Here is a 236,361-nt window from a genome sequence, read left to right as displayed (position 1 = left end):
CCCGCACTTTCACACGATTTATATATATATAGATAAACCACATTCTATAGAATCAACAGGGTCACATTCCCCTTGTTCCTCTCCAAGAATGCCATTCATTATAGTGACCAAGCCCCAAACTGGACCTGAACCTAGACAACAATGGGTGAAGGCCATCAATTTTATTCAAAAGCATCTGCAGCTGAACCACAACTCCACTATCCCCTTGCCCAGAAAAGTTGCATTAGTAGTTGGCAGTAGTTGGCATCCACCTCTGAGTCTGGCGTTTTTTCATGAACAGCCAAACCAACACCTTCAACGCAGCAGTGACTACTTGAAATGCAACAAAAAGTTATCTACGCCCTGGATTTACCCAACCAACCCTCCATGGCTGACATGAATGCACATGCAATAGGTTGAGAGAGCATGTAGCACTGTGCACTGCACAGCTGCAAACATCTTGTCCTCATCCTCTGAAATCAAAACAAATTGACCCTACAAAATTAGACAGGATGATACATCTTATCTGCCACTGTTTCAACAGCAGCTCTTGAGTTGAGGTGGGTGATTTTGTCCTCAAGATGGAGGCTATTTTAGTTCTGATGCATTAAGTGTAATAGCAAACAGCCCACATAGCTTTCATTTATTCAGTTGTAAATGTTAAAGTATTACTCTTTTAAAAGGCCGATGATAAACCAACTATGAATTCTTTGATCAAGTAACAGTCCAGTTCTCTAACCTGTGAGATAGATTTTTATGTGATTTTTTTTCTGTACCACTTGAAGTAATGTTCATTGGAAAATGCTGTCCTCTTATATGCAATTGCTTCTTATCCTCACTAGGTGGTCCTCGTGAGATTTCTTTCTTACCAACCTAATTGATTTACTGGAGAGTACGTATTTGAACTGACAAGATATACAAGTGATTTTGCTGTGTTTTGAAAACACACTTTCTCTTATTTATGTGAATTATAATAATATACATTGTACACTTCCTTCACTTCTTGAGCAATCCGCATTTGGAAATATACTTGTGTTCACAAGAGTATGAGGGACGAAACCCAGATCTAACTTATGGAGCAGTTTGTGCCTGTTCGAGATGGCAAGACCCTCTTCTTCCCACTCAAAAAGCTGTCTGGCATGGTCTAAGCTGACAGCATCAACTATCTATTAGGCTATGCATGCAGTTGTGTTTTCATGAGGACATGAGTGAATTGGCTTAAGTTATTAAACTTTACATTTTTACAAAATCTCCAAACACATCACTAGACCCAGGAAAGGGCAGTGACAGAGAAAAGCATCCACTGCTGCAGTGAGAGTTGTGAGATCTTCTGGTGCCACTTTTGAGGGTGTGCAGGGGAGAGGGAGAGGAAGTTCTGTTGTGTGTGGCTGCAGCATATGGCCCAGTAGTTCTCTGTGTGGATGATACTGTGCTCAGTCTTTAAATGTTCAGGGATTTTTTTAAAAAAAGAGACTGTTGTTTTTACACTTTGTAACAAGCCATGAATTGGGAAGATCCATCATTAATACATCAAAAGGATTTTGTCGGCTGTGATTTCAATACATAGTATCCTGTAGGGATTTTTATTATTATTATTCATTTATTTTTGCACTGCAGTGCTCCCAGTTAAAATAAATTGTGTGGAAGGAAAACAGAACTGTTCAGCAGGCACTTAAATGCACCATAAAATCCGTTGTTTTTAAAAGGAATGATTAGCCATCAATCACATTATTTAGGAAGGGAATTACTCGTGCACATAAAGACCAACATAGTTATTTAGTTGAACACTTGTCCTCCAGGGTGAGTAGCAGAGTGTCAAATAAAATTATTCCAGTAGATTAATTCAGTAAATGGTATGATTTTACAATATGTAACCCCCCCCCCCCGCTTATTGTTCATGCCTTAACTCAGGCCAACCGGTAATGTATTGCGGTTGATCAGCTGTTTTTGTGGTCTCAGGCACATAGAAAAATTAGGAGATTCAATTAGTTTCTGGCTGGGTTGTATGTGACTAGATGAGTCTGTTCCGAGGCTTGATTGGTCAGCGCACAAGGACTTGGAATGTGGCATGGCAATTGCTGCACCACTGCCACATCCACAAAAGTGTATAGAAGTGGGATGCATGTTAGAGATTCCCGACTGCTTTGTGCAACGGAGCTGAATACCATAAGTGAGTTCAACTCAGTTTACACTGTTTTGGATTCCATGATAGAAAGTGAGATATAAAAGTACTAAAGGAAGGATTTTTTTCAGTAGCTACAAATTGCACCAGTGCCATCCCCTATTGAGACACTTCTTTATGTAGCTTGAGATCCTCTTCCAGGGAGACTTCATTTTAGATAATGGTCTAAAATCTGCTTAGAATTGTAGAGTTGGAAGGGACCACAAGGATCATCTAACCTGCTGCAATGCAGGAATCTATTACCCCAATGCAGGGCTCAAACCCACGACCCCGAATTAAGAATCTCATGCTCTACTGATTGAGCTATCCCAGCAGTAATCATAGAATGGGAAAGATGGGAATGAAATGAGATAAGATATTTTTCTTCTAAGTCCCCCCCCCCCCCGCTAAACACCACCAAACATGGAAAGCCGTGGATCTGTTTTCTGCAGTAAGTAATCATTTAATTAAAGAAAATAATAATAACAGGAGTCCCCTCCCCCCCCCAAAAAATGCCGCAGCTGTGTTTTGTTAGACATATATAAAAAAAGGAAAGAAACCATAATATAGTAAATCATTTTGTATAACATGAAATTAAGTGTTTTATACAAACTAATCGTGATAAGTTCCAGATGTCTTGTCACCATGATAATACTGAAGGGCGATGTGCACCATGTCCTTTATGTCAGAGGCCTTGGAATGGTAAAAAAGCCTGTACATGCACAACATCTCCTTTCCCAAGATATGCTGCAATACAGTTTAATAACAAGTAACAAAGGAGAGCAATAGGTTCCTTTTTGATGATCTCGACTTCAGTCATTTCCAGCTAATCCTCCCACCCAGCAGGTGTTGTTTGTAGCTCCGAGGCGAAGTCCGTCCTCTGCTATAGCTGCTCCCTTTAAAGTGTGTGCTGCAGAGACCAAATCTGCAGAGTCCCTTCTTGAACACGAAACATCAGCTTGTCATAGACTGAACCTCAAGGAAAGACCTTCATACTTTCCCTGATGCATGTTCAGTAGTGGTATCAAAAAAGTAGACAAATTCTTCTCAGAAGAAAACCTCTATGGCCTGTGGAATCTGCAGGTTGAAAAGAAGGAGGAGGGGACATTAGTGGCAATGACAGTTCTTCAAAATTATATCATAATAAAGAGTAATTTGTCAATAGACCATCATTTAGGGGTGTGAATTGACCATGAAGTGACAGACATTTTGGTTTCCCTTGAAATTGTTGACTAGTTTGGCCTCTTAACTTTGCTTAAGAGGCAAAAACCCCAAATTCACTTTGAATTTCATTGTAGGACACAAACCCTTGTAAACATATGTCACCTTCAGCCTGAGACATTTCACTTGCTTCTCTCAAGATCTCTTATGTATTTCCCTGGAGGAGAAACCTCCAAAGCATAGCTGCCAAGTTTTTTTAAGGGATTTTCCCTCATGCTGAATAGGCTTCCTCGCGAGAAAAGGGAAAACTTGGCAGCTATGCTCCAAAGTCACATTGCATTTCATCGGAGGCAGAATTTTGGCAGCAACTCTAAAAATAGTCCTCCCCCCCCCAAAAAAAATGATTCAACACTATTGGAATCAATAAAATGTGGCGAATATGAAACATTCAGGATCGTGCTGCCCTTAATATTCTTTTGATTGGTTTATTATGAGCAAACTGGCCAAACTGGCAATATTGCAAACATGGGTTGCAATTTGAAAACATCCATTTATGCCCTTTTAAAGGAATTGCGCATAATGCTGGAAGTATTTGCAGTTTTCATTGCTGCAGTTATCACACTTAGGTACTTGACCAGAACTCCATACTAGATTAAAAAGTTGCCCAAACAAGGGAATAGGCTCCAGATTCACAGGATATAATTGCTTAACCATTAGTATAATGTAAATCATAGCAAGTTACTACTTTGGAAATGCTGGTCGGTGTTCACCCAAATTAGGAGGATTGAGATTTACGTGCTCTAAAAGCTTTTCAAACCAACCTATACCTTAAATGGAAGATGACATGGAGCTGGAAATTTCACAAGTTGTTTATTATTATTATTATTATTATTATTATTATTATTATTAATTATTATTATTATGCTAGCTTTGCACAGTACCTATTTTGAATCATCTGACCACTTTTTCAAGCAAGCAAAAGAAATAAATGTGCATCTTGAGAAAGGCAACCTGTTAGGGAAGATACTGTAGAGATCAATACATTTTTTTGGATTGCAGGAAGGATATAAGAACTGTTGCTTCCATGATGAATGGGAGTGATAGATGTCACTTGTGAATTGTGGTTAGGGAGATACATGCGAACACGGATGGGAGTATTGTCCTGATCTTTACTTACTCATTTTTGAGAAGGGGGAGTTTAAATTATTATAGGTCTTCCCGTTTGTTTTCTTTTTTTAAGGGGAGGATAATTAAGTTATACCTGAACTCTGAACCTGGTTGAAAGGCCTTTGCCACCTAACATTATTTCTTGTTGGCAGGGTCTTTCAGTTAATATTATAAAATAGGTTTTCATTTTTTATTGTTATTATTTTTGTTGCTTCAATTCTGTGCCACTAAGCCAAAGAATTTGAGTTTGCTACAAGGCAGCTTCCATGTGCATATAGTCCCAATTTGATGAGGAAGCAAGATAATTATTTTTTTAAGTGCATGTGCCCATTGCATTCCCCACCGCCCACCCCAATCTGGCTACTGGAGCTGTAACCACAGAACTTGAATGGCAAATTGATAAAAGTACTGATCAGCTGTTTGCAATAAGTAACCCACCTTGTCAAATGCTTGCTTGATGCATGCACCTCCATTTCGTTACTTTTGTACTCGTTTAGCTCTTTGCGAATGGCTGCCTAGAAAGTTCAAAGGAAAACAAAGTTAATTAACCTTTTAAAATCAGAAAGAAAGGGCATTAAAGAAAAATGCAAATCAAGAATCCAACATAGACTACAATCTGCTCCTTCTCAGTATAAAATCATAACAGTTGGAAGGGCAAAAGGAGGTCTGGTTTAACTCTTGCATAGAACGGTCCACTAGCTTTTGAGCTCCCAGGTCATCTGACTGCTTTGCCATGTGCTTACCTCAAATTGTGAGGGCCTGTTCAAATTCATAGCTTTGTTTGTGAATATGTATTTGTTTGATAAATTTCTACCAAGTGATGCTCATTCATCCAGGAGCACAGAAACATAGAAGGACAGAGGCTCCAATACTTTGGCCACCTCATGAGAAGACTCCCTGGAAAAGACCCTGATGTTGGGAAAGATGGAGGGCACAAGGAGAAGGGGACAACAGAGGACGGGATGGTTGGACAGTGTTCTTGAAGCTACCAACATGAGTCTGACCAAACTGTGGGAGGCAGTGGAAGACAAGAGTGCCTGGCGTGCTCTGATCCATAGGGTCACGAAGAGTCAGACATGACTAAACAACAACAACCCCCTGATCAGGACAATGATTTTTCCCTTCTGCTTTAAGCAGATGAAACTTAAGGTCCCTAAGCTACCTATTAACAAGCCTTGTTAAAAATGCAAAACACAAATAATTCATGACATCTGCATGTAGGGAGAAAACAGTTTCGCTGTGTAAAAAAAGAGGAACATTGTGCCAGATTGCTGTGCAAAACTAAAAAAAACAACAACTATACTGTAGAGATGCTCCTTCATTTGCCTCTTCATATGTGCAATTACATTCTCAAGCAATTCACTAGTCACGTTACCTGCTTTGCTATAGATTCACTTTGCTGTATGTGTGGATGGACACGAATTACTTGATTTCAAAGATTTGTATGCCACTTCTAAAAAGTCAAAGTGCTTTGCAATTTCATTAAAACAAATCTTAAAACATAATGGGGATGTGCATCTTGAAAAATCATGGTGAAGTACATTCCAGTACCTTAATTTGGATTTCACCAGTTCAAGAAAGAACAGCAGCAAATAAATAATGCCCCTGCAAAAAAATGCCCTTGCGTTTCTACACTGAAATGACTGAGTCACCCGGCTGTGCTGGCTCTATGTTGGATTGCCTTATACTGCCATAGGTGGTTATGGAGCATGCTAAACACATATACTGGTTGAAGATCATAAGCTAAGCTTTATGGTAGATGCCCCAATCCTGCCAGGGACCATACTATGCAAGTAGACTATTACATGTATATTCCTACCTGGATGAAGAATTATAGGCACAAATGGGTGCTGTGCCCTTTATCCTCAATGTGATCCTTTAGGGCTGCACATATCTAGAACTATCGCTAGGCATGTTAGTTTTTGCAATGTTTTCAAATGTTAGTTTAAAAACAGCAAATAGGGTCACATAATTAAAAGAGGTTTGTGGCACCTGAAAGATCAGCCTATTGATTATAAACTTGTTTACAGTTGTTAGGGAACCACAAGACAGTTTGTTGTTTTTGATGCAAGAAACTAACTGCTGGAAATTAGTGCAATGTGCAGTCTGTCCTTAAGTTATGTCTTACATCTGGATGCAATGCTTACATGACTGTTATATGGCTCGTCTAATGTAGAGAGTCATGCTGCATCAGTGGTATATCAAACAAACAAATGCAAATAGATGCACATCACAACAACTGCAAATAGGGCTGTACCTTATCAGCTGCTGAGAGCCTTGTCCATGGCTTGTCTGCTCGTCTGTCATAATCCTGTGCCTTTGCCACTTCCACATAATCACTGAATCGAATTAGGATTTTTCTGTCTCTTAATTCGTCAACTGTCGGTCTTTGATTAAGCTTTGAAAGGGAGAGGAAAGTCGCCATATAAATATTGCATGGTAATAAGACCGATTTTTCATCAGTTTCTTGCTCATTCCCATAATTGCATTTAGGAACATAAAGGGGAACTTGGTTTGTGTATTTGAAATCCAGGATGTCCATCTTCACATGACAGAGATCCGGAACCTCAGGTCATTTACACAGGTGCAAATACTCAACTGTGATTGCTACTCTAGATTTGCATTGTTGTAACTGTGCAATATCTCTCTGCTGTAGTGCTGTATTTATTTACTGCTTGGGAAATTTTCCTGTTCACACATTATATCAAGGAAACCCTTTCCCCAACCTGCAACTTCAATGAGTAGTATGAAAGGGATCTACTTGTATGCAGGTGTACATGAGTAGGATTCCACCCGGATGATCCCTGATTGGCCAGGGTTCCTGCTGACATGGAGGAGCTCAATGAATGTAGGTCCCTTTCATCCTATCACCAAGGCAAGGGGCTCTTATAGGCTTCTGGTTAGCCACTGTCTGACCCAGCAGCTTTCTCCTTGTTCAAATGCAATCCCACAGGAGGGAGGTTTGAATTTTCAGGCTACGTGCACACCATACACTTAAACCACATGGCTCCCAGCAAATAATCCCGGGAATTGTAGCTTACGTGCTCACAGAGCTACAATTCCCAGCACCCTTAACAATCTACATGGAGGAATTCAGTGTCACGCTAAAACAAACCCTCTGTCAGCACAAATCTTTCACCTTGCCCAATGAAGTGGTCTCCTGTCTCCTCCCCCTACACAAGGTTGGCCAGAGGGCTTCTCCTGACACATCAAAGCCGGGGGGGGGGGTTGAAATGGGGGAAGAGCCCTATTTGGGCTTCTGCTAGTGAAACCGATTAATTGAATCTGGCTCCCAGCTCCCAGGATTCTTTGGAAGAAGTCATGTGTAAACAGTGTGTTACACAGTCTCATTTACAGGCTCCAGAGTAAACCAGCATTGACTTTCATTTTTGGTCCACGTGTCTTATGAATGAATCTTGGCGTTACTTTCTGAGAAAGGTTTCTAGGACCTCGTACCATTCATTTTTAACACCGGGCTATATTTAGAGCTGGATTTGTACATGTGCTCCCTCAGGGAATGAATGAACAAAACTCCCTCTGAGAATTATCCTAATGCTGGTAATTCTGGTTGCTGGCACAAAGGGGTTTTAAATATCCTGTTACCAGAAACCTACAACTCGACAAAGCTGAACTTGCAATACATATTTTTTATAAAGCACAAGCTAAATTCTGCAGGCTCTTTCCTGAGCTCCACAGCAGTTTGTCTGCACTCCCAGCACAAGGATTCAGCACTTTGTAAAGAAGTCTAGCTATCTTCCTCTCTTGTCTTGTTCTGCTGGCAACCAAAGACATTTCCCTGTAAACATTTCTCTCTGTTCATTAATTAAATTTATTGATTGTTACTTTGGGCTGTTTGTCATCTTGGTGCTGCTTTTAGTCTGGCAATTGTGTTCTAATAATGGATTGTTGCCCTTTCGGCATGCTGGCTTCTTTGAGCAACTCCATTTTTAGAGTGGAAAAGCAGGGTATAAATGCAGCTAGCTACCCTTGGTTACATACACGGAGAGGTCAGCAAACATATAAGCATAAAAAGCTTTGCACTGAGGAACATCATACAGGAATGTACACCTGCTACCATGAAGGGAGCCGGAGTACTGTGGGTTTCTCGCCACAGGGTGTGTGTCTGTGTCTGCATATGTATGTAAACAAAACTGTTTTGGTAGCAAAAAGTGAAGTGTGAAAGCAAATGGTCACCACTTAGCTGAGGGCATAATTTGCTTCCTTCAACTTGATGACTTTGCTTATCATACACATGATTTGCCAAGGGCAAATTATGACAGAGGAGGGGGCACTGCAAGGGCCAGCACCTGTTGGAATGCAACCCGTGCAAAAGCAAATCCTAGCCTGCAGCTCACCTGAGGTCTGTGGTAGATCCCCAGCTGCAATACAATGCTTTGTTTTCGCACCACAAATGGGGTTCACGTGCTTTCAAGAACCTGTGGAACATTGAACCTATGTTCCCACCTGTAGACCAACCAACCAAGACATCATTCCTTCTGATGCCTGGCTAACCTGTTTAAAAGTACACACAAGTCATGGGGCATCATCCAGCAAAGTTAGAGATGACCCAACCCAACTGAGGGCTTATCCACTCTTCCTCTTGCCCTGTTGATTCCCCCTGGCGAAAACTGCTCTTTAGTGCTCAATTGGCACAAATGACAGTTCCAGATTTCTTCTTGTTGATGTTTTTCCCCCTGGGAGAGGACTGGGAAAACCACTCAGACTTATGCTTTCTAAGCATGGGACAGGTGCAAGTGTGGACAAGCCCTGAAATGAGGGTTGGTCATGACCAACATGTTCTGCGATTACGATTCCATCATAAGCTACCTGGGGTTAGGACTCTATTTGCAGGTGAGCCATCACCCTTATGCAGGCTTCAGTTGCTCAGACAACAGCCTGGGTTCCTGCTGCCATTTGTTATTCTCATGCTTGGCTACAGTAGGACCTGCTTACCAACCACGTGCAAAACATAGGACCAAGACAAGGAATATTTGAGTGTAGGAAGGGGGGGCACCTTACCTTTCTCGTCAGCCTCTGTTTGATCTCTCTCCTTTCTTCCTGTTCCGTTTGGTCATTCCTTTCTGCAGGAAAGATGAAGAGAGAGATGACTTTCCTCATCAAGACCAGCTGCGCTGCTGCTCTTCCTCCGTCCCTCTTCCCCCCCCCTCTCTCGGCTCACCACACAGTCCACCTTGCCTGGTGCCCTGCCAAAACCATCACACTCCTTCGCAGCAGGGTTACACAGATGCCAGTGTCAAGCTCTTCCCCTGGCAGCCACTTAAAGCGGGCTTCGGCAAACACGAAGCAGCCAATCCCGTCCCCCCGGTTAGCACAACGAGGATTGTTTTCAGGGGGGAAATCGATGGACTTTTTAGAAGTCTAAATGATCGCTTTGCAATGCCACATCTCTGTCTGAGTCATCTGTGCTGCCCTTACGAGCTGGAACATTGTATAGCAGCCCTGCTTCAGGGAACACACGTTCCTTGTACTCTAAAGTCTTCCAGGCTCCCGTAATTTTGTTGATTAATTTATAACAATAGCCAGCAATCAACTCCCACGCATTCCTTTGCCTTCTAATATTCTGCTTGTGCCAATCTTATTATAGATCCTTTAATATTCCATGTGGCGGGAGGGGAGGGAGGGGCGGCTGGCTGGCTGGCTGGCTGGTCTGTTCCCTTTTCTTAAATTATTATTTTATTTTCCCATAGTGATGCTCTCTTCTACCCCTCCGCCTGTTTCACTCGTGCACACCGTAAATGATTAGTATTCAAGCTGCGATAACTCCTACACGCTGGTGCTAAAAATAGGAACGGCTGCTGTAGCATTGTGTGGAATATATCCTCAGCCTTGGGATATGACTTAATGCATCTCTTTCTTTCTCTTTCTCTCTCTCTCTCTCCATCCCCCGATTCTATTTCAAGGGCTGTCTGTTGCTAAATTAAGACGTGCGCCCGTGACCTGTAAGGAACAGGGAATCTACGGGAAAGGTCTCTAACCGGTTTTTTCCCCAGAAAAAGGGAGAAAAGAAGAAGGGAAAGGGAGATAATTGAATTGTGGGGAATCCTGATTTGCACATGATAACCTCAACCTGCTGGGGAAGGGGGCATTTTCTGCATTAAACCAGAGGAATGATTTTGCATCCTTCAATAAGCATTGAAGATGCTGCTTGCTGGGGGGGGGGGGCACAGCGCGAGGAAGGTATTTTTAGATTCCAGTTCTCTATTTATGCCATTGACTGAACACTTTGAAAAGAAGCAGCCACATGGAGCTATTTATGGAAGGATAGTAGCTGCAAGCACACACGTTGTAACCAGAGAGCCAGCAATCTTTGCAGTCACAAGAAAAAGCAGCTTAGGCTGGATCTTAAAGACGGAATTGTGAGAATCTTCAGCGGGGTTGTTTATTTCTGCTTAGGTGGCCGCAGTGTAAGGTTTGTGTGTAACGCAATACGGGCTGGAAGGGAGGGGGACAATGTTACAAAATGATTGCAAGATACCCGGAGGGCATCATTAGGACACCTGTTCCAAATACAATTAATTTAGCCAGATCTGTTGTTACCTGTCAAAAAATATATAAATCAGAAAATGCATAAAAAGCTTTCCAAGAGAAAGAATCTGTGCTCCATTTTGGTAGTGGGAAGTGATAGGGCTGGAGAGGGTTAGGAAATCACGCCCCTGCCCTAATCCTGTGTGCACAGAGGGTGATTGGTTGCCCCGAGGGAAATGCACTCTGCACATGCTCAAAGGCAATGTGTCTTTTCAATGTCCAAGCGAGTGGGGGGGAAGCCCTGGCTCAAGTTAAGCACTGGAAAGGATGCAAAGGGACATACTACTTCAGATGAGGGGTTGGCTCTGTCTTTCACATCCGCTTTACTGGGGTCTCCACGGGGTACAAAGTTGCATACGGCTGAATGATGAAATCAAGTGTCTTGGCCAGATCAAGCAGATTCCCACACCATTGCCACCCAAGGAAGGGTGGCAACAGTGTGGGAACATGCAAATTTTCATCTCAGGCATTGGTGGAGTGGCAATGGATCCAGCCACAGGGAGGCAGAAATACCAGCAGAGCATGAGGTTCTTAATCTCAGGGTCATGGGTTCAAGCCCCACATTGGGCAAAGGGATTCCTGCTTTGAAGGGGGTTGGATCTGATGACTCTCACAGTCCCTTCCAACTCTACAATTCTATGATTCTATGAGTCTCTGAATCAGGGCTTTTTTCTAGCTAGAAATCACCTGAGCTCAGTTCCAGCACCTCTCAGGTGTGCTGCACTGCCATTCTAAGAGAACAAGGAAGGCATTCATGGTGAGTTCCGGCACCTCTTTTTCTAGAAAAATAGCACTGCTGCGAATCCATATTTAGTCTGGACCGGCTAACTGAATGTAAACTCCCTCAAAGTGCATCTGTTCTTGCCCAAAATCAAGCAGTTGTTTGCCAGTTGGTCTTTGCTAGGAAGAGGAATGTTACTGGATGGTGCATTAGGACAGGTATTTATATTATCATAATGTTAGACTACAATGGAGTGGAAACGAATGGGCTCTGTAACAGCAGCCTGGCAGTCGGCTTTGACTGCCCTTCGATCCATTAATTATTAAGTGTCTGGCTTGAGGCCCGTCCGTCTTAATGAGACAAACTCCTCCAGCCATACAGTGCCAAACACAAGAGTGTAATTTACACCCTTTCCCTTGACAAGGTTTCTAAATTAGCCGTGACACCGAAACAATCGCCAGGGTAAGCCTGGATCGAGTCATGTTACATTCAGATGGAAGAAGAAACCACTTGAATAGGAACGTCGCTCGCAGAAAGGAACCGGAGAACTCTTTGTGAATGTTTGGACCTATGTTTGGGTTAGAAGAAACTGTCACTGCGGACGTCATTCCGACAGCCGTGGCCTATCCTCTGCTGCCTGGCCACAACAGCAGTTATCCATCAAGCCAATGGAGGGATGATTCTTCTGGTGGTGCTGAGATGGGCTATGTGGAGATCTCAAAGAGGGAATTGGGGAGGACTTGACTTCAGTGGTAGAGCACAAAGTTTGCAGAAGATCCCAAGTTCATTCCAGTAGGAAGAGATGGGGAAGAACTGGCCACAGACCACTGCTGTAGTCAGGGGAGATAACCCTGGGTGAGAGGGCAAACATAAGGCAGCTTTGCATGTCCCTATTCCAGAGATGGGCTTAGCCTGGACTAGAAATGGGTTTTTTAGTGTTGCAGCTCCAGCTCTCTGGAATCAATGACAAGCCCAAATCAGACAGGCACCTAGCGTGATAATGTTTAGGTGCCTGCTGATGACATTTTTGCTTAAGAAGAATTCCCCAGTCAATTGTGGAAGGTCAATTTTATATCTGATGAAATTGTTTCATTGTTTTTAGAGTTTAGAGCTTGTGTTTCGGCGTTTTATTCTGTTTTTATGTCCCATGATGTGAAATATGCACGACTGCATGGATCGTCAGTGATAAATGGGAATGTTTCTACACTGAAAAAAATTGCAGCAAATAGTAGATAATCCCCCCTAAATACCCTCCAAAAGGAGAAGAAGAATCTTTTGTATCCTAGGTTAGGCTCAATGAAAGGGATAATAGCTACGATGTCTCTCGCTAAGTACACTACTGATATTATTCTGAAACTCTGTGCTGGGACCTGAACAGAACAACAAAAAAGTCTTTCTGTGTGTGTGTGAATAGTGAGTTCACCATTCAAAATACCAGTCCAGAGCTTTAGTACATTAGTCTGGAGCTTCAAGCTCTACCAATTGTGCTATCCCAGCTTGGTAATAGTAGCAAGTTATCCCAGCTTGGTAGTGTAGTAAGACTTAGGAATCGCTGTGAGCAACAATAAAGTCAGTCTGGATATGTGCTAGTGACTCCATGTAAACAATCCTAAACTTCCCATGTGAAGAAAGGTAGCAGTAAGAAAAACGTTTGTTGCCACTGATGAACAAAAAATGGGACCAAGTGGGGAAACTTTTTTTTTAAGTGCAGGATTGTTCTGTCAGGAGCAGCAAACATGGCGCCCTCCAGAAGTTATAGACTGCAACTCCCATCAGCTCCAGCCAGTGTGACCAATGGTCAGGGATGATGGGAGTTGTAGTTCAAAACCTACTGAGGGCATCTCCTGCTTGGCTACGCCTGGTTTATATCATATGACAATAGGAGAAAAATTGTCCCAATGTCTTACAAGCAACCTGGGGGGGGGGAATCTAAACGTGCTCATTAATAGTTTGCAAGGCAAAACACTAGTGCAACAATCACTTGTAAACCAAGAGAAGACTCTCTGGTCCTCAAAAAACACATCCAGGTATTTTTATTGCATGGTTGTGCAGGATGAAGTCTCCTGAAACATTTTCTGTGAAGGTTGTTGGGGGCAGGGGTTTTTTTTGTTTTGTTTTTCTCCAGTGGCAGAAGCGAAGCATTTCCTGGTCTCTCCAGTTACAACCACCACTTTCCCAGTGGAGATTTGCATGAGGGCCGCAGGCAATCTTGTACCCTCTGCACTCATGGAAAATATCGCAGCAGCTGTAAGCAAAAGTGTCCCATGTCCCTGGAGAGGTTCAGGTTGCTCCAGCTGACAAATGGCAAATATCTGAACCATTCCAAAATAAAGGCAGAGAGTGGGGGGTTAATGGAGAAGCATTTGGTAACCACACCTTGCACAGCTCTCGCAAGAAGACTACCAGTGTGAGTGCTCGAAAGAGCCTTGGAGGCTTCTATGGTTTGCATTTGATGCCTCAAAGGAGCATCGTGCCCAGCCCTGCTCGCCGGTGAGAGCTCCATTATTGCTGATTTGTTTGCACGAGAAAACGCCCCGGTCCTGCTCTCTCAAGAATCAACAGCTCCCCACTGCAACTTGTGTGGGACACAGCTAACTTGGAATAGGAGAATAAGAAGCAGCCGTCTACCAAGCCTTAAGCACTTGTCCATCTACCAGAGTAATGTCAGCTCAACAGACAGCAGCACTCCAAAGACTCAGGCATTGATCTTTCCTATCACTTGCCCCATGGACTGCAAGAAGATCAAACCTATCCATTCTGAAGGAAATCAGCCCTGAGTGCTCACTGGAAGGACAAATCATGAAGCTGAGGCTCCAATACTTTGGCCACCTCTTGAGAAGAGAAGAATCCTTGAAAAAGACCCTGATGTTGGGAAAGATTGAGGGCACTAGGAGAAGGGGACGACAGAGGACGAGATGGTTGGACAGTGTTCTCGAAGCTACGAACATGAGTTTGACCAAACTGCGGGAGGCAGTGGAAGACAGGAGTGCCTGGAGTGCTCTGGTCCATGGGGTCACGAAGAGTCGAACACGACTAAACGACTAAACAACAACAACAACATCACTTGCCCCTTTTGACTGAGTTTGAAGCTGGGACCTTTTGCATGCAAAGCAGGTGTCCTACTACTGAGCTGTAGTCACTCCCCTGATATGAGAATATAATATGATGCTGTCGATCGAGTCAGACCAGAGGCATCTCCTGACCCCACTATCCGATACCTTTCTCAGAACTTGCTCCTTTAACAGCTTCCCTCTTGCCTGATTTGCAGTTGTCAGCCAGGCCACCCCATTTGCCCATCTGCCTGGTGGCCCATCTTCCTGGTTGATGGGAACGGGAATTTTGATTTTTAAAGGGAAAATAAATTCGATTTAGCCGCCAGATTTCCCTTGGGAGGAAATCCAGAGGAAGTCCAGGAGGATGGGCTCGCTTTAATCTGCAAAGGACATCCCATTAATGTCCCCCTTCCTTTTTGCTTATCTTTCTTTTGGTTCAAATCGCGTCCTCCACCTCTCACCCTGCACTCATCTCAATATATCAAGAGAAGGAAATGTGAAAGCTAGTCACCCTGATCCCTGAAAGGGCAGCCTATGTGCAGAAGCAGACTGCAACGCACAAATTGCTTTGCAGAATGCAATCTCTGTGAGTGCGCACGTGCACACACACACACAAAGTGCGCAATGCACTGGAGAGAGCACTTTGCCAGAGCAGACCTTTGCACATGTTTCCCACTGGATAAGTTGTCATAGTCAACTCTGCTGGTGTCTACCTTTCATTTTGGGTGTGAATCTTGGCTTCCTTCTCCACTTTTCTCCTAGCAACTAGCACCATTAGTACAACCATATGTGCAGGAGAGAAGGCCCATGAGCAAAGTTGTGCACACACATTGAATTGCTGTGTGCGAGGATCTGTCGATCAGAGTAGCTTACAGATCAGAGACAGACTTAATGGCTAAGTGGATGTACCCAGAGATTTTGATCACTTTGGAGCACTTTGGTGCGTCCGAAGCATTCCATGCACAGTTCCTCTTCCAACAAACCTTCAAGTTAGGCCACTGTTGTGATCCTCATCTTGCAGATGGGAGAATGGGGGTTGAAAGTAAGTGGCATGCCTAAGGCTGTCTAGCTAGTTCGTGGCAGAGGCAGGATTCCAACAAGCACCTGCATGAAACCAGCGGCAGGATTCAGACAAGTCATGAGTGGCCGGATCCTATGCAAATATACTCAAAAGTCCAACTGACTGAATAGGATTTTCTTCCAAGTACATCTGTGCAGGAGTGCAGCCTAATCCTCTCTGTCTTAAATCTGTAAATTATTTGCAACCTCTCTCATTGTTTCTTGAGCTCAGGAAGATAAGGAAATGATGACAGCCTTGACCTTAGGGGTAGGGTGACGCATGAATCTCTACATGCCTTAAATCAGCTTATTAGCACCCCTCTTTCCTATGTTGTTGTTTAGTCGTTTAGTCGTGTCCGACTCTTCGTGACCCCATGGACCATAGCACACCAGGCACTCCTGTCTTGCACTGCCTCCCGCAGTTTGGTCAAACTCTTTCCTATAGTGTACATTTTCTACAGTGATAACCAAAACTGCTGATGTGTGCAGACTCTTCAGTGAAATTATTAGTGAAATTTCACTAACATCGTACAGATTCTTTTTAAAAAATAATAATCTTCTGACCGATTTTACCAAGCAGGGCTCCCTGAATTGGCCCCAGTTTTGTTTCAGGTGAAATTCAGTGGCAATGTTGCAGAACATACACAATTAAGATGCACTAATTTGATTTTCGTGGTTTTAATTCATAGTTTGCGCTGACATAGAAAGGTCAGGGTGTTCCACAACCAATTCGCTTGCCAGAAAACTCATTCGTCCGCATGAATGCCCCCTGCTTTTCTTTTTAGAAGTGATGAGTTGCAGTTTGGGGTATACTTGGTTTCTCTTTGTTAAAACACACCCATAACCCCCCCCCTATTAAACCCAGGACATGATTACACAGAGTCGGAGGAGGAGAAATTCAATTTTTCTAACAAATTTTAAACAGGACACTACAAATTATTTTTGAAATCAGGAGACATGGCTGCAAATGTCTGCAACAGATCCTGTGACTTCCCTTGGGCAAATGATTTATCTCTCAGCCTCAGTTTCCCACTAGTAAAATGGGAACAACTGCGGCGTACTTCACAGGGCTGTTGTGAGAGCAAGCAATATGAAGATCCCAAAACACTTCTGGATTTATTATATCTATCTTCTACTACTGATTTATGGCTGTGTTCACACAAACTGTGCATTATTTAACAGCGATCCTCATCTACATTCCAAATGAGTAGATCTACATTTGAAGAGCAAATATCCTACTGGTTAACAGTCCAGCAGCCTTCTAGAGATCCAAACCAGACAAGGGGACATGGCATTGCCTACCTGCCCTGTTTCAATGGGGAACAATTACTGTATTTCCCCCTGTGTTAAGAACAGAAGCATCATTTTACCATTTAGAGAAAAGGAATCAATTACTTACGTTTCAAAATATTTCTTCTTTCTAGTTCCTCAACAGCAGGTCTTTGGCTCAGTCGCCTGCGGAAGAAAACCAAGATCACGTTTTGCACCATTGTCTGTTTGTTGTTTTTGTTTTGCCAAAGTCCACTTTGTCCCGAGACCCAGAGAGCTGGCTTGTGGGTCAGATGATCATGAGACGTAATCAAAGGCATGAGATCGGCTGCCCTTGGAGACTTTCCCCTCTTCCATCCCCAAGGCCAGCTTCTGCTTCCTGAGAGAGAAAAGTTCTCTTGCTAGCAGATGCTCCTTTTCTCTAAGGTTTGTCCCACTAACACATATTCTTCTTTGCTCGTTCTCGGTGAAAACACTCAGCGAATGCCACAACTCTCACAGAGATGCTCTCAGAAGCAACTGTATCCTGAAAGCACTTCTGCTGGGAATTGCTGAAAGATTCTCCAAAAGCCAGAAGAACTCCCTTTTCGTTTTTGCCTAGCAACGATGCACCCTGACAGCATTTAGTCTTGGTAGAAAATAGCGAGACTTGTGTGTGCAGGTGGTTCCCTGATCAGAGCTGTGACAGGCAGCCTGCAAGCGGACTGCATCTAATAGTGCTCTCTCGCTCGCTCTTGCTCTCTTTAAGGCATCACGACAAAGCAGCCACTCAAAGCCTGGTGCTTCTCCCCCCTCCCTTTACAAGAGCTGTCTCGGGATTGACTCTGCGAGATCAGATGATCCCAGCTACAACCATCTCGGATCCTGCATCCCAAATGAGACTTCCCTCCCCGAGATGCACGCTTGCTAATATCTGCCTTGGAAATCTCTCACAGAGTAATTGACCGCCCCCGCACTCGGGCAGGCATTTATAGATTGGCTGGCTTTCGAATCGCAAGCCTGTGGGTGTCGCCAGTACGGAAATAAAATAAATAAATATACGAAATCCAGAAAAGGAAAAGCAGAGAGTTGAGAACATGTGCACGGATTTCATAAAAAAGATTTTTTTAAAATTCTTTCTCCCATCTGTTTCCTTTGCAAAAAGATATTCAATATTTGATATTTTCCCTCTCCCCCTCTCGCCTTTATTTTTTGCTTCCTGTCAAAATACATTTGCAAGCAGCGCTACCACCGATTAAGTGAATAAATAAAGGGAAATGGTATCAGGGGGCATTTAGGGATGGGGTGAAATTCACTTGAGCTTGCACTGAAAGGCTAACCTCACCCAATTCATACTTTCCAAAACAATACAGGAACCAAAACTCAGCCATCCTTTGATATCGGCACGTCCCTGAATTTTGTAATGCAGTTCTCCAGCCAAGTAATATGTATATTTAAAGGAGGGGGGGTGGATACTGGGTAAAGAGCGTATATTAGTGAGAATAGCATGCAGATTTTAGGGGACATGTGGAGAACTCAATTTAGGATTGGAATTGGACAGGTCCGCCCATCCCTCGTGGCATCACAGAAGGAACTTTGTCAAGGCCACAGATTATCTGGGGTTGAAAGTGGAACAGAAAGCAATATTGTGATACTCAACACTGGCACAGTTTATGTAGCATATTTCAGTAATTTCCACATACTCGGGGCCAAAGTGCACAAGATGTTAAACGTGTGCAGTACAATTGTGTCTCTTGATTGGGGGTTGTTCCAGGAACAGTGCATAAAAAACATGTAGACTCCAGCAACCCCTGTGTGAGCATCCTTACCTTTCCGGACTTGTATGCAGAGCAGCCCTTGCCCTCCCAAGGAAGGGAGAGAGCTTTAGGGTTATCTGCCTCGCTGGCTGGGCTCTGGGCTGCTCTTGTGAGATCTTGCAGGGGTGTCCCAAGTTCCTGCAAGGTCTCGTGAGAGCAACCCAGAGCGACAGCTTAAAAGCTCTTTATAGGCCAGGAAAACCCTGCACAACGAGGGTTTTTAAGCCTTGTGTGCTTCCCACCAGCAGGTAAGGTTGACAACACGCATGTTAAATGTGCATTTATCTTACTGTACAATTGTTTAATATGCATGCTGGGTGTCCTTTAAATATCAGCTGTAGGGGGCAAGCGCAGCTCACGGGGAAGGGGTGCTGTTTATTTCCATTTATGAATTGCTTCCTATAAAATATCTCAAAGCAATTTAACCCCTGACCACATATTTCATGCCACTCGCTTACATGCCTTTAACATTACATGCAGCTTGACCTCTGATCAACCCTCTGAGGCACACCAGTGTTATTACCCCACTTGGCAGATTGGGGTCTGGGACAAAGACCTTGTGGCTATGTCAGTCTGCAGTGGAGTTAAGGGAGCTATATACTATTACACTGTTCAGGACAGAGTGAAGTTTCTCTTCCGATGTACTGTGGCTCTAGTCAAACCCCCCCAAATTCCTTTTCGATTTGAATGGGGTTATTGTGGTGCTCTTGCTAGGGTGAGTCCACTCTTGCCCCTGTCTGACCTGGCTGCCTTGTTTCATTTCAGTGGAGGAAGACAGTAGTTCTGCACACATAAAGGGTGTGTGAATGAATGAATAGGGAACCCCAACTGCACAGGAGTGAGCATGGAGGAACTCTGAATTGGAAATGTGTGTATATTTAGATGCATTTGCTCCAGAGTAAATGAGAGTCAAGCCAGAGCAAAGAGTGGCTGATTCATCTTCAGATAAGATGGGCTCACTCGGTAGAACACAATACTCTTAAACTCAGGGTCAAGGGTTCGAGCCCCACTTTGGGGGAAAGATTCCTGCAATGCACAGGGTTGGACTAAATGACACTCGTGGCCCCTTCCAGTTCTATGATTCTGTGCCTGTATATACATCTATGGCATGGGTTGGCAAACTAAGGCCCAGGGGCCGGATCCGGCCCAATCGCCTTCTAAATCCGGCCCATGGACGGTCCGGGAATCAGCATGTTTTTACATGGGTAGAATGTGTGCTTTTATTTAAAATGCATCTCTGGGTTATTTGTGGGGCATAGGAATTCGTTCTTCCCCACCCCCAAAAAATAGTCCGGCCCCCCACAAGGTCTGAGGGTCCTGGCTGAAAAAGTTTGCTGGCCCCTGATCTATGGATTCATCTGTATACACTTGAACCTCATACATACAGCCATGTTTATCGCTTGAAGACCGCAACATCCAGCAGTGACTAGAGACGGGGTGGGCGGGAGTCAGGGTTTCTCTTCATCCACATCAATTTCACATGTGTTCATTCATAAATGTGTGTTGTTTTTTGTTTTAAAGTATTCCATATGCACAGGAGTGACCTCTTGCTACAACAACTGTCCTTAGCTTATCCTGTGTCCTGATTGGGGCTAACAATAATAAATATAATAATTTTTTATTTATACCCCACCCTCCCCAGTCAAAACCGGGCTCAGGGCGGCTGACACCAGTAAAGTTACAATAAGACGTAAAAGAAAGAAAAACAATTAATTAAAATACAGGTTAAAATACAGTTAAAATTTTAAATTTTAAAAAGCTGCCTCATTTTAAAGTAGCCCAAATCAAAACCATAAGGGAGGAAAACATAGGGGTCAGACTGAGTCCAGCCCAAAGGCCAGGCGGAACAGCTCCGTCTTGCAGGCCCTGCGGAAAGATGTCAAATCCTGCAGGGCCCTGGTCTCCTGTGAGAGAGCGTTCCACCAAGTCGGGGCCAATAATGAAGAGGCCCTGGCCCTAGTTGAGACCAGTCTAACCACCTTATGGCTCGGGATCTCCCAAATGTTGTTATTTGTGGACCTTAAGGTGCTCCGCGGGGAATACCAGGAGAGGCGGTCCCGTAGGTACGAGGGTCCTAAGCTGCATAGGCCTTTAAAGGTCAAAACCAGCACGTTAAATCTGATCCTGTACCGGGAGCCAGTACAGCTGGTAGAGCGCTGGATGAATGTGGTTCCATGGCAGGGACCCCGTAAGGAGCCTCGCCGCGGCATTCTGCACCTGCTGGAGTTTCTGGGTCAGCTTCAAGGGGAGTCCACACGTCGCCTTCAACAAGTGTGCAAGCTATGTACACAAATAGTTGGGCTATACACTCATACACAAGTAACATTTGATGAGTGCATACACTGTGTACAAGGGTACACAAGAGCTGAGCTGTACAAATCTACACGTTTATACTCTTTCACACAAATGCTTGTACATGTGTAGAGACAGTTTATTACCTGTATTCAGTGTAATGTGTGAACAAGCATAGAGTCTTGACAACATTACATCTACCCCTGTTCCTTATCAAAAGCTGACTCTGTCAAAAGCAAGGAAATGAAGACAAAAAGCTTATTGGTGCACAAAAATACAATTTATCAGACCCTGTGTATTTCAGTTAAGATCTTTGTCAGCACCACTTTAAGACTCAAATACATTTTCCAGTGCTCTGTCGCACCATTATCTCCTAGAGCAGCAGTTCTCAGTCTCTCCCACCAACCACCCATGGACTACCTGACACTTCTTGTGGGTCTTGACAAACTGCTTAATAATAAACATAATTTTGTCTCTACAAATCGAAGCGGACAACACATATTGTAATAGCACCTTTTCTTCACCATTGGTGCCATCGTCAAAATCACTGCCGTATTATGAAAACCCAACCAGGGCCCTGTTCACCCATTGGATAAATCCAACCTGGGTTAAAACCATTTCACATGCTGCCATCAAGAACAAAATATAAACCAAGTGTGAGGCCAAGGATAGATATTCTTGACCAGGCATCCCCAAACTGTGGCCCTCCAGATGTTTTGGCCTACAACTCCCATGATCCCTAGCTAACAGGACCAGTGGTTGGGGAAGATGGGAATTGTAGTCCAAAACATCTGGAGGGCTGAAGTTTGGGATGCCTGTTCTTGACTCCTCCAAACCTTCCAAAGACCACCTGAGTGGAGATCAGAATTGTCGTCTGAAAACCTCCAATGCAAGAGATTTCCACTCCTTTTGTTCCTTCCCTGGCACCTTCCCTTCTTTTTTTTCTTTTACATGTGCAAGACATTAGTGTGTGTGTGTGTGTGTGTGTGTGTGTGTCAGCCTAAGGATGAGGACCTCGACATAGGACAGTGATTTCTGGTGGCAGCCCTCTGATTGTTCTTGTAATGTTTACTTACATCCCAAGGAGTTGGGATTTCAGTTCATATTGTTTCAGCTCTCCAAGGATCTTTCAGAATTCAATTCCCAGAGCTTTGTTGCAGAGATTAACATGCTTTGCACAATCTCCGAAAGCAAACAGTGACATACACTCTGAGCTTATCTCCAAATCAAAGGGCCCCGCGACCTGCTGTTCACATTCCCCCTCCCTTGGCCCATATTAAACCATCGCTCCCAGTCTGCATAGGTGCTCCCGGAAGCTGTACATTAGATTACAAAGGATATGTAAACAGGACTGGGCAGGGGGAGGAGGGGACGCTGGCGAGGAGGGGGATTAAATGCCCATCTAAGAATATGACAGAGATAAAAGCAGTACTCGGAGTGCTTATGAATATTTAGGCTCTGCGTGTTTACATGCAGACTGTAGTAAGCCTCGGGATTTCTCATCTTGAAACCCAGCCAGTCCTGATTGTTTCTGCACACACAAGGTATACACAACATATGTGCAAAGCATATGACAAAATGCCCTACAGAAGATGTATATCTCCCTTATCTCTCCCCCTTCTTTTCCAGAACCCTCAAAAACCACCTACGAAACACTAAAGAGGCAAAATAGGCTGTTTCCCTCCATTTGAAAATGCAAAGAATTAAACCCTCCCCCCTTTCTCCTATCCTGCCAGCAAATCCCCTTTGGCACAGAGGTTCCCAAGGCTGGGATTTGACATTTATAAACATGTCTGCGCATGCTAATTCCAAAATCACAATTACTCAAATGGCCATGGCAGAAGGCAAATGCAAAAGGCCAGTTTATTGTCTCTGTGGTCACTACATCATAGGGAGACACCCCTTTCTTGGAGTAAATATGGGATCAAGGCTAGTCTATATGGGTGTTTGGGGAAGATTCACAGCTCTGTAGGAGACTGCATGCTTTGCAAGCAGAAAACCCCAGGTTCTGTCCTAGGCAGGACTGTGAAAGCTTTGAAACTTTGCTCTCCATCAGAAAAGACAACAGCAAGCTAGAGGAACAGAAGACCTGACTTCCTATACCAGGGCTGGCCCTATCGTCAGGCAGAATGAGGCAGCCGCCTCAGGCAGCTGGATGCAAGTGCCATGAAACCACACAGCAGGTGCAGATGAAAGCAGCCTGCCTGGGAACCTTTCTAAGTAACATAGATGCCATGAGCTTCTTGTTTTAAGTGTAGGCACCAGGCTGGTAGGTGGTTGAGGAAGACGCTGGTCCAAGTTAGCTCAGGGCTCCTTGCTAGCGTTCTCCATTAAAGTTGAGTAAACATGGTGAGCCTCCTGGACCAGGCTTCCTCAAACTCGGCCCTCCAGATATTTTGAGATGACAGTTCCCATCATCCCTGACCACTGGTCTTGCTAGCTAGGGATCATGGGAGTTGTAGGCCTAAAACATCTGGGAGGCCGAGTTTGAGGAAGCCTGCTTTAGACCAGGCATCCCCAAACTTCGGCCTTCCAGATGTTTTGGACTACAATTCCCATCTTCCCTGACCAATGGTCCTACTAGCTAGCGATCATGGGAGTTGTAGGCCAAAACATCTGGAGGGCTGCAGTTTGAGGAAGCCTGCTTTAGACCTTCACCCGTGAGGAGAAGAGAAATGGGGGTAGGCAGCCTAGGTGAGGAGCAGTCATTACAGGCTGGGGCAACTCTGTCCTGTTATCCCACTGCCCCGTCCTCCTTGCACTTTGCCGCTGAGGTTGAAATGGCATCATCGGTGAGTTGGGCAGTGGTGGCAGGAGTAGAGAAAGGCAGTTGCCAAAGAGCTGCTCTGGTCTGCCATGATTTTGATGCTAACTTCTGACGGTGCTGTAATGGCCCAATGGCTCTCAGAAGGCTACCATCATGCTGTAGTTCACAGCGCCATCTGTCTGTGGCCAAGCAAACTGTAGTGTGGTGACAGCCTTAGGTAAATATTTAATAGGGGATAGAAATGCAAACTTAAGAAATGATTTTCCTTGGAGTTTATGATTTAAAATAGGGTCGCATGTAACCAGTGCTATTTTTCTAGAAAAAGGGGTGCCATAACTCACCATGAACATCTCCCTTATTCTCTTATAATGGCAATGGTGCCCACCTGAGAGGTGCCAGAACTCACCAGAACTGAAAAAAGCCCTGCATGTAACAGCATATTGTGACATTGTATTTTTTTAACAAGCCCACTTCAATCATGACCCTTTATTCAGAGGCATAACTGCCACTGCACCTCTCAAATAAAATGTGCTGCTGGATGAACAATCCTGCCACTTTGGAAAAGCAGGTGTAAACTGTGTGTTCCTCTGTAGATTATCAATTGCCGTCCGCTGTAACAGTGGCCCCCAGTGAGCAGCAAAAGGGGCAGCCATTTTGAATTTCCCAAAATTCAAAAAGCACATCAGAGGCAAAGATTCACTCTCTGATTCACCTCCCCTCAAAATAATTTCACCTCTTCCCTGAAGTATTGCTGAAACAAAACAGCAAATTTCGTGAAAAATGGCCCATGTCATTCAGTCCAGCCTTATTGCTGACCCCTCCCTACATTTTTTAAAAACCTGCACATTAAATGCAAAGATGTATTTAACTTCACTAGGCTCCTGAGCCCCAACAGCTGTTCAAGACACGCTTGGTAAAAAGAATTCAAAATGCTCCGTAGCATTTGTTGACTGAATCATGACTTTTACAATAGCACACCTTGACAGTATACCTATATATAAGTTGTTAATTTTTTTTTTCTGTTCTGAGAGAATGAACTCTCCAGGCTCAGTAAACAAGGGACTGTCCCTGAACCACTTAGCAGTCATTCTGGAACATGTTGTACTCACTTGCTTCTGAATCCTTTTTTTTTTTTGACATAAAAAAGAGGGGGTGGGGAAGCAGAGACAGAAAAAGAAAGAGAAAATATTCTCATCGTCCCTGAGCTTAGTGAGCTTGTGTCCTTTGAGATCAGTGTGTTCCCCAGGAAGAAAGGACCACAAACAGGGGAGCTTGCTTGCAAAAGGTGAAGCGGTTGCTGTTGTTATTAAAAAGACCAAGGCTGAGTTTGGAGGTTTTAAACTGGGGGCTGCAACTGTGCAGTGGGGTAGCATCAACAAATGCAAGTATGTGTGGTCACTTTTCATCGGGTGAGGTTGGATGTTTCAGTTGAGATTCCTGCACTGGGGAATTGGAGCAGATGTCCCTTGGGGTCCCTTCCAACTCAGGCATTTTAAGGACATTACGTTAGACTTACGTTATGATTTTATTGATGGGTTTTTATTATTTTAAACACCTTGTTATTTGACCGAAGCATTGTTCACTGGTTGTTCTGAAAACTGCTTTGAGACCATTTGTGGTGAAAAGTGGCCTACAAACATGAGAAATACAACAACAGCAATAGACAAACTATAATAAAAAAAACTATATATGTATATATGGTGCTGGAGGAGACTCTTGAGAGTCCCATGGACTGCAAGAAGATCAAACCTATCCATTCTTAAGGAAATCAGCCCTGAGTGCTCCCTGGAAGGACAGATCGTGAAGCTGAGGCTCCAATACTTTGGCCACCTCATGAGAAGAGAAGAATCCTTGGAAAAGACCCTGATGTTGGGAAAGATTGAGGGCACTAGGAGAAGGGGACGTCAGAGGACAAGATGGTTGGACAGTGTTCTCAAAGCTACGAACATGAGTTTGACCAAACTGCGGGAGGCAGTGCAAGACAGGAGTGCCTGCCATGCTATGGTCCATGGGGTCACGAAGAGTCGGACACGACTAAACGACTAAACAACAACATATATGTATATATAATCTGAACATCTGCATGGAGTACAGTGCTTTTATGCATGCAATTGCCTTAAACAACACACCTGTATTGACTTTGGAACTAACTAACCCTCTGTTAGTTGTGGGCAAAGATCTCAGTCCAGAAAGTTTCTTTGTGGTTGGGTGGAGCGACCCCAAAGGAACCCTTGCATATCTGTGTACAGTAGGAATGCCACCCACGTGTTGGAAAACGTGATTGGTTATGACAGTGAGTAAGCTTCTTGTCACACTCTAACCACCCAGCCACTCATAGTGATCTGGCCACCCTGAGTTACATGGCGCTGCCAGCCTTTCGGAAGCCCGCAAACATGGCATAGCTGTCTGGTGTGCTGCCACGAGGGAAGCTCAGCTTGTCGAATGCACAAATCCCAAACAGAGGACCTCTTCCCCAGAGAGAAGCTGCTAATTACCACACTTTTGCCCTTTTGGGCCACCTCCAACAGCACTCACACACACACACACACAAATGCATGCTACACCTGTCAGTCAAAAGGTCGATAACTCCTGCAGAGAGGAGAGAGAGAAATAATTCCCTTGATCGTTAAAGGAAATTAGCAAACCTCAGGAGGAGTTCTAGAGCCAGTTGAACAGAACTGGGCTCTTGCAGATGTGAGAGAGCCAGTGGCACGCAGTCAGTGGACTGGCGGGACCTCCTTCCCAAAGCCCGGGAAGCTTCTGCCCAGCTTAGGGAGGGAGGTGTGATTCTCTGATGGGTCCGAGAGCCCTCCCACCACCTTCCCAAAGCCCATCCAGCTTTGGGAAGGAGGCAAGAGGGCTCCAGCGTCCTGCCAGACCCCTGCCACCTCCTTCCCAAAGCCTAAGAAGCTTCTGTCTGGCTTAGTGAGGTGCAATGCTCATGTTCACAAGGTCGGGACCTTGCAACCCCCCCCCCCCCAATATCACCCTCTCAAGATGGTGCCTCTGGCCCTAACTGTTTTCACTGCATATCCCTGGAGGGAAAGATCAAGCTCTATTTCTCCAGGATTTAATCCTGGGAGCCCTCCATTGGAACAGAGAAGTGGACACAAGATGTGTCAGAACTGGAAGGAAATAGTGTGAATGTTTTTTTTCTCACCTCTTCTCAGTTCCCGAATGTCCTCTGAAGGCTCCGAGTTAATAAGTACAGTACATATATTCCTGCTGCGTCTTCAGCCTTTTGCATACTGACTGGGGAAGTTGCGCCTTTGAAATCGATGAGACTTAAAGGCCAGCTTATGAGCAACGATTGATGAAACGTGGAGGGGACTTGGAGTTGCTCCACGTGGCGGCTGTTACTCCATGGCGTGATGGCCATGTGTTGTGGCTTACCACACAGCCTGGAGGTGGAAGGGAGGCGGGTTTCAACCACAGCCTAGCCTGTAAAGAAAGTTCTGTGTGGTGATGTAGAGAGCTACTCCAGTCAAGTGCTGATCCCGGATCGTTTGCCACATGAAACGGCTGGCCAAATGGAAAGATAGGAAAGACGGCTGCCACCAAATTTCATTGGGCGTGAAATGTTGAAGCTATAGCTCAGTGGCAGAGCACATGATTTGAATGCAGAAGGTTTCAGTCCCTTGCATCTCCAGAAAGAGTTGGGAAAAGCCCCTTTCTGAAAACCTATTAAGTTATTACTTAGCTACATGGACCAAAGATCTGGTTCAAGGTACTCTGTTCCTAAATCTGGATGTTCCTGTTTAGGAGAATTTCAAGCAAAAGGAGTGTCAATTGGGATGTGGACCAAACTGTGCCAAAAGTTGGCTTGTTTCAACTTTCAAGCCAAAGTAGTTGCTTGGAAGGGACAGGTATACTTCCCCCAAACACCCTATAGTTTATGAATCTTCACTTCGATTCACTGCAACTGTTTCACCTGTTTCTGCATCAGCACCAGGTATTTATTTACTTACAATTATGGGGTCTTCTTCCTAGGAACATGGGTAACTGTGTAGTGAATAAGATGTCAGGGCACTGCACAGCCAATCAATCAATCAATCAATCAATCATGGCATTGTCACTGAAGGCTAGCTGAGAGGCAAGCCAACATTTTCTGGGTTCCCTATACTAAGCAGTCGGATGGATTTAGCTATATGATAATCTCAATTTAGAGGCAAGGCAGCGTTTCCGGGGGGGGGGGGGTGTTCAATAAAGCTAAGAATATTTTCCTAGAGTTTCTGTACAAAATGCTGACCTAACTCCCACATGAATACGTTTGCATGAAAGAAGGCAAGTATACTATTTATTATTCATATTGCATTTACCATGCAGTTCTTGTGTTTGTGTCCTGTTTTTCCTCTGTGGAGGTCAAAGGGGTATGCACAAGGTAATCTCCTATTAGCACAACAACTCTTTCAGCTTAAGAAATCCCACCTTTGGGACCTCAAAGACAACTAACACTGTCAGTACAAAGAGACAAAATGTACATCTAAAGAACACATTCTACGCAACACCACACAATGATGTGTGATAGCAACACCAGCATGAAGAGAGCAATGGCAAAGGCAGAAGACAATAATGTATCACTGAGCAGCTATCAAAATTTGAGAACATAAGAAGAGCTTGCTGGATCAGGCCAATAGCCCATCTAGTCCAGCATCCTGTTACCTTCGAGATTTCTTGGGTAGGGAAGATGGTAAGGAAAACATCACTTGATATTTATCCACGGTGGCAAAATGTCCAAGGCTATTACAGACGCTGAAACTTGACTCCCAAAAAACTAAACACCTCCCTAGTTAAACCAGATGTGTTATATTGTCATCTTCTTTTTCTTAGGGAACAAGCAATGCTTTGATGATGGTGTGTAATGAGTGTCTCGCAGTCAAGTTGACTTCGTTGAGACCCAAAAGTCGATGATAGCTCTACCTTTCTTAGGAAAAAATGAGCCCTGAATTTGCTTTGAACTATGGAGATCACAATTTGTGTGTGGGTTTGCTAATCTCAGTAATTTGAACAGCACCAAATGACTACAGAGCCATTTAGTGGAGTCATTACAACAATAGTGCCCCATCAAGGTTGTGTATTTACTCCTCTTGGAAAATGGTTCTCATAATCAAACACCCCAGCAGTGACATAATCACAGTGGGTGTAGAACAACAGCAAGCTACAAATCTCATGTTGCTGCTTTTCTGCCAAGGACAAGAGTACGTCTTTCCACACAAGTCTTGGGGCTGCTTGAGCTGTATGCAATTCAACAGGCTAGGGTTGCCTTTTAGCTCAGTTGGCTATGTCTTGCCCAGATTCTAACTAGATTCTTATGCAAGAAGAGTCCGGAGGACCAGACAAAGGGGACTAGAGAGCTCCATTCAGTTCCTGGGCTTGGGTTTCCCCACCTCTGTTGCAAATGTGGAGATCTGGTTTCAGGTGCTGAGCAGTTCCGAAGAAATCTGTCTCTAAACACATAGATTGATTTGGCCTAAATAGGTCCATCAATCTGACCTTAAGTAAAAGCTACTTGCAACAAATGGTAGTTTTTCCTCTTCTGTTCTGTGTTGCGCACAAGTGGAGCAGTGCTGCCTTTCAAGTGGAATTAAAGGGGAACACTTCTCACACACCCACTCAATTTTAACCTCAAAAGAAATGGATAGTCTGGCCATCATCAAGGGACTGCATGGGTGGAAGGAACTGGAAGAGTAAATTGTGCCAGAAGGCCATTGGAATGTGGCCCTCAGGCTGAAGGAACTTTTCCTAAACCGTTCCAGGAGCTAGACCACGGGTGTCAAACACAAGGCCTGGGGGCCTAATCCGGCCCGCCAGACCTCGTCATGTGGCCCGCGTAGCCGCCGCCGCCAATAACCGCTGACAGTAGTTCTGGAGCCTGCGATTGGCCGAGGGTCAAAACCGGGGGCGGGGCTGCAGGCGGAGGCCGGGGCACTGGAGCCGCGCTGACGGCCTTGGCCAGGGAATTTCAATTTTGAATGAGGCTGAGGGAGGCGGTGGCACAGCGGCCAGACGGGGAAGTGAGATGCAGGAGGAGGAGGAGGAAGCCCGCCGAGGAGGTAGGAAAGCCCTACAGGCACCGCTGGCAAAGTTGGTGCCGGGACGGAGCAGCGCTGGATTTTTTTTGGCAGGCTTTGCTGTTGTCTCCGAGAGCGAGTGAGGTGGCACTGGGGAGCCGCCGCCCGCCGCTTCCCTTCCTCTCCTCGGCTGCATCCAGGAGGTGGGCGAGCGAGCGGGCGAAAGGGACGCGGAGTGAGCCTGAGGGGGAAGTAGGCGAAGCGCAACAGCCGCTCTCTTGATGGAGCCGGGTTTCTCTTCCCTCTTCCCCCGTTTTCTCCTCATAGACACTCGGGAGGGTGCCTGGCTTTTGCTCTGCCCCCCACCCCCGAGCCGCCCTTTGGCTTCTCAGTTCCGGCGGAGCTGCTCCCCGGGGGGCGGCCGGGAGGGAGGCGGCGATGACGGCATGGGTTCCTGCTCTTCCCGCTCTGCCGCCGCCTCCTCTCAGCCCCTCGTGATGTAGGGCTCCAGATGGAGTCGCCTCGCGGTTTGAGTAGGTGGGAGGGGATTTTTTTTTGGGGGGGGGAGGTTTTCAAGCCTCCTCTGCCTGCAGTCCCGTTAGGGAGAGTCGGCGGCGAAGACGACAACAGCGCGGGTGGGGGGAGGAGCAGCTCTGAGGCGAAGATGCACGTCCGCTGGGGCTGCCGCCGCCTTCCTCCTCGGGAAATCCGCTGCCCTCCCTCAGCGCGAGGGGAAGGGACTCTGGCGCTGAGGAGGGAGGATGCAAAAGCAAAGCAGGGAGTTGGCGCTGCACCGCATGTTCCTGCCCCTCTCCAAAGCATGGGGTGGGTTGCAGCGTGTGGCATCCTGCCTAGCGGGGTTTGGGTGTGCGCAGGGTGGGAGAGGGAAGCCCTCTTTCCATCTGCAGGTTTTTAATCCCAGCAGTGGCTTTCTCCTTCCTGCCGAAGGTTTAGTTGAGCCCCCCCCCCCGGAAGCCCTCGATCCCCACCTTTTGTTCAAATTTCCCTAGTTTACATCCCCTCCCACACACGCGCCACGATGCAGGAATGTGATCCGCGTGGGGGCGGGAATGAGCTTACATTATTACAAAAAACAGTAATAATTGAATGCAGTGACAATAATTTATGATAATAAAGAGTGGACACATAGTCCTACAGACACAACCGGCCCTTTGAGGGTGACCAAACTGCTGATGCGGCCCCCGATGAATTTGAGTTTGACACCCCTGAGCTAGACCATAGCAGAGTCTTGAATGACAAACTGTATGCACAGAACAAAACATCGTTATGTGCAAATCGGTTTGGGTGTTCATGGATTTTCCAGGATAGTTAGAGGAGGCTCGGGATCACAAAAGGGGTGTGGTCAGGGAGGTCCTAACTCTGCTCCATGAATTTAGAAGATGTTGGTGGCTTCTTTGTGGAAGGGATTGTGTACAGATAAATGGGCCGGGTGGGCACACATGCCTGCAGACTTTAAAAGGCAGCTAGATATGGAACCTGAGATGGAACCTGGGGTTCAAAATGGAATCTGGAAGAATAATAGGGCCAGTGGGTAAACGAGTGGCGGATATCCAAGACAGGCTAACAAGGCCCTCTGAAAACTGTAGCTTTCACTTATACAAATGGAATCCTAATGGGGCTGCAGTCTAATTGTCTTGTAGTCATCACAATTAACGTGAGTCCTGACTTGCAAAGTAAAAACCCACAAACGAAAAGAAAACTCACACCAAAAACCTGGGACAGTATTTGTTGTTTAGTCGTTTAGTCGTGTCCGACTCTTTGTGACCCCATGGAACAGAGCACGCCAGGCACTCCTGTCTTCCACTGCCTCCCGCAGTTTGGTCAAACGCATGTTGGTAGCTTCGAGAACACTGTCTAATCATCTCGTCCTCTGTCGTCCCCTTCTCCTTGTGCCCTCCATCTTTCCCAACATCAGGGTCTTTTCCAGGGAGTCTTCTCTTCTCATGAGAATGGAGCCTCAGCTTCAGGATTGGTCCTTCCAGTGAGCACTCAGAGCGGATTTCCTTCAGAATGGATAGGTTTGATCTTCTTGCAGTCCATGGGACTCTCAAGAGTCTCCTCCAGCACCATAATTCAAAAGCATCAATTCTTCAGCAATCAGCCTTCTTTATGGTCCAGCTCTCACTTCCATACATCACTACTGGGAAAACCATATACAGGTTAACTATACAGACCTTTATCGGTAAGGTGATGTCTCTGTTTTTTAAGATGCTGTCTGGTTTTGTCGTCGCTTTTCTCCTAAGAAGCAGACGTCTTTTAATTTCGTGACTGCTGCCACCATCTGCAGTGATCATGGTCCCCAAGAAAGTAAAATCTCTCACTGCCTCCATTTCTTCCCCTTCTATTTGCCAAGAGGACAGTATTTAGGGGCTTGTAAATGATGGCACATAATAACGTTTCCAGGAGAAGAAATTGAATTATTCATTTGTATTGGAAAGTGATCACGTATGTGTTTGTTTATCTATATTCATTTAGAGTGGTCGTAAATTCCTCTTACAGCTAGCAGCTCATAATGAGAAAAGTGCTCTGAATGTACACTTTGAGACTTCCTCCTCTTCTGCTTCTTTGCTTCTATTTGTTGCTCAGATCAGAGCTCTGTGCTTTATAGCCACAGGAGAGAGAGATTGATCATGTCTTCCGAAACGCTCTCCCCGGGGAGCTTCAGAAAACCTCGGCACTTTTCAGAATCAGCCCTGATTTCGGAATCTAAACAGGAGGTGGTTCTTAGAAGGGTGGGGTGGGGGTGGGGAAATCTACCTGCATCCTGGACATGAAACAAAGCAGTTGTTACTCAAGCAAGCTTCCTGTAGGGGATCTTCTGTAGGGGATCTTCCAGAAACCCCCACCCCACAGATGTTCAGTGACAGCAAGAACTAGCATCACCATCACCAAAAAGAGGACTCTGGTTTGCATAAAAGCTGCACATGCTAATTTATATGTACTGATGCAAATGAAGAAATAATTACAATAATTTTATGTGGAAACGCAATGCATCTTGCCATATTGCCAGTTGCCTAATGTCAATGGGAAAACTCAAGCCCTGTTTTCCCTTTCTTTTGGCTCTTTGGCTTGAATCCAATAAAGCCACTGCAATGAAAATATCTTCCCCCTCCCCCTGTGTGCACCCCGCAACTTCCTAAATCTGCTCCAAAAGACAGATTCGGGGTAGTGGTGGTGGTGGTGGGTACACATGGGGAGGAGATGGATAAGTCCATTGTAGGAGCAGAGGCTATTCCACTTTTGTGATGACATCATTGCAACCTTTTAAACCAGATGTCGACCAGACAGCCCTCCAAACAGAAGATTCCTTCAAGTATAGAAAGTGCCACGTGGAGCCCAGGCATCTTGGATGGAGGAGGTTAGCCAGTCCTTTGAAGCCACATGCTGGCTTTTGCAATCTACAGTCGCAAGAGTGAAATCAGAATGTGGGGGGAGGGGTCTTCATCTTAAGATACTAAACATAGTGTACAGCCCAATAATGGCCCTGCTTAGCTGGATAGTCCCACCCCAACCTTGATAGACTTGGGAAGTGAGAGGACATGCTGTTGCTCAGTAGGAAATTCCACAGCATCTCCAAAAGCCATGAAATCTCTGCTTAGTCGTGCTTTGTGCCTTGTATTTTTATCCAGCAAATAAGCCTGTTAAAGCACAATTTAGTGTTTCTTTTATTGCCTGCCTGAATCCAAAAAATAATCCCTTGCCTTTTTGCATGACGAACTGTGCACCTGAGACATGGCTACCACCCAAAGTCCGCAACGACTGAGCAGGGATTTCGGGCGGTCCTTAAGGAATCCTAGATCCAGGTTGTGAAGGGCCAGGTGAATTAATGCCTAATTTCTGAAGAAAAGATGGGAGTGGTTAAAGAAAGCTTAGTAAGAGGCTGAGCTCAGCTTTGAAGTGTCTGCTATAACAACACTGGCCAATTCTGACTTAGGCTATATATACACAAGTGTGTTAATGTGCATATGAGTCACACAGATCCAATTTCCCCATGTGCATCCACAGAGCAGTGCTCTCAAATGAACTCTGTCTCAACATTTCCTATGTGTTTGATGGGAAGTATATGCAGGGTGTTATTGTCCTCTCTCCTTGGTTAGTACTTGCTCGCAGGTCCTAAGTTCCAGAAACTTGAAGCCCATTGTGCACAGCTCTTTGTTTACCTGTGGCAGGCCACTAGTTTACTTATTTATTTTTGAGAGGCAAGTTTTCCAATATGCTAAAGGTAAAGGACCCCTGACAACTCTGGGGTTGCGGCGCTCATCTCGCTTTACAGGCTGAGGGAGCCAGTGTTTGTCCATAGACAGTTTTCCAGCTCATGTGGCCAGCATGACTAAGCCGCTTCTGGTGCAACGGAACACCGAAACCAGAGCAGCGCATGGAAACGCTGTTTACTTTACCGCTGGAGCGGTACCTATTTATCTACTTGCACTTTTTGGCGTGCTTTCGAACTGCTAGGTTGGCAGGAGCTGGGACCGAGCAACGGGAGCTCACCCCGGCGCGGGGATTCAAATTGCCAACCTTCAGATCAGCAAGCCCAAGAGGCTCAGTGGTTTAGACCACAGCGCCACCTGCATCCAATATGCTAGACTTGCACAAAGCAGTGGTTTTTTTAAAAAAACCCAGCACCATGCATATGTCACTTCCAGCCCCAACAACAGTCCACTGAGGAGTGCCTTGTCAATGGAAGTATAGGGTATGGTCATAGATCGCGCCCAGCAAAATGTCACACGTTAAAAGAAAGTAAATATTTACACAATGCACTTCAGCTCTTCCATAGTTGGGTAACATGCAATGTTAGGTTGCTATGCTGCTGTTTTCCTTACTGCATTATCAGCAGATCAGAGAAATCTGAATTAAATATGGGGAAAGTGTTGGCTACTACATGGATAATGACTACATAATGCGGACATCACAAAAGCATGCACACAAGGAACACACCCAAATCTACTTTAAACTGCGCTGGGTGCCCAATTTTAGTGTCTCCTGTTCTCTCCTGGGGGGCATTCTGGAAGCAGACCTGTGGCTTGGATTCACTCAGCAATTCCACCTCTGCAACTTCCCGGAAGGCCAGAATCAAAATCAGCAGGCAAACCAGTTTCACGCTACAATGTAGAAACACACAAGGTGCCTGGAAGCGACAAGACCCTTGCGTTTCTGGCACTAGAGCGAAAACAACCTAACCAACATGATACAAAATCGAGGGGATTAAGGCATTACAAGGCAGAGAGGGGATTGTTGTTGTAAAGGAAATGCCAGTCAATGAAACCAGAGCAAAAAAAAACATACAATTGTGCAAGGAGCCATTAAAGAGGGAGGACCACCGTATCCATTAGTAAATGAAAGAGCAAAATGCATGACGTCGTCACTTGCATCCACTCCTAAGCAGGAGAGAGTGATAGAAGAGAAAAGTAGGCAACACCATCTGGTTCTCTATTTCCCTTGCTGTTTACAAGAGCCTTGGCCAATCCAGGATGTAGCTCCTGCAAACCCTCTTTCATCCAACCATCCTTTCATTCATTCTCCCTCCAGGGATTATCAGTCTCCTTGGACACCATGCCATGCCATGGCTTATTCAAATGGCTGCAAATTCTGATGAATTTTTGTTGTTATCAAGGGGACAGTCACCAATGGAAAGCTGTTTTTCTCCCCAATTCCTACTCAGGGCTGCCTCTGGCACAAACAGCACCCCCAAGCAAGGGTTGTTTTTGCCCAGAGACCCTTTATTAATTCTACTTTTAAATGGCAGCCATGCAAATCATGCATCAAAGGCGTGAAACAGGCTGCAAATGCAACAAGATGCATGAATTTTATCACATTTCTCCACCATTCATGCCTTTGATACATAATGTGCATGCATGATTGATTCCTGTCCTATAAGATGACAGATTTGCACACATGGATCTGATCACAATAGTTCAGATGCACCTTGTGTGTGCAAAATGGGCCGTGATGTTGTAATTTCCCCCCTTGAATTAAAAACAAGCGAGCATTAATGCAATGTAGGCCAGCTTTATAAGTAGATGAACAGTTTGTGCTAATCCTTTCAGCTGCTGAGTGGATCGTTTGTTTGTTTATTTATTACATTTATATTTCATTGCTATATTTAGAACAACCCGGTATGGTTGGTGATGCTGAGAAATCATGATTCACCCAAGGTCACTCAGGAAGTTTTGTGGGTGAGAGAGGGTTTAAACTAGAGTCCTCGAGTCCAAGACTTTAAAAAATGATTTACTTATACAAAATACAAACCAGCTAGGGAGGTGATCCCTGGGCCTAGGCTGACATTCCATGAGAGGCTTGGGCGGTGACAACATGAGAATAGGGCCTTCTCTGTGGTGGCTCCATGTTTGTGGAATTCTCTCCCCAGGAAGGCTCACCTGGCGCCTTCCTTACATATGTTAGGTGCCATTGCTCTACAATCAGGCCTTTGGCCATTAGCAATCTTTGGCCCTTTTACGTGGGGTTTTTGGTCTAACTTTTGACTGATTTTACCTGGCTGTATTGTATACAGTGGTACTTCTGGATGCAAACGGGATCCATTCCGGAACCCCGTTCTCAACCAGAGTGGTACGCAACCTGAAGTGCCAAATGTGCGCATGCTCGCTGCACGATTCAGCGCTTCTGTGCATGCGTGTGGCGTCATTTGGCGCGTCTGCACATGCACAATTTGCCGAACTCGGAAGTAACCCATTCATAACCCATGATGTATGCAACCTGCAGCGAACGTAACAAGAGGTATGACTGTATTGTTAAGTTGCTTAGAGACTTAAATAAAACAACTAAGAAATTTAATGAATAACAATAACAATAATAATTCCAACTATACTGACACTCTACACTACACTGCTTCTCTGCTCATGCTGACTGCTGGATAGCTCAGTCAGTAGAGCATGAGACTCTGAATCTCAGGGTCGTGGGTTCGAGCCCCACATTGGGCAATGTTTCCCTGCATTGCAGGAACCCTTGAGGTCCCTTCCAACTCTGCAGTTCTATGATTCTACATTTATTGAGTGCTCAGTTGGGTCACCTGGCCCTGAACCTGGTCCTTAGTCCACCTTCATGGGAAAGCTAATTTAACGCATATGTTTGAAATCATGAAGGGTAGAGATTCTTCTTCTTTGGATCATAGGTAGATGTCTTAATACTGAGTCAAACCAATGGTCCATCCAGCTCAGTATTGCCCACACTGGCTGGTAGCAGCTCACAGAGGAATTAGTTCCCAGCCCTAACCTGAAGATTCTGGGGTGTTATACCACTAAGCTAGAACTCTTTTCTGCTTCCCCTCCTCCAAACACATGGGAGGGGTTTGTTTTTTTAACCCACTTAACATGGAACCACACACAGCCCAAAAATAGTTGTTTGTGCAAGCAAACAAGGGTGTTAAATTGCTGGTGGTAAACAATGGCACTCCATTGCTCAGTCTTATTTGTTGATAGCAGGTTACTCTGTTATAAGCATGGCCAAAGTACTGGGCGTGAAGGCAGGGAGAAGAAGCTGACACATAACTCCCTCCATGATTCTTGCTCTACCATTAGGGACAGAGGAAGCTGCTTTATATGAGTCTGAAGAAGTGTGCATGCACACAAAAGCTCATACCAATGACAAACTTCGTTGGTCTCTAAGGTGCTACTGGAAGGAATTTTTTACATCCATACATTTTTTTTTATTTTTTTTCTGCTTTATATTGAAGGATTGGAGGGTGGATGGTGGCTAACAGATTGAGATTGAATCCTGACAAGACAGAGGTACTGTTTGTGGGGGACAGGAGGTGGGCGGGTGTGGAGGACTCCCTGGTCCTGAATGGGGTAACTGTGCCCCTGAAGGACCAGGTGCGCAGCCTGGGAGTCATTTTGGACTCACAGCTGTCCATGGAGGCGCAGGTCAATTCTGTGTCCAGGGCAGCTGTTTATCAGCTCCATCTAGTATGCAGGCTGAGACCCTACCTGCCCGTGGACTGTCTCGCCAGAGTGGTGCATGCTCTAGTTATCTCTCGCTTGGACTACTGCAATGCGCTCTATGTGGGGCTACCTTTGAAGGTGACCCGGAAACTACAACTAACCCAGAATGTGGCAGCTAGACTGGTGACTGGGAGCGGCCGCCGAGACCACATAACACCGGTCCTGAAAGACCTGAAAGATCTGGAATAGGTAGAGGAGTCTGATCTTGGAAAGGTTTTTAGAATAACTACTGGAAAACTTTGTACAGTAGGTTACATTCCAGCCATGCAAAAGCCAGAGGTTTCTGAAGGAACATCTCCACCCCCATCGTTCTGCCCGGACACTGAGGTCCAGCGCTGAGGGTCTTCTGGCGGTTCCCTCGCTACGAGAAGCCAAGTTACAGGGAACCAGGCAGAGGGCCTTCTCGGTAGTGGCACCCACCCTGTGGAATGCCCTCCGACCAGAGGTCTAAGAGAACAACAATCACCAGACCTTTAGAAGGCATCTCAAGGCAGCCCTGTTTAGGGAAGCTTTTAATGTTTGATTTCTGTATTTTAATGTTTTGTTGGAAGCCGCCCAGAGTGACTGGGGGAACCCGGCCAGATGGGCGGGGTATAAATAATAAATTATTATTATTATTATTATTATTATTATTATTATTATTATTATATGAGCCAGACCTTTTGATCCATTGGGCTTGCAACAGTGGCTCTCAAGTGTTTCAGACAGAGGAAACTCCCCATCTTGCCTGGAGATGCAGGCAATTGAACCCGGGATCTTCTGCATGCACAGCAGATGCTCCACTGCTGAGCTACTCCCCTTCCCGTTAAATGCCTGCAAATACTTTTAAACCGCAAACACCATTAAATGCCTGCTAACACGTGTGGGAGAGGGCTGTTCTTTGCACTGGAGCGGAATCCTGAGAACAGCCCTGTGTGATGCAAACTCTCCTGTCCTATCCGTTGCCAGTGAGCTGAGCTATTTATAAAGAGCTCTCCCGGCAGCTGGCAAGGGATTTGGAAGGATATGGGGGGGGGGAAAGGCGCATCTGTGACGTTGGCCAGGTAGGCAGAAGTTCCTGTGCCGATGGTATGGCACGTCTTCCCTAGCAATGTTGCAGTTGGATGCCTTGTTGCTGCCCCTCCATCGCTACTGGATCTTGCTCTGCACAGGCTCTCCAAAAATGCAGTTTGGGGGTTTCTCTCCTGCTTTTTTTCTGGACGACTGCAATGCACTTGCAGAAAGCACAGAGACTTCCCCGTCTCCCTCAACAAGTGCTAGTGACCAGTAATGTGAACATTATTCCAAAAGCCTCACACAGCACCTGACACAAATGTACCCTACCACCCACGTACCTGCTAAGATCCCAGGGAACTTTCCGAGAGCATCATCCTAGCAACACAGATACGTCTGAATTGCTTTCTCCGCCCACACTGCCTTTCCCCTCCCCAATTCCTTTCAGAAGTGGGGGGATTCCTGCTTTTGCATTGCAGTCACCTGAGCATCTTGCCGTTTTTCTGCTTTTCTCGCAGATTGTACTGCTAGCCTGGTTACTGGGGCAACGCCGAGAATAACAATTCCTGGTCTATTCTCGTCAACTCCAGGGTACCAACGGCTTACTATTATGTGGGGCAGAACTGGCCTCTGGAATTCCTCAAAATGCCCAGCAGCTTAGGTGACTATTTTTTTAAAAAATCAGACAAATTTGTCTAGTTAACCAAACAGTTCTGCTGAATTCTCACCCCCAACCAATCTCAATGGATGAGAAAAGAAACTGCAGTCAAAAGATTATGAAGGGGGAGAGATTTTGGTGAGATTCTCATCAGTGGAGGTGCTGAGATTTTTTTGTGTACTAGCTTTACTTTCAAGGTGGTTCAAGGGGTGTTTGTTAGCCTCCTTTTATTTCCTTTCTACAAACCTCCTCTGCCGATCTGAGCTCTGCAGCAGGTTTCCTGAAAACCCCATGACGTTCTCAGCTGGGCTTTCCTGTAAGTATGGGCGGCAGGCTTACTACATGCCTGATAGTAAAACATATGGTCTCCGCCACCGCCTCCTCCTTCCTCTTCTTCTCAGTGCAGTATTTTTACTTTTAGAGAAACCAGCGTACCAACCTCAGGCTCCTGGTAGCCAGCCTCCTTGGCTTCTTTTGAAGCGCAAGGGATAACATCAGAAGGTCATTTCTGCCATGGGGCTTTTTGAGAGTGAGTAGGAACATAAGTACAGTAGCTTCCTTACACAGAGTGGCAGTGGCTCTGCAGGATTTCAGGCTGGGGTTTCTCCCAGACTTACGTATAGATTCCAGGGGTTGAACATGGGACCTTCGGCATGTAAACCACATGCCTGGCCACAGAGTTATCAGCTGTGGCTCCTTCATATACAAAGGCAGTATATTTCTGTGTACCTGGTGTTTGGTATAAACAAAAGCAAGGTGGTCATCTTCTGAGCTTTCAGTGGTATCTGTCTAATACAGGCACCCCCAAACTGCGGCCCTCCAGATGTTTTGGCCTACAACTCCCATGATCCCTAGCTAACAGGACCAGTGGTCGGGGAAGATGGGAATTGTAGTCCAAAACATCTGGAGGGCCGAAGTTTGGGGATGCCTGGTCTAATAGAAGGGCAGCCTGGGAAGAGTCCTGAGGCTTGGACAGAGAGACTTGGGAGAGGGGTGTCCACATTTGGCCACCAGGTCTGAGGTTCCCCAACACTGCCATATACCATCACACTCACTGGCGGAGGAAGAGGAGTGGGGGGGAGTGCACCGCCCCTGGTAGCACAATCCCGGTGGGGAGCCATTGCGGCTGCCCCCCGCCCCCGCTGGGCACCATGCCCCCACAGGCGTGGTGCCACACCCCCAGGACACACGTCATGCCCCCTGGACGCACGCCAGCCCCGTCCCCGCCTGCTCTCCACCCCCACCCCCCAATGCCGGAGCATGAAGCTCTGCCACTGATCACACTGTGTACAAGCGCTATATAAATGCTAAGCCTGAGGTTCCCCCAACACTCCCATATACCAGGCATGTCCAACAGGTAGATCATGATCTACTGCCAGTGTGGTGTAGTGGTTAAGAGCGGTAGACTCGTAATCTGGGGAACCAGATTCGTGTCTCTGCTCCTCCACATGCAGCTGCTGGGTGACCTTGGGCTAGTCAAACTTCTCTGAAGACTCTCAGCCCCACTCACCTCACAGAGTGTTTGTTGTTGGGGGGGGGAGGGAAAGGAGAATGTTAGCTGCTTCGAGACTCCTTTGGGTAGTGATAAAGCGGGATATCAAATCCAAACTCTTCTACTGTTCTTCTTCTACTGGTAGATCTCAGAGTGTTCCTGGTAGATCCTGGTTGACCTCTGGCCCCTCAGCGATCTTCTTACAAAAGAAAAAAAACCCCACTAACTTTGGCTTCCTAAAAAAAAGCTCCACAACTTTGCGTAGCTCTTTTTACGACAGTGGGTAGATCACTGCCAGTTTTTTTACCCACTGCCAGTGGGTAGATCATTGCCAGTGAGTGGATCACAGTCTATTGAGAGTTGGACATCCCTGCCATCTACCATCACACTGTGGACAAGCACTATATCAAGGGAACCAGCATTGCCATAGTTCAAGTGGCACCTCCTTGAAGGAGGAAGGAAAAGGATGGAGTCATACCAACTTACGAAGGTGGACAGTGGGATTTCCCTGTATTCTGTCATCATGGCTATTGAGAATTCTCTCCCTTTTGCATTCTTCACTGCTATCTGCCTTCCTTCTTTTCTCTGGTCACAACAGTTGGGTCACGTACACAGAAGAGCCTATTTTCCACCTGGGTTCTACTCTGTTTTGTTTAGGCTGTTCCACACAGTTGTGCACTGCTCTGTGAGCTTCCTCTGCAAGTTGCATGCACAACTTGCGATGAGATTAAGAAAAAAAATATGCAAGATAGAAGAGGTGGGGGAAGGCGCCAAGGACAACGGCAGACAACCCAATGGGCGGAGGGAAGAAATGTGCTGACAAGGCCCCGAGAACAACCTCACTGGCACGAGAGAGCCTCCTGCTATGTGAGCAAGAGGCTTACTTTTGACTTGGCAGCGTTCTTAAGAACAGGCAGCAGCATGCCAAGATGGCACAGTCCCTGCTCCAGCTTTGACCAGGGCTGAGCCAAGCTAAGCTGGACTATTGACAAGTCATTTCCCAATGTATCAGCACTGCAAAACTTGGTGAGTAAATTACAGGTCCTGCTCCTCTGCAATCCACACCTTCTCTAATATACAACTTGTGTGACTCATCTGGGGAAAATCTCTTAATATGAATACTAATTCAGCCCACCTAGCTCTTCCAACCAAGCCATGCCCACCTGCCCTACACCTGATGTCACATATGATGTCAGGGATAATAAGGCAGGTAAAGATGGTGTGGGTCCAAAAGGCGTAGCCAGTCAGCTGATCAGCAGCATTTGCAAACCCTGTGGGCTGGGCTTTGCAAGCACCAATGATCAATAGGATCAATAGGAGTATAGCATCTAGATCAAGGGAAGTAATAGTACCACTGTATTCTGCTCTGGTCAGACCTCACCTGGAGTACTGTGTCCAGTTCTGGGCACCACAGTTCAAGAAGGATATTGAAAAGCTGGAACGTGTCCAGAGGAGGGCAACGAAAATGGTCAAAGGCCTGGAAACGATGCCTTATGAGGAACGGCTTAGGGAGCTGGGTATGTTTAGCCTGGAGAAGAGAAGGTTAAGGGGTGATATGATAGCCATGTTCAAATATATGAAAGGATGTCATATGGAGGAGGGAGAAAGGTTGTTTTCTGCTGCTCCAGAGAAGCGGACACGGAGCAATGGATTCAAACTTCAAGAAAGAAGATTCCACCTAAACATTAGGAAGAACTTCCTGACAGTAAGAGCTGTTCGGCAGTGGAATTTGCTACCAAGGAGTGTGGTGGAGTCTCATTCTTTGGAGGTCTTTAAGCAGAGGCTTGACAGGCATCTGTCAAGAATGCTTTGATGGTGTTTCCTGCTTGGCAGGGGGTTGGACTGGATGGCCCTTGTGGTCTCTTCCAACTCTATGATTCTATGATTCTATCAGCTGATCAGAACAGCTTGCAAAGTGCTGGGCACTGGGTTTTGCAAGTGGAAGCGCTATGCATGGAGCTTTGATTTCAAACCACAGCACTGTGGTGTCAGATGACTGACAGATGGGCAGCTCCTCTCCCCTGTCCAACTTGGAGATAAGGATGCAGCCCTTCAGCTGAATCCAGCAGCACACTACTGACTTCCAGTGATTAATTTGGGGTGCCTGATAATCAATTTTGATCTGCATTTCCAAACAAGTTGGAGGAAGCAGTTAATTGTCTCTTAGCAATTTATCATAGCATCTTCAGAGATGCACATGCACCAATAAGAAGCCCCATGAAGTAACCAAAGATGGCATCTGCCATCATTTTCCTGAACTGCAAGAGGGTGTGTTGCTACAGTAGTGTTCCAGAGAATGTAAAGCATAGAGGTTAGGAAAACTGAGCTACAAAGTGGGAGGTCTTTGAGTTCAAATCTTGCCTCTGCCATTAATTCTTTGCACAGGCCTCCCCCTGCCCAGCTTTTGATCTCAATATGAGCAAAATAATATAGACCTACCATATAGGGCTGATCATTACAAAAAGATAACGGACGTGAAGTGCTGAGAAGAACCAAGTTCTTTACAAAAGGTAGGTGGTGTTATGAATAAATGTGAAGATCTAGAATGTTCATTTATGGCAGAAACAGACTCCACACTCTCAGTCCCCATCTATTGTTGTTGTCATTAGTACATGACAGAAGGAACAGCTCTATTCACAGTTCACACTACTCACGTGTGTTATGTAAAGCTGTGACAAGTCTGCTGGAGTGTGGGGAAAACGGGAGCTGGAATTGTACTTAGATATCAAGTTCTTTTGTTCTATCTTGCTTCAGAGCCCTCTTCAATAACAAACCTCAGGCTAGTGCAAATGAGAGAGAACAAGACATTCTGAGAAACCTGTGTGTAGCACTTCACTGTTCATTGGTGGAGCTTAAAGTCTGTGTGATCTGAATCACAGCTGTTTGCTACTTAGGGGACCATGTGCTTTTCAACTGGTCAGGTTTCTATTATTGAGACCCAGCAAATGGATGCTTGTGCGAGAGTTGGCCAATCTCACCTCCATGCTTGTCCCTTCAAAAACAAGAGAGAGTACCATGTCTTCCTGCCAGCTAGTTTCATCAAAAGTGCCATCAAATGGTCATTTCTTCATAAAGGGCATCATCACCATAGAATGGGTGACAGACCTACCTTTGAAAAACCAACATGCATTTTGTTTTTCTACTCTGTCCTGGTTTCAAAAAAGGCTTGTTGGTAAATCCTGATGATGTGGAATTTCTGTGAGGCCAGTGTCATGACCACAAAACGGGTAAGGATCTATTAAGGTGGGCCGTATTGCTGAATCCTAAAGTGAAAAAGAGTTCCAGATAAGGTACAAGGAGGGTTCTAATACATATGGTGAAAAATGGGTTGAGTTAGTATTTCCAAGGACTGTGGTAGGATGAAAGGTGGTGAGGGGGTGGGATGGCACAAGGTGGTTGTGGAGAGGATGGACATTTTAGGTGATATATATGATTGATTGATTGATTGATTGATTATGGTTCTTGACCAGCACACATAAATATGCAATACATAAAACAATAAAAGAAAAACAGTAATAATCTAAAAGTAGGCAATAAATATCGGTTTTAACAATTGTTTAAAAGAAAACTGATTAAAAGGAGTGTTACTACTTAGGGAGGTAAAGGTAAAGGTAAAGGGACCCCTGACCATTAGGTCCAGTCGTGACCGACTCTGGGGTTGCGCGCTCATCTCGCATTATTGGCCGAGGGAGCCGGCGTATAGCTTCCAGGTCATGTGGCCAGCATGACAAAGCCGCTTCTGGCAAACCAGAGCAGCACATGGAAACGCCGTTTACCTTCCCGCTGTAGCGGTTCCTATTTATCTACTTGCATTTTGACGTGCTTTCGAACTGCTAGGTTGGCAGGAGCTGGGACCAAGCAACGGGAGCTCACCCCAGCACAGGGATTCGAACCGCCGACCTTCTGATCAGCAAGCCCTAGGCTCAGTGGTTTAACCACAGCGCCACCTGGGTCCCCTACTTAGGGAGGTAGACTACAGCAATTAATAACACTGGGTCCTCTTTAGCTAGTCCTGAAGATGTTCTGAAGATATTTGGACACTGCTAATTAGATTAGACCGAATTTTTATGACTCTAGCACAGAATTTGGCTACCTTCGCTGACACATTAGCGTTATCGTCGGAAAGAAGCCACTCTATATAGAAATTATCCGAGCGTCCAGGTAGCTCTGCCAGTATAGTGTGGATAAGCTCGCCTCGCACCTCCTCGTAGAAGCAGCATCGCAAAAGTATATGGCCGATAGATTCCACTTCTCCTGATCTGCACAGGCAGCATCTCTCACATAAAGGGATCCGTTTGTACTTCCCCTGGAGAACTGTTGAAGGCATTATGCGGTTACGGGCCAAAGTGAATGCTCTTCTATGAGAGGGTATTTCCAGGTGGAATAAATATCTGGTTGGGCGGGCCAAGTATCTCCTTTCCTCCTCAATTAGAAAGTGAGGTACTTTACTCAAATCCTTTTGTCTTTCTATATCTATAATCCTCTGTTTAATAAGGGTCTTTGCTGTATTAAGATCACGTGACATAAGGCTGGATGGATTGAGGCCTATATTCAGCATCTTATTCACTATGGTCTTGCTCCAGAGGGATTGATAGTTATCTTTCACTAGCAACAGAAGTAGGCCCTGAGGGTTCATGTTAAGTTTCAGCCATAGATTACAAGCCTGCATCCACACTCTGGCCTCCACGCAGGTCAGGCCTGTTTCTAATCGTATGGCAGCGTTTGACACACACATGGGGGCATTTGTAAAGCCGCTCTAAGGAATTTGGACTGTACTCTTTCGGCTGTCGTCAGACACACACACACACACAGATAGAGAGAGCGAGAGAGAGCGAGAGAGAGCGCTAAGCATCGCCATGCTTGGCTTTATCCACCCACCAACCTGACCTACCTCCCAACCTTTTGCCAACCCTTCTTCCCTCACACTGGACAAACCTTCCTCCCTTCACACCTCACCCACCTTTCACCTATCCCCTCAAAACTTGCCCCAAACCCTTCCCACTCTCTTTCCAGCTTGCCCCAAGTCCCTCTGCTCACAGCTTGCCACAACTCCCATACTCTTTTAAAGAAGGGGGAGGTGCTTCAGAGTGGTTTTCGCAAGTGCTGTAAACCTTACCTGGGTTGCCTGCTAGCCTGTCATCATGTTGGAGTTGGCATGGCTGCATATCGAAGCATGACAACAACCTTACATTTTTATGTATATAGGAAGAAAAAGTCCACACACAAATCTGACAGCTTTTTAGAGGGAATTTCTGATAACATACACATGCTGGTATACATTTTCTCCTAATATACTAAATTATTCTATGCTATATTCACTAATATAGCTCAGTCCCAGCTCCTGCCTACCTAGCAGTTCGAAAGCACGTCAAAGTGCAAGTGGATAAATAGGGACCGCTACGGCAGGAAGGTAAATGGCGTTTCTGTGTGCTGCTCTGGTTCGCCAGAAGCGGCTTTGTCATGCTAGCCACATGACCTGGAAGCTGTACGCAGGCTCCCTCGGCCAATAACGCGAGATGAGCACCGCAACCCCAGAGTCGGTCACGACTGGACCTAACGGTCAGGGGTCCCTTTACCTTTTATATATATTCACTAATAGATGCATCTTTAGGCATACTTTCACCTAGTACACATTTTTGTAGTTACATTTTTCTAAAATTTGGAGAGGTGTGAATTTTGAAGGACAGCTGTGGTTTGGTTTGCACACCGTTTCTGGAAGTGCAGATAAGGTAGGTTCATCAAACCATACCAAACTTCTTCCCCATCCTTATTGTTGCAAAACACACACACACACACACGAGTTCCAATCTGGTGCTAATAAGTTGTTTTGGCTTTTCGCCGAAAAGTACAGAAATGTCTGCAGCTGGGCCTGAGCTGGAACCCCTGCCAATTTATTTCTGGTAAGAAATGGTTACAGAAATTGCTACTGAAAAACAAAGCCTTCTTGGATGCCAGGTTACCCTATCAATTTTCATGCTCCAAACGGTAACACAATAATCTGATGTTTTGAGCTATAGCTCAGCAGCAATCGCTGTACCATGCCCGTCAGCGCTTTGATAAGGAACAACGAAAAGCGATACCAAGCTATTCAGCATTTTTAATGGGCAACGATGAGGATTTATCCTAGGATCCGAACAAACGGGCAAACTACCAACTCAGAAAATAGTTTCTATCAACATCCTCTCCCCGCCCCCCGCAAAAAAGCACCCCCAAAATTCAAAGAAAGGACCTGCATGTTTGTTGAGAAAGCATCATTTGTTCTCATAAGCTCACTTGCTGATTTTTTTTCATGGAAGTTTCCATGATGGGAAAAACAAGCCACGCTTAAAACTGAGAACTGGATTGTCTCATCAGCAGCAGGAGTTGCTGTGGCAAAACCCAAAGAAAGGAAGCACCTGAGAAAAAACAGAACCAACAGCTCAGCGCAAACAACAGTACTGAACAGAACTGAGAGGGTCAGTGAAAATTTGGAGGGCTATTTTCCATTCTGCTTCAATTGCTACATTCATCTCGAAAGTGATATCACTGCAAAGCCAAATCTGCACAGTCCTAGATTTCAGCATTTCAGCTCCTTTGCCTTTCCTCCCTTGTGCCACCAGATACCTCTGTGACAGGATATTTATAAGCCCAGGGACCCTTTTGACCTCTTCTTATGTAAAGTCCCCCGGCAAAATAAACTTTCTGCGCCCCTTGGGAAATAAGTCCTGCTCAGTATAAAGAGGTCACCAGGGAGGCCTCCGAAAGGTCAGACACTTTCATAATCATAAAACATGAGCAATCGATGGAAAATGGACGCAGCCAAGGTTTGACCCAACCTCCTTGTAATTAAACAGAAACAATAAGGCATAGCTACATCAGATATGTTGCGCACGTTCCATGTTGCATTGGTAAACCAAATAAGATCACACTGAAAAACGTTGGGGGAGGGCAAAAATGTAATCTGCAAAGCCGTTGTAATAAAATAAAACTGAAGTAAGATTCGGTTAAAGGCAAGCATCTTCTTATTACTTCTCCTTTAGTGAAAAGGCTGTAGCTCAGTGGTACAGCATCTGTTTTGCAGGGTTCCTGGTTCAATTCCCAGGTAGGGCTGGGAAAGACCCTTGTCTCAAACTCTAGAGAGTCGTTCCCAGTTAGTACAGACAATGCAGAGCTTCCAATATGTTTTTCTGTTTGTTGTGTGTGTGTGTGTGTGTGTGTGTGTGTGTGTGTGTACAGTAAATGATGTAGCAGATCTGTATCCGGATTGTATCACTTTATTCTCAACATGGGGGCGTGTCATATAAATCAATATTACTCTATTTTTTTTAAAAAAATAACCATCTACTGTGTTTCTCACATTATAAGACATGTCTTATATTTATTTTTTCCTCAAAAAAACACACTATGGCTTATTTTCAAGGGATGTCTTATTTTTTTCCTCCTCCTCCTCCTGCCGCGGCAGGCATTGCTGCTGCGCCTATCACTATGTCTTATTTTCGGGGTATGGCTTATATTCTTTGAATGCTTAAAAATCCTGCTATGGCTTATTTTATGGGTATGTCTTAAAATATGAGAAACAGGCAGAAAACTGGCATGTCAATAATCTGGTGTGAGGATTTTGTTGTTCACACAAGCTCTCAATCATGTGACACACACACACACACCTCCCCGCTTACAAGCTGAACTGGTACACCTTGCCTTTGTTTGCGAGAACTAGGCCTCTAACCTCACCTTTATCCCACCATTTCCCCTCGCAATAACGTGCACGTTCTTGTCACCCGGCCTCCCGCCAATATTCCTGAGGTAATTCTGGTGCAGCGCAAAAATGAATAAATAAATGAATTAAACAATTTGAGATGGATAAAAAGCACGCTGCGCTGTACAGATTGACCCACTTTTTTCAGGACAAACGCAACGAAGCAGCAACCGTGTATTCCTGAGGGGGGTATTAGGATTCAGTTTTGGCAGTCTCAATGAGATGGGAGGCTAGCTCGGTGCTCTGTGAGGACGCTGCCGTAAATGTAATACACGGAGATTCCCTAGCAGAAATCCCCTTCTAAGATGACGCCTCATTAAATCTTCAGTAGAGCAGGGAAGGGGAACCTGCTTCCCTTCTGATGGTGTTTCTCCAACTCCAGCTCCCATCAGCCCCACACAGCATGGCCAGTGATTAAGGCAGAAGGGAGTTGTATTTGTTTATTATTTGTATGGCAAACCCTTCACCAAATGATCCCAGGACGATTCAGGACAGGCAAAAGAAAGCACTTTTCCAAGCAACACATTGTTAAAACTATGGAATTTGCTCCCAGAAGATGTTGTGATAGCCACCAGCTTGGGTTGGGTTGGGGAGATTTATGTAGCATCAGAATATCAGTGGCTGCTAAGCAGGATGGCTATTTTACCTCCAGTGTCAGAGGAAGTATCCCTCTGACTGCCAGTTCCTGAAAATCAGAAGTGTGGGCAGCGCTGCTGCACTAATGTCCTGCTTTGAGATTTCCCATACATCTGGTTGGCCACTGGGAGAAGTGGATGCTTAACTAGAAGGGACTTTGGTCTGATTCAGCAGAGCTCTTGAGTTGTGTGTTGCTGTTTAGTCATTTAGTCGTGTCCGACTCTTCGTGACCCCATGGACCGGAGCACGCCTGGTACTCCTGTCTTCCACTGCCTCCCGCAGTTTGGTCAAACTCATGTCTTGAGTTCTTACAGAGAGCTAAAGGTTCTTCAGCCTTGGTGTAAAGGTTGACATGGAGGATTCCTAGGTGAGAGATCCCCATGAAGGCAGAGAGAGCTTCAGGTACTGGGGGCTTGGGAAGAGCTTTCTCTTCCATTCAAAACTGTTTTACTCATTGGCACAGCAGGGTGATCATAGCAAGATGAAATTTTGGGTCTTAGCGTCTGATATAAGATCTTGATACTTGTCAAAATGAGACACTCTGCATATGTTTAGAGGTGGCACCTTCTTGTTTTTCACACATTCAAGGATTGAGCCCTGATATTGACAACATGGTGTTGGGCCTCAGTGTTTGCCTTTATTTTTAGAACTAGAACCAGGGCCTTCTCAACTGGCCCCAACCTGGTGGAACGCTCTGTCTCCTGAGACCAGGGCCCTGCGGGACCTGATTTCTTTCCGCAGGGCCTGTAAGACAGAGTTGTTCCGCCTGGCATTTGGTCTGGAGCCAATCTGATCCCCTCCCCCATTTTCCCTTTCTTTTCCCCTTTTGTATGAGGCTGCATTTTTCATTTTAATGTATTTAGTCTTGCTGCTGAGTTGTATTTTAATTAGTTGTTTTATATTTGGTGTTAGCGGCTCCGAGCCCGGCCTTGGCTGGGGAGGGCGGGATATAAATAAAAAATTAATAATAATAATAATAATAATAATAATAATTATTATTATTTACCAGACAGTGATAGATCAGTGATTTGTATAAAGAAGATCCCAGGTTGAACCCTGTCATCTCCAGCTGACCTCTGCCTGGTTGCTGCCTGTAGTCAGAAGGGGAAATTCTAGGCTAAAGAATCTGCTGAATTCTGAGCTGTCCTCACTGTCATCACATGATGGCATCAGGTCTGACTGTAGCCTGAACACAGTGGTGTAGCAAGGGAGGGCGACGGGGGCGGGTCGCCCCAGGTGCCACCCTGGAGGGGGGGTGACACTTGGCGTCCCCCCCCCACTGGGGAACATTTTTTCCCCTGTTGCATGAGATTTTTCTGTTGTTGTTGTTGTTATTGTTGTTGTTTAGTCGTGTCCGACTCTTCATGACCCCATGGACCAGAGCACGCCAGGCACTCCTGTCTTCCACTGCCTCCCGCAGTTTGGTCAAACTCATGTTCATAGCTTTGAGAACACTGTCCAACCATCTCGTCCTCTGCCGTCCCCTTCTCCTAGTGCCCTCAATCTTTCCCAACATCAGGGTCTTTTCCAGGGAGTCTTCTCTTCTCATGAGGTGGCCAAACTATCGGAGCCTCAGCTTCACGATCTGTCCTTCCAGGGAGCACTCAGGGCCGATTTCCTTCAGAATGGATAGGTTTGATCTTCTTGCAGTGCATGGGACTCTCAAGAGTCTCCTCCAGCACCATAATTCAAAAGCATCAACTCTTCGGCGATCAGCCTTCTTTATGGTCCAGCTCTCACTTCCATACATCACTACTGGGAAAACCATAGAGATTTTTCTACTGTTCTTATATGTTCTTTCAATGCTGATTTCATATCTGAAGTCGGTTTTGTTCTGTAAGCTTTAGGGTTTTTGTTTTTGTTTTTTGCAATTCATGTTTTTCACTTTTCACCAGAGCCAGAGCCACATGGGGGGGGGGTGACAAAAAAAAAACTGCACCGGGTACCACTTGGGCTTGCTACACCTCTGTGAACACTGCCAGATCCAGGCTGGTGCATCTATTTGCCTGCCACTCAGTTAAGCCCCACCACTGCTTGGCTGGGGGGATTGGATTGGATTGTAACCTGGCGTAAGGCAAGTTCTTATGTATTGGATGGTTGTGTCATGTGTGAATCAGATCTAAGGGACTAAGAACTGAGCTTACAACCTGTGGCTAGACATTTGCTAAGCGCCGTCTGTTTGCCCCGTTGTGCTTGCACTGTCTTCCTCATCTCTCCAAAGAGAGAGAGAGAGCAGTTCCACACTTTCTATGGCTTGCTGTGCCCAAGACTTCTGGATTAATTCATTGTCTTGGCTGCACTACAATATAAATTGGCTAAAAATGTCATCTATTTTTAGTCCATGTCCTGGACACAAATTGCTGCTCACACGGAGCAAAGCACACACGCAACCTAGGAGCAATCTTTAAGGCTCTGGGAACCAGAGGGCATGCCAAATGATGCTCCTAAACCTAAGGGAAAATACAGCACAACAGTTTCTGTAACCAAGCTCTGGAGAAGCTTCCTAGCCCAGCCCAGCCTAAGATGGAAGCAGTTGCTTTTATTTCATAAGCTCCAACATTTCTTCAAAGAAAATAGGGATGTCCTACTCCATAATGAACATTATTTTTTATTATTTATACCCTGCCCTTCTGACTGGGTTGCCCCAGGCACTTCCAACAAATACGTATAGAAATATAATAAAACATTAAAAATCTTCTCTATACACAACTGCCTTCAGATGTCTTCTAAAGTTTGTGTAGTTACTTATATGCTTCGCTCGGGGGTCACATAACTCCACACCCTCCAACATTTCTCTGATGAAAATAGGGACGTCCTAAGGAAAAGTGGGACATTCCGGGATCAAATCAGAACCCGGAACAGTTTCTGTAAATCCAGGACTTCAATGGAAGAAGGTAAACGAATGGGCATTGATGAAAACAGGCTTTCCCTGAACCATTAGATTGACTCAAGTTTTTATTTTTTTTTGTTTTAAATCCCTGGGAAGCTTTGTTATATACTGTTGATTTATTGCTTTTAGATTATCTTTTTTTGTTTTAATGGCGGTTATTGTTTCTTTGCTAGACAAAGCTTGGGGAGTATAAAAATCTCAAGCAGTTTATAAATGCTTTCAAATCATTCAATGAGCAATAAGTGAGGGGAAATGGGTAACTTTTGGAGAAGGGAGTCCCTTGAGTGCATTTAGTCAAGCTTCCCTACCTGCAAAAAAAAAAGAGGGGGGGAACTGAGCGATATGATTTAAGTATTGTTATCCCCCCTTTCGGCCCAAAGAGAGCCCCCAAGGCAGCTCACAACTTTTTAAAAACGCAGCAATCCAATACAAAAATAAAATAAAAACATTTGAAAAGGGCTGAAAACTAACAAATGCCGGAGTCGACTGAAGTAATCTATCTACAGGAGAACAAGCGCCTCAGATCGGACCAAAGGGCTGGGAAGATAAAAGCATTTCGCAACGTGCCAAAAAAGCCATCAAGGAAAGGACCACTCCAGCTTTCGGGCTGCGTGAGGAAGCTTCCCCAGAGCTTGCTTAGACAAACTCTTGGGCTGCACGGCTTCCTTTTCCAAAAGCACAGGAGCATCGCTGGGCAAGCCTGTTGATCTTAAGAGCCTTAGAAGTCCTCTGCGTGAGCTGCGTTTTGTGCCCATGACTTGAAACTAAAAATAGACTCAAGGGGAAAACTCTGCACATGTGGAGAACTCATCTTTCAATTGTGAAGTGCAGAAAGACCTCGTATTATTTTGGAGTTTACTAACAAGCAGATTGGTATTCAGAAACCACGTAATTATGAGTTTTGCCAGCATCTCTAGCAATAACCGTATTGCATCTCACCTGCCTTCGCCCCCCCCCCCCCAAGCAGCAAGCACCTAAAGTGTGGATGACAGATGAAAGTGCCCACAAGCTTCTCTGGTTGGTCACAGGATGCTGCCCCAGATATGCTTTTGGCCTGATCCAGCACAGCTCTTATGTTCCCATGTCCCTTTCTGTACATTGTGTGCACTCCCAGCCAGCTGTGCTGTAAATGGGTAACTGGAGCACTCGACTCCTTCCTGTATCAATTAAGGCTGCACACAAGTTAAATTCTCTGGGGGAAAGCCATGACTGTTTAAAGTGGTATCACAGTGCGTTAAATGTACGGTGTGTCTGTGGCCTAGGTTTCATCAATGCCCTTTCTCCAAAATTCATGATGTAACATTGCCCTTGTCAGGAATGTGGTGGCACCTCTAATTCCTGGAGAGCTTTGAAAATAATCTCTTTCTACTTCCACCGAGAAAATGAGAGCACTTTCAAGAAAAAAAAAGGGTGTTGTGTGTTGTGAGATGCAGAAGGGAACAGAGCTTTTTCAAGGCAGCTAACGTATTGTGAAAGTGCTTTGCAATGGACCAGCCAGACCAGCCCTTGTGGCACAGCGCAAGCATTAATACAATAAAGCAACCAACAGATACCTCATAAAATAAATATAGCTGCATCAAATCCTGAAGCAACAACCGCAGAGTTACTGCAAGGCCTTGGCACCAGGCCTCCGGAAGGTCCTTATACCACGCAGGATGACAGGAAGGCAACTGCAAGCCTGCAGAGTTCATAGCTAATGTGCTGTGCATCATGGGACAGACTTACTTGTGACTACTAATTAATATGTATGCTGCAAACAGGGGTGTCCACAGGAATTTTTCCAGAGTAGCAGGGGGCAAAGTAAAACACAGAAATGGAAGCAGGCTAGTTTCTAAGGTCACTTCCACATCAGACATAGCTTCCTCCAAAGAATCCTAAAGTGCCGGCAATTGTAGCTATGTAAATGGTAAACTACAGTTAACAGTGTTTTAAATGTGTGGGTGCAACATCACATGCAAACAATGAGAAGAGAGTGCCTCTACATTTTGCTTTGTGTCTCAGATTCTACAAATGCTAGAAACTTGTTGTTTTAAAAAATAAAAGTTGAGAATCTGTAGATTATGCTCGATCCAGCAAGGAATTGGCCACCCTTTGCCACTGCCCCCCCCCACTCCTATGGCTGTAAGAAGCATGTGTTTCTTCAGGCACGAGTAGAAATCCTTGACTTCCCTATAAATATCTGTCGGCAATTGCAGAGGTGTCGGTGCAATCCCAAGCTGTCAGTCAGGTTGCAATATTTTTAGTAAACGGTGACAATATTACCTAAGGGTGATTTGTTCCTTCTAAGCACAGCCACTTGCATAAAAATACAGGGTTGTGTGACGGCCTGTCCTTCCTCCTTTGGGTATTTTTAGCCCAGAGGAATGGCAGTTTTTTGCCCAAAGATGACTCCTAGCAGGTAAGGATGCTGCTTGTCACATTGAGCATATTGATCAGCAGGGACAAGCGATCTCTTGCCTGCTGCTTCGTCTATCACTCTTGGGAACCAATTTGCATTGGGAAAATGTCACCAGAAACTGCCCGAAAGTCAAGGGCTCACATAATTGGAAGTTGGTGAGAGTAGCCAATGGCTGTCTTTGGAGGAACTCTTGGGACATGCTCACATTACAGCTGCACCTGGAGGTGCAAGGGCTGTTCCTAAACAAGGCAGGTAACTCTTTCCCCCAAGGAATACCTGTCCCAATATCAGGAGTCCATGCTAGTCCAACAAATACATGACACTTGCTTTTTACGTGTCACTCCCTCTCACCTGGTCAGTCATGGAAGTGAGCAAGGCACCTGTGTATTATGGATTGGATACATCTGCTACATGAACAAGCACAAGGAAGACATACCCTCAGAGAACTCAGCCTAGGAAAGGCTACAGTGGTACCTCGGGTTACAGATGCTTCAGGTTACAGACTCCTCTAACCCAGAAATAGTACCTCGGGTAAGAACTTTGCTTCAGGATGAGAACAGAAATCGCGCAGCGGCAACAGGAGGCCCATTAGCTAAAGTGGTACCTCAGGTTAAGAACAGTTTCAAGTTAAGAACAGACCATTTGAATTAAGTTAATAACCTGAGGTACCACTGTATTTGGAAATGGAAGCCGTTTTCTGTGCTTGGGTTCAAGAAAGATCCATCAGCCACGCTGCAAACAGAGTGGTCTGTGTTCAATTCGCAAAACTGCATGCACATCCCCTAATGTCGCCCCCCCCATTTTAATTTAACAAATATAATAATTGGTGGTGGTGGTAGGGAAACAGATAGGCACCCTGACATTTCTCTATGGGGAAAGTCTGACATAATTATGCCTTTTGAAAAACAGCAGCCGTGGTTTACAAAGGTGCAAGCTGTGAGAGAAATTGTTCACTCTCTAAGAACAGGTGTAAGAATTCACCCAGCCAAATCAGCTGTAGGTAGAGTATTTACATTGAATAAAGGGAATATCTGAATAACACATAATAAATTTATGGGACTTGTGGGTTTTTTTGTGTGAAAAATGTGGTGATGAGCACTTACTTGGGTGACTTTTAAAAAAGGAGCAGGCAGACTCTTGAAGGGCAGTGTTTGTCTACCATGCATTTACTGCCTTAGGTTCCACGACAGAAGAAAGTTAATCTTGATGGTGCTACTGAGACATCAAAGTCCATGGAAACCATAATTCCCATGGATCCTTTTACCTGAGAAGCTGCTGCGGCAGCACCAAAGGAAGGTACAATGGAGCCCCCAAAGTCAGGCCATGGTCTGCTAAATCTGGATTGGAAGTGAAAGGGGGCATTTGCTGGGATGGATAGAAGAAGAATCCCACTTTGACTTGGTTTCAACATTTGGGTGACTGTGCCCAAATAGGAATGGGTTTTTTTTGGGGGGGGGCACTTTGAAATTTGGTGCCATCACTATATTATGAAGAACAAGTCCTCCAAACGGAAAGCATTGCATTTGCACTGAATTGTGCTAAAACTCAAAATGATGAAATTAGAGGGTGGAATCCAACATCACACTAATATTATCATTCTGTCTGGGCAAGCATTTCTGCTTCCTGGATAGAATGATCATCCCTCTCTACCTCCCACAGGCTGTTCTGAGGGTTTCCAGAGCCAATTTTTGGGGGGTGCAAGAAGGGGTGAGAAGCCCCATAGCACTAGTCAGACTAATGCAACTATTTAGTTGAATCCAGCCCCATTATTTTTTTGACATTTTAGCAGCACCTCATAAAATGTAGCCCAAGTCTATTTATTTCTTACATTTTGTTTATTTAATTGTTGCATTTATATCCCCCATTTTCTCCAAGGAGTTCAGTGTGGTCTACATTGTTCTCCCCCTCCCCATTTAATCCACACAACAACCCTGCGAGGCTGGTTAGGCTAAGAAGCAGTAAAAATATCACTCACTTAGCTTCATGGCTGAGTGGAGATTTCATTCCTGGTCTCCCAGGTCCAAATCCAAGGGTCTAACCACTGGCAATTTTAAAATGTATGCTTTTGGTGTTAAATTTCCCCAGAGGCATTTCAGTGGCTCATTGCTCTCTCTCTCTCTCTCTCTCTCTCTCTCTCTCTCTCTCTCTCTCTCTCTCTCTCTCTCTCTCTCTCTCTCTCTGACTAAACACAAACCCTACTTTCAATTTGCACCTCTTATATCTGAACACACGACTCCGCCACAAGATAAAAACAAACCCAAGACTGTCATCTCTGATAGTTTTGGCTCTGATTCTTTGTTAATTTATATCCAAGATGGGCTGTAACCACTACAGACATTTACAGTCATTTTCTTTCCTGAACAAAATGATTGTATCCAGAGGGAACATTCTACATCTTTTGCTGTGGAGTTATTTGTGGATGCTAAGCAGGCTGGTCTTAGGTGCCCTCCAGTTGCAATATCTCATTTCTTTATTTGGGAGATGACACCATAGCTTAGCAATAGAGCACCTGCCTTGAATGCAGAAAGTATCGGCATTCCTAATAAAGAGGACCAGGCTGGTGCCATGAGTGCTGGAAGGAAGGCCGCTCCCTGCTGCAAGGCTTTATCTACCTGGCCTAGGGGCTGAAGCCCAGGCTCACCTTGAAAAGAGGCTCCTGGGACATTGCTAGAGCATCTCTTGGGTTGGAGCAACTGGCTAAAATGTTTTACAATGTTTTAAACAGTTCCCATTTTGGTTCCTCTGTTTTGTTTTTGCCAGGCTGGTGTTGGTTAAATGTTTAGTTGGGGTTGGCGGTTATTTTAATTTGGGTATAACTGTAAACTGTTTGTTATTCTTGGTTTCTATTGATTTATTGGGTTCTTTCTTACTTGAACAGAATATTCTGTTTCTTAGTGTTTGATGTTTTGTTGTGTTTTTATATATGCTGTAAACTGCCCAGAGTGGCTGGGGAAATCCAGCCACTGTCAGGATGTTGTCGGTATAAAGAGAAGGAAAAGTTTCTTACAGTCCTTTTTTATTTCAAACTTTACAGAGAGAGGCTATAGAACCCAGCCTCTTGGACAATGGCATTGTCCCAAGTGAATCTCCACCCCCACTCCTGTCTCTCCCACTTTCATCATCATCATCACCTCCTCTACGAGTGTCGCTAAGTGCCATCTGTCTTTAAGCTCTTTGCTCTCCTCCTTTTAAGGCCCGAGGGGTTCTGGGAGATGGAGGGTCTGGAATGCTTTCTAATGACAACGTGTCAGCTGGGTGTTGTTCCGGCTCTCACATGATTTCCCAGCTTTTCTCCTCATCTGCCTCTGAGCTGTGACCTGCCTCAAACCCCTGTTGTCTTCCTCTTCCTCCTCCTTGGAAGGGTCAAGGTGGGGAGGCGCTCTCCACCATTCCTCCTCTGCCAAATCCCTGACAGCCAGGTGGGCGGGTTATAAATTACTTACTTACTCACTCACTTACTGCAGCAGGCCTCAGGTGACAGGATGAGAGCCTTAGCTCTGAGGAGCCACCTATAAACTGTAAACCGACAACTAGTAAAAGACAACCTCCTATATTCCTATTTGGATATCCCAACTAGAGCCCAACATCTCAATAGCTACGCTCTGAAAACATTCATCTGGTGGCAGGGTTTACACCTGTCCTATATAATACAGGCATGCCCCGTTTTTGAGTGCAAAATGCTACATACTGTATTGATACATTTCAGGTCTTCTCTCTCTTTCTTTCTCTCTCTCTCTCCCCAAGTTAGGGGTCCTCTTCAAATGCATGTGTTTGAAAGGGTGTGTGAGAGGTCATGTATTTATGCTCTCTGGGTAGCACAGATTTACAAATTTACTGTATATGTGTGCGCACACATACATGCGTGTGTAACAAATTCCAGAGAGGCCATCCTGTTAGGCTGCAATATATAGTAGTGGATTGCTCTGAAGGTCCTTCAGCACAGGATGGGGGGGGGTCGCGTGCCCCCCTATCCTGCCCTGCCCTGCCCTGTATTTTGCTCGAACAAAGGTGGGAACCCTAGTTGAAGGTCAGCTTGGCCATGCTTTCTAGGCTTTGGACGAGCGGAAAAATGGCTGCGCCCTTCGTCTGAATCCAGTCCTATGCTCATAAATGCAGAATTAAGCCTGTCACCTAATAAAATAGTGGTGCCTGTCAGCCTGGTTTTTAAAAATAAAGAGATTAGTTCAGGGAAGTGAATAAATCCACTTTTTTTTTAGCACCCAGTCCAGAAAAATCTTCATTGAGTCATTGTTGATCTCAAATCATTATTTATTCATTTCCACTTACTGGAGCTGTAGAAGTTAATTAGAGGAACTCGCTACATATGTTTGGCAAACGACGATCAGTGATTTGCTTCAGACCCAGAGGCTCATCTGCGCATGCAACACTCACACAGGTTCTTGCATTGATGTCAACAGAGGATGCAGTTTTCCTTGTAGATCCTGTTTGTGTGTAGGGAGATGTTATGGTCCTTAATTTAAATAGGGGAGCTTCTGTAACGATGTCGAAATATATATATGGCTACTGGCTTATTTTTCAGAGGGGAGAAGAGAGTCTGTGCCTTTCATCAATGTGTAGCAGGCAGAAATCAAGAGGGGAAGCTGTCTCATCACTTCATCTCTGTGCCACATAAAGCTTCATCTGCAGACTTTTATCTTCTCCTCAAAGCAGAGGTGGGTAGCCAGTTTAAGCCCAAAGGCAGCCACACCCCAAGAATCAGCTTCGACTGGCTGGTTAAGCCAGGTGAGAATAGCCAATGGGTCTTAAACCCTTGATGAGTTCGAGACTTCCCCTGCATGCGAAGGCACAAAACAACACAAAACTAACCCACAACCCCCCTGACATTCAGTAAATTTCATCTAGATACTTTGGAGATTCATCAGAATATGTAATGGATGCGACTGGTCCCAGTGTGAGCTGAATTTTCAAGGAGACTGGACTGCTTCATCAGAGCACCATCTGGTCTACAAGCAACAGTCTTTACAATGCAAGCAGTAAAGAGAAAGAATTGCATGCAGTGTAAGAATGGTTACCACCACCGTTGCTCGCAGCAGTCTGGTCTTCCAGGAACACTGTTATAGTTCTAGAACATTGTGTTTCCTGATGCCAAATGAAACCTTCAAGGAATAACCGCTCCCTGCTCTTACTGCTGAGAAGCATCTTCTCACCAGGTCCCTCTACCCAATTACTATAAAAAATTGCCAGAGAGACACAGAGAGCCTTTCTTTACCATTGAGACAAAACAGGAGCTGTCTCAGTGGTTCCTTCTTTTGCCATATGCTTAATGAAACATCCTCAGTCTTATTCTGCATGTCCAATTCTCTCAAACGATTCTTAGCCACAGCATATCACCAGCCAAATCCCAATCTTTATCGTCTTCTAGCAAGTGTTGTGTTGCCTTCCCCTCTCCCCATTTCCATTCAGGACATCAGACATGAGAAGACTTTGGATTTAAGGGCACAACCCTGAGAACATTTATAAGAGAGCATGGCATTGCATGGAACTCAGCAAGAGTAGCTGTTGATTACTGTACGTGTGTGCAAGGCTGAGCTTCACAGCTGAAAACCTATGCAAACTCAGAGCGTTACTTCCTGATAAACATACAGGATCGGACAACATATCACATAGTACAGTCATACCTTGGATCCCGAATGCCTTGGTACTTGGACATTTTGGCTCCCAAATGCCACAAACCCGGAAGTTGAGTGTTCCGGTTTGCGAACGTTCTTTGGAACCCGAATGTCCGACGCGACTTCTGCAGCTTCCGATATGCTGCAGGAGCTTCCTGTAGCCAATTGGAAGCCGCGTCTTGGTTTCCGAATGTTTTGGAAGTCGAACGGACTTCTGGAACAGATTCCCTTTTGACTTCCGAGGTACCACTGTATTAACAGTTTTCTTGTTTTCTTTTAATAATGCTGGGTAAGTTAAATAGCCTTCCCCAACCTGCTGCCCTCAAAATACAGATAAAAGACAAATGCAAAAAGCCTGTGTGGGTGTGTGAGAGTCTAGACACCACAGCTGAGCACCACTTAATGCATTGTGGCTTATGAAAAATACTTGAGCAAGTTCAAAAGTACATGAAGTAGAAAATGCAGGTGTATAATTTGTTCTAGGAATCCGAGTTTTCATCTCAACATTAAGTGATAATGGGACATCTCTGGCTCGGGTTGTACAAATTGTCCCGCGAAAACAACACTTTGCCCAATAATTCTTCCATTCTTAGCCATGCTCTAAATCTAATCAAATGGACTTGTCTCTCCTTTCGCCCCTTCCTCTCTCACTTTTCACTCCCCCGGGGGCTCAGTTAGCTGACGGATAAAGGGGTCCCTTGCAGGATAGTGTGCAGCCAGAATTCTAAGAAGCACTTATGGTAAATAATCGTCATTATCCATGTCTCCTTTTTTTAACCTCTTGTCACAAAAGGCTCAATTCCTTTAATGCCCTTTAATACCATTGAGGGTTCATTATCTACACTCAGGGAGGATAATGAAGGGTTTACACAGAATGCCAGGAGCCTTCTGAGAGCAGAACAAGGCTTGTCTCGAAGACAATGGAGTATTACCAAAATGTGCAATGGCCTTGGGCATCAGGAACAGATGAATTAATTTGAGAGGCAGGCTAAAGAGAGGAGAAATATGGGTGAAACAGAGAACACTTCCATTTCAGAGATGGCTGGGAGGAGGGAGGAAGCTATTGCTATGGCAACAGTGGCCTGGCTTGGTTTATAAGAAAGCAGACAAGGTACCAACTGGGAAACACAACACATATCCTGCAACGGGAGGACATTGGCTTTGCCCATGCTTTGCTGGATTGAGCCATTTCAGATCTCTGGCTAATCCATCTGACCAGCAGATATGTTTTCAGTGAAGCTACATGTTGGAAGCCTTGGGATGCGGGTGGCACTGTGGTCTTAACCACAGAGCCTAGGGCTTGCCGATCAGAAGGTTGGCAGTTCGAATCCCTGCAACAGGGTGAGCTCCCGTTGCTCGGTCCCTGCTCCTGCCAACCTAGCAGTTTGAAAGCATATCAAAGTGCAAGTAGATAAATAGGTACCGCTCTGGCGGGAAGGTAAACAGCATTTCCGTGTGCTGCTCTGGTTTTGCCAGAAGCGGCTTAGTCATGCTGGCCACATGATCTGGAAGCTGTCTGCGGACAAATGCAGACTCCCTTGGCCAATAAAGCAAGATGCATGCCGCAACCCCAGAGTTGTCCGTGACTGGACTTAACGGTCAGGGGTCCCTTTACCTTTACCTTTCATGTTGGAAGATTCAGGGTAGACAAGAGAAAGTATTTCTTTACACAGCACATAGTTAAACAGTGGAACTTGTTCCCACAAGAGACAGTGATGGTCACAAACTTGGATGGCTTTAAAAGAGGATCAGATAAATTCGTGGAAGATAAATGGCTACTCCACTCCGGATTTGTGTAGGGTTTACTCCTTAGCCTTTTCTTCTCCTGAAGATATCCCGCAAGCAGCGGAGGTTTAAGACCAGAGTTATCCTCATCAGCCTCTAACTTCCCTCTACAGCATGTGCAGAAACCACCTTCTTGACCATTGGACCAGGGCCCACTTATTTGTCTCTATGACAACAGGGCAACCTCTTTCTAATGTAAAGGATAGAACTTAACTGGATAGCTAAGGCCATTACCTTAAGTACGGACCTAATTTGGCTGGCTCAGCAGATTTCCTCTCCTAGAGTCTAGGATCATAGGTTTGGAAAGGACCCACAGGTATCACCCAGACTGACTCCCCAAACCTAGAACAATACTGTACTTTAAGCCAATCAGTAAAAATAAACCTAACTTTGCTGGACTAATAAAATCTGGTTTAAGATTTGGTGCATTCCAGAATTTGGTAATGTGTATGAGATTTATCATTTAACCTCGTGCATTTGCAAGTGGGCTCCCAGACACCCCTGCAATACCGATACATCAATGCCAGAACCACATTTAGCCTTCTGTCTCTGTGCCATGGTGCCCGTTGCACGTGGCCCTTATAAACACGTGACAAAGAAGAGGTGTTTGCTAGCAAATTTCTCCTGGGAAAATAACATGACGTCGCAAAGGTGGCAACCATGAGAAAACATTTCCTATGACTAAGCTAAACACCGGCACATCTTCCCCTTTCGGTTTACTCAGCGGGGAGGCTGGATTTCAGAGCCTCGTTCTGGGATGGGAAATGCAGTCTCTTGGGAACGTGGGGTGTGTTGTTTGTTTGCAAAAGCCAGTCTCAGGTCTCTCTGGGCTTTACAGACTTCATATTGCAAACCAAAAATGAAATGAAATAAAATAAATAAAATGAAATACAGACAAGGACTTTCCCCCACTTGGGGAAGATGGTTTCTCTAGAGCAGGCACACCCAACAGGTAGATCATGATCTACCAGTAGATCACTGGACATCTGTGGTTGATCACTGGTAGATCACTGGCTCCCCCCAAAGAAGCTCAACAAGTTTGACTCCCCTAAAAAAAAAGCTCAACATTTTTGCCCTGCACCCCCCAAAAAGGGGCTTCCCTCCTCCCTACAAAAAGCTCAACAACTTTGACTTGAACCCCCCAAAAGGGGTAGATCACTCCATGAGTAAATCACAGTCTCTGGGGAGTTGGGCACCCCTGCTCTAGAGCACGTGGCTACCTTTTCTTCTGTCAATGTTTCTCCCTGCTATGATATGCGTATTGATTAAGAGGGCTTTAAATAGCCCAGCTCTATTTTGGATGGATGAGTAAAGAGAGGCATGCTTTTGGCAACATGTGCTCTTCAGTTCTGCGGAACGCCGGTGTGGGGTAATCTCAGCACCTTCTGTTTCACAAAACGAACAGAACCTGCCGAGTCCTGAAAGTCAATGGGAATCTGTGTGTCATTGGGCATATTGTGTTATTAGAGAACATGACATGCTCATCCGCAGACACTCCCTGCAGGATTTATTCTCACCCACCTCACTGGCTGGCCTGCCAGATACTTCCCACCTTCTCACCATCCCGCCTACATTTTCGGGATGTAGAGACATAAGGCTTTGGGTTTCTGTGAAGGCAGCAGTTTCTGCCTCAAGAGCTGGTAAATCACGTCGGCCAGAACTCCTGGGTCTAAACCATTTCACACGACAGGTGCGCAGACTTTTCACTAACTTTAAACAGGATTTCCAACCACTGTGTCAGGGAGCTGACAAGGAGAACAGGTTGTTCGCAGATCAGAGAAAGACAGTGAAACACTGGCTATCTTACAGTTAGGTGTGTTTTGTTTTGTTTTTTACTAAGGAAGCAGAACAGTGAACGCACAGAGACTTCTAAGGGTTGCTCCTGTCTAGATGAAGCAGCTGCCCGGATTGGCTTATAACTTCCCCTCCACTCCCTAGCCCTCTCTGTCTGCAAGGAGCCTCTCTGTTTCTGCCTGGCTCTCTGCTCCTGTGATATGCAGCAGATGCCTTCTTCTGGGAAGGGGAGGGGCTTTCAGGCTGTCAGTAGAGAAACCATCAGAGTGGCTCTGGGGTGGAGGTGCCTGTTTCCTATCTCTGCCCTGTGCTGGGGCACCTGCCTATTTCCTCCTCTTCATCATCCTTCAAACTCTTAGCCTCCAGTACTTACCAGCTCTTCCCCTCCCTTGTGGTGTGGCTGGTTTCCCACCACCAGGATCCAGGATCCAAACCCTCTCCCTCTGTGCTTTCCCGGGGGGGGGGGTTCTTGGGCAGGCAGTTTCTACCACTCCTCTTCATCCAGCAAAGTGGTGGCAGCAGGGCACCGTCCTAGGTGAATTTGATGGGTAGTCCACCCTGTTTAAAGACCTCTGTTGAGGATAGGAAGCTGCCTTTGGCGACTCAGACTCTTGGTCCCTTTAGCTCACTTCTGTCCAGAGATTCAGGCAGGGGTCTTTCTAGGGAGCTCCTGGGGGACTGAACCTAGGCATGGGGCTGTGTCACTGATGTTTGCCCCCGCCCGAATCGCTTGAGCTTACTCTATACATCACGCACAAATGAGGGCGTCTTCAAGAGTCATGCACAGAAGCGAGTCTTGAAATATAGCTACACTTACCAGATTTATTTTATTTAAGCGCCTTAGTCATAGAAGCATGTTTTAAAATCCTCGCTTCAACAAGGAGGGTCTCCACCCTGAAGCGTGTTGCGTGTCTTAGAAGCAGTACCAGGAGCTCAGGTTTTTTTTTACATAGGCAATCAAATATTTAAGGGATTATGATGTATCTTAAAACTACTTGCCTTGTCGGTACTAAAGCTGATCTGAAACTGCTAACTTCATTTTGTGTGTTTTTTTGCAAGCATTGGGAAGTGAAACCCATTTTAAGATGATTTTTTGGTATGAGCATATTTTTAGTCGATTCAATGCTATTGGACACTGTGAGGGACAGGGGATACCGGGAGGTCCCTCCCATCTTAAGTACCAGCTCATCGCCAAGCGCTGGGGAAAGCAGGGAGAGTTCCGCCTCAAGCGGAGACTCAGGAAGTGGTGACCGAGGCTCCGGCAAGGTAGCGGAGCCCATGCACAAGGTGGGACAGGAAGGGAGGAGCAAGGGGGGAAGGCCGATCCCGCCGACCCCGGAATTACACAAGAAACGTCGTGGGAGGAGATTAGGTCTTCCCAAACTTCTTTGCTGGAAGAAAACGCGCCAACCTCCATTCGGAGGTACTGACACCTGACTGACAACATGTATATAGATCGCTCCGAGCACTGTAAATAATCAGCACTTAATAAAAGCCTAAAAGGACAATGCTGTGAGGAGTCGTTACTCTAGAGTAGCCGCATCTGCATCTCTGACAGACACCCAAGAGCAGAAAGACACTGCTAAGGTCACATATGGAGTGGCCCTAATTGCCCAGTTAGTGGTAAAATATGGCTGGAATGTCAGATAAGCTAGGCTTTCTGCATAGAGCTGAAACTGAGGAATATAGGGAAGAATTTTATGAAGCACCAAGCTAAAGTCAAAGCAATGTGTAAAAGTCTAAGCACTAAGCAAGGTGCTGGTTGTACTTGTGGAATGGCTTGCACAAGAGAAGGTTCAGGAATCCAGCAGGGTTCTTGTGGATGGTTGCGCAACAAATTGCTGTAGGCCTGATTCTTCCTGTTGCACAATTTGTTGCACTAGTGCAACCGTTTCACTGAATTTCAACCATAATGCTTGTGCAATAGCCCTTGCACTGGTGGTTAGAGAATGCTGAATCTGGACCACTGGGTTTAAGCTGTTATTAAGTATGATTTGCATAAGCTCCCTTAACTGTGTCCCTCTGTTCAGGGCCTTCTTGTTACGTTACACAGCAGACAGGAACTGGTCCCCCCCCCCGGGTGGTAATGGGTCTTCCCTTCCCTTTCTTGCATGGTTAAAGGTAAAGGTAAAGGGATCCCTGACCATTAGGTCCAGTCGCAGACGACTCTGGGGTTGCAGCACTCATCTCGCTTTACTGGCCGAGAAAGCCGGCGTACAGCTTCCAGGTCATGTAGCCAGCATGCCTAAGCCACTTCTGGCGAACCAGAGCAGCGCACGGAAACACTGTTTACCTTCCCGCCGGAGCAGTACCTATTTATCTACTAGCACTTTGACGTGCTTTTGAACTGCTAGGTTTGCAGGAGCAGGGACCGAGCAATGGGAGCTCACCCCATCATGGGGATTCAAACCGACGACCTTCTGATCGGCAAGCCCTAGGCTCTGTGGTTAGGAGTTGCTATTTCTCTATCAGACTTATTTCATCTTCCAGCAGCTGAGGAATCTTGAAGGCAAGTAGATGAGTAAAGCTAATATGGATTCTGGGCAAGATACCTAATATCCCCTACATATTTGCAAAATTTCAATAATCTCACACTGTGACTACCATCTTGGTTCCCATTTTTCCCATGCACGACGTTAACCAAAGCAGCATGGCTTCTGAACATGCCATAGCACAGAATGCCTTATCAGCCATCTGTAGAAGTTCCCTCCTGGTTTCACAACTTACCTCACCGGCAGTTTTAGAATCCTCCACCACAGCTTGTGAAATGGCAGCTTTCTACCCACCTACGCTCAATTTTCACTTCCATGTGTTCCTACATGGAGAGATTCTTCTCCTGCATTTTCTTCAAAAGTTGACTTGCTCTGGCAGGTGCAATTTGTGGTCCTGTGATAGCCATGAAATAACTAGGACAGCACATAGGGTTATGTCAGGTATAGGCAACCTTGGCTCTCCGGATGTTTTGGAACTACAACTCCCATGATCCCTAACTAACAGGGCCAGTGGTCATGGATCATGGGAGTTGTAGTTCCAAAACATCTGGAGATCCAAGGTTGCCTATGCCTGGGTTATGTAAAAAGCAGGTGTGATTGTTGTTTTTAAAGGTGAGAAAAGGGGCGATACTGGGAAAATCCAGCCTGCCTTAAAGCATCCGGGATTATCATTTCTAGAAAGTTAAATCAACCTTGTTTTAGCTTCCAAATTTAAGCTGCAAAGGATGGCATTCTTCTGATCTCACTAACATCAGCAAGGAAGGTTAAAAACTGAACAATATATCCTCTCCTAGCATCTAAATCCATTCCTACAAAAGAGGGGTGTGGGAGCGTGTGTTGAAACTAGCCAAATGCACAAAGGTAAACGTTATCTTTGTTGCTCCAGCCACTTTGGCCTTTGGCCCTGCCGTCCAGGACATGTGGCCCCCAGAAGACTGCTCGGAAAGGAACCTGGTCCCCAGGGTGAAAAGAAATTCCCCACCCTGCCTTCTGGGTTTGGGGATACATTTTCCCATGCCTGAAAAACTGCTTGCTAACCACCTGTGGAATGCCTTCATCTCATTGCCCAGCAGCAGATTCATGGCCAAGAACTGCACTCAGAGCCGGCCCACAGATGAGGTAGGATGAAGCAACCGCCTCAGGCTGTGGAAACACAAGAGGTGGTGCCTGACCACCCCACTGCTTCTGCCACCAGATCGCTCTCTGGAGTTCTGGTGAGAGTGGGGCATTCTGCTGCTCTGCTTTGCCACTGGTCTCTCTCTACCCTTAGGGTTGGAGAAGCCAGTAGCAAAGTTTGCTGGAATGCCTCCTGAAAGAGAAGGCCTTGCCGAATCTTCCTTCCTCCCATTCAGCAGGGTGGTGAGGCTTTGCAAGGGCTGCCCCTTAAGGAAAAGCCCTTGCAGAGCCTCGTACCCAACTATTGTAGGGGCAACAATGTGGCATTTCACCTCTGAGAGCCAGTGTGGTGTAGTGGTTAAGAGTGGTCGAAGCAACCCTATCTAAAAATTCGTAAGTCGAAAAAATCCTATCTAAACTGCATCCAAGATGGCGGACGGAGCTCCGTTTGTAAGTCGAAACATTTGTAAGTCGAGTCATTCGTAAGTCGAGGTACCACTGTACTGCCAAGAATTGGTACAGTCTTGAGTTGGTACACTCAAGAGTTTGACTTCAAGATAGCTCAGCCAGTAGAACATTGAATTCTTAATCATGGGTTCGAGCCCCACATTGTGCAAAAGATTCCTGCATTGCAGGGGGTTGGACTAGATGACCCTTGTGGTCCCTTCCAATTCTATGATTCTATGGTCATGCTGAAGCCTTGTTTTTGAACTTCCAGGGGCATCCAGTTGCATCTTGCAAGAAAGACAACTTTTTCACATTCTTATAAAGCTCAAGATTTGAAATGGGAGAATCCTCACATTGTCACTACTCACACACACACATTGTTTTATCTTGTGAAGAAAAGGAGGGGGAAGGTGGAATTTGGGGGAACTCAGGCTGCAGGACTGTTGAGAAGCCCCATGAGCTAACTGCAAAACACTCTGAAAGGACTCTGAAAATTCCGTCTGTAAGACACGCGAGAACTTACAGAAACAAATACGCAACAGATGGCTGAGCTATTGCTTATCAAGCCTATCCCTGTGATACACTGTTCCAACATGGGCAAGCTTATCTTCTTTCATTGTAAAAGGACAGGATATCATCTTACGATAACAGCATAAAACATATGTCAAGCAAACGGCCCTTTGGAAAGAAGAGTAATGAGCGCAATCTCTTATTATCAGTTAGTACTAGGGGTGGTTCAGACGGGGTGACGTTGCAGAGGGAACAGAAAGCACCTCAGAAACCCTGTTCTTCTCCATCTCATCTCATAAACATCTTCCCCAACATGAAGGGACCCCAAATGCTCAGCAGGGGAGACAGCTTGGCATCTTCCTGGCTGTAGAGATGAGAATAGTTTTGGATGATTTGGAGTAACATCAATGTTACTCATGATGCTTACTCTTCTGTCTGCTATGGGGCTGTGGCTGTGGCTCTAGTCTCCCCGCCCCCCTGATTCCACATGGTGGGGGGAATGTAGACGCGAATAAGCCAGGGAAAGGGAGTGATCTCTTCCCATAGGTCTGAAATTTATGTGTGATCCCTTGTTAACAATTCTATGTGGCACCTTCAAGACTGACCAGTTCAGGCTGCAATTAAACATACTTCTCAGAAAGAAGGTCAAGGTCAAGGTAAAAGACCCCTGGATGGTTATGTCCAGTCAAAGGCAACTATGGGATTGCGGCACTCATCTCGCTTTCAGGTCAAGGGAGTTGGCGTTTGTCCACAGACAGCTTTCCGGGTCATGTGGCCAGCATGTCTAAACCGCTTCTGGCGCAACGGAACGCCGTGACAGAAACCATAGTGCACAGAAATGCCATTTACCTTCCCATCACAGCGGTACCTATTTATCTACTTGCACTGGTGTGCTTTCGAACAGCTAGGTTAGCAGGAGCTGGAACAGAGCAACAGCAGCTCACCCCATTGCGCGGATTCGAACCGCCAACCTTCTGATCGGCAAGCCCAAGAGGCTCAGTGGTTTAGATCACAGCACCACCCGCATCTTTTACCTTTCTCAGAGAGAACCAGAACAGCAGGGTGGACACAAAACTTTTCTCCCAGCAGAGAAGCAACAGTGACAACTGGGACCCCCTTCTGAACCACAGCAGAACATTTTCCAGTTTAGTTACAGTAGGTACTGTTTTGTGGGGCAGGGTGGCGAATGCTTTGAGGTTCCTCAGCCTTTACTAGCTCATTAGCATTTCTCAACCATTAAGAATTAAGTTGGGTTAAAACTAGCAGATATTTCTTTGAGAGACGATTCACACTTTCAATATTTAATAAACAGGAGCAAGTGCTGGATTTCTGCAATTAGTTTCTTACTGCTCTACGAGCCACTGCGTAGGAGGCCCTCAACATAGATTTATTTTCCCCCAACAAGCTGTGGCTAAAATATTCATGTTTGCAAATTTATCCAAATTTAGCTTTGTGTTTTAATGAGCAGTTCGGAAAGTGATTCCCCACCCCCTAGGAATATTTTGTTTTCCCGGCGTAGGAAGTGCTGCACAGCTGAGTCCTTTGCACTTGGCTAACACAGGATTTCTCTAAAAGTAGAACGCAGTCCCATACATAGGAACATAGGAAGCTGCCTTTGACGGAGTCAGATCATTGGCCCATCTAGCTCTGACTGGCAGTGGCTCTCCAGGGTTGCAGACCGCCATATCTCCCATCCCTACCTGGAGATTCCAGGTATTGAACCTGGGACCGTCTGCATGGAAAGCAGATGCTCTAGCCACTGAGCTGCAGCCTTTAAATCAGAGGCTGGCTGCTCTAGCACTTGAACACAAACACTGGAAGAGCAGCTGTGCGAAGGTGGAACTAAGCCTAATGTGCTGGATATTTTATGAGCAGGGAAGAAAAAAAATGTGTTTCTTTCCCTCTCCACACCCTCTCCATCCCCCCTACATAAAAGCCTGAAGCGGTGCAGATTCAGGAAGGACTTCTCTTTCCTGATTTTCCTGAGTGTCTAAATCAAGGTAGCCATGCATCCTACTTTACAGAAATCAGCCCTCTGTTTGAAGCGATGCCCTGCCCAAATCCAGCTAGTTAGAGAGCATGGCGTTGACAACACCAAGTTCGCAGGTTTGGGTCCCCATACAGGACAGCTGCCTATTCCTGCATTGCAGGGGGTTGGACTAGAAGATCCTCAGGGTCCCTTCCAACTTTGCAATGTTATGATTCTATAAAGAATCTGACATAAGCAGAACAGGAAGGGTCTTGAAGTTGCCTGTTCAGAATCACTACTTAGACAGCAAACAGAGCAGGCACACAACTCGGGTCGTCTCTTCCCCACGATGCTGAGATGTACGGGACTTCTATTTCATTTATAGCTGTTATATCCAAATTTCGCCCAAGCAGATATATTGTCCTAAACTAATTAAGGTGATAATTACTTCCCCCACCCCCACAGAACCAGAAGACAATCTATAAGAACATATGAAGACCCCCAACATTAAGGCAGAGACAGAGAGAGAGAGAGAAGAGCAACATAGATCAGACTGCGTTCAGAATAATAAGAATGAACTCAGCACATGTTCATTCTAAGAACTATGAAACAACTAAGCAGAACAATATTTTACAAGCTGAAGCAAAGATGGAAAATAAAATTTGTGTAAGTGCTCAATCTCCCTTATTCTAATAAAAAAAAAACCCCATTAGAACAGGGATAGCCAATGTAGTGCCTACAGGACGCTGTTAGGCATGACTATGGGTTATGTGATATGATATGATATGATAGCCATGTTCAAATATATAAAAGGATGTCATATAGAGGAGGGAGAAAGATTGTTTTCTGCTGCTCCAGAGAAGCGGACACGGAGCAATGGATTCAAACTACAAGAAAGAAGATTCCACCTAAACATTAGGAAGAACTTCCTGACAGTAAGAGCTGTTCAGCAGTGGAATTTGCTACCAAGGAGTGTGGTGGAGTCCCCTTTCTTTGGAGGTCTTTAAGCAGAGGCTTGGCAGCCATATGTCAATAATGCTTTGATGGTGTTTCCTGCTTGGCAGGGGGTTGGACTGGATAGCCCTTGTGGTCTCTTCCAACTCTATGATTCTATGATGGCTGTGGTTGATGGGAACTGGGGACAAACAGCATGTGGAGAACATCATGTTGACTACCCTGCCCTAGATCTAATGGTGAGCAGGTCAATTTTGTTGGTCCCAGAACATTTCTCTTTTATCTCCGTCGCCATAAGCCCTACTGCCCATTTTTCTCAATAATAATAATAATAATAATAATAATAATAATAATAATAATAATATCATTTATACCACACCCATCTGGCTGGGTTTGCCCAGCCACTCTGGGCGGCTTATAGCACATATAAAAAATGGTAAAACATCAGACATTAAAAATCTCCCAATACCGTGTCGAGGGGGATGAATAGACCAGAGGTGAGGAGAGTTTGCAGCCGTGGAGACTTTGGGCTTAAGGCCTGGTTGCTCCTCCATTGCTACTGGTATAGCATTCTATGATTCTATGACCTTTCCACAGCTGCCCCCTTCAACTAGTTCAAGAAATGGAGACCGTAGTAGGGCTTTGAGGGTCTTGTTCCCTGAAATATACTCAGAGTCAAGAGTGAATTTCATGCTCTTTATTCAGCTCATAGTCATCAAGGAGAAGAAGAGAAGAATGGCTCTTTTCCCAAAACCATCTGCTTATATACATTATTTACACAATGGGCCTTGCGTGATTGGCTACTTCAGGGATACAACTGTGGGCCAATCAGGTTGTGGATTGACTTCTGCCTGCAGCCTGATTGGCTGCTCCTACAGGCCAATCAGGTTGCGGATTCACTTCCACCTGGAGTTGGATTGGGTAGCTCCTGCTGACCAATCCGACTGCTGATTCTGAATCCTATTGTTCTAGGATTCAGCTCAGTACATAACATTCCCCATGACATTATTGGAATGCAGTGACCTGCACTGTCAGAAGCAGTAGGCCTCTGAATCGCAGTTGCTGAGTTTCATGAGTGGGGACAGAATTTTTGTGCTAAGATCCTTCTTGCGGTCTTTCCATAGGCATCTGGCTGGCCCTAATGAGAACAGGATGGTGGATAAGATGGGCCCTTGCCTGACCAAGCAAGGCTCTTCTCATGTTCTTAAGTTCAATGGGACAGTAGCTCAAATGGGAGCAGAGTTGAAATGAGCTTATTGGAGTGAAGCCTAGATGAACTCTTCTGAAGTAGGCCTATTTCAAACTGAGCTGTGAGGAGGGCTCACCCACCACTAATTCCCCATAAGTCCATATTAGGCAAAGCTCCTGCTTATTTTTATTTTTATTTTTATTTTAAAAAAAAGCACCGAAAAAGTTAGAAGTTTTTTTTAAATTAGATCGACACAGCAGACGGCATTACAGATGGCTTAAATACAAGTTTAGAACCAACGCATTGCTTTGTTGGGACTGGGTTAGCAACCATTAGAATGGGAACATACAGCTTATTCATGCTGTGCAAACGATTCATAATTTTATATAAACCTTCTGCCAGCTGGATGAATGAAATCAAGTCACTAGCCACTGAGAACAAGTGCAATCGTAGTTCTGAGTCCGTTTTTCAAGAGCACCCAGAGTCACTTGAGTCCGTATTCAAGGCATCCAAGCCAAGTGCCACAGCTGTACCTCCTCCATGTCATTCTGATGAGATTTTGCTCCCTCCATTCTTCAACACATCTCTTAGTTTCAACCAGGAGTGGGTGAATCTGTCATTTTGGTTTCCCCCAGTTTCTTATTTCCCAGCCCTTAATTCAGTTCTCCTTGTTTCCACATGAGACTATGATTTATTTATTTTTTAAAAAAAAAATTCAGGAGAATTCATCAGCATTTTAGTGCAAACTTCTCCCCATAAATTTGTTTACAATTTTGCAAAAAATGTTCATTTTTTTGCAAAGCAATTTCTCATAATACAATGCATTTTTTGCACGCTATTTCTACCAGTATACTCATTTTTATGCACCTTTTTACCCAAGTCCATGCATTTTTGTACATGCCCCCATCCCAAGTTCTGACCTACATTTTTTATTTCTCCAAAGTGTCCACGCTTACCATAGTAGAAAAGTGGCCTAAATTCACAAATAACAACCAACACCTGAACAGCTTGAAACAGGTGGAGAACAAGCTCAGCCATAATCTTCAGGTGAACTACTTTCCTGCACTTTCTGTGTGGGATCAGTTTTCTGGAGAGTGAGTCCTTCTTGGGCACACCCACACAATTCTCAGGGTGATGCCAGACCACAGATGCCCGAAACCCAAGTGATGCTTTGCATGTGTGAAGCAACCGCATATTGAACAGATGGAGTTTTATGACACCTGACATAATCTCAGAGAGACCGCTTTTCAGGGAAGGTGGGTTCACATAACCGACTGCTTATCAACAGGCGTGATACTGCCAAGTGAAGCACATTCATGTGTGAAAAAACCCTGATTGATTTAGATCCATTGAGAACATTTCATAGCTGCAGAACAAATGATCAGTTTCTTCACGCTATGCAAGTTCTTCCCCTGCCACCTTGTCTTTACAGCACATGGGAAAATAGCAGGTGAAATACCCCACCTGTGCATACAAGGAGATCAGTAGAGTCCTGCCACTGCCACATCCTGCAACCTTCCTCTTTAAGCTGCTATAGGGAGAAGATGGTTTGCAGCTGAAATACATTTGGTCCCCGAACTTCTCCTCAAATACTCCTTTTCAAATCTTTGCTGCTGATATTCTCTGAATAGCCTCTAAATATTCTTATTGTGCCTTTCTTCCATCATGGAACCCAAGGTTCTGTACAGGTGTCTTCCAGGTAGTCACTCACCTGGGCACTGGTTCAACCCAGACTTGCTTAGCTTCGCCAAGGCAGTGGCCTCATGCAGCTTCAGATTAAACCTTAAATAAGGGGCAGTCAACGTGCTGCCCTAGATGATGTTGGACAACAACACCTGTCGTCCTTAACCATTGGCCATGGTGGAACACCTTTAGCATATTTGTTTCATTTTAATGGATTTTTATTGTGTATTGTGATTTGTTGTTCCTTTAAGCTACTCTAGACTCCAGTTGAGTGAAGCAGTGCCGTGCCTAGCTATGCCTAGCCTTGCCTTGCCTTGCCTTGCCTTGCCTTGCTAGCCTATCTAACCTGATCTGGCTGGGTCAGATGGGAGCTGGAGTCTAACAATATCCAGAGGGAACCATGTTGGCTACCTCTCAACTTAGATTTGGTTCAGCAGTAACCCTGCTCCAAAGCAAGGTGACTCACAGTGTGCAGGCATGAATGAAACCCAAACAGAAATGATTGAGTTATTGCAGCTACAGAGAGCCAGTGATGTATGCAGGGAGACGGTGGGTTTAGAAAAAGACTGAGGTTGGAAGCCATAGGTGATAGGGGGAAAGAAAAATAGAATTTTATTAAAACTTTATGTTCAATTATGTTAATTTTTATTTAATTTTGTTGTTTATAAATTAATTGTGTTTTGTTTAGAATATGATTTGGAATATGATCGGAGTATGATTTTGTTATGATTTTGATTATGATTTTGTTATGATTTAGTTAAAGTGTTTTTATTTGTTATGATTTTATTTTGTATTGTTTTATGTTGTTATTGCTGTTATTGTTTTTTCCCTTTAGTTTTATGTTGTATGTATGTGCTGTATTTTATAAGAATTTAATAAAGTATTTTTAAATAAATAAATAAAAGAAAAAGAAAAAGACTGAGTGCTCCAAAAGTTCCCAAAGTGCAAAAGGTAGAAGGCTACCTTCATACTGCCATAGGAGCCCGATCTCTTCTATAATAATAATAATAATAATAATAATAATAATAATAATAATAATAATAATATACTATTTATACCATGCCCATCTGGCTGGGTTTCCCCAGCCACTTTGGGCGGCTTCCAACAGAAGAATAAAATAATCGATTAAAGATTAAAAGCCTCCCGAAACAGGGCTGCCTTCTAACAAGCTTTGCATCTGTCCTTTAAGTTTCTACCTCTTCTGATTTTATAGAGCAGCTTCCCTTCCTCCCCCTTCCTCCCATATGGCTTCTTAGGTATGTATAAAGACATGATATTGCACAAAGACACGATATTGGCAGGTTTGTTTTCACATTCTTTCCAAATTATCCCATACATGGACTTTGCCTTTTTATCAGGTACGTGTGGTACAATATGTCCCCCATTCATGCATTTATAAGGTTCATAGCTGTCCCACCTTCCTCTTGATGTTTGAAAGCTGTCAAACACAAACCATTGTGGATCAAACCACAAGCACCTCCGAGAGTGACTCTGATGACCAATGAAGGAAGGCTAGCACCATCCCAGGTCTCCCTCACCTCACACCCCATATCAACAACAGTAGAGTCTGGGAAGAAAAGTATTTGAGCACCCAAAAATTCCACCTAGGACCTTGAGCACCCAAAAATTCCACCTAGGACCTTGAGGTAGGGCTTAGTGGATCCAGCATCAGGATGTGGCCCAAGACAGCAGCTAGCCAACAACTTAGACCCAGCTCTAAAGTGGTAGAGAGTGCATTAAGAAGCATGAGAGTTTATGCCACTCTACCATTTCAAAATATTTCAGTTGCAGGATAAAGAAACCAAAGCTAACATCAAACACTATAGTAGCATTTAAACTGGGTTCTTGCAGTTACCTATAACCTGCTCCAACTCCTAACCCAAACACCTACAAAATTTGGTTCTGGTTGGTGAGTCCCATAGCTGGATATTGCCCATTGAATGCCCCATTGTGAAGTAATGCTGGAGTGGGCTTGCAATCTGTTCCTTGCTTCATCTTTGAATCACCAGTCTACACTTCTTGGGCCTTGACACTCTTCACACAACCAAGTTTCAACCTTCCTGTCCCAAAGGCTAGGCCCGACAGCAGTTCCGAGCCCCCTCAAGAAATAAGGTTTTGATTTCCAAATCCCGAATTCTTAACACGCTTTAAAGATTTGGAACTCACAAAGTTCAAACTCAAAACCAGGTAGTTCAATTGCCCTCAACCCCACTGATTCTGCTTCAATTCTGGAATAAGAAGCAATGAGGGTACGGAAGCTGGGAGACCATTCCGTTTCATCTGTGAGTTTTGGGGGTCTGGTCCCACCCACAAACTTGCAGCCCTGACATTTGAACTCAGGGGAGATGGTGGCCCCATGACCAGGTTTATGACTGCTGAAAATGTTTGGTGTACAACAGGAATCAGACAAAAGGCATGTGTAATACACCAAAGCAAGGTAAACAGTTGGAAGTTCAGGCATTAATGCTCCCGTCTTTGTCACGATGGGAGTAGGGAATAACATGACCACTTGATCCTTTACATGTACAGCTGTACACAGGAAGGCTTCCTTATACTGAATCAGACCAATGGTCTGTCCAGCTCGGTGTTCTCCACACTGATTGGCAGTCACTTTCAAGGGTTCAATCCATGGGTCTCTCCAAGCCTTACCTGGAGATAGAACCTGGGGAGTGAACCTGCAACCCTCTGTGTGCAAGACACATGCTCGACCATGGAGCTGCTGCCTTTCTTCACAACCTGGAACCCAAATTGTGCAGGATTTGAGTTGTGTGTGTGCATCCCTTGTGTGTGCAGCTGTACACAGGAAAGTCCCATTGTTACAAATGGTCCTGCTCTTTACATGAAGAGTAGAAGGTGGGTGGAGCTTCTAGGTACATCCCTATTTTCCTTACTCCCATACTGGTAAACATGGAAGCACGGAAGCCTCAACAGGGCTTTACGCTCTACAGGACTTACTTGGAAAGTTTCATTTCAATTTGCTGCCGGATCTCCTGTCTCTCTTCGTCAGTCCTCCTGGGGAAAATGTTCCTATCTTCCAGCTCCTGTTTGCTTGGCCTGTTCCGCAACTTCACTGCCAGCAACTCTTTCTTGCATTTTCTTGGCAAAGTACCTGGAGCATACATAGAAAAAGAATGAGAACGTGTCAGACAGGCTGTTGCTAAAATAGGCAAAGGGACATCACTTATTGGATCAGGTTTTTCTCATGAATCAGAAGTGCAAGATCGGCAGGGATCGTCTGCGAGCAGAACGTGGGGCCTTCCCTTAGAAGGAGGGCAGTGACTGAACAGGAAGGACCAAGGGGGAACAGCAGGGAGGAAACTAGTGCAACCACGTGTGGTGATGATTTTTCACTTGGCCCAATCCATCTCTGCATTTCTTGTGTCTACTCTGTGTAAGCCATTTAGCAAATAAAATGAGCTCATGTGAACTGTTACAACTGTCTTATCAATGCTTTGTCACATGCATTGTATTTAATTTTATTCCAGCAGTCGGTCCTGGAGAGGAGTCACAAAATGCAATGATCATATTGTGGTTATGATTTGATAGGTAGAAGATTGGCTGCAGCAGACGGAGAGAAAGAGAGAGAGAAAACAACTCGATAGAAAAAGGGGTGGGAAGTTGACAAAAATAAGAGAAAAGACAAGATTGTATTATGGTTGTGTATTTCAAAAATGTTGAAATGTAATAAGATATAACTGGAGAGGCTTCACAAAATGTGAAATTTTGGGGGGTCAAATAAAGCATTTTCAGTACACCATTGAGATCTCCTCTCTCTTCTTCCTGAGTGGGAAGAGTGTCAGGTGATTGACCCACCCATGTGGTTCCATTTTCCAAATATTAATGATGCCTATATCTGAAAAAAAAATCAATGCAAAGGGACATCTGCACTGTTGCAGCAACACATAAGCCCCGTTCACACATAATGCTAAGCCATAGTTAATGGTTGACGCTGAGGCATCTTGCAGACAATCACTCAATCTTGGGATTGCTACATTACAGCATAATTTCTCTCACTGCCACACTATTGAATTCTGGCTCTGTAACATTTGGGTAGTGGTAGCCTGTAACTATAGCTAAGGAGGAAGTCCAGGTTCACATATTATTGTAAGCTATGGTTAAAGCTAACCAAGGTTTATAAACCAACAACACACCTTGGTTAACTAGCATGTTCTAACTGTGGTTTATAAACCATAGTTGAGTCACAGGGCAGGGTTTGGATGATCAGGTTTAACTGTGGTTAACTGAACTGTGGCTAATAAAGAGGAAATTGTGGCTATTGTAGCTTATTTCCAAACCTACAGAACTTTGATATGTATTGAATTGTGTTTCTGTTTATATAATAATATTAATGGTGCAATAGGTCAGTGTTGTTAACCAGAAGGTTGTTGTTCGAGCCCACCTAGGGACAGCTATGGGCAGGATTACTGCATTGCAGGGGGTTGGACTAGATGGCCCTCATAGTCTATTAATACGTTTACTCAAACACCGTATGCAAACCACCATTCTTTTTTTGAAAAATAAAACAGAGAAGCAGCCAAATGCTTTTGCTTTGTTTTCAAATTGCATCTCTGTTCACCGCCCTGGGCTCCCTGGAGAGGAAGAGAAGAATTTAAATTCAACAAGCAAACATGCTAAGAGATTCCTCCCACGGAAGATCTGGGTAGCGGCAGCGGCGGCGGCGGGGGGGGGGGGGGAACCACATGAAGTCTCCAGCATCATTGCCCCACCTGTTGAAATGGCAGTGAAAGCTCTTTTCCAACCAATGTCCAATGAATGCTGCACCACCCAGTGTCCAGAACGAAAAGTACATCTTGCACAGAGAACAAACATGCACAGGGAAGGCTGTGATCCATCTAGGCCCTGTGGGGATATCATAATCTTCTTTCTCGCCCCTTTGGTTTAATTAATGAATCCCTAGGCCTCTTAGCTATGATAATCACCATGGGGTCTGCCAAGTGTTCTATGAGCAGGAAGTCTAGTAGATAATTCACATTCACCATTTAATTAAAACCCTTCTCATCTACACAACACCAACTTCCCCATGCCACAGTTTTGCAGGGGGTCGCAGAATATCCACAAACAGTTAGCAGATTTGTTCACAGTTCAGAATTGTTCACTGATTAGTGTGTGTCTTCTTAAGATATGTTGGGACCTAGCTAGGGATGCATACAGAGGTGCTCAGATCGAGACCTGGAGTCCGGGTTCTTCCGAAATATCAGAGAGGCATTTGGAGACACGGTGGGTGGAATGGGAGAGAGGGAGGGAGGGAAATAAAATGTTCTGGGGTTAAGTCCTAGAGCTTAACATCTTGCTCTGGAGTGATTACCAGAAGTAACAGACCTGCAATCAGTGGCGAAAAGTCATTTTAGAATACTGCAAGGGGAAAATGGAGTTGTCAGTCTGGAAGTGACAGCCGACAGTTGAAGAGGGTTATAATAGAGAGCGGGAGGATGGAAGATGGAAGGTCAGGGCTTAGATAATGATAGGTGTTTATGTTAAAGGAAAAGTGATAGCAGCTGAAATGGTTACAGTAAAAACTCCAGAAATGGTTAGTGGTGCTGGCGGCCATCTTTCTCAAAAGACAATGGAGTGCGCCTCCTGGGGAAAAGTCAAATTGCTGGAGAATCACAGCACCTGCTGTGTTTGCAGAGACATAACTGCTGCCTCCTGTGTTGCTTTTGTTGTGTTAGCAGCAACGAAGTGACCTCTCCAGGGTGCAAGCCTGGGCAGCGTGTATAGAGGTCCTGGGCTCCCCAGATGACAAGACCCGACCCCACTCTCAGCCTCACTGGTGTGGTCCAAAGGAAAGCAGAGCAATATGAATGGCACTAGCTTGGCTGCAGGAGTTGCTGGAAGGAGGCATACAAGATCCATTCAACTGTCTTAGAGACTCATTAAAAGGGCCTGGGAGAAGACATATAAAGATTGGAAAGGATTGTGGGAAATGATTGTTGTTATAAAAAAATTGAAACTATGATATTGAGATGTACTGGTTTTGCTGGACTTATTGAACAAAAGCCAGGCCAAGACCTGATAGCTCATATAGAAGGAAGAAGCCTCTGCCAAAGAAGATAAAGAAGATTGGCAAAATAAACTATTGAACTATGCAGGATAAATAGGTCAACTTGAAACCCAAGAAAGAGAGGACTTTGAATTTTTTAAAAAGGGACAAATGTTTAATGCATATCCTTTAAGCTTTGAGTATAGTTTCAATTCTAAAGCTCATTTTGCTGATACAAAGTTTGGTGGTGTTTTGCATTTTGATGTTTTGTGTGTGTGTTCTTCCTTTAAAATAAATTTATGTGCTGCTGCTGCTACTGTTTTAAAAAATAACCCCCACAAGCTAGTTAAAGTATCATCTTAACCTCTCACATTTGTTCTTTAACAAAGGACCTTAGAAGAAGTCACGATGAATGTGAGACTGCATTACTCAGCAGTGCAGTTACAAGAAGAGTTGGAGCGGCAGCAGCTAAACACAGGCAGAGACAGAGAGAGAGTTGGCGGGGAGGTCAACGAAATGCCCTTCCTGGATCTGCTGCTGGGCAAAAGTGGCAGTAGCTAAGTGAGGTGCTGCTGACCATTCTGCTGCAGGAATTATCAACTTGGGCACTGGAATCACCAAGGGAGAGCACCAATAGGAGAGTGGCATGGGTTCAATCTGACATCTCCAGGTAGGGCGGGGAATGTCCTCTGCATGAAGCCACAGAGAGCTGCAGCCTGATTTAGTAGAAGGCGGCTTCCAAGGAACCTAAGGAGCAAACTAGGAAATATTGTCCCAGAAGGGTGAAGGTGAGCCCAGCATCAAACTCTGAAATGAAAGGTGAGGTGCAGAAGAGCAACATGGAGATGCAAAGAGAATGGACTCTAACAGAATGGGACAGAAACTGACGGAGGTGGGTAGGTAAAGGGAAGAGCTGGCAGATTTGAAAAGGAGGCCAATATTGCCTTCATGACCTTGAGCAGCAACGTAATGCACATGTATAAAGGAACAAAACCAGTGGATCAGTCCTTCAGAATTGCTCATAAAGGCTCACAAAGTGACTTTGCTTACCGGAAATGATGGAGTCATTCAAAACCTCTTCATCCTGATAGAAAACAGAGTCGTCCGTGATTTCAGAGTTCATGATCAGGTTCTCTTTGTTCTCATCCGACTCCTTGACGGAATTCCGCTTGTTCTCCGGGTCGCTGTTGTAGCTCACCGAACTTTCCTTCTCTTTGCTGTGATCAACGCTGCACGTTCTGGATGGGCGGATGTCCATTCGCTTCTTGGGAGAACCTTTGTTTTCTCTTCCCTGAAAGCTGGGGGGTTGAAATGCAGATAACATGGATTTTCTTTTTTAGGGTTGTTGTCCCCCCCCCCCATCTTAGCACCACAGGAAGGGAATCAATGTTTCAAGCTTGTTGCCTCGAGCACTTTGCTCTGCAGAGGGTTGTGAAAGAGCTGCGGTGGGATTACAATGTCTATGACAGGGAAGCCAAGAACTCAATATCTGTCACAAGGGGAAGGCACAAGAGGCCAGTGACTGACACCTTGTTTTGAAATATGTTAATGTGGGGTGCCGGGTTGACCTTTTCAAAGAAGGCAGTGTGTGCTTCTAGTGGTGGAAGACTAGAGTTCAAAAGAAACATCTCCATTAGGGCAATTGGGTGCTTTACGAAAGATTTAAAAAGTATGCAAGGGAAGCACATCATTATTGACCCTGAATAAGTTGTGGCCTTTTTGGACATTTACCAGGAATGGGTTCCATTCCTGACCATCCCTTCCACCACACATCTAAAATACTCTTTGGCATGGACAAAATACATCAATCTTTTCGAGCATAATAGACCAATTTGCACCCAGTCCTCCTCTTCCTCCTCTAGTTTACTTAGAGCACCATTCAGATCTCTGCGTATACAGGCCTCCATACAGAGAATCCCACATGGCATCAAATCCATGGTGATGTGCGCCTTCTCTTCCCTCATAAGAATTGGACTGCCATTTGGTAAGCATTTCGATCATCCTTTGTCATGGTCCTGGGGCTATTAGAACCCAGTAATACAAAGAAGTTCTCTGCAAATGGGAAAGGTCCATAGTGAGGTCCAGGGTGGATTCACCGTAAGGGTGGAAGAGCACTTTGGTTCACTTTTTAACGTGAACCTACCCAGTTTGTACTTCCTGAACTTCAGGGCTGCCTCTGAACAGACTGTTCGGAAACTTCAGGTCATACAGAAGACAGCAGCCAGGTTGCTCACCAGGGCAAGATGGTTTAAGAATATTACACTGATCCTGGCCCGACTGCACTGGCTGCCAATTCGTTTCCAGGCTCAATGCAAAGTGTTGACCTATAAAACCTTAAACAGCTCAGGACTGCAGAACCTCAAGGACGACATCTCTCCATATGAACGTACCTGGACCTTGAAATCATCTTCTGAGGCCCTTCTTTGTGTGTCCCCTCCGTGAGAGGTCCGGAGGGTAGCAACACAAGAAGGGGTCTTTTCTGCAGTGGCTCCGCATTTGTGGAATGCTCTCCCTGGAAAGGCTCACCTGCTGCCTTCATTATACACTTTTAGGCGTCAGGCAAAAACGTTCTTCTTTAATCAGGCCTTTGGATCATTGACATACTACTACTAATAATAATAATAATTAATAATAATAATTTATTATTTATACCCCACCCATCTGGCCGGGTCTCCCCCGCCACTCTGGGCGGCTTCCAACACACATCAAAATACATTAAAATATCACAGACTAAAAACTTTCCTAAACAGGGCTGCCTTTAGGTATTTTCTAAATGCCAGGTAGTTGTTTATCTCTCTGACCTCTGATGGGAGGGCGTTCCACAGGGCGGGTGCCACTACCAAGAAGGCCCTCTGCCTGGTTCCCTGTAGCTTTGCTTCTCACAGTGAGGGAACCGCCAGAAGGTCCTCGGTGCTGGATCTCAGTGTCCGGGCTGAACGATGGGGGTGGAGATGCTCCTTCAGGTATACAGGACCGAGGCCGTTTAGGGCTTTAAAGGTCAGCACCAACACTTTGAATTGTGCTCGGAAACGTACTGGGAGCCAATGTAGATCTCTCAGGACTGGTGTTATGTGGTCCCAGCGGCCGCTCCCAGTCACCAGTCTGGCTGCTGCATTCTGGATTAATTGCAGTTTCCGGGTCACCTTCAAAAGTAGCCCCACGTAGAGCGCATTGCAGTATTCCAAGCAGGAGATAACCAGAGCATGCATTACTCTGGTGAGGCAGTCTGCGGACAGGTAGGGTCTCAGCCTGCATACCAGATGGAGCTGGTAGACAGTCGCCCTGGACACAGAATTAACCTGCACCTCCAAGGACAGCTGTGAGTCCAAAATGACTCCCAGGCTGCGCACCTGGTCCCTTAGGGGCACAGTTATCCCATTCAGGACCAGGGAGTCCCCCACACCCGCCCGCTCCCTGTCCCCCACAAACAGTACTTCAGTCTGACATACAATACCCTTTTAAAATGTTCTTGTTTTTATTATATATTTTATGGTTTTATCTTGTGGTTTTATCTTGTGAACCACCCTGAGACCTGCGGATACAGGGCGGTATCCAAACAAATAATAATAATAATAATAATAATAATAATAATAATAATAATAATAATAAATGTATCAAAATGCAGCTAGCCTTCACACTTTCCCCAGAGCCAATGAAGCTACTTGGAGTAGACCCGCTGGAATAAATGAAGCGAAGGTGGCCATGTCCATTAATGTCAATGGGTCAACTCTGAGCAAGACTAGCCCTTGAAAAGTTGAGGAACAGGGAGAAATGGAAATGGTGTGTCCTGTAACCTTCCAGAATCTTACCTATCCTGCCGGTGTTTGGTGGCCAAAGCTCTGTGAAGTTCCTCGATGACTCGGCTGGGAGGTAAAGGCAGGTGGACGGCACCAAGGTGAGGGGAGCCATTTGGCGTTCTGAGGTGGGGCTCGGAGATTTTCTGGCCTGAGGGCTGGAAGGGAGCAGCTTGTCCTGAGATTTGGGAGGAACCAACAATTACATAATTCTTCAAGACAGTGGCTGGAGGGGATTTCAAGGCTGGCTCATCTACTTCACTTCCTGCTGCTGGAAACAAAACCACAAAGGGGCATTAATGGCTGCATGCCATGGAGGAGCCCCCCCCCCCCACTGGAGCCACACCGAGCAGCCTTCCCCAATGTGGGTGTCCTCCAAACGCCGTTCAACTGCAGTTCCCATCATCCTTGCCCATGCATGCTGGGATTGCAGGGAGGTTGTCATCCGAGAATATCTAGAGGGCACCCTTGTGAGGAAGGCTGATCTGTGCAGGATCAGCTGTGCAAACTGCTGGCGGACTGCAGATTAAGCCTTTTAGCAGTCCTCTTTCAGGGAAGGAAAGCTCTGATCCTGAACCTCCACTTGTGGAATATCACCAGGAGAAGAAAAGGCTAAGGGGCAAACCCTACCCGAATCAAGAATGGTTGGGTGGCACCTTGTACGCCTCCTTCTGGAAACTCCTGCAGCCAAGCAGGTGCCATACATATTGCTCTGCTCTCTTAGGACCACATCAACAAGGCCAAGAGGTGAGGGTCTTGTTGTCTGGGCAGCCCAGGACCTCCATACACACTGCCCAGGCTTGTGCCTGGGGAGGTCACTGACTTCGGTGCTGCTAACACAGTGGTTTGACTTCACCCCCGGAGGCACACTCCATTGTCTCTCGAGACAGACAGGTGCCAACATCAACAAGCTACTCATTCTGTGGTTTTAACTTTATGTGCTGAAGCTATTACTAGTCAGCCAGCTGTGCTTCAGGGAAACTTAACTGCCATAACTGGTCCTTGAAGAACACTTTTCTTTTTCCTTTTTTCAGTTTTATAATAATTTTTTATTAATTTTCACAAAATGACAACAACACACAAAACACATAGAAAGTACAACAAAATAGAAAAATAGAAAAAAGACAAAAAACAAAAAACAGAAAACAAAAATATTCCCTTTTCAAGTCCCATTGTCTATTAGGACCCCCTCAGGTTCCCTTCCACTGCCGTTCACTAACAATTACATTTTAGCAATTTCTAAACATTTCCTGAAGAACACTTTTCTGACTGCCAAGGTCTGAACTTGAAGTGGGGTGGGAAACCAGCCTTTGGAGCTGCATGGATTATGCACTGGGATTTCACCCACGGACGGACCTTGGTTGGTGATTTCCCAATGAAGCGCATTTCCATTAAAAACAAAAACAAACCCACACACAGTTTATAAAAAGAACCACTGAAATAATTGCTGCAATAGACTTGACTTCAGCTACTGCTGATGACTTAACGCCACCCAGTGGCACAAGCATGGATTTAAATCCAAAGGCTCCCAAACTGGAAGGCGTGCTGTGGATGGGAAAGAAATAAGAACCATCCCCTAATGTGGATTTTACTTTTCAAGTACAGTGATACCTCTGGTTAAGAACTTAATTCATTCCGGAGCTCTGTTCTTAACCTGAAACCATACTTAACCCGAGGAACTACTTCCGGGTTAGCAGAGTCTGTAACCTGAAGCGTTTGTAACCTGAAGCGTTTGTAACCCGAGGTACCACTGTATCTTAAAATGGCTGAAGGTGGAGGTTGAGTGAACCATGCACCCTTATTACAGTGCTGGCTCGTGACAATTGGGACCATCAGAAAAGCTATCCCATCCTTCAAGGTGCTTTGTTTACTCTGGGTCCCTTCCTTGTAGCTTAAGGCAGAGGTGGCTAAACCAGGTGTTGTTGGACTCTACCTTACATGTATGGCCAATTGTCAAGAATGATGGGAGCTGTAAAGGTAAAGGTAAAGGTCCCCCTGACCGGTAGGTCCAGTCGCGGATGACTCTGGGGTTGTGGCGCTCATCTCGCTCTATAGGCTGAGGGAGCCGGCGTTTGTCCGCAGACAGCTTCCAGCTCATGTGGCCAGCTCATGACTAAGCCGCTTCTGGCGAACCAGAGCAGCGCATGGAAACGCCGTATACCTTCCCACTGTAGCGGTACCTATTTATCTACTTGCACTTTGACGTGCTTTTGAACTGCTGGTTGGCAGGAGCTGGGACCGAACAATGGGAGCTCACCCCATCGCAGGGATTTGAACCACCAACCTTCTAATCGGCAAGCCCTAGGCTCTGTGGTTTAAACCACAGCACCACCCGTCCAACCATTTGGAGAGCCACAGGTTAGCCACACTTGCCTTCAGGGATGTGGCAACTCCTATGGCTTGTAGGGCTGGGCGATATCTGGTTTTCAACATCGCAATATATCACAATGTCTGAAATTAGAAAGGAGCTATGTAGAGACATTGGCTGGCTTCACAGTTTTCCCCACATTGTGACTTTTGCACAGTGCGCGCGCGCACACACACACACACACAGCATGATTCACGATATATTCCCTGGTCAAAAATTATGAAACTGGTACCATGATATGGACTTGGACAGTTTTGGATAATATATCGCCCAGCCCTAATGGCTTCATTCACCCCCTTTTACTTTATGCTTCCTGTTCTTCAAATTCAAATGAGAATGAACAGCTTCAGCTGAGCATCTATCAACCTTGGTGAAACCAGTGAAACCAGCATTAACAGAGCTGCAGGGTACCATCTCCATCATCTCCACCATTATTTATGTACAAGAAATATGGCCATAGAACTGATGAGCTCTGATTTGAGTACATTTCCCTCCTCAAAGATTGTTTATTTAACTTCTGCAAAAGTTGGGGTTCCCACAAGAGTGCTAATCTCCCCCTCTTGTTCCTCATTAGCCCCATTTTGGGTATCCAGTTGTCATAAAACCAAGCTCACTAATATTTGTTAAACTTGTTTTAAAAAATTCTGGATTTTGTCAATAATTTTAATGTATTTTAAAAATATTTGATGTGAACAGGGCCTTTACGATTACATTCGGGACTGAAATTCACTTTTGCATTATGAATATCCCATCTGAATTCAAAGCTGGCAACACAAAATATTTCCTTCTATATTTCTTGATCATTTTGATCTTGGCAGGCATCAGACACGAAATGTCAACCATTGCCAAGAGTCAGATACCACAAATTTTTGCTTCTTACCTATTAAATGCTGGAAAACACAGAATCCCACGACATGTGAACTTTCACATGTGAACTTTCACCACTCCTACAAATTATAAGAAGGAGTTGGGTGGAATCCCATCATTTTTATACAGGCTGAGCCTCCATCTCATGGATCGGAAGAGCAGTTTTCTCCTCCATCACCACCAGACCTTCTGGCCTCCATTCTTTTTCACTGAATATCAACCTATCAGATTGCAGGACAATTTGGGAGCAGAACTACTGATCAGGAAAGACATGAAGTTTCTACATAGCTGCCAAGTTTTCCCTTTTCTCACGAGGAAGCCTATTCAGCATAAGGGAATTTCCCTTTAAAAAAGGGAGAACTTGGCAGCTATGAGTTTCTACCAAACATGTCATTTCCACAACTCTGCAGTGCTACTACAATGGCTCTTGTGTTCTGAAGTCATATTGAATACCCCTCATAATTTTGGAGTTCTGCCTTTTAAGGGAAGGGTTGCACCTCAGTTTTAGAGCACATGCTTTGCATTTTCAGGTTCTTCACCCCCTGTATCCCCAAGTAGTGCTCCAGGAAACCCTGGAGAGCTGCTGCTAGCCAGTGTTCACATTATACAGCTAGAATGGTCTGGCAACTTCCTATTTTGGCCCTAAAGACAAGTCCTGAATGAGGCTCACCTGGTACAATCTTCGAGACTTTGGAGACAGTCTTAGGTGGTGGAACTGGAAGTGATGGAGGAGGGCTGGGGAGCTGAGCTGAGTTCCTTTCCATCTGCTTCTGGGGCGATTCCGTAGATTCCGAAAGAAGTAAGGCTTGTGGATTCTCTTCAGAGGCTGGCAGGCTGGCATTTTCACGTTCATCTGAGGAAGCTGGTGTCTTCTTGGCTGAGGAGACAGGATCAGAGGTGGCAGGATTTGTGGGACATCAAATTAAGATGGATGGCAGTGCACAGGGAGGGACAGACGAGAGGGAGGGCAAGGGATACAGAAGCTGCCTTGCACATGTAAACAATGGACATGGTCAATCATGGCTAGGAAGCCAAGAGGACTGCTGAAAATGACAAGTAGCTGGGCTGACTGAAAGAAAACAATTGCATACTGTGTTGGAAAGCAAGAGTCTCAAACGGCTTTTCTTTACAACACACACAAAGATGCACACATGCAAAATGCACAGAAGGTCTAAATAATTTTTGACAGCTGGGAAGGTTTGCTTTTGTGAACGGCACTTGAATATTTCGTAAAACATAATACAGCGCATAAGGCTTCCGTAACTTGGTGCCCTCTGGATGTCCTCCAACTACAGCTCCCATCAGCCCCAGCTATCATGACCAATGGCCATGGATGATAGGTGTTGTAGTACAACAACACTGGCAAAGCACCATTTTGGGGGAGGCTGCTGTACAGAAATGCTTTGTGTACTGAACTGGCGGCTGGTTGTGATTATGGATTGGATGAGAGCCAATAAACTGAAATTTATTCAAGACAAGACTGGGATTCTGGCTAAATATCAGGAAGAAGTTTCTGACATTACTGTTTGACAGTGCAACGGACTCCCTCAGGAGGTGGTGGACTCTCCTTCCTTGGAGGTTTTTAAGCAGAGGTTGGGTGGCCACTTGTCACGGATGCTTTAGCTGAGATCCCTGCATTGCAGGGGGCTGGGCTTCGGGTCATCTGCAAATCTCTGATTCTACGCTGTTAGTTCTATGCTCTTATGGTTGGCTGAGTTGCGTGCAACCTGTTCTAGGTGGGTTTGCAGTTTGAGGTGGTCTCTGTGGCATGCCTTCCACTGCCTTAGCTGGTGGCCCCATTATGACCCTTTCTGGCAGGGCTAACCTGGCTACAGTAATCTATGCTCTGGTGACCTCAAGATTAAATTCCTGCCCTGCACTTTGCCTGGGACTGCCCTTGAAGACAGTTTGGAAACTGCAGCTAGTCCAGACTGTGGCCACCTGATGCCAACAGGCTGAAAATGACACTGGTTCTGGGCTGATTTAAACCCATAAAGGCCTTTACAGCTCAAAGACCCCAATATCTTTACGAGTGTTTCCTCCAACCTGCCCAGACCCTTCAATCTTCATCTGAGACTTTCCTCAGTTCAGAAGGTGGCAACAAGGGAGAGGGCCTTTTTGCTTATGACTCCCTGTCGTATTAGATGGAGCTGTTCTTGCTGCTGATGTTTCGAGTGCTCCTTTATGGGTTACTGAAACTGATTTTATTGCAAGATACTGTTTTGAAATTGGTGGGGGTGGGAGAGGGAAACCTCTTACACCTTTAATGAAGCACTGAGGCTTTGAACTTGTTTGCATAAATATTTTTTTTAAAATTATTCTCTATATAGAGTATATGTCTGAAGTGTTTAAAAGCCTATTTTAAAGGTCACAGATTTAAACAGCAGGCCAAGGGAGATATAAGAAAGCTTGACCCCTTAGTGCTAATGAAGGATTTGACTTTCCTACAATACCACTTGATGAAGAAGTGCAGAATATATTCCTATCACAAACGCCATTGATCCCCAAACCCGCAGATTGTTCTCTGGTTTCTTGCTTCCTAGACATCTGGAGATGTCATTCAGAAGAGGGAAATATAGATTGATTTAACCAGGACAGAATGCTCCTTGGAAATTAAAGAGATGATCCTGTGCTCTACCTGATAGAAAGCTGCCAGATTCCTTAGTGTGGGCAGTTTGGGCTACATCTGTTACCATATATTTAAAGCACTATTATACAACTCTAACAGCCATGGCTTCTCCCAAAGAATCCTGGGAATAATGAGTTTGTTAAAGTTTCTGGAAAGTGTAGCTCTGTGAGTGGAGGGGTGTGTCTCCTAACAACTCTCAGCACCCTTAACACTCATTTTCTTTCAGCAAAACGGGATCACCCTACCTCATAGTTTGCAGATGACACCAAATTGGGAGGGGTGGCTAATACCCCAGAGGACAGGATCACACTTCAAAATGACCTTAACAGATTAGAGAACTGGGCCAAAGCAAACAAGATGAATTTTAACAAGGAGAAATGAAAAGTACTACACTTGGACAAATAATAATAATGAAAGGCACAAATACAGGATGGGAGACACCTGGCTTGATAGCAGTACATGTGAAAAGGATCTAGGCGTCTTGGTAGACCACAAACTTGACATGAGTCAGCAGTGTGATGCAGCAGCTAAAAAAGCCAATGCAATTATGGGCTGCATCAATAGGAGTATAGCATCTAGATCAAGGGAAGTAATAGCACCACTGTATTCTGCTCTGGTCAGACCTCACCTGGAGTACTGTGTCCAGTTCTGGGCACCACAGTTCAAGAAGGATACTGACAAGCTTGAACGTGTCCAGAAGAGGGCAACCAAAATGGTTAAAGGCCTGGAAACGATGCCTTATGAGGAACGGCTTAGGGAGCTGGGTATGTTTAGCCTGGAGAAGAGAAGGTTAAGGAGTGATATGATAGCCATGTTCAAATATATAAAAGGATGTGTCATATAGAGGAGGGAGAAAGATTGTTTTCTGCTGCTCCAGAGAAGCGGACACGGAGCAATGGATTCAAACTTCAAGAAAGAAGATTCCACCTAAACATTAGGAAGAACTTCCTGACAGTAAGAGCTGTTTGGCAGTGGAATTTGCTACCAAGGAGTGTGGTGGAGTCTCCTTCTTTGGAGGTCTTTAAGCAGAGGCTTGACAGGCATATGTCAAGAATGCTTTGATGGTGTTTCCTGCTTGGCAGGGGGTTGGACTGGATGGCCCTTGTGGTCTCTTCCAACTCTATGATTCTATGATTCTATATTACTGGGATGACATATATAATGATTTAAAAAGCCACCTTCATCGTTACAAGTGTTACAATTCCGACACACTTCACAATAAAGGTTACCATCCTGCTAACATTAGACATACAGTAAGTAACTGTGCAATCATAGCCATGCCCACTCAGAAATAAGCCCTATTGAGTTCAGTCGGGAGTCCTTCAAGAGTGTGAGAATTCAGCCTTGGTCTCACTGAAAGAAATAGAATACTGACGGCAGAACATAGCTGTCAATGGCTACTAGTCGTGATGGCTGTGTTGCATCGCCACAGCTGGAGAGGCACAATCAGTGCTGGATTTACATATAAGCTAAACAAGCTATAGCTTAGGGCCCCACTCTCTTGGGGGGCGCCAAAAAAATTAGAGGAAAAAAACCCCTAGATATACATTTCCAAGATATAAGCTAAAAACAAATAAAATAAAACCTACATACAGCAACAGTGTTTTGTTTTGTTTTTTGTGTAGGCTCCTATGATGTAAGTAATGGACCCCGCCTGCTAGCCTGCTCCCTAAAATAGCACTGGTTTGCTCATTTCTATATATAGGGTGCCCACATTCTACATGTGCAAATGGCTTTCAGTACCTATTAGGTCCACAAATTACCATACAGTGGTACCTCGGGTTACGAACACGATCCGTTCTGGGACGCAGTTCGTAACCCGAAATGGTCGTAACACGAAGTGCCACTTTGTGCATGCGCAAAGCGCAATTTATGCAATTTCTGCACTTTGCGCATGTGCAGAACGCGCGCGCAGTGAAAATACTTCCGGGTTTGCGGAGTTCGTAACCCGAGGTGTTCGTAACCCAAGGTACGACTGTATAACATATATTCAACACACAAAAACAGCAACAGTTTGTTGACAAAGGACAGCTGGGCATATAAAGGGCCCCATTATCTTCAGTAGCTTAGGGCCTCTTCAAACCTAAATCCAGCCCTGGGCAGAATGCTTCTGAATATTAGCTGCTGGGAATTGCAGGTGCTGGAAGTACGCTTCCCATGGGCACCTGATTGGCCACTTGGAGAACAGGATGCCGCACTAACTAGATGGGCTTTTGGCCTATTCCAGCAGAGTTCTACTTATGCTCTTACTAGGATATAAGCCATTGCTTCCTAGTCCCCTTTTTATTTCAATGGCAGCATAGTCGTGGCAGATGAGTCCTATCAATTTTGGTGGTGGGTAACTTGCAGTGCAGGGACACGGGTGGTGCTGTGGGTTAAGCCACTGAGCCTAGGGCTTGCCAATCAGAAGGTCGCCGGTTCGAATCCCTGCGACGGGGTGAGCTCCCGTTGCTCGGTCCCAGCTCCTGCCAACCTAGCAGTTCAAAAGCATGTCAAAGTGCAAGTAGATAAATAGGTACTGCTACAGCAGGAAGGTAAACGGTGTTTCCGTGTGCTGCTCTGGGTCGCCAGACACGGCTTTGTCATGAAGGCCACATGACCTGGAAGCTGTACGCCGGCTCCCTCGGCCAGTAACGCAAGATGAGCGCCGCAACCCCAGAGTCGGTCACAACCGGAGCTAATGGTCAGGGGTCCCTTTACCTTTACCTTTAACTTGCAATGTGTCTATGGGAATGTGCTGAATAGTGCATGATAAAATGAAACCAAGGAATGCAGAATTAAAGCGATTCATAAGCCTGCTGTTTCAGACAGTAGAGGGCAGCAGAAGGAGGGAGCAAACTGAATTAAAGGAATGCACATTGTATTCTCTGAAGGGAAAAATATTACCAATGTGCTGTAAAAGCTACTTGCAACCCGCCGTTTCTCAAAATCCTTTCCGACTGGCCATTCATGCAAATCTTTCTGAATACTTGTAAATTTTCTCTGCCTCCCCCCAAAAGCAAAATGTGCATTTCTATCACCATTGTTACAATGCAGCATGCCTATTCCTACATAAATATTTGATGCTTAATCATAATGTATCTGCCTTTAGGGGCAACATGCTGTGAAACATATGCATTATTTCTGAAGGGAGAATGCCCTGGCTTTGTGCAATGTACAGCTCTCTGCATAAATTCTTTATAGTCTGCATTTCAGACAAATATGCCAAACAGCCCATCCAGTTGTAAGAGGGCTTGCTCCAGCTGAGCAATTAATTGCCTTTCCTGTTACAGCAAAGGTCCCAGTTGCCTAAGGCAGTGGTTCTTTAAGGTTCGGATGGGCAATGGGGGCCCATCAAAGTTGCTCTCTAGCAGGCTTTGTTTACAGGGTGAGGGTAATAAAGAACAATGCAAGAGACAACAGACATCATCTCATGGGTCAGACTCCTTACAGGAGTTGGGGGCAGCACATGGTGTCAACAGCAAGGTTTGCACCAAGATGGCCTAGGAAGAGTTTGACCTATTGCCTGCCCAAGAGGGGAAAGGAATCTCTAGCAACAAGTGGCTTCATAAGAGAACACCTGTTTCCTCTTGCTTTGTTCTTTATTTTCCACATCCTGTATATAAAACAGAGCAGCTTGGGTGGTCTTCATTGCCTGTCTGAATCCAAAAGAAACACTGCATTTGGGCAGCCAACGCCTTTGGAAGAACACTTCCCTCTTTTGATGATAACCAGGATTTTTAAAAAAATCTCACCTCTGTTCAGAACTCTGTTGCCAAACTCATTCACCTTTCTTGCCACTCATAGAATCGTAGAGTTGGAAGGGACATCTACCCCTGCCATGCAGGAATCTTTTGCCCAATGTGGGGCTCAAACCCACGACCCTGAGATTAAGAGACTCATGCTCTGCCGACTGGGCAGCTGGCTTTAAATCAGACCCTTAATTCCCTACACTGGCTTCTGATCTAGTCCTATGAAACCCTCTGTCACCTTGCCACGGTATCCCTTAAGTCCCATGTACCCTAATATTTATTTCTCCATCTTCACTACCTTCAGCTGAATATGTCATTTAACTAGCACTGCCCATGGCCCCTTCCTGTCCACAATGCCCAGCATGTTCTCTCAGATCTCCTGCATGGCAGGGCAGCATTGGGGAAGAACGGACCAGTCTTTTCCATATCCGACTCAACAATTCTATGATTCTATTATTTTGGTATCTTCTATACATTTTGAAGTGGAGAACTACACCGCAAAATAAAGAGAACTGCGAAATCTGAAGGGTAATTACCATATTTTTCCATGTATAAGACGCCCCCATGTATAAGACACCCCCTACTTTTGGGGACCCCAAATTTAGAAAATGGGCATATGGACTATCCGTGTATAAGATGCCCCCCAGATTTTTAACCTTATTTTAAAGTAAAATAAAAACCCTAGTCTTATATCCAGAAAAATACTGTATGTTCCGATCCTCTCAGAACCATCTGAGAGGTGTGAATTAGTTCAACTTCCTTTTAAAAAAAAAAGTGGATTGAACAAAATCCATCCCTAAATGTGCCCATTTAGTCCATCCTTAAATGTGCCAATTCTCTCTCACTCTCTTAAGTCCCACCTCAAAATCAAAAGCCAGAAATTATAGAATTGTAGAGTTGGAAGGGACCCTGAGGGTCATCTAGTCAAACCCCCCGATGTAACTACTTCCACTAATTCAGCTACTGAGCTTTATTAAAGATACATGTGAAGAAGTACAGTAAATGCAAGTCGGGGGGAGTGCAATGGACTTAATGATGAAATTAAAAACAAAACTCAAACAGCTCTGGTGGACTACCAAATATACAGTGTTTCTCCTAAAATAAGACGGGCCTTAAAAATAAGCCATGGCAGGCTTTTCATGAGTAGAATAAATATAAGACATACCCCAAAAATAAGCCGGGGGGGAGCAGGTCTGGCAAGGAAAGGAAGGCATTTAAGCGCCTTTGGAAGAGCCGGCAAGAGGCAACAGCACGCTTGCTGGCGACCTTCTTTTCATGCCACTCGCAGTGTCCGTCTCCACCGCCGCCGCCGTGCTTTGGGGCTTGGCGCGTGCCCACAGCCACCTCCGCAGCCCCTGGGATTACCGTCGCTGCAGCTGCGCTCCTGGGCGCTCTCGGCACTTCCCCCGCGGCCGCCTCACTGTGTTTTGCGGGGGTGGGAGCCGCTTCGGGGAGCGCAGCGCAGCGCGAAGAGCCTGGTGAGAGGCAGCTGCGGCTGCAGGTGAAGCCCGGGATCTGCGTGGGCGACTGGGGGCGAACGCCCTGAGAGCTGCGGCGGTGGCGAAGAGGCGCCCGATCAGCTGAGAGGCGGGCTGATCGGGCGGCTCTTCGCTACCACCACAGCGCTCAGGGCGCTTGTCCCCAGTCGCCCACGCAGATCCCGGGCTTCACCTGCAGCCGCAGCTGCCTCTCACCAGGCTCTTCGCCCTGCGCTGTGCTCCCCGAAGCGGCTCCCGTGCAGCCGCCTCTTGCCACGGCGGAATTGGGCATCCCAAGGAGCAAACTCCCGAGCCGGAAGGAGCAGCTGGGGGAGTTGGTCCACTTTCCCCGCTCTGTTTGTCTTTTGGTGGCGCGCGCACGCCCTTTTCCTCCCTCCTTGCCTTCCTCCGTCTTAGCCCCGCACCCGGTCCGCCTCTCGCCCATGCATACTCTCGCCTACTCATCCCTTGCACACACACACACACACACACCTGGCGGGAGCAGTCACCAGTCACCAGCCTGGTCCCAGGCCAAAAGGGGGCTGGGCTATAGGCAGGCAAGGGCAGATTTGCACACTGGCGTTTGAATGGAGGAATTGGCCCTCTGAGCCAAAACAAGTCCCAGCAGCCCCTCCGCCGGCTCAGGAATGCGCGCCGTGTGGATGCCATTCCCTAGGGAGAGACAGGCACTCGCCCGGGGGCGGGGAGGACGGCGGCGAAAGGGAGCGAAGGACCCCAAAGCCAAGAGGGTCCGGAGTGATCGGCCCACAAGATCCCTTGGGGAACACTGGGAGGGCACGTGTGCTTCCTCCCTGCTCGGCCGGTAGCGCGGTTGCCAGCTCCCGCTCGAAAAAATAAGACATCCCCTGAAAATAAGCCGTGGTGTGTTTTTTGGGAGGAAAAATAAATATAAGACGTGTCTTATTTTAGGAGAAACACGGTAGGTATGCAGCTGCAAGAAAACAGAGCTAGGTCTAAGTGGAAAAACTTCTCCAGTCATTGAGGCAATATGTAATGGCTTGATGAAGTATTAACCTCTCTCCATCAGCACTCACTGAGAGCATCCTCAACTTATAAAGCTAGTTACACAACTAAGCATTCAACTGAAAACACAAAGGGTCAAACCAGGGACCCTTGGGCGTACTGGCTGCCCTGCAGACCTTTGCAGGATTGGTGCAAAGGTCTGGAAGTGTGATTGAAAGTGATTAGAAAGCTCTGCAAAAGCAGAAGCCCAGGCTTATCAGAGTTTGCAATTGCAGGGAAAGTCAAATCAGCCTCTCAGAGACTTGGCAATCGAATGAAACTTTGCCGTCTATTTTGAAGTCTCTGTAGAGCATGGATGGGAGCCCTTTGAGTCCTCTGCAGGCCACACCTTTCCTTGAGTACTTTGGACTAGCTGGAATATGTCCTTGAACTTGCCGTAGAGCCTTTCACTTGCCTAGTAAGAGGATAAGAGGGTGAAGATATGTGACACATGAGTGTGTAAATAATAATAATAATAATAATAATAATAATAATAATAATAATAATAATAATAATTTATTTGTACCCCACCCATCTGGCTGGGTTTCCCCAGACACTCTGGGCGGCTTCCAACAAAGATTAAAAATACATTAAAATGTCACACATTAAAAACTTCCCTGAACAGGGCTGCCTTCAGATGTCTTCTAAATGTCAGGTAGTCTTTGACATCTGGTGGGAGGGCGTTCCACAGGGCGAGCACCACTACCGAGAAGGCCCTCTGTCTGGTTCCCTGTAACCTCACTTCTCACCATGAGCGAACTGCCAGAAGGCCCACGGCGCTGGACCTCAGTGTCCAGGCAGAACGATGGGGGTGGAGACGTTCCTTCAGAAACCTCTGGCTTTTGCATGGCTGGAATGTAACCTACTGTACCAAGTTTTCCAGTAGTTGTTATTCTAAAAACCTTTTCAAGATCAGACTCCTCTACCTATTCCAGATCCTCTATCCTCCTCCACCCCAAATGTGGGTTGTTCCTGCATAAGCTGTTCTGTAGCTCAATTATTTTTATTCTGGAGCTCCTTCTCCTTTCATTTCATTACTCTCCATTGCTTCTGCTGTCTGATCAGGTCCTTGCTCCATCAAGGAAGTAAGCTGCTCTTTGATAAGAAAAACCTGTGCAGCTATTTCTGCTTGACCATCCTCTTTGCCTGCCTCCAGTGTGCTGCAAAACCTCCTCCACTTTGACCAACTGTGGATGCTGTGCTCAGGAATTCCTACGAAACAACGATGCTTCCTGCAGAAGGCATCCATTTTAGGCTCAGCTGGGTGAATAATTCTTCTGTCTTGGGAGCCAAATTATCTTCAGGACTTGTCTAGGACCAGCCCAATTCATTCTCCTGCTTGTGGCAAAGGACAAGGTGGGACCTCCTGCTACCATTCCAACAGATGGCCTGACCAAAATCTTGTTTAACACAATGGATAGGACAGTGTCCCCCCACTGCATATAAGGACAGAATAGCTTAGGGGCAACAGGAATACGGCATGGCACCCACAGTTTAGCCTGTTCCTCACCTTTCAGCATCTGTCATCTGAGTCAGCCACCTCACTCTGTCCAACAGCCAGATTGGCCATGCCTGAAGCAATCCTGCTTCTGATCCTGGATGTGTCCGATTAAACTGGAGGGGGAAGAGATCTCACAAGACCTCAAACACCCATCTTGTTAGGTGGCATGGCTACCCACTGGCTCCCTTCCTTTCAAGCTTTAGGTGAGCTAATAAGGTTTTCTCCTTTTTCTTAGCTTTCAGTTTGGTTTGGTCTCCCCCATTGACAACACTTCAACTGTTTTATTGGACCCCAAGGTAGCATATACGGTAAATAGGCCTTCTCAGTGGGGGCACCCTGACTGTGAAATGCCCTCCCTGGAGATGCTCACCTGGTGCCTAAATTATGATGCCTTTGGCACCAGGTTGAGACTTCTTTGTTTCCCAGGCCATTTAACTTCAGTATGTTGTAGTGTATTTAGATTTCAGCATAAATTTCCTTCTCTTTGGTTTATTTTAGGTTGGCCTCTATATATTATGCTAGCCCGTTTCTGCATTGCTTTTCTTCATGTTTTATCTCAGTTCTGTGTTTTTGTGGTGCTTCTGCAGAGATCATTTTACAGATTGCATTGCCTTTGTGTTTTTATTGATTTTTGCAGAATGCCCAGGGGGCTTTGGCCCACGGGTGGCCTAGAAATGATGGAAGTAAATAAAATAAATTCTATAAATGACAACAACCCAGCACTGAGGAAGATAAAAGCTGTTTGTCAACTCTGACTTGTTTCCTTTTGCCTTTAAGTGGTTATAAACAGTCTTTTTCATATCTCTGAGAATCAGTTTATGCATTATAACCAACATGTTAAATCACTCCACATGGAAGTTGTTTCCTTGTAGTAGTTAGTAGAATTGATTGTGTGGCTTTCTTCATGCCAATAAATATGCCTAAAATAAATTATTTGTTCTGCTACCTGCACTCTTTCACTGGAGCTGAGCTGTTCCACCTTACTGGGTTACCAAAGCCTGCTTTATTTACTTATTAGAGACATTTCTATGCAGCTGACTCATGGGGGACCACCAATATAGACTCCTCCAAAGATCTCAGTGATTCGGTTGGGATATAAGAGATCAGATGGTCCTTAAGTTATCCAGAACCCAAATTGTAAATTAATGCTAGAACCTTGAATCTGTCCTGGTTATATATGGGCTGCCAGGGCAAGCTTTTGAGCACTGGTGCTATGTGATGGCACCAGTCTGTCTTCATCAACAGTCCAGCCCCAGCATTTTGCCCCAGCTAGAGCTTCCAGACCTGGTGCAAAGGTACATGGAACAATGGAACATGCACATGGAACACACCGGAATAATCAGGCCTCTCTGAGAATGGCCACAGTTGGCTTACTAGCTGCAACTAGGAAAAGACACTCCTGAGAGCATCATATGAGGCTTAATCTTTGTGTGAATGCTGTGAACTGGAACAATTTAAAGGAGGCTCCAACGGGTAGCCCTAACTCCAAAAACAGAAAATTATAAGAGAATGAAATAGTGGCACATCTAGTTCAGAGGTGGAGAAGCTGTGGCTTTCCATATGTTATTGGACTCCATGAGTTCCAGCCAGAGGTACAGGTTTAACATCCCTGATCTAGTCCAATCCATGGGAAAATCTGTTATAACTAAACTGAGGTCCCATATGCACTCTATATTTAAAACAGCACCATGAATGGTCATGATTTCCCCTAAAGATTCCTGAGAACAATAGGGTGCCGAGAGATGTTAGAAGACCCCTATTTCCATCACAGAGCTGCAAGTCCCAGAGTGGTTTAACAATTGATCCCTCTTCACAGGGAACTCTGGGAATCAAAGAATTTGAGGGGAATAGGGGGTCTCCTTACAACTCTGAGCACCCTTAACAAACTACACTTCTCATCATTCCTTGGGGAAAGCCATGTGGCACGATTCTGCTTTTAACATGTAGTACAGAGAGGGCCTGAGCTGGACAACATGCTACCTCCAGTTACATCCAGTTTCATTCATAGTTGCTCTCAGTAAAATGGTTGAATGCTTCTGGTCTAGGGAAGAAGAATAGGGCCAGCCCGACACTACATCCTACTGTGGCATCAAACTGACTCGATTGCAGCTCAGCGGAATGGAAAGAAGGCCAATACCGTTGCAAAGGCAATACCTGAATCTTCTCTCAGCTCTTCCGAATGCAGCTCCTCGCCAAGTGAGGTGGCATTGGTTGTGGCTGATATATGTTCCTGCCGCGTCTCTTCTGAGGTAAGTGCCTGGCATGTGGGGGATGAAGGGTCACTCAGCATTGCTCTGGTGGCACCAGTTGCTGCTTTGCTTTCAGAATCTAGGACACCATGACATTCTCTCATTAGTTAAACCATTGAGGATTTTCTGATGCCCACTTCCCATGCTACGGTTCTGAGTCAAAGGAGGGCCTCATCGGATGGTTCTCAGAAAACCAGACTGGGAACCCTTGTTTTAAGGGTGCTATATGCATGTGCTCAAAACAAACCAATAAATGATGCAGTGCACTGCCTCCATAGTAGTGCTATGGGATGGACTGCCGTAGAAGCATGCGGACTAGATATATACACGATGTCTTTAAATAAGTGCTGGCGGTGTTCTACATAAGATACAAATGCTTATCCATGTGTGGTAGAGGTGCAATGTTTGGAGGGAAGGGATAAAGACAGGGAGATAATAGACAGACATTCCAGTATTTCTTCGCATGCTAGTAGAGTTCAAGGTTATGCTATACAGATAGTGAGATTGGACTATGCAGTTAGGAACAGAGTTAATTCTCATTACCTGGGGTCACCAAGCACAGAAACAGGCTTAGTCCCCACTTTAAGCATAGGCCCAAAACTTTGAAGGCCCGAGACATGATTTTCCTGCCTTCAGTGGATCCTAAATGGTGCTAGGCTAGGGCCAACGTGCTGACCATTCAGTCACCAAGTCCTGTCTTCATCTCTCCCCCTCCTCCACATGGTGCTGCCTGAAGCATGTTATTTCATCCTGATGTAAGAACATAACAACCCTGATGGATCAAGCCAAAGGCCCATGCAGTTCAGCATCCTGTTCTCATGACGGGCAGCCAGATTACTATGGGAAGCTCACAAGCAAGACCTAAGTGCAATAGCACTCACCCTACTTGTGACTCCCAGCAACTGGCATTCAGAGGCACACTTCCTCTGACAGTGGACATAGAACATAGCTCTTGTGGCCAGCAGCCAGTGATAATCTTACCTTTCATGAATTTGTCTAATCCACATGGCAGGACCAGCTCTCATCCTAGATCCGCCAGTTTACTTTCTTGCATATATAGTGAGAACAGAACCCACATCATTTGGAGGCGCCATTGCGGTACAGGTGAAATGTATCCCTGAACATAAGTGGCCCATCCCTCACTGGCAAGGACTGGAGGAAGAATGAATGTTGACTTTGTGTATGCAGAGCGTACAGAAGTACACTGTATCTCCCTGGCTTCCTTGCAGCATACAAGCCCTCCCTGCGTACTCTACCTGATCTAATGGCATTTGATGGGCATTTTGCTAGGTTGAAATTAACTGAGTTTCTAAGATATTTCCTCATCTTAGGAATGAGAATGGCCTTGTTGAATGCATTTCCTGTACGCTTTAAAGCGACTACTTGAACTCTGCTTGCCTCTTTCATGGCAGCTGGAGTGAAGTAAGCTGCGTCATGGAAGTTGAATTTCTTTCTTTCCATTACAGACCACTAGAGGAGACCATAGGATGCTTTTGATCACAAAGAAGTTGAAGCACCCGATAAGGGAGGTGGCAAGGACAGAGCAAACCAAAACAGCTCAAGGCTGTATGCTTTCCCTTATTAGTGCATGTAGATATATCCCTACTCTCCCAAACAATTTAACCCAACTCCATGGGTTTGTGTGTGTGTGTTTTTGCTTGCTTTTTATTAGTTTACTATCAACATGGTTCATATGATTACAGTATACGGAACCATATGGGCGATTAGGGAATTTGCTAAAAAGCAAATGAGAAATCAGCACCAGGGACAGTTCCCTAAGAGTGAAAATACAACAGGATGCAGGCTGCAGCATGTGCTACAAAATGTATTCACGGAAGGCAAACTTGTGTAGGTATTAGCATGCAACACATGAAACAAATAAGATTTGCCTTCTCTGTGCACATGTTAGAATGTAGCTATCAGACACACCTTTCCAGTATATGTACGTTGAGTATACTGTACACAGACCAAAATCCCACAAAGAGTCCTGTGGCACTTTAAAGGCTAACAAATTTATTATGGCATAAGCTTTTGTTGACCATAGTCCCCATCAGCAGATGCAAGGAGTGACATCCTCATATGTTACCTGACAGCTCATTCAATGCCTCTGATGAAATGGGTTGTACTCCTCAAATGATTATGCTATGCTAAATGTATTAGTCTTTAAAGTGTCACAAGACCCTTTGTTGTTTTGCTGGAAGAGACCAATATAGGCTATTTCTCTGGAAACTGTGTTGTTGTTGTTTAAAAAACTCACTGTATGTGATTGTCAGACATGACACATGTATTGCAAACTCAGAGAAGAGGGTTCCCTCCAAAAAAACGTAAAATGTGAAGCCATGGAGAAAAAAACAACCTATGAGGATATATGCAGTTCTGATGTGAGAGCAGGTCTATAGTATTCATTCAAATCAGCCACTGACATTTTCCTATGTATAATTTAAATTATATAAAATGTGTACACAATTTGAATTTTCTTTAAAAGGGGGGGGGGATAAACCCAGCCTGGATCCATTTTCAGAAGCCAGAAGGAAATATATATACTTCTGTTTTCAATACCTGTGTTTCCCATGCACAAGCTTACGTGGGAGTCACATTTTAAAAAATCACCTTTGCTGTGTGTTGATGTGACACAATAGGATCCCAAATAATTCAGAAGATAGGGGGGGTGGAATCTATTAGGCCAGTGTAAACAATATACTGAGGGTTGAGAATCCTTCATTATTTCCTGCTCCAAGCCAGAGCGTTGCCATGTTTTCCTTACTGAGACAGATACTCCTGGTCTTCCTTCAACCTCTCTGCCTCAGAAATAATAGGCTCAGCACTATAATCCAAACCAAAGCAATTACTGGAAGAGGAACATGGGTGAGGAACCTGGAATGATCTCTGGCCAGAGAATTCACATCCCTCCATTTGAGACACTCTTCATCAGAAGCTGATGACAAGACCGGCTTATCCTTGTTACTACTTCATTACAAGTTTCTGGAGCAGTGATTGAAAGGACTTTCTATGGGGCCCAACTCTTCCCCCCCTCCATTTCATCAAGGGCACTCAGACCCAGCATTTCACACTGCTTGCAATCTGAGGACATGGGGAAACCTAGTCTGCATGCTGCAGAGCTCCCAGTGCAACATTTTTATAGGCTGAGCTCGCCCACTCTGCCTCGTAATCACGTTCGGAGAAAAGTTACTGTTCTTAAAATAGCCTTTGCAGCAGCACAGTTGCTATGATACGCTGCAAGGAGGGAGGGAACGGAGTTCATTGCCTACGTTTCAAGTCATTGTGAAGCCAGCCCATACATAGTCATTGGCATATTAACTGCCACCCGCATTGTTTGCTGCCCGTGCCTTTTGTCTTTCCTTTTTTGTGCACTATAAAATCTGGTCGTTCGGGTGACACCCTACACTTTTGTAGCAGAGACAAGCTGCAGAAATGTGGGGAGGGGGGAGGGAATCCCCATCAACATTTACTCTGTATTCTGAGGAGCCATATGAGAAAAGTGGTCCTGTGGTATTTACAATGCATGAGGGCATGGGTTTTGAAGGCGAGCAGGGCTGGTGGTGCAGGAGGAGGTGAGCAGAGCTGTAGCTCAGAATACATGCTCTGCATGCAGAAGGCCTCAGATTCAGCTCCTGGCATCTCCAGGTAACCTCAGACAGCTATGTGTGGTGTCAGATGCACACAGGAGAAGTGAGTAAAGATGCGCACCCTCCTGGCTTACGAGGAGAGAGGTGGGGGCCATGCTGGCACATCAGCGGAGCCCATCCTTCCATTGTCTCCCCCTTCTGGTAAGTAACAGGGATATCACTCCTGGGAAGTCAGGGGCAACAGCCACTCCTGGGTGTGTCTAAGAGAGAGAAAGAGGGAGATGGGGAGGGAGAGGTGTATCTGTGGCCTGTACGCATGTGCATGAGTGTGTGCTGTGAGAGAGATGGGGAATATAAAAAGAACCCTGCAGGATCAGGCCAGTGGCCCATCCAGTCCAACATCCTTTTTCTCACAGTGGCCAACCCAGATGTCTATAGGAAACCCACAAGCAGAAGCTGAATCACAGTTGATGCAGTTCGCATCAACTGATATTGTGGCTAGCAGCCAGGGATGCCCCTCCATGAGAGAGTTAGTGTGGAGTGGCCTCAACTGTTTGGACCATGCCCATTATGGATTATTCAAACAAAGAATGCGGCCTTTAAGCCAAAAAAAAAAGCGCTAGCCACTCCTGAACAACAGGTCAAGTAAGCAAAGGGGAAACAGGTCCTTGGACATGGCAAGATGGGGAAATTTAAGGAGAGGTGAAGGAGAAGACACGGGAGCCACACAGAAAGAACAAGCAAAAATGACAGAGGTGGAGCTTGCAAGTACAGTGGTACCTCTACTTACAAATTTAATGCGTTCTGGACGCACATTTGTAAGTCGAAAAAAATTGTAAGTCGAATCCCATAGGAATGCATTGGGAGAAAAAATTCATAAGTAGAAGCAACCCTATCTAAAAATTCGTAAGTAGAAAAAATCCTATCTAAACCACATCCAAGATGGTGGATGGAGCTCCATTCGTAAGTAGAAACATTCGTAAGTAGAGTTATTCACAAGTAGAGGTACCACTGTAGCTTATTCTTCAGACAAAGCATCCACTGAGAGAAAAAGTGGTGGACCAAGAGGAGTGGGGATTCATTATGGTGGACAGGGAGGAGATGCTCGAGAAGGGCTAGTTGGATTATGGAGATCCCCCTGAGCCTAGCAAAGGATCTCCGGTTGATGGGACTGTGTTCTAGTTTAGCTCCTGAAACTCGAAGTATAGTGCTCTCCCTTTCAGGGCCAGCCCAATACATTTTGATACCAGAGTTTCTCTACCTTCCATCCAACCTACATTTAAAAGGTGTGCTATACCATGGAGATGATAATTCTTCCCTTCCTCTATACGCCCAACATCATAGTGCTGCCTGAAGCCAGTTGCTTCCACCTGTTTCCGCCAACACTGCCCCGATACACAGCATTTCCTAAGACATGCTCAACTCTCTGCAGTTGGACTTCAAGTGCTTCACATTGGATTAGATGCATGCATCTCTCTCTCTCTCTCTCTCTCTCTCTCTCTCTCTCTCTCTCTCTCTCTCTCTCTCTCTCTCTCCCCTATAATTTATTAGGGTTTTTGCATTATTACAATAGAACAACCCATTCTTCATTCCCTCTTCCCACTCTTACCTTCCCTCCTTCCAACCTCACACCCTCTTTTTTAAAAAATAAAAAATAAAAAATAGGATCCGTATTTTCACCTCTGATAATTCAGTTCTTCAATATACTATACAGCATCCTGTTTGCATGCTCATATAAGGGTTAGGAGTGTCTGTGGTCTTCTGGGCTCCCATCCGTTAAGTTCCATCCCTGCATTGTCCTCCCACTGCTTCTAGTTGTGGGCATTACTCAGTTAAGAGCTAAAAAAAAAATGTCATCCAAAATCTCTCTGAAGCTTGACTTTTTACTGCATTTCTAGATATTATCTGGTTGCTTTTGTGCATGAAGCCAGGAGGAAAGGCAGGATCAGAAACATCCCCAAGGGGATCCAATTTGGGCGCAAACATTTTGATTAATTCTTCAGCACAATGTCCTTTCATCAACTATGTTTGTATATACTTTTAAATGTATTTAAACAGCTTCAAAGCTGAGGAGACTGTAATATTTATGTAATGATATCTGAAGCTTTTTATATTCTCAGCTCTTCACTGGATAAATTTGCAGGAGTTGATCGCAACTCCACAACAAAACTGTTAAGGAAACCTACAGATTTGATAATTATTGTTCATTCTTCAGTGCAATTACCTCCAATTTTGCATTTTAAAGCTATAATCATATCTGCATTTATGTCATACTTTAAAGTGCTTGAAACACTTTGCACAGATCATCTCAGAAATTCCTGCAAACACAACTGGAAGTTGTCATATACTACACATGTTCTCAGGTGGTAGGAGTTTGTGGTTTTGGTGCAATAAAATAATGTAATGTATTTTACACTGGGCTTGTGGAGAGCAAGGCAGCACTCTTTAATCCTAGTGTGCCACTGACCTCTGCACCCCCACCCAAGTAAAACCACAGCAGCCAAGCAGAAGCAGAAGAGCAAGTGGAACGGCATGCCATCTGCCACGTGTGATTTAGTTGAGGTTCCTGCTTTGCAGGGGGTTGGACTAGATGACCCTCAAGGTCCCTTCCAGCTCTACAATTCTATGATTCCACTTTTAGTAACTGTGGCATTCCTCCGGTACAACAGAAACTCCAGTGCCTTCCAAGGTTTAATGCACTTTGCTGAGCGTAACAATGCAGATCTGACAACCGCAAACCCTTGCATTAAAACAGTGCTTACTTGTGAAAGATTTGGATGTAACTGCTGCATACCTAGGAACAGGCTTATGGACAGTCCTCTAAAAAGACATTGTGGGTGAATTTTAAACAGAGGTTAATAAACGGCATGTGTTACTAAAACTCTAAAGTACACCCCCCGAGACTCAAGGCATCCATCGTGTTGGGAAGGAAGAACATTGATTGCTCTTGGCGACCCATTATTCAAACTCTCCTGCCTAGACAAACGGTGTTGTGTTGTAAATTTGCTCACTCGAAGCTTTCTTTGGCAACATAGGACCGTAGCAAAGACGAGAATGAAACAAAAAAACAACACCCCAGTTCTTGCTCTTCTCTTCTCCAGAGATGTTTGGAAGAGAAGAAGAAAGTGGAGTAAAGGAGAAGGCAAATGTGTGATGGAGTCAATGGTGCGTCCACGCAAGCCATGCCAAGGACAGAGCGGAGGTGCAGAAATTATTGGCTAAAAAATGATGCACGGCCCTGAGTTTCCTCGCCTCTGTTTGTTTTAAATATTGAACCAGAAATGGGTTAACCATTAGAGTAAGGCACGGGTGGGAAACCTGTGGCCCTCTAGATGTCGCTGGACAACAGCTTCTATTGTCTAAGGCCATTGGCCATGTTAGCTACAGCTGATGGGAGTTAGAATCAGGGTGGTGTGGTGGTTAGAGTGATGTTCTAAGACTTGGGAAATCAGGCTTCGAATCTTCACCCAGCCATGAGGTTCAGTGAGTGACCTTGGGTAAGTCGCTTCCTCTCAGCCTAACGTACGTCACAGGGGTGTTGTGAGGATACAATGGGTAGGGGAAGGGCCATGCACATCACTTTGTGCTCCTGGGAGGAAAAGTGGGCTGCGGGTGTTTTTAAAAATATAACATCTGGAGGGACTTCAGAAAACTTCGCAGAAATTGGAGGATGGTTTCTCAGTATGTATGTGTGTTGCATGTGGGTTTTACAGGAACAAAATGCGGTGGTGGTGGCGGTGTTATTTTGATATAATGTTTACATGCCAAAATGTCTTCCAAGCTATACATATGCCTTCACTATAGACAGAAGAAAAACACAAGGGGGATTAGTCTAGACCCCCTTCATTGTTTCCCCTGAGTGCTAAAGTACCTATCTAAAATGATTGATTGATTTGTTTGTTTGTTTGTTTAAAACAGTGAAATCTCTTCCAGTTTCCTACAGCAAGGAGTGGGGGGGGGGAATAAAAATACAAATATTGTTTTCACTTGCCTTGTTCCATAATTTCCAGCAGGCCTTTCTTAATAAGTTCGTCCCGACCTTGCCTTGTGGTTGTCTTCTTCTCTAACACTGCAAAAAGGGGTGGGGGTGGGGTGAGCATGATGTCAACATGGAACATCAGAGCAGACAGAGCGTGGAAATGAAGAACACAAGAAGCCTGCATGGATGGGTGAAGGATGTCAAGCTTGAAGGATGGCACAGCAAGTGAGAGGTTAAACGCAGTGTCTCTCTTTCTCACCCTCCCCACCTCCCATTGATCAGACTGCCTTACTCGTTCTTAACTTTTGTATCCCACCCTTCTTCCAAGTTCTTTAGGGCAAATGGACATGGGGGATAATCGTGAAGTCAACCAATGACCTCATGGTGGAGTGGGGATTGGAACCCAAAGTCTTCCAGATCCAGCACTCTGTTGACTACACCACACTAGTTTGTAGGATCACACAGACACACAGTGTAATGTGGCTTCTGCCATCACAGGAAGCCCCCATCTCTCCTCCCAGCACCTCACATGCTTTGAATCATGACTCAAAGACTTGGGCAAGTTCCCTAGTCCAACTCTTCCCACAACCCTGGAGCAAAAGACATAGCAACAAAGGCTTGGATCCTGTGATACTATGGAATGATGCTACGTCAGAGAATTGTAGGAAGTCCAAAATGGCATTTGCATCATAGTTTCCCACTGTAGATGATGTCCAGCAGACCATACTCTGTTGGAGGCAACAGGGTGTTGCTCAGAGCTGAATGTCTGATGTTGGAGACAAATTGGGGACAAATAACCTCATTTTGCTCCATAAGCAGATTTCTGCAACATAAGAAAAGCTTTGCTGGATCAGGCCAGCAGCCCATCTAGTCCAACATCCTTTTCTCACAGAGGACAACAAGATGCCTATGGAAAACCTGCAAGCAGGAACCGAGTGCAAGAACATTCTCTCCTCCTGTAGTTGGTTCCCAACAACTGGTATTCAGAAGTATTCTGTCTCCAACAGTTGAGGCACCATGGTTAGTAACAAGCCCCACCCTTCTATGAATCTGTCCAACCCTCCATTGGAGCCATCCAAACTGGCGGGTATCATTTCTCCCTGTGGGAATGAATTCTGTAGTTAAGCTACTGTATGTACACTTTGAAGAAATACTTTTTTGGTCTGAGCTGAACCTTCCAACATTTAGCTTCCCTAGATGTCTATGATTCTGGACAGTTGAGACAGACTGGCAGGCCAGATGGAATTCTGATCTTATCAAGCAAGGTAATGCTTATGCTAAAGCCAGGCTTTTTTTTTTTTTCAGCCAGAACTCGCCGGACTCAGTTCTGGCACCTCTCAAGTGGGCATTCATGGTGAGCTCTGCACCTCTTTTTTCAAGAAAAATAGTCGAACGGTATCCGTTCCAGAAGTCCGTTCGACTTCCAAAATGTTCGGAAACCAAAAGTGCAGCTTCTGATTGGCTGCAGGAAGCTCCTGCAGCCAATCGGAAGCCACATAACCCGCGTCGGACATTCGGGTTCCAAAAAAACGTTCGGGAGCTGATTTGTTCGGGAGCCAAGGCATTTGAGATCCAAGGTAAGACTGTACTGTGCTAAAGTGAGTTTTGCAATGCCAGGACATAAATAATTCCCCTAGCATCGCCTCCCCCCGCCCCCTGTTGACCAAAAGGGGAAAGCCCAACCCTTCCAGGATGGTTTTTGGGGAAAGAATTCTACAATATTAACCAGAGTGGATCCCACTAGCCTTTCCCCATCCTGACAGTGTGGCCTCTGCATTTCCTAATGGAAAGAACAAGGAAAAGACACACAGCTGGATGGAACCACAAGTCTTGCTGAGAGAAGTTCAACGAGGAGCTAAATGCAAGCAGGAAAAGCTCACTTTGGCTCATAGCTTGCTGTGGAGCCGCATAATAACAGCTTGACTACTCCAGTAACTGCTTGTAAGAATTCCTAACCTTTGTTTCCTTTCAGCTAGGCAAGGCCTAGCAACGCTTATTAAGACCCATTTTCAACTCTGTTGAAAAGGGATAACAAGCAGCAGGGATATTGAGGGAGGGGGCAAAACCCCCACCTCCCTATTTTAGACCATATGTGGTTGCATTCCTCAGGGCTGTCAATATTTCTGGCCATCTCACTGTTTCTGCAATGAGTCACCATCATTATAAACCAATAATTAGGTCTAGCTACTAAATTAGCTATGAGTTCTCCTGTGCAATATGACGTATTCAAAACCACTTTTAAATAATCCTAAAATACAGAAGTTTTAATTCGTGGTGTTTTTTTCTTGTTTTGAAACTGAATCCATAATCTTTGGCCTTTAAGCCTTACTGAGCATCGTGACTCTCTTCGTCCTCACTCCCCACAAACACTTTTTGCAGTAAAATGCTATTTCTGACCACAAGGTTACTCGCTTCTTATTTATTTATCTGCCCCTTCTTTTAATCAAAGGGCTAGTGAGAGATACAGCATTTCGAAAAGAACGGAAATCTAAGCCAGAAAGATAACTTATACCTGGTATATATTTAAAGCTATTTTTTGTTTGTTTTTTCATGGTACCTCTGAAGGCCTTTATTTGCATTCCTGGGCAAGGGCCCCCCGACTTTGAGGGGGGAAATCAATACCCATAAAAACAGTGGTTTTCAACTTCTTTGAATCCATGGTGCCCTTGACCAACCACATCCTTTCTGCGGCTCCCTTGTGGGAGCCACTTACACTGGGGTTCCACTACAGAATGTGTATAAGTATGGATTCCCCTGTTCTGCCCCCCCCCATACCCCCATGCCTTAACCAGAGGGGGGTGACTGGAAAAAGCCACCATGAGGTGAGATTTTTCCTGCCAAACAGTGCATGCATTCAGCCTTAAACTCTTATAACCAGGGCCTTGATGGCCCTGCAATAAACTTTGAAGAAAGAAAAATTAAAAATCTGTAGGACCGAAGTCTGGATTCTGCAGCAAGTAAATATTTGCATTATCAATCCTTTTGCTGAATTTATTCAGTTTCTCCTAGTCTGTAGGATGGACTCAGAACTACAGGGGGCATGTTAAGGTAAAAGGTAAAGGACCCCTGGACAGTTAAGTCCAGTCAAAGGCGACTATGGGCTTGCGGCGCTCATCTCGCTTTCAGGCCGGGTCACAGTTTTCCGGGTCATGTGGCCAACATGACTAAACCACACAGAGGACCGTGACACATGCCAGAGCGCACGGAAACACCATTTACCTTCCTGCCACAGTAGTACTTATTTATCTACTTGCACTTGCATGTCGCGGGGATTTGAACTGCCAACCTTCCGATCAGCAAGCCCAAGAGGCTCAGTGGTGTAGACCACAGCGCCACCCGCGTCCCTAGGGGTCATGTTAAACCCTTCCCGACCACCTGAAATCACCCCGAACAGCCAAACTCCTGTGCTTTCTTCAGGGACTAGCTACAGAATATCAAGCCTATCCCTGCTATCATGGGCAGAGGGCTGAAACTTGCTTTTAAAATAATAAAAACTGATACTCTCAAAAAAGCCAGGTTTTGCGATCTATGGAACATTTCTCTGCTTTCTCGGCACTTGTGCAAATCAAAGACTATGCACGGCCCAGCTTATGCTTTACAAATGTGATCTTCTCTCACGACAAGAAAATCCTGCCCCTTTTTTTTTTTTACCATAATACATGTTCCTGGCCAAAGTAAAAATAAATATATTCCCCCCACTTACCTGCTGACGTCTGTTTTAGCTTCTCGTTTTTCTTTTTCCTCCATTTCCATGGCTTGAAGATCCTGCCCAACGTGGCTAGCTTGCTGTTCCTTCGGACGGGAGGAGTTCTAATCCCTGAGACCAGATATTCGGAACGCACTGCAGGGCATGGATCCATTTCCTCTGAGAAGGGAGGGGAAACAAAATTGATGGTTAAAGAAAATGAGAGAAATATTGAACAGGCTGAAGTGCATCGAGGTTTGATATCAAGAACAGGGCTGGATTAACCATTATGCAAAATAAGAATGCTCTTAGGGCATCAAGGTAAGGGGGGGCACATTGCCGGATTTTTAACATTAATGGTCACAAATTGCTCAAGCTGAGCATTCATTTTCTCAGTTGAAGTATATTTTAAAAACTCAACAGAACAACTATGCACCAAGGCAGGCTGGATGTCTTGTCTCTACGAAGTATAGAAGCAGAAGTGTTATGTAAGACTAGTTTTAAGGATTTGATCAAAGACTTTGCAATTAGAAAAAGTAAGAGATTTTTCCACCAAATATAAACAAAGTGGAAGTATACCAAAAAAATCCAACAACATTCGTTTCTATCTTGCTGTAGGTTTTGCTTCATTTTGAAAAATATGATTTTATTTTACGGTTTATTATTGTTTATAGTTTGAATAAGATATATGTAGGGGCACCAAAATTTAAAAGGGGCTCTAAAGGTTTTAATCTGGCCTTGATCAAGTCGGACCAGGGGGCATTATTTTCTGCAATGGATTGATCTCTAAGTTGCAGCGAGACAGGCAACAAGATAACATGCAGAGTTGCTGCCAAAATTCTACCTCAAGTGAAATTTCAAGTGAAACCCTACCTGAACCTCACAGAAAATGTTGGCTTCTTCGTCAGGCGTGGCTATTGGACCATCAGGTATGATTAGCCTTTTGGGGGAAGTACCAAGAGTATCTGCTATTCCCCTCACAAAGCTACAATTCTTAGAGTAGTCTAACATGCAGTTCTTCCCAAGGCACTCTAGGAATTGCAGCTCTGTGAGAGGAATAGGGGTTTCCTAATAACGCAGGATATGGAACAACTGATTGGTTCAAAATTGGGAAAGGAGTATGACAAGGCTGTTTATTGTCTCCCCAGGGCTGGTGCTACCGTTTTTGGTGCCCTAGGCGAGGTCACCTTCTGATCCCCCCCCCCAGTGTGAATGGCAGAAGGGATGAAAAGGGGCACAGAGCCCATGTTGCTGGCCTGGTCAGCGGATGCTGTCTCTGTGCCGCTGCCAGCGCTGCTTCCTTCCTGCTCTCAGCCGCTTCTGGCCGCTTCCTCCCACTTGGCCCAGAGACGACTAAACAACAACAACATTCAGTTCTTCTTTCTAAGGAACTCTGGGAATTGCCACTCTGTGAAGGGAAATGAGGGTCTCCGAACAACTTTCTGCACCAATAACAATAACAAACTACATTTGGCGGGTAGGTGGGTTCCCACGAGGCAAGACACAGTGATAACAGCAAGAACCTTTGTTGAACTAGCAGAACTGGACAACAGGGGCAAAGCAACACCTTATATACATTTCTGAAGGTCTGGGCCACCCCCACTCTCAACGTGATTGGCTGTCTAAACTTCCAAGCTGCGAATCATAACTCAGAGTTTAAGGGCCAATGACAGAGGCCCAAATCCTGAATTGTTGGATATCATGTATCGAATCAGAACACAGGAGCTCAGAATCCTTTGTCCAGACTCAAACTCAGGCAAACACAGACCACTGAATACATAACAACAGTCTTCATAATTCGGGGTGTGTGTGTGTGTGGAGCCACAGCTGTTTATCATACTGCTTTATAGTGCAGATAGGGCCTCAGACTTTATGGATCATAGAATCATAGAGTTGGAAGGGACCACAAGGGCCATCCAGTCCCACCCCCTGCCAAGCAGGAAACACCATCAAAGCATTCCTGACAGATGGCTGTCAAGCCTCTGCTTAAAGACCTTCAAAGATCTATACATGGAACAAGAATATGACTGGATACCAAACCTCAGCCAGTGTCAACAGCTCCAAGAAGCCGCTATTGACTAGTCCTGCCAAGATCCTCTCCCTTTGCCACATTTGTTTCTAGACAAAGCTCATTTTCACACTTAATAATAGATCCTCATATGACTATCAATTTCATTAATAGCAAGGAAGCAATGCTGGGGCAGTAAGTAAAAAAGACAGCTCAGTGCCAGGCATCTTCCAGCCAGTATCTTGAAAGAGAGTAGCAGAGCTCCATAAATAATGGTTGTGGGTAGCATTGCTAGGATATATATGTGGGTGTACACACATTAATTCTCAAGTGCATAGCTAGCATCCGTCACCCACGATGTCACAAGCCGGGGAATTATAAGGCAATTTGCATATTTATTTCAACAACCCATAAAATTTAAATGAATGATATGGAACACATTTCCAAGCCATTTGTTTCTGGAATAATAACTTCATAATAATTTGCGTTGTGAATGCCGCATTTAAAACAAACAGCCGTATATGATCAATTTCATTTTATAAGGGTGGGGAGGTGGAAATGCAAGGAAAGTAAATAATGCTTTTAGAGCTTAATGGAGGGGCGGGGCAGACTTTCAAGAAAATTGGAATTATTGTGGTTTTAAAGTTTGGTAGGTGCCTGTGCAGTAAGCAGCTCTTGCACAGAAGCAATTATGCCTCTAATTTTTTTGCGGGTGGGGGGGAAATGGTTGATAAGACAAAGATGAATTGCTAAATAAGAGACAGTTTGAATTCATCGTCTCATTAGTGGAAGTGATCTAAAAATATTTTCTGTTCTTAAGTACAATAAAAATTTGGTGATGGGGAAAATGCAGGATAAAATCTTTACATAAGTGGATGTGAATGTTTTGACTTTTAGGAGAAGTCAGAAGATTATGAATACAAACCAATATGTTTATTAGGAGAAAGCACCGTTGTAAATGGGTATTGAAGCATACACATAATTGCCTAGGAGTATGAACTCATTGAACTCAATTGGACTTACATTTGAGAAGACACGCACAATATTACGTTGTCATCACAATATTTTGCCAAGTTCTTCCCTTGCAAGCGCACCTTCCATTTGACAATGTGAGATTGTGGCAGAGGCTTCTGTACTGGCCTGCCAGATCTTGCTGAATTCTCACCATCCCTGATCATAGACCATGCTGGCTAAAGGGAGTTGGGAGTCCAAGAAAAATCTGGACAGCCACTGGTTCAAAAGCCCTGCTCTGGAGTAACATCTCATTCCTGAAAGGATGGAGGCTTGCCAAGTAAGCTCTGCTATGTGGCACTTTGGGCTGCGCGGGGGGGGGGGCAGGGATCCCTAAACTATCTTAATTCCCAGGTCAAAATCTGTGCATGAGATAGTTGTTTACTACACTCAGCCTCAGGCAATGGGTAGATTGAAAACGGTGCATGACTCTTTTCCATGCTGCTTTTAGCCTTTTCAGACTAAGCAAAATCTGCGTAGTGGATGTTAGTGCTGACTGAGAAGAGGAGGAGGAGGAGGAGGAGGAGGAGGAGGAGGAGGAGGAGGAGGAGGAGGAGTTTGGACTTGATATTCCGCCTTTCACTCCCCTTAAGGAGTCTCAAAGCAGCTAACTATCTCCGTTCCCTTCTTCCCCCACAACAAACACTCTGTGAGGTGAGTGAGGCTGAGAGACTTCAGAGACGTGTGACTAGCCCAAGGTCCCCCAGCAGCTGCATGTGGAGGAGCGGAGACGCGAACCCGGTTCCCCAGATTACGAGTCCACCGCTCTTAACCACTACACCACGCTAGCTCCCATGAAGCAAACAGGTGATCCTTTTTTCAAATAATCTGAGGATGCCCCAAGATAGTGTGGTCATCTGCCCCCCCCCAAGGGGATAGTCCTTTGTTTGAAGGACATTCTGGTTGAAGTCTGTCCAGTTTAAAGGTAGAAACCCAAAGGAGAGCAGGGCCTTGAAGTTACCCACCCAAAATTGACACCTGGAAAAGCAGGCATCAACATCAGCTGGTAGCAGTATTACCCACTGTAGTGAGATTTATTGTGTTTCTGTTTACATTATACTAATTATTTTTAAATGTGCGCCTAAAAATATAAATTACCATATGCAAATTCTATGCAAATTTATGTCTCTTTTGATATTACAATGCCTAAGTGGCTACCCTACCCCAAGGCCTGTGAAGTGAATCTTCCTTTTCCCAAAGGGAAGGGCTCTTATCAACTTATTGAGTGGGGAGCAGCAGCACAATTCTCCCTTGCCTTTCCTTTGCATTTCAGCTGTGAAAGGCAGTGTGGTACAGTGGTTAGAGTGTTGGACTAGGGCCTTGGAGAACAGGGTTCGACTCCCCCTTTCAGCCATGAAGCTCACTAGGTGACCTTGGAGTCAGACACTCACTGTCACCCTAACCTACCTCAGAGTTCTTGTGAGGATAACATGGGGAGGAGCAGAACTATGGACATCACCTTGAGGTCATGGGAGGAAAGCTGGGATAAAAAGATTTTTATCCCCAAAGTTGTATTCTGTCACCAGTATACAGTGGACGCTTGGGTTGCGAACATGATCCGTGCGGGAGGCAAGTTCGCAACCTGCAGCATTCGCAACCTGCGTCTGCGCACACGCAGGTTGCGATTTAAGGCTTCTGCGCATGCGCAAAGCACGATTTAGTGCTTCTGTGCATGTGCGCACACTGAAACCCGGAAGTAACCCGTTCCGGTACTTCCGGGTTCTGCGAGGAGCGCAACCCGAAAAGGCGCAACCTGAAGCAGCTGTAACCCGAAGGTATGACTGTAGATATACAGTAAAAAGCCAGATATTCACACTCACCACAACGATGAGGTATCCAATAACCACTGAATCTAAAGCAGAGATCTCAGTTCAGCTGGAATCTAAGCATCGGGTTAAACCACCCCAGAATGTCAGCTGTCTCAAGGCAAGCAATGCCACCTTCATGCTTCGGCACTGTTCTAGGGATCGACACATATTCTCCCGACGCTTCCCCTCCCTCCGCTACGAGCATAAGTGCTGGCTGTCCTGAGATTTTCTCAAGCATTTAAGTGGAGACTTGATGAGCTGGCTGGCTTCTGGTGGCACCTCAGCAGGTTGCTGACCCTACAATTCATCGATCTAAGATTGAAGGTGGGTTTTTGCAAGCTGCTGCAAAGCATCATGCCAGGACAGTTGACTGAGTGGGTTGTAGCCAGTGTCAACCATATTCATAATAATGATCATAATTTTATTATTTATATGTCGCCCATCTGACTGGGCTGCCCCAATGAATCCCATGGGACTCTTTGGTCCTGCTTCCCCCCCCTTCCTTCTGATCCACTTGCCCTTAGACCAGAGGACAAAACTGTGTGCAGTCAGGTGAGCCAGCCATGTGAATTTGTTTTGACTGAGTCACACTTGGGAAGCCCTAAACTCTTAAATCTTTTCTTGTCCCTGCAAGATTTGTGGTGACACAGCTTGGCTGCTCTCATCAAGGCAGGTGGCTCTGCTCTCCAAATAATAATAGAGGAAGGGCTATTTTCTTCCAGATCTTCATGGGTTCCCTGTTAAGGATTTGCCTTTGAGCTTGAAGAACATCCATTTATTTCCTTGGTATTGCTAAGGATGGATTGTGAATACATCCTTTCTTTGGAGATAAGGGTGGACAATTCCAACAATTTCACTTCCCCAATCTTAAATTCAGTCTTCCACATTTCCATGCCAATATGTGATTATTATTTTTTTAACATCCTCACAAAATTTCATTAGCATTTCAGTGTGAACTTCTGAATTTTGCAAGCAATTTCTTCTAATATAAAGCAGTTTTGTAGGTTATTTTCACCAGTATCACTTATATGCACAGTTTCTCCTGATATACATATTTTTGCACTCATTTATTTGGTTGGAGAACAGCACTGCAAAATTCAGAGAATGTTGAACCGTATATAAATATTGTGATAATATGGAAAACGTTGTCTTAATAAGATTAAGAAAAGGAAAGGGGAGGGTGAAAAATAGGAGGCTTTCAAAACTGGATATTTCAAAACAGATCTTATGTTGCCTATTATTTCATTCCAGTATCTTTCTCATTCATTCATTCAACCATCATTAACAGACACAGCTTTACGGAACATAAGAAGAGGAGAAAAGAGAGTCCTGTTCCAAGGAATTAACAGTCCCACAGGATTCTTTGGGTAAAGCCATTCCAGTGTTAGTGGTATAAAACTGAAAACAAGTTACTTATGTAGATACAGCCTGTGGGTAGGCTCACTTCAAATACATTTGACAACGCCTGTTTCGACCAATTGTTTTTTGCCTTATAATTTTAGAACATGTTCATGTATGATCATAGAATGGTAGAGTTCAAAGGGACCTTGAGCAAGGTGGGGCCAGTGGGGCCATGGCCCCGGGTGCAGATTTTTGAGGGGGTGCGAAGGAGGCACCCCCAGCAGGGCCCCCCGAGCACATGGCCTGACACTATTCTCCTGGTGTCAGAGGAACCAGAGTGGGGTTGTGTTGGCGGCAAGGGCTGGGGTACCAAGGCGGAATCCTTCCCCCATTGCACCCCGTGCCTTGTCGTGCATGTGCACCCACCCCACCCCACCCCAGTGCATGCACACATCCATCTGACACGGGTGTGTGGAACCCGAAAGGCTGAGAAGGACATCAGGAACCCAAGATGGCTTGTGCCAGACTCTGGACAGAGAAGGGAAAGAGGACTCTGGCAAAAAGGCTGTTGTGAAAATGATAAGTTGCAAGGGAATCATGGGCATGTCCCCTAATTTACAGTCTATTTGAAGGAGCCCTCAATTTCAAGAGCCGTTCAGCCCAAGAACATACAGTGGTGCCTCGACTTATGAATTTTATCTGTTCCGAAGGCACCTTCGTAGGTCAAATTTTTCGTAGGTCAAAAAGTCGAAAAGCGCCATTGGAACGCGATTTCCCATAGGAATGCATTGGAAACGGAAAAATTCGTAAGTCGAAGCAACTCCATCTAAACATTCGTAAGTCGGAAAAACCCTATCTAAACCCACCATGGTTTCTGTTCAGATGTCAAGAAATTCGTAAGCATGCGGCCATTTGCCCCATTCGTAAGTCGAGAAATTCAGTTGTCGAGTCATTCGTAAGTCGAGGTACCACTGTACATTTAAAGCAGAATGAGAACTCACAAATTCCTGTTAACCTTGGAGTCTTCTAGTCTCCTTCTTTCTGTTTCTTCCCTGGCCTCCTTAACTCTCCAAACCATTGCTGTCCCAGGCAAGGCATTATTTACATTTTGATTTCTCCACCCTAACGTGATTTCACTCCCCTCACGCCTATCTGCATTCTAATCACCTCCCAGTCTCTCTCTCTGTCTCTCTCTCTCTTTTTCTTTTTCTTTTTCTGGCCTTAAGTTCCCTTCCTCCCTTCCTCTGCCATCCTCTATCACTGTGCATCACTCACACGCTGCCCCATCTCACTGAGTTTTTCCCATCTCCTGCCACTTCTATAGATTTAACAAGAACGGTGACATGGGATGCTGGGGGTATGGACAACCTGGTTTCCAATGCTTGCTAGCATTCTTATCCATGGCTGCAGGAGTTCAGGCAAGATAAGGCCTTAATTAGTGCTTGTTATTTATTGTTTAAAGAGCAATCAATCTGTTGCCTTGCCTACCAGAACCATTCTCTCTCTCTTGGCTTTCTTTCTCCAGCAGAGTCGGCAGAGGCTGCTCAAGGGAAAACAGATTCGGTGATTCATTTGCACCTCCATGTGGGGAATCCAGGGACCCTCTGAAGTATCCTCCTTACTGTGTCATCTCTCACCATTTCAGCACTTTTACTTCTGTGATCTTTGTGAGGGATAGTCTATTTATAAGTCATTTCCCCCCAGGACCAGCCCACAACATTTGGGTACCTGAGGTGAACCACAAAATGGCACACACAACCCCTAACAAGGAAGAAGGGGTGAGTGAATACCTACATCAGGAACAAGGCAGGAATAAAGATCTACATCAGGAACAAGGGGGGGGGAGACCAACTGTGCCTCCTATTCTCCAAGAGGGGGCATTGTGGAGAGTGGATGCTAAGGAGGCAGCAGAATTTGACTCCAAGGAACACACAGCAGTTCTTGCTACCACAGTGGTAGCTGTGGTCAATGCATTCCTTGAAGGCCGGAACTGCTGCTCCTGTGGAGACTGCCACCCAAGGTGGTCGCCTCACCTTGCCCCATGGGTGGGCCGGCCCTGCCTTGCCCTGAGGAACATGCAATCTAAAGTTGGGAAGTGTTGTCATTTTTTTTGTGGGACTGGGGAGACAACAGAGAGAGATTATGGGGAGGAAGTCAAAGGCTATCAAGGGATGAATGTTGCCCTTGGTGGCATTACAACAGCAAAGAGACTGCAGGAACCATCAAGGAATAAGCCTTTCTACCTGCCTTGCCCTTCTCTTCTTGCCTGGGAGCTGCTCCCTAAGTATTTACTTTTGCTCTCTGCGACTTTTTTTGTGGGGACTGGCCTCTGTTTGGCAGAAACAGTTACAAATGTTAAGATTTCATTGTCTCAAATTCTTATAAGTTGTGCTGTATTTGAATTTTGCATTTGCATGTTATTCTGCATGAGCTGCCTTGAGGGGCCTCTTTTGGCTGAAAAGTGGCATATAAATAAACAATAGCATAACTTGCATGTACTGTACTTGGGTTTCATTTCAGGCAGGGATAAGCACTAAGGGGTTAAGGCCAAAGGAGGAGTGGGGTTTGAGCTCAGGTGGGAGTCTGAAGGAGTGGTGGCACAATGAGGTGGTCCACAAGGCAATGATTGACCTGCAATGCTAAGTGCTCAGAAGAAGAGTCGAAGCTCAGAGGTAGAGCATCTGCTTTGCGTGCAGGTGGTCCCATGTTCTGTCCCTGGCATCTCCAGGTAGAAACCCCCATCTGCAGTGCTGGAGAACTGCTGCAAATCAATGCTAAGCTAAGATGGACCAATGGTATGACTCAGGGCTTATCCACACTCCCCGTTTGCCCAGCTTTTTCCAGACAGAGATCTGTACTTCAATGCAGATTTCTACTCCCCTGCCTCCAAGTCCCCCCCCCCCGAAAACCCACTCTTTAAAGCTGAATTGGAGCAAATGTCAATTTGGGTTTCCTGCAGTTTGACATTTGCTCCGATTTAGCTTTAAAGAGCAGGTTTTCATGGGGAAAGCTCCAGAACAAAACAAAAAGTTTGAAAAAAGTGGGGTGCTCAAACACAGAGCTTTAAATCATGGACCATCCCTGGAAAGCACGGGTGAGAGTTAAGTGTGGATAAGCCCTCAATAGAGGGCATCTTCCTATGTTCCTCTTGCAAGGAGGCCACAAAGTAGTGGGAAAAGATTTAGGAGGCAATTCATCAAATCTGTCCATGCCAGATTGCTAGCCAGGAAGGGTCTGTAGCCAAAATCATTTTGGCATATGCACTTACAGAAAGGAAACAAACTTATCTCCCAGGAACCCCATCTGCTTTGTGTTGTCTCTTTCATTCCTGCCAGCAGGAGGCCTTATGCCACATGTGTGGCCAATACTTATTTTTACAGTACTTTCAGCTAAGAAGAAGAAGCATTCCATCTCCAGTGTCATCATGTGGCCTTCCAGCTTCATTGATCAATCCCAATATTTCTTCAGAAAGGTCTAATTCTCCCCCTGAGCTTGGTCCTCATATGGCTACCCTGTTTCTCATATTTTAAGACATACCCATAAAATAAGCCATAGCAGGATTTTTAAGCATTCAAGGAATATAAGCCATACCCCAAAAATAAGACATAGTGAGAGGCGCAGCAGCAATGCCGGCCGCGGCAGGAGGAGGAGGAAAAAAATAAGACATCCCTTGAAAATAAGCCATAGTGTGTTTTTTTGAGGAAAAAATAAATATAAGACATGTCTTATAATATGAGAAACACGGTATTCATTTTTCTGCTGTAGGAATTTCCCCATCACTAGGAAGGGTGAAATGAAGGGCAGATATTTTTCCAGCCCAGATAAACCAAGTTTTTCCCATTCATACCCATTCCTCTGTCTAGTCTTCGAGAAGACAGTGGGAATGTTGCTCTTATTCCTTGGAAATTCAAGGCCTAATCAATGATCAAGTCAACCATTGACTCCTCAGAGCAATAACAACAAAACAGAAGGAGGTAGACCTCTGTGGCCAAGGCCCCTCAAACATATTCCACATCTACAGACAAACTCAGAGGACTATCAGCCAAACAGTGAAGGACACAATAACTGCCCATCTCCAGATTTGATAAAGAAAGGGACCCAGGTGGCGCTGTGGTTAAACCACTGAGCCTAGGGCTTGCTGATCAGAAGGTCGGCGGTTCGAATCCCTGTGACGGGGTGAGCTCCCGTTGCTTGGTCCCAGCTCCTGCCAACCTAGCAGTTCGAAAGCACATCAAAATGCAAGTAGATAAATAGGAACCACTACAGCGGGAAGGTAAACGGCGTTTCCATGTGCTGCTCTGGTTTGCCAGAAGCGGCTTTGTCATGCTGGCCACATGACCTGGAAGCTATACGCCGGCTCCCTCGGCCAATAATGCGAGATGAGCGCGCAACCCCAGAGTCGGTCACGACTGGACCTAATGGTCAGGGATCCCTTTACCTTTACCTTATATTTTAAAGAAACATAGAGAGAGGAAAATCTGCCAGGTTCAGAATTTCCTGCCATTAGCATGAAAAGAAGCCACACCAGGTGAAAATGTCATTTATATGAATAGACGCTTGCATGCAGATAATCATTATGCACACTTAATGCTTTCCATGGAGAACTGATCTATCATTAGAGCTAAATGAAGCATCCAGTAGGGTACTGATTCAAATGTTCTTGCAGTGGAACATCATGTAGATTAGAGTGTTGGGGGGTAACCCGTCCCAAAGTTGGGGAGTGTAACAATGGCGTTTGGATGTGGGGTGGGGGGCAGCCTTGTAAAGGAAAGAGAGGCTAGAAATCTTTCAACAATACAAGGTGGCCTGATGACCTTTCATCCTTTAAAAAAAAAAACTTTGCAAATGCTTCCTTAAAGGTAAATGCCACATTGGGTGCCTAGGAATATTTGACATGTGCTTTTGAAATGGGGCCTGAGGGAATACAGTGTGGTGCGTCAAACATGAAGCATTGTCATGCAGCTGCTCCAGCACATTTGCAGAGGCCATCATCAACACCTGTCTTGCTCCACTTTAAACCATTTTGTTCTGGTGATCCAAGAAGGAACACTGCTGCTGTGACAAGGGGAACCACGGACAACCGAGAGCCTTTCGCCCTCCAGCAGACAGGGGGCGCTGAAGGTCTCTTCCAACTTGCAGCTTGCCCTGCCTCTATTCCCCTAGTGGGATTGTTTTGGAAGGATCTGATGGGGCCCTGTTGGAAGCAGGCAATTGACTAGAAATGGGGGGAATAGCAATATGTACTGGAGAATTTCTACCACTTAAGTGCAGGGTTTGAATTCCCACTCAGCCACTCTGTGACCTTGGGCCAGTCACTGTCTCTTACCCACTTCACAGGGTTGTGGTGGGGATAAAATGGGGAGGGAGGGGAACTATGCATGCCACCTGGAGCTCCTTAGAGGAAAAGTGGGGTATAAATAAAACAGATTAATTGATTGATTAATGATATAGGATGCAGCCTTGGATTCCCAACTCTAATTCATACATTGATAGAATCATAGAATTGCAGAGTTAGAAGGGACCCCAAGGGTCATTGAGTTCAACCCCCTGCAATGCAACTAAAGCATCCATGGACTCATCTAAACTGGTAAAGAAAAAGTCATTTATGTGTGTTGGATTTGTGAAATAATATTGTGCCAGCAGATGGCGACATGGAGTCCCTTTAAACTGAAACGCTTATTCAATGTGTCTAGATCCAGCCCGTGACACATGGCCATCCAACCTCTGCTTAAAAGACCTCCAAGGAAGGAGAATCTACAACCTCCTGAGGGAGACCATTCCACTGTCAAACAGCTCTTATTGTCAAAAACCACTCAAAGGAAGGGACATATGTTGGCTGGGATCTCCACACCTCTCACCAAGGCTCTGTACACACACTTTTTTGTGTGTGCCAAACACTTTCTGGAGGGAGAGTAATCAGGCAAGTGGGGGATCTAGTGTGGACAGGCCCCCATGTCAAGCACCCACCTCAGGAATGCTACAGTACTACTACTAGTAGTAGTAGTAGTAGTAGTAATAATAATAATAATAATAATAATAATAATAATAATAATAATATATTTATACCCCGTCCATCTGGCCGGGCCTCCCCAGCCACTCTGGGCAGCCCCCAACAAAAATATTAAAACCACGATAAAACATAAAACACTAAAAACTTCCCTAAATAGGGCTGCCTTCAGATGTCTTCTAAAAGTCAGGTAGTTATTTGTTTATTTCCTTGACATCTGATGGGAAGGTGTTCCACAGGGCAGGTGCCACTACTGAGAAGGCCCTCTGCCTGGTTCCCTGTAACCTCACTTCTCGCAGTAAGGGAACCGCCAGAAGGCCCTCGGAGCTGAACGATGGGATGGAGACGCTCCTTCAGGTATACTGGACCGAGGCCATTTAGGGTTTTAAAGGTCAGCACCAACACTTTGAAGTGTGCTCAGAAACGTACTAGGAGCCAATGTAGGTCTTTCAGGACTGGTGTTATATGGTCTCGGCAGCCACCCCCAGTCACCAGTCTAGCTGCCACATTCTGGATTAGTTGTAGTTTCCGGGTCACCTTCAAAGGCAGCCCCACGTAGAGCACATTGCAGTAGTCCAAGCGGGAGATAACTAGAGTATGCACCACTCTGGCAAGACAGTCCGCAGGCAGGTAGTGGGGGAACTGTGGCCCTCCAGAAGTTGCTGGCCAGCAACTCCCATCATACGTAGCTGAACATTGGCCATTCTGGCCAGGGCTGTTGGAAGTTGGAGTCCAACAGCATCTGCAGAGCAACAAGTTCTGCAGGGCAACTCCGTCCTACTTAGACCTGCCTTTCCTCCATGCAGCGGCAGTGTGTCTGGCATGATCTGGGAACAATCAGAATATATTTCAGGGTACGTAATTTTTCATGACATTTGTACACCTCCCATGCTAAAAAGCAATTACAACTAAATGTTCTTCAGGCAGTAATGAATAATCCTCTCCAAAACCAAACAATGCGGGGCTGAACGAAGAATGACGAGAACAAGCAGCGTCTCAGAGGATCTGCAGCAAAAACCGAGCTGTCATAACTGATGATATAGTTCACAGTTTCCTATTCTCTGGCATGGCAGCACGATGAGGCTTGAATCAGAGCTCAACATCATTTCACTAATGGAGTTGTAATATCCCTGAGCTCAGAGATCTAGCTGTGTTCAAACGTTAACAATGAGAACATAAGGACTGCCTTCCTGGATCAGGCCAAGGTCCATTTAGTTCAGAATTGTTTGCCCCCTGCAGCAACTGGCCAGATACCTATGAAAATGCAGAAGCAGAGCTTGCAAATAATTATACCTGGTCTATTTTGGTCCCCGAAATCATTACCTCTTCTCATTAAGTTCAAAGCAGAGAATGGCAGCTAGCTAGAAGTTAAATATATATGTGAAAATAGTCAGCATTATACTTCTCTGGATTCTCTCATCCATGAGGTTGTTTGCAAAGTCACTTAAATAATAGAGTCTAGAAAGGGAAGGGAAACACAACACTTTACTCAGCAAATGGAACAAAAACAGCATATAACTCTTTGGCTGAGAAAAATAGTGTTCTGCTCTAATCATTGATTCTATTGTATAATGTTTAGATTATGCAATAAAGTCTTTTTTTAAAGTAACCATTGATGCTTTTTTGAAATTTCAAATGATATTGAAAAAAAAACAAAAAACCTCTCTCACACATGCCTAGCCTGCAGTCCAGCGCTGGAGGGGCACCAGGTTGGAGAAGACTTCCACAGCATTTGGGGGAACAGCTGCAAAGACAGTGGGTATATTATAAGAAACATCTAATTAGTAGTTCTAAGTTTGGGCCTGTCCAGTGCTCTGTAATCTGGTGAAAAATAAAAGCAAGAGCTGTAGAATACATGGTGTGACTTACGTGCAAAGTCAAGGAAACAGTTACCCTGCTATTTCATAGTGAACAACATGCTGGGAAGAGCTGTTTCCAAAATCCTCTACTGTTGATATCTGGCCTCATTCACATGTTCATAAAACACCTGATTTCTCCCACCCTTGACTGCTTACTCACATGCAACCGATCGGTAGACTAAGTTCATTGAAAAGCACTGTGCCTGAAGTTATATGAAAATTCTAGCCGTGGTGAAATTTGCATTGTTTTACTACTTTTTTGCTTGGTCCTTTGGGGGTGGGAGGGGGCTTCTTTGGGCAGGGACAGAAACAGAATGAAGCTACTAACACTTATGCATAATCTGTGAAGCCGGCCCGGCCCCGTAGTCAGGGAGAAAGTTGTTTGCCCCATTTTTACCTATGACATCTGCACTTCCATGGCAGAAAGCCACAGCAGGAAACACTCTGAATAAAGTGAGCCCCGGGAGGTTATCCAACAGCAAACACAGATTCAGTTATCTAAGGCAAGTGACAATTGTTGCTGGTGTGTGTGGTTTTTTTGAGGAGCCACACAGGCAGCTGAGTGCTTATCAAATGGAATCTTTAAAAGGGCAGCAGAAGAGAGCGACTGCAAAGGGTGATTACATAAAAGCTTTCCATTTCTCTCCTTTGTGTGTGGTTTCAATCACTTTCTGGAAGCGTTCAAAGTGAACACAAACAAACATTAAGTTATGCAGCGCAACGGAGAAAAAAATTCAAACTTCTGCTCCAACACCTAATGCACCCTAAGCTCACCTACTGATGCATGGGATAGATGAATTGTAACCACCCACGTCTGAATTTGCTAAACTACAGCCCCCATCATAATGCTGAACTACAACTCTCACACGGCTATTGACCATTGACTTGTAGTCCAGGCTTAGTGGCTGAACTGTGATGTCCCCACTTCAGATGTCAGCCCACTAAATCAGCCTTCCCCAACCTACTGCCCTCCAGTTGTTCTGGACCACAACTCCCAGCAGCCCTAGCCAGCATGGTCACAGGAGCTAAAATGGCTGTGGATGATGGGCATTGTAGTCTAACAACTTCAGAAGACTGAAGGTTGAAGAGTGCTGGTCTGTAGTTTGGCCATAAGTCTAGTACTAACATGTAAACAGCTGTTTGACAGTGGAATGGAATCCTTCAAGAGGTTGTAGGCTCTCCTTGCTTGGAGGTTTTAAAGCAGAGGTTGGATGGCCATCTGTCATGGGTGTTTTAGTTGAGATTCCTGCATTGTAGGGGGTTGGACTAGATGACCCTCAGGGTCCCTTCCAATTCTACAATTCTATGATTCTGTGTTGTGGGGAAGGAAGAAATCCTAGGCTTTGTGATCCCTTAAGGTTGTATTCAACTAAGTCTTACCAAGAGTGGACCCATTAATGGCTCTAGCGGAGTCATGTTCGTGAATTTCAATGGATCTTCTCTGAGCAAAACTTAGTTGAATATCAGCCGTTGATATCAGCCCTTGCTTCCATTGGGCCGGAATAGACGAAGCTTGATTCCATTCTCTGTTACATGCGGAGAGGACAAGAGGAACAAAGAACCATAATCCACAGTGACAAGTGAGCTGAAAGGGAGCAGAAGATAAGCAGGGCAATAAATCATAATCAGCTTTCATCAGGAATATGCAGGAAACCACAGGGAATAAGCAGATCTAGCTTATATTCACACTGAAATGAGGAATCTCTGCCCAGAGGGTACAGCTCAATATGTGTTTTCTTAACTGTTCTCTCTCACCCCCACATGCCAGGTTAAGACATCCATCACTATCACTTGAATAATTAGCAGAGCTGTATTTCAGGAAATTCTACCTTGCAAGCAGGATTTGAATTATGAGCAACAGGAGGAATTCGAGACTATAGTATTGTTGTCGTGTTATAAAAGATAGAAGGCAGGACGCAGCTGAGGGGGAGAAATAAAAACACCCTGGAAAATAGGGTAGGAAGTCGGGAGGGGGAAGGATAAATTTATTATGTATTGAGTATATATGCCAAACTTTTGAAAATAAAAAAAATCATTTAAGGCTTTTAAATAAAAGATAATTAGTAGCGCTAAGGAAGATACCAGTAAAGGGGAAATAAAAATGATGTTAGGGGAGACCTAAATGATTGGTTGACGCTTTTGAGGGGGTAAATGATTAGTAGAGGCTTTTTAGCTTAGGGAAGGAAATGATGAAGTATTTACAAGCGAGATACTAGTGTCGAGGCTCCATGGCTCCATCCCTCCCGTCTTGGTCCCACCAAAAAGTGCCCCTCCTTTATCATTCCTTTGGTGAGGTTCCCTCCCAGTGCAAATAGGGCCTTTGACCCGTCATGGCCCTACAAAAAATATTTCTTCCAAGTTGCAAGAAACAGAGAGAATTCATACGCAGGCTTTCCCTGGAAGACATCCATGCCTAACCTGTGGACGGCTCAATCCATAAATCCCTCTTCATAACACGCTTGCAGGAAAGAGATTCATGAAAGACTCTGTGTGGCCTTCATGCCCACTTAAGAATATCATGACCATGTGGGACAGGATGAGGAAACTGCGGAGATGCTATTGGGGTACAACTCTTGTCCATCCCAGCCAGCATGGCCAATGGAATCCAAAAATATCTGGAGTGCTGTAGGGTCTCCATCCCTACCATAGGGGCAACCCCTTCCTTTATGTGCTTATTATAATAATAAAAAAGCCCAGCACATTCCTCAGGAACATGTTGTTATGATAATTCAATAAGTGGATGGTCTCTGCAGTGTAGTGAGCTAGGAATGAACAGAGAGGAAGCAGTGGGGTGCAATTCTTCCTCATTAATAGCAGCGCAGAGGCAGTTGAAGGCAGACAAGGAGAGAGCCACCGTCAGCTCTTTCCCCTGGAGTTTGCAGTGACAAGACACTGCTGGGGGTTTTCTATCCTGTGAAGCAAGGCTCTTTGCAGAGCTTTTACTGCAACTGGCTCTTCCCCACAGGATTTTGCAAGAACAGACACACAAGAGCAGGAAAACTAGAGCACAATTCGGCTATCTGTAGTTCACTTATGAGAAATTTCTTATCAGGGGTTTAATAATTATTTCAGCTGCCTACCACACCACCACCACCCAAAAAACCCCAAAAATCCAGCAAGAATGTTTACTTTGAAATTTAAAAAACAGACTTTTTAAAGACAAATTGGTATCTATTCGCTGTTTAGATTTTAGCTGGCATCAGTTAGAAAAACCGCACAAAGCTACTACTGGCAAACAATAATAATTGTTTGGTTGGTCTGCTGGCTGTAAGTCGCTTTGGGTTGCCTTGGGCAAGAGAAAGCGACTAACAGAATTAATTAATAACTATATATTAAACACTGTTGCATGTCACCTGTTGAATTGTGAATGCTATTCCATGTTAGCTTTCAAATGCTCTCATATATTGTATAATGCTACATTTATTTATTTTTATATCTCAATATTCATATGCTTCTTAATCATTTTAAAAATTCTAACTGGTTTACTGGGGTAGGTGGGAATCTAATACTGAAATCATACAGTAAAATGCACTGGTTGTCAACTATCAGTACTAAAAATCGCATAAACAGGCAAGTATATTTAAAGAAAACCACTCAGAAAATATCCAAAAATTCACAGAAAGGGTTTTATGGCTAATTGGTGCTCCTCATCCATGGATGTCCCCCCCCCTTTTTTTCCCCTGTTCAAACCTGTTTTCCTACTTATTAAGATATTAAAATCTTTCAGATTTATATGCAACTTTAAAAAATACATTACTTGGCTGGAAAGCTTCGTTACAAAATTCAGAGACATGTGAATTTTGAAGGTCGGCTGCATTTTGACTTCTGTAATATTTCAGAAAGTGAGAATTAAGTAGGTCTGCCTTTACATGTGAAGTGAACCAATTTTCTCCCCCATGCCTAGGAGGGAGACAAAGAATTTCATATATTAATTTGAACCATCCAACCAACTAACCAATTCTTGGTTCACACAGCCATAGAAGCAATACAGTCATTGTCAACACTGTACATCCCTCTAAGCCAGCGAGTCTGCCTGCTTGTTAACCATGGAAGAAAAGCCTGTAAACGTAAAGCAAATGCAAGGATCCAGTGATGCATCTTGTAGTGGAAACATATTTTGTGCAAATTGGGCACAAAGCCAAGGAGACAGACCGCGGAGGGGACATGCTTTTATTAATTTATTAGCCTGGTGCTAGAAAGCATTGCCTCCTAATTCAATTTTTAAAACCCTCTTCATTCATTTGTGCATATACTCATGAAAATTGCATGAGACTTGATAGCTTTGAGTCCCAGAATCCTCTGCTTCCCCAGCCTGCTGAACTCTCCTTGGCGTGAGTCTGTTTTCAAGGGTTTTCAAATTCAGTTGCCAGTCAACGCCAGCCCACAACCACCCTGAAAGACAAGAATTTCACTTAATCCGTCTTCTTTTTCAAAGAGGTGATTCGGCTCACTCGGGGGAACTACAAGCAACACCTGTTTCCCCCCTGCCTCCGGGATACATTCCTTCATAATGTATGAAGGGGAGTTTCTCTTCCTCCAGAATGCTTACTGTAGGTTGTTAGGGGCCTGAAAAGCCCATTCCTGGTCACGCACACGCACACACCATGGGTCACATGTCAAAGTGGGTGTGGCCAAAATTGTTTGGAATATCGTCAAGTATGCAAAGCACCAGATCTTGGAAGAAAGCCATCAGATGCTTGTGTTTGGAGCCACTGGGTGCTAGAGAACACAAATTTTGCGGACTATTTGGTTGATGTCTGAACATGTGCACCTGTTGTTTAGCAATGGGACTTGATTGGACAGTGAAACGTGGCTAATGGCGGGGGAAAGGGACAGAAAATCATTATTCAGAGTATGCAAAATGCCTATTCACAAAGAAATAATATTTAAAAACTGATGAGCACGGAAAATTCTCTTCCTTTTGTATTCTCAATAGCTAGCCATTACTTGCAACAGAGAAGGAGTTCGTTAAAATGACGATTGCCATAGAAAAAGAATAATGGAAGCTGGAAAATGCAGAGTAGCAATTTTGAATTTAAAAGAACTGTGCAACTGAACACAAAAAAATCGAGAGTGATGAAAAAAAAACCTAGACCCACAGAAATTACTTATCAAGAGAAACCAAAGGGGGGGGTGTCAATTTTTGTTGGGCTACATTTTCCATCAGCCTCAGCCAGCAGGGTCAGGGGTGATGGAAATTGTAGTCTGACACCATATATTTTGGGGGGGGGGGTTGTACAGTAGCGGCTACCCCAGTAGTAAAATAATATTTTCCCCAAAGCAAGATGGCCCTAGTCTCACACTAACCTTAACCTGACCTAGGAATAGTATATTTTTACAGACTCCCAAGTATAATCAGCATTCTGTCTAGCTTATCTGAATGATACCACAGTTGAAAAGTGATCAAATCCAGGGGAGAAGGCAGTGAGAAGGAACAAATGACCTCTCCATCTGCTCCCAGAGGCAGGCACTAAGAGGAACCATTGCCATTCCCATACAGAGGCCTCCAATGAATATATAATACCAGCTCTTACATTAAACACTCCAATGGGGATTTCCCTAGTGAGCAAACACACAATGGCATTCTTCTGCAAATGTCTTTCTGCACATGGTGCAATGCCAGCCCTTCTCCCATCCAATAATAATGTTTAACTAAGCCATTGTTCTGCTGTCATTGCTCAGACCGATCTTGTCTGGAACAAAAAAGGGGTCTAAATAAGTTACAGTAAATGTACGAAATTTTGTGAACGTTGATATTCAGCGATGCATGTTGACAATTCCGGATTCATTGAGGAAATGTTCAAACACACACACACACACACACACACACACACACATATATATCCTCTCCCCCCCCACACACACACACTTTCTGGACACACACAAGGATGAATGTTGACTACCACATTTAAGCAACAATCTCCAGATTCACAGAATTTGTTGGAAACACCCAAAATGGTTTGCAAAAAAAATCAGAATAGTATTCACCACCGTGGTCCAGCAAGCGCGTATGGAAAGACACTGCAAGAACTCAAGTGTCACAAATTTTAGAATTTCAGTTTATGTGACTTGGAAGTTCAATTTTTGATATTATTTCCCCACTCTATTTTAGAGGCAGTTACAGAGAGTAGAGTTCCATTCTTTCTTCTTTTCTTAATGCCTTGGCTTTGTTTAGTAGAAACCAGTCCCCTGGTGCTTTGTCTTTAGTCTAGACAAGAGCAATTTATGAATGCAGGTCAAAGGTTTTGGTGCAGCAATGGTAGGAGGAAAATCAAGGTCATGTTAGTCAAGCTTGCAAGATGAGTGAAGTTCACACCCAGGGCAAATGGATATATATGGCAAATGTGGTAATAAAAGAAAATAAATGGTGAAGCATAATGAAGAGGGTAATATATCAAAATTCAATCACAGCTGTCCAAGAATGCCTGATAGCAGGACACATTAAGCTCCCTTGCTTAACCAATTGCCATTGTTCTTGTACACGCTGACTGATCTGCCTTTGTGTGTTTCTGTTTCTTGGCTTAAAAGGCATTCACAAATGGTGAATGGGCTTATCAGGAACTAAACATACAGGTAGCCTCTGTTGCATTCAGTGACATGAGGCTTCTCTGCGCATAACGCCATTGGAGAATTTCTAAATGCTCCTCTAAAAATGTGAAGTCTACATGTGGCAAAATGAGAGCGCTTACAAACATGTACCTCATACGAGGAAGCTGGGATCAGCTGTGGATCTCCTTTGTGTGGTAAACCTCAAAACATCATGGCAGAATATGTGCAGTAGCCCTTCGTTCCAGCATCATTTGGTATAACCACATTAAAATGCAGCCGAGAGTATGGCAGAGATGGGAGTGAGGACAACAGGACATGATTCAATCGCCCACATGACCAATAAAACATATGATTGATACTTCATTCAAATACACAGCACATTCAAGCACCACAAAATTTGATTGCAATATATATGCATCATTATGGCCAAGTGTTTAGGTGGGGAGTAACCTTTGGTACTCCAGGTGTTGCTGGACCCCAACCCCCATCATCCCAGACCATGCTTGCTGGGTTGCTGGGAGTTTGAATCCAGCAACATCTGGGCAGCCACAAGTTAGCCATTCCCAAGCTAGACTCAAAGAATCAGAAAACTAAAGGTGGCAATCAAGTCAACCTGTGTACCAAAGCAGTGGGCTCCACCCAGGCCCTCTCAAGCATGGATTCATTCAAACCATGTTGACTGTCATGTGCCACAAGGAGAGATCAGGAATAAGAGGCATCGGAAGAGAGGTTGGAACATTTGGCAACACTACTAAAGATTGTCAGTGAAGACTTCACTGCTTTTTGGGTGGCAGATAAAACTCCACAAATTTTGAGTTTGAATTTTCACCGAATAACTGCTGAATATTCTGAAATTTGCTAAATAGTTTATAGCTGTTCATAAAATCTTATTTTTTTAAAAAATGAACTCCATGAAGTCAGTATGTGCTCAGAGGTGTGGAATGCTGACTGACGCTGAGAGAGAATGGAAAACCAGGGGAGAGGAGGAAAGGAATGGAGTAACTTGCACTGGCAGAGCTTCATGCTCTGGCACCGGGGGTGGGGCTGGCGTGTGTTCCGGGGATGGGGCACGCTGCCCGGAGGCGCCATGGAGCGCCCCCATGGCGCCCTCAGGATCACACTGCCCAGGGTGGAGCACCCCCATCGCCCCTCCCTTCCTGTGCCCCTGGTAACCTGGAAGAGGAACAGTGCAAAGGGCTGCAGCCTAACACACACACACACAGAGAGAGAGAGAAACCCCTATTGAATGCAATGAAACATACTCCTGAGAAAGCATGTTTAGGATTGCAGACACAGTACTGCACCCTGATTCTAATTCCCTTGAATTAATGCAACATTTTCAAAGCAGCTGTAATAGACCAATTTCCCTGTGTAAAATGCTGCATGCCCTATAGATAATAGAAACCAGAGTGCTTAAATAGCATATGCAAGCCATCGGCACAATAGGTCCAGGTTCGCACATAGGTTTAGCAAATGGTGTTGTTAGAAGCAGTCCTGACTTTCTCCATTCAGCACTGATCCAGGATAATCTGGGCAATTCTTTAATCAAGAAACAACTGCAAGGGCTCTCTTCTCTCAAGAAAGTATTTGGAGCTTATACAAGTGTTCACAATTGGTTTACCACGCTTGTTTTAAGAGATTAACCATGCTGCTGCGGCATTGTGATGGGAATTGCTGTGACTGCGGCGGGAGGCATTCATTCGCAACTTTCAAGGATGTGAAGAAGACCCCTCTGGATCAGGAGAAAGGCCCACCTCATCCAGCTTCCTGTCCTCACAATGGCCAGCCAGATGCTTCAATGGGAAACCAGCAAGCAGCAATCGGGCACAAGAGCACTCTCCCCTCCTGCCTCTGATCATGGAGGCTGAAAATAGCCACCATGGCTAATAGCCTTCTTGCCATGAAGTGGTGGGGCTCCAGGGCTGGCAGAATGAGGATGACACAGAGAAGGGCACCAGTGGCTACTGGGGGTCCTTGGGACAGGAGACCTTGGCACCCCCGTGGAACATGAAGAGGCACTAGAGGGGCTGGCAGACCAAAGGGGCTAATGGGAGAGCAAGAAAACCGTATGGAATACCAGAAGCACAACGAAGAAGAGATCACACAGCACAGAGGGGATTAGGATTCTGGAGGAACCTGACTCCCCAGCTCCACCTCTGTCTCCAAGAGCCAGGAGGCGGAGGATTAGGAGATTGGAACAGCTGGGGCTGCCTCTATGAAGGAGCACCCGATTCAAATAACCTGACTCACCACCACTTAAGCCAATTGCGTGTCAGGCCAGCGCCTGGAGCCAATGAAGCCAAGACCCAGGTGGTGAGTCTCTGCCCAGCAACTAAGAGCTAGATATGTAGAGAGGTAGCAGGCACTCTAAGGGGTCAACACAGCTTCCCAGGGTCGGCACTCACTAGATGTGAGAGTTGCACAGAAGGAGGGGCATTGGTGGCTGAAAGAAGCAATGATGGTTGTGATGCTAGGTGGTAGGAGGAGGTGAGGGCAAGGGGTGCCTCAGGAGAACCATATTTGCTGACACCTAGGAACCACCAGGGGTGGAAGACTGCAGCATAGCTAGCAAGTGAGCAGGAGCCATTGGCCCTGGAATTGGGACTGAGAACATCTCTGGGGCCAGCTCAGCCTGTGGCCTGCTGACCTCAGCAACGAGCACCCACCAGGGCACTTCTCTTCCATGAATTTGTCCAATCCAATATTAAAAGCACAAGAACTGCCTTGCTAGAGCAGTCATAGAATCAGAATTATAGAGTTGAAAGGGACCTCATGGGTCACTAGTCCAACCCCCTGCAATGCGTTAATATTTTGCCCAACATGGGGCTAGCACTCATGACCCTGAGATTAGGAGTCTCATGCTCTCGCATTTCTGTTTACAAAAGTGGCCACGCAGATGCCTCTGGAAGCATTTCGTAAAGATGTTTTGTTTTGCCTCTTCAGCTTGGCCAATTGAGCTTCACCCACATCGAACCACCTCTTTTACTGAGAACCCACATATGCCTGAGCTGCTCGCACATTGCTGAGGCCACAACAGGAGCATTGAGAGTTCTGGACACCATCAATAAAGAGCGATGTTGACAGAGCGGAAAGGAATTGGATACATGATACATGATAATGGACCCAGAAGACAAATTCCAGGAGAGGCTTCAGAAACTGGGTATGTCCTAAGAGATATTTAAAAGGATTAAAAATGCCACTGAATATATCCCAACCACCAGAATCTGGAGGTCAGCCTTTCTCCTGGAATCACTTTCCCTCTTTAAAAAATAGTACAGCAATTCCTAGTCTAATTTTCCCAGTACAGAGGAAAGGATGTGGCATGGTTGGAGAGCTTCATGGTCTGGGAAGAAATCTGGCCCTTCATAACTGTCTACATGCCACATCTCAGATTTTAATTCTCTTTGTAGGGGCTACCATATCTTCAAATTTCAGAGCCACATGGGGAAAAACAAGGAAATGACTTTCTTATGCAATACAAGTCAGAGGGATTTCCAGAGACTTTTAATTTCTGGATTGTGATTCAGATTTAGATCTAGGGCAGGTATGGGTCAGGTCTAGTCCAGATATACCCAAAACATGATATATTTTCAGTTGCAGCTATTCCTTAAATGCAGGCATGGCCAAACTCAGCCCTCCAGCTGTTTTGGGACTACAATTCCCATCATCCCTGACCACCGGTCCTGTTAGCTAGGGAATGATGGGAGTTGTAGTCCCAAAACAGCTGGAGGGCCGAGTTTGGGGGTGCCTGCTTAAAGGGAATAATCTCTTCTATTAGTTGGAACTATCTGTCCCAGCACAGGCACGTTTATTTATTTAATGAAATTTATATACCACTTGATTGTAACAAAACCTCCAAGCAGTTCCCAAACAAAACAAAACAATAAAATTTCCAGTAAAAATAGTTAAAACAACTATTTAAAACATTTTAAAAATACAATAAACTAAAAGCAGTTTAGAACACACATCAACATTCTGGGAAGGTGTGTCTAAACAAATTTGTACTTAGCATATCTTAGAGGTACAGCTTTCCAGTATTGATTTGCAAGAGCCTGGTGGCTGAATTATTGCCCAGCATTGAAACCAAACCTTAATACACTCCCTAGTCTGCTAGTATTATATGCAGGGTGAATTGTGTGACATGCAAAAACATTGCACAGGCAACTGAAATGATACAGCCTTATTCAGAGTGTGCAGCAGCCACAAGGTTTGACTTGAAAAGCTCTGAACAACAGCCTGGTCTGTTCTGGGATCGTTCTGTGTCTTTCAAATTCAACTTGTTATTCAGGACCAAATTAGATCCATTAAAAATGATTCTCTGTCTTTTTCCCATTCACTATAATGGGAAATCTAAAAATAGCTGTAACTTCTTTTTTCACAGACGTGGATGAAATTGGCAGTGGATTGCCTGCCAAATTGTAGGCAGGTACACCTAGACGTTTTCATACAGAGCACCTTAAAGATTGATTTTTAAAAAACAAAGGAAGTGTCTACACCCCCCCCCCGGCGCGTGCACGCTTTGGAGTTCATACTTTACTGGTTTGGGGTGGATCCTACAAGAATTAAAGGGGGAATGTTGGTGGTGAAAAGGGAAGGGATGGAATGGGGAAAATGTCATTCCCCAGCAATAATCCTGCTACCCAAAAATGTGGGGTGGGCTTTTGTCACCAAACATTGATTTTTGGGGATACAGTCTGTTCTTCTTTCTGGGGGGGGGTGAGAGAGATTCCCATTGACTTGAACAGGGGAAGGGGACTGGTAAGGAAAATATCATGCCGCCCAGGAAAGGCTGAGATGGAGAAAATGTCACCCTCCCAAGCAAAAGCCTTGTTACCCAAAAAGTTGTTGGGGAACTGACTTCTGCCATATCTCACAGATTTAGAGGGATACAGTGGAGCTCTCTCCATTGACTTGCACAGAGGTGTGTAGAGATTCACATGAAAAAGGGTTTGTAATCTGTCTTCCAAATCACTATGACTGGAGTGCCCTGAGAAAACAACTCACTGTGATTAAGAGCCACCCTTGTCCCTTGAAATGAAAGATCCCACCCACCCCCCTCCAACACTTTCACTTCTCAAGTTGTTGGTGTTTCCCTACTCAGCTTGGTTTCATTTCTTGTGGGGTGGGGGGGAATGGCTATGCATTTTTGGGACACCCAGGGCCACAGAGCCATTCAGGATCTTAGTCCACTGACTAACAGCACAATCCAACATGAGAACCGTACCCAGATCGCGCCAGTTTTCCTTGTACTTCAGGACACACAGAGAGCTGGACGCACACCCCTGGTCTCTGTAGCACGGAATCTCACAACTGTTGTGAACACATGCACAACACTTGTGTACTTCTTGAATTTCACTCTGTTCCTGTGTGGCAGATTCTCCAGTTCATCATAACTGTGAACGATAATTTCCTCCTTTTCCAGAGTGTTTGCACACCCTCCAACTGTCATAATCCAAAGTCGTTTCCCATGGTTTGCTGTATTTGGGGGTTGCAATGCACATAGTTCCAGAGGGACAGCTCAAGGGTATTCCCTTGTTTCCTTGCCATAATTGAACTGCTGGATTATTTCCATGGCGAAAAAGCACTCCTGGCAAAGAAGAATCTCAGCCCCTCCCCACCAAAAAAAAGTCTACATTGGAGGAAAATGAGATGGAAGAAGATGCGAGCCCATTCACACCAGTGACTGAAGGACACATTCTTGCAGAGCCTTCCTGTTTTATAATGGAATTATTTAACACTGCATTCTCTGAAAAATCAAAACATATATATACAGTAAATAGATAAATTCAGAAAGTATATCTCTATATGTGCACTGGTTTCTCAAATGCATGCCATATTTTAGAGATATTTCTTCCGGTTTTAAAATCTGATGCTTAATGTTGCTGGTGATTAGATTCTGGGTTCGACCCCCAAGTTGGGCAAAAGATTCCTGCATTGAAATGGTTAGACTACTAGATGACCCTCATTGTCCCTTCCAATTCTATGATTCAGATGAAGCTATGAATCTGGGACCTATGAATGACCTCTGCCATGAGCTCATTGGGTAGCCTTAGGCAAGCCACACACTCTCAGCCTCCGTCCCAGCCCCCACTTCACAGTGAAATATGGAATAATGAAACCGGCTAAACTTTCCCAGTGGTGATGTATGGAAGTGAGAGCTGGACCATAAAGAAGGCTGATCGCCGAAGAATTGATGCTTTTGAATTATGGTGCTGGAGGAGACTCTTGAGAGTCCCATGGACGGCTAGAAGATCAAACCTATCCATCCTGAAGGAAATCAGCCCTGAGTGCTCACTGGAAGGACAGATCCTGAAGCTGAGGCTCCAATACTTTGGCCACCTCATGAGAAAAGAAGACTCCCTAGAAAAGACCCTGATGTTGGGAAATATGGAGGGCACAAGAAGAAGGGGACGACAGAGGACGAGATGGTTGGACAGTGTTCTTGAAGCCACCAACATGAGTCTGACCAAACTGCGGGAGGCAGTGCAAGACAGGAGTGCCTGGCGTGCTCTGGTCCATGGGGTCACAAAGAGTCAGACACGACTAAACGACTAAACAACAAAAAACTTGCTCATCATTGTTGTAAGAATTACATTCCAGGTCCTCTGAGCACTCAAAAATGCTATGCAAATGTAAAGTATTATTTTTAGCATTCATGGCACCCCTTCACACACAGAGAGAGAGCCACATGGAAGCTGAATTATTGTAATGTACTTTCACATGGATGGATTTTGTATATAGACATGGCAGCTGTTGGATCCATTGTATTTTTCCAGCAGTGGTTGTTATTGTCCAGCTGGGACACTGGTGTCCAGCTCTGAGGACTTTCTGGCGGTTCCCTCACTGCAAGACATGAAGCTACAGGGAACCAGGCAGAGGGCCTTCTTGGTAGTGGTGCCCACTCTGTGGAACGCCCTCCCATCCATAGCTGTCAAGTTTTCCCTTTTCTCATGAGGAAGCCTATTCAGCATAAGGAAATTTCCCTTAAAAAAGGGGAGAACTTGGCAGCTCTGCTCCCATCAGATGTCAAACAGATTTTAAAAAATGACTTTTAGAAGACACCTGAAGGCAGCCCTGTTCAATGAAGTTTTTAATGGTTGATGTTTTACTGCGGTTTTAATATTTTGTTGGGAGCCAGCCAGTCAGAGTGGCAGGGGCAACCTAGCCAGATGGAAACGATGATGGTGGTGGTGGTGGTGGTGGTGGTACTGCTACTACAAGCACCACACCAGTCCTGATTAAGATTCCAAGGCAGCGTAACAACAACTCATAGCACAACCAGAATATCCAGACAACAGAAAAGGTCGCCAGATTCATTGAGAGGGCAATGAGACTAAGGGCCACAATTTGAATGATAACTGCAATGTAGGTGCTAGGCGAACATCTTTAGGAAGGGCATTTCATAACTGGGCTGGCAAGCAAGGGTGAGAGGGAGAGGTGAATCACACTAGGGGGAGATTAATGGGGCACTGCAAGATGTAAGGGGGTTTGTGCGCCCCCTCCCTCAACATGTGCATGTATATTGAATATGGCAAATATATTCATTACACTACTGTCTTCACATTCCTCAGCAAGCCTTCTTGCACAGCACCCATTATTTTTGACCCTGCTTCCTCAGAATAGCAGCCTTGAAGTTGTCTCCTCCCCCACCCATCACCCTCCTGACTCTTGACATTTATGACCATCTTATAAAACCTGGCTGCTTGTTTTCACTTAAGTGAGCATTCTGCCCCTCAGCCTCAGAAACATCAAGCTATTTTAAGATTATAGACATCTTCGTAAGGAAACATAAAGCACACTGCTTCATGCACTGGAACAGCAAGGCAAACATCAATGCAGCAAATACATTTAGGGGAGAGTGTGAATTTAAAAAAATGCATGCATTAGTGGAAACAACATACAAAAATGCATTGTGTTAGTAAAAAGTGCTTGCAGAAATGAGTACGTTGCTCAAAACGGCGTACTGAAATGTGTTTTCTGAGAGATGTTCACACTAAAATGGGGATGAGTTCTCATGGAATGTTATTTTATTCTGAAAGTTGCAAACTGCTGCTGAAATGTGGAAAAGTGAATCTGAGATGGAGAAACCAAGATAAACCCAAATGGACAAATTCATCTACCCTCAGTGACCATATACAGTGCTCTGGAAGCACGTCACCTTCTGCTTCCTAGCAGAAGCACCTGCCCCTTCCCAACACCCACCCCATTCACAGGCAGAAATTACTACACCAGATTTCAGGAAAAGTCAACATGTGTTTCTCAACTGACCTCTAAGAAGCCAAGCATACGTCCACAGGCAGAGAAAGCAATCTGTCAGAACATCAGCTCTAATGGGATGTCCCATCCTATTTATTATGGCCCGGAAGGTCTTTGGAATGGCCACAGGCTGTGCATGACTAAGCAGGGAGTCATGAGACATGTCAAAGTGATTTCATACTGTACAGAGCTCCTTGGGGCCTAGAAATTATAAACCTCGGTCTGGCTAAGGTATCTAACGACATGCAATTCTTATGACTTCATCTATGAAAACTTGCCATGTATGATGAAATAGAAATCTAGACCACCCTTTCTCCTTTCGATGATGGTCTCTTCCACCATAGAAAGGGGAGCTCTGATGGATATATTAAGCTTAAAAGGGGTGTATGAAAGCCAGTGTGGTATAGTGGTTAGAATCAGACTGTGACCAGAGAGACCAGGGTTCAAATTCCCACTCGGCCATGAAGCTCACTGGGTGACTCTGTAAAATAAAAAAATGAGCTTTCGTGTGCATGCACCCTTCTTCAGATACCATTGATGGACTTCCATTTCATGCGGCTCAATGTGGTGCCTTCCATAGTTCTAGTTACAGGTAGGTAGCTGTGTTGGTCTGAGTCTGTATCTGAAGAAGTGTGCATGCACACGAAAGCTCATACCAAAATAAAAACTTAATTGGTCTTTAAGGTGCTACTGAAGGAATTTTTTTATTTTGCTTCGACTCAGACCAACACAGCTACCTACCTGTAACTGGGTGACTCTGTGTCAGTCACTGCCTCTTAGCCTAACCTACCTCACAGAGTTGTTGAGGGGATTATATGAGGAGGGGGAGAATTATGTATGCCGTCTTGAGCTCCTTGGAGAAAAAGTTGGGGGATAAATGTAATAAATAAATAAGCAGGTGTGGTCATTAGGTGATAAGATAGCAATTAGCTCTACCAATTTGCCTCCTTTCCCAGAACCACCACCACCTACAGATCACTGCAGACCTGAAGGAACTCTGCCGTTGTCATAGAATTTCATACTTTTATCCTCCTCCTGAGGTTCAGGCATGAGTGCTGATGTTTATGCAGTTATGTTTAATAGATTATTGTATTTTGGTGTTCTGTTGGAAGCGGCTGCCCAGAGTCGCTATTATTATTATTTACATGCACTCACAGAGAGCACACAGACACAAGAGAGAGGTATCACCAGGCTTGAAATAATCCTAAAATTTGCAGATGCACAAAACATCTGCTGAAGGACAAGTCTGTCTTTTTTTTAAAAAAGGCCAATGAGGACTGAGCATGCTCAATAATCATAGAAAGCTGACTGACAGCGGGGGATAGAGAGAAGAGGGAGAGGGAATGGAATGGCATGCAAAGTCCTGGAAGAGGGCACACTAAGCAGAAGCACTCCACACTGCAACATTTTGTTGTAGGCCTCACTAGAAGAATGTAATACAGTTACATATATATTAAACCCTAAAAACTCCAGACCAGGTTACCTGCAATATCAACTTCCCCTCCAGAGTCTGCTAAGGGCATTAAGATAAACAGCTGGAATCTGCTTAGTCTTGCCATAGCCTGATGATGATTGGCTTATGGTGACATGTAACTCCTTATGGCTCCTTCACTGGTGGCCCCCAAATTACAGAATGCACTCCCTGCTAAAATACGAAAGACCCTCATCCCTACTGGCATTCTGCAGGCTTTGGAAGACAGACCTGTTTACACAGGCATTTCTTTGATCCCTTGACCTGTTGTAATTGCTGCATTGTTGTAATTGAGTTGTTCTATTGTGCACTTCAATATGAATGTTTATTTAAATGTTTGTGGAAGTGGTTTTTGTATTTTGTATACCACTTAGAAACCTATTTTGGCAATGAGCCATAGCAGTACATAAAGGAGGCAGTGACTCACCATGATGGAGTGAAGGAGAAGATGGAGCATTCAAGCATGAGGAACTATACAAAGTTCATACATTTTCTGCCATGTCAACATCAGAGCCATCCCTAAATATTAGAGCCAGATTTGGGGCTTTTCTCTTCCAGCTGCGGCATCTGACTATTTTTCCCCCTATGCAGATTTCCCAGTGGACTACTGGCACATTTGAATCCCCGCTTAGATAGATAGCTTTGTTCCTGCTTTCTTGTTCTCTTGATCTATGGCTTTAAACAGCAGCAAATATCATCAGAAGAAAAGATGAGACAAGAGCTGCTATTAATAGAATGACAAAGCAGCTTTGGTACATGAAAAGAAAAGAGAAATTATGTCTATTTTTGTCTCTCTTGATCATATACCACTCTATTGTCAGGGGGAAGCTTTGAGTCCTTTCAGAGATGTGAGTAATATTGAAGAGCAAAGGAGAATTTCTCCCTTTCTGCATTGCTCAAATTGCAACAAGCAAATACTGCACGCAGCATCATTGAATTTGATTACATTCAATAAACGATCCCTTTCAAAATTCCTGAGCATGTATGCTTCACTTCTCATTCTTCTTATTTTTAAGCTGAATAAGGCCTGAGGGCAGAACCCAACATGCTGAGTAAATACCGGGAGCCCAGGAAAACCACCAATGTTGATAGGGACATGAGGACATGCGCAGAGAAGGGCGGCCAAGATGAACAAGGGTTTGGAAACCAATCCTTATGTGCCTTCTTGTGCCTTCTCTTTGGACCCCACTGGGTTAATAAATTCCATGTGAAAATCCAGATTTAATGGATTAAATTATAATAAAAGTAGCAGATATAGAAAGTTGTTCTGATGGCAGAACAGGAAAGTGTGGACTAAGGAAGAATAATTATGAAAGTTCCGGCTCTGGTGTGCCTATCTTGACCATTATGGTCTGGTCTGACTGGTGGAGTAATCCCATTCCAAAGGGCCACACCTCAACCTTGCAAGAGCTGCCACAACAAAACACAAAACCCATACTGAGTCAGACCATTGGCCCACCTAGCTCAATATCACCTACACTGACTAGCAGCAGCTCTCCAGAATTTCAGGCAGGAGTCTCTCCCAGCTCTACCTGAAGATGCTGGGGGTTGAACCTGGGATCTTTTGCATGCAAAGCAGATGCTTTATCACTGAGCTGTGGTCCTTCGCCTAGATAAAAAGCAAATGGAAGGGAACCAACATCTGAGATATCAATGGAAAAAACTCCCTGTTGTGAAGATTCTGAGTATGTTCCTGGCTATCTTCTGCGAGTTGTTTTCCGTTTATTAAAATTAAATCAAAGCCATGCTCTTTTTTTCCCCTAAAGGAGAGGGAGGTTCAGAATCCTGCATGTGCCCTGTTTTCCACTGCTTGTAAGAGAGCGAGAGAGATGCTAGCTACCGTTAGGGTACTGCTTCCCAGCTCAGGATGCTTGGAGATGTCAGTACTGGCCTAAGGCAAAATGAGCTCGCCTAAAGGCAAATTTAACTCATGCTTCAGCCAGATAAGCAGGACACTAACCCTTAAGGACTTTAAGCTGCCCAGATGATGTCTCAGATATTCCATAAACCACATGCATTACCATGGCAACTGCAGTGTCACTGGGTGAACACAGGGCAAGGACCATAGCTCAGTGCAAGAGCATCTGCTTTGCATGCAGAAGGTCCAAAATTCAAGCCCTGGCATCTCCAAAATCACCAGAAAGCAGATGATAGGATTGGAAGCACTGCCTAAGACTAAGATTCTGGAAAGCAACTGTGAGCCAGAGTAAACCAGCCTTTCCCAGCCTGGTACCCTATCAGCCACAGCAAGCATGGGCAACAGTCATGGCAGTTGCAGTCCAAAGCATCTGAGACCACCAGGTTAGGGAGGCTACTACACATCCTTCCTCCATTCCCATGAAGGTGTTAACCTTGGACCAATCTGTTTCAGCTGTACTTGGGGAAAACGTGGGGAGAGCCACAAGTCTTTGTCTCCTCCTTCACTTTACACTGTGCTTTGCATCCTGCCCTGGATCAAGGAGAAGTGGCTTGTTGTAACTTTCAGCCACCACAGGTCATCATCAGTGCCATCACTTTCAGTGGTCAAGCTATAATAAAAAAAGACAAGAGGAAGGGGCAGCAGTCAACAGAACAGAACAGAATAACAATACGAAGAGAGGATAGGGAAGTGAACCACAGGGACTCAGGTTCCAATTTCTGTTCAGCCATGATTCTCACTGGATGACATTTGCCCGTCACCATCTGTCATCCTATTACCCTAGCCTGTTCCTCAGGTTTACTGTGAGAATCTATTGTGGTCGGAAATATATACGCAGTGTTGTCTTCAAGCACAGTGAATTAACTGTGCACTGGTTTCCTTAAGTACAGACCAGACTGTATCCCCTGCCTCTCTTCCTTTGGACGAAAAGAAAACCTGTCACCCACATTTAAAAGCTCTACTAGCAAATTGTATATAACCCAAGCTTGGATCTTGAGATAAGTTAACTTATCACATTTTACAGCCGATTTAAATGGTTTGTGGAGAAATAAGCCCATTGACTCCTTCCAATTGTTAATGAATCTGTATTCATAAGAACATCTGAACTGCAAGAAGCAGGCCAGGAGCTATTACTAGCATCCTGTGGTCTAGCATTTTGTTTCCAAGAACGACACATGGCAGGTTATTCAGACAAAAGCACAAACATGCAACAGGTAGTTACAGAGTAAAAGATTGCGCAGTTGGATGCAAACACTGTATTCTTTGCTATAAAGACTGCAACTGAGACCAGTTACAGTACAACAACACAATGACGTTTATAGCCTTCGCAGCGGTTAACATAATGCATGATACATGCTCAGTGTCCTGCATATGTTGGTAGCTACAGCAATTTGAGTGGTGAATGCACATAAAGACTGGTGATTATGTGCTTTCATATGAATGCACGGAAGATGTGGACAAGGTGACAGCATGAATGGGGGATTTGGCATAACAAATGGACAATCATTGCCAAGTGAGGTTGGAAAATGTGAATCGATTGCAATAATTTTGTGTATTAATTTTGTGCAATAATTTTTGGCATAACCTCCAAAAAAATATCCTAATTCACATTAGCCATTTGCATGCAGCGGCACTTAAAGATTATGCAAGTTGTGTGATATACAAAATCTCTCCTTCATCCAATAATAATAATAATAATAATAATAATAATAATAATAATAATTTATTATTTATACCCCGCCCATCTGGCTGGGTTTCCCCACCCACTCTGGGTGGCTTCCAAAAGAAATATTAAAAACATGATAAAACACCAAACACTTGGTGTTCAGTATCCTTCTTGAACTGTGGTGCCCAGAACTGGACACAGTAATCCAGGTGAGGTCTGACCAGAGCAGAATACAGTGGTACTATTACTTCCCTTGATCTAGATGCTATACTCCTATTGATGCAGCACAGAATTGCATTGGCTTTTTTAGCTGCTGCATCACACTGTTGACTCATGTCAAGTTTGTGATCCACCAAGACTCCTAGATCCTTTTCACATGTACTGCTCTCAAGCCAGGTGTCTCCCATCCTGTATTTGTGCCTTTCATTTTTTTTGCCCAAGTGTAGTACTTTACATTTCTCCTTATTAAAATTCATCTTGTTTGCTTTGACCCAGTTGTCTAATCTGTTAAGGTTATTCTGAAGTGTGATTCTGTCCTCTGGGGTATTAGCCACCCCTCCCAATTTGGTGTCGTCTGCAAACTTGCTCAGGATGCCCTCAAGCCCATCATCCAAGTCATTGATAAAGATGTTGAATAAGACTGGGCCCAAGACAGAACCCTGTGGCACCCCACTAGTCACTACTCTCCAGGATGAGGAGGAGCCATTGATGAGCACCCTTTGGGTTCGGTCAGTAAGCCAGTTACAAATCCACTGAATGGTAGCATTGTCTAGCCCACATTTTACCAGCTTCTTTACAAGAATATCATGGGGCACCTTGTCAAAGGCCTTGCTGAAATCAAGATAGGCTACATCCACAGCGTTCCCTTCATCTACCAGGCTTGTAATTCTGTCAAAAAATGAGATCGGATTAGTCTGACATGACTTATTTTTCAGAAACCCATGCTGACTTTCAGTGATCACAGCGTTTCTTTCTAGGTGCTCACAGACCGTTTGCTTATGAGCATCCTCCTCACTATCATATGACTGTGAACAATCACTAGATTTTATGCACAGTGAGCTCACATGAACTGCAACCTGCACAGACAAAGCCAATTCACACCAAACACGTTTGTAAATCCACATCAAATTAGCTGCTTCTTTACTCTGATGTTTTGCTTGCCATAATTGTATCTAACTGTGTGGTTCCCCTGCGAATGCAGGAGTTCACACTCTCCAGGAAAGTGTCAGCCTTTTATTCTTCAGATACTATAAGGTTTCTTTAAAAAAAATAAAATCCTGAATATCAACTAGAGTAGTGAGCGTCATGAAACAACTGCTGCCACTGCACAAAATAACTTCAATTATTTTTTATTAGAGTACATTATTGACAACATTTGTCTTACCTAATTACACTTTAATGCTCAGTTTCAAACAGGATATTAAACCCTTGAGGAAGTGCCTTAAAATTATGCTAATTACTAGGGAGCGTAATGATCACAAGATTTATTTTGAACCCTGATGCAGCACTTTGGGAAAGCAGGTTCTCCATCATGGAAAGCCTGGGTTGTGGTGGGGGCTGGCAGGACACCCTCCCTTTCTGTTGGATGGGGGTTGACTAGATGACCATGGGCTGCAATTGGTGGATTCTTGTTGTGGGGTAGATTTGTATGTTGCAATCTGGGGACAGCCCGCTGGTTTTATATTCCTTGCTCGCAGCCTGGGCTTTCTCTTTCTCTTCTCTGCGAGCTTCGGATCACCCGCCCACCCTCCTCTTTATTTAGGCTGTTGCGTTTGACCTTGCTGTGCCTGCCATGGGGTCGTCTGCTGTTGAGGCAGGGGCCTGGTAGGATTTTTTTCCATTTGGCTGATTGGCTGGTGCCACTTGGTTTTCGCCTACTGCATAGCAATTTGTCACAACTTGTAAGGTTGCTGTTAGGCATTGGTTCATAAATTGGTTGCTGGAGGGATCACGATTGGTTGTGCCGGTCCCTCCAATGCTGTTGGTTGTGGAGGGGCCAGAATTGGTTGTCGGTTGTGCCAGCCCCTCCAATGCTGCTGCTGCTGCTGTTGCAAAGGTGAATTCCGTTAAAGGAATCCAGGGGCTCGACATGCTTTAGTCCGTACTTGGGCCACGCAAGAGCCCCTGGGAGCATTTGGCAGAGATGCGAAGGGCCAGCCTTCCAGCTCCATTCTCTCCCCAAAATGCTTTCCCCACACACTGACTTCAGGAAGCGGGGAACTCAGTTAGTACTGTCTTAGAGACAGATGTATGCATGTGTATGTATGGAACCAATGCCTAAGCAATCACTCACATTTTTTGTATTTAAATAAAGTTGTGGCCAAAATTACGCCAAAAACATTAAACTTAATTTATGTGTGAAGTGTGATTTATTTGGGGGGGGGGTGTCCTGGGGACCTCAACGCACAAAACAGCACAGTGCAATTCACAGCGATTGTCAGGTCCAACACAGAGGTTGCTTTTCTCAGAGGCCCCTGGGAGTATCACCCCATCAGACTCATTAACCTATAATAAGTATGTCTTTTTTGTTTGTTTGTTTGTTTTACAAATATAAAGAGGGTCCAGAGCCTTCATAAGAAGTGTGGCTTTTGATTTTCACAACTTCAGAAGGAAATGTAATTTTAAAAGCTAAACTGGTGCCCTCTTAAATTTCATCTTATGTAATGGCAGGCAAAGGTGTTTGGGTTTGTTTGTTTGTTTGTTTGTTTGTTTTTACACATGTGTCCACTTCTTTAAACATATACAGGCATTTGCATTTGGAATCTGGTTAAAAATTAAAATCAAAAATCAATTCCATCAATCATTTAACTGCTTCTATGGCTGACACATACATTGGCCTGTTTGAAAATCCTGCAGAAGTTCTAACTTCAATCTGAAAGCTGTAGAGAACTCTCAAAAGTAACTCCATATATTATTAACATATAATATGGAGGCTCTGTGTTTGCGGAGATGGTAGAGGGAAATTTCCATTATTCAAAACCTTGTGATCTGAAGCGCCTTGTAAGCCACTGTTCATCTCTTGTCTACCCTCGCTGCGAGGAACAGATTGCAAAAACTATGTTGCATAATTTAGGAATCCACAAATCTAGTTGCCTGGTTGCTGGTAGTGGCCACTTCTCCCTTATCTATTTTATTTGCATTATTTATTTTTATTAATTGACGGGGCAAACCCTTTCCTAGGCGACATATGAAAAATGTTTAAAAAAATAAAACCACATAATAACAGCAGCAAGGGTTGTGTGGTATTCTTGTTGGCAACCAATTAATTAAAGGGCTGGAGAAACAGGAAGGACTTCAGAACTTGCAATTCCTGTGAATTGCAAGTCCAAAACTATGCTCTGTTCCCTTAATGACAAGTCAGCTCTCCATATGCATGTACAATAATCACTCAGTACGTGAACTCAGCAAATTATGCTTCTCCCCTGCATGGAGAGAGAGAGAGAGAGAGAGAGAGAGAGAGAGAGAGAGAGAGAGAGAGAGAGAGAGAGAGAGACCTACCTAATGTGGATGCTGTGCACACATAGCTAATTAAGCCACTGCCAAATGCACTTCTTATAGACACAGGACTAAACAGATATGTGTTGAGAGGTTCACAAAAGTAATCCTCTGTGGGCATACAAAAATACCAAGCAAGCCTTGGCTTAGTCAGCAACTAGATGTGAAATTGTGTGAGAATATTCCTGCTACACACGCGCACACACACCACTTGCAGGGTCCTAAAATAAGAGGTCAATATCATAAGAAGATATTGAGATACCTGGGAGACACAGGTTCAATCCTTGCTCACCCCATGAAGCTCACTGGGTGACCTTGGGCAACTCACTGCCTCTCAGCCTAACCTACTTCGCAGGGTTGTTGTGGAGATTAATGAGGAGCAGGAAAATCATGTACACTATCTTAAGCTTCTTTTGGGGGGTGGGTGTGATGAATGCAATAAATAAAAAGAAGGAAGGAAATTATAGCCCTGCTAGATCAGGCCAACAGCGTGTCAAGTCCATCATCTTATTTTCCCAGCCAATCTATAAGAAGCCTGCAAACAGGACATGGGTGCAAAAGCACCCTCCCCACCTGTGATTTCCAGCAACAGGCATCCATACACCTCCTGCCTCCAACAGGGAAAGAAGGACAACTATCATGGCTGCGTCCCATTCACCCTTCCTTCCTCCTTATTCCTCCAGCAGGAGACATTATTTATTTACAATGCCATGTGACATCTGAGCTGCTAAATACTTTAAAGAGTTTTATAAAATATGCACCACTGAGCCAAGGCCGGTGTGGTTCCAGAAATAGCCAACATTTTATAAATAGCTACAGAGGAAAGTGGAACGTGCCCACTTGTTTCGATGACTGTTGCTACATCTCCATGTCCACGTGCCTGGAACATCAGTACAAGACTGTATGGGCTTCCCACTCTACTCAAGTCAATTCCAAAAAGATATATTTGGTTTAGAAGCAGCAAGGCAAATGCAGAAGGGTGACCTTGACAGAGTTGGGGGAGGCAGGACGAGAGGAAGGGAATGGGGAGGCTGTGCATGTGTTTATGTGCAGGCGCATGAGACTCAGCATACAACCACCAGCAGCCCAATATAGCAATTTGACAACCAGAGCATGGGTAGCCAGACTGGTGCCTTCTCAACTCCAGTTGGGACCCCTTTCTATTCACAGGGGATACAGGCAGAAAACCTTTTTTTAAGCAGCCAAAGAGACAAGATCGGAACAGTATAATTTAAGTTGAGATAAATCATGCCAGTGAAATTTATTACCAGCTTTATTCAGCAGCAGGGCTACTCAGCCTAGCCTTTAAAATATCATCATCCTTTTTGCCAGATAGGTAGCCATGTTGGTCTGACACAGACGAAATAATAATAAAAAATTGTCCAGTAGCACCTTAGAGATCAACTAAGTTTGTTCTGGGTATAAGCTTTCGTGTGCATGCACACTTCTTCAGATAAAGTGAAACAGAGGTCACCAGACCCTTATATATAGTGGGAGGGTGGGGTGGGGTTTTTCTCAGAAGGGTAGTAGGAGATGGGTGATTGATTCAATGGGTATGGTAAAGCTGTTACCATACCATATGGTAAACTTGTTAACAGTCACCAACAGGTTTACCATACCCATCAGGGCCGTCTCAAGCCGGTCGGGCGCCCTGGAGCCGTGGCGCGGAGATCGCTCCGGCACCCCCGCCTTGGTGGGCAGGCGCAGCGCCCTCCTGCTGGCCCCACGCCCTGGCGTCCCGCACCACCGAGACTACCCCTAGAGCCATGCCTGATACCCATTGAGTCAATCACCACAAACTTGGTGGGTCTCTAAGGTGCTCCTGGACAACTCTTTGCCAGTGTAAATTCACTGGATTGCTAGATCTCATGACCAATCTGAACAGAGTTTGGAATAGGAGTTTGGAATGGGAGTAACTTTCTCCCTCTGCTCCATCAGTGTCCCCAGAATGTCCGGGGGGGGGTCTTGTTGTGGCCTCAGTTCAGCTGGCTTAGGCTGAGCCTTAGCTGAACCAGTGCGGAGGACTTACACTGGTGTAACACCAGGTGAGCTCAGATGAAGGTCTTCAGTCAGTCAGAACACCATCTCAGCCAAAGATCTGCCTATTGCAAACTCTGCTCATCCTAGCAGACCTTGGCTTTGGGTTGCTCCTTGAAAGTCATATATTGATTTGAACTAACCAGCCAATTGTTGGGCAGCCTGAAGGTTGCTATTAATATTAATAAAATATTTAATATCTTAATTAATTTATAGAACAGGCAGTGATGGCTTTTGTCAGGCATGCAAGCATGGCCGTTTCACATCCTGATTTGATTTTTGTTGATTTCATTTCTCCAGCATCATGCTGCTAATTTGTTTTCTCATTGCCTTCCCGACACCCAATTGCCCTTTCTCGTGCGATGCCCTCAGTCCCATAGCCACTGCCCTTGCTACATCTTCCTTCCCCTCTCTCTGAGAATCTCCAAATGCCACAACACACACAGCCAAGAGCCAAATCCACAGATATTTCCTGAGTTTGGTTGATGATGATCTAGGGAAGTAATAGTACCACTGTATTCCGCTCTGGTCAGACCTCACCTGGAGTACTGGGTCCAGTTCTGGACACCACAGTTCAAGAAGGATACTGACAAGCTGGAACATGTCCAGAAGAGGGCAACCAAAATGGTCAAAGGCCTGGAAACGATGCCTTATGAGGAACGACTTAGGGAGCTGGGTATGTTTAGCCTGGAGAAGAGAAGGTTAAGGGGTGATATGATAGCCATGTTCAATTATATGAAAGGGTGTCATATGGAGGAGGGAGAAAGATTGTTTTCTGCTGCTCCAGAGAAGCGGACACGGAGCAATGGATTCAAACTACAAGAAAGAAGATTCCACCTAAACATTAGGAAGAACTTCCTGACAGTAAGAGCTGTTCGGCAGTGGAATTTGTTGCCAAGGAGTGTGGTGGAGTCTCCTTCTTTGGAGGTCTTTAAGTAGAGGCTTGACAGGCATATGTCAAGAATGCTTTGATGGTGTTTCCTGCTTGGCAGGGGGTTGGACTGGATGACCCTTGTGGTCTCTTCCAACTCTATGATTCTATGATTCTATGTAGGATCGTAATGTTCAAATGGAGGAGTTGCATAATTTATTGTAATGTCTGTAGAAGCTACAGTGCATACTATCTTGTCTGTAAGGAGGTGATGTGTGTCCCTGTGCAGAACCTGTTGACCTTATCGCACAACGCAATTTGACACCTGGTGCTCACTTTTGAATGTTTTCTAGGATGCTGGACTAGACGGGCTTCTCATCTGAACCAGCTGGGCTCTTCTCATTTGTATGTTTTTCACTTTAATGTTGATTGGGAAGCAGTCCTAGCTTTGCCTTCTGATGCCTATAACCTTGATGTTTTCATCTGCACATGGCATGGAAATTTCACACATTCTCCTAAGGCATGAGACCTGCCGCACTTCAAATAAAGTGGACACAGGTCCCCATTTTATAAGCAACTAAAATAAGGTGTGGCATGTACTAGGCTTCCTACTGCTTTATGCTTTCAACTTGCCGCTTTCTGACCAACCTTCCCTTGAGGGTATCACTTTGCAATGCCACAGAGGCTTCTGCAGACGGAGGCTGGATCTAGACACATCAAAGAAGCATTTCAGTGAAACGTGTTGTAAACTCATACAGGGAAATCCAGTTGGGAAAGACGGGACTCCACAGCACCATCTGGTGTCACAGTGTTATATCGCATATACGGTACATATAATACACTTTTTCTTTACCAATCTAGCTGAGACCTGAGCTTATGTTTCATCTGTGCTTCAGACTGGACAGTTTCCTCGTCAATTTCAGAAGGACCCATCTTCTTTTAGTGATTGTAAGTTGTTTTAAACTACTAGATCAGGCCAAAGGCCTGTCCAGTCCAGCATTCTGTTCCCATCTAATCAGAGGCCTGGGAGAGACCCACAAGCAAGACCTGAGCATGAGGGCACTTTTCCTCCCTGTGGTTTCCTGCAACTTGCATCCAGAAGTTCTGATCGTAGAGGCAGAGCACAGTCGTCATGACTAATAACCCTCTCCTCCATGTCTAATCCTCTTTTAAAGTCATCTAAGGTTTTAACAAGAGAAAGAGGAAGACAGAAAATCTATGCTAATAAAACCAATTTCTTAAAAAAAACCAATGACACAAATTACTATCTCTATTCATACTTAAATATGCCTGGTGAGAAAATCTCTCCTAGAGTAAATCCCAAAGGTAAAGTGATAAGGGAATGGACAGTGGTCACATTATGAATGGGTCGGAAAATAATCTTTCCCCTCTGCTGAAATTCCTTAACTGCGCTCTAATCTGCAGCTTTTTCAGATGGCTCTCCATCACCTGAAAGAGTTAACCTTTCTTCATAAAGATCTATTAAGGATTTTTTTTTGCAAGAATGCTAAGATATCTTCATAGGTCACTTGAGACAGCTAGCAAACTATTCATAATGCATTTATGAAGGGAGACAAAGGGCAACCACGTAAAAGAACGATAAACCCACTCATCACTTTTGCCTTGTGTACCCAAGAGTCATTTCTGCTGCTCCTTTCCACATCAACCTTTTGTTTCCTAATGAGCATCACAGGGAATAAGCATCACTATAAAAATGTGTCAGATGTCCAATCAAATTTGCATATCCAATTGGACAGCTCTGATGCCTTCATTTGGAATACTGAGCTTTGTGTTGGAAGCCATGTTGCCGCCATATGCGATCTTAGGAAAGGGAATGTGTTTGATACGTGTTTTGTTTATTTTGCAGATTTGGAAAGCATTAATATTGCTTGCAGGGAAGCAAAGACAGACAGTTTGCAATGACCACCATCTGCCCTTCCTTCCTACATCTATGGACCAATTCCATTGTTTGTAATATTTTCCAGGCTCCAACCAGCTCCTATGCACAAGGCATTTTATGTGAATGAAGTGCATTCTGAGGGACTCACCCCCTTCTTACACATTCTTCTTGAATTATGTTAATCAAAGTTGGGACCGCTGAGACTCAGAAGAAATCTTGGGTTGGCTCACAAAACTACAAAAGGCTAGCTAGTTGATACCCCTGCTATAGAACTGGGTTGGCTTAATCACTATGATCAGCTATCAAGGCTTCAATCCTGTAGCCACTTATAGTGGAACCTTGGTTGCCGAACGTAATCCATTCTGGAAGACTGTTCGACTTCCGAAACGTTTGACAACCGAGGCGCAATGGGCGGTCAGCAAATTCCATTGAAAAAAATGGAGAGACGCGCCTCGGAAGCCATTCAACTTCCAAGGCACATTCGAAAACAGAAGCATCCACTTCCGGGTTTTTGGCATTCGGGTTCCGAATCGTTCAGCTTCCAAGGTTCCACTGTACTTGGATTTAAGTCCCACAGAACTGGATGGGACTTACTCCTGAGAAGACATGCATGCAATCGTGTTCTCACTATAATTTTCTCTGTCTATAGCAGGGCCGGGGAACCTGTGACTCTCCAAATGTTGCTAGAAAGCAGCTTTCACGATCCCTGGCCATTGGTCAACGCTGCTGGCCAGAGCTGATGGGAATTAGGCTCCAACAACATCTGTATGGCCACATATTCTGCCCCACCGCAGATTATGTGTTTTCCTAACAGCATATGGTTTTCCTGTTCTTTGGATTTAAGTAGCATAAATCAGACTTCACAGTTGGTAGAGCATGAGACTCTTAATCTCAGGGTCGTGGATTCGAGTGCCACCTTGGGCAAAAAAAAAAAATCCTGCATTGCAGGGGGTTGGACTAGATGACTCACGTGGTCCCTTCCAACTCTACAATTCTATGATTCTGTGAGTCTATATGGCCAGAGACAAGGTGGTCTCATACAGTGGTGGAGCTTCATGCTCTGGCACTGGGGGGCGGAGAGCAGGCGGGGTGGGGCTGGCGCGCATCCTGGGGGCATGGTACGCCGCCTGTGAGGGTGTGGCGCACAGCGCGGGCAGGGAGGCAGCTGCAATGGCACCCCACCAAGATCGCGCTGCTGGGGGCGGTGCGCTCCCCCCGCACTCCTCTTACTCCGCCAGTGGTCTCATAGCAGTGAACCATCTTAAATAGTTGTTTGGAAGGTTCCTGGGACACTGGGAGTGGGTCGATTTATCAGTGGCTAAGAAAGTAGCCGATTGAACCTCAATGGTCAGAGGCACCGTACCAGATAATACCAGCTAGTAGCCAGAAAGAACAAGGCAGGGTTGTTGCCTGTCTAGCTAGCCACTTTTGGAAATGTAACGCTAGAGCTGTTTGTTCCTGTTCATCCGGGTTCCTCCATCCTCATCTGAGCACTCGCAAAAACTACTATATGGAATGTTAAAACATAAAACACCGCTAAAAACAATAACAATGATCGCTGAAATGACTGCTAATAAAAACAATTAAACTACCGCATAGGCCTGTTGGCACAAAAGGGTCTTCAAGGGATGCATGAAAGACAAAAGTAAGGCCGGCTGGCTGCTCTCCTCTGGTTCCACAATATGGGGTCAGTGACATTAAATGGCCAACTTCTAGGTAAAGCCAGTTAGGCCTCCATAACACATAAGAGCTCTCCTCCAGATCACCTCAGTGATCAAGCTGGAATAGAAGGGCTCAGGAAATCCTTAAGGTATGATACAGAGAATGTCTGCCTTGGCTGAATAGTCCCAAATCTCATTTTAATCCTTGGAACTCATTTCAAAAGTAAAAACAAAAACAAAAATCCGACCAAAATAAAATGGAACCGTTTCCCATGCAAATTAATTTTCCATGCTGGGTATATCTGCCAGGGGGACTCCAGCGGTGCTAAACCGTGTGTGAGCTACATCACTCATTCATTATAGGAGGCATTTTGTGATCGGTTCTCCTTCCTCCAAACCGTGGTCCTTCCCATCTTCCTTCACACTCCAGTTTACAGGCATTGTTCTGAAAGTTTCTGGCTCAAAACCGCAACGTGAAGAAACCCCAGCTGCCATGTGAATTCCCAAAGCATCCCCGGATGAGTCTGCTGTAGCAAAGACAACAGAGAGTCCCGTGGCACTTAATTTGAAGCATATCCAGGGCAGAGTGGAGGTCATTTCTCAGCCAAAGGCGGATTCCCGAACTAGATGTCCCTCTGGGTCCTTTCCAACTCTACAGATCTATGATTCTATTATTCTTTCATGAGGAAGGAGATGCATGCCAACCATCTCGGACCCTACCATCATCAGGCAAGGCCTTGTTGGTGGTGCCACCATAGCTGCCAAGTTATCCCTTTTTTTAAGGGAAATTCCCTTATGCTGAATAGGCTTCCTCGTGAGAAAAGGGAAAACTTGGCAGCTATGGGAGCCACCAAGGGCTGTCTGGTCTGTGATGACCCACAACAGGGCCTTTGCCATGGTGGTTCACTAGCTGGGGAGCTGTTTACCCAAGACTTTGGTGGCTGAAGGACACATGTTCCTGGCGACCCTGTGATTGTTGGGTAGAAGAATGCTTTTAACAAATTGCTTTTAGGATGGTTTGAACTGAAACTGTTTTAAAGGCTTTTAATTTGCAATGGTTTTATGAACTGTTTTTGCTTTGCTTTTTATTTATTTTTTAAAGGATCTGCTTGCCGCCCTGCAGTCCTTGGGGAGGAAGGGTGGGGTATAAACTTGATACATAAAAAATACAGTGGTACCTCTACTTACGAATTTAATGCATTCCGAACGCACATTCGTAAGTAGAAAAAAATTGTAAGTCGAATCCCATAGGAACGCATTGGGAGAAAAAATTCGTAAGCGGAAGCAACTCTATCTAAAAATTCGTAAGTAGAAAAAATCCTATCTAAACTGCATCCAAGATGGCAGACGGAGCTCCATTCGTAAGTAGAAACATTCGTAAGTAGAGTTATTCGTAAGTAGAGGTACCACTGTAAGTAAATAAATGTTGGGCAGAGGAAGATAGGAAAGCAATGGGTGTGATACTTACCTTTGTACAGAAAGCTATACTCCAGCCGCATGAAAGCTAGTCGTTTCTACCCCACCACCCTAATGTCACACCTATCTCAATCCTCACTATCCAAAAATGGAACAGCCATTGTCACAATTCAAAGACACATGTTTGTGGAGCAGAGACACTGAGGAGTGTGGCCTGAGGTTTCTCACCCCCCTGGCATAAGGTTTTGCAAATCCAGATTGTCAAAAGCATTCGTTTGAGTTTGCAGATGGACTCAGACCAAAAGTAGGAAAGCCAGATCTGCATTGTCTTAAAAAGGGAGAAAGGATTTGCTTCAACCCTCCTCCAAAAAGGGGGGGGCACCAATGGCGTGCTACGGTCCATGAGGTCACGAAGAGTCGGACACGACTAAACGACTAAACAACAACAACAACAATGGTGAATTAGGGGTGTAGGCGCAAATTTAGAGAAACACATTCTGTAATTTAGAAATAAATGCAACGCGGATTATCATAACGGAGAAGACAACAAGGTGTCTTGTGGGTCCTGCTGCGTCTGCTCAAGTGAGGCTAGCTATTGAATGGCAATTTCAATATCCATGGCTCCCACTCTCCCTTTTTTATGGCTCCTTAAAATGTGGACTCTTAAATAGAGGATACCTTCAAAATAGAGGGCTGTCTCTGTAAAAAGGAAGCCACAAGGCCACAGTCACCAAAAGCCCAGGAGGCTGAAGGAGCTGCCGGAGGTCTGTCCAAAGATACACATGACGAAAACAGATAAATCTCTCTCTCTCTCTCTCTCTCTCTCTCTCTCTCTCTCTCTCTCTCTCTCTCTCTGTGACACACACACACACACACACACACACACACACACACACAAACTTTTCTTTGGCCACTTGCCCAGCCTGTATGTATAGGGTGAGATTCCTATCAGATTATTGCCTCTTGGCATCACAACAAAGGCATTAGATTGCAGGTCAAGAGGTTCAGAGCTGATTAAAGAAAAACCCTCATCATTTGCTTTGACACAGATTGGCTTTGTTTGTGCTGCTCTTTGAACAAAATGAGGGAAGTCGGGGGATCTTGCTGGCATACTAATGAGGACCAGGACACGCTGACTGACTTTTTTTAGATTCCTTACAATGTACCTGGTGTTCAGAGGCCTCTGGATGCATGTGCTTAATAAAATAAATAAATACAATGATAATACAAAGAGAATCAACACAACAAACGACAAAATAACAAAAGCCAATGCCAAAAGCAGAATCAAATTGTTTACTCTGGAAACACCCAGAGGGCTTTCTCTGTGGTGGCCCCCAGGTTGTGGAATGCTCTCACCTCTGAGGTGTGTCTGGCCTCATCCTTTTGTCATCAGGTTAAGATGTTACCTTCTTGTGGTCAGAGGATGAGATCAGACTATCCTTCCTATTGCAATGTTCTTTCTGTTTCCCTGCCCACCTGTCAAACCTGGTTCCCACCCCGATGTACGTTTTCACAAAATAAAATAAATAATAGCATTTTCAAAGAACAGTGGGTACATAATGCCTAGAATGGAAAGTTATCTAGTGCTACTCGCAACATCTCCTTCCACAGCAATATTCCAAATGGATTTACCAAACTCTGAATCCTGTGGTACGCTCCTGCTAAGCTCTGGCTATTGCAATATCAAGTTGCCTTTCACAGTAGTTATCCTCTACCATTGTTGTTTAAAGCCTGCCAAATACAGCACTAAAGCTGTAGTGTGTGTGTGTGTGTGTGTGCATCTGAACTATTTCTACAGCAACCATCTCTGCTTCCAGAAATAGAAGTCACCTTCTTCGTGTCTATTTGCCCAAGTTCTCCTGCCTCTGAAATATCACCGCTAAGGCAGAACAAACATTTACAGACCTTTCCTGGATAGGCTTGTATTGTCTTGCTGCTCACCTCAAGCGTGCTGCTTCTTGATCGGAGAACACTGAATGCAGCAAGGTGGGGAAGACAACCGTTCTCCTCGTGGGCTTCTGTAGTGTAATCTCTGGAAATCCCTTCACCTTTTCCCCTTTCGAAATCCCCACCCCATGGGCATCTAGATAGTGTCTAGACAGATCCTATTTACACTGTGGACAATGGCTGGACAAGATTCTTATTTCAGCCAGGGGAAATGGCGGTGAGACCACCAACAGGCTTGCACATGCTACACTGGTCGCTGCCAGGATTGTGTCTGTTGCAATGCATTTGGTGCGATGATTTCATGCTGGTTTAAGAATCCAGCTCCATTCGCTTTCAGCCTCCCCCTGACAACGATCTGCCAAGTGACATTTCCCCCCTTCTTTGTGCAAATGCCTCTTCCTCCTGCAGCAAGAGCTTTTTTTATCCATAAGCCTTTTTAACTGGAGGTGTGGAAGAAGAGGAGGAGGTGCAGGAAAAGTGGCAGAAGGGCAGAATAAGCTTAGCTTGGAAACCAGGCCCACCTCAGGTCTTTGCCGCCGCCTCTGAAGCACACATGGTTTGTTAGCAAAGTCAATTAAATAAGGCTGATGGAGTCCAGAGGGGAAAGTCCTGATGGCGCTTTGCTGAGCAAACCGGAGAGGTTTTGTATTTCAATTTCAAGGTTTTGTACACAGCAGGGAGACATTCAACCAAACCTGCAGAGGAAAACTCTCTCATAACTACGCAGCCTATCAGAGCAGGCACTACCTCATGTACAACATTGGCTCTGACCACTAAGCCAAAAGAGTCATTCATTCTTTACTCTCCAGTGTGAATAATCAAGAATGATTTTGGCAGAGGCTTTCTACCCACTTCCCTTCATGTACAACCCCCAGAATAATCTGAGCTAAGGCGCATAAGGGTTCATGCTGTTCACATGGAGAGCCCTTTGTCTGTCTCTGGGTTGATATCTGGCATATCAAGGAGGATGTTGGGGGTTTCATAGAGGCCAAATGTGAACCAGTGTGGTGCAGTGGTTAGAGCAGGGAAGTGGAACCTCCAAAGGCCACATTCCCTCACAGACAACTTTCCAAGGACCGTGTGCCAGTGGTGGCCAGGGCCAGGGGCAACCAGCAGGCACAGCAACAGGTAACAGACTCTAACCTTTGCATTCCATCCACGTAACAGCAAGCGGTTTCTACACATGATCAGCGGCTCTCCATCCAGGCAAACAAGAGGCATTATCACAGTGCAAGGATGCATTCTCCCCCACCCAGACCAAAGCACTTGAGAAGGGCGTGGAGCAGGGATGGTGAGGGGTGGGGCCTGAGGACAGTTTCAAGGACTAAGTAGAAAAGACTGGAGAGCTACATTCAGACCCCAGACCTGAGGTTCCTGAGTATTGAACTAGGACTGGAGTGGGTATCTGAAGAAGTGTTCATGCGCACAAAAGCTCATACCAATGACAAACTTAGTTGGTCTTTAAGGTGGTACTGGAAGGAATTTTTTTATTTTGTTAGGACTGGAGAGCTGCAGGTTCCAATCCCCAGTCAGCCATGCAGCTCACTGGGTGACCTTGGATTTGACACTTTCTCTCAGCCTAACTTACCTGGTGGGAGGAGACTCTTGAGAGTCCCATGGACTGCAAGAAGATCCAACCTATCCATTCTGAAGGAAATCAGCCCTGAGTGCTCACTGGAAGGACAGATCCTGAAGCTGAGGCTCCAATACTTTGGCCACCTCATGAGAAGAGAAGACTCCCTGGAAAAGACCCTGATGTTGGGAAAGATTGAGGGCACAAGGAGAAGGGGACGACAGAGGGCGAGATGGTTGGACAGTGTTCTCGAAGCTACCAACATGAGTCTGACCAAACTGCAGGAGGCAGTAGTACACGAGAATTCAGCACACTGACAGAGCACAGCCAAAATTCAGATGGACCCCACCTCCCAACTCTGGATATTCTTGGTGCTCCCTTTTGCTGGACAGCTCAAAATCCACGTTTGAGGGGAAGGCAGGAGAACCCATGCAAGACAAATCCCTGCAAGGAAACCAGGAGAAATCCAGAAGGAAAGGGAGAAGTGGAAAGCAATCACCTGCAAAGGCAGACCTTTGGATAACAGCTGGGAAGCTATTATCTTTTCTTTCTTTTTTTTGACAAGGTAAAATGAAAAACTCCTATCCATTTCAGCAGGAGCCAGGGCTGGTGTCCTGCCCCATTCTCCCCATCTTGCCGGTGCAGAGGAAAAGCACTAATGGGGCAATGTGCCACCTTCTTCCAGTTGTGGTGACACAGAGTGTCACTGATTGCTTGGCTGGAACAGCCACAGACATTCTCTGTTGCCTGTAATCAATATGCCCAGTGCTCTGCTAAGAGGTAATTTTGCCACCTCTTTCGGCTCCCCGCAGATTACTAACAAACAAAAAAAATATCAACCACGTCCCTGTTAATAAGCATCTTTCTCCCTTTGCGTGAGCTTTTGCTTTTTCAGGGCCATTACAAAGCTGCCAGGATGGGGAGCTAATATATCATTTGCTGGGGAAGTAGCGCTCATTATCCTTGCAGAAGTCTTTTCACGCTGAATAGTGCCAAGTCCAGAGCTGAAATGCACACCTTCAGTTTCATAATTCCTGCATGGGAGATTAAAAATAAAAATAAAAAATCCAGCAAGTGAAGGTTCTCTTGACGCAGCGGGACAATGACAGATCAGAAAAAGAACAGAAATGAATGGAAGGAAGGAGAAGTTCCCACCAAAGAAGAATGGATAAGTAAGGTGATAGACTTTGTGGAATTGGCAAAAGCGAGCAGCCGAAATAAGAGAACCTAATGGTGATTGTTTCATGCAAGAATGGAAGCCTTTTTTGGATTACTTAAAGAAATACTATAATATGAGGAACTCGCAAGCGGGAGATGAACTATGAGCAACAGAAGGAAGTGTTCAGCAGTTGGCATGCAGTGCTAAAAGTATTTTACAAAATGCATGCAGTTATATCAATGGCAGTGATGTTTTATGCAATTCCATCCTGGATCTGTGAGAAAAGAACCACCCAGAGATGCCAACATGTCTACTGCACTTCATAGAAAAGTTTCACATTCCATTTTAAAAAAAACCACACACACAAAACTCTGCCACAGATATGAGTCCTATATACTGTTAGATCCAGGCAAGGCTTCTTTTAAGTCAGAACTTGCCAGAACTCAGTTCTGGCACCTCTCAGATGGGTGCCAGTGCCGTTATAAGAGAACAAGGGAGGTGTTCATGGTACGTGAAAAATAGCACTGGATCTAGGCATGTAGATTAGACCCTTTGAAATCAATGGGACTTCGGTTGGATGCATGCAGTCAATATCAATATAAAAACATCTACAACTATATCTATTACACTCAAACTAAGGCCAAGAAAAGCATCTGTTCTGTTTGTGTTTATATTAAAACTTGCAACTCAGGACATACCCAGAGGGAAACCTTTTATTTCATTTGGGGGTTCTCTTAAGGGAGAGAAGGTCTCATGGGTCTTGGCACAGGAGTGTACCGGGTGCAGTGCCTGAGAGGAAAAAGCAGAGCCAACTGCCAAATGATTGATTTTATTTAAGAACCAAGGTGGAAGAAAGGCCAGGAGTTCCTGTAAAGAGTGTTGACACATTCCAGGCATTGCATCAGCTTGCAATCAACCCATGATCAGGTGGCTAGCTAGCTATGGACACAGACTGTGGCTGCCACTGTTTGTGAATTTTCACTTCTAGAAGAAAAATGGTTGATCTCCTTTGAGGCAAGGCAAACCTGCACAATTCACAGGCAGCACAAATGAAGCCCACCTAGTATGGGGTGAGGAGTCCATGGAGTCCTTTCAGAGGGCTCACCTTCATGTGATGGTCACCACTGATCTGATGCACGCACTGACTCCATCCGAGGCCAGGCCTTGTGCTGGACTCGTTTTGTCTGATTGCATGATCAGGATGAACACCTGGAGAGGGCACAGAATAAGCTGTGCACTACCAGGACACGGGTGGCACTGTGGGTTAAACCACAGAGCCTAGGGCTTGTCGATCAGAAGGCCGGCGGTTCGAATCCCCGCGACGGGGTGAGCTGCTGTTGCTTGGTCTCAGCTCCTGCCAACCTAGCAATTCGAAAGCACATCAAAGTGCAAGTAGATAAATAGGTACTGCTCCAGCGGGAAGGTAAACGGCGTTTCTGTATGCTGCTCTGGTTCACCAGAAGTGGCTTAGTCATGCTGGCCACATGACCTGGAAGCTGTACGCCGGCTCCTTCGGCCAATAGAGCGAGATGAGCACCGCAACCCCAGAGTTGGTCACGACTGGATCCTTTACCAGGACACTACACTGAAAGGTCATATAACCAACCTCTAGATTTATAGCGTGCTGCGCTATAAAGTAAAGATAACTCTTCATCGTGGGGCTGCCAAATTCTCACTTCTAAAATAAAATGTTTTGAGAAAGCAATGCACCATCTGATAGTCAAGATGAAAATGTGGCATTTGAGCAATCCTACATGAAGTGCTATAAAAATCAGCCTACCAAAAAAAATACCCAGCCTACTCAACACACCTTGAATGGCATGGGTTTCAAACAAATTAAATTCCAATCCACTTGCTTTAATCCTTCAGGGAGATCTTCAGAGGATGTTTTCAAAGCAATGAGAATAATCACAATTTAAATAGTGTGAGTAGTTGCAAGGGCAAATGTTTTGTTTCTTACTTTTGGAGCCATGTTTGTTTTGTTCCACTTTCATTTTAATTAAGAGTGGAGCAGAATACCTCTCTCTCTCTCTCTCTCTCTCTCTCTCTCTCACACACACACACACACACTCTTCTGCAGGGACTTGTGGTGACTTTCAAGAGTCTACATCATGACTTACCTCAAAGAAACACCATACATTTAAAGCATGTCCAATACACACTGAAAGCACATGACTTGCCCCCAAAGATTCCTGGGAGCTGTAGTTTGTTATGGAATTCGCAACTGTTGAGGGGGAACTATAGTTCCCTGGATTATTTCAGCAAAGGCATCTGCTTTAAATGCATGATGTGGATCTGCTTAACCTGCTTCCAGACTGTTGCTATTTTATGGGTGGGATTAAACTGCATACTAGGAAATTCAGATTGTGCAATTAAGATGGATTTGGTGATTTTACACAACAAACCCACTTCCAAAAATACCGCAAAACCCCAGATTTGTTGTTGTGGGGGGTGGTGGTGGATGTACAGAAAATGCATTGGAAAGTATGTGGTAGCAATTGCTTGAGGTGATGTCGTATAACTATCCCAGAAACAAACCAGAATGAATTCTCAAAGAACAGCCAATGTCCTCTAACCTCTCTACAAACCTTCTGCAAAGCAGGTCAGGATGAATATCCAGTAAACAAGTAATTTGGATGCAACCTTGCTGGCAATCAAGAAGGAGGTAGCAGCAAGTTCAAGGGACCCCCCTCAAAGGTTTGCAGAATTTCCCCCCTCCCTGATTATTATTATATTTTAGAAAAAATCCTAAAATGAGAAAACAACTCAATGAGGACTGGCTGTGATCAGTGGGTACACAATGGAGTAAAAACGAAAACCTAGGGATGGAATGGAGTATCCAGGAAGAGAGCATGGGTAGATGGATGGACCCCAGAAGAAAAACACTCCACACAGCATTCCCCTCGCAACCCTTGATGGTGAGGTCATAGCATGATTAGCCACAATGGAGAGGAATAAGAGAGATTAAGAGCGATGAATCAGGCAGAATTGTGGCAGGCAGCCTCTCCTGTGAGCCTGCCTTTTAAAAATTGTTTAAATTGCTTATTTATCAATTGCACCACAGCACTGGTTTTCTCATGGTACACACTTAAGCCCTCATTTGGGAATCGCTGCTTTAGCTCCTGCAATAATGAGAACCCGTTCTTTGCAAATTGGATCTTTCTTTCTTTTTTAAAAAAAAAGAAGAAGACGACGAAGGTTAATCATTGGTTAGCATGCAAAAACACACAACTGGATGAACTTGCGGTGCTCACTGCGGTGTTCTGAATAATGTCTTAAGGACCCTTTTGTTATTCCTTCCTGAAAACAACTAACAAGCATTTGGATATGTTGTGCATAAAAGGTACTTGGGGACACTTATTCTCCATCTGGTATTTCATCTAGTTTCTCTATTCCACTTCCTGTTCCTCTTCCACTTCTTTAATCTATTCCTTACAATGCAATGGGATGCCAGAAAAGTTGATATTGAAGCATATTCTGTGGGGCTTACTATTGCTGTGCCACAGCAAGAAGAGAATAACAGAGATGAGAGAGGGGTTGTTTTTGTGGGGTTTAGGGGGTATTTAAGAGAAGGTGAACAGGGAAGGCACAAACAAGGTTCTGAGCATGATCCACAGTAACTGGCATTCAGAGGTGTACTGCCTTTGATACTTAAAGTAATCTGATCCACCATGACCAGAAGCCATTGACAACCTTATATCATACAATAATTTGTCAAATCCCCTTTCCAAGCCGCCCATGTTGGTGTTCATTTTATGGTAGCAAATTTCACCGTTTAGCAATGTGCTCAAGTACTTCCTTGTGCGAGTCCTGAACCTCCCATCATTCAGCTTCGCTAGATGACTCCGGACCATATTATGAGACATCCCTGTCTACTTTATCCACATTATGTATGGAGCTCTGCAATATCTCTTCTGATGTGTGGTGTCCAGAAGCCATTTCCCTTCCCCAGGGAAATGAAGTTGCTGGCTGGTCATGAGCCCGCCCCGTGCACGGGGGGCGTTGCTGGCCCCCGCATCATAGGGAGTCCCTGGCTGCGTCACTCCTTGGGCCGACCAATGCGGTCGGCCGGGGGCATGACTTACGCCAGGGGTGTCAAACTCAAATTCATTGGGGGCCGCATCAGCAGTTTGGTCACCCTCAAAGGGCCGGTTGTATCTGTAGGACTATGTGTCCACTCTTTATTATCATAAATTATTGTCACTGCATTCAATTATTACTGTTTTTTTATAATAATGTAAGTAATAACTAGCTCTGAAAGCAGAAACATAGTCAGAATAATGGCAAGTAGATATTCAAATGTGCAATTATTGTACAATTTATTGAAAAATGATTTTTGGTAACTGCACTGGGTGGTGGAGGCTCGCTAGGGTTTCATGCAGGACCTTTGCAGAGCTACTAGTACCTGGAGATGCTGGGGTCCTTCTGCATGCAGGACAGATGTTCTGCCAGTGAGCCACCACCCTTCACCAAAGGGACTGGCTGAGGTTGACTCACTGGAGCTGCTCTCCTGGTTCCAGGGTTTAAGGGCCAGAAGTTATAAAGCAGCATCCTATGTTTCTGAGGAGAGGGAGAGGGGAGGGAGGGAGGGAGGAAAGAGGGAGTGGGAGGGAGAGAGGAAGGAAGGAAAGAGGGGAGAGAAAGAAGAGTAGGAAATAAGGAAGGGAATAAAGAAGGAAAGAAAAAGAAAGAGGGAGAGAAGACGGAAAGGGAGAAAGAAGGAAGGAAGTAGAGGGAAAGAAAGAATAAGAATGAGGGAGAGGAAGAAAGATGGGAAGGGCAGAAGGAAGGAAGAAAGAAAGAAAGAAAGAAAGAAAGAAAGAAAGAAAGAAAGAAAGAAAGAAAGAAAGAAAGAAAAGAGGGAGCAGGAGGGAGAGAGGAAGAAAAGAGGTGAGAGAAAGAAGAGTAGGAAAGAAGGAATAAAGAAGGAAAGAAAAAGAAAGAGGGAGAGAAGATAGAGATAAAGAAGGAAGGAAGGAGAGGGAAAGAAAGAATAAGAACGAGAGAGAGGAAGAAAGAAAGGGAAGGGGGGGTCGCCACCTTGATTCAGCGCCAGAAAAGAGCGCAAAGGGACCCATGGGCAAAAAGCATTTCCCGTGCAGCGTGAGGCAGTGGGTGTCCGTTTTAGGAGAAGTGCGTAAAGCATCAGAGTTGCACGTTCGTGAGGCTGAGCCGCTGCAGGAGGAGGAGGAGGTGAGGCAAGAGGAGGAGGAGGAGAGGAGGCGGCGGCTTGCCGGGTCGGTGCCTGGCAGCGCCATGCGGAGAGTCCCGAGCCTCTGGGACGCAGCAGTGCTCTGTAGCACTTTGAATCCTCCTCCTCCTCCACGCGGCGCTGCTGGGTGCTTTGTCTGTGCTTCAGCAGCAGCAGCAGCAGCCGTTTCCAGGCGCCGAGCCGTGGCAAGAGGAGGATTCAAAGTGCTACAGAGGACTGCTGCGTCGCAGAGGCTCGGGACTCTCCGTGTGGTGCACTGCTCCGGCCGCCTTTCTACCCCCCCCCGGCCCCAGCTGTTTGTCTGCGCTTTGTCAGCGCGGCACTTCAGCAGCAAGGTCCCGCTGCTGGGTCCCGCTGGCTGGGGCGCTCGGCGGGCCACATGACGAGGTCTGGCGGGCCGGATTTGGCCCCCGGGCCTTGTGTTTGACACCCGTGACTTACGCCATTTAAGCTGCTCACGACGGGAACTTGGCCCCTTTTGGTTCCCACTCGCACAGTTCTCCCGCTCTCCCTCCCTATAGTTAGGCTCTTAATCCTTTGACCTTGCTATGGACCTCGGTTGGTAGCCTGTTGAAGGGGCCTGGTAGGATTTTTTTCCACTTGGCAAATTGGCACCAGCCACTTGGTTTTTGCCTACCTCGTAGCAAATTGTCACAACTTTGTAAGGTTTGGTGGTTAGGCATTGGAGTATTCGGTTGGGGGTGGGGGGAGGTAGTGGCCACCACCTACTTCTTCTATTTCAAGCGTATTCCGTTAAAGGAATCCAGGGAGGTGTGGCCCTGTCTGAAGCCCAGATGGGGGCTGGGGCCATGGTACAACCCCTATCGATGACCCTGGGGGAGTTCCTAGTTGATGTGCATCAACAGGGCTCCCCCTACTGGTGGCTAACCCTTCTCAGACTTCCTGCAGGTGGACAGGAGTCAGATATAGTCAGTTTGGTTCCAATACTTAAGCCAATACCACTCACATTCTGTAATCAATAAAGTTGTGGCCAATTTTAGCCCATTAACCTAAAATACTGGTGATTAGTTCTTTATTCCAACAATGCAGCGGGTTTGGGGCCTTGCCGCGCAAACTGTGGACAGTATTCCAAGTGCAATTGCTGGATATATTTGTATGAAGCGCATTAGGGTATTGGTAGTATTACTTTTGATCTGCAACATGGAATTTGTTTTCTTCACAAGCAACCACACACTGGGCTGAGCTCTTTATCAAGCTATACAACACAACTCCACGATCTCTTTCCTAGCCAGTCAATGTCAGCTCAGATCCCAACAAGCATCAATGTGAAGTTGGGTTTTTCTTACCCAGGATACATCACTTTACATTTGTTTCGCCTGAACCACAGTGACTACTTCAATGCCCATTCCACAGCTCAATTGTTTTGAAGATCTTCTCCGTTCCTGTTTGCTTTCACTGCCCTGAACATTTTTTTTATTTTTTATTTTGTCATCAGCAGAAAACTCAATGCTCACCCCTAACTCCATGTCATTTATCAACAAGCTAAAAACCACTGGTCCCAATATGGATCCTTGGGGGCAGAAGTGGCTCACCTGGTGTAGAAGTGGCTCACTACCCAGCAGGTGGATCACTGTAGCTTACTGGGAGGGGCGAGGTGGTGGGGGAGAGCATTGGGTTGGCTTTGCTGGTGCATTTGCACTGTGCCACTGCTTGCCTCTCCCCGTCCTGGTAAGCAACAGTGACACACACACACACCCGCTCAGAAACTAGAATAGCATCTCCACCCCATCTAGTGAGCCACTTCTGCTTGCGGGGACTCCACTTCTTAAATTTTTGTTTTTGAAACTGCCTTGAGATCCAAAAGGTTGACCATTAGGTTCAAATGTCTTTGGAAAAAGTGGGAAGATGTGGAAGCCAAAGGGAAGATCTAGGGCACTCAGACCCCTCGTTGTGTCAGACAAGTTGTTGGCACCATTGCTTATTACCTCACTGGGCCTCTGCATGTTCATCTCGAGAAGTTCTTATTCAGGTGGGGACCTAGCTTTTACTTCTCTTTGAACCAGGGTGCTCATCTCAATCTTTTCACTTACTATTTCTAAATGCAGGTTGTCGATCATGTAACTAATAAAGCTAAATGGGCATGAAACAAATCCAGAACTATTGATCTTGAATTACTACCGTATCAACAATAACACATGGATATCAAGAACACCATTTGGCACATGCTTTCAGAGCATATTTTAAATAGCCTTTTCTCTGTAAAATCTGGTCATACATATTATTTTACATTTTACAGTCTGGGTTGAAAAAATTAAACTGGAATTTATTCTACCACACTTATTTCTCTATATTATGCATGATCCATTTTGTAGCCCCATTTCCATGTCCCCTTGCAATGGTGGATTGACATCGGAACCGTATGGAATTTTAAAATGCTTTTATGCTACTGACTCAGCAAAATATAATCCAGTTTTTTTAAAAAAAATCTAGTTGTCATGCCAGAAAAAATATGTTAATGGGTTTTTTTAAAAAAAAAAATCAAGAGGGCCCTGATCAAAAATAAGAACAGCCTCTGTATTTTTGCCGTCTGCTCCAGCCTCAGTCACCATCATTTTATTTGATATTACTTACAGCTGATAGCTCCAGATGGTAGCATTTTGGACTGTACCACTTAAAATGCATTCAGGACCATATTTATATGGACACACACACACACACACACACACACACACACACACACACCATCATGTGGAAAACCAGCATTATAGAGAAATGACTTTGCTAAACAAATTGTGATAATTTATTATTTGCAGGGAGGTTTTTCCCCCTTCTGGAGTGTTCAAAAATATGATCCTCCGCTGGCAATCCAACATGCCCCAATCCCCCTCATTGTCATTCTCTCTCTCCTCTCTCTCTCTTTTGCTCTCTCTCTCACCCACACATCCACACCCACATACCAAATTATTCTATTGGAAAGCTGGAGTATTGAAGACTTCAGATAATAAAACTGAAGTGTTGCCAGCATAATGCATAACAGCTCAACATACCTTCCATTAAGGTGTGACAGTAATTTATTCCAACCCTTTAATCAAGGTTCAGCACCAAGGCCAGCTCAAGAGGCTCTTGTGTGTTTTCACAAGGTTGGCATTAATTGGCACTACGGACCTCAAGTTTCTGAGAGAATTCTCGAATGTATAAAATGGTGCACAGGACCAAGCCACTGTACTCTGCAAGATTTATCAGGGACAAATGTCTGGGTTAATGGATTGCATGAAGGCCAATAAAAAGCAGATCAGTTTCAATAACACAGAGGTGTTATTAATAGGTGGTGTGCCTATTTGGGCAGATAGGGAGCTGTCTGAGTTGTATGGATTCCCCCTTGAAGAGCGTAATTAAGCTGTGTTGTTACATACAACCATCTCTTTGGGGTCTAAAGTGACCTTGGTGGCAGGGGGCACCTTCCGCTATCGCTTAGGCTGATGCTCCAGCTATGGTATTTCCCATACAGCCTAACCACTGTTAGTCATACTCTGGTGATATACCATTTGGACTATTGCAATGTGTTGCTCATGAGGCTGCCTTTGAAGACTGTCCAGAAACTACAGCCAGCAGAGAATACAGAAGCTAGATTACTAACTGAGACCAGATGTGTGGGGTGCATTTTGCCAGTCTTGAAGAAGCATCGCTGTTTAGGGAAATTTTTAATGTTTGATGTTTTATCATGTTTTTAATATTCTGCTGGGAGCTGCCCAGAGTGTCTGAGGAATCCTAGCCAGATGGGTGGGGTATAAGTAATAAATTGTTATCATCATCATCATCATCATCACTGGCTCTGGGTCTCTTTCAGGTGCTCACAATATTATTAGCCCCATATTGAATATGGCAGGGGTCTGAGAATTAATGGCAGGGGTGAATTTTATTTGTCACTCTCTTAGCCACTATGCTACACTAGCTCTCCAGGGGTGTCTAAAAAGAGAGAGATTCTTTTTTTTCAGAAAGTGTTTTTAAGATGTCTGTTGTATAGATAAGTCAAGATTCTCCACAGACACGTATCATTCATCCTGAAGAGGTTCTTCTGCAAGCTCTTAAATCTCTACCTGGAGAACAGATAGTCAATGCAAAAGCCATCTCCGGCATCAGATAATCCTCAGGTTTTCCCTTTGCTATTGCAAAAGCTTATTTCTCATTAGGCAAATGTTTGCCTCCAGGACTGACAGTGATGTAAATGCAGGTAGACAGGCCCTCCTTGCTACCCAAGAGCATGTACTAACAAGCACCGGTAAGCAGATGAGCATCCTGTTATCCTGCGGCTCAGCAAAAAAATGCTGTAGATGCTGTCAGAAGGCACAAACATAGCTCAGTGGTGGAACACCTGCTCTGCATGCAGAAGGTCTGGGGTTCATTCTCTGCTATCTCCAGGGAGGGCTGGGAATGTCCCCTGCTTGAAAACCTTGAGGAGCCTTTGGCAGCCAATGTAGACCATACTGAGCTGGAGGCACCAGTGAATGGACTTGGTATAAGGGAGCTTCTTCTGCCCCTACCATTGGTCCAATAAAATTCGCACACATATAGCCTCATGACTGCATCTCCACATCTCATCTAATTTGGGCATTAAGTATGTTGCTTGCTGGGCGTGCAAAGAAGATTAAGTTGACAGCTGAAGATGCATTGCTGATGTTGCAGAAGCTGATAAAACCGTTTTTATCCCCTCTATGCAATTCTTAGAGGACATGGGGCTTTTGGGGAGATTTCTCCAAGATATGAAGGCTTGCAGGCTCCTGAAACACATTCTGCTACTTACGGTGCATTTAGCAGACTCTCTTAGGGCATCTGTAGAACTGAGAACCAAAACTTGCAATCTGCAGCTCAGGGTTCTTAAGGTCCATGGCTTGTTGGCAGGCCCAGTGCCAGGCTTGAGTAGGTCCTAGGCATGGTGCCACTGATAGTGGGGGCCCCACCCACACAGGCAAGAACCGCCACCCACCATTCTCCGCAGGCATTGCCACAAGCACCACAAACACTAGCAGTGCGGGCATGGCTCCTAGTTGTGCTGAAACCATCCATCACCCTCTTCCCACAGCCAAGCTAACCAGCATTATACTATTGGGAGCCAAATGGCTGCACAGCTCTGATCAGTGCCAGGTGGCCATCACACTACATCTCATACAATGCATAGGAACATAAGCAGAATCTGCTGCATCAGACTAAAGGCACATCTAGGTCAACAGCCTGTTCTCACAGTGGCCAACCAATTGCCTGTGGCAAACCCACAAGCCAGTAGTGGGGTCTCCTTCCTTGCAGCTTTAAGCAGAGGTTGGATGGCCACCTGTAATGGATTCCTGCATTTAGTTGAGATTCCTGCATTGCAGGGGGTTGGACAAGATGACCCCTGGGTCCCTTCCAGCTCTAAGATTCTGTGATTCTCTTGTTTTAATGTCAAGACTCGGGGATTCCTATCCCTCTATCGGTGGCAGCCAAAAAAGCATATAACACAAAGGGTTCTTACCACATAATTTATTCAGTATTCACAGGGGGGTGTAGTCTCTATGCCATGATGGCATTGCTCCAAGTAAAGTCCCACTCCCTACGTCTCTCCTATTCTAAGTCACCCCTACGTCGGCTAATCTGAGCTTTCTGCTTCTGAGCTCTCTGCTCCCCTACTTTCAATGCCTGCCTGGTTCTGGGAAAGGAGGGGGGGGGTCCAGGAATACTTTCCAAGGGCACGAGTCTGTCAGCTGTCTCTTCCCTGGTGCTTCTTCTTCTTCCTGCTGTTCCTCTTCCAATATTTCCCAGCTTCTGCCCTCTGCAGCCTCTGAACTATGCCCCTCTGCAAACCACTGTTCTAAATCTACTGTCCTCCTGTTCTCGGGAAGGTTCAGGAGAGGGGGGGACGGCCCCCACCATTCCTCCTCAGTCCAGCCCCTGGCATTTAACTTACATTATTCTATAGTGCAGCATGCATGCGAATGGAGGTTTCCCTGCAATGGCAGACCCAGAAACCCTTCCTTGCAACCCTTTCCTGCTGTATTTTTGTACGCCCCTTAAAGACCTTTAACTGTTAACAAGTTTAGAAATGCTTTTCAATAAGTAAATAAAATAAGCCTTGTCCTCCAAAGAAGTCAGTGTCACCTTAGAATGAGCTCCACCTCACAATGGTAGGCTTGTCCTGCTGGTTTTATGCATGCAGCTCTCGGGCACTTGAGATTCATGGAAAGGAATGTGATTTGAATGGTGGTGCAAAACACTGGGAGCTGAGAAGCACCCATGCCAACCTACTGGCAGGATGAAACAACAGCTGCCTACATTCAGCCTGGCACTGAAGATCCTGAGCCTTTGAATACAGGCTCTGTATCATTTGTTGGTCTATTCAGTGGTGCAAGTGCTGACGCTGGCATGTGTTCAGGGCCCTACCGCCTTTTATGTTTTGCTTTCATCTTTTTTCTGCTGTTGTTCCTTCCCTAAGCCATGATTCAGAGAAAAGGAAGGACTGGAATGATCTAACTGCTACAGTCTCTACCATGTGCATGAAGTTGAAGTTAAGCACTTTTTAATGCGCTTCTTTATTTTACGCACTTATATTTTGCCTTCTGAAAATATAATTTAAAGGTTAAATATAAAGGGGGGCATCCAATTTGTGTGTCTCATCAGCACAAGAATTTCCACTTGTGCAATGAGACTTCCCCCTCCCTTCTCTGCTCTCCCCAAATCTTCTCTGGAGCATTCAGGGAACCCCCTAGAGCAGATTTCAGGTGCACAGGGGAAAGAGAAGTCCCATTGCACATGTGGAAATCCTCATGCTGATGGGATATATTACCCTGTGCTACTTTGGATACAATCCATGATCAATACAATTCAGAATGCAAGGATTGGCACAGAATAATATTAGTAGCTAAATTAAATATAGAAAGCCTCCCAGAAGAGAAACATTTCAACATTTCTTTAAAATGAAAGGAGTGGAGTTTAGATGGCATCTCTCCAGAAAGGGTTCCATAGTTTTGGTGGTGCCATTGAAAAGGCGCTCTCTCTGGAACTCTACAAAGAAATATAATTTAAAGCAAACAGAGCTTTAAACAATAACCTTAGACCTAGGATAGGTTCATATTGGGAAACTCTAAGTGTTGTGGGAGATTAATGACACTGCACTCTAGTTTCTCACCTTTAATTAAAACAAAAACAAAACTTGACCCCCTAGGAGTAGTCTGTAGTCTGGAAAGATGCCAGGACCAGGGCAGGCCAATAATTCAAAGGAACCAACTCCTTCCTAGTCTCCCAACATGCTTCCAAACCTGGGAGAAAACTATGGCAGTCTGGACCTGATACAGTTACCAGGCACAATTGCTGAGCAAGCCATCCCAAGGTCTTCAGATGCTGCCTCAGTACCATGGACAGCACCCTCCTCATTCTCCGTGTTTCTTTCTATAGTGCCTGCCCTACCTATTCCGGATTTTCTTTCCCCTCTCATAGCCTTCCTCAATATGGTACCCTCTACATCTTCCACCAGGCCCAGCCAGCACGACCAACGGTCAGGGATGCTGAGAGTCTGACAACACCTGGAGGATACCAGCTAGGGCAAGGCTTCCTGAATACCAGGGATGAGCAGTGAAACCAGAATAGTTCCAGCATGGAATCTTATACGGTACATAACAATGCAATAGAGATCTTGGAAGTGTTTGACTGGCAGTGGTTCCGCATCATTTCAGAAAGGGATCCCTCCCGGTTCTTACTAGAGTTGTTGGGAGTTGAACCTGGGATCTTCTGCATGCAAATCAGATGCCACAAGACCGAGCTTTGCTAGTCACCCTTCCTTCAGTATGGAATTGCTGTTTGCGAACTTAGCTTTAACTGACAATGGGCACATGAGTATTCAAAAGGTGGATTCTGGAAAGTGAAACACATGAAGCGAAGTTACAGGGAACCAGGCAGAGGGCCTTCTCGGTAGTGGAATCCACCCTGTGGAACACCCTCCCATCAGATGTCAAAGAAATAAAGAACTATCTGATGTTTAGAAGACATCTGAAGGCAGCCCTCTTTAGCGAAGCTTTTAATGACTGATGTTTTAATCTTTTGTGTCACCCATCCTGTATTTCACTTCCTGTCTCACTCCCTTTTGAATGCTTGGTCATCTGTTCCAGGAAGGCATCATCTGTGTCCTCAGCTTGGCTTGGGGATCTATAGTAAACTCCCACAATGAGATCACTGTTATTTTTCTCTCCCTTAATCTTGACCCAGATACTCTCAATTTGGCTTTGAAGTTGTGAATCCTGGATCTCTTCACAGGTATACACATCCCTGACATATAACGCCACTCCTCCCCCTTTCCTGTTTGGTCTATTTCTCTGAAATAGATTATAGATAGATTATATCCCTCTATTACTATACTCCAAATCATGAGACTCATCCCACCAGGTTTCAGCGATGCCTATTATGTCATATTTGGTTTGCTGTACCAAGGGTTTAATTAGGGTAAGAAACCTTATTGCCATTGAATGGTATGTGAGGAGGCAATGAGAAGAGAATTAATTGATCATATCCACCAGCAAAAGAAGGGCTAATTAATAAGAAGAGAGCAGAATATAATGGATTGGTAGTTTGTGTAAACTACGAGGTAATTGGACCTCTTGTGCCATTGTTAGTATCAATCATACCTTTGTTCATCGCAAAGCCTGGCTGTCCAGAGACAGCAGAGAGACAACTGATCAATAATGAACCAGCATGTCAATACAGCTTGTGAACTACACTCCATTGTTCTGCTCATTATGATTGCTGTGGTTTCCATATCTTGAGTGTTGATCCTGGGCGAAACTGTCATCCAGCAGCCCCTTCATTCCCAGTTCAAAAGCAAATGTACTGTATATCACACAAGGATGACACTCCAAACCGGCCATATCCAAGCTAGGAGGAAGCCCACTGTTTCTTGCTTGCCTTTAATATGGGGGAACTAGTTTAATTATTCTAATACACCCTTGCTCAGAAGTGACTTCGTACCCATTATGGTACCTTTATATACTATCCTTGGCAAAACTGTAGCTCAGTACCAGAGCATCTACATTGCAGGCCCAAGGTCCCAGGTTCAATCCCCAGCATCTCTAGCTAGAACAGGGCAAGTCCCCGATCTTAATCCTTGGAGAGTTGCTGCCAGCCAGTGTAGAGAGTACTGGACAAAGTGGGCCAGAAATCTGAGGCTCAGAATAAGCCAGGTTCCTATGTTCTGATGAGTTGTCTTCTGCTAACATTAAAAGATGCTTTTGTTCCACAGCAAAACAGAATGGGAGTAGCATCCCATGACTTTGTCTGAAGAGAAGGTTGCAGCTCTGCATCGGTGCTGAAAAGTTCATTTGTTTTTCAGGAGTCTTGGGGGGCTCCACTTTGTATCCCGGAGACACGCAACATGACATTATAGCATATAGAGCATCACAATACAGCTTTGCTATTAAGATTAATCCCTTAAATTGCTTTTCTATACAAAGTCATGCTAAATAAGCCTTGCCCCCCCCCATCTTTATCATGCTCTTGTAAATTGAGACTAGGATAATCCATTACAACAACAGAGATTTCCCCAAACTGTGTGTGTTCCTGCCAACCCAAACAGGCTTAGATTTTCGTCCTTTGTGTCATAAATGTAGCTCCACTATCTTGCTCCTCTTCTCTCTTGAAGGTCTGTGCAACGTGCAACCCACCAAGTTGACTGCAGCCTAGTATGGACCATTGTCAGGAAAGGGGCTGGAAAAAAATCAACTAGTATCCTAGGATAAGGACCATAGGTCAGTGGTAGGGCAATGGCTTCGCATGCAGAAGGTTCCAGGTTCAATCCCTGGCATCTCTTGGTATGGCTAGAAGGGAACACTACCTGAAACCCTGGAGAGTCACTGCCAGTCAGTGTAGTGACAATACTTAGCTATGCGGAACAATGGTCTGACTTAGTGCATGTCTTGCTATGTATCCACACACATTTGGATACTGTGCTAACACAGAATTCTTACCCCTCTTCTGAATATTCCTATATGGAAAGGCAAACATCCTTTTCTGAATCCTGCCAACACAATAATTACCTCCCAAGGAGATTCTCTCATTTTGTCATGGATATTGCCAGTATGAGAAAATTGCAATTTGTTCTGGTTGTGAGAAAGAGTACCTTGGGGGGTCCCTCCCATCCCCAACTTGCTTTCTTGCTGACAGCAATCTCCTTCACTTCTGGCTGAATCCATATGGAGAACAATGAGGTCCTCTGCAGCCTTCTACAAAGGGTTGCTTACAAAGAGAACCCCTTAATGTGATATATTTTGCAAAAATGACTCCCCCCTTTCCTTTAAGCTTTGATACAGTCTTTTATCCCCAGACTGCCTGCCAAACATCAGAACCAGCCCATGTAGTCTGAGGTCAGAGGGGCATAGCCACCAGCTCTTCCTTGATATAAAGTACCACAGTCAAAACAAAATTGCTTCCAGAAATCCCCAGTGAACATGTTTAGTTTGCATATTCACTAGACATTCTCCGGCTATGCAAAGCCTTGCTAAATATTTACTATTTGATACTAGCATTTTATTTACTGTTATGTTTCATTTCAATATTTGATGTGTGACCCTATCTAACAGCTGCTTTGCAATCAGCTGGCTAATTGGCGCTGCATATTGGCTAAGTGTCTACCATTTCTTATGTCCTCAAACACAATCAACAAAAAGGACCCACAAATATTGAAATATACTTGCAGTGTACTCCAAAAACAAATGTGCAATAGTGCAAATAGGACAATGAACAACATTACAAAGGAACCATTGGTTTTAACCAATTAGGTTTTTGACCATTAAGGTTTTGGTTTCCTTTTCTTTTTTGTCGCAGTTAGCCCCATGTCCTTGGGATAGGTTTTGGAAGCAACATATTTGGGGAATGTGTCAAAATAATTTATCTTGTGCACCAGTGGCTGAGCATTTTTATTTTTGTTAAGAGGTCTGTGCAAGGGAGGAATCTCTTATTTTCCTGTTCTGGATTTTATTTAATTTAAATAATAGTCCCATTGATTTCCATGTGTGTAAAAAGATACTGCTTTCTCATTCCCGTACTCACTTCTTAAAGTTAGACATCACAGGGGCCCATTTGATAAATGTCTGACATGTAAAAAGTTGGGATTCTGACAAGTTGAATGTGTGTGAAGCTTCATTTCATTTGTGTGAACCTTCATTTCATTTGTGTGAAGTTTCATTTCACTGGGGATTTGTTTTTATTTCAGCTTTGCTTGGGTAGCACGGTAGCAATCACTGATTTTCAGGTGGAACGCCAGCTTGTAGTTTGAGAATATGCAAAGAGCAGCGCTGGATGAGGCCGATGGCCCATTTAGTCCAGCATCCTGTTCTCACAGTAGCCAGTCAGATGTCCTTAATGGAAACCAGCAAGCAAGACCCGAGAACAAGACCTCTCTCCCCCCCCCTGTGGTTTCCAGAAACTAGCATTCAGGAGCATTATTACCCCTGACCATGGAGATCCCTGTTTGGGGATTTTGTAGAGGCCATGGGGGTCTAATCCTTTTTCAATGCCATCCAAGTTGATGGCCATCACTGCCTCCTAAGAGATATGCAAGATATATGACATATAACTGTCTTCTACTGGGGCAGATCAATGGTACGTCCTACAGCCCTAACAGGCAAGAGCTCAGCAAAAAACTCAGTTAAGGGTCTTTCTTTACTTTGCTGCCCCAAGTTCTCTTTATAAACTGGAGGTCTCGTGGAATGAGCCTAGGAACATCTGCAAGCAAGGCATGCCCTCTTCCCTTTAACCACACCCCCTCTCCTTTCCAAGGTCAACCTTCACCATACTGAAAACACCAATGTTCAGCTCCATATCTTTCTAGGACCTGTTTTGACGACCCCACCCAGGCTCCTGGTGCACATATATGGAGCTTTGTATCAGCTGGTCACTGATAGGAACATTGGAAGATGCCTTACACTGAGTCATATTGCTGGCCCATCTAGCTCTGTATTGTTTACACTGACTGGCAGCAGCTCTCCAGGGTTTCAAGACCAGGGACATTCCCAGTCCTACCTACAGATGCCTTGGATTGAACCTCAAGTCTTCTGCATGCAAAGCAGATGCTGTAACCCTTGAGCCTTTCCCCAGCTGGAAATATTGTAGAGGGGTACCATGAGAGCCTGAGCACCAGAGAAGAATGCCTGCATTGTCATGGTGTCTGACAGCTGCAGTTCACATTTTGCCTCTGGAAAAGGGAAGCATCTTTGCTCAAAGGCATTTGTTATGTTAACAGTCCAGTTTGAGAGCTAAGCAAACCATCTTTGAACAACAGGCTACTGGGGCTTGTTTGTTAGCGGATCTCCCTGCCCATTTGCGATTAAGGTGTGTTTCCTCACACACCTTAAATAGAGAGCTTCCAAGCATTATTTTCCCCAGTGCAATTAGTGAGCAATGCCTCCGGTCACCCAAACAACCCATGATGTACCCATCCTGGGGAGACGCCACTAAGCATCTTTCATGTGCTTAATCACACATGAAATTCTAGGCATGGTTTCAGCAATTCTCCTCAAATTATCATTGCTCTGATCCGATCAGCGCACGTGGTGGCTTTCCAGATGAGACAAAGAAAATGGCCTCTGTTGCAAAGAGCATGCAGTTTGAAGAACTAATGGGGAGAACTCCTCTAATCAGGCTTGGTGAGTGTGTCTGTGTGAAATGTTTGCCATGAGCTCAGAAAATACCACAATTGTTTACCTACTCAGTTGCAAGGCTGCTGAATTCTCCAATGATGCCATCAGAGAAACAGTGCTTGTTCCTTTTCCCAACTACTCCTCCACGGAGTCTCCAACCAACTCCCATCTCACAGGGTTGTATTATTTCCCCAGCTCTATTCATTATTTTCATTGGCATGATCCTACACTTTGTTGATGGGAAACTCCCCAGCGGAGTAGAAATCATATATCGAACAGATGGAAAGCTCTTCAATCTGAGCAGGCTGAAAGCAAAAAGTAAGCTTATTGTAACTTTCATCATAGAGCTTCAGTATGCTGATGACAACTTAGTGTGCGCACGCTCAGAGGATGACCTCCAAACCATCCTAAATATCTTTGCAGAAGCTTACGAAAAGCTTGGCCTATCACTCAACATCCAAAAAACCAAAGTGCTACACCAACAAGTACAAAATAACCCCTCTGCAGCGCCACAGATCCAACTCAGTAGTGTAACGTTGGAAAATGTTGATCACTTCTCCTACCTAGGCAGTTACCTTTCCACAAGGGCCAACATTGATGCCAAAATCCAGCATCGCCTGAGCTCTGCAAGTGCAGCTTTCTCCCGATTGAAGTGCAGAGTGTTTGAGGATCGGGACATTCACAGGGAAACCAAAATGCTTGTTTACAAAGCTATTGTACTACCAACCTTACTATATGCTTGTGAAACATGGACCACTTATAAACGCCATCTCCAACTCCTCGAAAGATTCCATCAATGGTTTCTCAAAAAAAGTTTACACATACTTGGGAAGACAGGCTAACTTCAGTGTACTGGAAGAAGCAAAGATCACTAGTGTTGAAGCAATGATTCTTCAACATCAATTTCGTTGGACTGGTCATGTTGTGCGGATGCCTGATGATCGTCTTCCAAAGCAAGTATGCTATTCCAAACTTGAAAATGGAAAACGTAATGCTGGTGGTCAACAAAAGAAGTTTAAAGACTGTCTCAAGGCAAATCTTTAAAAATGTAGTATAAACACTGACAACTGGGAAACCCTGGCCTGTGAGTGCTCCAAGCCTTTATCATGGGCTTTGAAGACACTCGATCTCAGGATGCAAGGGAGAAACGTGCTAAAAAGAAGGCATACCTGGCAAATCCACACCGTGATCAACTCCCGCCCGGAAACCAATGTCCCCACTATAGAAGGATGTGCAGATCCAAAATTGGCCTCCACGGTCACTTACGGACTCTCTGTTAAAACCATGTTTATGGAAGACAATCTTACTCGGATACAAGTGCATAGCTGCCAAGTTATCCCTTTTTTAAAGGGATTTTCCCTTATGCTGAATAGGCTTCCTCGCGAGAAAAGGGAAAACTTGGCAGCTATGCAAGTGATCACCGAAGAAGACCTCCGTCACTGCTTCAATGGAAGTGGAAGAGAAATGAAGCAACAAAGAGGGGGGTTCTTTGCCCCAACTACCCTCCCTCCCAGACACCTGCCATGCTACATGCCCAACACCAGTAGCACTCAGAAATGTAGTTTGGATTGATTTGCTTTTTATTGTGTTTCTATACCGCTTTTCAATCAAATGAATCTCAAAGTGGCTTACAAACAATAGATAACAGCAACATCATAAAAACATAGCAGAGCATCACAAATACAGCCCAAATCGTATGAAAGAATCGACAAAGCATCAGTTGCAATCTCTAAGACACTATTAACGAACAGCAACTGAAAAATAAGCTAAGAATACAGTGGAAGTCATGTTATTAACAAATCAATAAGGCATTTACACTCTATAAAGCAATGTTAACAACTACAAAAAAGCAACTTTAAAAAATGAGCTAAGCGCTGTTAAGTTCATACACACACTCTCCAATGCCCCCATAACTCAAAATCATTTGCTCTGTTCAGTTCATTAAAGTGCACATAAAATACACATGATGGCCATTGTTAAGCCAGTTCAGCCAAATGCTCAGACGTCACCATTCCTGAGTACAGCAGCTCTCAAAGAATGTTGGGGGTAAAATACATGTTTTGGTAATTGAACTCGGAGCCAGAATAGAATATTGGGACCTGCAAGAGTATAAAAAGAGTCCTGCTGGAACAATCCAAGGGCTCATCTAGTCTAGCATCCTGCTCTCATGGTGGCCAACCAGATGCATATAGGAAGCATACAAACGGGACCAGAGTGAAAAAGTGCCTCTCTTCACCTTTTGATTCCCAACAACAGGTATTCAGGATATACTCCAACCATGGAGGCAGAGCAAAGCCACTGTCGCTAGAAGTCATTGGCAGGCTTATCCTCCACATATCTGTCTAATCCCCTTTTAAAGCCATCCAAGTTGGTGGCCATCACTCATAGAATCACAGAATTGTAGAGTTGGAAGGAGGGACCCTAAGGATCATTGAGTCCAACCCCTTGTGATACATGAATATACAGCTGTCTCATACAGGGATCAAACCCGCAACCTTGGCATTATCAGCACCACACCCTAGCCAACTGAGCTATCCAGGATGAATGCAATGGAGATGAACATTGCAAGACTCCCAAATCAGTACTTCGAAGCTTGGAAATAACAGTCTTGACACCATCACTAATTTCAAGCTTTACAGTAGGAAGTGAAGAAAGATAGCACATATAATAGCGCTAAGGGCTTCTATGGAAAGGAATGTGTAATACAGTATGTAGGGAATGTGAGACATCTGAGGAAGCCCTGAGTTACAGGAGTTTTATAGTTTCCAAGGACTAAGAACAAGATGGACATATTAATGGCACTGGAAAACTTCCATAGAATTATTTTTTTATTGGTTCCTGAAGTCCAGTACAGTGGTACCTCGGTTTATGAACACAATTGGTTCCGGAAGTCTGTTCATAAACTGAAGCATTCATAAACTGAAGCGAACTTCCCCATTGAAAGTAATGGAAAGTGAATTAATCTGTTCCAGATGGGTCCGCGGCGTTCGTAAACCGAAAATTCGCAAACCGAGGTGTTCATAAACCGAGGTTCCACTGTATGTGTAGTATATGAATTAATCCTACCGGGCCAACCACTTTGTATACAATTTGTCTTCTCTTGCTCAGAAGACAAGATCAGTTGCCTCTTGATTAAGATCATCTCTGTGAAATATTTATGTAGATCCAAACATTTAAGCTATTGACTTCTTTCATGTAGTTAAATGATGTGATCCCAAGGGTACATATAAATTGGGTATGCATTATGTGCAATAAATCACCTTGAATTTTCAAGCAAAGAAAAACCTGAAAACAATCAGCGGTGAACTTAATGGGCACTGAGGATCCTCCTTGCTATTATTTAAGCTTAAGTTATACATGATGTAATTCAAAGCTCTCTGTTTGAGCCGTACTTAGTTGCTGCTATTTACAAGACAGGCATTTTTCAAGCGGCTGGGAATATTAATTCTAGATATTAATTGCATGCTGCAAAACCGACAATTTGGTCAGAAACAATGGAGCAAATGCTGTAGATAAATGAACTCGGAAGCCCATTAGCTGCTGCCATACTAATGGGCCATTGTGCATATTGGCTTTCAGAGCTAAAGGTTGGGACAAATTAATATTATATCTACTTAACTAATTACGCATGTAAACAGTTTACAGCTCCTTGAAGAAAGCAGTATGAGAAAACACTTAGCAGTTGTTCCGCCAGCTGGATTTTCAAATGCTGCACAAGCATTAATTGACTCCCCACCGCCAGCATGCTTTCACCGATGTCCAGAACCTAATTTATTAATAGATTTTATGATATGCTTTCTCTGTACCCAACAGGCACATGAAATCAAACAATGTCGCCCACCAGTTGTTGCATGCATTTTAATGTTACCTCAATTGAAGAATGTATCTTACAAGGCAATCCTATATGTCTCTGCTCAGAAGTAAGTCCCACTGAGTTCAGTTAGGCATACTCCCATTTAAATGGGTATAAGGTTGCAGCCTTAATTATTCCCCCCCCCAAAAAAATGTGGCTTTGCGTTGAATAGTTTAATTTTAGAGTGGAAAATTCCAGCGACAATAAACCAGCAACAAAGCCTATCTCTCTCTTTTTCTTTTTTCAAGAGTGAGCTCTGCTCATCTTATGACTCCCTTAAATCCTGTGGGGGGGGGGGTATGTGTGCAAATGCTTCAGTGAATTAGAAATATATCTGATCAGGGCCCAAACAGATTGGCCAAATGCAAGACTCCAGACTCAGTTCAAAGGTTTGTGGGTCTGTCCAGTAAGACATGTCTTAGGATCTTCAACCAATAAGCTCTGGGACAGTTCAGTTGGTAGAGCATGAGATTCTTAATATCAGGGCTGTGGGTTCAAGCCCCACTTTGAGGGAAAGATTCCTGCATTGCAGACTAGATGACCCTAGTGGTCCCTCCAAATCTAAGATTCTCTATGACAGGGCTTCCTTCACCATAATGACACAGGAAATTGCCTTATACTGAGTCAGACCATTGGTCCATCGAGCCCCTAGCCCTGTTTGTTACCATTGTCTCTCATGGTTGTTGCGGCTGCTGCTTATGAGCTACTCCACTCCCCAGCTCCTTCCACTTCCTCCTTTCTGGATATAAGTCACATCCCAACCAATCAGGGATCCTGCAGGAAACAGGGTGGTGTGATGAAACTGCATAGCCAATCAGATTTAGCTATGAGCAGTCAAACATTGTTGCTAGGTGTGCTGGAAAATAATCAAAGAATGGAGGCATTTTTTCAGAACAACTAAAAATATTCACATGGGGATGCACAAAAACTAGTGAATAGTTTCAGCTGAGCTTGCACCCTCCAATGTCATTGCCATCCACGCAGAAAATGCAAACCCGAACACTAATCTTCAATATATAACAATTTCAAGAACCGCTTCTAGAATGTACACTATGTCACAGCCCTGGGAACAAAGCATCTTTCATTTACTGTTTATTCATTGCCAGGATTGAGTCTTCCAAAGATCTGACTGAATAAGTTGTATGCAGGGCAGGGGGGGGGGGCAGGAGAGGTTGCTGAAACATTTGCGTGCAGAGCCCAAACATCGCCTGCTCTTTATCATGCCTGTTTGGTACAAAAAAGGGGACACAGGGCATTTGTCTTTGTGGGGGGCACTGCCAGCAGACGTGCCCCTGGCATCTGTGGCATTGCACTGAAACTGCAGCGAAGGGTGCAGTTAGAAGAAAAGTTATTGTGTCACACTAGTCATGATTGCACACTTACAGAGAGCAGCATCTAGTTGCAGGGAGGAGCCACCAGGGTGAGTAAACATGGAATATTACAGGCATGTCTGGGAAACCCACACCAAAAAAAAAGCTCAACAACTTCTGTGTCCGGATGTTCACTTCTTGAAATATGGCAATTCTAGTTGGGTTATGCTTGAAGGTTTTTCGCATCTACGGTAGGTGTTCACTATGAGAACAGGATCTCAGCAGGCTCTTCTCATCTTCTTGTGGACTCACAGAGAAAATGTTATGTTGTTAGTAAGGCTGTGAACTTTGTAGCCCAATCCACTGTATTCCATGAGATTAGCCCCCCAGGTAAGGGAGTTCAGCAGAGGCAGTCAATCTGGCACCCTCCAGATCCCGTTGAACTCCAATTCCCATCAGCCCTGAATGGCATGGTAAATAGTCAGGGATGATGGGAGTTGTAGTCCAATAGGATCACCACGCTGGTTTACCTACTGTATCAGATTGCAGTCTTAATAGGCTGGCTATTACCTGAACATGAGGGACCCAGGTGGCGCTGTGGTTAAACCACTGAGCCTAGGGCTTGCTGATCAGAAGGTCGGCGGTTCGAATCCCTGTGACGGGGTGAGCTCCCGTTGCTTGGTCCCAGCTCCTGCCAACCTAGCAGTTCGGAAGCACGTCAAAGTGCAAGTAGATAAATAGGAACCGCTACAGCGGGAAGGTAAACGGTGTTTCCATGTGCTGCTCTGGTTTGCCAGAAGTGGCTTTGTCATGCTGGCCACATGACCTGGAAGCTATACGCCGGCTCCCTCGGCCAATAATGCGAGATGAGCGCGCAACCCCAGAGTCGGTCACAACTGGACCTAATGGTCAGGGGTCCCTTTACCTTTACCTATTACCTGAACAAAGTAATTTATTGAACATATGTATTTATTAATCAACATTCTGTAAAATCACCCTTATGCAATTGTTTTAGTAGAAAGGTTTTTAAAAAGTCTGTATTGGATTTGAAATTGTTTTTATATATAAAACTGCTTTAGATATGTTTTTATTGTTAAATCACTTCAAGATGTTTTATAGGAATTGACTCAGAAATGGAGTTAAATAAAAATCAAGCAAATTCTTTTGAACTATGCAAATGGTAGGGGGGCTTGTACTTACACAACTATTTTTTGGCTTAAAATCATAGAAGCATAGAATTGAAGAGTTGGAAGAGCACTGGGGACCATTCCTGCAATGCAGGAATCTTAGCCAAACATCCAAGACAGATGGCTATCCAACCTCTGCTTAACAGCCACCAATGAAGGAGACTCCATCACCTTCTGAGGGAGTCTGCTCCACTGTCAAACAGTTCTTACTGCCAGAGATTTCTTCCTGGTGTTTAGTAGGACTCTCCTTTCTTGTAACTTGAAGCCATTGGTCTGGGTCCTACCCTCCAAAGCAGGAGAAAACAAGCTTGCTCTTTAGATACTGGAAAATGGCTATCATACATCCTTTCAGTCTCCTCTGTTCCAGGCTAAATATACCCAACTCCCTCAACCTCAACCATTCCTCATAAGGCTTGGTTTTCAGACCCTTTATCATCTTGGTTGCCTTCCTCTGCAAACGTTCCAGCTTGTCAGCATCCTTCTTAAACTATGGTGCCCAGAACTGGACACAGTACTCCAGGTGGGGTCTGACCAAGGCAGAATAGAGTGGGATTATTGCTTCCCTTGATCGGGACACTATACTTCTGTTGATGCAGCCTAGTGTCCTAGGAGTACTTAAACGCTAATGAGATAGCACCATATATTATCAGTTCCAGTAAGAAACATACAGAACAGATGTTCTCCACCATGAAACTCTCCACCTACCGTGATAGCACAATTTAGTTGAATTACCTTTGCTAATATTGAGATATTAGCATTAAAGCCACAGCCGTTACTGAATCCCAGTCGTATCAGAAAGCAATTAAATGCCTTTCCAGCATCTCCTCAAGGGGGGGGGGGATATCATAATGTGGGTCCTCTGATGGCTCCAGGGATGAAGGAGTTTTTATTTAATCGCATTATACAGTTTCCAGTGGATTTCTCCTCCCAAGCCGACATTAAATTAAAGTGGCTAGTGGAATCCCTCTTATGTGGAAGGATCAGCATGCATGCTGGGATTCAGCTGTGTGTCTGGAGTCCAGATGTTGAAGTCTGGGCATGCTGCAAGGAGAAATGCTTTGACATCACAGCATGAAAGCTACCAAAGTGAGAATATTAACCATGAGAAAATCATGGACCAGAAGCTCATCAACTGATGCTCACCTGATGATGACCTCCGTGTGTTAATGGACCATCATAGTCCTAACATTATAGGAATTTCTTACGACTCCCAACACCCCAGATACAATGCAGACTTTCATATATACATGTGCATTGTTTGATGACCGAACCGCCAACTAATATTTTGCATGTGAAGGTAGTAGCCCTTGGTAGTCTTATCCTCCCTGAATTTTTCCTATTTTTTAATATTAAAAAAGCTATCCAAGTTGGTAGTCATCACTACATCTCATGCAAGTTTAACTGTGTACTGTGCAAAAAAAGTCATTGGATGGCCCCCAAGTCCTAGTATTATGAAAGAGGCAGAAAGATGCTTTGTCCACTTTCTCCATGCCATGCCTTACACACCTCTATCATCTGCTGTTTTCGTAAAATAAAACACTGAACATGTTGTAACCTTTGCTCATAGAGCAGCAGCAGCTCCATCCCCTTTGCTCATTTTGATTGCCTTTTTCCAGCACTACAATTATAGAATCGTAGAATTGTAGAGTTGGAAGGGACCCCAAGGGTCATATCGTCCAACTCCCAGCAATGCAGGAATCCCAACTAAAGAATCTCAACTAAAGATGGCCATCCAACCTCTGCTTAAAAACCTCCAGGGAAGGAGAGTCCACAAATTCCCAAGGAAGAACGTTCCACTCTCAAACAACTCTTTTTTTTTTTTTAAAAAAAATATTTTTATTAATTTTCCAATTAAAACCAATTATATCACATTCAATATTTCAAATTATACACATATATATATCAATCAGACCGAATGTTATGCCAAATCATCTAAAGAATTTTTTATTTGGGTTCCCATGCTTCAAGAAATTGGGAATTCCTCGCAACTGTCCACTGCCGTCTTTTTTCTAAAGTTCAAATCGTCCTTCAAGTTCATAATAATCCAGATCTTCCCCTTACAGTCACATAGATGTTTTCCACTTTCACGATTGTTTCCCAGCTGCTGATATAAATATCAAACAAAGTCTCACAGATGTTCTTTCTCCTGTGTGAGTTAATCAGTCCAGCCTCCCCATAAATCTTCTTAATGGAGCTCCTGTTGCGTTGAAGCAATTCGAAGTAGCGCCATCTTAAAAAGCTCAAATCACTTTCGCTTTTCTCTCATAGCCATGAAGATTTACGATCATTATAGAATTTACAGCTTTTCCAGGCAGGAGACTCAAACATCAAACCATAGACTCTTGGTAAATTAATGGATCTCCTTGCCCTATAGCTGAACTTAGCTTCAGGTCGCTGCTCCAATTTAAAGTGCGTCACAGCTCATAAATCCTCCGAACGCATTCAGAACTCCTTCCGTCCGACTAGGGGGGGGCTTTTCTCATCGGCAACTCCACATCTTTAAAAAAATATGCTCAGTAACAACAGTTATAAGGTTCAACTCACACAGTCTTTTGCTTCTCTTTCACTCCAAACAAGCCAGGACATCGCGTCCGGGAAGGTACGAGGCAACAATATGAAGAAAAAAAATAAAATAAAAACTCACTCCCCTTATCGCTCCGTCCCCATCAATCCTTCTTCCAGATGCAGTACAATCTTTGACTCCTCTCACTCGGCAGCATAAATTTCTCAGCAGTAAACAGCGCTTCTTTCCCTCCTTCTGAAGTATGTCCATAGATTTAAGCCTAATTATCTTCTTTAACCATGGAAATCCCCGCCATGCAGATTAGCGTCCGGGAGTCCTGGCCCTTGTAAGTGCTCAGCCCAAGCTCCCCCCACTCCAAAAACAGTCGGAGTGGGTCTGGGGGCATCGCGGGCCAGCGGCCCCTCTCCGTAACCCCCGGAGAGGGTAGGGGGTTGCCATTTACTCCCCTAGCAACCGCCAAATTCCTTACAAAGGTCAGAGAGATGGAAAACAGGTCCGCCATTCCTGCAGGCGGAAACCGGAACCCCCCCACTCTCAAACAACTCTTACTGTCAGAATGTTCTTCCTCATGTTTTGCCGGAACCTCCTTTCTGGTAACTTGAAGCCATTGGTTCAAGTCCTACCCTCCAGAGCAGGAGAAAACAAGTTGTTTTCTCTTCCATGTGGCAGCCCTTAAGATATTGGAAGATGGCTATCATATCTCCTCTCACCTCTTCCAGGATAAACATACCCAGCTCCTTCAACCGTTCCTCATAAGGCCCTGACCCTTGATCATATTAGTTGCCCTCCTCTGTACACATTCCAGCTTGTCAACATCCTTCTTAAATTTCTAAATATCTTAAATATCTCTTAAATACTATTAAATATCCTCTTTGATGTCAGGCAACCAAAACCTTACACAGAACTGTGGCCATGACTGGCCACCTTAGGAGGAGAATACACAATACGATACGATAGATGGACATAGCCTCCAAAGGGGAAGAAATGCTTGTTATCAGATTTGGTTATCTTAGCCACAGGATCTACAGCAAATTATTATTTTACGACTAAGAACAACTAAGGAACACATTAGGAACACAAATTAAGAGGCACGATTTAATTTTCTAGAATTCGTCTATTGAACAAAGGTTGGCTTCTGCTTAATCTCTCCCTGCTGCCATTTCTCATTTCTGTTCTTTTCCAACCCATTTCATGCCATTTTGTGATTGAACCAGAAGGTTTCTGGGCTCTTATCCCAGCTGATCCCAATGACTCAACTGTGTGTGACTTTGGGCAATTCGTAACAAATTTCCATGTGAGTGTCAAGGTCAACTCAGCCATGAAGCTGGATGAAATGCAGGGCCTTGTAGAAAGGCAAAAAATTGCATCAGAACGTAATCCCACTGTACTAAATATATGAAAACCAAGAAATAGCATCCTCTTGTTTTAATGTCATTAAAAGGCCAAAAGCACATGTCAAACACACACAAAGGCTTGCAGCTGTAGTTCAACCGTCTTTCTTGAGAACTCAATTCTGGAAGGGGTTGAGTGGGAGTGAAGAAGCCGCGGGAGGGAAGGGGTGTTTAATTATTTCCCCGCCCACAATTAGCTGGACTAAATTGCTTCCCCACAGCAGTTTTTCTCCCTGGGAAGTCTCAAATGCATGTATGAGAAGGAAAACGTGTTTGAAATCTTAGTGGGGGAGCCATTTCAGGGATGATTTGCAGTAGGAAACAGCAGGAAAATGGGTTAAGTACTTCCTCCTCATGCTGCTTCTCTGCTCTCAAACAGTCCCTTGCGAAGTGGACATTAAAGTTATGCCCATTTGCATGTAACATATAGTTTGATCCCTATTGACTCCTGCCTAAAACTAAACCATAAAGGATACAATTTGGATGTTCAAGGTCAAAAAGAAAAATCCCAAGGCCTTCCCTAAACTGCAATGGGAAGTTGCCTTGGCTTATATCAATGATCAAAACAATGTTTAATATCAGTATTGTCTACACTGGCCTTCTTCAACCTTTGTGCCCCAAATGATGTTAGAGTACAACTCCCACCATTCCTGAACATTGCCTAAGTTGATTGGGGATGATGAGATTTGGAGTCCAGCAATGAATGGAGACCCAAGAAGGTTCGCCAAACTTCAGGTTCTTTGGATAACAGTTTCAATTGAATTATAAGCTCTTTTCATGCAAAGCATGCTGCTGAGCTACAAACCCTCCAAAAAGAAATTATGCTTCATGTATCATAAAGTAACGTTGCCACAATTCAGAGAACTCCTTCCCTTTGAGCCCACGGCCACACCTTGAGACAATTAATGAGCCATAGCTTATAGAAGAGAGGCACCAAATCTACTACAACATATTCCATTTCCATGTGGAAGCTGTAATACCTCGCACCTGCATAGTTCACAGTCAACATTGCCACACGGTTGAATTCAGAGCTGGCATGGGAAGCCTTCCATCTGATCAGCCCCTGCCACATCAAATTGTTTACAAACGCTCGTGATTCCATGTGGAGTCAAACATGAGCCAAAGCATTGTTTGGAAGTCCACATGGGCAGGACAAGACGGCCTAAGTAGAGCCCTGATGAATCATCTGTAATAAGAATGCGACTGTGGCTACATTCACATCATACCTTTAAAGCACCATGATGCCACTTTAAACAGTCATGGCTTCCCCCAAAGAATTCTGGGAGCTGTAGTTTGTTAAGGGTGCCAAAAGTTGGTAGGAAGCTGCTGTTCACTTCCCAGAGCTACAATTCTCAGAGTTCCGAGCTGCATTTCAGTGGTAAAGCACAAGCATCCAGCAATTACTTGGCCTCTCCCTTATGATATACAGTCATACCTCGGTTTAAGTACGCTTCGGTTTGAGTGCTTTCAGTTTAAGTACTCCGCGGACCCGTCTGGAACAGATTAATCCACTTTCCATTACTTTCCATGGGAAAGTTTGCTTCAGGTTAAGTACAGACTTAACCGGAACCAATTGTGTACTTAAACTGAGGCATCACTGTAGTGAGTTAGGAACAGCAGAACCTGCCTTTATACCAAGTCAGACCAGAGATTCTAGGTCCATCTAGGTCAGGGGTGTCAAACTCAAATTCATCGGGGGCCGCATCAGCAGTTTGGTCACCCTCAAAGGGCCGGTTGTGTCTGTAGGACTATGTGTCCACTCACTCTTTATTATCATAAATTATTGTCACTGCATTCAATTATTACTGTTTTTTGTAATAATGTAAGCTCATTCCTGCCCCCACGCGGATCACATTCCTGCGTCGTGGCGCGTGTGTGGGAGGGGATGTAAACGAGGGAAATTTGAACAAAAGGTGGGGATCGACGGCTTCCGGGGGGGGGGCTCAACTAAACCTTCGGCAGGAAGGAGAAAGCCACTGCTGGGATTAAAAACCTGCAGATGGAAAGAGGGCTTCCCTCTCCCGCCATGCGCACACCCAAACCCCGCTAGGCAGGATGCCACACGCTGCAACCCACCCCATGCTTTGGAGAGGGGCAGGAACATGCGGTGCAGCGCCAACTCCCTGCTTTGCTTTTGCATCCTCCCTCCTCAGCGCCAGAGTCCCTTCCCCTCGCGCTGAGGGAGGGCAGCGGATTTCCTGAGGAGGAAGGCGGCGGCAGCCCCAGCGGACGTGCATCTTCGCCTCAGAGCTGCTCTTCCCCCCACCTGCGCTGTTGTCGTCTTCGCCGCCGCCTCTCCCTACCGGGACTGCAGGCAGAGGAGGCTTGAAAACCTCCCCCCCCAAATCCCCCTCCCACCTACTCAAACCGCGAGGCGACTCCATCTGGAGCCCTACATCACGAGGGGCTGAGAGGAGGCGGCGGCAGAGCGGGAAGAGCAGGAACCCGTGCCGTCGCCGCCGCCTCCCTCCCGGCCGCCCCCCGGGAGCAGCTCCGCCGGAACTGAGAAGCCAAAGGGCGGCTCGGGGGTGGGGGGCAGAGCAAAAGCCAGACACCCTCCCGAGTGTCTATGAGGAGAAAACGGGGGAAGAGGGAAGAGAAACCCGGCTCCATCAAGAGAACGGCTGTTGCGCTTCACCTACTTCCCCCTCAGGCTCACTCTGCGTCCCTTTCGCCCGCTCGCTCGCCCACCTCCCGGATGCAGCCGAGGAGAGGAAGGGAAGCAGCGGGAGGCGGCTCCCCAGTGCCGCCTCACGTGCTCTTGGAGACAACAGCAAAGCCCGCCAAAAAAAATCCAGCGCTGCTCTGTCCCGGCACCAACTTTGCCAGCGGCGCCTGTAGGGCTTTCCTACCTCCTCGGTGGGCTTCCTCCTCCTCCTCCTCCTGCATCTCACTTCCCCGTCTGGCCGCTGTGCCACCGCCTCCCTCAGCCTCATTCGAAATTGAAATTCCCTGGCCAAGGCTGTCAGCGCGGCTCCAGCGCCCCGGCCTCCGCCTGCAGCCCCGCCCCGGGTTTTGACCCTCGGCCAATCGCAGGCTCCAGAACTACTGTCAGCGGTTAGTGTCGGCGGCGGCTATGTGTTTGACACCCATGATCTAGGTCCATGTCATCTACACTGACTGGCAATGGCTCTCCAGAGTTTCAGACAGGATTCTTTTCCTGTTCTGCCTGGAGATGCCAGGGATTGAAGCTGGGACCATCTAGGGCTCTTCACCAGAAGGTTATGTTTTCGTACAGGGGCTGAGGGGGGACCAAGAGCCTCTGCTGAAGTTGTAATCACTGGCTGAGGTCAGGACTGTATTGTGATCATCAATGTCACGCACCAGGAGGGAACATGGGGGAAATTACCATGACAAAATGCAAAGGCTGAACAAAGCGAAGCAGAATGTTTTGAATTTTAAAGCTATTGTATGGGACAAATACTTTTCTTTAAATTAAAAAAGGGAGCCTGGTTCAGAGAATAAAATTGAAATGGTATTGGAGATAAAAGAGCATAAGAATATCTGAACAAGCGAACAAGGTCCTCACCCGCAGCCTGTTTTCAACAGCAGCTGGCTAGAAGCTACAGTGAAGCTAGAAAGCATCAGTTCTCAACTATTGTTCGTCCCCCAGCTTTCGGTACTCAGATAGACTGCTGCTGAACATGGAACTTCAATTTAGCTGCCAAGCATAATTGCTTTTCAGAGTCCTATCCTCAATAAATCTGTCCAGTCCTTAAAAAAATAAAATACCTAAGTTTGTGATCTTCAACACGTTCTTTCAGTCAGTTGGGCCTATGCCAAATCACATTTTTCTTCTTCTTTTTGGTCTGCGCTGGCCCTTCTGCCATAGGAACACAAGAACTGCCTTACTCTGAGTCAGACCATTGGTCTAATCATCCCTGTAGCTCATTATTGTCTACCTGCCTATCCAGGATTTCTGTCAGGAGTTCATCCCAGTTCTACCCAGGGATTGAACCCACGCATGCAAAACAGGCGCTTTACCACTGAGATTGCTACTCAATTCCATTAGCCCCCCCCCCAATTCTTGTCTTAATGTTGTTACCGTTCATTGCTTTTATGCTTCACCTTCTCCAAGAGGAGTCTCAGGTCAGTTTAACAGCCCTAATTAAAACCTCTCAAAACAGCCGCACATTCTACACAACCAAAAAAATCAATTGAAATCACAGTGAAACAGCACCAGCTTTAGAAAACAGTAGCAGAACACGACATACTCTCTCTCTCGCTGCACCGAACACTTAGCCACCAGGTGCCTGGCAAAATAAGTATGTTTCTAGGCAATGTCAAGATGTCACCAGGGCGAGACAACCTGATCTCAGCTGGCAAAGACAGGGAGTCACCACCGAGAAGGCCCCGTTCTGCCCCATTGCCCACTTTTCAACATAAAACCACAATTAAATCATGAAATATACCAGTAACTCGAAGCACAAACATATGCGACGGAGAGCCTGCTGAGTCAAGCCAAGGACCCATCTAGACTAGCATCCTGTTCACGCAGTGGCCAAGCAAGTGCTCACAGGATGTCCGCAAGCAGGAGTGAAGCACAACAGCACTCTTCCTACTTGTGATTTCCAGCAACTGGGAAAATCAGATAATTTCAAAGGCTGTTGTGAGCAGATGCGTCTTTAACTGGCACTTGGAAGGCATCAGAGAAAGTGATAAGTGGACTTCCCCAGAGAGGGTGTTCCACATACAGGGCTCTAGGGGAAAGAAGGGCACTTATTGCATTACTGCCCCATAGACCATTGCCATCAATGGGACCATGAGCAATTGTGTGCCCTACATTTACACACACTCAAGCACCCTATAGGTAAGAAAGGTACTTTCAGTCTTCAGTTATTTTGACTGGCCATTTTTGTTCTTTCTCCAGATACTTTTGAAGATGGAAGGAACAGAACTGTATGCAACTATTGCTCCCTTTGTTCCAACAGTTGCAAGTATTCTTTTATCATCAAGTCAACGTATCTGCTAATGAGGAACTTGGGTAAGCAAAGCAGGATGTGTTGCAGCAGACAATACAGTCCTCATGGTGTGGGCACACAAGAGAGGTCTAACCCCCTACTACTAGCGTCTCAATCTGCACTTTGAAACAGAATTCTTTTAAGGAAGTCTTGAGCTCCAATGAGATGAACGCAGCCTCCACAGAAGGAGCATGTGGTTGATCGCACTCATTAATTTACATGGGATTTTACTGATTTCATGTTATATTAGATGGATGGCAGAATGCAAGCCTCTCCTGAAATTACAGAACACTGCAAAATTGCTTGAGTGTAAATCCTATTGACCTCAGTGTATGAACTCTTAAACAGAGGTGTGAAGGGTTGTATTCTTAGTCAATTTCCCAATAAGCCTATGCAAATCACAGAAATTACGGAAGAGAAGACAAAACCAGCATTTGTATAATGATATTCATTCATAATTTATTGTGAATCGTTGTTTGAAGTTATGTGTGTTTTATTCCGTATATTATGGGGTGTTGCTTGTTGCTTTATTGTTTTGATCACAGATGCCTAGAGTTGGTTTAAACATCATTTTCTTTAGGGAAAGCAACACAAAATAAGTTAATATTTTGCTGCAAAAAATGATGTTCCTCCAGGCAAATTAAAAAAAATGCATTTCCTCAAACAGATCTGTCATTTTAAAAAGAAAAAAAATCACACACACAGCCTATCTGTTTGCCGGCCTGCCAACACTGCTTTTCATTACCTAGAAACAGGCAAGAAGTGAGTGAAATTGAAATTAAGGGAATGTATGATTTCTGAAGCCTTCAGATGTGAAAGCACACAAATGAACATTCCTCTTATTCAGACACTATTGTCCCTTAGGGGAAAAGGCTAGCACTTTGTGCTAGTGACAGCCTTTGTTCCCATGACCTGGGATATAGCAGCGTGGTTAGGCAGGAAAGATTCATCAGCTGTTCTCATTATTCCCTTTAAAAAATCTGTTTCCAGAGCAACAAGGATCCTCAATTATTAGACTGTGTAAAATGAAGCTTAAAGCCACTCAGTCCTCATTATTAACATGTTTGCATATTCTGACAGGCGGTGCCATCAGACAGATGGAATGACCATCGTGAAAAGGAGAGGACAAAATAAGGGAGAACGACTCTAGCTTGTGGTTTAAAACACTGTTTTGGAAACAGGTCATCATCTCAGATATCAGGACAGGTCTATAGCTGAAACCTTGGCTTGGTGGGTGAGGGGGGAGATGGCAAAAAGAGGTCTAGGAGGGGATTTAATTGCATTTTTATGTAGGGGGGGGGAGAGATGTTGTCTTAATGAGACACACTTGCTTTTAAAGCAGGTTTCCTATTAATTTACTTTTCCTGGAAGTAAATTGCACAATACCCCCCAAAAAGCAACCTCTCAGCCAGTTTAAAGATTCAGAATATAAAGTTACTCATTAATTAAGGCAGTGGGGTAGACTATAAAATTGTGAGGGCAGGAATGTGTGTGTGTGTTGAGGAGAGTATACTCAGAACACAACTAGGGTATATTAAGTGAAGGGGCATATTCTGATATTTTTGTTTCGTTTTGGGGGGGTCTGTGTCAAAGTCAGTGCCCCCTCCCACATATCTCTTAGTTACAGACTTCCATGGGAGATTTTTCTGAAGCCTACAATGGAACAGTCACTGCCCCTGTTGTGTTCAATCAAGACCCTAAGTCAACATCTCTTGCACAAAGAGCCCATGACACTCAACCGTAGCTCCTTGTTTATATCGGTCTGTTGGATCCTGGGCTCCCCATCCAGCTGATTGTCATCTGAATTCTCCTGCCACGAAAGCACCCTGTCAAGTTTGGTCCCGTTTTGTTGTGTGCGCATGTGTTTAATTTCACACTGGCCACAGGAAACGGCTCCCTTCCCAGAACCAACTGTTCTCGCAATTAACCCACCACCGCACACACACAAAATCCCGAACACAATGCTTTGCTGTTGCCGCTGCTGTACTCCTTTGAGAACCCCAATGTGTGAGTCACTGCTAGAAAGATTTTGCAATTCAGTGGAAATAGTTTTATGCTTCAAAAGGAGAAAGTGAAGGGGAGGACTCGTTGGTGGGTGAAACCCTTCTTCTCTCACACTTATAAATAGAAAAAATGGGGTTGCAAACGCCAGGCTTCCCCACCCGCCACTTCCAACCTCTTTCTCTCTCTTTTTCAACACTCGCTGTGCTTCCTACTTCTTGGTGTGTTCCGAAAATTGCTTTCTTGATGGGGTGGTGACTTAATTATTACTCTGCTTCTTCCATCTCCATGGTGACCTCTCATGCCAACAGCCTATCCCCTCCCACTTTAGGAGGCATCCTTCTCTTTCTTTCTGTTGCAAGGGGCAAGTCAGGCACATGCCCAAGCTTCGGTTAAATTGCCCAGGTAAATTAGGCCAACAAAGATCAGCAACCCAGCTTCGTCCTGACTGTTCTCACACGGAGCAGGCAGTCTTGATTTTAGCCGTTTTATTTTCAGTGCGTTTGCATGTCTGTAGATTGAGAGGAGTGGGATGGGCTGGATGTCGTGTGGGGTGAGAGGGAGACAACGGAGCTTAGGCAACTTTCCAGAATAAAGCAGCTCTTTCCCCTCTTTGGATAGAGCACCCTTCTCCAATGATGGCAGAAGGGAGAAGCCAGTCTCTTCCAATTGCAGGTAAAAAAAAAAGCAGAGTGAACTAATATTATTGACTAGCATCTTCCCAGGCAGGTGAACAGCAGCAGGTAACTGTCAGCCAGGTGGAGCCTGAGATCACCGGTTCTGAGTTTTTACTGCCTGAGAGGCCCAGCCATGACTGCTTGCCCTCTGGTGCAGAACTCATGCAGTTAGAAATCTGGTCTCTCTGCCAATGGCTTCCTGAGCTGCCTTGGGCATGTCCCTTTCTTTCTGCTTCGCTTCATCATTTGTGAATAAGACAGCCTGTTTCAAGGAGGAAGGGGTACTGAGACACAACAGAATATCCAAGGCTAAGGAAGCCTGCTGCCCAGTAAGAGGGTGGCTGAAAATTTTCTGGGAAGAAGCTCAAAGAATCCTGGCTCTTTCCCCCTTGCGCTCCTCTGAAATGCTTCCTTCAGCTGGCACAGCGGAGCGTTGCCCTTCCGAAGGGCCAGGATGGGGGAGACTGCTCTCATGTAATCCTATTTACAGCTAAGCCACTGCATCATTTCAGGACTTACTGCAGAGAATATGTTCCTAATTTCCTTCTGCCCTCCCTTCTCTGACAGGCTTATTGCCAGATTGGCAGATGCGAAGACACATAGACACACACCCATTCCCGATCTGTTTCTCTCTCCCTCTCTCCCCCTCTGCCTCTACGACTCTCTCCCATTCCTCACCACCCAGCCCACATCTTCTGCTATACTGGGGGGAAGAGAGAAAGTCCCGCTTGCATTTTTACCTTGCTGCTCCTCAGCTTCAGTCCCGGCGGTGTCTCCGAGGATGCTGGGGTCGCTTTGTGACCTGCCTCTGGGGAGAAAACAGCCAGTTCCTTCTTCTGATGCAGCCATGAGGGGGTGGGGAAGGGAGGGGAGGGGTGGGGAGGGGGAGGGAGAGCAGATCTCAGAGGCCGGAGGAGGAGGAGGAAGAGGAGGAGGGGGGAGAGGCGCTCATGAAACCGGAGGCAGCCCAAGGTCACGACGGGTAAGGGGGTGACCCGGTGGTGGTGGTGGTGCAGAGCGCGCCTCTCTTTTCAGCCGGGGAGTCCCAGCAGCGGGAGCATGTTGGCAACCAGCCTCCTCCTGCAAGCGCCCCGATGCCAAGCAGTCCGCTGGCACCATCCAGATGCAGGGATGGGCGCCCCTCCCAGCGCCTGGGGGCTCCTAGGGCTCGGCGGGGCGCTGCAGAAGTTTCTTCCTGGGCATCTTCTCCTCCGAGTGGCGAAGGCTGGCTTCACGCTGCCTTGGTCAGAAGGAAGGCAAGGGGGATGGATGGCAGGTGAGGTGAAGGGAGGAGGTCGGAGTGAGCCAAGTCCTAGGCTCAGGAGGAGTCCCTTCCCATATTACGGCCAGGCAGAGGAGAAAAGGCAGGCGAAAATAAAATAAAGCACGCGCACCCACCCTCCTGGAACTGCTTGCTTGCTGCTGCTTCTTCGCGCATCTGTTGGGAAACAGAGGGATTCTCCCATCATGCCCTGCGAGAGTAGGTGTGACATCACCGGGGATGGGGGGAGAAGGAGAAGGGGGGAGGAAGGAGGAGGAGGAGGGGTCGTGGGTGGGAGAGAGCTTACCTGCACTGCACAAAAGAGGAGGAAGGAAGGAAAGGAATGGAGAGCAGCAGGTGTGCGCGAGAGGCGGAGGCCTCCTGCCTTCTCCGACCTGACACCTTCACACGCCGCAGACGAGGTGGGAGAGGCGAGGCGAGACGAGGCTGGTGGAGATCCCGGTGGCAAGACGCAAGAGCAGCTTGCGCTTCAGACTTCATGGCACACGCACGTTCCGGCACACATAGACGCGGTGCGGGCCATGCGTTTCCCTTGCCTCTAGACTTTTTCTAGCCCCAGGCCGGGGGTGAGGAGAGGCTACACGGTGGAAAGCAGGTGTGTGTGTGTGTGTGTGTGTGTGTGTGTGTGTGTGTGTGTGTGTGTGTAAGGATCCTGTGGAACTGGGAAAGAAGAGATGTCTAGCATCCAGAGAGCTTCCTGATACCGAGTCAAACCGAGAAGCTCAGTATTGCCTATCAGTGAGTGACAGCTGCTGTCCAGTTTTTCAGGCAGTTTTTCAGGCAGGAATCTGATCAGCTGGTTAAAGTGTGGTGCTGACAATGCCAATGTTGCAGGTTTGCTCCAGCTGCATTGCAGGGGGTTGGACTAGATGATCCTCGGGGTCCCTTCCAACTCTATGATTCTGTGACCAGTTACCAGGTAACCAGCTACTTCCTCCTATGATCAGTCTCTCCCAACCCTACCTGGATATGCTGGGGTGGTGGTGGTTGAATTTGGGACCTACTGTGTTCAAGGCAGAGACGCTCATTTGCTGGACCAAGACCCTTCCGAATCTGCAAACCCATCTTTTTTCTCATCCACTCCTCAGAATGGTGGAAACACTTGGGAAAGCCTATCCTCTTTCTCACACACTTATTGATTGACTGGCTGGCTGATTGATAGGCTTACATATAATAAGCTTGGTGGTGAACATGGCACATGACATCCATAAAAGCAGCATCAATATACTCATTCAACATGCAGCACATAATCATGGTCACTGTGTATTGCTGACCGCATGTATACTGTTTGGGTGCTTGAGCTAGACCAGGGGTCAGCAACCTTTTTCAGCCATGGGCCAGTCCCCCATCCCTTAGAGCATGTGGTGGGCCGGACTATTTTTTGGGGGGGGGGGAATGAACGAATTCCTATGCCCCACAAATAAACCAGAGATGCATTTTAAATAAAAGGACACATTCTACTCATGTAAAAACACACTGATTCCCGGACCATCCACGGGCCGGACTGAGAGGAAGATTGGGCCGCATCCAGCCCACAGGCCTTAGGTTGCCTACCCCTGAGCTAGACATCAGGAAAGGTCTGTGTGAACAGAAGTGATTCAAGCAGGAGCCTGAAACAGCTTAGCCATAGTGCTTGCATAATAGTATTATGGTAGGCAAGGAGTTTTGCTCCCCAGGCAGAGATGCACCCAACACTCTTTGTCTTGTAGAAGCAAAGCGAATATTTATTTGTGTGTTATTCTTTCAGAATTTATGAACCAATCTGCATTCAAAGAATATCATAGTGGTGTGTCAAAGGAGGATATAAAACCTAATGCAAGTCCATACCACAATGTTAAAAATGTGACACCACAAAGAGTTAAAAGCTGCAGAAAGAAAATGGACTTAGGCTGCAGAAGTAAGTTCCACTGAATTGAATGGGACTTACTGGCAGATAAGTGAACTGGGGAGTAGGATTGCAACGTAATTCAGGAAGGCTTGGAACAAAAGGGTAGTTTTCAACGAACATCGAAAACATAACCATTTCAGGGCTTGGTTCACTTCAAGTCACAGCATGCTTTCCTGCAATTGTGTTGTGGTGCCATCAACAGAACTTCATCCACAGATCTAAGCAACCAGGGAGTGAGGCAGAGGGGAAAGCAGCTTCTCGGATACCCTGGTTCAGAACCATGTGAGGTTTCATGCATTGTCAGCAGAACCTTTTGTCTAGCCCAGTAGCAAATTGGCAGCCTGTGCAATGCTTTCAGCTGATCCTGAGAACAACTGTGCAGTTGCATTTTGCAGTAGTTGCAGGATCCAAAACAAATTGAAGGGCAGCCTTGTGCAAAAGAAACTGGAAGTTATCGATGGGTAGACTGCTGTGGCCAAGCCGTCCTGGTCCAGGCACCCTCCAGCTGAATGTAAAGATGGGGCTGGTTGGCCACTATGAGAACAGGGGGCTGGATTAGATGGGCCATTGGCCTGATCCAGCAGGCTCTTCTTATGTTCTTATATATACTGAGTAAGCGGTTCCCTCAAGTAAGCTGCTTCCAAGCTGTTATATCAGGCCTTGCAGGGCACAACACAGCTTTGCAATTCCCTCTCTACTTCCTGGTTACCGTATATCATTCCACAAGAAGTCTGCGAACGCAGTTATAAATAATAATAATACTATTTTTTAATTTATACCCCACCCTTCCCAGTTTAGAAACCGGGCTCAGGGCAGCTAACAACAAATATAAAACATTGACTAAAAATGACTTTAAAAACAGCTTTAAAACAGCATAACATACAACATCAATGTAGCATCGCCAGGGCTAACTGGCAAGTTAGTCCTGCTAAGGCCAGCAAGGAGACCAGGGAAGAGTTTTAATGTGGGGACACAGAAGGGTTTCTTCATAAAAAAAGGGAAGGGAAAAAGGAATGGGGGATCAGGCTAAATTAAAGGCCAGGCAGAATAACTCTGTCTTACAGGCCCTGCAGAAGGAGATCAAGTCCCGCAGGGCCCTAGTCTCATGAGACAGAGCATTCCACCAGGTCGGTGCCATCACTGAAAAGGCCCTGGCCCTTGTGGAGTTGGCCATGCACCACCACCATGGGTGCCAAGTTTTCCCTTTTCTCGTGAGGAAGCCTATTCAGCATAAGGGAAAATCCCTTTAAAAAAGGGATAACTTGGCAGCTATGGCACCACCATGGGTGCTTTAGTTGAGATTCCTGCATTGCAGGGGGTTGGACTAGTTGATCCTTGGAGTCCCTTCCAACTCTACAGTTCTATGATCTATGATTTTTTGAAGAGCTGTGGGCCTCCTGGTGCTGTGGGAGTCGTTGTTGTTGTTGTTGTTGTTGTTGTTCCAACTGGTGGAGGCTACAGTGTCAGGAATGTTATTTGCCCAAAAATGGAAAGAAGAAGAAGTCCCCACAAAAGAAGAATGGATTCAAAAACTCATGGAATATGCAGAAATGGCAAAACTAACCAGAAAAATAAGAAATCAAGATACCAAACTTTTTAATAAAAGAATGGAAATGGTTTATTGAATATCTACAAACAAACTGTAAACAGATAAGAACATAAGCAGAATTATTGCAATAACCTGCAGTTTTGTAAGAGTATATATTTAAAGTAAATGAACAAATGAATAAGTTCAGTTAATTTAGGAAATGTTAAAAAAAATAAAAAAATAAGGAACCACAGAAAGAGAAGGAAGGAGTTTCGAAATGTTAGAACGATTGTAAAACTATTGAAATGTATATAACTGAAAATCATAAAAACATTTTTAAAAAAAGAAAAAAGGAAAATACTGAGCTAGATGGACCAATGATCTGATTTAGTATAAGGCAGTTCCTGTGCAAAGCATTAAGTTCAATCTCTGGCATGTCGTGCTCAAATTATCACAGGTAGCAGCTGTGGAAAAGATCCCTTGTGAATGCCCAGGACAGCTGATATTGGCCAGTACAAACAAGACTGGGCTAGATGGACCTATGACAACTTCATTTGCCATGATAACAATAGCTTTGAAAGATATTATCTTGGCTTAAAGAAAAGGGAGGAATTTAGTGCAATGCTGTAGGAATCGTTCTGTCAGTACAAGTATTCAGCTTGCCAAACAGAATGACACCCCCCCCCCCAGGATCAGGAGAAGTGATTGGGGGGGGTTGCCGGGTGTGGAAGGAGGGGGAAGCCAGTTTGCAATCAGGTGGCCCATTTGGGTCTCTCCATTCAGACACATGCCAGGTGTGATAGTTGTATGTTTTTCAGTGATGTAGTGCATAAAAATGCAAAAACAAATGAGCGTTCAAACACACAAAATTTACAGAACATATGCAATTTGCTTGTAAAACAGCAAGAAATATCTTTTTTAGTTGTTTAAATTTCTATTTTAAGAGGCAAGACCGTGTTGGCCATTTGAAAATGTTTTCTTTGGAACAAAAGGAAGCAATGAGTCATGTCTGATCGTCTAGCTTCTGTGAGTCAGCGGGCTTGCTCTTTTCCGTGAGTCAGCAGAACTTTAAAGTGCCTCGTTTGTGTTACTCAGCAAGTGCTGTGTGACCTCTGACCAGTATTCTAATCTTCTGTGCTATTTTTCTTTTCCCTTTGAAAGGCAAAATCAGTGCAGGAAGAACTACCAGACAACAATAACAACTTCATTTTGATGAGTATTAAAAAAATTCTTCTTTTTCCTCCAGGACTGTATTCTTGGATCACAGGATCACTGAGTTGAAGGTGACTTGTAGAGGTCATCTGGTGTGTGAAAGTCCTTGGGTCTATGCTCAGTTTCTCTTCTCTGAACTAAACATGCTCTGTTCCTTCATCTTGTCTTCAGAGGACAACTTGTCTTCATTAATACTGTTGTGGATTTGTGTTATGGTGGCAGGCAATCACTCCTGGTTTTTATTCCAAGAACTCTCCTATTTTAGAAAGAGAGCCACGTTCATTTTTTATTTTATTTTTTGCATTTGTGTTTATTTTTTGTTGCGAAATGCACTGGGAAGAGAAAGAAAAGTATTCACATTAACAATAGGAAAATTACAACAATCCAAATTCAAATATACATACTAATATATCTCCAATTAGGGACCCAGGTGGCGCTGTGGGTTAAACCACTGAGCCTAGGGCTTGCTGATCAGAAGGTCGGCGGTTCAAATCCCTGTGACGGGGTGAGCTCCCGTTGCTTGGTCCCAGCTCCTGCCAACCTAGCAGTTTGAAAGCACGTCAAAAATGCAAGTAGATAAATAGGAACCGCTACAGTGGGAAGGTAAACGGCGTTTCCATGTGCTGCTCTGGTTCGCCAGAAGTGGCTTTGTCATGCTGGCCACATGACCTGGAAGCTGTACACCGGCTCCCTCGGCCAATAATGCTAGATGAGCGCGCAACCCCAGAGTCGGTCACGACTGGACCTAATGGTCAGGGGTCCCTTTACCTTTACCTATATGTCCAATTAGTTATCAATGTGAGATTTGACACATGTGTCGAATGCAGAATGGGAAGTGAGCTCTTCAGATCACTGAGTAATGAATGGGAGGTGTTCATCGTTCCAGCCTTGAAATATAAGTCTTCATGCAACCTCAAAGGATCCAGTTTCACTGCCCATCTGTTAGTCCCCACATCACAGGAATATAATTTAAATGCGTGTGGACAACTGAAAATGTCAAGGCTTTTTCCAAAGCAAAGTCAATACGAACAACAAACCATGTTTAGCTTATATCTCAGCACATGAATTAATTGCACATTCTTCCCTTGAGTACAATCCAGATTCCTGCATCCTCTCCTTCTCTTCCCCTATAAATAGGCCAAACACGAGCATCCTGTACCCGTTTTCAGCTGCTGGAACCCAAGTGCGCTCGGTTATTCCACCCTCACATTTCTGCGGCCGTGAAGTTATTTGATGGCTGCGGCTGTAGCTGCAACCTGCCATTTTAAATTCCCCGCTGTGCCAGTAACTAAAATGGCAATGAGCTCTCTGTTACCTGCTGCAGGTTGCAGGCCTGGTGCCCTCTATCAGTGAGATCACTGAGAGACCCAATGGTGTTAAGAGCTCATTGCCAGAAGGGTCCAACACATGGCATTTTGCTGGAAGAGGCAACCCTTCTAGGAGAAACTCTGCAGTATTAGGAGTCCCACCAAGACAATTACCTTACAATCCTGCTTTTTTGGTGGAGAGGGAAGAGTTACGTTGATGGCATGTTGGATATTCTGTGTGTGTGTAAGAGAGAGAGAATCATTGTTCCAGAAACAGAAAAGAACAGAGAAGAAGTTTCAAGAAGCAGCAGAAGGCTGAGATTGTTTTTTCTATGCAAGGACGTTTTCTGTGGGAACCGCTCTTTGGACATGTGCAGTGTGACAGGAAGTACTGATAACAATGGTTGCAACTTGTTGTGGGTCTCTTGCTTGCATCTTGTGGTGAGAGAAGCAGAGAGAGAGTCTTGGACTCTTGTTGGACTGGTAAGCATGCTTTGACAGCAGCATTGGCAAATGTCTGTATATATTTGCTACCAATATGCTTTTATGCCTGTCAAGTAAACCTCTACACTTGACTGAATCTTTAGGGCGTCCATGAATGTTTATTGCCTACTGTGTGTACCTTCAACCTCGAAGACGCTTCCAATGAAGAAGGTGCGTTGAGGTGTAACTCTGCTGAGTATGGGCACTGGCACACACGAGCAGCGAAAGTGATGCTGGACCCAATCCTTCTAAATCAATCACCTATCAAAGGTTGATAGATTGATCAAACATGGCATGAAGCTTCAATTTCACAGTCAAGGTTCAAAAGACAACACAATGTTCTTACCCTGTGTTTACAAAGGCAAGTTGCTTTCGTAAGGGCACATATTGCGGCCAAATTCAAATCTTAATTATGCTGTGTGATTATCCAGCAGGTGGTTTCAAAATCATATCATTAATTACTACATTAATGTTCTGCGCCCTGGTGTTGCTCTAGAACTAGGAATGGGCAAATTGGTCAGTGTCTGTTGCTCAACCATAAATTCGGCTCTGCACACTTCTGTATCACATTGCATTTTTTTAAAAAAAGTCTTAATGAAAATTCATCTGCATTTTAGTGCAGACATCCCATAATATACACATTTTTGTATGCAACTTGGCAGATTGTACACATTTTTAAAGAGCCACATCCCCTAATATAATGCATTTCACAAATCTACAGAGGGAAGGAATCCTTTTTAAAAAGAATTTAATAAGTCACACAGACTGCGCATCTTAATTTCGTCCCCCCGCTGCCCATCTTGAATGGTTTGTTCCTTCCCTGTTGTGATAGCACTTTAGTTTTCTGTTAAATCGTTTTTTAGTTCCTTAATTGCTTTTGTTATGCTTTATATGTCTACGCAGCTGAACATCCATGGAGAGCAATCTTTGGCAGATGGTTGGCATATAAATTATTGAGTTAAAATAAACGAACACATTTATTAAACATTTCTTTTAATAAAATTGCTTAACACATGATATATCTCAGTAGGTTGCCTGAAAACTAGAGCAGTCACACAACCACAAGAGGTCACCCTTGGACAGGGAGAGGAATCAGAACAGCTCGCTTTGTCTGTATAACTGGGAATATTTGTCACATCGTTAACTGGTGTGTGTGTGTGTGTGTGTGTGTGTGTGTGTGTGTTTAGAGGGGGGCAACTACAACCATAGGAACAGAGGGGAAAGCCATAATCACTTCAAAATAGCAGACCCCCAAATGGAACTAATTTCTGATGCAACACAGGGCTGAGGGATATTTTGAGACTACAATTCCCACCATCCATGAGCATTGCTCATGATGGCTGGGGCTGATGGGAGTTGGGATCCATCAACATCTAGAGGAGAACAGTTTCCCCATCCCTAATCTAGCAAATAGGACATCTACTTGGATTTTGAAATTGCCAGTTAATTGCCTTAAAGTGGCCTTCCTTGAGAAAGCATCCCCCCCCCCCAGGGCTCCCCACAAGTCCTTGGAGGGGTGCTCCAGATTCAGCTCTGCCTTGGAAGTGGGGCTGTTCCTTACAGCTGCCATTGCTTGAATGAGCAGAAACATTTTATACAATGGCCTCCATTCAAACAGATTTTGAAGGGTTTGGGGTTGGGTTTTTTGGGGGGTTGCACCGTTCCAAGCTGTGCTCAGGAAAAACACTGAGCCCCCATTTCTGAAATCCTGTGCATATTTACTGGGGTGGGGAATCTGTTTCATTGCACTATGTGAGACATGTCCCATGCCAATGTGCAAAGAGAAATAAAACAATCAGTGTGTCCCAGCTGAATTAAACATATGCATTGGAATGAGTAGATTATTGTTTGAACAGTAGGCTAAGCAAGACAGCTGATGCACATCCTCTTTCAAAGAAGGAGAGCAGAACTCAGATAACAGAGTAGCTGAAAAAAGGATGAATAAGGAGGGTGTTATGGGACGTGGGTGGTGCTGTGGTCTAAACCACTGAGTCTGGGGCTTGCCGATCAGGTCAGCGGTTCAATCCCTGCGACGGAGTGAGCTCCCGTTGCTTGCTCCCTGCTCCTGCCAACCTAGCAGTTTGAAAGCACATCAAAGCGCAAGTAGATAAATAGGTACCGCTTCGGCGGGAAGGTAAACGCCGTTTCCTTGCACTGCTCTGGTTCGCCAGAAGCGGCTTAGTCATGCTGGCCATATGACCCGGAAGCTGTCTGCGGACAAACACCGGCTCCCTCGGCCTATAGAGCGAGATGAGCGCCGCAACCCCAGAGTCATTCGCGACTGGACCTAACAGTCAGGGGTAACTTTAAGGAGGGTGTTGTGAATACAGAGAGTGTTTTTCCATTAAACATTAAAACACAGGGATGGTCGAATTAAATGGGTGTGTTAAGGCCCTGACAGGAGAAGCTTGAAAGCAATGAGATGCTAGCGGTACTAAATAATAAAGGTATGCAAGAAGTATCACACCTGTCCTGAGATATCCTTGTTTGTATGCAAATGAAAACTTTGAGAATTAAGAGATTTTGTGGCTTCCTTTCAAGGCGATAAAGGAAAATGTGTTAAAGATGTTTTATAGATGGTATTTAACACCAAGCAAAATATTCAAAATGTATAAAACAAATAAAAAATCTATTGGAGGTGCAACCAAGCAGAGGGGACACTACTACATATGTGGTGGAACTGTGAAAAAATTAAAGGCTTCTGGGATATGGTATATGAAGAGCTTTTTTATTGGGTATACAGTGGAACCTCGGTTTATGAACACCTCGGTTTACGATTTTTTGGTTTACGAACGCCGCAGAACCATCTGGAATGGATTAATTCACTTTCCATTACTTTCAATGGGAAAGTTCGCTTCAGTTTATGAACGCTTCAGTTTATGAACAGACTTCCGGAACCAATTACACCCATGCTTCGGGTTAAGTACACTTCAGGTTGAGTACTCCGCGGACCAGTCTGGAACAGATTAATCCACTTTCCATTACTTTCAATGGGAAAGTTCGCTTCAGTTTATGAATGCTTCAGTTTAAGTACTCCGCGGACCGTCTGGAACAGATTAATCCACTTTCCATTACTTTCAATGGTAAACTTCGCTTCAGTTTATGAACGCTTAGGTTTATGAACAGACTTCCGGAACCAATTGTGTTCATAAACCGAGGTCCCACTGTACTAGATTCAGATATCGCTAGGGAAAACAAGAAAATATTTTGTTACGCAACAGTGGCAGTGAGAACCCTAATTGCCTAAAATTGGAAAAATGAGACGGCACCAACAAACAAAAATGAATGGCAAGAAAAATTATTTGATTACATTGAGTTGGCTAGAATGACAGATGCAATTAGAGGTCAGTCTAAACAAAAATTTCAAAAAGAATGGGAAAAATACAGAGATTATCTTAAAAAGGAGTGCCCTCAGATTAATACCTGGACATGTTTTGACTTGGTGTAAAAGCTTAAAATAGAAAGAAAAGGGAGGGAAACAAAGTGAGAAGGAAACAGTTTACTAAATATGAAAGCAGGCCCGCGTTGAGGACGAAGGAAGTCAACTAGAAGGAAAGAAGAACTAAAATATGACTATATGTTCATTATCTGTTTCATATTAGTTTCTGTATTTTCTTTTTAAGGTTTTTTTTAGTGTTATGTGTGTTTGTGTTGCAAAACAAAATAAATATGAATGGAGATTTTCGTGGCTTATTTGTGGGCCTACCATGGGGTGAATCAGTGAATGGACCGCCAGTGTTGTCCATCTTGGGCATTATGTTAAGAGCATAAGAGGAGCTCTGTGGGATCAGTTGAGTGGTCCATCAAGCCTAGCTCCCACAGTGGCCAACAAGATGTTCCAAAGAGGAACACACTTGCAATTCCCAGCAACTGGTTCTCAGAGGCATACTGCCCCCTACAGTGGAGATGGAGTATTGCCATCATGACTAGTAGCCTTATCCTCCATGATCCCTCCCCCCCCCCGGCAATCTTATGGGTTGCATCCAACGTTAGTCCTAGTCAGAGCAATGACTCTTAAAATGAATGAACCTGGTTAACTTAAGCCCATTCATTCCAATGGGTCTACTCTGAGTAGGACCTCACTGGATACAACCCTACGGTTCTGCGCCCTCTGCTTCCTTGACATTGGCCCAAACTTGGAAAGGGCATTTGAAATTTTGTCCAGGGCCACCTTAAATTAGGGCTTTAAAAAAGTGGCTCTGTCCATGCAGTGTAATCAAGACCTCTCCCATGATTCAGTTTAGTTGTCCATCCATTGTCCAACTGATGCCAAGCTATGGGGATAGACCACAACCAAGATGGTCATTTAATTGTAAGCATGGTCATGTCAGTTTGATTTTCCCAGTGTGGGCTCTTCTTTGCCTCACTTGTATTATAGTACAAAGCTCTTCCTGACATGCTGGATTGGCGGCAGCTACAAGAAGGCTGATCGCCAAAGAATTGATGCTTTTGAGTTATGGTGCTGGAGGAGACTCTTGAGAGTCCCATGGACTGCTAGCAGATCAAACCTATCCATTCTTAAGGAAATCAGCCCTGAGTGCTCACTGGAAGGACAGATCCTGAAGCTGAGGCTCCAATACTTTGGCCACCTCATGAGAAGAAGAGACTCCCTGGAAAAGATGTTGGGAAAGATTGAGGGCACTAGGAGAAGGGGACGACAGAGGACAAGATGGTTGGACAGTGTTCTCGAAGCTACGAACATGAGTCTGACCAAACTGTGGGAGGCAGTAGAAGACAGGAGTGCCTGGCGTGCTCTGGTCCATGGGGTCACGAAGAGTCGGACACGACTAAATGACTCAACAACAACAACAACAACAACAACAACAGAAAAGGCCAACACAGCCAAAGAAAGATTATTGGTTTGGGCTGGCATCATGTACCACTCTATCTTCATACTTGTTTCAAAGTACTTGGTGACATTTTCCAGTCAAGGGGAGATGAAACAGAAAGATTTGGGAACCAATCAGGCTGGCGAAATGGATCCGTACGAAAGAACTGACTCCTTTGGTGCTCTTGCAAAAGCTGCTATTATAATATATGTCTACATCCTTCAGTATGATTAATGGATGCTGACATACTCAGACCCTGTAGTTATGTAGTGTGACACATCAGTAGCATACATTGCAGGAAGGCTGAGAGGCTGTCCAATTTCAAGAGACTAGGGAAGGGAACAGTCAAGCAGCCCAATTTGCCAGGCTTATTCAGACATATTTATTCCGTGACCCATTTCCTTACATAACCAAGACTTATACCCCACCCCATTGGCCGTATAGAAGAAGGGCATGCCTGTAGAATTCCCTTACCTCAAACCCAAAAGTCTTGGGGTTGAGTCACATCCTAAACCTAATGTGTGATTCTTTCCTCTCCCTTCCACAATGTGGGACTATTGCTTTCAGCTATGGATAAAGTTAAGTACTTTGTTCTCCGGTTCTTTTTCACCTGCTCCTCGTGGCTCTCTTATGTGATATTTGAGGCATGATTTGAATGCCTGATTGAAAGGTATTAAGTTGCTAGCTCTCTTGATTATGAAAATATATGTGGGCAGTGTCTCAGGTGTCACAGGGTAGAATGCTGACTACCAAAATCAGGGATTATTCAATATGCAGTTGCATATTTATCATTTATTATTACTACTACTATCATCATCATTAAAACATCAATGTGCATATTAAGCATTATGACTTAACAGAGTTCATCACACTAATATTATTGTTTAATATTTCAGAATAATTTTAAGAATATCCTAACAGCCCAATGCTAATAATATTTACTCAAGCTTACTTATTCATTGGATTTCAATAGGGATTTCTTCCACGTGGCCTTAATTCTTAGTTGGGACATGTCTAACTTCTTAACAGCTAATGACTTGGCAGCTTCTCCTGCTGACTCAACTGCCCCAGGTTGCTTCCAAGTGACCCAGTTACTGAGCATTCATCTTGATTTGTTCACACAAAGTTTGTGAGAATGTCAACTGTTTATCAAGCATTCATTCTGATTTGTTTGCAGGGAGGCTACTTTATGAAATTTCAAGCAATGGTTATGCTAGACTTTCCAGCAATATCTCTTCCCACCCGAGGACTCTCCACCCTCCCCACTTCCCAGCTGGTTTTGTTTTTTGTTTTTGTCTTAACTGCCCCTTCTAAGACTGGGTGTGCAGTATGTTTGGGGTTTATGGAGTGTTAGGGGAGGGATTGTATCTTTGGTACATGGCACTGCATGCTTTTTTTCGGGTAGCCAAGCAGTAGTAGTATAAACACTGACAACTGGAAAACACTGGCCTCCGAGTGCTCCAGCTGGAGAACAGCCTTTACCAAAGGTGTCATGGGTTTTGAAGACACTCGAACTCAGGACAAAAGGGAGAAACACACTAAGAGGAAGGAACACTTGGCAAACCCTCACCACGATCAACTCCCGCCCTGAAACCAATGTCTCCACTGTAGAAGGATGTGTGGATCTAGAATTGGCCTCCACAGTCACTTACGGACTCATTGTTAAAACCGTGTTTATGGAAGACAATCTTACTCGGCTATGAGTGATCACCAAAGAAGAAGAGGAAGACCAACATAGCCCAGTTGAACACATGGCTAAGTGATATGATACATGCATAAGTTCTACATACTATATTATAGGACACAATCCTCCAAGCACTCTTTTTTCTGGAACTGCCAGAAAGGGCTTTTGAAATACAAACATAAACATATCACACACACACACACACACACAGAGAGAGAGAGAGAGAGAGAGAGAGAGAGAGAGAGAGAGAGAGAGAGAGAGACCCAAGCAAAAGTGGGAACATCTCTCCATAACTCACCTCCCTGTATCTTCTGAAGATCTGAAGTATTCAAGATCTCTGCCAGCTCTATTTCTCTTCTTCATTCCCCAGAGATAACTGTTTGCACTTAATTCTGCCTGTCTCACAATTAATAACGGTAAGACAGGTGGAATATAGTGCAAACAGTTATCTCTGGGAAGTGAAGACGAGAAATACAGCTGGAACAGAGTGAACATTGCAGAACATTGCAAGATTCAGAAGATACAGGGGGTGATTTACTGAGAGATGTACGCATTCTTCTGGGCCACTCCATTTTTATTGCAGGGATGAGATGGTAATGGGAAATGCCTGTGCCATTATACTAAATTATGATACTTGACACTTCATACTCATAAGAGCTTGGGGCTGTCTGATCAATTTATTACTTATTTTTCCAAGGTAATCCCATTAGCAACTCCCCTTTCTGTAATTGGCAGGGAGAGAAGGACTAAGAAGGTCAAGATCTTATCTGGCCAAGATCACATCACTTCCTCACAATTTACAGCCATGAGTTCTAGTCCTACTGCCTGGGGCAACAGTAAACACTTCTGCTTGCTCCAGCATTCACAGCAGAGATAGGGGTGATGGCTCTGGACTTCCAGAGATTGTTATAATAATAATTATAATATTTTTATTATAGATTATAATTTTATTTGTACCCCACCCATCTGACTGGGCTCCAACTCCCATTATCCCAAACCAAGACAGTGGGGGTTGATGGGAGTTGTACAATGTACAACTGTTTGCGTGAAAGAGTGTGAATTGTTGATTTGTATAGCTCAACTATACAAATCAACAGAAGGGGAGAAGGGGACGACAGAGGACGAGATGGTTGGACAGTGTTCTCGAAGCTAAGAACATGAGTTTGACCAAACTGCGGGAGGCAGTGGAAGACAGGAGTGCCTGGCGTGCTCTGGTCCATGGGGTCACAAAGAGTCGGACACGACTAAACGACAAAACAGCAACAATAGCTCAACTATTGTATCTAAACTAAGAGGAGCCTGCAATGGCCCATCTGCTCCAGAATCCTGTTCTCACAGTGGCAGCTCGCAAGCACTCTGCCCTTCCGCAGCTTCCAGCAACCAATATGTAGAAGCACACTGCCTCCAATCATGAAGGCAGAGCATAGCCATCATGACTAGCAACCATTGAGAGCCTTGATGTCTATGAATTTGTCTACTACTCCTTCAAAGCCATACAAGCGAGTGGCCATCATGGAATTTTGTGGGAGTGAGTTCCATAGCTTAACTATGCGGTGTGTGAATAACTTTCTTTTATCTGTCCTGAATCTGCCAATATTCACTGTACAGGCTGCACACTTGTTGAACATTACCTGTGACTTACAAGTGTACAGCTCAACGGTTTAGGGGAGGTTAGGACTTGTTTCCACTGAGACAGCGACCCAAGGCCTAGCCTGGCTGAACCTTCTCCCAGAATCCTCTTCAGTACTGCAGAGTTCTGTTGGCGTGGAAAGCGTTTAGTTTGAAAACCAATATTTTAAGTAAGAAATAGGCAGGAAAGCAGGAACGCGGGGAGAAAAATCCACAAAGGCCCAGAAGGAAACCTTCTGCTTTTTGATGCTTTCTAAAAGATAAAAAAAATCCAAAGAAAGTATGAGAAAATCAATATGAATGGAGAGTCAGCGCTTGAAAGTGCTTTTCCTATCCTCCTAATCAAAAGCCCAAGTGCTCAGTTGGTGAAGCGAAGGCCTCTTTTGTGTGTCTTGCAATCCTGCATGACTGCAGAAATAATTTAAGGGGTGTTTTTTCTCCTGGAAAGCACTTTTTTTTGAACTCATGTTTTGGTTTTGCCACATAATAAAGTGCAAGGTGAACTATGAAAATGAAGAATTTAGAGATGACATTATAACACAGATAACAACCGTAAACTTGGATGTTCTCTGTGTTCCTCTTTCCTGTCATGCTGCTTGATTTAAAGTGCACAGGGCTGGCATTGTGAAAAGGCATTGCAGCAAAATACCAAGACAAGAATTTGTGGCCTAATTTTAACCTTGAAAGTAAGGTGGTCGCTGCAGTGATAGAGGGTTTTAGGGTTTTCTGTAGGGCTACAGAAGAAGGAGAAGGAGAAGGAGAAGGAGAAGGAGAAGGAGAAGGAGAAGGAGAAGGAGAAGGAGAAGGAGAAGAAGACACCACTGAATTTGAATATTCATCCCTCCCCCCCAAATTAGTTTTCAATCCTAAACTCAGAAGAACGGAATAATGGGTCCAGCTATATATCACAGACTATTCCTGGCCATATTTCACACACTTTCTTTTCTGGTGGTGGAAGTCAGCCTTCGAGATAGTTTTACAACTACAAGAAAGAACAACAGAGACTTAGTTATGTCTTCTTAATATTTCCCTACAAATTTACAGGATGTGCCGTTATTCTGAGGATGTACACACAAGTGAAATAAATTAAGATTAGCTGATTAAGAAGTCTGATTACAAAAAGTGTAAGGAACTACTGGGTGAGATCCCATGTTCAGAAATTCTCAGAGAGAAGGGAGTTCAAGATGGATGGGAGTTTCTGAGAGGTGGAATATTGAAGGCACAAAGGCAGACAATTCCAACAAGAAAGAAACCCGTGAGGCTGCATAAGGAGCTTACAGAAGAGCTGAGAGTTAAGAAGGGCATGTGTAAGCATTGGAAGGAAGGGGGAATCATGAGGAAAGAGTATGCACAAGCACCCAACAGTTGCAGGGCGAAGGTCAGACGGGCCAAACCTCAGAATGAACTCAGGCTTGCAAGAGGAAATAAAAATAAAGGTTTCTCCAGCTATGTTTGAAGCAAGAGGAAGAAAAAGCCGGTCATAGGTCCTCTGCACGGAGTAGACAGAGCAATGCTCCTGGGTGAAAGAGAGAAGGTAGAACTGCTCAACACCTATGGATAGCTCAGATGGTTAGAGCATGGTGCTGATAACACCGAGGTTGCAGGTTTGATCCCCGATTGGGAGCACTGCATTGCAGGGAGTTGGGCTAGATGTTCTTCAGGGTCCCTTCCAACTCTATGATTTTATGATTCTACGATTCTACTTTGCCTCTGTCTTCATCCAAAAGGAAAACGATGTATTGTGTGAATGTTCAGGGATGCAGGAGAGGATATATTGTTTGATTGTATCCTTTCCAACTTGTGTTAAGAAGTTCTACAATTTAGCAGAGTAACATTCCCCTTTTTAAACTTGCACAGTGGATGCATTTGCTCAGGCTCGCGAAAGCCTCTAAAATAAGTTTCGTTGGTAATTTCCCCTTTAGTCCCTCATAAAAAGATAGACACAACACAGTCTTCTTTGAAAGTATAAAAAGAGTTTACTCACTCACATTCTATTCACAAGTGGATCCCAGAAGGCAGACTTAAGTTACAAAAGTAATATACACCGGGAAACTATCCCATAAGGAGACAGCTCCTTTGTCCTCTCTTGGCTGGAAGCCAAGAGAGCATCTTAGGCTAAGCAGATGTTGCTCCTTCGACGAATGTAGTCAGAGAGAGAAAGAGAGATGGTGGCCTCCGCTGAGGTGTTTTGTTACCTGCACAGGTGAGGCCACGCCCACCTCTGCTAACATGTAGAGGAAGTCTGTCCCAGCCTAGGAGGAAACAGGAAGTTCCGACTGGCTAGTCCAGACACCCCCTTTTTATGTCCACTCTAGGGGTGTTGTACTTGACTTTTCACATCCCACATGTATGCCCAACCTGATGATAACAGAACACTCAAGGGCGCCCCAACAAGTGGGGGAGCTGCACGGCTTTGCTGGCAGCCTCTCCTTTCCCTGCACACCGGCTTGCGAGCTGGTGGTGATGGTGGAGCTGCCCTGCCTCAACTCGGCCGCCCAGGCTCAGCTCGAGGTCCACGGACGGGAGCTGCAGTGGCATCCCGCCACCTACAGCCTGCGCCTGCAGGTGGAGAAGGTGGAGGAGGCTGCCACAGGGGCGTAGCCAGGATGAAAATTAGCGGGCAAGGGGTGGGGCCAAGGGGAGGGGGAGGGGACACAGTGGGGCAAGGAAAGCTCCCTTCTCCCTTGCTGGCTGTGGGGCGGGCGGAGGGAAAGCCAGCCAAACGCTTTGCGCGGCTCTGGGGCTTTCCCTCCACCCACCCCACAGCCAGCCAGGGAGAAGGGAGACGGCACCGGGCAGGCAGCGGGGCAGGCTGGCCAGCGGCCCTGCTTCTAGGGGGGCAACTGCCCCCTCCTGCCCCCCTGCCTACGCCCATGGGCTGCCACCTTCACAAAAGGCACCTGGAGAGGCCACCCCACGCCCGCTGGGGCTGTTGCCGCCTGCTTGGCTACCTGGCTGGCTGCCTGTGAGTTTGGCGGGCAGCGCCTGGCACCTCCGTCTGCAGCTCCCACGTCACGGCTGCTCTATGGTGCTCTGGGCGTGCAGGAGGACCCGCCGGACCTCGCCGCCTCCGCTGCCCGGCTGTTCTCCGGTGCCAAGGAGCTTCCTCCGCCTGCCCGCTTTCCCGAGCCAAGCGAGGAAGTGCCGCCGCCACCAGTCCCCTGGAGCGGAAGCGCAGCAGGCGCTGCTTGCAAATGTGGAGGAATGGAGAGCGCGATCGTGCGCGCCACCTAGCCGGTGGGGGCCAGGCCAGGCGGTCAGGCGGCAGGGAGGGGACGTAAAGATTACCCTCCAGCCCCGCTGGCAGCGCAGCCCTTGCCCGCCTCCACCATGCCGCACCGTGCAGTGCCCTGAGCCTCTGTCCCACCTGCCCTCCGGCTGCTGCCCGCCCAGAGGGAAACGTGGGGGTGGGGGGGGTGCCAGAGGGATCTGTGCACCACGGCGCCAGATAAGCTTAAGGCACCCCTGGGTAGGAAGGGAACATCTAGCTACTTTAAATGAATTCTGAACTCCAGGACCTGATAAGCTGCACCCAAGTATACTAGAGGAGCTTGCAAATAGAATCTCAGAGTATATGTCTCTAATTGTTGAGAATTCTGGGAGAACAGGTGCAGTCTCTGCAGACTGGAGGCAGGCAAATATTGCCCCCATCTCAAAAAGGGGGTGGGGAGAAGACCCAGGTAACTACTGACCAATCAGCTTGATGTCAATACAAGTAAAGGTCCCAGGACAAATAATTAAACAGTTGTTCTATGAGCACTTAGAAAAGGATGTTTTGGTTACGAAGACCCAGCATGGGTTTCTCAAAAACAAGCTATGTCAGACAAATCTCATTCTTTTTCTTTCTTTCTTTTTGAAAAAGTCACAACCTTGGTGGGTCAGGGGAATGTTGTGGAAGAATTTCAATTTCAGTCAGTAAGGAGTGAGAAACTGTCAGTATATAACACCCCAACCAGTGCCAGATTTACGTATAAGCTAAGCAAGCCATAGCTTAGCACCCCACTCTCTTGGAGGGCCCCAAAACAATTAAAGGAGAGGGGGAAAACCTGAATGTACATTTCCAAAATATAAGATAAAAAAACAAATAAAATAAAACCTACATACAGCAACAGTGTTTTGGGTTGTGTAGGCTCCTATGATGTAAGTAATGGGCCCCGCCTGCTAGCCTGCTCCCTAAAAAACCACCAGTTTGCTCATTTCTTATATCTATTACTTTGATAAAATACATATTTTGTTATGTGCAAATGGATTTAGATACATATTAGGTCCATAAACTACCATAAAGTGTATATTCAACACAAAAAACAGCAACAATTTGTTGTTGACAAAGGACAGCTGGACATATGAAGGGCCCCGCTACCTTCTGTAGCTTAGGGCCTCATCAAACCTAAATCCGGCCCTGACCCCAACTAAGAGATCTGCACTGGTTTGCCAGTTAGTTACTGGGCCAAATTCAAGGTGTTACCATTAGTATAGGAAGCCCTTAATAGCTTTGGATCTGCCTAGTTGAACGATCACCTTACCCCCATATGTACCATATTGATCTGTGGCATTGGCACTTTTGCAAGCCCCACTTGACGCTCATTCTGTATTTGTAAGGAATCAGTATTGACCTTAGGTGGCCACTTTTGCTGGGTGCTGTTTTCAGTGCCTCTTAAAAGCTTTCTTGTTTTTGAAAAGCCTACCCAGTCATGTAAAGCTGACATGCATTTTTAACCTGCCATTTTAGCTTCTAATGGATGGGTGAAATTCAACCTTGTGCTTTGGCAAACATTCCACCAGCAGAAGCACTGAAGCTTGGCAGAGGGAAGACACTCCCCCCCCACTTCCCCTGCACTTGGGGTTTTCCCAATCTACCTGCAGTGGGGCAGGGAGGATGAGGGGAAGAGGGAGGAGAGGGAGGGGAAGCCCCATAGCACAGGTGGAAGTCCTTGCAGAAAGTTCCACCTGACAGACTTGTTAGATGAATTGTGTTCTCAATTTTCATCTTTTGCATTGATTTTGATTTTTTTTAGAAAAACACCAATTTAACTTTGACATTTAATAACTACTCACACACGTTAAACTGCTTATTGGTTTTGTTTACGATTAAGCAGTATACAAATTCCATTAAAGAAATAAATACCCTATATTGTGCATCACTTTAAATTATTTGCTGTATTGCACATTTTACCATTATTTGTAAGTCGCTTAATTTCATTCATTTTTTTTGTTTATTTCATTTCTCAGCCGCTTCCCATAAATTTAACAACAGCAACAATAATAACAATGTGGGGTGCAAGTGAAGAGACTCAGAAGTTTAATCAATCAAACAAAGAGAAATGTTTAGAGAGAAGAATTTGAATCTTCTTAGGAAAAATCTTATGCTACTTTCACACAAAGTTGGTGGAGTTTTTTAAAAATAAAAAATGTCCATGCCATAGATAGATAGATAGTTTATTACGGCCATAGGCCCATATGCAATACCAATATACATTGTACAACAAAGCAAATATGACAAAATAAAATTAATAAAATTCAAATACATATCTAAAATCATAAATTCCTAAATTCCATTAAAATAAGAGCAATACAGCACTTAAAATATCAGATTATCACTATAAATCAGTATTATATAAGCGAGATCAATAATCATAAAGTAATCCATTTTTCCTCTTATAAGCTAAGACTGTAATCAGAAACCTGGCAACAAAAAGGGACCTACTCGGATCAGAATCTTGCAGTAAGTGTGTTAACTGTGTTTCCAAGGAGTCACCTGAGGTTTCCGATAATAAAGGGAACAAAAATCTGGTCCGAGAAACTGAATGCAGTGGGCAGCAAAATAGTATATGTTGTAAGGATTCAATAGATCTATTATCACATACACACACAGCTGAAATCTGACCTTTGGAAAATCTATTGTTCATAACATTAGAAGGAAAGGCATTAAATCTTGCCTTAATAAAGGCGTATCTGTGGACCGCTACAGACAAGGAAGTCAAATAAGATGGTATCTGCTGGGAAGGCACTATGCCAAGATTTAGTGGTGAGCAAGTGCCACTACCCAGAATGGTGTTTTGTTGGAGGTCAATCTCCTCAAGTTTTTGAATGAGGGTTCTTTTAGCCGTGGCTAGGTCCAGTTTTAATAGTTCTGATGGGGACAATCCATAGGTCACTACTTTAGAATGGATCTCTCTTGCCCATGGGCTGGGAAAATCATCCCTCCAAAGACATTGAATCAGGTACAGATTCGGGAGCCTTTGCCATAAGGACAACCAATAGCAAAGGCTGCGCCTCCAAAGAGTATTTTCTAAAGATGTAGTTTTTAATTCTAAGCGAATAGCCGCATTGCTAACGCACTGAGGGAGTTTTAACAGCCGTCTCAGGAATTGGTTTTGAATGACCTCCAATGGCATCAAATTTACTGCGGTCCCCCATAAAGGGACAGCATATGCCAGTGTCGCGATCACTTTGGCTTTAAATACCTTCAGGGCGGATGGCACATGAAGAGCCCCATCGGAAAAGAAAAAGCGCAAAAGCGCAAAAGAAAGGGCTTTAGCCTTATTTGAAATATATGCAATATGCGCCTTCCAACCCAGATTGTATTGGAGAAAAACTCCCAAATATTGAAATTTATATACCTGTTCAATAGGTTTTCCATCTAATTGCCACTTATAGGATTTTCGACTTTTTGAGAAGATTAGTACTTTTGATTTAGATTGATTTATAGTAAGGGAGTTGGTTTTACAGTATGAAACAAATATTTTAAGTGCTCTCCTGAGGCCAATTCTTGAAAATGACAAAATTACTGCATCATCAGCATAGAGTAGTAATGGGCATCGATAGTTTGCAAGACGGGGGGCATGAATGGTTGTCTGAGATTCAGCCAATGGTGTCCTCATGTCACTAATAAATAAATTGAAAAGAAAAGGAGCTAGGATACAACCTTGACGGACTCCTCTGTTGATGGGCACAGAGTTTGTGAGATCGCCGGCTGGGGTTATTCTCACCCTAGCAGCCGACCCCTCATGCAGCTGAATTATTAGCCACAAAAGTCGTCTGTCAATTCCCCATCGAACCAACTTTTCCCAGAGTAACCTTCTGGGGATGCTGTCAAATGCAGCCTTAAGGTCGATAAAAGCCGCACAGAGTTGGCCTTGGTTTGAAGAAGAATATTTTCGGGCTAGATGGTGCAAAACTAAAACATGGTCCGTTGTTGACTGGTTCGGTCTGAATCCTGCTTGCTCAGGGCCTATCAGTTTCTTTTCTTCAGCCCATTGAGTAAGTCTACGCAATAGAAAACGTGCGTATATCTTTCCAATTATTGACAATAGGCTAATATTCCTGTAATTCTCCGGATCATCCGGGGAGCCTTTTTTATATATCGGAATTATTATAGCATCCTTCCATATTTTTGGTACCCTTCCAGTTGCATTAATGGCATCGAAGGTGACAGCCAAGATTTTTGCCCACCAGTCAGAATGTAGTTTTATGGCTTCCGCCGGAACCAAATCTGGCCCGGGGGCTTTGCCAATTTTAAGTTTAGAAATTAGATCCAAGATTTCGTCAGGATCAATAGGGGACCAGATGGGGAGATGCTCAAATACATCATCAAGAGTGTTGGTATTGGGTTCTGTTGACACAAAATATTTCCTTAGGAAGGATTCCCAGACTGGGGCAGGAATAATTGTTAGGGGGTACCTCTTTGATCTTCTATTAACCAATTGCCAAAATTGCCGTGAACTACGTGAGCTAGAGGCGACTATGAGTGCCTGCCAGCGATTTTGTTGCCACTCTTGTTTAGCCATTCTCTGAGCTTCCTTATATGCTATTTTTGCTTGTTGGTAATTTCTAGGTAATACTAAAGCACCAGAAGATTTATATTCTTTGTAAATGGCACAAAGATGCTGTCTAGCTTGTCTGCAATGTAAATTAAACCAGGGGGCACCAGTCTTAAAATGGGCCCAATTTACCTGAATAGCTGGTACTGTAAAAAAGGACATAAGGTCTTCCGTAAGCAGAGAGAATGAGTTAATAATTTGTTCATACCCATACAGATCTAAATCTAAAAGAGCATGGGTTTGAACTATCTCTTGTTGGAAAAATTCCGTATATTTCTGGGCTTGACTTACAGACCATTTTGTTCCTCTCACTTGTTCTGCAGCATTTATTCCCATATATATGGGGTGCCTAGACTTGACTGGCTGCCAGTCTAGGGAAAGCTTGGCACTCAAGGGAAGATGGTCGCTCATTTGAACGTTTTCTATTTTAAAATAAGAAAAAATTGGGAATAAATCTCTGGAGACAATAAAATAATCAAGAACACTATTTGTATGTGTGCTCAAATGAGTAAAATCACCCGGAATATCCGGGGGACAGTTCCCGTTTAAAATTATTAAATTCATACGTAAAATCAGCTGATAAAGGAGGGTGCCCGCTTCATTGACCCTATTATCTTTCGATTTTCTTTGTACGTGGGGGGATAGGTCCAAGTTCTGGTGATCAGGGGGGACCCACCATTTGGCCTTGCCTAACGCTTCCCAGTTTGCAGCTGTACGAGCATTGAAATCACCTCCCAAGACTGACGAGGTATTCGGATACTTGGTATAGCAGAAAGCTAGATGTTCTTCAAGTGCTTCCCATTTGGAGTGGAGGTCCGCTGCTTGCCCCCCAGGGGGGAAATAAACATTTGTTACCAGTAATTCAAATTTCCCTCCTGAAATCAAGCCTGTGATCGCGTAAGGAGGGAGTGATTTCACAAGTGTAAGTTTTGCTTGCAATTTGAGGGAAATGGCTATCGCCAAACCTCCTCTGGGGCGTCCACCTTTAAGAGAGGGACAAGCTGGAAGTAAAATAATATCATATCCGTTTATATCAATCACCTCCTCTTCCCAAGTTTCTTGTAAAAGAATCACTTGGAATAAGTTAACAAATTTTAAGAAGTCTGGATCAAGTTTCTTCCCCCTCCATCCCGCAATATTCCAGCATAGAAATGACATCAGAGGGTGACTAGGTTGGTCATTAGGTAGTCAAATCGAGTGGGAATGGGGTTCTGAGTTCGGGGGAGTTTCAGCTTCAAAAAATTCAGTTATTTTTCTTTGAGAAGGTGGCAATCGTGTTATACATCCCAATCGTTTAGATTTACTGGGATGGTTTGACTGTAAAATCAAGCCACTCGTCTCACTAGAGGCAGGTTTTAGGCCTAAAATAGTCGGCTCTTCAGAGCCAGATGGTAGAATTAGAGGGGTATTACTTAGGGAGAGAGAAATTAAGTCAACAGAAGTAGTGCCACTAGTTGGATTTTCATTAATTGTTTGAGTAATTTTGTTAGTACGACCCGTTGGGTCTTCAACCAGATCACACTTCGGGGCTGAGAATAAAATAGGGTCGTCTCTCATTTGTTGAGCTGGTTCAGCTGGTTCTGTTACCAGTTCGATGATATCTATGGATGTATTCAGCTTGCTCACGTTGGAAGAGAGTGGGTTAATAAAGTTGCAAGTAAGCGCACTCATATAGGGCACTTTATATGGAGAGCCCAATTCGGCCTCATTAAGTTCTCTCATTTTATCCCAGGCAGATGTTGTGGCCATATTTGCCTCAGAGGGGGGTTGCGTGGTGCATGAGTCTGGTGGAGAGGTTTTCGCCTCCAGATTATGGAAGAGTGGGTTCATCTCAGCAACAACCTGTTGGCTGGAAGGGGTGGGTGCCTTCCCAACCCACAAGTCCAGCTCTTGGTGGTATAAGAATGGGGCAGAATCTGAAGCACAGTCAGGTATATTTTGTTTAGGTAGTCTCAGCTGTTCCTTCATCACTTTTGTCAGGCAAAGGCGGAGAGTGTCCATTTTTTGGAGTATTTCTTTCTGAGCTTCTTGTGGGAGAGCACTATAAGAATGAAGTAAATTATTTTCAAAGCTGTCAAGGACGATTCCCTGATTCACCGCATACGTGGGCCCAAGGGAGTCCAACTTTTGAGGGTCCTTGGCTACCAGACCAGTAGGGTGATTAAGGATGTCATCCACAGAGTTTATATCAATTAGAACATGTTGGTCAATCTTATGTTGGAGAGTTTTTGGCAAAATCACAGTATGGGGAATAAGTGGAATTGGGGGTGCTTCATTTTTAAAGTACCTTGAGATTCTTACGCCACTTGTCTTCAGGTGTTCTCTACATTTGTACACCAGTTTTGCCAGTCTCCCGTCATAAAATGAGACCACCGCTCTGGCAAGGAATCCGTCGAAGTATAGATATTCCACTTGGGCCAAGTCAGTAGGGTTATTAAGGATACCTGGCATATAGAGCTTTAGAAAGTTCAGTAGATGGGCTTTACGCTCTTCTTGTGACAGGAGTCCTGGGGGTTTAGGATAATTTGATAGAACGAGCTTGTTTCGGTATAGCACCAAATTCCAGTTATTATTTGTCAGGTTCCTCTTCTTAGAGGGATTGGTCTTATCTGCAGATAAAACGTGAGACCATGGATCTTGAATCAAAAGGTCTTGCTTGGAGTTAGGTGTTGGGGTAGGAGTTAGGGGTTCCAAGCATTCCAATGCAGCATCAGGGCAAGGGTTTATAGAAAGTTCTTGCTTAGAAGGCTTCCTGGCAGGAAGTTTCTTGGTGTTCCCACTGATCCCGGTTATTGGGGAACTCTTGAGGAGTTTAAAGAGCTTTTTAAAATCCATTTTTTTGTAACGCACTGCCTTGAAATTTTTAACATTTTTGCTCTTTTTTGCACTTATGGGCCTCCTTTTCAAGGCGATAGCCCTGCTGGATCTCTTTACATTCCTTGATGATCTATTTTTGCAGGTGATAGGAGGCAAGTTGTTGTTACTTTCCAATTCTGCAGTCACTCCGCCAGGTTCCCTGCAGAGGATTTTACAAGTGTCCATCATTATAGTGAGGATTTTTGTACAGGTGCCCAGGTAGGATTTTATATGTTCAATATCCTCAGTTAAAAGCACCAGCCATTTGATAACGGATAAATCCTCACCATTTGTCTCAGGGGATTGGAAGCAAGAATCTTTTGATGTTTTAGAGTTTCCCGAAGACAGCTCTGCAATTTGTTTTAACATCAGTTCCTCCACTTCTCGGTCTTGGGATGGTTCAGGAGAAGCTAGGGGTTTAAGTCTCTGTTTCGGGAGTACTTCGGTGTCTGTACCAGTTATATTTGAAATTATTTTGAGCTTTATCGGCCCATTGTTGTGGCATTCCTCCGCACAATCCTCTCTCTGCACTGCCGGCCCTTCGTTGTGGCTGGCAGAGGACTCGGTGCAGAGGGGGGAAGTTTCAATTTTCTGCTGATTCTCAATCAGCTCCACTTTGCCCCTATTCTTATAGGGCCGAGTGATTTTTGTTTGTGCTTCCTTTAGAGTAGCTCTTTTAGAGAGAGGTCTTATATCACTCCGAGGAAGGCCCGAGGTTTTACAGCCACTCCGGGTCGTCACCATTATTTATTTGGTAAAAATCAGGTTGGTAAAAGTCTCGCTTCAGTTCATTTGCTTGGTTAGTAGAATGGTGGAGCAGGGAGTAAATGCAGGGAGATAACGATAAGAGCAGTCACAACTTGAAAGGTTTCTTCTTTTAAAAAAACGCTGAGGCCCAGACGCTCCCCCAAGTGAAGGTCAGGAAGACTTTAAACAACTCCCTGCTGTACTTTAATTCCTTAAAACCTATGACTAAAACTTAAAACTTAAAACTGAGCTAAATTAAGTAGATAAGAATAAAACGAAAATAAAATATAAACACGGTATAAAACAGTAAAAAACTTAAAAACAAACCAGTAAAGTACGGAGGTCAGAAGGGAGGATGTTGATACTCCGCCATCTTAGATCATCTCTCCAATTAAGAATAAGGCACTGTCTGGAGAGCGTCCATGCCATTATTTTCTTTGAATGGTACTTACAAGTAAGTCCCTTTTGAATCCATGTCGGGATTCCACAACACACATTTCATCTTCCATATTTCCTTATTTCCAGGGTGGGAAACTCTTTGGCATTATACCCTTGTGGACCAGAAGAGGGCGCCATCTGCTTGCATCTTTGCTAGGCTTGGGAGCGGTAGCTGAAGAGGCCGGAAAAGAAACAAGAATGTTCATTAACATTGCCTAAGGTGTGTTTTTCATCAAATAAACATTTTCTCCTCCAAAAAAAATTTCATTATAAATACCAAAGGTATTACTTTTGGAGAGAACTCAATTTTCCAAGAATGAAGGTTGTTACATAAATACGTTCCATTTCAATGATTAATATTGCCCTTATTGCTCTGCTGTTGTTTTAAATGCAGCCTTCCCAAGCTTATCAAGTTGCCATATCGACGGGAGGCAATCAGGATGCTTTGTTGTCCTTGCAAGTCTGGTGCCCAAGACCCTGGAAAACTGCTACCCATTAGAGTAGACAATACCAGCCAGCCTCCAGGGAGTCTCATTTCTAGTCCTCAAAATACTTTCGTGACTTCTTATCTTCTTCTTTGACGATCATTCGTAGCCGAGTAAGATTGTCTTCCATGAACACAGTCTTAACATTGAGTCTGTAAGTGACTGTGGAGGCCAATTCTGGATCCACACGTCCTTCCACAGTGGGGACATTGGTATCCGGGCAGGAGTTGATCACAGTAAGGATATAGGGGAGCGACCAGCTGGAGGATGGATGGCGGCTAACAGATTGAGGTTGAATCCTGACAAGACAGAAGTACAGGGGGAGGGCAGGTGTGGAGGACTCCCTTGTCCTGAATGGGGTAACTGTGTCCCTGAAGGACCAGGTGTGCAGACTGGGAATCATTTTGGACTCACAGCTTTCCAACGAGACACAGGTTAATTCTGTGTCCAGGGCATCTGTCTACCAACTCCATTTGGTATGCAGACTGTCTCACCAGAGTGGTGTATGCCCTGGTTGTCTCCTGCTTGGACTAGTGCAGTGCACTCTGTGGGGCTACCTTTGAATGTGACCCGGAAACTACAACTAATCCAGAATTTGGCAGCTAGACTGGTGACTGGGAGTGGCCACCAAGACCACATAACTCTGGTCCGGAAAGACCTACATTGGTTCCCAGTACGCAGGGCCGGTGCTAGGGGTTTTTGCGCCCTAGGCGAGATCACCTTCTGGCGCCCCCCCCCAAATAAATAAATAAATAAAAATAGAAAATAGAAAATAGAAAATAGAAAATAGAAAAATAAAAATAAAAATAGAAAAAAATTAGAAAAAATAAAAATAGAAAAAAATTAGAAAAAATAAAAATAAAATAAAAAACAATTGAGAGGCGTGGGGAGGTGGTCACAGGCTCCCACTCCACGCGCCTCTGGAGCTTTGCGCGGGAGCATGAACCTGGGGCCACCTCGCTGCGCCTGTCAGCTTGTAGAGCGGCTTCAGGCCGCTATCCTGAGGCGGGCGCGCGCCTCAGGATAGCGGCCTGAAGCCGCTCTACAGCTGACAGGCGCAGCGAGGTGGCCTCAGGGTTGCACTTCCCCTTGGCAGAGTGGTCGGGTCTGGTGTCCGTCAGCCTCCGCCTGTCAAAACACACAAGCCCTGGCCCTGTCACAACAGAAAGAAAGAGAGCGTGAGTGTGTGTGAGGGGAGTGAAATCGGCGGCACTTCCTGCCAGTTGGCGGGCTCGTGGCTGGAAGCCCGGAGGTGTGCGCGCTTAATGTGGCTTCTGGGGGGGGAAATAGGGGACGCCTCCTGGCTGTGACCGGCATGGCCCTCCCTGCGCGAGTGAATGGGTGTGAGGGAAAGGGGGGGAGAGTGTGCACAGCAGCAGCAGCAGGAGGCGGGGTGCCCCTCTCTCCTCGCCTCACGATTCTCCTCAGCTGCAAAGCTCCCTCGTTGTCCCAAGTTTAGCGCCTCCCCGCCCTGCCCTTCCCCGCCGCCGCTCGCCTGCAATGGAGCCCTGGCAGCTGCATAGGGGCGGCTGAGCCCGAGCGAGCGAGCGGGGCGGCTTTTCTCCTCATTTCCACGGAAAATGCAGCAGGCGAGCGCGGCGTCTCCTTCACAGAAACTTGCCTCTGCAGCGCTTTAGGAGGGGGAAGAGGTGGCGGGCGGCTGCCGGTGGCGGGCAGGGGGGCAGGCTGGCCAGTGCCCCCTCCATTTTGGCGCTCTAGGCAATTGCCTAGTTTGCCTAAATGGACGCTCCGGCCCTGCCAGTACGTTTCCAAGTACAATTCAAAGTGTTGGTGCTGACCTTTAAAGCCCTAAATGGCCTTGGCCCAGAATACCTGAAGGAGCGTCTCCACCCCCATCGTTCAGCCCAGACACTGAGGTCCAGCTCCAATGGTCTTCAGGCGGTTCCCTCACTGCAAGAAGTGAGGTTACAGGGAACCAGGCAGAGGGCCTTTTCAGTAGTGGCGCCCACCCTGTGGAATGACCTCCCATCAGATGTCAAATAGGGGACTCGTTCAGCGGACTGTTCTCTAGCAATCCCTTCAAACAGAAGGTAGTTTTCTGCAAAGTAGGACATCCGTTCCTCTTGATGTTCAGGTGTCCAGGGGAAGGGCTACTCAGCACGGCCCCTACTTCCTGCTCTTGTGTTCCTCAGAAGCTGCAATGCTCAAGTGGGGTGAGTGCCAGTAAACTGAACAGGAGGCTAAACTCAGTCTAAAATTATTGTCAGCATGGAAGCTTCAGGATGCTTGCATGTTTCCACTTGTGGTACTGAAGCCATTTAAAAGCCATTTCCCCAAAAAGTGATAAGAGTTTTAAGGTGCTTAAAGCAACTCACAGATTGCCAAATTGATGCCCAGGGCAACTTGCTGAAGTGAGTCAAATGATGTGCTTTTCAAATTGAGCTGCAATGTTTGATCCCAGCAAGGCTTGTTTGCTAAACTCTGTGACCCTCCTGCAGAAGCTACCTGGAAAAGAATCCTCATTCCCTGAGGGTTTTTGCGTACAAAAAGGAGCAGGCGCTTGCTGCTGCTGTCCCGGGTTCACCTTGGCAATTTGGGGAACACGTAACCTCACTGCAATATATGCGCTGATTATGAAAATGGTGAATGCAAATTTGGTCTGGAGACTCCAACTAGTGCGAAATGCAGCTGCTAGGTTGGTAAGTGGGGCGGCCATTTGGGACCATGTGACAACTGTCCTGAAAGCACTGCAATGGCTGTCAATAAGCCATTGGGCCAAATTCCAGGTGTTTGCCTGTCTTCTTCTTTGGCGATCACTCATCGCTGAGTAAGATTGTCTTCCATAAACACTGTTTTAACCGTGATGTTGAAGTATCATTGCTTTGACACCGGTGAACTTTGCTTCTTCCTGTACCCTGGCATTAGTTTGCCTGTCTTCCCAAGTGATGTGTAAAAAAATTTGGGGACACCGTTAATGGAATCTTTCAATGAGTTGGAGGTGGCGTTTATAAGTGTTCCACGTTTCACAAGCATGCAGTAAGGTTGGTAGTACTGTACCATAGCTTTGTAAACAAGCTTTTTGGTTTTCCTGCGAATGTCACGGTCCTCAAACACTCTGCACTTCAGTCAGGAGAAAGCTGCACTAAAGCTCTAAATGGCTTGGGACCTATTTGGTGCTGCCCATGACAGGGCCTTTTCAGTGGTGGTTCTCCATTTGCCGAACACCCTCCCTAGTGAGGTGCCCTGTTGCCATCATTAGTAACTTCCAGGAGGAATTTGAACATATTTCTGTTTACCCAGGCAACTGAAGAATGCTTTTCCTGGCAGCCTCAAGATCATGGGGTGGAAGTATATTTTTAATTGCCTTTGCTTTTCGATGTTTTAATTTGTGGTTGTTTTTTGGATGTTTTAATCTGTTTTAGATTGTTTGGCTTTTTTGTTTTATTTTTTAAATTATATCTCTGTTTGCTGCCCTGGGGAAGGAAGAAATCCAACCAATAAAAATAAAAGAATGGCGCAATTTAATCTTCCATGCAAACAAATCAGATTGAATATCTGAAATTGTCTGATTTACCTGCAAAAAAAATCAGGACAAATGCTCAACAAACAGATTATCTGGAAGCACCCCCATAGAGAGAGAGAAGCTGGGGACTGGGTTATTTCTGCATTGCCCGAACACTTGTATAAAGAGTGCTAGCATGCTTTTGCATCCGTTTGTTGATTACTTGTTATGCTACCATTTCACATCATATGCTGAGAAACAGATTTGATAACACCAATATTAATCTGCAGATCATTTGCAACACAGACACCTGCAAAAATCAGACTCCATTGTGTAACCAATGGAAAAAGGTGTGGATAGTCTGTAACACACTGAACTCCCTTGAGGATATACGATTGCGAAGGGAAATTAATTTGCACCAACCTGAAAGAAAGCAATGGGTTTTATTGATGGCAAGCCCATCATTTCACTGCCAAGATCTACTTTTCACTTGGCAAGCTGCATGCTTGGAAGATGTAGATCTCTGGGGAAAAGTTGTTTTCACACTTTAAGGAATGCAGAACCACCCTGTTAAGGCTGCAAAAATTGCCTAATAAATAATAATGGCAAAGATAATTACAGGTACATGCTATCTTTCCTCTTCCTTCCCAAATTGCAATAATGATGGTGGGGTTGCAATGCGATCTATGGGCTTCCTTCAATGTATATTCATTAAATTCATTCCTTCATTAAATTCATTCATTCAATGTACATTCATTAAATTTATTTTTCTTGAGATCAATCAGTGTGCACTGTTGTTTCTGGATATATGTGTTTTTATACCTTCACTAGAGTAGTCTTTTTTTTTTAGATCTTATTTTGATTTTGTGAAAATTGCTTAGTTTTAGTTGTGCACTTTTTCGTGTTTTATTTATTGTTTGTGACTATTTTGCTAGGTTTGTAATTATGTATTTTTTCATGTTGTAAGCCGCCTTGAGCAAGGTTTTAACTATGGAAATACGCCACGCAAATAAAATTATGTATAATATATAAATATATATATATATTTACCCTGCCCCTGATGAGATTCATACAAGAGAACAGGGTAGGGACTTCCTTTTGTAGCTGAGAATAAACTGCTTTTAAGATTGTAACACAGCTACTAAAATTCAGGCTGCAAAAAAAACGGAATATGTTGCATGCCGTGGCACGTTGCAAACTACACACACACACACGCTTTGGGCCACAGTATTAATTGCATCTTTAAAAACAAATTCACATACATCTTATTTAGGTCGCTTGCAGCTGCTTTCAAGCTGGCAATAAAAATGGTGCTCCCACCTCTCCTTTCTCACCTTGCCTGTTTCATGTGGCCAGATAATTAAAAGTGATTCATTGACAAAATCGGGGATCACTGGGTTCCCATAATTGTGTTCTTTCAGAACAACCTATTGCCTAAAGCAGCATGGATATCTAAGGAGCAAAAGGACATCTTCAACTGCAAGGTCAATTGTATGGAAGAATCTGGGGAGACAGTTTGTTACACAGTTCAGGTGTGATGTTAACTGTGTGTGAATAAAGCAGGAATTCCGTAGAACTGTCTTCTGTTCGTTTTCTCTGAAATGCACCATAGGAACCTACGAAAGGGAGCATAGGATTGGGACCTTAATTAAGCAGAATGAGGCAGAACTGGGATGGAAAGCAGAGCTGTGTGTATTCCATGCTGCACAGTGAGAAATAAGATTAACCCTGCTTGCCCTTATTCATAGGAACACAAGAAGGGCTGGATCAGGCCACAGACCCATGTTTCCTCTGCTCATACATGCCTCCAGTCACTTCTCTTGCCAGACTGGAACTTTATGTGTTCATTAGTACAGAATTCACAGGAGGGTTTGCCGATGATAGCCAGCAAACCTATTGTGTTTCTAAAAATATAACTATTTGGAAGGGAAAGCCAATTGCTCTTTAGCATCTCTAAGGACAAGAAAGCAGCAAGCTTTCTTAAGACATGTTGTCTTCCCTCAATGTTATCTTAATGACACATTAAAAACTTTGGCAAATTATGATCATCCCCAAATTTTCTCAAGAGTCGATTCCAGTCATTATCCTCTCAACATAACATTGCTGGCAGAAAACAGAAGGCAGCTGGAAGCGATGAACTTTCTCTGAGCGCAGGACATGTAAACGGGTGTTTGTGAAGGCGGGGTTTTTTGGGGGGGGGATACTGACTGCTGTCTCATGGTGTGTGTAGGACCAAGAGGCATGGACAGCGAAGGAGCTGCTGCTCTGACCTGCAAAACCTGTGCTATGTTTTTCTTCCTGACTGAGAATGTGCAAAAGTACACCTGCAGCAAGTACGAGACTTGCTTGAAAAGATGGTAAGGCAATTTGAGGCCTATCTATCTGTCAGGGTATGTTGTGACTACTCTTGAGAAACGGCCGTACACATGCTTGTCTTTCAGACGATATTATTGGTGCACATTATTTACAGTGTAACGGATTGCTCATTTCATGTCTACCCACTCGAGCTAGATTCCTGCACTACTCCCTTCCGCGTTCGGGACCAACATAAAAGCCTCGGGACTGAGAAGCGCCTCCCTTTCCTCCTCTTTCTCAATTCCGGCGTCGGGGGGGGAAAGGTCTTCTGTCTGACCTATTCCCATAGCTGCCAAGTTATCCCTTTTTTACAGGGATTTTCCCTTATGCTGAATAGGCTTCCTCGCGAGAAAAGGGAAAACTTGGCAGCTATGCCTATTCCTGTCCACTCTCTGCCTCCCTCTCTTCCTGCCTATGGAGCAGGGGCTCTTTGATGTTGCCAGAGCCCTGGCACTCCCTCTCAGTTTCTTGACTCACCCCTTCAGACCCCTCGCTCTCATGACTGCTTGGAGACGGGCTGCTTCTGATGAGGGGGGAGGGTTCTCTATAATCCCTCCCCCTTACACTATCCATACTTTGAACTACTGGGCAAGATTTTAAAAGGTTTTTTTTTAAAAAGGTAAAGGACCCCTTGACAGTTAAGTCCAGTCAAAGACAACTATGGGGTTGCAGCACTTATCTCGCTTTCAGGCTGAGGGAGCCGGCGTTTGTCCACAAACAGCTTTCCGGGTCATGTGGCCAGCATGACTCAACCACTTATGGCACAACGGAACACCGTGACGGAAGCCAGAGTGCATGGAAATGTTGTTTACCTTTCTACTGCAGCGGTATTTATTTGTCTACTTGCACTGGTGTGCTTTTGAACTGCTAGGTTGGCAGAGGCTGGGGCAGAGCAACGGGAACTCACCCCGTCACGCGGAATCGAACCGCTGACCTTACGATCAGCAAGCCCAAGAGGCTCAGTGGTTTAGACCACAGTGCCACCCGCTCCCTCTGATTAAGAAGTTCTCGAATGCAGCAATGCAGAGCAAAGGCCTAGCTTTCCCTGCACCCTGTTTCTCACAGTGGCCAGTCAGTTGCCAATGAGAAGCAAAAAGCAATAGCCACTTCATGTCATTCTTCCCCAGCGACTGGTATTCAGAAGCACCTGCGTTAGGACTGGGTTTGCAAATGCAGCTGTCTAGAATCCAACACTCTATGGGTGGTATCCGACTCAGTCATGCCCAGAGTTAACACCCTGAAAACAACAGATTTAATCATTTGGACTTCATGAGTAGATTCCACATTTTTGAAAGAAAGCACAGCTAAGTTTACTTAAGATCTCAGTTAACAAAACTTGGGAAAGATCTGGTTGAAGCTAAGCACTTAAAAGCCCCTCTGATTTCAGAGGAAGAGTGTTAAGCATGTTCTTAGATCTTCCCCTTTGAGAACTGTGGGGGAATCAGACTGTTTACTGGATCATTCTTGGCGGCCTGTTCTTTAAGCAAAAGACTTCACAAACAACACATCAATCACGGATGTCAAAAGTGCAGATGGATCTTTATATTACCGGTACCTGTGCAAATGCCAAGTAGCTCAGCCTTGAGGTGAAATTGATCTTGAGATACCTATTTCAATTATAGAGCTGCACTGCACACTGTCGCTGTTTGGGGGAATCTTTCCTAACAGGCTACTGACATGCAAGGGGTGTGCGGTTTCAGGTGTGAAAGAGTTGGGAGAAATACCTGCTACTGTGTGAAATAATCTGCTGGTTAATTGACTTGGTGTGAGACATCCACATGGGTGTGACGCTTTAATTGGATGCGAGGAATCCTGGAAACCAAGCAGATGAGTCAACACACCTCCTTCCATTCCTTTCACTTAGGGCAGGGATAGTCAACCTGGTGCCCTCAAGATGTTTACTGGACTACAACTCCCACCAAATCTCGCCACTGTCAGTCCTGACCAGGGTTGATGGGAGATGGAGTCCAACAACATCTGGAAGCCACCATGCTAGCCAATCCTGATGTCCTGTTACATGGCTCTCTCTGCCGTACAGCAATATCTGACACAATGTGCTTCAGATATCACCTTCAATGGGATGCCGATGAAGGCAGGTTCTGATGCCTCAATGGCGGAGTAGCTCATTGGGAGAGCCAGGGCCGGGCCGTCCATGAGGCAGATTGAGACAGCTGCCTCAGGTGGCAGAATCCAAGGGGCACCCTGATACCTCCAGAGAAACGGGGCTCTGACTTACTTTCCAGGGTCTCAGGAAGGTCACGTAATGCCTCTGCTTTCTGCCGGAAAGCTCCTGTCATTCAGTGTAGACTGTGCAGCATGAAAGATTGAGGACAGAGAAGAATCCCAAGCACCAGAATCTCGAATGCCTTTGGGATGTGGACATACATCTGTTCCTGTGCCCTTTACAACTTCAGGTGTGTGCCAGGTGCCCAGATTTTCTTCATCATCTCATTGGGTCTTTTGATGCTATTCCAAAGGGAGAGTGCATAGATCAGGAATGACAAGTAGCTGAAGATCTGTTTCAGTGACAGGCAGCCAGGGCATGAGATATTGCTTTGTTGCTTTGCTAACGAAGTGGCAGTGGTCTGCCTTTCAACAAACACTGCCAGATTCAAATCATTACCGAAATTATTTCTCAGTCATTACCTTCATATATGCACACAACATCCACAATATAAATTTCTTTTCCTTTCCAAATTCATGGAAGGATGTGGAGGAGATCAAATGCCTTTAAACACCCCAAAAAATTTATTCTACTTTTATGAATTATTCTGTTCCTTATGAAAACCCTTCTTGAAAGACTTTTCCTGGCATAAAGCAAAACAGGTGTAAAGCATATGATGGCAATAACACTTTAGCACATTTCCAGTTCACAGAACAGAACGCAAATGACTTCTTTCATAAAGGTGGCCATCCCACTGGAATAAACCATATTGGTTTTTCTGTTTTTAGCTGTTGTTGTTTTAATATGTTTTTATTAAGGTTTTCCATATTATTATTATTATTATTATTATTATTATTATTATTATTATTAACAAAAGTACATTCAGTGCCTGCATTTTCAAATCGTAGTCTTTCATACAGGTCAGTTACAGTCAATTTGAGACATTTTTGTTGTAAGCAACAAACCACATTTGTTATGCGTCATCTAGGGACACTTTTTGTTGTTGCAAGGTCACAACTGGTATTATTATTATTAGCCCACCCTTCACCCTAAGGTCCCATGTGATACATTCCATGGAATGGTGTTGCTAGTGAAGTATGCACTGAGTTCCTTTGGCTACTCAGAATTCTTGCTTTTCTTTTTCAGGGGAGCATGTTTCTAGTCCTCATTACTGCTGAAGTAAAGCAGGGGTGGAGGCCCTGTGGCTCTCTCAGTGCCATTGGACTCCTCCATTCTCATGGTCAGTAATAATGGGGCCTGGAGTCCTGCAACATCTGAAGGGCTGCAGATTTCCCATCCCATATTTAAAGGGAAGTGTCCCCGAAAGTGTTTTCAAAATGTAGGAGTTCTGAGAAGAGGGGGGGGGAATGTTATTTATCTTTTCCCCCCCTGCCGTGACTCCCAATTGCAGCCACTATCCCCTTCATACTTATGAGTCCCATAACTCAGTCTACTTCCTCTTCTTCTTTTGCAGTCGAGCAACAGGACTTACCGTATCATAGCTGCCAAGTTTTCCCCTTTCTCGCGAGGAAGCCTATTCAGCATAAGGGAAAATTCCTTTAAAAAAGGGATAATCTGGCAGCTATGTACCGTATGTAACCAGTATAAATGAATATCTGGATAGCTCAGTTACTTAGAGCGCGATGCTGACAACGCCAAGGTTGCAGGTTCGATCCCCGTAAAGGACAGCTGCATCTTCTTGCGTTGCAGAGGGTTGGGTTTGATGATCCTCAGATCCCTTCCAACTCTACGATTCTATGAGAACCACTGCCATGCTCCTATGAGATACCAGTTTAGGTTTAACAGCTTTAACTTTCAGCCTGAGATGAGCTTTCTGGGCAGGTTTGGTGAATAGGTTAACAGGTTTGGCAGGTTCTAGGTCTATCGTTTGGACTTTTGAGATTTTATGTGTCCAGAGGAGTCACTCAATCCCTAATCACTTGGTAAAAAGGCAATGGCTTATGTCACTGTCAGAAGCAGCAATGCTTTTGAATACCGGTTGCCAGAAACTTCAGGAGAGAGAGTGCTCTTGTGCTTGGGTTCTGCTTGCAGGTTTCCCACAGGCAAAAGGTTGGCCACTGTGAGTAAAGGTAAAAGTAAAGGACCCCTGGATGGTAATAATAATAATAATAATAATAATAATAATAATAATAATAATAATAATAATTTATTACTTATACCCCGCCCATCTGGCCGGGTCTCCCCAGCCACTCTGGGCGGCTTCCAACAAAAGAATAAAACACAATAATCTATTAAACATTAAAAGCCTCCCTGAACAGGGCTGCCTTCAGATGTCTTCTAAAAGTCTGGTAGTTGTTTTCCTTTTTGACATCTGTTGGGAGGGCGTTCCACAGGGTAGGCGCCACCACCGAGAAGGCCCTCTGCCTAGTTCCCTGCAACTTGGCTTCTCGCAACGAGGGAACCGCCAGAAGGCCCTCGGTGCTGGACCTCAGTGTCCGGGCAGAATGATGGAGGTGGAGACGCTCCTTCAGGTATACTGGACCGAGGCCATTTAGGGCTTTAAAGGTCAGCACCAACACTTTGAATTGTGCTCGGAAATGTACTGGGAGCCAATGTAGATCTTTCAAGACCGGTGTTATGTGGTCTCGGCAGCCGCTCCCAGTCACCAGTCTAGCTGCCGCATTCTGGATTAGTTGTAGTTTCCGAGTCACCTTCAAAGGTAGCCCCACGTAGAGCGCATTGCAGTAGTCCAGTCAAATGGGGTTGCGGCGCTCATCTCGCTTTCAGGAGGGAGCCGGTGTTTGTTCCCAAACAGCTTTCTGGGTCATGTGACCAGCATGACTAAACTGCTTCTAGTGCAACGGGACACCATGATGGAAACCAGAGTGCACGGGAACGCCGTTTGCCTTCCCACCGCAGCGGTACCTATTTATCTACTTGCACTGGCGTGCTTTTGAACTCCTAGGTTGGCAGGAGCTGAGACAGAGCAACGGGAGCTCACTCCATCACAGGGATTCGAACAGGTGGGCAAGCCCAAGAGGCTCAGTGGTTTAGACCACAGCGCCACCTGCCACTGTGAGTGCAGGATGCTGGACTAGATGGGCCATTGGCCTGATCCACCAGGCTCTTTTCGTGTTCTTATGCTCTTCAACACATTATATAGGGAATTCAAAAGTCTGTAGCTGTATGCCATGACATGAGGGGATATAATATCCATTCCTGTTCTCCCTGCTCTTTTCCTTTCCTGAAATCCACAATATTACCACAAATTATCCAGCCCAAGAAATGGCACTGAGTTCAAAAGCCAAGAAACAACGATTGGGCTC

General features: G+C 44.9%; 1 protein-coding gene and 1 non-coding gene across 2 annotated transcripts; one reads left to right on the top strand and one right to left on the bottom strand.

The window, feature by feature from the left end:
• Positions 1-2,578: 2,578 nt before the first annotated feature.
• On the bottom strand, positions 2,579-198,346 carry PHACTR3 (phosphatase and actin regulator 3). The gene is made up of 13 exons (XM_088674701.1): positions 197,645-198,346; positions 111,243-111,404; positions 107,552-107,629; positions 99,879-100,052; positions 88,033-88,239; positions 84,143-84,305; positions 81,384-81,631; positions 77,288-77,441; positions 17,247-17,302; positions 9,488-9,549; positions 6,726-6,866; positions 4,907-4,983; positions 2,579-3,217 (listed from the first exon to the last, which is right to left on the bottom strand). The coding sequence occupies exons 1-13, from the start codon at positions 197,751-197,753 to the stop codon at positions 3,202-3,204; spliced, it is 1,647 nt and encodes a 548-aa protein (XP_088530827.1). The 5' UTR covers positions 197,754-198,346; the 3' UTR covers positions 2,579-3,201.
• TRNAQ-CUG (transfer RNA glutamine (anticodon CUG)) lies at positions 36,869-36,942 on the top strand. The gene has a single exon. It is a non-coding gene; the product is annotated as a tRNA-Gln (tRNA).
• Positions 198,347-236,361: the final 38,015 nt, after the last annotated feature.

This window comes from Zootoca vivipara, chromosome 7 (assembly GCF_965207765.1).
Source record: "Zootoca vivipara chromosome 7, rZooViv2.hap1.1, whole genome shotgun sequence".
In the NCBI taxonomy this organism is placed as follows: domain Eukaryota; kingdom Metazoa; phylum Chordata; class Lepidosauria; order Squamata; family Lacertidae; genus Zootoca; species Zootoca vivipara.
Note: the sequence above shows the minus strand (reverse complement) of the source record. Positions and strands in the feature narration are given on the sequence as shown.

Bases quoted from the DNA above. Each gene is read 5' to 3' on its own strand.
- PHACTR3 (XM_088674701.1), bottom strand. From the start codon at position 197,753: ATGGCTGCATCAGAAGAAGGAACTGGCTGTTTTCTCCCCAGAGGCAGG. The intron at 100,053-107,551 runs GCAAGTGAAAAC...ATGGTGTCCTAG, and splicing joins GCTGGAAATTATGGAACAAG to ATTCTGAAAGCAAAGCAGCA. The intron at 17,303-77,287 runs GTAAGTCCTGTA...TTTCTTCCGCAG, and splicing joins ATTGAAATGAAACTTTCCAA to GCGACTGAGCCAAAGACCTG.